The 285,693-nt window shown below is 39.7% G+C and overlaps 3 protein-coding genes and 1 long non-coding RNA gene across 40 annotated transcripts in view; 2 read left to right on the top strand and 2 right to left on the bottom strand.

Annotated features, from left to right (window-relative positions):
• Nucleotides 1-21,092, bottom strand: part of dnm2a (dynamin 2a) — a 90,891-nt gene extending 69,799 nt beyond the window's left edge. For 34 of the 35 annotated variants that reach the window (XR_012399860.1, XR_012399858.1, XR_012399857.1 and 31 more), the window contains exon 1: nt 20,674-21,092. Coding sequence is in view for 28 of the 35 variants with exons in the window: in XM_073941991.1 (XP_073798092.1) it covers nt 20,674-20,834 (161 nt within the window). In the remaining 7 variants the exon portion in view is untranslated. 35 annotated transcript variants of the gene reach the window in all.
• A 2,757-nt stretch (nt 21,093-23,849) lies between these two features.
• Nucleotides 23,850-37,625, top strand: qtrt1 (queuine tRNA-ribosyltransferase 1). Its single transcript, NM_201010.1, is given in 9 exon segments — nt 23,850-24,113; nt 24,203-24,271; nt 25,154-25,292; nt 26,154-26,348; nt 31,965-32,103; nt 32,226-32,301; nt 33,398-33,507; nt 37,181-37,265; nt 37,343-37,625. Coding segments are annotated over 9 exon segments (1,203 nt in total). The 5' UTR covers nt 23,850-23,876; the 3' UTR covers nt 37,496-37,625.
• Nucleotides 37,626-42,335: 4,710 nt separating this feature from the next.
• Nucleotides 42,336-44,224, bottom strand: LOC101883904 (uncharacterized). 2 transcript variants are annotated; one of them, XR_223330.6, is made up of 6 exons: nt 43,962-44,224; nt 43,619-43,691; nt 43,330-43,418; nt 43,086-43,215; nt 42,831-42,972; nt 42,336-42,643 (listed from the first exon to the last, which is right to left on the bottom strand). It is a non-coding gene; the product is annotated as an uncharacterized lncRNA (long non-coding RNA). The 2 variants fall into 2 exon arrangements; XR_001798028.4 differs by having other exon boundaries at nt 43,619-43,688.
• A 2,179-nt stretch (nt 44,225-46,403) lies between these two features.
• Nucleotides 46,404-234,067, top strand: kcnt2b (potassium sodium-activated channel subfamily T member 2b). 2 transcript variants are annotated; one of them, XM_068219406.2, is made up of 31 exons: nt 46,404-46,804; nt 118,310-118,389; nt 118,669-118,768; nt 122,337-122,390; nt 127,342-127,390; nt 129,060-129,119; nt 134,126-134,200; nt 134,758-134,841; nt 135,151-135,245; nt 141,367-141,547; nt 151,213-151,377; nt 151,607-151,743; nt 154,523-154,586; nt 165,208-165,316; nt 199,839-199,947; nt 203,044-203,100; nt 206,537-206,689; nt 209,989-210,239; nt 219,627-219,945; nt 223,332-223,437; nt 223,545-223,717; nt 224,640-224,711; nt 224,956-225,090; nt 225,168-225,279; nt 225,373-225,474; nt 226,844-226,927; nt 227,083-227,211; nt 228,698-229,046; nt 230,165-230,203; nt 231,708-231,792; nt 232,794-234,067. In XM_068219406.2, exons 1-31 carry the CDS (start codon nt 46,716-46,718, stop codon nt 232,909-232,911), a joined length of 3,735 nt encoding a protein of 1,244 aa, XP_068075507.1. In that variant the 5' UTR covers nt 46,404-46,715; the 3' UTR covers nt 232,912-234,067. The 2 variants fall into 2 exon arrangements, with proteins under 2 accessions (XP_068075507.1, XP_009298041.1); XM_009299766.5 differs by lacking the exon at nt 230,165-230,203.
• The last annotated feature ends 51,626 nt before the right edge of the window (nt 234,068-285,693 follow it).

Genomic DNA, 285,693 nt, shown 5'->3' with positions numbered 1-285,693 from the left:
TGTCTGGTTTCCTCTCAAAACTGCCTGTTTAAGGTGTTAAAATATTTGACGAAACATTTTACTTAATTTACGTAGAATTTTATTTGGGCAGAGTGAGAGCATGAGACAGAGCTGAAAAGCGCGTACTGGGCTCAAAATAAACTCTTTTAACTGGTAGGACTTCAAACATTTAGAAGCATTTTTTATACTAGTAAAATTTATTGTATTTAAAAATAACAACTAAGACTAACAAAAATCAGAAACAACTATCTACGTAATTCTGTGATGACTTATTGATATTTGCACAGTAACTCCAAAAATGAATGTCTAATAACTATAAAATATTAATGATGACGATGAGGAGAATAAGACTAACCATGAATAACATTTCTCATGATCATTCTACCTTAAATGTGCTTGAATGTAAGTTATCTGCTATATAAAGTCCTACTGTTACATTATGACAAATAAATCTATGGTTTGCATTAACAAAAATGAAGCATTGCAGTAAGAAATGTCCATTTTGCACTATTGTCTTTGTACGTATGTCAATTTAATAAACAAACAATATTTCTGCCACAACACAAATGTAATATTATAATAAATCATTCAATTCAAGGCTGAAAGCTGCAAAGCAGTCATCAGTAACTAAAAAGAAAAATAATATTCATGCCAAAAGAACAGACAAAAGAAAGGAAGTCTCACTTCTACCACTCTTTAAAAGTTTTGGTTTCGGTTTGTGTCATTTTAAATGCTCAGTCTCCTTATGCTCTGATTTACATTGTTCTGTGTTTGTGGAAAAGCAGGCGAGAGAGCAGGCAGAGCAGGATTCTCACGTTCCTTGTCATGAGCTGAAGTTTCACTTTAAACTTATATGCGAGCTTCTTTCTTTGATGATGTACAGTGTTAAATAATACATTTAGCAGCCATTTGCTCTGAACACGCAGTGAATGCAACGCATCGAGATTCAGGCCATTAAAGCAACTGATCCACACGAGTCTTTCTGCACTATTCATCACATGATCGCTCTCATCGCCATTATTTGTAACTTTGGGTTGGTTTGCAAATATGTGTACTTGTCATCGCGTCTTCCTCAATCTTCAGCCGTTTGCATTACTTGCACTCACAAAAGCCCTGTTATCTGACAGAGTAAAGCCTTGAGTGGTTGACAGCTAATATGAACCAATATAGCGGCGGAGAAAAGAGCGAATCAATATGTTTTTTTTTTTTCGTTTGATTTTTCATCTAAACAGGTCGCACTAAAACCATTATATGCAGTAGCACAAATGCTCCCAAATACAGTTGAAGTCAGAGTTATTAGCCCCCATGAATTATTAGACTTCCTGTTTATTTTTTCCCCAAATTCCTTTTAATGGAGAGATTCTCAACACATTTCTGCACATAATAGTTATAATAACTCATCTCTAATTACTCATTTATTTTATCTTTGTCATGATGACAGTAAATAAGATTTGACTAGATATTTTTCAAGACACTTCTATACAGCTTAAAGTGACATTTAAAGGCTTAACTAGGTTAATTAGGTTAACTAGGCAGGTTAGGGTAATTAGGCAAGTTAATGTATAATGATGGTTTGTTCTGTAGACAGTCCAAAAAAAATGATAAAAAATAATTAATAATTAGATAATTAAAATAATATTTTGTCGCTAAAATGTTTTTTTAAAAAATGTAAGTCTGCTTTTATTCTAGCCAAAATAAAACAAATAAGACATTCTCTAGAAGAAAAAAAAATATTATCAGACATACTGTGAAAAGGTCCTTGCTCTGTTAAACATTATTTGGGAAATATTTAAAAAAGAAAAAATTCAAAGAGAGGCTAATAATTCTGACTTCAACTGTATATTATGAGGTCCCATAGATTAAGTTTTGGGCACATATGCGACCAATATGCATCACAATTTCGAGCCCTGCATGCTGTTGTGTAAATAAGATATTACATACGGCTATTTAGCTTATTAGAATTTGTGATCTGGCTCTATAAAAAAATAAAATTAACTTGACTTCAGGCAACGCAGTAAGTAGTGCTGTTGCCTCACAGCAAGAAGGTCGCTGGTTCGAGCCTTGGCTGGGTCAGTTGGCATTTCAGTGTAGAGTTTGCATGTTCTCTCTGTGTACATGTGCGTTTCCTCCGGGTGCTCCAGTTTTCCCCACCATCCAAATACATGCGGTACATTGGGTAGGCTAAATTGTCTGTAGTGTATGAATGTGAACAAGTGTGTATGGATGTTTTTCCGAGAGATGGGTTGCAGCTGAAAAGGCATCCGCTGTGTGAAAAATATGCTGGATAAGTTGGCGGTTCATTCCGCGGTGGCAACCTCAGATTAATAAATGGATTAAGCCAAAAAGAAAATGAATGAATGAATAAACTTGACTTTAAGAGGGCCAGGGAAAGCTGTTGGGAGAGTGAGGTGCCCCCCTAATATAATGGTAGGGGAAACACTGTAATACAAAAAGATATCTTAATAAATATTTTTAAATAAAATTCTTAGCAAACGTTTTTGCAGTGTATTCTGCAAAAATATAAAAAAATAATTCATTGTCCACAAAAGTCACTTGATTTTTATTTATCTATTTTTTTTTTACTTTAAGCTGAAAGTCTGAAATCATAAATTTAGTAATAGTAAAAGAACAATTTGGAGAAAAAAAAAAAAAAATGTACGGCCTGTCCAGACCAATTCATCGTTGAACCCTTATAAAGTAAGCCAAAGCTTTCAAATGTGTGTCCTATGAAGATGGCACCGTCTGGCAGCACGAAGCACGTGGCTGTATGACAACAGCCAAAGCCTGCAGGGGGAAAGGGCGAATGAAAACAGGCCACAGAGATCTGTGTGCCACCATAACTCTGCATACATGACTCTCGACAGACACCCACTCAGCCAGCAAATCCAGACACCTACACACACCCACCAGCACTGCTTTCAATGAAACAAAAAAAAGGCTGGTAAATACACACATGAGCAACCGACTGTGACACTTCGCAAATAAGAACAAATACCCACACTGCAGGAAGCAATATGTTATGATCGCTCCTGAAAACACATTGCTTCATTCCTCACTTATTTCCAGAGCAAACAGGCAGGTGGGCTGCCGTCCATTATTCATGGGCTTTAAATGATAGAGGAGGCTGAGCAGATTGTGTATCGTTTCATCCATTATGCATGCAAAAAAACGCAGCGCTGAGCAGAGAGAGTGGAAAAGACTGGAAGAGAGACAGACAGGATTTGTCTCACTTCAGCTACACCCAGCGTGAGTCTTACTCCACCAGCCGGAGAAACGGGCTAATCGCCTGCTCTGCTCTGCTCTCATTATCCAAAATATGAACACCTCAGAAGAGTCCACCGCTAAGAATAATGGCTCATGAAGAAAACTGGAGCCTTTTTGTTGTAATTATGAGTGGGTTAACCGAGCAGAAACCAACCAAAAAATACCAAATGAAAAATAATGATGACCAAGTTTGGACCATTCAGATTTGTTCTATATTTTTTTTAAGATAATGACATTTAAAGATGCAGGTACAAAATGATTGAGATTATTGACAGTACTAACAATGAGGTGTCACTGACAGCACTGTTTGGCAAAAAAAATAATGTAATAAAATTTATATAAAAAACAAAAAAAGTAGTTCAGGGTCTGTGATCTGGTATCTCGTATAAATTTGAGCAAAAACTTTTTAAATCTTCAGAGGCTGGGTGGTATGATGGTATAAATCGTTACCGTGGAATAAAATGTGTACCATCAAATATTTATTTTTTTTTTTATTCAGTGTATATCGCGGAATGTAGATAAGTGGGCGTGGCCAACTAAAAGTAAAAGTTCAAGTTAATGATGATTAAATCATGTCAATATTTAAGGTAAATATGTTTAGGGTGCATTAGGGCTGAGCATTATGATTAGAGGTGTGAACCTATACTTGTCTCACGGTTCGGTTACGATTACCATGCCTTCGATTCGGTTCAATTCGATATATCGGTGCATCACGGTATATTGACGATGCTTTCCATATACAGTATTATATTTTAGGGGGAAGGCTATAACATGCTGTCTGCATAAACACACAGACACACAGCCCCAAACTGTCTCTCATTCAAACACATACACAAACATAGACAGCAACAAACACCCACACACCCACACACACTTAAGCCCTCGCAACAGGGAGAGCTTGAGCTGAGCAGAGCAGAAAAACGGAAAAAAAAAAAAAAAATGAAAAAAAGAAGCACTTTTCTGACGGTCCCTTACTGAGAGCTCCTCTCAGCGCGAGCTCTCCTGGCTAAACACATATTGCGAGGGCTTAAACGGTGCAGTGCTCAAAATGTTGAGCGAAAAAAAAAAGAAAGACAGCTGTTAAACATAACCAGCTATGTCTTTTTGTAGGAAACACACTTTAGATCTTTTTAGGGTAAGAGTTTTTTGAGTTATTGCCGTCTATAACTGAATGTGTGTCAGGAATATCGAAAACAAAACCAACTGAACCACGCTCATTTCTGGCGCCCACCTGGATATACAGCGCCCTTAGCATTTGCCTATGGTGCCTATGCCACGGGCCGGCCCTGAGTTGGTTGAGTGTTGTAAATACCCGCGCTCACCTCCCTCGCGACAGAGCGCATAGGAGATAAATGACATCAGTACATAATAACCGGTTATGATTATTACTGAACCGATAACGAATTGTCCGCGTCTGCATCGTGGTGCACCAAAAAAACAATTCCTTTTGACACCCCTAGTTATGATCGCATAAATCGTTACCGCGAAATGAAATGTGTACCATATTATTTTTTTATTCGGTGTATACCGCGAAATGTAAATAAGTGGATGTGGCCAATTAAAAGTTAACGTTCAAGTGAATGATGATTAAATCATGTCAATATTTAAGATAAATATGTTTAGGGTGCATTAGGGCTGAGCATTAAGATCGCATAAATCATTACTGCGGAATGAAATGTGTACCATATTTTTTTTTATTCTGTGTATACTGTGAAATGTAAATAAGTGGGTGTGGCCAACTAAAAGTGAACGTTCAAGTGAATGATGATTCAATCAATTTAACATTTAAGTTAAATATGTTAAGGGTGAATTAGCACTGAGCATCATGATGGTATCAATCAATACCGTGGAATAAAATGTGTATTATACATTTTTTTTAAATTCTGTATAAACTGCAAAATGTAAATAAGTGGGTGCGGCCAACTAAAAGTGAACATTCAAGTGAACAATTTCTTTTTTTGTTTGTTTTCTGTCGCATGATCTTCAAAAAATCTTTCAAAAAACATTTTCCTAATTATGAATGTTGAAAGCACTTGGGCTGGATAACGTCTTTGTGATAAAACAATATATTTGATACCTGTTGATAATTTGAACATAAGGTCAAACAACTCAAGTGTCATTATATACAAATGCATGAGGAACAGAAAAGGGTGTGCTATTGGTGCATTTCCAAACAACTGTAGTAATATTTATATATAAGTGTATTATTTGCTGTTTTAATTTTACATTCATACTAATATTTTATAGAGGTGGCAAAGTATATTCCTCTTTCATTTAACTTTTTGTAAGAAACCGCAGCTACACTGGAGCCTTTCATGATCATGATCTTATTACAACAATTGCTACCTTTATACTATAGGGGAACTATATTAAATATTCATAAGAGCAAGTGCACAGTGGAATCAAGGGCTTTATTTGGACGTCCATGAATTATGAACCAAACTATCAGTTTCCTTCTGCGCATGTTCTCCGACCAGACAGATCAAAACTGGCCTTCTTTGCATTTAGATAGCCCAACAAAAGTCCTAAATCATTAAAAAGAAAAGTTAAATCTGCTGTTGAGTTGGTCTAGATCCGGGGTGTCCAAACTCAGTCTTGGATGGCCGGTGTCCTGCATAGTTTAGCTCCAGATTGCTGTAAAACACCTGCCTGAAGTTTCTGTGATCCTAGAAAGAGCTCGATAAGCTGGTTCAACTGGGGTTGGAACTAAAATATGCAGGACACAGGCCCTCCAAGAGTTTGGATACCCCTGATCTAAATTATATGACATGACCAAAAAAAAAAAAAGAAGATCAATTATCTGTAAAATAAGTTATGACCTTAATTTTATTAACATAACATCCATCATATCTTTAATATAGATAATAACAGATCCAATATAGCACCTTGTAGCTGAAATTTATCAATGTGGTTTCTATGGCAACTGTATGAAAAACACTACTGATTAATGTTTTAACTCATGTAATGTAGCTATAATTACAACAGTTACTGTAATTACATGTTACTAGAACACCAATTTCACTGATATATTTAACATGCCAACATTAATATCATAATAGAGTTATATAAGTATATAAGTATAAGTATAGCTCCTAATCCTACCACAATACTGTGATGCAGCTACTGATACCACAGTAAATTCATAGTAAACCCACTCTAAACTGATTCAATCATCTGTTTCTACTGTTGTTAACAACACTATCGTGGTTTCATCTGCCTTTAAACTAAGTCATCCGGATATTTCTGTCCATCGATAAAGTGAAACACCGAAAACTGATCCATTTGAAACCAATCCACTTGTAAACAAACTTGAACTGGGGAAATTCACTTAAAATGGGGAAGTTTGACTTCCCACACACAGCATGTCTTCAAACAATGACTGAGAAAACAGACCTACACTTATATTTACATATTAATAGGTTAGTTTTGTCATGTGTGTACAATATATGTACTAGCACACAGAATTATCAAAGATATATTTTGCTGCTTGTTCAAACTACTTATTTAAAATTAGCCAAAACAACAATTTGTAAGATTTGTTTTAATTTATTTACTTATTTTATTTTATTTTATTTTTTGGGGGGGTGGGGGAGGGGCTAATTGTTTAATGTTTAATCCACTCACATTTGTTAAGCTAACTTAATTAATTTGTATTGGGACAATGTGAATGAATTGTGTGGAACCTTGCAAATACACATCTTAAAGGCAAAAAACGGCTCATTGGAAATACACACTTCAGTCTATATTTCTTTTAAAGTGAAAAAGACTTAAAAGTGTGTTTGACTGCAGTGTTTTAAGTAAAAAGAATGCCATGCATCATAATCAGTGTTTCCCCTAGGTTTACATTTTTAGGGGTGGGTGGATTGGGGTTGTGACGCAAAGTGGCACTACACAGTGTGGCTGTTCAGACACTGACACAAGAAATCATGGTCTTTTAATGACAGCAGTAAATAACTGAACAACTATTTGAACTGTACAACTGCTTGTAATTCTTTTATTTATTTTTATTCACAAACTGTGCAGCTTTTGTCAATGCAATGTACATTTCCTGGGTGTACAACATTCCCTCAGCCTCTTGGTATGGCAAGTCAGAAATGTCTGGCCCATTTATTGAAACATTTATTAAAACATTCATTTCATTTTCTTGTCGGCTTAGTCCCTTTATTAATCCGGGGTCTCCACAGCGGAATGAACCACCAACTTATCCAGCAAGTTTTTACGCAGCGGATGCCCTTCCAGCCGCAACCCATCTCTAGAAACCATAAACACACACACTCATACACTACGGACAATTTAGCCTACCCAATTCACCTGTACCACATGACTTTGGACTGTGGGGGAAAGCGGAGCACCCGGAGGAAACCCACACAAACGCAGGGAGAACATGCAAACTCCACACAGAAACGCCAACTGAGCTGAGGATCGATCCAGTGACCCATTGACCTTCTTGCTGTGAGGCGGACGTGCTACCCACTGCGCCACTGTGTCGCCATTTATTAAACATGTCCCTTGTAAAAATTTAGATGTGAACATGTCATGGTCAGAAGCAGCTTTACAGAAAATAATTCAATCATTCAATTTACTTCAGCTTAGTGCCTTATTTATCAGGGGTCACCAAAGCTGAATGAACCGCCACAGAAAAATGACAAACAATGCAATTTGGAAACATTGCAAATGATGAAAGAGAAAAATTAGTTAAAATGCACATCTATAAATCTAATACTTCTTTACTAAAAGGAAATAGGCCTATAAACTACTTATAGCAATGAGTGTATTACAAGAAGTTATATTATTAAATGTTTATGCTAAAAAAGTTTTATCTAATAATAATTCCAGCCAGTTTTTAGTGGACCTGCAATATTGTCAAAAGACAGAACTTTCAGATGTTATGTAAAAAAGGCCTAAATACATGCAGGACCATTCAAATATTTTGCTCGTCCCCAACAATTGACAGGAGATCTCTCAATGAGAGAGATAGAGGGGGGTTTGCACTCACGCTATCTTTACTGCTCTATTCATTTAACCTACAGTAACAAATGTAATGCTTAGACCATCATTGCTCCTCTCGCGATCTGTTCTCTTGCTCATTCACTCTCTTCGTCATGATTTACTTCTATTTTAATTCATTTTGGGGGTCACGGAGCCGGTATGAATATGCGAAAGATATGCAGAATTTAGGGGAGAGGTAATAACTAGACACTAGATGGAGGAGATAACTTTGCTCGCATCACAGCATGGGATGTGCGTGACGTATCTAAAGAGCAGGAAAAAAAAAATAAAAAATCTAAAGAGCAGGGAGGGATGAGTATTTGAGGACCGGACTGGAGATGCAAGATTACTAGATGCATTTGCAGGAGACTCCCGGAACTTCCGGAAGACTTGGTATGTCTGCATCTGTATTTTAGCTGCTGTGACGCGAGATGATAGTGACAAAAACTTCAATTCCTTTTCAAACTAATGGTATTTACTAGGGCAGAACGATATATCGACATAAAAATCGCATTTGCGATTTAACTAAAGCTGTGATTGTCTTGCAAATTATTTGAGTAAAACACGGGGATATGATCAGTAGTAAATACTTTGAAGGCCAGAGAGCGATCTATTGTGCAAGTCGCACAGTACAAACCTAATAAAACCTAATAAAAACAATGTAAATTATGTTAAAACTACATGGTTAAAGTAAAATTTTCTTTTACGTTTGCTTTTGAAAACACTATTGGTTGAATTTAGGGAAGGTTTTAGTTAGGTGAACTGTATGACAAACCCCATCAACTGAAAAGTACCAAAAGCAACACATAGTATGTATCGCAAAAATGCAGAGGCACATATTTCCAATGAACCTGGGTTGATTTAATTCTTAGCGACAATGAGGGTGGAACATGGTCATGTAAGATGTGTTGTCATTTGATCATGGTATTCCAACTTCATACCATCAATTTTGGATAACATTGCATTAGGGCTGCACAATATATCATTTCTGCATTGATTTCGCAATGTGCGCATCTGCAATAGTTCCATCATAGGTTATGCAATATTGAGTCTGAATAATAGTTTATCAGTAGCTGATGGGATTTGTAGAGTCACTAATAAGTTTAATATTAGAGTGAAGGTTTATCATTTGCATGTGCCTTTAAGGCCCATGACTGTGCATTTAAACATTTTTTAAAACATTTGGGCACAAAAAAATAAGGATGTTTGGAGGTGTAAAAAAGTTTAACTAAGAAAAATTTAATATAAAAATTAATAAATAAATTAAACAAGCTTGTTTCGTTTAGGGATGCAGCGATTAACCGGTTTCACTATTGACCGCACTTTAATTCGTACGGTTAATTAATCATAAAGGCTTCTCAACACCGCGTTTCTGCACAAAACAAAACTGCAGCAACTAAACAAAGTTATGCAAACTGTGTGCTAGTTTATACACAGAAACTAATAACCACGCACACTGGATTAACTATGACTGAGGGTATTAGCTAAGGCAAGCTCGTGCAAGTTTATTATTTTCAATGGAGCGAGGGGCACGCGACACAATGTGCTGTTGCGCTCACACTTTTCAGGCGCACTGAAAGATGGGGGCTTTTGTGGCCGCGTTACTGCGGGAAATGCAAACAGCTGAAGTTTGAGTAAGAAGCAATAAAAAAAGTACACAGGTTTGCAACCTCATTTAAAGTTACAAATATTGATCCGCCAGCTGAGATCAGTCAAGTGTTTTCGGAGAGAGTGCAGAAAGACTCGCAGTGGATCGGCTGTCTAATGGCCTGAATCTCGATGCGTTGCATTCACTGCGTGTTCAGCACAAATAGATGGTAAATGTAAAATCTAACTTAATAAACCATTGCTAAAGAAGCTCGACTTTACTAAGTTTATACTGAAACTTCGGCTCATGACAAAGACTGGTTCTGTGCAGGTGGTCATCGCGAGAATAGCTGCTCTGCGCCGCATATATTGGGCCGGCTGACTCACCTGGTTTTTTCCATGAACACAGAAAAATTAAAACAAGACTGAGCATTTAAAATGACACAAACCGAAACCAAAACCTTTAAAGAGTAGTAGAAGTAAGACTTTTTTTCTTCTTTTTGTCCGATCTTTCTAGTAATCATATTGACATGTGTATAAAAACAATAATGCAAAATGTATATTTCTTACAGCTATGCTTTAATGCATTTTGTTTGATGCAAAACATATATTCCTTTGTCATAATTTAACAGTTGGACTTTTTATAGCATGTAAATACGTATAAAACTTAATGTTATTTATTGGTAGTATTAATGTAGTCTTCATTAATATTCTACAATTATTAGATATTAATTTTGGAATTACTACACAAATACCAATATGTGATGAGGGAAATAGTTGTTTCTGGGTTTTGTTAGTCCTGATTGACGTTATTTTAAAATACAATAAATCTGTAATATACAATTTGCAGTGGTGCTCAATCATTTTTAGTGGGTGCTCCAAAATTTTTTAAGGTTAAGTTAATTTTAAGCCCTTCATTAAACAAATACTACTTTTTTTATTTATTTATTTATTGTTATATCAATTATTAACAATGTACAAATTCATTCATTCATTTTTTTGTCGGCTTTGTCCCTTTATTAATTTGGGGTCGCCACAGCAGAAAGAACCACCAACTTATCCAGCAATTTTTTACGCAACGGATGCACTTACAGCCGCAACCCATCTCTGGGAAACATTCACACACACACACACACTCATACACTACAGACAATTTAGCCTACCCAATTCACCTGTACCGCATGTCTTTGGACTGTGCGGGAAACCGGAGCACCCGGAGGAAACCCACGCGAACGCAGGGAGAATATGCAAACTCCACACAGAAACGCGAACTGAGCTGAAGCTCGAACCAGCGACCTTCTTGCTGTAAGGCAACAGCACCACCTACTGTGCTACTGCTTCGAGTTTTTATGTGATTTTTCTAAACTAGTAGTGTTTAGAAATTAATAAATGCATAATAATCGTGATAACTGTGAAACTGTGAATGTTTCTCAGACTTTAATCGTACAACCAAAATCTATAACCGTTGCATGCCTAGTCTCGTATAGTCCAGGGGTGTCCAAATGTGGTCCTGGAAGGCCTGTGTCCTGCATATTTTATTTCCAACCCCAATTAAACACACCTGAGCCAGCAAATCAAGCTCTTTCTAGAAACCTACACAGGACTGCGTTGAAGAAAGATGGAGCTCCAGGAACGAGTTTGGACACCCCTGGTTTAGTCTAAATATCTACATATTTTACCAGCCCCATTGGGATATAATTTAGCTTGTTTTAAGGAAAAAACTCTTAATTTTGATTTGTTTCTTCTTAAGGTGAAAAGAAAACAATACTTTTTACTTCATCTGAAAATTTTTAGATATTTGTACTAGAAATGTGAGTAAGAAAAGCATGTAATTATTCAATTTCTGGACCCAAATACTGTTAAGACTACCCAGAAAACCATGAAGCAGAGCAACTCAAACTGTATTCATAATTGCAATATGTATGGCAAATAAAATATCCCAATATCAGATTTTTTCAATATCATGCAACACTACAATGCATTGATTGCAATCTTAAAATATGACTTCTTGTGGAAGCGACTTTAAATAAAGTACGAAACAACAAACACAACGACTTCCTTTGCCTCATTCATTTCATAATTAATAACTGTTGAGTTTAGCTTCCCCAACACATTTGTCACAAAACAGCCTGTGGTATTATCTGCATGATCCGCCTGCCCTGCCTGCCTTTCACAAGGTTCACGCTGTGTTCTCGCTCCAGTTTTATGGTCCTCCCATAGTGAACGCAGCAAACTGAACAACAGCCCCTCCTAAAGCAGCCGGTGGAGCCAGATAGCAGAAGTCACGCAGAACAATGACATCAGCCCCATAATAAACACCCAAGATGGAAGAGCTGCATGGCCTGCAAATGGCTCAAGAAGGCTTGAACCGCCGAATCTGGTGTAAGAGCTTGAAAATCCAGTTCTGCGGGATGAAATTGGACAGACTGTCTCAACGAAGGCCTTCATTCTACTTGGCATGTTGTAACAGCAGATGCGACATGGATTGGGCTAATTAATATGTGTAACTTACTAATGTTTACTGAGCTCTGATTGTGTCCGACTGATGAATAGTGCGTTTGTTTGTTAATTCCCAGCTGTCTAAATGTTAGTATGGCGGATAAAGGGCTGACAGAAGGTCATAAAGAACCAAGGTGTCACTGTGTTCATGGCGTGCCATGTTGTTTTTATTATTACATTTGATCAGACATTGTTTATCAGTTTCAATGTTTCCATTTAGTTAAATAAGGTGTAATTTATGCCCCAATGGAGTTGGCTGTTCATGTCTTTATGCATCTTCAAATGATTTACGATTAGGGATGCACCTAAACCAGTATCGGGTATGAGGTAGATACTTGGTTAAAATATTCGTATATTCGTATCGTACATTGAACTTCTTTCAAATGTGTTAATCTTACCAACACTATATTTAAGCATCACATGAACATATAAAAAAAGTTGTCTTATTTTGTTGTTAAGAGTTTATGGAACATTGACGCACTTCCACTGCATGTAAACAACCAACAGTTTGATAACACCAGAAACATGCTTTCTGGAACACGAATCCCATTGTTATGCAATTTAACCAAGTTAAATTCACAAAACAGCCCACGCTCTGAGTAAACCCAATAAACCAGAGCAAGCGCATTCAAATAACACCACCTGTGAGACAAGACCCATTCCTAGAAACTGTTCCTCCGAGCCTTATACTCTTACAACTAAACACACATAAACAATCACCAATCAGGCTAACCCTCAAGGCAGCACTACAGCATCCGCATGAGTGCCATAAAACACGATTTTGAGTCTCAGCAGTCTGTCAGACAAATTGTAGTAACATTTAGGCAGTTTGAATATCTTTGTGACAAGAAACAAGAGCTTCCAGATATTCCGGATAAGCAGACAGGTGTCAGATTAACCTAGTGGTGACTAGCGACTCCATTTTGCCTCCCTGAGCATGATCCCCGCCCTTCGCCTACCATCACAACCACTGCAGTCACATAATAACATCTTGTTTTCTGTACACAGACAAGGAAGAGGGCATAGATAAGATATAGACTTTCACTGCAAAGATAACAAAAGAAATTTCAGTAACATTTACAAACAAACAGCAAGATACATCAAATGAAATATGGTTCTGGAAGGGAAAGGCTGAAATAGTAGTACTTTTATAGAAAGTACTATAATAGTCATTCAAGATTGCTCAATAAAGCTAATTAATAGTATATTATATTTTAGGTTATGGAATGATTAAATAACCTTTTTTACTATTTTTCAGTGATTTTCTCCAGTTTATTGATTTCTGGATTCTGATTAATTATTGGATTATTGGTCAAGCTCTTCAATAAACTATTTTGACCAATTTGTCAGGCAATTCAGCTAACTTGTTCAAATTTGGTTCAAACACAATCACTGAGGCCATGTTATTGATTTGTTATTAACACTTTCTTGCAATTGTTTTAAGTTCTCAGCCAGCACCTGCATTCTTGATGATTTACTTCTTAATTTAACAGCCCTAAAAAAATTTTCTGCTATGAATATATGAGCCTATTATAGATTAAAATAATGTGTTTAACCAAAACAAAAGACCAGAAAAAAATATATTTATTATCCATATATTCATGTTTCACAGCTTGTATGCTGTTTATGTCTTTGTTTTATAATGTTTTATCACAAAAATATAGGTTTTAACAAAACCCTTATAGCAATTTATGAGAAAAATGCTTTGTTTGTGCCTGTTCTGGCTAATTTGCACTAAATCAGCCAATATTAATTAATTACAAATGGCAAAAAAAAAAAAAAAAAAAATCAACCCGATTAATTAGCTGGTGAATCTTTCACTTTATCTCTAAATCATGTGTGTGAATGTACTTTAAAAAAACTAAAAACCCTACAAAATACAGTCGAAACAAAAAGTTTACATACACTGTATAAGAAGACATATACCAATTTTAAAAGGTCAGACGTTAATGTGATTAAACTTTTTCTTTTAGGTAAGTTAGGATTTTCAGATTTGTGTCTGGTATGCTTAATAGCAAAATAATGAAAGAGATATTTTTTTTTAAAGAAATTGTTTCAACTTTTCTTGAAAGTCAAGTTTACATACAATAAGACTATTATGCCTCTGAAAAAGCTCAGATGATGAAGTCAAGGTTTTGAAAGTTTCAGATTGGCTAATTGACAACATTTGAGTTATTTAGAGGCAAAACTATAGAATAGTATTTAAGGAAAACTTCAAACACAGTCCCTCCTTTTGTGACAACATGGGAAAATCAACAAGCCAGAATCAACAAAAATCCAGATTACAATTTTCTAAATTACTCTGGGACAAAGAATATTTTTTTGGGGACATGTCCTGTGGTCTGATGGAACTGTTTGGCCATAATGACCAGTGTTACAGTTGGAGGACAAAGGGGAAAGCTTACAAACTCCATTCCAACTGTGAAGTATGGGGGCGGCAGCATTATATTGTGGGGCTGTTTTGTTGCAGGAGTGTGGTCCACTTAACAGCATAGATGGCATCATGAAGAAAGAACATTGTGTAAGAATTCTAAAGTAACATCTCAGGACATCAGCCAGGAAAATAAAACTTGGCCAGAATTGGGTCTTCCAAACAGACCATGACCTAGGCATTCTGCCAAATTAGTTAAAATGTTAAGGACAACAGAGTGAATGTTTTGAAAGGGCCATCACAAAGCCCTGACCTCAATCCTATATAAATTTTGTGGGCAGAGTTAAAAAAGCTTGTGCGAGCAAGCCTACAAATCTACAAATCTGCCAAAATTCCTTCAAACTATTGTGAGAAGCTTGTGGAAGGATACCCAAAACATTTGACCAAAGTTATACAGTTTAAAAGCAAAGCTAAAAAAAAAAGAAAAACACCAAGGAAATGTATCTAAACTTTTGACTGTCTAGAAATTAATAAAAAATTCTCAAGAAGGTTTGACAGTATCAAAATTTGGATACTGCCCAAGAATACAGAATATTCTCCGATCAGTTTTGATTCTTACACAAATCTTACATGAATCAAAGTGGTTTTGTGGCTTTTAGAATAGAAATAAAAGCTGCTGCTTACTGTATTTTCTTTTGTTTTTTCTTGTTCTTATGTAAAACGCGCAACCTTATTTTGCAATGGTAGATCGAAAGATAAGAAAAGGCCATCAATACACCTGCCCATAGACTTTCCCCCTCAAAGAATGAGAAGAGTGGTTGAAAATGGACAAAAGAGACACATTAACACAAGGTGTAAGAAGCCAGGTTTCCATTCACCTATTTCTCTAAGCACATTTTGAAAAATCGTTAAAAAAAATGCTTAATGGAAACGCAAATATGCACACAAATTTTGAAAATGTGCATATTGCAACTAAATGGGATAGAATGCTTATCCGCTAAGAAAAAATGTGCGTGCACTACAATGAAAACTGATTTCCCCAATATATTACAGCATCCACATGAAAAAAAATATGTTATTTTGTTTTAAAAGCTCATGTGACCATTAACATTGGTGGATTGGGACTTTAACTGACAAACTGCGGAACAAACGCATTGTAAAACATTGCAAATGTTGTTTTGGTCATTCTAAAATCCCTTAGTCAAGGTCTGTGCTCAACAAAACAGTTTGATAGTAATACTTTCAGAACTGTCTAGAGCCGCTGAACTCGTATCACGTATCTCCAATATCTACCTATTTTCTTACATGATTTACATCTTTAAATGTAAACTTGGCTAATAAGAATAGATCTTCATCATCTACTTAAAATCCAATTAAGCAGTTTAGATCTACTCCAAACCAAACCCATCTAAACAAGCCATTGTAAATATTGTAATGAGATCATATTTTCCCATAAATCCGTTTAAAAACACTATACATTAACTACAGTGAATTGGAATGGAAAGTCTTTTTCAGGACATATATCCTACACAAGCTCATGGGTGTGACATATACATATCAAACAATGATTCATCCATGCAATACAACAGGCCCTTTAACTCAGCTGTTATAAAAGCACAATCGACAATGTGACAAGTCACATGACAGCCAGAGATTTGTGATGGTAATTATGAGGTGGTGACTCAACTTCAAGGCAACTAAAGTCATATCAACTTCTCCATGAACCCTTCTGGCCAATCTTTTCTTCTTCAAAACTGCTGGATGAGTTCAATTAAAATTAAATTAATGAAATTGTGTCATCGTCATCTGTCTAGATCAGGGATGTCCAAACTCATGCCTGGAGGGCCGATGTGGTAAGTTTAGATCCAACTTCAACACACCTGCCAGGAAGTTTTTAGTATGTCTAGTAAGAGCTTGATCAGCTGGTTCAGGTGTGGTTGATTAGGGTTGGAGCTAAACTCTCCAGGACACTGACCAACCAGGACCAAGTTTGGACACCCCTGGATTAGATAGTCCATTAGCGAAGAAAAGGTGTTGCAAATTCACTTTGTTTTCATACTCCATACAAATGCCAAATACAAGTTGCACTTCCAACATACATTTCTAACATAGAAAATACAGAACTAAACACCGACAAAGAAGAGTCAACGTAAGTTGAATATTGAAAATAGAATTTTACAGAAGTGTGAAGTGAAGCCCTGTGGATTTAACCACACCATCTCACAATGGCATATGAAAGTGAAAAATGCACCACAGTATATTAGCAACAAATGTGTACAACTAGAAAGGGGGGCGGTATATGATGGAATAATTTTTTTATCCGAAACCGAATTTTCGATTAATTGCACAGCCCTACTGTCTATTGTGCACGAGTGTTGCTGCTGATATTGTTATCAATGTAATATTTAATAATATTGTGATATGCAACATTTGTGAAGTCACACAGCTTTGGATAGCTCAAAACAGTAACCACTAGACTCGGAAAAATGCCATAAGTGTGTAAAGGTCTCAAATCCCTATTTTAACAAGCCAATAATATTGACTGACCTTTTTCCTCAAATGTTTCTGTAGTCGTTTTGACAACAAAAACACTGCTGTCTTCTCAACAGAAACTCCGCCTCTGTTTTCATTTGATTGGAGAACGAAAAAGACGTGACTGGTGTAAGACAATTTTTTTTGCTCAGAGTTTAGTTTTTTCAACTGCTAGCACAAAGGGCGAAATAGCAAAAACATGAGGCGAGCATGGTGCATATGCAGCACACGAATCGTTTGCGGCCGTTAGACATTTAAAAAGAATATATTTTAGAGCAGTGAGCATATTACCGTGATACCATGATAATTTTATCCAAGGTTATCATATTGTTAAAATTTTAACCGGCTCATGCCTACTCAACACAAAAAAAACGTGTTCGGTGTGATCGGCAGACAAATCATTCAGTCACAGAAAACGTAAATTTTTAGTAGCTTCAAAAAACATACTGTATCTATGTGCAGTATGTCTGCAAAGAATATTATACGGCGTTATTTATTTGACATTTAATTATTCAATTTTTTTGCCTGAATAATTTTAGTCTCCCAGAAAAACCATAAAGCTTTTTTTTTTATATTTGTAACTTTGCTTTTCTATATTTAATACATTATGCAGATGCACTCCACTACAAAATTATCATATTATCATCCAAATTGTCCTAAAAATGGGGGTGTGCAATTAATCAAAAATTCAGTTTCGATTTTGGCTTCTAACGATTATGAATAAAACATTTATCAAGATAAACAATTATTCAATCATATACCGCCCCCTCTCCAGTTGTAAACATTAGTTGCTCTGCAAAGCTCCGTTTCACATCAACATTTCTAAAAGCATGTACTGTAATGTAACGTTTGCAGCATGGGATTCGGGTTCACTGATGTACATTCGAATCAGTTATGTTTTTAAAAGCGCGAATGAGACCACATGCTGTTGTGTGTGTGCTCAGCCTCAGAGACGAGCAGAGCTTGAGAGCTGAGAGGCTGTGGAGGAAATGAATGCAGGAAGGAGCAGGTTATCTGACTGGGGAAAAATGGAAAAAACTAACATGTAGGCATAAGTGCAGTGTTCCAGGTAGAGCCTATCAGTGCTGAATGACAGGTGTGGCACTGACCTATGCATATACTGCAAAACAGGTGGTTTCACCAAGCTGCCTGACAAAACACCCAAGGTCATAAAGAACAGGCTGGGGATTGTCTCTCGGTTTTCATGTCATTCAGAATGCAAATAGCTGCCTTTAAAGTGTACTAAGATACAATTTCGTCAAATTTGATACACTTAATAAATTATCTGCTGTTTTAAAATTGTAATTGTCATAGCATTTAGATCTGGTCATAAATAAAATTAATTAATAAATAAAGCATTACAGTAATGCTATAGAGGTCAACTTAGGGCTTTTGTGATTTTAATTTTGGTCATATTATGATCTCAAAAATGTTACACAGAAAACCCTTTTCAAAGTTATTATTAATTACAATTTAAAATAGTTATAACATGAATAATAATTCGTAAATAATAATGTATTAATGATATAATAATATGATTAATAAATATATTAATTAATAATAATTTTACATGAAAATAGCCAGACTGTAAAAAATGGCCATGATTTCAACTGTAAAAAAAACTGTAAAAATACTACAGCGAAAATCTGTAATATATATATATATATATATATATATATATATATATATATATATATATATATATATATATATATATATATATATATAACCATAAATTGACTTTCCCAGAATCCCTTGTATTGCACATCACTTTTTGTGCTTTTGCTTGACATTACTATGGATCTTTGTTGTTTACCCATCAGTTATGTGCATTAGAGATTTATGTTGCATCTAATGTTAATAAACAATGTTTATTTCATGAATTTTATGCATGTTAGCATTCTGATGTTTAGTAGCTGTGTGAATGACACTGAGCACACTTTACTGTTAGAGGGAAAAGTTGTTTGTTATGAGCATTGGTTCAGTATGTAACTTTCTCATCACCACCTGCACATGGCTGTGTTAACGTGTCTAACTGTGTAACAAAAGATATGTAAATGTTGGTAATTCAAAATACAGACATATTACCTCTATAGATTAATGCAATATGGTAGTTTACTGTAAAAAATGAGAGATTACATTTACGGCTTGTACTGTATTTTTATGGGTAATATAATGGCAACCTCAGCAGCCGGTTTTGTGCCGTAAATTTTACAGATTTATTTTTTACAGTGTAATTAAACTGCAAAAGTAAATCCTGCCATAAAGGCCTCTGAAATTATCGTTTTTTTTTTTTTTTTGCCGGGGGGGGTCTTATTATGCTAATGAGGAAATAACAATAATGCATTACAATAACGAAAACCAAATTATGGCTGCAACAGCGAATCGATTAAATCGATTAAAATAGATTATTAAAAGCGTTGCAAACAAATTTCATAACTGATTCGTTGTGAATCAGTGAAAGCAGAGAAATCTGTGTGGCCCTAGTCATCCAAGATGTGGGAGCATTTCATAGTAAATAAACAAAAAAAATTTAACTGAGCTTTGGTGCGTTGGCTGGCACTGAACCATAGAAGATGTGTCATATTATCATAATTTAGCAGTGTTTTAAACCACCCAGACATGTAGACATGTAAATACACAAGTGCTAGTAAAAAAAAAAAAACAGTTTGTAAAACACACAAGAAAGTCTATGGGTCTAACAACCCATTCAAATATAATTTGCCCATGTGTTTTATTCATGTCAGATACACATGCTATTCACTTATATATACAAGTAAGGAATTAAATTGGTTTACATAGGGTTTGTACTTAATGCTCTCCTGGATATACTATTTTGGACTTTACCATACATTATTATTAAGCAACTCTTCATAAAACTATATCAATCATTAAAAACAGTATTAGCTATTTAAAACATGTTTTATCTGCATCTGAAATTATTCTTTAACCACGGCAGACTTTTTTATAAGGGCATGTACACAAAAGCATGACGTCAATGTCCAGAGAGGTGTCAGTGTCGTAAGGTCCGAGCAGACACACACGCACTGTGAACGAGGAAACGACTTTAAGTTTAACGACGTAAGTTGTGAATATGATTATGATTTCCCTGTTTGCCATATTACAACTATCAAGGACACCAGGACTATAACTTAATGTGTTGTGTGTGTGCAGTGCCGCGAAACTTCCCCATTTTGCTCTCTGCTCTGACTTACGCCCATTTCAGTTCAATGAATGACGGCGAGCGTCCGCTTACGTCAACTGCGTAACTCGCGTTTGTGAATGAACGTTGCGTGTGTCTTTTATAAAAACGCAGCTGGAAAGTAGCAAACGAGACTCGTGGCCGCTTATAAATTGCACGTTCGTGAATGTAACGAGCCGAGGTGACGTATTCGACTAAAGTCAAACCAAAAGAGAAACCAGTAACCAACCTGCCGACGAAATTTTCCAGCACGGAGCTTTTTCCGGCGCTCTGTCCTCCGACAACTGCTATCTGCGGCAGATCCAGGTTACAACTTTGGCCAATGGAGCTGAAAGCATCTTGGAGTTTATTGATCAGGGGGATCAATTCCTCCATCCCCCGGTTGCCCATGGTTTCTGGCCGTCTCTCAGCGCGCAGGAACGGGCTCGCAGCAGCAGGGCGCTCGGGTTACTTTCAAGTGTTCAGTTTCCACCCTTCAAACGCTTCCAGAACGGTCTGTCAAAGGCAAACGGCGCGTAAAACACTCGCTGACTGACAGAAGACGCGCATGTGTTGTAATACGTGCTGTGATCAGAGGATCAATCATTCGTAAAGTCACAAAACAAAACTTCTCGCTATCATCCGGTCAGGCGACATCCGACCTCCACCGGTGACGCGAGTCCCGCCTCCTGTCAACCGACAACGTGATATCTGATTGGTCCAAGGGAGCGCTTCCTGGTGTGTTCTGCGTTTTGATCGGCTTTCGGCCTCCAACGGCGGAAGAGTGCTATTGGACGGCTTGGACGTCAATTTAATTTCAATAAGAAAAGAATAGGAAAATACGGATGTTGTTGCAAAGTTAATCAAATGTACTTACTTGATCACAACATATGTAACCATGAGAAATTACGATAATGTGGTGTTTATATAATTTATATAGGCTAATAAAATAAATATAGAAAAAGATAAACAAACCATGATATTTTAATAGTAATTATAACATAATATTCAACATAATATTCATTCATTTTCTTTTCGGCTTAGTCCGTTTATTAATATGGCGTCGCCACACCGGAAAGAACCACCAACTTAACCAGCACATGTTTAAATTTTTTTCTTATTTATTTTTTACAGTCATTTGTTTAAACCCATGACTGGGTGACACTCATACACATTCAGGGGACGATATAAGGGCCCATGCCATTTTGGGGCCTGTAAAAGAACTATTAGGGACCCAAGAGCATTTCGCAACCACACTTTTGTGCAACAAAAAAAGTAAATTTTTTTAAAGAAATATAACTAAAAGAAGGATAACGAGGAAGTACAAGAGAAAAAAATAAATAAATAAATGAGGGCATATGAAAAAATAAAACAAAGTAATGCTGAATATTAAATAAAGTTTTGATTGCTTTCTTGTTATGAGACTTTGTGATGGTTTTTAAGTACAGTTCCAATTCTCATTTATATAAATAAAACATTTTGGCTCACTTTATATTTGCCTTTGTGTATAAAAAAAAAACTTTCCAATAAATAAAATGAGGTTAATGCAAAAAGTTGAAGGAAGGGATTTTTTTTCTTTAACCTCTTAAAGCCCAATGTGTTTTTTACATGCATTTTTTTTGTTATTTCTCTTTGATATTTGGGCTTAATGGAACCTAGTTAGAATAAAACCTAAGTATCCTTTAATATGATGTACTTTAAGAGAAAAATGTTGCCTATATACAGTTGAAGTCAGAATTAATATTTTTTTTATTAATAAAAAATATAGTTTTGTCATATATGTAATATATTTTACACCGATTTATTTATTTGGATTATGAAATTTATTTATTAATGTATTGCATTTTCATATAAGTGTATCTTTATATAGTAAACATTACATTTTAGCATGGGGATCGAAAATAGGGGTCTGTGGCATTTAAAAGATTGAAACCCCCTTATACATTACTAGAAGACTATTGAGCCATTTACTTTTGAAGAGTCAGGTTCGACTCATTTCTGAGAATTGGTTCTTTAAAACAATGACTCCAAACAACCATATAGTTCTCTTTTTATTCATTACAATCCCTTATATCATGACTTGCCTATTACTTACACAATCAGAGATAAAACATTCTAATTAAGTCAAAGTTAACCAAATGTATCATTTATAACTCGTTCACTGTTTATATAAATATGTTTGAAAATAATGTCCACTTTGCATAACACTCTTGGGTGTGCGTTATTTTTTAATAATCCAATGACCTATTGTCAATAATTCTGCATAAAGTATATAATGGTTAGGCTAATGTCTTTTGGCTAGTGTATTTGAAGACATTTGTCAGGTTTTTTTTTTTTTTTTTTTCTTCAACAGATATCTTTTTGGGTTCAAGGCCTGGAATCAGTGCACCTGCATGTTCATAAAAAAATAATTCCATGCCCTAATTAATTGTATCAGCAATCAGTTGGTGAAATTTAAGAAACCTACAATTATTGTGTTATTTGACATTCCATGTGAAGCTAAATACCACAATTAAATTGAACTGTTGATTTCAAAATTTGCATATAATGGATTTGGAAAAATCTAAATTCGTTAGCGTAAATGGGCAGTATTTTAAGATGAATAAAGGGTCACTGCCACTATACATTAACAGAAATAAGAAACAACCTAATAAAACTTTGCAATATTTTAAAGACTTAATCTTATTTATTTATTTATTTTATTTATTATTACTTAAAAAAAAAAAAAAAACTTGCACCTAATTTTAAAAAGTGATTTGTCATGTCGTATTACCTTCTCATTTTTACACTTTTATTGCATAAGTGTTCTTCCTTTCTGTTATTTTCTGTGTACAGTTGAATTTATAACTTATAATTAACTTATAACCCCTTAATAACTCATTTCTAAAAAAATGATTTATTTGATCTTTGTCATGATGACAGTAAATAATATTTGACTAGATATTTTTCAAGACACTTCTATACAGCTTAAAGTGACATTTAAAGGCTCAACTAAGTTAACTAATTTAAATAGGCAGTTTAGGATGATTAGGCAAGTTATTGTGGTTTGTTCTGTAGACTATCGAAAAAATATATAGCTTAAAGGGGCTAATAATTTTGACATTTTTATTATTATTATTATTATTATTATTATTTTAAGATTAAAAACTGCTGTTATTCAAGTCGAAATAAAACAAATAAGACTTTCTCCATAATAAAAATATTATCAGACATAGTGTGAAAATTTCTTTGCTCTGTTAAACATAATTTATGAATTAAAAAAAAAAAAAGAAAAAAATCAGAGGGGGCTAAAAATTTTGATTTTAACTATATATTAATTAATCCTTAAAAAATCCGACCGAATCAATCCTAAAAGATTCGACTCAAATGAACAACTCACACGCGAGTCGGTCATTGTTATTCAAAATGGCTGCGCCCATAGACGACAGCACACATGAGAGGGAACTAGGTAGTATGGCATCTGTAAAAGCTGTATCTTCGGCTGCCCCCCTTGCACTTCGTATCGTGGCGGAGTGTCCGGTGAGCAAAGCGAGAGCCTGCAGTCTGACTCTCCCGCACTGCGCGGTCAACACGCCGGTGTTTATGCCCGTAGGCACTCAGGGCACCATGAAAGGCATCACTGCTGACCAGCTGGAGGATCTGGACTGTCAGATCTGCCTGGGAAACACCTATCATCTGGGCATGAGACCGGTGAGTGAGAGCAAACACCTCAGAGTGTCTGGATAAAGCATCATAATCAAAGTACTATGTTTTTAACTTTTATTTCTGTTTTCTAACAGGGTCCTGATTTAATAGAGAAAGCCAACGGACTGCATGGATTTATGAAATGGAGAAGGAATCTCTTAACAGTAAGTTAAATGACAAAGTGGCAGCTTGAATAAATTGAGTTAAAGTTGGTTTTTATATTCACACATTCGTTTAGTGGCAGCTCTATACATCAGTACATACCATGGTACTTTGAATAAAGGGTCTGAAATTGCATGCAAGTATGACTTTAAAACAACATTAGCACTATTTAATTGACTGTGAACAATGCTGTACTTTGATGATTGTTGACTGCTAATATGATTTTCCTATTTAGAATTCCCAATTAATATATATATATATATATATATATATATATATATATATATATATATATATATATATATATATATATTTTTTTTTTTTTCTGAGATTATATTATTAATGAGAAAAACTGAATGTGGGAATATAAAACCAACTTTACCTCAATTTTGAATGATGGCACAGTTTGACTAGCGTATATTGAACTTGACAACACATACACAACGTGAGCAAAAACTGATGAAATATATAGACATATAATATGACTATATTAATGTATAATATGTTAATTAGCTAATTGGTGTTAGGTCTACTAAAGCTTAATTTTGAAGTTGCAGAATTTTCTAACGCATTTTTCTAAATTCTAATAGTTTTTTTTTTTTTCCTTGATCAATTGTAGGAAATATATATAAATGTGTGTATGTATGAATATATGAATTCGTTTTTTTTTTTTTTTTTTTTTTTTTTTTTTTTTTTTTTTTTTAACTTATTATTCTTCATTTGTGAATTTGAATACTTTTGTGTATCTTTGAGGGCTCTAGGCAGTTTTGTGTGACCCTTGAGTGGATCCCAGCCTCTGAATTGAGAAACCATAGCCTGCCGTGATTTGTATTGCTCATTGAACTCCCCTTACTATAGTTTTTCACCCTGTTTTTAACTAATAGGACAGTGGCGGTTTCCAGATGGTGTCTCTAGTGGAGTTGTCGGAAGTGACGGAGGAGGGCGTCACGTTCCGTTCCCCTTACGATGGAAAGGAAATTCTGCTCACCCCTGAGCAATCCATCGCCATACAAAACAGCCTGGGTATGAGCATCTCACACCTTTTTCAATTTTTTTTAGGAGAAGGGTAATTTTACAAGTCACCTAGTTGGAGGTTTAAGGATAGACAGCCTACCAAGTTAAACAGTTGAGTTTTCTTTTAATAGGAAAATGATCCGAACACTTTTTTATGAGATGCTAACCGTCTAATCTGATTCAGTAGTTTATGCTAAACTAAGCTAAAATTGCTCTTGCCTGAACTGCATTCCGGTTCAATTGTTTATGCCCTTCACTTGCTAAGTTCCCTCCATCTCATTGACTCGGATGTACGTCATTGATTATGCTACACAAGTGTCCCCTACTGGTGGAGCATTTGAATGGGTTTAAATAGAATGTCCTTAACTCTTGGGCATTTGGATAATGAACTGTTGTGATGCCACAATTGCTTTGCATTCTGGGAAAGAAACTGAAGTGTTTCTTTAAAAAACATAGAATGTAGTTTGAGATATAATGTGATTGTAAGAAAGTGACTGGTGTAAATTTGCAAAACTGGTGCATGTGTTTTTTAAAGAGATGAAAGAATGTTTTCTCTACAGGTGGTTTGTCACGACCACTCACCTGTGTGAGGCACACAGATGACTATTTTGTAGTTTGGTCATTAATTTTACTAATTAACAACCATTAAACATCTTCTGGGAAGCGGTTTAAATTTCCGTTTGGCAAAGTTAGAATTTCATATATGTTAGTGTTCCATTTGGGGCAACACTAAACCCATACAAGTATAGTATAAGTGTATAGTGTATAAGTGAATAGTGTGTCATTTGGTACACAACTATTGTCTCTCGCCCAGTTTAGTACATTAAACTAATGCTAACTCAAATCTTTATGACTGTCTATATCCCTCAGGCTCAGACATCATGATGCAGCTAGATGACGTGGTCAGCAGTACAGTTAAAGGGCCGCGGGTGGAGGAGGCCATGCATCGCTCTGTGCGCTGGCTGGACCGCTGCATCGCAGCAAACAAGAACCCAGATCGACAGAACCTGTTCGCCATTATTCAAGGAGGACTTGATGCTGAACTACGCAAGGCCTGTTTAAAAGGTGAGCACTAGACAGGCCTGTTAAGTTTCAGTTTATTTTGCACCAATTCTGGGTTTTTGGTAGCATGAAGGTAGTCATTTGATATGAAGTGATAAACAGTCAGATCTTTTGCTAGAAAGCCTTTTGTTGATTAACTTCTGTGGTCAGTAGGTGGGCAGGTTTCTAACACTTAAATGTTAGTTATCTTGCTGACTCCGATATTTTACATGCTTTGTTTAGCCATATCCACCTAACCACTTCCCTTCTCCTAAAAAATTGTTAAAGACTCAATTTAGAGCTGTTTTCAGACTTGTGATAAGACTTGAAGACTGCAGACCTTGTAAGAGACTCCAGTAGACTCTTGCAGTCTTGTGGACTTCTTGAAGATGCTGTATGACTGCAGATTAACTAACATGTCTAAATAAAGGAGTTCTTCTGCTTGTTCGAGTCTCTTGGACTGGGTTCTCTCTCTTCATTCAGTTAATATTTTTCCAACACTAAACAGGCCGTTTTTGACGTTCATAAATTTCAAACGTCATCGTTCTGAGCACATTAGGAGGATTGCTGAAAGCGGTAAAGTAAGGGGTTTATATCTTTGATAAACTATGACAGTTTGCGTTTATTTAAAACCAAGAATGATTTATAAATAAAAATGAAGCAGTCTCTTAAAAGTGACGTCATGTTTTCAGTTTTGTGTTTGGGCCTGCTTAACACTCCCACTATAAGTGTACCAAACCCCACTCTGGCCCACCACTTCCAACTGGGTCAAGGTTGGCCAATCGATCAGATCCCATGTTGAATAAATGCATCATCTGGGTATTTTAAAGTGCCCTTACTCCAATTAGAATCTTCAGTGTGAATGCGCCATTTATACAATTTACTCTACAAAATGGCATTGAATAGGGATTAGGTACGTGATAAGGGATGCACCTTTTGATCTGCATTTAAGCCATGTTCACCAAACTCGAAATAGACTGTTCTGACTCCTACCTTTTAAAAATGATCAACTTACAGACCTCACGACCCTGCCAAATAAGGTCAGTATGTAGCTTCTGCTTCCCCTGAGCACTTTCATTTGTCAAACAAACATAGGGGTCAAATGTGCCCGGGCACAGTTCACATAGTTTAATGTAAGTACACCCTTAAGGGGCTTTCACAGATGTGGTTCGGATGATTTGGTTTAGACCAAGTTCAACAAATGATACATTGTAGTATTGTTCTGCCATTTTTGGATCCTTTTCACACCACACTGATTTCTTTGGGCCAAACCAGTTGAAAATAACCAAAATGCAGTCATATGACAAAATCTGCATTGGCCAGATGTTATTGAACATATTTCCTAAACTGCTTTTGAAACTGCTTTCCTAAAATGCTAATGGAACTCCCGCAATTAAACAAACTGGCAGACACAAAATGTCTCTTTTTACAATGGAGGGACGTCACGTTAGACAAATTACATTTCGAGAATAAAGCTGCGACTAGAAAACGATGCTTAAATGCATTGCAAACGGCAAAGTTGTATCGCAAGTCACTTCAGGAGGAGGCACTAATTAATTTAGCTAAACTGCAACATGTCTTTCAGAAATTTTACCAACGAACCATCAGGGGCCTCATGTACGAAGACTTGCGTGGAAATCTTACTAAAACATTGCGTTCGCACAAAGCTGTAAATGTGCGTACGTAGAAAAAAATTCAGATGTATGAAACACTGCGTACGCCGAATCTCACGCATATTCTTTTGTACATCCGAATGAACGTGAAACTGAGCGCAACATGCACGAGCGCAAAACCCCTCCCTGCCTCCTCCCCCGTATGAATATGATAATGACTATGCTAATGGAAAAACCCAACGAAAAAGCAAAGGCAAAAGCAAGCAAGAAGAGAAACTTTGAACAGAATGTGAATTGGTGGTGCTCCTTTCGGAGGTAGACTGGAGAAAAGCGGTGTTATTTGCAAGTTTGTTCTCCGGAATTAACAACAAAAGAAAAAAAATAGAGTGGGAGAGTTTAGCTGATGCGGTTAACACAGTTGGGTCTGAACATCGCACTGACTGCATTAAAAAAAGAAATAGTGTGGTTTATATCTGTAAAATATTGCAGCACTCGCAACAGTCTCAGTGGCGCGCTCCTAAGACGCATGTGATCATGTTTTGACACGTTCGAGCATGAACTCGGCTCGAATCCAGCGTCTGATGAACTCTTTCTTGTTTTTTCCCCCCTACATATCAGATTTTGCCTACTATTTATCACGAGAAAGACAAGTAGGAATCATCAATAAGTTTGTGCATCATATTTTATTTGCACATTTATTGAATGGAAATGTTTCTGATTCAGGCATGCAAATTCATCTTTAGATAGTGTCTTTATAGCAATGTGCGTGCGGTAGATAGCTCAGATTACATGGGGAAAACAGGCGACCGCTCCAAATTGTGCTTTAATGTTTAGCTGGTCAACTGTATGGTATGGAAATCTTATTTACCTGCTAGATCGATGAACCCGTCTCATACAGCTGCCATTGCAAGGCTCAGTCACTTTGTAGAGAGGAATTTAACACAACTGCCTCTAGGAGTCGCCAATGGAAATAAAACAGACACGCACAAAAAATGTGCGTACGCCTGCCAGAAAGCTGCCGTGAAGCTGCGCACATTCCCACGTTCAGTTCATTGTTAGTAAATCCAAACGTGAGCGATTCTGAGCGTGAAACCTGGCGTACGCAAAGTTTTTGTGCGTACGCAGCGTTGATACATGAGGCCCCAGGTCTTTCTCTCTCCTTCTCTCTCTGTCTCTCTGTCTCTCTGTCTCTCTCTCTCTCTCTCTCTCTCTCTCTCTCTCTCTCTCTCTCTCTCTCTCTCTCTCTCTCTCTCTCTCTCTCTCTCTCTCTCTCTCTCTCTCTCTCTCTCTCTCTGTGTTTAGAAAAAAATTGTATAGTATTTATTAAGGTTCTACTATATAAGGTAATCATCTTAGCTTAGGATTTACTGCATAGCTAGGATTGTGTCTCTTATGTTGCTGCATTGTGCCATATAAAAACGGTTTGAATGTGGGCAGATGTCAGAAATAAAGTATAAAATTTAGTTTAAATTAAAGATTGTGTATATACATTTAATTTTGTACCAATATGTTACTATGGGATTGAAACCATAATCATAGCACAGTTTTCATCATTGGTAGAATATAATTTGATAGAGTAAAACTATTTAGGTTTAACCATATAGCTACACTGTAAGAAATGATGGGTTGCACACGATCAAATTGCAGAGATGGGACGTAGTGAAGTACAAATACTTTGTAACTGTACTTAAGTAGATTTTACTGGTATCAATACTTCAGTACTTACTCCACTATTTATTTTTCTGACAACTTTTTACTTTTACTTTGTACATTTTTACACTTATTATCACTAAAAAATATATAATAAATAATACTAAATTGTATATTATACATAAGAAACATTAAATAATAAATTATATATTATAAACAATATACATTATTACACTTTTATCCCTTTTCACTCCTTACATATTTTAAATCAGTGGTGCCACTTTATGTAGGCTAGTTTATGAAGATTACTTTGAGAAAGGCAATGATGACTATTCAGATGAGACAGAGGGAGACGGCCAATTAAACATGACTGATGCTGCCCTGTTTACACTGTAATGAGACACATTTTGCTTGATTTGATCACAGTTAAACAAGAGAGACACAATTTAGTTCAAAAACATGCCATGTAAATGTTAGGAAGTCTTTAGTCCACTTTTGATCTTACTGCACAGGATTTTTCTGGTCTTTCAATCTAATACCCTGAGAAAAAAAGTGCTTTTTTGTGAACAAATAAATGTATTTCCTTTGTTTTTTCCATATTTCCTAATACATAATGCATGCTGTTTAACAGATTTTTTTTAACTATATATATTTTATTGACTATATGATTAGTCGATATGACTAGATGATTACTATTAGTGAAACTAAAACATGTACTAGTAATGGATACTTTTTACTTTGCTTTTACTTGAGTACAAAAGTGTAGTCTGTACTTTCACTTTTAGCAGAGTCATTTTAAACATGAGTATCTGTACTTCTATTTGAGTAATAGATGTGTGTACTTTTGCCTTCTCTGTCAATTTTTGTTGGGCAACATGAAAGAATTAAATCAACTAAATTTAATTGCGTTAAACATAAAACAGTTAAGTTGCCCCCCTAAAACTCAAGAATTGTGTTGTTTCAGCTCAATTTAAGTAGTTTGAACAAACAGCAAATTATTATTTTTTTTAATTGTAAAATTGACATACCAAAGCTTTAACCCAAAGAAAAAAAGAAAAAGAAAAAACCCACAGCAAGTGGTTAAAACAAGAAACCCAATTATGAGCATGACATAGAGGTTATTTAAAAAAAAAAATGGAGCCCCCAATAGTCCTAAATTAATGTGAATTTTCTTTTTTTAACATGCACTCAAAAAATGTCTTTCTGCCTGTTTTTTTTTTTTTTTTTTTACTTCTTATAGACAATTTAATTGTTTTGTTCAATCCACAAAAAATTGTAAAAGCCATTACATTAACTTAATCGATTTGTGTTGGGTCAAAAGGAATTGTTATCGTTTTATGTTCAATCAACTTAAAATTGTTAAAAAACATAATAAAAAAACAGCACCCTGCATTTTTACATGAAATTGTCATGGGGTTTTTACAACATAGTAATCGACATCATATATTATATGAAGTTATACAACTATGTTCTACGAATAAAATGTCAACAATGCCAAAAGGATTAAATATCTCTCATTTGAAGCTTGTATGTTTCATGTTAAAAGAAGAGACGGGTAAAAGAAGAAATAAGTTAAAGTAATAGATGAATGATGTATGTGGTAATGGGGTGGTGGACATAATAAGCTTGTGCTTCATCCCACTCCATTTCGATCATGTTGAAATGGGTTTTGTTTAAAGAATTGTTTTGTGTAGGCTTTTTTTATGTTCGAAATAAATAAATATAATGAAATAAAATCAAGTTCATACAATTTTCAGGGTTCTTTTTAAAGTAGTAGTTCACCCAAAAAATTGAATAATGTTGCGATTTATTACCGGCTTGCATTGTTTGGTACTTGTTAAGCTGCGCATCAATGGATTACTCTTCAGTGTTTGGACTCAGCAATGAATATCAAACCACACTGAACTGAACTAAAATAAACTTATCTAACTTAACTGAACTTAACTGAACTTTAACTCTGCAAACTGAACTGACACTGTTTCAGTTCATTATAATCTTCTATGTGAAGCTGCTTTGACACAATCTACAGTACATTTTAAAAGTGCTACACAAATAAAGATCAATTGAATTGAACTACTACCCTTTGACTTGTTCCAAAGATTTTTTTGTTCTGTTGAACACAAATGAAGGTACTTTGGAGAATGGCAGAAACCTGCAAGCATTGGTTTCCATAGTATGTGGTATTTTATGGATGTCAATGGTTACAGGTTTTCAACATTCCTCAAAATATCATCTTTTGTGTTATTTTGTGTTTTGTGTAAATTGACAGATGTGTTCTTATAAATTTAACAGATTTAATTGAATTTAACCCTTCAGTTACACCTAACCATAATGTTCTCTCATGGTTGTGATTTCTATCTATTATTATTACACTCAGAAATGACAAAGCGTGACGTGCCGGGCTTCGCCATCGGTGGATTGAGCGGCGGAGAGGAAAAGGACGATTTCTGGAAGATGGTGACTCTCAGCACAGACCATCTCCCAAGAGAAAAACCCCGCTACCTCATGGGAGTCGGGTAAACCACACTTCTTCTGATTATGCTTTCAGTTTATGCCATTGTAGTTTACATTATTATGTTTGTATATGGACTGTTGACTGTGTGCATGTGTGTGTGTGTGTTTTAATGTTGTGTTTTAGCTACGCTGTGGACCTAGTAGTCTGTGTTGCTCTGGGCTGTGATATGTTTGACTGCGTTTTCCCAACTCGAACAGCAGTAAGTACTGGATTTCTGCTCACTGGTAGGGCTGCACGATTAATCGAAAAAAGATCACGAACTTCGACCCTACACACGATCTTAATTTAGCTTTTCTACGAATCAGCCAATTATATTTTCAAGGTCAGGAGAGAAGCTTAAAAGCGGTCGCACAGTCTCCACACGAACATGAACACCTTCAAATGTCGTTAAAAGTGTGAAATACTGTATTCATAAGGTATAATTCATCCAAAAATGTCATTTCTGTCTTCTTGTAATGATGTATTTGTGGCCACGAAATCACACTTGAGCTGACTGCGAACTATTTGTTTACTACTATCAATGACGCATACTTTAGTGAACAGAACCTGCATAGGCTGTGAATAACAGGTAATACAGTTTAAATAATGTTCAGTCTGTTGCACAGAGCGATCATTTGGGAGCCACGCTGAAAGAACGATTTGCATTTGTGTGTTTTATTTATCACATTGACCGCAGCCATGAGACGCACTCGAAAGTGAAAAAGAAACTGGCTGCACACAACATTTAAATGATCATATCGCATTTTACAGTTATGATCATGACAAGCATTTGATGTATTTTTTTTCTTTTATAGCTAACACATAGTGTTGTGCATGAAAATAAATGTTTAACAGTGCCAGTATAACCACTGTAGTTTATATAATGTTGAATAAAATGCAAAAAGAAATCTCATAATGACAAATGTCTGATTTTACCAGTGAAAACAAAAGATTAAATAATGTTGTCAATGACAAATGACAAGCACATGTCAAAAAACACCAGAGATAAAAAATAAATTTAGTTCAGTTAAAAAACAGCCGGTATAGTTAAAAAATGACGTGCGTCTGTTCAATACAGCTCAAGCTGCAGATGAAGGCTGCGCAGAGCGTGGGTCACTGACTGGAAACAATTGGATACTTAAGCTTAAAGGCTTCTTATCGCCGTGTTTCTGCTGCATTATTAGAGGCTCAGGTCTGATTGGGCCTGTCAGATTAAACCTGGAAGAGTTTTAAGACTTTATTTATTTTTCAGTTAGCTAATCATACACATTTAAATCTAGATCTGCTTTTAATGAGGACATGTGTGACCGTTTCAGAGATTTGGCTCTGCTTTAGTGCCCTGGGGATCTTTGCAGCTCAAACAGAAACAATACGCCAAAGACTTTCAGCCCATTGATCCTGACTGCCAGTGTCCCACCTGCAGGAGGTACAGTACATGCATCCGTCTGCACTTTAACTGAATGAATAGTGGCTTCAATATGATGACATTCTACTGCAATACTTATAGCAGAGCAGTTAACCCCTAAAATGGATATTTTGATCAGGATAGGTAGTTAAAGTCTGTGTAAAGTAGGGCTGTACCATGTATCTTTTCAAAAATGATATTGCAACGTGCGCATATGCAATGGTCACAATACAGAATCTGCATTGTTGAGTTGGTATTATAGGTGATCGAGAACTACAGTTCAGAATATTGTGGCGTCATTGTGCAAAGTTTAACTTTAATAGAGTGAATTCGGACAAGGCTTATGACTAATTAATTAATTGTATTTTTTATTAATTTTATAATTTTTTTTTTACAATCAACCTGACAAAAGTCTTGTCATCGATCGCCGTTGTAAAGGCAAGAGTTGGGCAAGGAATTCTAGTTGATCACTTGGAAAAGTGGCAGAAGGTAGATTTTCCAGAAAAATCATCTGTTGAACTGCATCCCAATCATCACAAATACTGCAGAAGACCTACTGACACATGAATCTAAGATTCTTACAGAAATTAGTCAAGTTAGTTGACGATATAAAAACATGATTTGGGCAGATGTGCAGAGTGGATTGCAACATTAACAGCGTGAGATACAGTATCAGCACATGTGTGCTGCCCATTACATTACTATCTACAGGAGAGGGCAAATTCTTCTGCAGGATAGCACTCCTGCTAATACTTTAGCCTCCACATTCAAGCTCCTGAAAGCAAAGAAGCTCGAGGTGCTGCAGGATTGGCCAGCCCAGTCACCAGACATGAAGATTATTGATATGTCAAGTTATTATTTGTTGTTTCTAAAACTTGGATAGGTGACAAGACTTTTGTCAGGTAGTGTATAGTGTGACTTATTTACATTTGGTTATTAAATTTCTGTACCTGAATCCAGATAGACTCTTCAGAAAACCATACAACACCATTTGCATAAGCTTTATTCTATTAGTCTGTGTTTACAGTTTGTTTGTTATATTTCATGCAGATGCGCTACCCCACAAAATCATTGCTAACTGTCTAAAGTGTTAGATCATTTGCAAATAAAGCTGTTCAAGTCACATCTGGTAAATTTATATTCATATTGCTTTATGCAGAAAAAACATCATAATTTACCAGAAATTAATGAGATCTTCACAGAAGAGGTCTTCACAGGTCTCAAAATTCATACCCGAACTTGGAAAAACATGGAAATTTAACCAAATTCAACTTTTATGATATTTGAAAATTAATATGTTTATTTATTTTAAATTTAGTGTATTTTTAATTTAATTTATTTTTTTCTGTTTCTTTGTTTGTTTGTTTGTTTGTTTCTTTCTTTCTTTCTTTCCAAAATCTGCAATTAACTTTTTGCTTGCGTTACAAAAGCAACAGCTGACACAAGTATTACATTCTAAAGTTTTCTGTTATCATCACCACCATGACAATTACCCGAGCATTGCATCTTGTGGTTGAGGTTGTCTGTGTGTGTTTAACCATCTTATTTCCTGTTTACAAAACACATGTAAATTGCTGTCAACTGATCACAGGCGGATGTGAAAAGTCAAAGCAATTTTTTTTTATTATTTATTATATATATATATTTTGTTATTAATAATTGTTCACCTGAACAATGTTTGCTCGCAAAATAAGCATTGTATGTTTTAATTTTGCATGGATTTTAACTGTGTAGTTCACTTCCTAAATGAAAATGCTATCACCATTTCCTCACCCTCCAATTTTTTTATGAGATTCTTATGCTGTTCTATTTGAATAGTTTTTGGGTCACTGTTGGCTCCTATAATACTCAATGGTGACCATCAATTGGAAAAGGAAGTCATTGGTGGCCTAGTCTGAGAATTCACTGGCTAAACACACATCTGATGCTTATGGAAACACTTTAGCAATTTGGAAGTCCTAATCTGATTAGATTAAACAAACACTACCTGACAAAAGTGTTTTCGTCTATTCAAGTTTTAGAAAAAACAAATAATAACTTGACTTCTAGATTACTGCCTCTAAATTGCGATTATTTTACCAAAATAAATATGATCATGCCTTGATTTTGTAATTATTTAATTGGGACAGTAAGGTCTGAATTTGCGTAGACAAAAGTCTTGTCGCTTAACATAAATTATGTACAGTAGAATATAAAGTCCTACTGCAGTGGAAAATTATTAAATAAATAATTAATATTGTGTATGACTCCCATGAGCTTGGAGGACTGCATCCATGCATCTCTGCAATGACTCAAATCACTTATTAATAAAGTCATCTGGAAAGGCAAAGAAAGTGTTTTTGCAGGATGGCAAAGTTAGTTCATATCGTCAGCAGTACTCTTTCAGTTTTTAAAGACATACCGTAGTCAAAATGATTTAGTTATTAAGTTAACAGTACATTAATATCACTGAAATATTAAAGTACAATATTATAAACTGAAAGTTCTGCTCTCCAAGTCTTTCTCCCCTGTGTTTGAGTTCGTTTTCCCTCTGTGAAGATCAGCGCGTGCCCTAACGGAAACTCCCATTTTTAAGCAAAACCTTCCCTCTTTCCCTCCCCCGACACTCCCACCTAAACAAAGCTGTACACACCCACTTTCCTGACTTTTTTCAAACTAGAGGTGTGTAAACACAAATGGGGGATTTTGTGGCCCTTTAACCCAAAGTACTGTCCGTTAGATACTAGAAACAAGCAAACCATTCTGTGTTTACGAGACTCAGCAGGACCTTCTTATCAGATGTTTCAGCTGTTTTGCTTGTACCCATTAAGATTGTAAAAGGGTAACACCTATCGTAAAAGAGCCATTTAGTTCACACCTATCAGTTAGTGAGGGTTGAGGCACAGGCCACCCCAACATAAATAGATTTTGATCAGTTCATTCAATGTAAATGTCACTGAACTAAAATGCACATAATCTTTTAATGGTAGAGGTATAAAGTGTTTAACTTCTCATGTAGTATGAAGTAGAAGTCAGGCTGAAAGCAGCTGAAGTATAATGCCACACAAAATCAGCTGAGCGTTTATTATGCCACAGTTGCTTGCAGTTCTTCCAGTAATGAACATCTATAGACAGCTTGATTTCAGGAGAAAACGTAAGTATAATAAGTTTGGTCATTTTAATGGCTAAGTCAGTTCAGTCGTACGAAAATGTACAATTTTAAAAAAGAGGCGTGGCACCTAACCCTACCCCTAAACCCAACTGTCATTGGGTGATGAGCAAATCGTACTAAATTGTATGAATTAGATCATAAGAATTCACACGAATTAGCCACTAATTCAAAAAGTTATGGATTGCCATGAGATTGCATTTGTATAGACGGAACAGCTCTGTTTTGTCATGCTATATACATTGTAGTGTTTATTTATAATGTTACTCTATACAGTCTAATAAAACACACAACATATTAAATCATCATTGGTGTTTCACAGTTTCTTTTTTCAATCTAAAAAAACTAACCGGAAATTGAATGTACAGTATGTGATGTCATTAGAATGTAGAAACTCATAAAGGTTTAAAAGCACACAAAAGGGAGAATAAATGAGGGAATTTCCTTTTTTTTTTTAAGTGTACTACCATTTAACCCTGCCCAAAATCAATCAAAGTCTAAGTCTTTCAATGTTTGATTTTAATTTCTTTGTCTTGACATTGACAGACACAGTCGAGCTTACCTTCATGCCCTGTTCAAGAGTGACACTGCAGCCATGCATCACATCACCATCCACAACATCTCCTATCAGGTGATTATCAATATACCACATGTTCAAATGACATATTTATTACTGTTGTAGTGACTGTTTGCTCCTGTCTGCTTTAGCTGAGCCTCATGCGTTCAGTGCGCCAGAGCATCATTGATCAGAGGTTTCCCGAGTTTGTGAAGGAGTTCATGAAGAGGATGTTCCCGTCCAGCTCGCAGTACCCCAGCTGGGCTGTAGAGGCTCTGCAGTCAGTCAACATCTGCCTGAGCTGAGAGGAACACCTGGAGAGATGAGGGTTAACAGAAGAATTGTGCATTATTAAAATGCATTTTTATACTAATATTTTAAACATGTAGTATGTGAAATACCCGTTTTGTAAATAAAATCTTATTTTCATTTTAAGCTGAATCTAACTTTTGTCAAAATTAAAAGTATGTATTTTTTTTTATTTTGTTTCTGAATAACATGCAATTGAAGACAATAATTAGCCTAATTATTTTTCAAAAATATTCCAATTTTTGTTTTTTCCACAGTATTTTGTACATATTTTTCTTATTTAGAAATATTTTTTTCTTATTAGAGGTTTTTGGCAGGAATAATAATTTTAATGTGAGTGTGCGTGCGTGCGTGTGTGTGCGTGCGCCTGTATATACAGTGCTCAGCATAAATGAGTGCACCCCTCACAGATCTTTTATAATGAATATTTTCTATAGGATGCTTTACAACAGGGGTGTTCACACCCGGTCCTGAAGGATCACTGTCCTGCTGAGTTTAGCTCCAACTTGCTTTAACACACCTGCCAGAAAGTTTCTAGTATATCTAGTAAGAGCTTGATTAGCTGCTTCCGGTGTGTTTGGTTAGGTTTGGAGCTAAACTCTCCAGGACACCGGCCCTCCAAGACTGAGTTTTGGCACCCCTGTATTACAATAGTCAAGAGTAACCAAAAAGAAAAAAAAAACTTATATTAATAATTATAAAACTCTTTTACTCAAATACCCCAAAACTTTATTCCTATATTCACAGAGAAATTGCTAAATATATAAATATTCAAAATGTATGATTGGCTGCAAAACAAAACACTGTTGTCCAATGACTTGCCTAATTAACCTAGTTATTAAGTTGCACTTTAAGCTAAAGACTAGTATCTATCAAAATAGCTTGTAAAAACGAACGCACTGTCATGATGACTAAGATAAAAAAAATAATTATAAGGAGTATAATAAATGTAACTGGTTATTAGAAATACCATAAAATAAATTACTTTTAAATATGTTGAAAAAAATTTCATGAAACAGCACATATTTAAATTATAAGTTATTTGTTGTGCAAACATTATGTACTGTTTACCTTTTTAGGATATATCATGGTTTACATTTAACCTGTTGCCAAGAAAAAAGCACACATGCATGAAATATTTTTTATTAGTAATATTAACATTATTTGATGTATTATATCAACTATATGATGATGATGATTTAATTATTTTGGTGCATAAATAGCATATAAATATACAGATATACAGTTGAAGTCAGAATTATTAGCCCCCCTTTGATTTTTGTTTTCTTTCTTAAATATTTCCCAAACGATATTTAACAGAGTGAGGAAATTTTCACAGTATGTCTGATAATGCTTTTTTTGTCTGAAGAAAGTCTTATTTGTTGTATTTTGGCTAGAATAAAAGCAGTTTTTAATTAAAAAAAAAAAAAAAAAAACATTTTAAGGACAAGAGGGTGTGTCTGAAGTTGGGGCCGACACGATTGTCATTGCAGCGTCAGTAATTGAAATTTGTCAGCAATAAGCTCCTGTCTGAGCTGGTATATTTGCATTCAGCGACCTGATTGGCTGACGCTTCTGTTAGTGCTTCTACAACTTCTGCAGCGAGAAATGCCACTAAAGTTGTTGTTGCTAGATCTGATATGGTTGCAGCCGGAGGTTAAAGAGAATAATTTTTATTATTTATGAAATTTACCATTTATTTTATTTTATTAACGTCTACCCCCACCCCAACCCTAAACCCAACCATCACCATAATGTAAAAACAGTAGTTGTACCGAGTATTATTTAAGTTATCTATTAAATTACATTAAATCTACGAAATTAAGGTAATAATGTCTACTCCCACCCCAACCTTAAACCCAACCTTTACAGTACTGTAAAAATATTAATATTGTTATACAGTGTGATTAAAAAATGCTGCTATATTAATGTGCATATCGCATTTCTGGCCGGCCCCGTATCCGATCTAGACTTTACTTAGGGAAGCGCTGACACCGGCACCCTGTGCGAATAGGCTGTTAATACCCCACCAGTGCTGATATATAGCTACATCACACTGTTACGAGTTTAATATTGTGTTTATACAAAAGTTTGATGTCATAATCGTGTATATAAAAAAGAAAATCAAACACAGAGTCTAAAAAGACTTTTGCAAGAATAACTACATCCGCCATTCATTCACATCTGCAGCTGACGTCAGAACAGCAGAAACTGCTACTAATTCACCAACTTCACTTTAGAGCTAGTGTTTGAATGATTCTCTTGCGTAATGTATAAAGTGGTGACAAAACAGCTGATTTTGCTCACATTTTAAAATAATAGGGCTGGACGGCATAAAATGCCATCACAGATTTTCCAGTATTTCTCTTCTGCAATCAGGATATCACAATGACTAACCCTGAAAAAGCCAAAGCAAAGCAAACACTATCAAAACACTACTGTACTACAATATAAATACAGCACTACAACATACAAACAAGAGAGATTGACTTAGAAAGTTACTTACCTGTTTTATAATGATTTGAACAACTGTAGTTTCAAAACAATGATCTTTTCACCTCCTTGGCATCTTATGGGTTCTCAATTGCCATCTTGTGGTAGAACGTCAACCGGTTTTGTGCTGCTCAGTATGACAGGGTGGTGGATGCCAACGCGCCGTATCTCAGAAATTATAAGTTTAAATAAGCACTATCCTGCAATTTAAGCACTAAGTTGCAATTTAAACAACTACATTCTTGACTAAAAAAAAGACTCAAAAGTAGATAATGTTGTCCAACAGCTACAATATGTCAAACTATAGTGAGTTTATTGATCTGCTGTCACTCTGTGGGCAGAGTAATGCAGTAGGGTGACAACAGGCTGTAACAGTGCTGCTGTTGCAGAAGATTGCACATATAAGAGCCAATCAGATTCGAGAACCAGACAGAACTGTTGTATAAATATATATAAACTTTATGTTGTAAAAAATGTAGAGAACACCAATTCTTTTTTATTAAACAAAATATTACAAACAAAAAATGGAAGGTTACAACTGTAAAGTTTGTTAAATAGAGTTTGTTTTAAATAAAGAAATCACCAACACGTTTAATGATTTTTGTAAATTACGCAGTATTAGATGAGCTGTATTATATTGTACAGCTATGCAATATAAAAAACTTTCATTGTGAAAATTACTTTATATTTTACAGTAAAGATATACAATAAAGTAAATGCAAATAAAGCAAGATAAATGGTACTGTAAATGTTATTACAGTAGTTTGTTTTTTGCTGTAATAGATTTACAGTAAGTACTGTGGATTCTTCAGAAATTTGTTAAACTGGGTATAAATGCAAATGTTTTTTTTTTTTTTTCATCTTGCATAAGAATGAAGTTCAAATGAATCACAATCTTTTGTCACTTTAAAAACGTCTCCGCTGTCAATTTTGGCCAATTTAATACTTTTTTCAGTCTTCAAAAAAGTCTCACTGACCCCAATTATTTGAATAGTTTCTTGCTTGGTATTATTATTCCATGACATCAATTTAATTTTTACTTGGAAGCTTTTTCGTTGCATTTTTAGTGACATTCTGCAGCATTAAGTCCGTGAATCACACTTAACACCACAGCTGAATAGATGTGCTTGTAAAAAAAAAGACCATCAAAACCTTTAAAGGTCGAGAGAATGAAGCTTTATGAAACCTTTCAGCAGCTGAAGATGTGTTGTTTTTCCCACATGCGGCCACTAGAAGGCGGAGCGCTGAAGATCTGTTGGATTATTGACAGCGACTCTGCACTGGATTCTGTTTTTCTGTTCCGCTGGAGAAAATCGAATGTGACAATACAATTTATTTGACTACTCCAGCATGGATATCCACTTCTTTCGTTTATAATTATTATGCAACCTACATACATACGCTGGTAAAATATGTCAAACATGGCAGCAGATGTTAGTGTTTACTCATATGGACCATCTTCGCCTATACCAGTCTTCACACGGGTAGCCTATAGTTACTGTATGCAATTGTCTATAAACAATTAAATATTATTATAAAATTAGATATTAATTGTGTTCCATGAGACATTTACTGTAAATAGCACAGGCCTATCAAACCCTAATTTGTTATAGCTCATTTGGACGAAGGTGATTTTTCTAAATTATTTATTTTTTATTTATTTTATTTAAATTTTTTTTTTGCACCTTCAGATTCTAGATTTTCATATAATCGTTTCTTAAAAATACAAAATATTGTCATATCTTAACGGACCGTTAAGTAAATATTCCTAAATCTAAAATTCAGCTTCAGATTATATAAAATATATATGATTATTAATATTAATAAAAATAATAGTTTTGACTTTTTTTCTTTTGTCATACAATATAATATATATGATACATAATAATAAAAATAAACATTTTGACAGTTTTTTTTCTTTTTTTTCATATTATATAAAATACACAGCAAATTCTGGTCTTTGGAATAAACTCCCTGGGAGTCAAAATCAACTCAATCTGAGTGTACATGCGTGACCATCAAATGTACTCCCATTCAGAGTTAAAATCACTCTGCTTTTGGAGTTGAATTTTAACACATTTTTTTGAGTTAGATTATAACACTTTCTGGAGTTAAAATTGTAATCCTACAGAGAGTACTTTTACATTTGGGTATAATATAAACTCCTTACCAATGTTAAAATGTAACACTTTTTAGAGTTAAAGTGTACTTCAAACAATATATATATATATATATATATATATATATATATATATATATATATATATATATATATATATATATATATATATATATATATATATATATATATATATATATATGAAAATGACTGAACTGATGCAATACTCTTTACTTACTGCTTTTATTCATGCAAATCCACACATTAGATTTAGAATTTCCATCGATGTACACACTTTGAAATTAATTGTCATCAAAGCATTAAATCTAACAGCAAAACATTTACAATTAATATATGTTAGCAGCTAGTGCCAACTAAAACCAATGGCCTAGTAAAATTGCATGAGACAATCAACACATTACATTATATAAAATTAACTTCACAGGAATCAGAAGCAGCAAAAAAATATCTTGTCATACTCCTTAATCACAGTCAACTCTGCTGGCTTTGAAGTTAGAATTTGCTCGATTTTCTGAAACGAAGAAAAAAAAAAGTATTTAGAAAGATAACCAAAATTAATATTTTTTTAACAAAAAAAACTTAATCTAATAACTGTGTTTATACTATTTTTTTACTTTAAAATGCATTCATTTTGTAACGTTATTTTGTAATGTTTACGGTATAATATCTATGTATATGGAAGTTTAAAAAAAACTTACATTTTTTGGACACTGCCCATTAAAGGTTGAATAATTTGAGATCCAGAATCACTGCTGCTCAAACTGCTTGACAAAGACAATGTATCTGTCAGACTTGGGGAGGAGGGCACTTCAACAGCCCCTTGCTGCAGGACAGTCAAATCTGATGAAAAAACAACAACAACACGTGTCAGCAAATGGTTCTGAAATGCACACTTTCACTCTGAGTCATGAGACCAACTTTCAAAATCTATAAAAATGTTCTTAAATATCTACCATCATTAGTGTGGATGACATGTTTCTTTGGTTGTTGCAAGTTCTTGAAATACATCCTCATCCACCTCTATGCCATGGTCATCTGTGACTTTCGATGCTGTATCCTCTGGTATCACAAACTTGTGCTGGACTACAACATAACAACAATGTATAATTTATCAAATAAATTTTAAAATGACTGTTATTATTATTATTATTATTATTATATATTTTTAAAAATACTCTTTGTTACACTAAAACTCACCCGCACTGAAAAAAATCCAAGAAACAATCTTCTTCCAGTTTAATATATTTTTTCTTGCCTCCAAATTGCACTTTTATCAGCATCGTGGCCTGAAATAAAAAAGATAAATGTTATTTAACAACTTATGTTAGTGTGATTGAAAATGTAATATAAATATAGCTAAAAACAGCATACTCTCACGGTCACGACTAAATCATGATACAATCCAAAACATTTCATGAGCAATATTACACATATTAAATCTTACAGACATAAAGCTCTATTGCTGGATAAAAGATAATGACATTACCTCGTTGTGTAAGTTAGCCTATTTGAAATGTGAACAGCAGGTTTCTCCATCTGATCAAGTAGGCCTACCACTTCTTTTTGACAGCAGAACACACATTTTTAGAAACACAGGGGAAGAAAAGATTATTAGCTAGTGTTAGCTTGTTCACATCCACAACATTTTTTTAAAAACTGCACAAAACAGCCACATTGGAAAAGCTAACATGCTATGCTAAGTTAGCCACATGCAGTCACTAGCCTCACAGTACAAAATGAAACAGCTACACCAAAACACACTTCTGCTACAAAACATCCAACATTTAGAAAAAGCTTTTAGAATTGTATAACAATGCACTTTTACCTACCTCACAACGAAGAACATAACTCCAGTTCTCATGTGCTGCTCGGCAGAGTTGTGTAATGGCGGACTTTATCAAAAAATTTAACTCCAGTAAGGAGTTAAAGCACGTTTCTGAACACCAGAGAATGAACTCCAGAATACAACACAGCAAGGGGTATCCCATAACACAAAATTGTGTTAAAGTTTAAAAATAAACTCAAAAAAATTAACTCTTTCACACTTTTTTGCCTAACTCCTAATTTTTCAACTCCAGAAATTTGCTGTGTATAAACGATTAATAATATATAAAAAATGTTTACTGTTTTTGTCATTTTTGTAACATTACATAAAATATATTATTAATAACAAAAATAAAGAATTTGACTGGTTTTGTCATTTTTGCCATATTATATAAAATATATATTATTAATAATACAAATGGACATTTGGGCTGATTTTATCATTTTTAGTCATACTATATAAAATATATTATTAATAATAATAAAATAAACATTTGACTGTTTTTGTCATAATATGCAGTTGAAGTCAGAACTTTTTTCTTTCTTTTTAAAATATTTCTCAAATGATGTTTAACAGAGCATGGAAATTTTCACAGTGTGTCTGATAATGTTTTTTTCTCCTGGAGTAAGTTTTATTTGTTTTATTTCAGCTAGAATAAAAGCAGTTTTACATTTTTTAAAAACCATTTTAAGGTCAAAATTATTAGGCCCTTTTATATATTTTTTCAGATAGTCTATAGAACAAACCATGCTATACAATAACTTGCCTAATTACCCTAACCTGCCTAGTTAACCTAATTAAGCCTTTAAATGTCACTTTAAGCTGTATAGAAGTGTCTTCAAAAACAGTTAGTCAAATGTCATCATTCATTCATTCATTTTCTTTTCAGCTTAGTCCCTTTATTAATCTGGGGTCGCCACAGCGGAATAAACCGCCAACTTATCCAGCACATATTTTACACATCTCTGGGAAACATCCATACACAACTGCCAATTTAGCCTACCCAATTCACCGCATGTCTGTGGACTGTTTGGGAAACCAGAACACAGAGGAAACTCACACGAAGCAGGGAGAACATGCAAACTCCACACAGAAATACCAACTAACCTAGCCGAAGCTCGAACCAGCGACCTTCTTGCTGTGAGGAGACAGCACTACCTACTGCACCACTGTGTCACCCTTTACTGTCATCATGGCAAAGATAAAATAAATCAGTTATTAGAAATGAGTTATTAAAACTATTATGTTTAGAAATGTGCTGAAATAATCTTCTCATCGTTAAACAGAAATAAGGGAAAAAAATAAGCATGGGGGCTGATAATCAAGGGGCTTATAATTCTGACTTCAACTGCATATAAAAATATATAATTAATAATAATAAAAATAAGCATTTTGACTAGTTTTGTTATGTCTGGTCATATTTCACATAAGCTTCAAGCTGACATAGTTTTTTTTTTTAATTCTCACATTTAAAAACACTACATGGATTTAGTAAACACTGTGTTTTGATAAATACTTTAGTAAAATACTTGAATTAAAATATTTAGGTCATTGGTACACTGAAAAAAAATTCATTAGATTAATCCTTTGTACAGGAACTGCTTGCAAACTATTTATGTATATGCTGAAAAAGCAGCTTAAACAATAAGCTGGTTAGCTGGTTTTAGCTGGTCGACCAGCCTAATTTTAGAGGGTTTTTGGCCATTTCCAGCCTGGTCTTAGCTGGTCAGGCTGCTAAATGACCAGCTAAAACCAGCTTGGCCAGCATGATTTAAGATGGACATTGAGCTGGCTTTGCCTGGTCTCATGGCTGGCCAGGCTGGTTTTAGCATGGTCATCTCCCAGCCTGACCAGCTCAGACCAGACTGCAAAAGTCAAAAAAATAAAAAATCAAATAAATCCTAAAACCAGTCGGCCAGCTAAAACCAGCAATAGGAATAAACTTAGCTATATTTAACTTAATTTGTTAGTTTTAAATTCAGCCCATTTAGTAAACAAACATTTAGTAAATCTAAATAATATTTTTCCCCAGTGTAATTCTAAAGTTGTTGTTGAAAAATAACAACTATTGTAAGATGTAATTTATATTTTATGATTTAAAAAGCAAATAACCAATAAAGTAAACAATACCAAGTTGTAACATACAACAGAGTATATTATACTACAACACACCACATTTCTGTATCTAAAGCATACTAACGTATTTATTACAGTTTATGCTGTATTTATTACCAAAGATATTATACAGCCTACTGCTATATAGTTTTGTTTGGTTATTTACATGTGGGTTGAGCTTTGATTGACATGTTACTTTAAAAAAGAAAGACAGAAAAAAAGAGCACAGATTAAGTGCGTGCGTGCACATCTCATGCATTACAACAATGCAGCAGTCCAAATTACCGCAGGTGGATGGATTATAAATGAACTCGCCCATCCCTGAAACGGCACATACAGAAGACATGCTTCAATCAATGCAGGACAGTGGGTGAAATCATGCACTGCAGCAATAACTGGCAACTGTTACGGCTGATGTGAAACAGCTGGTGTCAGCAGCGGAGATGTCTGCGTGTCTCGTGTCAATGCTTGGAGAGCTCAGGGAGGCACCAGTTGCTCCGCCGCCGCTGTTTTAGTGGACCATCCACGTCTCCGTTACTGAGTGATGCGCACACTTTATAACACCTGAAACGATCACGGCGGAGGAATAAACGGTGCGAGTGTTTTAGTTTCTGGTCCGCGTTGCTCTCGGGTGCTGCTCACTATGGTGGAGCTGGAGAAGGAGGTGCTGCCGCTGCCACCGCGGTACCGATTCCGAGACCTGTTGCTCGGGGACTGGCAGACGGACGACAGGTAGAGCAACTTCAACTCCTCAGCTGTTGTTACATGCGTGCTTTAGCAATGCCACGCGCTTCCAGCTTAAAGAAAGTGCGCACTGCATTATATGAGTATTGGGAATATTAGTGCGTATTAGCATTAGTATGCGCGTGAGTGTTGAATTAATAGTAATGCGCTGTTAGAACGTGCATACTAAACATTGAGATTTAGAAAAAGAGAATGTGTGCATATTAGTAATTCTACGATAGTGTCATCATTAGGGAATTAGTGATATTAGTACCTAATTAACAGTTTGAGTATCATTGCATAATAGGCAGTGCACTAAATATACAGTTTCTGTATTTTTGTTGACCTGCCCTCCCTGTGGAATTAATTTACAGTCTCACTTCTTTGACTTCATCAGACATTTTGCATACAGCAAAGGCACTATTAGTATTATTTTCAATGTAAAAAATTACAATGAGTACTAGTGAGAAACAGTATTTCCAGTTTGCTTTAGAAATGGCTATAATGTAAGCACATTAGACCCCATTGGGGTATTAGTAGGCAACTAGATAGGCTGCTTCTATAGGTACTATTATTTAAACGTATTCAATAGTTTTAGTAAAACTATGATAAGTGTTTAAGTATCAGTTTAAATATTATGAGTATACTTAACAATATTATGTCTTAACCATATTGTCCACTAAGCAAAAGAAAGCTTCTGTTTATGTTGACCTGCCCTCGCTGTGTATTTATGCAGTCTAGTCTCACTTGTTTTTGACTTCAACAGCCATTTTACACACAGTTAAATCACTATTATGTTATAACATATTATTATTATTTAAAGGCTTAAAATATACATACACACAAACACACAAGCACACACACACGCACACACACACACACACACACACACACACACGCACACACACACACACACACACACACACACACACATATATATATATATATATATATATATATATATATATATATATATATGTATACACACAGTGTGTTTTCCAGTGTTAGAAGTGGCTACAATGTGAGCACATTAGTTCATATCACTACAGTGTACTACATTAGTGTTATTATAGCTTACTGGGGTATTGGTAGGCAACTTGATGGGCTGCATCTGGTTTTAGTAAAACCTATTTTATAGTATTAGTTTTAGTATTCTTATGATGATCATTTTGGTATCGGATTAAGTATTATGAGTATATTGAACAATATAACATAGTCTAGTTAGCTCTTAAGCAGTGTCCACCATATTGTCAATATTATCAGTTAATAGTAAAAGTGTAAACATTAATACGAGTAATTACAAATAATGCTGTAATATTATGACAGTCTACCTTCTGGTGGCCACAGATGCTATTTAGCTGGGCAGCGCACTAGGTTTTCAGACACAATCTGTACATTTATCTTGCAATGTATTCATACTTTAATTCTTATAAAAACAACTGCTAAATTACAGCCATTTAGCTAAATTCAATGTATTAGCATTATAATAGTAGGGATACTTGTAGGCATTTAATTAAATATATTAAGTACTAGAATTTGTCTTGGACATAGTGATATGTGTGTGTGTGTGTATGAACAACATATAGTATCCTTATTAGTGCAGGGCCATTTGTAACCAACTATTACTGGTTTTAAAAATACTCTATATGCTATTACTATGATCCCTCAAGGGGCACCTATGGTGCAAAATCTACTTTTAAAGCTGTTTGGACAGACATGTGTGTTGGGATAGTGTATAGATCGTCATATTGGGGTGATATAAACAAATCCAGTCTTTTTTTTTTTTTTTTTCAATTTAACAACATAAAAAGGTGGACCAATTGGATCGGTTCTGAGATCGACCGCAACTTGACACAGGAGTGCGGTCCCCCCGCCCACCAATATTGATTGACATGTGCGCTGTCACGTTTTAATGCAAGAAAACAGGTCCATTTGCAGCAATGAACAATACAAAGGGGTTTATTGACAGAATAAGGCGCAAGTAGACACAAAGGCGGATAAGGCAACAACACAAGGAAGCCAGTGGTAGTGACAAGATAGTACTAAAATGAACAGCCAGCCAGGAGTAGGAGCAATAGTGGTCAAAACCAGATCTAGATCCTGGAGCAAGCCACGTAAACTCCAGACTGTCAGACCAGGGAGGTCAGGACACAGAATATGACTGTAATATTAATAATTTACAATAAGAAACTAAAACTGAAATAAAATAAAATCTAAATACTAGAAGACAGAAAGACTTTAGCAATCTGATAAAACAAAACTGAAATAAAGACTTCTAGAATCCTAAAGAGAGTAATTAAACACAGCAAACAACTACTAATAATTATCTACTAAGAAGAATGGGACTGACAGAAAAACGGAAAAGTGGCTCTAAGGGTAAAAGTAAAGTAAAGATTAGAACACAAAATTAAGTAAACACTAGAAACAACGAAAGAAAGTAATAGCTAGAAACAAACAATAAATAGACAAGCGAACTAGAACAGGCAAGACCAAAAGCTTAGTACAGATGCAAGGCAAGGATACAAGACAAGCTCACATGGAACGAATCAGCAAAGAAATGAGAACACAGCACATTATATAAAACAAAGCACACGAGAGACAGGTGAACACAATCAGGATAACAAGGTCTAAATAAGAGGGCGGGGTAACTGAAAGCAAGGAGGAAAGACAAGAGCAGCACATGGTCAACACAAATTAAGATTTTGCAATGTAAATAAGCACAGGACAAACAAGCAAACATTAAACACTGACAGGACAGACAAGACTGTCAGGTCTGGACCATGACATGCGCATTACCATATCCTCAGTTTGTTGTTACATGTTTGCCTTTTTTAGGGTGTGAGTCAAAGCGATGTCACCAAAGAAAAACCCTTGCTTTATTTTTAGATGCAAGGCTCATTAGGCTCAACACAAGATCAACATTCATCACATGATCGCTTTCATCTGCGCTATTGTTTGTAACTTTTGGTGAGTTTGCAAACGTGTACTTTTCATTGCGTCTTCCTTGAACTTCAGCCATTTGTATTTTCTGCGATCACAGAAGCTCCCTGTCATCTTAACTAGATGCAGCTGGAAAATGTGAGTGCGTTGCCTTATGCAGGTTGCACACAAGAAGCGCCGCTCGGAGACGCACAGCGTCACGCCATGCAGCACCATGCATTTTAGAATTCCAAACATAGGTTTCTATTAGGGTACACAGAATGGTGCCCTAATAGGTGCTAACAGGGTAAAATAGATGCTCTTTAACTGCTTCTAGTTCTGATTTTAATGTTAGGATGAACTTCGTTATTAGCAGTGGTGTATGAACGTACAAGGTACAAATACTCAAATTACTGTAATTGACTATTGTCTTCTTAGGAATTGTACTGTATGAAGTAGATTTAGAAGTGTCTACTTTCACTTGAGTACATTTTTTTATGCTGTACTTTTCTTTTATCCACTGTTTTCTTTCAACCTGCACTCTCAGAAAAAATGGTACAATGTACAATGGGGTTTTGTGCTCGTGCATGTTGCGCTCAGTTTCACGTTCATTCGGATGTACAAAAGAATATGCGTGAGATTCGGCGTAGGCAGTGTTTCATACATCTGAATTTTTTTCTGTGTACGCACATTTACAGCTTTGTGCGTACGCAATGTTTTAGTATGATTTCCACGCAAGTCGTCGTACATGAAGCCCCAGGGCTCTGCTGTGGGTTGGTGGGCGGGACTCTCGCTCGGTCCCTTAATGTCCACCAGGACTCCCACATTTAGCATTGTTACCGGCTCACACGCCTGGTCAGATGGCTGGTTGAGCTCCTCCTGCTCGGTGGTGTTCCGCTCTGTCAATGATGTCGATGTCAATGGCTCACACACTGGGGGTGGCTCTCCATCTGCGGTGGGTTCTTGCGCACACTCCATGAAGATGGGAGTTGGGCTGGTTACTGGGTCAGGTGTGGCACTGACGTCGAACGATGATCGGTTCCTCACCAGAATACCGGATGACGAATGACTAAACACAGGGACTATAAATACTATGGGGATGATGAGACTGATTATACACAGGGGATGAACACAGGTGACACGGATGAACATAATGACTTGGTGGAAATGGAAACAAAGGAACGCATGGTGAAGGTCACATGTTGAAAACAATCATAATTGGAAGACAGGATGTGACAATACCAAAGAAGTTACAAACCCTTTTCACTGGGGCAGTACCTTTTTTGGTACAGATTTCTACCTTAAAGGGCACCTACGATACCCCTTTTTCCAGATTTAATATAAGTTTTTTTGTGTCTCCAGAATGTGTCTGTAAAGTTTCAACTCAAAACACCAATCAGATTTTTCATTATAACTTTTATAAGATTCTATTTTATAGCTTTAATCAGCAGGTAGTGGTTTCTGTGTACTGTGCCTTTAAGGCTAGTCCTTCACGCCCACCGTTTCCACGTGCCTGTCAGTGTGCCGCGCTCAGCTGCACCAGACAACAGACAAACAATCAGACATGATGAAAGAAGATCTCACGTAACGCTTGTGAGAAATACTACAGTAAGAACTTTACCAATGATAATGTAATGCATTTGTTGTGGAGCTGCAATGATGAGTCACACACAATGTTGTTGCAAAGTTCACGCACACACACAGATACACACACACACAGCGTGGACACGCACACACACAGGCGTTTAGCTTTGCACTCTTTTTGCACGCAAATGTGACAGGACACATGTTACTATCCACTGCTGTATGGACATCTGTTTTGTTAATGTGCAAAATAAACCTGATTTATCGTCCACAAACCGGGATTGAATCGTCTTGCTTTATAATTGTTCTGACATGCGGCTGTGTTGATGAAGTAAAGCTGAAGTAAATTGCTGTAATTCATTACACACATGCACTGTTTTGAAAGATTTTAAACATGTAAAACTCATTCTTGATCACATTTGATGATGATTGATGATCCTAGCAAACTGAACAGACCTTTTATACCTGGTTGCTTTGCGCACGTCCTGACTTCGGAGACATGTTAACATGCAGCTGACTTTTTACCATATGTGCCCTTTAAGACAACGAAACTAATTTGTACCATTGCAGTTTGTATCTTTAAGAACATGATTTGTACCATGGAAAACCAAAATGTAGCTTTGGATTTTAAAACTTGTAGATACAATATTGTACCTACATCAAAGTTACAAATATGATCTATGAAGGTACCACTACAGTAACAAGACACTTTATACCTTAATGTCAAATGTGTTCCTTTAAGAACTATTTAAAGGCATTTTACTATATTCAAAATGTGTCGATTTATTTTCAGTAAATATAAAACATCAAATATATTTTTAATTTTTGTGTAAATGCACCCTTTCCATTTTCCAAAGAAAAAAAAAAATACTTTAACATAAATCTTTAGATCTACTTTTTCCTAAACATTTTACAACACTTTTCACAAGAATGTTACAAAAATATATTCTCCCATGTACAATATAACATAATAATGTACAATTCTCCTATTTTTTCTCAATTTTTACACAATACCATTGTAATCATTTAAAAGTTCATTTAATTTACTTAATTTTAAAATAGAAATATACTTTTGCTAAAGTATTGTAATGAGATACATACAGGGTTTGATTAGTTTTATAATAATAAAATGTCTGCATGAACACTTTGCATATGCAGGACTTTTGCCATGTGTAAAGAAAATGACAAAAGGTGCGGATATCAATAATGAAAATGCATCAGAAGATGCCTAACAAATGTTTATTAAAATGCCTTAAAAGTTTAGTTTACAGAACCTATAGTATTGTTTTACCATTTGTTTTGTTTTATAGAACTTAATAATTCATGTTTATGAGTTTCTTTAAACATTTATTTTTAAATGATGATTCTTGTTTCAATATGGTAATTATTCATAAATCACTTTGCCTTTCCAGTAAAATTTATTTTCATAGGTATTGTAATAAAGAAGGAGTTGTCCAACACCTATGTAACTTTTTTTAATGAGAACCATCGTGTACCTTTATTTCAATTGTACCATTAAATGTACAGAACAGTAACATAAGAGGTCTTTTCTGCACCATATATGATACAACTTTTACAAAGGTACAAAAATGTTCCTTATGGAACATTATTTGTACCACCGTGTAGCTTTTTTTCTGAGAGTGTGCATGTTTGTTTTTAAATGTTTATTATTATTATTATTATTATTATTATTATTATTATTATTATTATTATTTTATCTATGATGATTGGCTAAGTTGAATACTCAGCCCAGTGATTGCTATCCAATCAAACCATGCTTAGACAATTTTGTTAATACAGACTTACAAGACATGGGTGCTTTATGAATTCCACAAATATGTACAATGTGGAAGCATTAAAAGTGTCCAAAAAATCGCAAATGGCCTCAAATAATGACTAAATGAACTACAGAATGTTATATTTACAAACACATTCACAAACTTGATTGGTCTGTGCTGCAAGTTTGCTTATAGCTTGTTAGCCAGAGTTCAAAGTGCTATTAATAACCTCTTATATATCAGGTGAGTAATTAATAACATCATTTACATCTAATTCTTCTCAGTAATAACATAAACACAAGGAAAAAGGCTGAAGTGAGAAAACAGGTGTTTAGAAAGCATCTGATCATATACTTATATGTACTGACTATTAGCTCTGCAATTCACTTTCATTATGATGGCAGATGGGCTGAAACTGTTATGATAGTTTGATTATGAATTATAATTGAGGCTATTAAACTTATTGTAAAATGCGGAAGTGCGCTCATCTTTGTGATTGTTTTAGAACTTCCAATTCATTTTTCTATAGGTGAAATAAGCAGGAATTATAAACAACACTACCTGCTTTACAAACACATGTGTCCATGACTATACAGACAAAGCAGAAAAATATATAATGAGAAAATATCAATTTGCCACTTCAAGCAGCATAACAAGCTGTTTTTAAAGTCTAAAAATGAATGGAAGCCAATGAGAATGGAAGTCTCGAGTCAAAGAGATTCAAATGGCTGCACCCGCTCGTATGCAAAGAATAAGGTCAATAGACTATGTAGATCTGGCTATGTGCGATTTAATGACATTACAGATCCAAATAGCTTTGTATTTACTTGAACATTATAAGCATTTGTTCAGTGTGTTATAGAACAGAGGCTCTTGAAAGTGTAAACATCACAACCTTTTCATTTTTCCAGACACATACGTCCTTCACAAAAAGTCAGTCTACAGGCTTTCAGGGACAGAGTAGGGGAAGATCTTGCCTTTTAAGTGTTTAGACAATTGATCAGTTCATAAAATGCTTGCTCCTTTAATCATCTCATGATGCTCACAAATGCTGTCTAGCTAGGTTGTAAGATGTGTTTAGTCTAGAGTGGTTTGCAGTCTAGTCACATTTTGAGCTCTTTGAATGTAACAGTCGATTTACAGACAGCAAAAACAGAAGAAGATGAGCTGAAAGAAAGTGTGTCTGTGTATGCTTGTGTAAATCGAACATCTAATGAATTTGATTTTTTTGTCTTGTGTACTTCCTGCAGGATTGAATTGAATATGCAAACTAGGCATATGGTAAATCCACAGCATAAAATAAATCTTAAGCGTGTTCGCAATTATGTCAATAGAACTGTAATATCATGGGGTATTGCATCATCTTAATGTGCGCAGGAGCTAAAAATGCCATTTAGCCAGACAGAGGAACATAAAATCTGCATTTTATGCTTGACACTCCGTTGCTAGGTGAAGACTGAGGACCAAAACACTTTAGTCCTTTCGAAAGATAAGAACGAGTTTTCTCCTCGCTTCTGGTCTTCCCGAGTGGGCGTTTAAAACGCACTAATTGGCGAGTGTTCGCTAGAAAGGGGGGTTAAAAGTAGGTGACATGTCTTTGTGAATGGTGCGGCTACCTCAGGTGATGCTTCTTCATATGAAACAGCCTTCATTTGCCAGTTTCAAAGAGATCTCATTACTGAAATCATATCTAATCACTTTCACTTACCAGGGATTGATTATGCTATTTGCGTGCGGAGGAGGCTTCACGCTCTCCCTGTGGATGTGTTTTGTAGAACAGCTGATAAAGACAGAGACGCTTGTTTCCTGTACAGACAACACACTGAATAAAGCTTACAATACAATTGTGTATGTGCGCGCGCGTGCGTGTGTGCGTGTGTGTGTGTGTGTGTGTGTGTGTGTGTGTGTGTGTGTGTGTGTGTGACACATTAACCTGCTCAATCTGGCTCCCTGAGGACTTTACACGAGGATGTCTGGCTCCTTCGGCTCTGAATTAGACAGGAAGAAAAGGTAAATCACTTTATGCCAATGTAAACAGAGTGTGGCCATTACAGAAATCCAGATCATGGCATTATATATCATTGGTTACTTTGTTGTTCTAAACATTTGGAATGACAAATTTTTTATGTTTTTTAAAGAATCATCACTCTGCTCCTTTCCATTCTGGTATTTTTACATTATTACAATTATAATGCTTTAAAAAAATGATCATAACAGGCCCGTAGCCAGCCTGGTGAATGGGGTGTTTTTTTTTTTTTTTGGTTTTTGTTTTTTTCAAAAAGAGTACCTTTTTGCTGTTGTTTGCAAGTAATTATGAGATTTAAATACTGCATTTTAGCAACATTTTAAACACTATTTTTAGCGGTCATCATAACCACACCTTTTATGTACTAATAATATTTCCTAAAGATTTAGAATAAAAAAATATTAATCAATATTTATTTTTAAAATACAAATTTATATCAACAGGTATATCATATATCATTAGAAGAAACAATAGGCAAGTTTTAAATTATGTACTGTAGCCTATTGTAATTTATTAGGCAAATAACAAAATTTCCTCAGTCAGAATTTGGCCATTTAAATAATAAAAAACGTTTGTTCGTTCATTCGTTTATAGTCAGCTTAGTCCCTTTATTAATCCAGGGGTCGCCACAGCGGAGTGAACCGCCAACTTATCCAGCAAGTTTTTATGCAGCGGATGCCCTTCCAGCCGCAACCCATCTCTGGGAAACATCCACCTACACATTCACACACACTTATACACTATGGACAATTAAGAGCTTCAGGATTTGTTTAGCCTCTCTTGTAAAAAGTACATATGAAAATTAATGGATAAAAAAAAAAACAAAAGCCAAATTAGTTGTAGTGGCACATCTTTCGTGCACATCCTTATGTACCACATTTCGCAGCTAGTTCAACAACCAGTATTTGAAAAAATGTGAGTAAGACCGAATATTCTTTTAAAAAGGGTTTACTGTCTGCGCCAACTTCCTAGTGGTTAAGTGCGTCAACATATAGCACCCTGGTGCTCATGGCGTCCCGAGTTCGATTCCTGGCTCAAGGTCCTTTATCGACCTTTCACCTCTCTCTCTGCTCCCAATACTTTCAGGTCTGTAACCTTAACTGTCCTATCCAAAATTAAAGGTGAAAAACCCCTAAAAAAATAGGGCTTACTGAAGACATGCAAAAAAATATAATAATAATAATACTTACTAGCTTTAGCTCGGCCAAAAAGCTGTGTTGCTTCCAACATCCTTAACTGCAATCTGACCTAAACGTACAAACTAATGGCATCATGACGTATCGCTGTGGGAAGCCAAAAATACCAAAGTAAAAGTTTTAAAGTGTATTAATTATTAAACTATGTATTTTAGATAATACAATCCCTATGAATTCTTATTATATTTCAATATCAACTTTCACCATGTTTAAACCTTTTTACCTAAATTATTATCACAAATGAATTAGGCATAACTGGCTATTACATTAGTATTCAAATAAATTTTCTTTTGGTGCTTCACATCTTTTTATTGGTTATTTCAAGAATAAGGTCCAAGATTTAGTAAAAAGTTACTTGTAAAAATATTTTCTCCATGTAAAAGCAATAGAGTAGCGAAAGGTGACGCCACTTACTTCATATTGTATGTTTTCTTGCACAGCTGGATGTTGGACTCATAAAAATTATTTGCATTGAACTAAACCAGTTAGCTGAAGTCACACCAAAGCAACAGCCAAAAGCGGATTCTGCTTGGTCTTAAAGACTTTTTTGATAGCTTACTTTTACCATTTATGGTTGCATAGCAGTCAAAATAGGACATATAAGCTCATGTATGAGACAAATTTTGGACCTTTGTCAGTGAGGGGTGGGTTTTGGTATGTGTCCAACATATTTTTCATATAACAGTGATGTGGCCATTCATTTCCATTGGTTAAACTTGCAGTCTCATTCACTTCAGCTCATTTTACAAAAAAAAAAAAAAAAAAAAAACTTTGTTGTTTTTGGCAATTAAAACTGCTATTTTATCATCATAATAATTTTATTTTATTAAATAAATTAACAAATTGGGTTGTAGCTTGAGTAGTTTAAAAGTTTACTGTCACTTGTTATTCCTACCAAGCAGTTATCTTGATGTCAAAATAACATAAAAACATGTCAAAAACACTGACTGAAATGCTTACTGATTTGATGTCAGTTGACTACTTTGACTACTAGCATTTGTATTTAAAACACATGAAAAAAAGATTACAGTAGTGTCTAAAACTTGACAAAACATTTTTGACAAATATTGTCAACATAGGCTCACTGTGAAGACATACTACCATATTCATTTCGGGAGAGTGCGAATTATGTAGCCAGGGCTACGTATGGCTGCATTTTATCTTTAAAACAAACGCTACGGGTTGCTGCTGGCTTCTGTTTCTTTCCGCTTACCTTCGTGTGGGCGGTTTTTACGCTGTTATCAGTTTGCCCTGTAGCTTGCCATGTACCTCGATGGACTTAAGATGCAGAAAGGAGTTGACCGTGACAATAGGGTTCGAGGCCGATGAAAAACAGTTCCACTAAGCAGATAAAACAAAAACAAAAGGCAAAAAAAATAAATAAGTAAATAACAGAACGGGGAAAGAAAATGTGGTAAAAATCAGACAGCTGCGAGGGCCTTTAATTTTCTTGATTGCTTTTGAAAACACTGTAGGTTGAGTTGAGAAAGGGGGTGATTGGGTCAATCTGTGCGTTTGAAAACACTATCAGTTGGGTTTAGGGAAGGGGGTGGGTGGTTAGATTGGTCAGTCGGTCAGTGAGTCCACAGTGGCCTCTGGTGGATTTACGTGAGAACAGCAGGTGAGATTGGAACTCTTTAGAATTGTGAGATCTGAAAAATCATACACAGCGGCCTCTGGTGGATTTGAGAAAACAAAAACTGCAAAAAAGTACCCCCTGGGACATATTTTGCGATCTCCAGAAATTTATATAGGGGGGTGTATCAATATTGCCTGGGTTGCATTTAGCAGTTTTGTTTATTTATTTATTTATTTATTTATTTATTTATTTATTTGCCTTATTTTATATAAATTTAAACTAAGTCTGCTTTTCCAATGCATAATTGATTGGAATAGAGTATAAACAATCACACAATGTGATTTACTCTGGTTTATGGTTGTCAGCTGGTATTTTTGCCGACCAGTAAAGTAGAGCTAACAAAAATGAAAATAAGGCAATTTTAGTTGGCTCTATATTTACTACTAATAGCACACATATGCAGCTCATCTGTATGATACATGCCTTCACATTTTGAAGATGTATTTTTTGAAGAGTGTTTGGTAGGGATGTTCTAAAATGAAAAATATTTGCCATAAACACTCTTGGCCAAAAACTACATTTGAAAATGCTCCATAACAAATATTAAAAGTATAAATAAAGTAATTTTGTAAGACTTTTTTTTTTTTTTAATTAATTCAATAACCTAATACTTGTACTAAAGAAGGGGCATTGTTTTAGCAATGTTGCCAGGACAGCACGGTCGCACTATTGTAAGCTGCAGAAACAAGTATACTACTTAAAGTCCACATGAACCAGAAGTTTCTAAGACTTTAATTTCAGTATGTTGATGTACTTTCAACTGAAACAGAATATTGAGTAGGGATAGGGCATTCTTTTGTGCAGCATTTCCTAATAGTAAGCTAACGATAACTCACTTTAGACTTTTCTCCCCATAGACTTCCATTCATATGCACAGGAATGCATCAGATCAGAAACACAAGCTTGTGCGACAAGTTTCACAGTTCGCTGCATGGCAGAGTTCAAGCTTGGTGAACTCTGACCTGCAAAATCAAATAATGTGACTGCATAAGACCATTCGATGATCAATACCTGACCTCTCTTGACAGATATTTAAAATATTGACCAATTGCTTGCTTTGTTAATGTCTAATCACCTTGTTTAACCCCGCCCCTTTTTGCAGCACCATACAACCAAATTTTGCACGCTCAAACCCTAGTGTGACCGCAGCATCACATGGGGCATCAGCATCAATGATTGGTGGAGGGCAATCATTTACGCAGCATCAGTCAATTAATTTAGATCGCAGTCGGTCATATCAGAAAGGCATTCAGCTCATCCAATCAGCCAAGTTGTGTCGCCGTCAGCCAAGCTCAACTACATCTTAAGAAATCAGACATTATGTCTGATTTTATGTGCAAATTATGAAAACAACCTGCATTCGTCACAAGCTCCCCACATCATTCTTCAAAACTGTGTTTAACTGTTTAGAAATGGATCTTCTAAAAGTGGTAAATGCGTCACTTCTCTGAGGGACTTTTTTAAAACTTACTTAAAACTGCAGCTGTTAAACACCTCCTGAAAAAGCGATAACACCCTATTCAGGCCAATTTCAAATCTCCCTTTCATTGACAAAATCATTTAAAAAGTTGTTTTTAGCTAGGTTAACAAGTTCTTAAGATCCAAGGACTGTTTAGACAATTTTCAATCTGGTTTCAGAGCACATCACAGTAAAGACAGCGCCTTTATAAAGATAACCAATGATATCCACTTAAATACAGATTCAGGCAAACTAACAGTGCTGGTATTGCCTAATCTCAGTGCTGCATTTGACACTTTCAATCACAGCATACTTCTGGTTAGGCTGAAAAACTGGAACAGTCCTCAAGTAGTTTAGATCTTACAATGAAGGGAGAGGTTACCATGTTAGTATAGGTGACCATAGGTCAAGGTGGACACCCATGACATGTGGAGTCCCACAAAATTCTATTCTGGCACCTCTCAAGTTTAACCTTTATATGCTCCCACTGAGCTGAATAATGAGAAAGAACCAAATCTTTTACCACAACTATGCTGATAACACTCAGATCTACTTTGCCTTATTGCCCAATAACCTACTCATTGACACCCTCTGCCAATGCATTGATAAAATTAACAGTTGGATGTGCCAAAGCTTTCTTCAGTTAAACAAAGTGAAAACTGAAATGATTGCATTTGGTCACAGAGTTGAGGTTCTCAAGGTAAATTGGTACCTTGGCTCTAGGGGTTGAACAACAATCCAAGTCAAAAATCTTGTGTTATTTTGGAGTCAGATCTAAGTTTCAATAGTCATGTCAAAGCAGTTAGTAAATCAGCATACAATCATCTCAAAAACATTCCAAGAATAAAATGCTTTGTTTTCAGTGAGGACTTAAAGAAACTTGTTTATGCTTTTATCAAAAGCAGAGTAGATTAATGTAATGGACTCCTCACTGGTCTTCCCAAAAAGACAGTCAGACAGTTGTAGCTCATCCAGAACACTGTGGCCAGGATTCTGACCAGAACCAGGAAATCAGAGCACATCACACCTGTCCTCAGGGTGTGAGGAATCAGTAAAATTATGTGCCGGATCAGATTTCAGAGGTATGGATCAGGCTTGTTCTGGCACAAACTAAGCCCTGGGAATATCCACAGAGAGGAAAATGTTGCTATAAATTTAGCACTAGCTACAATAGTTGCTTCGCTGCTCATCTGGTTTGGTTAGCACAGCAGCAAACCACTTGCATGGTGCCAGTTATTCAGAAGTTCATGGGTTTACCATGACTGTAGGGAGAGTGAAATCAGCGGAATGAACAATGTTGGGTGGTGAACCACAGCATAGCCTTTTATCAGCTCTTATTTTCAGCCAAGTTTCTCTTTTGACTGAAACTTTTTGCCTGAGAAATTTCAGCAACCTTTTTTTGCTTATCTGACTATTTTAGATCCTAAATAAATGAGAATATATCTTTAAAATGTTTTTCATTTTAAATATTTGCAAAACAGACCTTTAAAAGATGTTAATTAAATTGCTGTAGAGAGCAACAGACGCTCTTTAAAATACGTCTTACTGATGCATGTGTGCTCTAATGTGATGCTCTTTTATTGTTCATAATGAAAAAGAGCTGCTGTGTTTGTGCTCTTGATTTTGTGCATTGTGTGAAGAAACACCCTTGGCCCATTGCTTTCCCGCTGGCACTTTTATTAAATGGGATGTTGCTCTTATGCTAATTTGCCCTGTTTTGTAAATCTGGCCCTGTACGTTTATTAAATGAAATAGCAGCCTTTTGAGTTTTAATAGTCACATTTAGCTTACCTTTTTGTCATTTGAGGTGCCAAAAGATTGTTGTATGTACCTGTTGGGGGATTTTTCAGAAAATCTCTTTTATAATGGAAAGGAAATAACAGCATAAACAGTAGGTTCAGGAGACAATTTGCATTAATTTGACAAATGATTTATTTTGACAACTTTTGGCCTCACTGCCTGTTTTAGAGAGTCAGCAATTCCTCTCGGGGATCATGTTTTTGTCTCTGTGTGCTTTCACTCTTTACATGAATAACAAATACTGTCTGGATAGTAAGATAGGCAGTGCGCAGTGGCCTACTGAAATCTTTAGGGGCTCCCTGTGATCCGTAAAATGCCATCCTGTTGTGGATGGTTCAGTTGAGCCCTTGATGGTGACTTTTGTGGTTCAGTTAGTCAATTCATCTTTATTTCTATAGCACTTTTACGATGTAGATTGTGTCAAAAAGGACTTAACATAGAAGTTCTAGTAGATTTAAACTGTGTCAGTCCAGTTTTAAAAGTTGAAGTTCAGTTTAGTTCATTTCAGTGTGATTTAATTTTCCCTTCTGAAAAATAAGAAAGAAACATCACTGCTAACATTTAGAAAGAGATTCATTAGTGGGTGGGCGCTGGTCAATCGGTGCTTTTAAAACATTATCTGTTGGGTTTAGGGTGGGGGTATCGATTGGTGTGTCAGTCAGTGTCAGTCAGTCGACAGTGACCTCTGGTGGATTTACATGAGAAGAGCAGGTGCGAATGGCCCTTGCAAGAGAAATTTGAGATCTTAAAAAAAGTGTACACAGCAGCACATACAGTATAATAAAGTTAACCCATTTTGACTTTTTGATTTAGTGGCTGATTTATTGGCTACAATGTCATTTGTATAATTTAGTATGATTTTCTTATCCTCCAATGACAGAGTTTTAGGATTATGCAAACTGAACCCTTTAAAAATAGTACACTTGCATACATATAAAATTTTACAAATTTAAAATTACATTTAAAAATGGATTTTAATTGTATGCTATTCACAGTATATAACGATTTGTATATTATTACAAATACATAAATCCAGTTAATTTAATGAACAAATTTTGTTATTTGTGTTTTCCATTTAATATGCAGTTATTCTAATGTTCGTAGATCTTGAACGTTGCTACACGCAGTGGTGGAAAGAGTACTGAAAAATCATACTCAAGTAAAAGTACTTTTACCAGTACTTTACAATTACTTTACAAGTACCATTACTTGCCCGAAAATGTAGTGCAAGTAAAAGAAGTAAAAGAATCTGTTGTAAATATTACTCAAAGTAACAAGTAGACTTTTCAAAAGTACTCAAGAGTAGTGAGTAGTGATTATTATGCTGTAAAAAGCGGATGCCTTTACATGTCATTTGTGGATGTGTGTAAACGTAACATTCTGTAGTGCATTTAGTTATTGCCCAGCAGGCACACAACACCATAAGACGTTAATATTATGTAAGATTTAGGTCATGATGTCAGGTGACCACAATTCAGTGTCTAGCCAGTGTCTAAGGACAACTATATTTTGATATCCAATATTGATGTCAAATGACGTTGATGTTTGGTTAATTTTAGGTTGTGTTAGAAAGTGACCAAAATCCAACGTTGAGCCAACATCTTAAACCAACGTCATATTGATGTCAAATATTGACAATTATTTGTCAGGTATGGCAACCAAAATCCAGCGTCTGATAGACATAGTGATAACGTCCACACAACATCAAGCTGTACCATCAATAGACATAATTGATATTTGATATTTGGTTGATTTTATGTTGGATGTTGGACATTGACGTAAACCTGAGGTTGAATACTGATGTCAACCTGATTTTCATTTCCAAACAAAATGCAACGTCCCCACGACGTTGGGGTACAAAGTGAATTTGATGTCAACTGACATCTTGTGCCTGCTGGGTGTTTAAGGCCATTTTGGTCATCATACAGTAAACATCCGTCATCTTCTCATCATTGACATGCATCTAAACAGTCTCTGGGTCAATGCAAGTAAAGATTTTGGACATCTTCTTGGACACTTTTGATGCTTCCAAACTGTTGCTGCAATTATAATAAATTGTAATTATATATAAATTTTAATTATAATAAACCACCCATGTCTTGGACAGGGATCACAAGACTGATTTCTTTTTAATTTCCATAGACAAGACAAAATAAGGTTGAAGGATAGTAGTGGAGTTAAAGTACCAATACACTAAAAATGTACTCACAGGAAATGAAAAGTACACATTTCTAAAACTACTTAATAAATTACAATTCCTGAAAAAAGGAGTATTTGTAATTAGTTATTTTACACCACTGGCTACATGTCACAAGAAGATTAGATAATTGGGGTCTGGAATGCACATTAGCCAAGGGTCCATAAAACCTATTGGAGCATACCTGGTGGGTATCAATATTTCACTTAATTGTATTTCCAACTTCTTTTAAAAGATCTCTGGCTAGAGTATATTAAAGCACTGAATCACATTTAGTGTTTTGTATGTAGAGCTTTAATGTGTGAGTTCAGCATCTTAGCATTACAAATCACATTGTGGTCCAATAAACTTGTGTGCAAGTTAGAAGAATAAAATGGCAAGAGTATGTGGTAGTGGTAAGAAATAGAGCAAGAAGAATTGCACTTTGCCAGTTGTGGTTTTTATGTGTACTAACAAAAGGAGAGGAGGTGGCAGAGGAGGAGAACAGGGAGCCAGTCATGTCTTAAAAAAAAAAGGAAGAAAAAAAGAAGCCAATTTGGGAAGCCAGTTCTGCAAAGAAAGCTTGGTAAGTTAGTTTTAGTCCCATGGCATGCCATTTCTTGCCATGAACAAAGAAATCATTATTTCTATTTCATGTTGGCTCTTCCCAGCAGGCACAGGGCGTCAACATGACGTCAGATTGACATTGCACCCCAGCATAGTGGGATGTTCCATTTTGTGTGGACTAAAAAATGGGTTAACATCATATTCCATCGTCAGGCCAGCATCAATGTCCAACCAATATTAACGTCTAATAATGTTACAGCTTAACATTGTGTGAACGTTACCACTATGACGTCTGTCAGACATTGGATGTTGGTTGCCATACCTGACAAATAAGTTCCATATAACAGCCATCTTCATTTTAAAGAATCCCCCCTTGCACCCCTACTCCTCTTTCTTTCCTAGTTGGGTGGCACTGTGGCCCCACAGCAAGAATGTCACTGGAACTAATTCTTACCAAGCCAGCCGACGTTTTTGTGCAGAGTTCACAGGTTCCTCCCATGCTCACGTGGGTTCCCCCCAGTATTCCTTGGTTTCCTCCCACCATCCAAAAACATGCAACTTTAGGTAGATGACTAGTACAAATCGGCACCATGGACATGTTCCTTGTAAGTAGTTAGCTCTTAAGAGCAATGACTATCTGTCCACTAGCTATTATAGCAGGGGAGTTCTCGAGATCTACCTGAGCTCCCTATTGCCCTTCAAACAGGAGGGAGAATATTTTGAGCTTAGGGCTCTGTCCTGCGACAGGATGCCAAACACACTTCTAAATCAATCTTCAGCTAAGTGTGAACACTTGAAATTGGTCACAGGAAACCCACCCTCAGTCCCTGACGCAAGCAGTACTTACTTTTACCATAGCATGTTTTAAACCACTTGTCCTGTTTCAGAGCTGGTGGTTTGGGTGTTTAAAGATCAAGAACTGATTTGGAATTAGCCTCTGGCTTCTAACTAGCACTCAAACTTCCTTAGTAGAAAAGGGGTATCAGACCACAATAGTTTTAAACATATAATTGGCATAATGTAATTAACTCAGATTTGAGTGACACTGAAGTGTACCATCTGCGTTCTGACAGGAAATGGATCTTTGCCACAATAATTCACTCCTCTAAAAGTGCCAGAAGGGACAAAGACTTCAGGGAGAAGCAAGAAGCTGTTTGAAAGAAAAACACCTGACAAACGTTGTGTCATGGAGACTTGATTAGCTTTGAGCAGAAGGCATTAAGTTGTGGGAAATGAAGTGCGGGAAAAGGCCCAGCGCCGATTAATAGTGACAGACAGGTTAATTCAGAGGCCAGCTCAGCCAAAGCTTGTCCTACATGTCTCACACCTCTCACTTCTATTAATCTCCCACGCAAGTCTCTAGTGCACACACACACATGGTAAGCCTACGCAATATATGATGTGACGGCTCTCTGTACACCACTTCTATCCTCTTGATTCTTGCTGAACACACTTGTGTTTTGAACTTTTGTTTTGAACTCTTTTGAACTCCCCTGCTGCGTCCTTCTGTGTGTGTTTGTTGAGATTACTTGAGTGCCTCTTCACATTACCCTATAGTCAGACCCCATACTGTACAAAAAACTCCCACCGCCATCAACGGAGGCTCAAGAGCTGTCATCTGAGCTGTGGTTTTTCACAAATTGCATCTGCAATTTCCTCTGAATCGTGTCAGTTAAATCGAAAGCTTGCTGGTTTGACAATAAAAGAGTAAATCAATTATTTCAAAAGATAAACAGGACTGTGGCTTTAATGACTTCTATGGATTTCCAGTTTCAATTAGCATAATACTAGACTAAAAGCACATTTATTCTGTTAATGGCAGCATGTTGAGCCGTCGTGATTTTTCCAGAGCTCACATTGAGGTTCTGGGCAGCAGATGCAGGATTTCCAGACCAGCTTCATCTCCTCCAGCTGGAACATTATGGAAAACCAGCACACTTGACAGCATCTAAATTTAATTTGCTTGGACGTCTTTCAGAGTTGTTTGTTTTGTTGTTGTTTTGTTGTTATCATATGAAGTCTATGTAGGGTTCATTTTAAGGATACCCTGTTCATGGTTCAAATAATTGTAAAGGGCGACTCATTCAGTGTCTGCAGAAACCCACCCACAGGAAATTAACTTGACCTTTGAAGTTCTTTCGAAATGGAAAATGATATCAAATATGAAAAGCATTCAAATTAGAAGTTTCAATAAAAGCGTTTTAAAGCACTCCAATGCCAAATGTTAGACCGCACACTCCCCTATACTTAAGGCGGCTTTAGGGTCAGCGGATATTTATAGCTTAGCCAAGACATCTGTGGATGAGTTTGATACTATTGTATCATAAAATGTTATGCATATGATACACTGTGAAGAGTTTAAACTTAACACTAGCAAGTTATTTCGTTAGTTGAATTTATTAGTATTTTGATATGTAGACCACTTTAAAATAATGCTAAATGTTCCTGACAAAGGGTTGTTACAAAATGATTAGGCATGATTGCTTTTATTTTTTGGACAATACAGTAAAAACAGACTTTAAATGATATTGAAGGATTTTGTATTGATTTTGCTCAGTGTGTTTACACATTTTCATTGCCAGATTTACCGCAAGCCCTGGTCAGATCACACGTTTTTATTGTAGGTTACGAAAGTCACTATGTCAGATCATGCGATTTTTTTTTGTTCTTGATAAAATCTTGATTTGTCATGGGAAACAAACGTGCCAGACTGAACTTTCCTTCACGGTCAGTCATTCCTTGACATCTACAATGACCGTTATTTCCCAAAGCAGTCACAAGTGTTACTCTAACTTTATTTTTTTATTACAATTTAAATTTTTTAAAACATTTTATTTCAGTCTCAACAGACACTGATGCTTGCAGAAAACTAATAACTACATTATTTAAGGGCATTAGTTAAGACATGGATGTGATAAAACTTATAATTTATCTTTGATATTAAGATATTTTCTTTGAAATCTAAATGTATATTTTCCTTCGAGAGATGCTTATTAAACAACCCGTCGCCTGAAAAATCAGATGATAATCAGAAAGTAATGACATATTGAAAAATTAGTTAATATATAACTGAGATTTTGATACAATCACAGTGAAGCGTTCATTAAATCCTTGTTTTCCTCAGAGCAATCAAATCATCCTCCTCTATGGTTGAGTAGTGGTCGGCACAAACAAAAATATAATTTGTATATTTGGTGATATGCACCAAAACATGCACCAAAACATGAATTGCCGTGAGATTGTGTTGGTTTGCTAACTAAAATAATAATCTAGTGTAAATAAAATGAAAGTGATATATTCAGTTTCTGAGAAGCTTATATTAAACTGTTTTCACTATTAATGATAAATTTGAATAAGCAGGAAATGCTTTTGCAATGTATTCGCAGCACTGAATATGTTCCCAGATTACCTCAGAAGAACAAACTGTTTTGGAAGAATGAGAGAACTCAGAAACTCATATTTAAACATATTTGTGCCAGTCTGTGAAATAAAATAGTGTAAAACACCTTAATATTTTAGAAAAGATAAAGTTTACTTAAAAAAATAATTGATCTTATCCACCTGTGACCTACCCATAAGTAAATATGCAGCCTATTTTTTTATTACCTGATAACCTGGTAATTAACTGCAGCACCTGCTGAGATAACCAAGCAATTATGTTCTCCTGTTGCACAGTGTCACATACGTGACAGAACTCTTTATGAAGAACACAAAAAATTAAACGTTCTAGACTTCACAATGCCTATTTCTCGTTTACAAATCCCCACGACACCCTACATCAAGGAAATCATGCCAAAATCATGAAAATTCATGTGATCTGACCGAGACTTTAGTTGTGAAAGGCAAAGGACATTTTTAGGCCATTTTTAAGGTCCCCCTTTAAAAAAAGAGCACATATTTTACAATATTTTAATCTTTGAAATAGAAAGTTCTTATAGTATTTTATGCTGGGATGACAACAAATGTAAAAAATAGGTTAAATACAAAGTCAGTGAAAACATGCAAATAGAGGTGAATCTTAAATGAAAATGCACTTGCACACAAGGAATTCACCTAAATAATGTCTAAAGTTCAAATAATGGAACTCAAATGAAAATCTTGTGTAAGAGGAAAAACATCCCAGGTGTAAACTAATGGCATTGGTGAGAATCCATCATTAGAATTACACTAAATAATACCCATTTAGCAAAATCTATTTGGCCCACCTCTGGCCCAAACTTGTTTTATTTATTAAAAAATGTATTGTTGTCTGGGTTCCTTCATTCTGATAGTGGCCCATCTGTAACAGTACACACTTAGGCTGAAGGTAAATATGCACAACTAAACGGAAAGCGGACCTGTCAAAAAGAAGAACTCAGGCTAAAGGTACAATAGAAACATCGAGAGCAGACCTGTCACAGCTAAAAGAACTTGGGCCAAATTCAGATACACACAACTAAACAAAGTGTGGACCTGCTGTGCATAACAGCTTTGAGCTGAGACCAGCTCATAGAGAAAAATGTGTCAGTCAGCCAGAAGGGTTTTGTAGAGTTGAGACAGCTCTGGCCCCTTATCTGGTCACAATGCTGAGAAAGTGGCACATTTTAGCCAGAATGGGCCCAAAAGTGCTTGTTACCTGGTGCTTGTTACCTGATGACAATAACTATTTTTTACTGTATTTTAAAATTTATTTCTTTTTGGTAAGAATTTGGATAAAGGGGTGGCACGGTTAGCACTGTCACTTCACAGCAAGAAGGTTGCTCTCCACGTGTTGGTGTGGGTTTCCACCGGGTGCTCTGGTTTTCCAAACAGTCCAAAGACATGCAATATAGGTGAATTAAATAGACGCTGTGAAAAACATATGCTGGATAAGTTGGCGGTTCATTCCGCTGTGGCGACTCCTTATAAAAAAGGGACTAAGCCAAAGGAAAATGAATAAATTAATTTGCATAAACTGCTGAAACCCCATTGGATAGTTGCCATGATGACATCCAACTGTGCTAGACATTTGTGTGATTTCGTAAGGTATGCTTGAACTCTTCGGAAAAGTATGTGAGAGGCCTACTTTAACTTTAAAAAAAAGAAACAAACTTATTTATTTATTTTTAAAACTATTTTTGTATGATTCACATTTCCGGGTTTCTCAGTAGCAGAGGTTGTCATAGTTGGGTCAACTTAGAGCTCAATGAATGGAATCGAACAACAAATAGTATTTTTTACAATCCTATTTGCTGAAATAATACAAGAAAAATTCCACGATGGTGTTATTAAGTCTTACAGAAATGCATAAGTGATAAAGACAGAAAGATTTAAGATGCTGACAGTGTTGGGCAAGCTACTTGGAATATGTAGTGAGCTAAGCTATTAGTTACTTTATTTAAAATGTGGCTCTACACTAAAAGCTACCCCCTAGGAAATGTAGCAAGCTAAGCTAAAATCATGCCAAGAGTAGGTTAGCTACGTTTAAGCTATTTTTAATTGAATCCAACAATCCAAGTCAGTTTTGTCTTAGTAATCAATAAAACTGCCAATAAAGCATATGTGGCATAATTGTTGTAGTTCAGTTATTTACTGCAATTAATATGCTGTTCCAAACAGAAACAAATTTTACTAGACAACAAAAGCAAAAAAAAATTAAGAAATCCTGTATTGCACATTTAAAATATAACAGTAATGTCTATTCATTTATTTTTGTTTTTTGGCTTAGTTCCTTTACTAATCAGGAGTCGCCATAGCAGAATTAACCGCCAACTTATCAAGCATATGTTTTAGTGAATGCTCTTTCATTGACAACCCAACACTGGGAAACATATATATATGAATTCGATGACATAATGTAGTATTATTAATAACTACCATGAACTAATAGTAATTAACATAGTATATATTAGTGTGGTGAGGGGGCGTGGCCGAGAGCCGTGGGAACGGAGTGAGGCCACCGCGTAAGTGGATACACCTGCGGTGCGCACCTGCCTCGAATCCCACGGAAGGAGCTCTGGACGATAAAAGGAGGAACGATGGCAGAGGAACCCGAGAGAGGACCGGGCCCGGACATATTTTACTTTTGCTTTCAGTTTGTCCGTTTGTTTTGGTTTAGACGGCAGTCTCTGTAAGGAGCTGTTATTAATAAATATTTTAAAACTACGTCGGTTCTCCGCCTCCTTCACGCTTACGCCATCAATGATGCGTTGTTCGGTAAGCACTTTCACTGAGCACAGTGGAGATTTCTTTAGGTATATTGTTTTAGTCGTTCCATATGCAGTGACACGCAGTCAAATATTTCATTGAATAGATCAGCCATTTTTGATGATCATAAACAATCATAAAGTCCTCGTGCTGCAGGAATCAGTTTGAGGTTTGCTGAAGGTGCAGCTGTCATGCAGTGAGGGGTTTGTGTTTTTAATAATTTACGACAGTTTGTGTCCATTGAACATTAAAAATGTCGCTTAAAAGTCACCTGTCTTCTTTAGTTTCGGCTCATGTGCTACTTGCTTACAATAATAGCTTTGCTACTAAAGGCTATTTGATTTAGAAAGTAGTAATGCTACTGCCATGCCATTGAGAAATGTAATTAAATTAGTAGCGTCACTACTTGTAGCGATGCTACTGCCCAACACTGGATGACTATGGAAGGGTCCATAGTTCTGTTTCCACATGAGATCAGGTTCATTCTAAATTCTGACACCATATATGGTACATAATGAAAACTGAAAGTGGAATTACTGGCATGCTATTATATAAAAAAGAAACATTTGTTCACTTTAGTGAGTAAGAACATAATGCAAACAGTAATAAATCTTAGCGAGCTGTTCTTTTTCTAAATGTAATTTACACAGACAGAGTCGAGTACATAATCCTAGGACCAAATTAAACCATCTCACCAGTCTATTAAACCAAGAGCATTTCTGTTTCTGACAGTAACCTATGACTCAGAAATATTACATGACTAGCTGCAGCATTTCAGATCTGGTGTGGGTTGATGCCACAGTTTCGCAGACTGAAAGGAACAGTCTGGCCTTTTTGCTTTGAAGTGGACTTAAAATAAAGCTCTGAGCATTAAGACTGAGAGAGAACAAGACTAACGCTCTTTATCTCTGATTTACTTTGATTGAGTCATTCCCCGGCAGAAATACCATCCAATCACATACGAAATGATAAAATCAACATCTCTGGCCTCAAAGGAATGTTCTTCCTTGTACACCAATACAGTTCCAAACACCTCATCCATCATTTTCCCTTACACACCTCTTTGCAGAACGTGCGTCTCCAATGGCTCTGTTCGTCTAAACCTGGAGACTGGGACTGCATTGGCCCACAGCCCAGCCATGCTACTCGACTCGGTATTACCATACAAATAACAGCCTTCAGTCTTACAGGCCAAATCATTTATTGACTTTGCCGCTGCGTCTCCCACTTCACAGACTTCCCCCAGCAGGCCCATTATTTCACTTTAAGCTCCTTGTCTAGCATCGACCTTGATAAACTAGCTTATACTGCTCAGAGGGGGGAAATCTCTGGATTAGTTCAACAAGCCACTTGTTGTGTAAACAGTCTGAAAACACTTCAAATAAAGCTAAAATAGTTTTTAGAATTCAGTGGAAAGGTGGACAAACTTGGCATCATGGCAATAGGTAATAAAATCAAGGTGTTAAGTTATAAAAGGTTGCATATAAGGTAGCACAGTAGCTCAGTGGTTAGCCCTGTCACCTCACACAGCAAGAAGGTCACTAGTTCAAGTCACAGCTGGGCCAGTTGGCATTTCTGTGTGGAGTTTGCATGGTCTCTATGTCTAGGTGTGGGTTTTCTCCTGGTGCTCCAGTTTACCCCACAGTCCAAAGACATGTGCTACAGGTGAATTGGGTAAACTAGATTGGCCGTACTGTATGAGTGTGTGAGTGAATGCAAAAGTGTATGGGTGTTTCCCAGTACTAGGTTGTGGCTGGAAGGGCATCACAAGAGTTTATGGGTGTTTCCCAGTACTGGGTTGCGGCTGGAAGGGCATCTGCTGCGTAAAACATATGCCAGATTAGTTGGCGGTTCATATAAAGTCTAAGAGACTTAGTCAAAGAAAAATGAATGAATGAAGGTTGCATATAAACAGTATTATATGTGATCTAAGATTAATTTACATAATAAACTTTAGGTGTATTTGCATTGCTGTAGAGGGCTTTGACCTCGGAAGTACACTCGAATAGCGGGGGACACATCACAATGCCGAACAACTACAATCTGCTCGTGGTCCTTCTTGTCTTGAATTGATCTCTTGCTATGTCACTTAACTACATCACACTCGCACTATGATTTGTTGCTGAATAACCAGTCTGAGCACTCTTTTTCATACAATGGTCCAACCTCTCTTCATGCTGAATTGGGCCAACAAAATCCAAAGATAGCTCGAGAGCCGACCTGGAGAACACATCAAACCAAATAGCCTGACCGACGAAGCCCAACAGCCGACTGTTGTGTCCAACAGCCGACTGTTGTGTCCTGACCTTAACTCGTGTTGGAAGTGAGAGATTGAGAGTGGTTGAGCAAAGTGTCTAGAATGCTCCCCCCTTGAAGTAAATGAAGTAAATTCATTTAAAGTTCAGAGATTGTATGGTGGAGGGATTCTGAAGATCAAGAGATAATATGGTAGGACATACATGATTATGTGTAAGGGTTTGTACTAGTGCTGATTGGATATTTATATGATTGTCTATGAGGAATTAGCCTTGTCAGTGATCTGTGTATGCTCCTCTCAAACCTCATTTTGAGATGTATGGGTGACATCCTGCTTTCTTTTTTCACATTTCTGTATCATTATCAATCTCACTTTAGAAAGAGAATAAAAAACCACCATTAGGCACATGGGAATAATTTATATGAACCAAATATACAATTACCATCACACACTTTATATAAAGTCCAATCCTGCCCTGTATATATTTTGGTCGAACTTCCCTTTTAATTTGACTTTAATTAGAGAATATGTATAATTAACTTGGGCTGTAATAAACCTTTGAGCCTCGAGCTTGTCAGAGAGTGATAGTATCGTGACTGTGGACCTGCCAAATTAAACCAAGCTCCCCAGCCCTGACTTAATTTCAGAAAAGGCAAAATTTAATTAATACTACAAGCAGAGCCAACTCTTCGGGGTCCTCTGGGGATAAATTAGGATTCTAAGATGAGGCTGAAGGGTCCACATGCTGATGGTGTATGGTAATACCTGACAGGGAATACCCTCCTTGACTCAGTCACTTGCCTTGCTGTTAGCTAAACATATTCTCCCATGGTGCCTGCATCTGCATGTGTAGCACCATGCATCTTTACTGCAAGGATCTTACCAGCAAACTCCACTCCTGATTGGATGTCCCCTGGTCCCAAATCACTTTAGTGCAATATGCCTCCAGAATTTTATTAGGACCTCTGCAACCTCAGGGACACTGTGCTAGCTTTAAGGAACAACAGGCTCATCATATTTCATCAATTTTCTATTTGTAAATTGCTTTTAATGGCAGTTCATAACAGGCCATGTAATAGACTGACATTTATTTCCAGTTGATGAAATGCCAAATATATGCCCATATGAAATTTACAGTGCTACAGAGCAGGCAGAAGATATGGTGACGCCTTGCTAATGCTGACAGAGCTCTGGGCGGTACTGTGGCTCTGGGGGAACATAATGGATGATGGCACTCTAAATGGGTTAATGGACATTAAAAGTAGGAGCTAGACTGGGGCACATCTCTACAAATACACTGGCATTTTAGATCTCAGCATCTATATTAATTAACCTGTCGCTTCGGGTCATTCCCACTTAAATTTAATTACAGTAAGCCACTAGATATGTGCTACATTAATAAAGATATCTGATGAGAGATGTAAACTCTGAGTAGGCACATGAGGGAAGAATTCTGTGAGATAGAGGTGTCTTTTAATCAACTTTACTCATATCAGTAGGGGAAACACTAAGTAAACGTAACCAATAGACATTTACTCTAATGTTAGAGGCTTTTCTATATGCGGGTAAATGATGACTTTCATTTTATCTGTTGGCTGAAATGTGACAACAGTAGAAGACTAAGGTTCATTCCTAATTCTATTTTTGTACCTGACCACTTCCCCCTGGCCCTTGAAACAGATTGTGAAGTGGGAAGGGCTTCAAAATGTACCCCTAAGAATTGGGACAGCACTACAGCACCTGCACACGTCATCGTATGTCACCGCAATCTCTTGCTTCATATGAGATCGACGATGGCGACTGCTGTAGTTATTCCAGTTGGGTTATTTTTTGATATTTATCTTCAGGAAATCACTAAAGGCATAAATCATATTATTATAACAATATAATGTGGCAATAAGCTTGTAACCGTACTGTGCTTTTACATCATAGCCATATTTATCTAATCACACGAAAACAACATTAACATTATACCAGACACTGTAAAAAGCTCATTCACAGCCATTAGACTTTTCTTTTCGGTATTTCAGTGTCATCGAGTGTCAGAATGTTGTGGGACTGCTGTACAGGAGTTATTATTAGGGATTATAGCTAACAAACTTTTTTTTTTTATTCAAGCGGGGTTTTTTTTTTTTTAAAGCATGATGGTAAAACACAAACACCGCCAAGAATTACTAATTTGTGCTTCTCCTTACTTACATGTGCAGGCAAGGCATGCTGCTGTTGGAGATGGTGTATGCTGGGAAGTTTTCTTACCCCTTGGTTTTGAGTGTGGTCCTGAAAAATCTCTGTTTCAATGGCTATCTAGCCCTTCCCCCTAGCCCTACACCTTCGAACTTAAGAGAATTGGGACACCCCTACCCCTCATTTTGCGTGTTCACGTGAAGGGGTAGGGGTGTCAGAATTCTCTTTAGTTTCAAGCAGAAGGGCTAAGTGGTGAATTGGAACAGGGCCTAAGACAAAATTTCACTGAGTGGCTGCTTCTGATATAGTTTTAAAAATGTTGTAAACAAAAGACTAACGCTTGAGTGAAATTGCCAAATGGAACCCTTATGCCTTGGGGTATAGACTAATTTTGTATGCCTAGCTTGGCTACCTGTAAATTCATTAAGTACACAGAACTGTATAATGGTATTCCTCAAATCTGGTCCTGGAGGACCACTTTTCTGGTCACATCACCACTAAATTCACATTTCACGTAACTATAAAAACTTTAATGAATTTGCTCAAGTGTCAAAATTTGAAGCTGAACTTGGTAATCATACAATGGTTAATTTCAGTGGAGTCCCATTTGTCATTTAAAATTCAGAAGGGAGTTTGCAAGTTGATGTGTGAACCTCATTAAAAAAGTAACTGATGAGATTACCAATGGGAGAGCCACAGAGACAGCATTTGATCTGTGAGAAACAGCAGGTATATCATTATTGTTTTTGTATTTTTCGTCATTAGGCATATCCAGTGGATGCTTTTGAATATCTTTACTAGCCAAATTCCCTCCATCAGTCCTGCCCCTATCATGGCCTACCAATCCTCCCTATCCACCAAATTGCCTGTATCGCTGTCTCCACTCCACCTACAGCTGGGGTGTGGTGAGCGCACTGGTGCCAATGTCCTGTAGCTGCCAACTGGATGCTGCACACTGGTGGTGGTGTGGAGAGACCCCCCTCATGATTGTGAAGAGCTTTAGGTGTATGTATATGCATTACATTACCATTCCATGGATCTCTATCTAGTCTCTTCTGGTCTTACAACTACAACACTGCAAATAGGACATTTCACGGTAGGTTTCATCAAATCTATTCTGCAGAACTGAAGCATAGTTCAGTTCAAGGGTGTACAAGTTTAGTCCAGGAGAACCACATGGCTGCACAGTTCCTCTTCAACCCCAGTGAAGCTAAACTCTAAACTCTAGATCTAAACTCTGCATAAGCTTTTGCTTTCTTGGATCAACTTGTCCACCCCAGGTTTAGCTCAAACCTTGACCAAACTATCGCAAATTTTCTAATAACTCTTCAGCCCTGGATGAAATACTACAAAAAGTCTACTAAGAGAGCACTTTGGGCAGAAACAACAGTCCAACTATTTTGGAGTTTAAATTGTACCTGTGACTGAAACATTATCAGAACAGAATGCACAAGTACTTTGGCACTGCCTAATATTCGTTACTGCACCTCCAATGTCTAAATGATTTTCTTCACAACATCTCAACACTGAATCAGGCAGTTGTTTACAGTTGAAAAGAATCAGAGGATTCAGAACAATAATAAAAACAAGATACTGATAACAGCAAAAACAATAGATGTGAGAGCTTTAAAGGAATACCAAGACATTTTGTGACTCATAACCTTTGGGTAAGAGAAAAAATCTATTAATGTCAAGGCTATCTAGAAATACTTTCAAATGGATTGTACTATGAAAATATGTGTAATCAACTTTGTACACATACCACAGTAAACTATAACCTTCTCAGATTCTGCATTGATCTGTTCCAAGTGGAATTCAAACCAGCAAAGCCAACATGGGAGTCGCTCACACTAACAAGGATATTAAAGAGCACAGTATTTTGTGTCAGAAGTCAAATTGTCAGAAGTATGACTCTGTTTAGATCAGGGGAGTGTGGTTTACCCGCACAGATCTTAGCAGATTTCTGTTATAATTTTCACCTTAAAATCCACTCTATTCCTGAACATGGCACAGATGCAACTCCCTTTGCTTCAACATTAAGCTGCACTGAGCAGGATCTGAATTGCCCATTCTGCCATAGGGGGTAGGTGCACTAAAAAGGCAGTCTATAGCATTTGTTGCATCTAATGCATCTTTTCTAATCAGGAAATTACCCACACAGCTCTACTAGCAGGTCTGCATTACACTCACCAACACCATAAAGTGTACACTCAACTGGCTCACGGCACCAATCTAACTCCCTCTGTACTAAGCTGGATCTGAGTTGGTGATTCTACCATGGGAGGTAGGTGCATTAAAAAGGCAGTCTATCGTATCTGTCGCTAATGCACCTCTTCAGATCCAGGGAGTGAGGTTTTGCCATACACCTTTTAATTGCTGCCATCCGTTGCAAATCTAAGAATACGCTGGGCTTAATAGTAAACACAATAGCATAAAAAAGACAGTGGTATACTTCAAATAAAATGGGACAATGACTGTCATTTGAGTTTTACACATTGCGTGTTATCCTTCTTTCTTTTCAGTAATGGACATGCTAATGCACATACTGCTGCACAGAACGCAGCTGCCACAGATGCATACTAAGCTATACTTCAAATGCAATGAGACAATGAACTGTAATTAAGTAATTTCAAACAAAATCCAGCCTAAATTATGCTTGATTTTTGTTTGTTTGTTTTGGCAGTCTAAACAGCTCACCAACTTGGACATTTGAGGGAGTTTGTATTGACTCCTAAATACATTTAAGCTACCATTGGTCCATGGCAATTATGCTGACAGTGAATGTGTTCTGGAACTCTTCTTTTTTTGACATAGGATTTCATCCCCAATTTCTTTCTCAATCCATAAGGGTCAGACAGGAGAACAACATCCAAAACAACAACACTAGCCACATGAATACACTGTAGCAGAGCTGGTACAGATGTGTCTTCACCTGTATTATCACTCGTGGAGAAGCCCACCTCATTGCACCACATCTTTTCTATATGTTTGCACAAACCTGCGGCAGCATACGACGTCTGTCCACCGCAATTAAGAGAACAATCTAAACAAATGTGTGATGCCCTAACAGTCGCACTTCCAGATGTTTATGAATCTGTTTTTCTCACTCAGCCACCATCATTGTGTTTAGGTGCTTCCCATGAGCAGCATGACACATGCCCATCTACTTCAGAACAGGGGTGTTGGAGTGTTACAAAACAGTACACCATCACACATCCTTTTCTTTTTTTGACCTCAAATGAAGAACAAAGAAATAACTTAGTGTGAAGTATACCAGGATCTTAACGTTTCACATTAAGTGTTATCTTTCTCTCTCTGACATCCCTAATCTTTCGTGGAGAACCCCACCTCATTGCGCCTTGTCTTTTTATAACCATTTATTTTCTGTCAGTGGCAAAAAGAGAACAAAGTAAACAAAGATGTGATCCCTTCACAGTGGCACTTCTAGATGTTTATGGCCTGTTTCCACTGAGTGGTACAGCACAGTATGGTATGGGTCAACTTTATTAGGCTTGCATTTCCACTGCTAAAAGGGTACCAATGGTGTACAACAGAAAGTTGCAGTCAACGTCATATCGCTCAAGGAAATGTCAAAGTAAAGCTGTACGGGTCGTTCACTAAACAGATGCTTTATACACATCAATACTTCTGTAAAAATGTTCATAACTAACATTTCTAGGAACAGGATTTGATTATAACTGCAGATGAATGAAATCTGAAATGAAATAGCCTACTGTAACGTCTGCAATTATATAAAATAAATAAATAAATGCTACATTTATGAACACATACAGACCCTTACAGTCTCAGATATGTTACCAATTACAGAAAAACTACATACAACATACATTTAGTCCTTTATTTTTGTTTCAAAAACAACATGCAACATAAAGCATACAGCAGGGGTGTCCAAACTCAGTCCTGGAGGGCAGGCTTAGTTTAGCTCTAACATCCTTTAACACACCTGCCTGAAAGTTTCTAGCATACTTAGAAATAGCTTGATTAGTTGGTTCAGGTGTGTTTAATTAGAGTTGGAACTAAAATATGCAGGATACTCCAGGACCGAGTTTAGACGCCCCTTGCCCACAAAAACCTCTCATCTGCATTTTTAATCATCAACAGCACATGTAACCTCTTGTTACAAAGTAATTTTATCATTCTGAGTTCATAATCGTCCAAAAGGCGATAATAGTAGTTAAACAAGGCAGTTTGTTCATGTTTTAGGTTGCTGAAAGAATCATTTGCTTCTTTGTTTTTGCCGGCTTCTCTTTAGATTTTTTGTTTTTTGTCACTCTCGCATTGTCTGTTTCCCAAAGGATGTCAGAAGCACTTAAATAATCACACGCACGTTATTATCATCAGCTGAAGAAGTTTGTTATTTCAAATATAGACGCGCGGCGGGCAAGCTTTAGGCGGCCTTGTAAACAGCCCTTCTTCTTGGTATGTGGCTGTTCATCAAGATGACTACAAGGTTCGTTTAAGCTCGGAATGACCATGGCTCATGATTATAGGTATGAAGTGTTACGATGTAATGTCTCAATATTTAAAGATGGTGCTTCCTTTGTTTTTTTTTTATGCTCCTGCTTGTGTACGCGCTACTGGCATATCTCTGTTAACCAATAACCTTCAGCTGCGTGTCTTGCTTTGCCTTTTGGTACCTTTTTGTTGTGCCAGGTACGCTTTTGAAAGGGTACCCAAAAAGTGGTATGGTACAGTTCGCTTTTTGGTACCTTTTGACTGTGGAAATGGCCAAAAAAACATACCATACCGTACAGTACCACTCAGTGGAATCGGGCCATTATTAAACTGTTTTTCTCTCTCAGCCACCATTATTGTGTTTAGGGGCTTCGCATGAGCAGCATGACACATTTACAACCTGACTTACTTCAGAACAGAGCCCAGCAGGCACACAGCATCATAAGACGTTAATGTTAGGTTAGATTTAAGTTATGACGTCAGGGGTCCGTTCTTTGTACGTGGATTACTCGGTTAGCTGGATTTGGATATTGACGATTTGACACGATCCAGGATCGTTTTGTTCTTCAAAGCTGATCCGAGAGTTGTTGTCATAGCAACAGTTCTGCTAGGTCAAACCTGATCGGGAGCAGGTTCAATTCATATAAACAGGATTAGATCGGGTCAGTTCAAGCAAAGATAATAGAGAAAGTATGTTCTGAATTCTGATATTTTCTTACAGTAGTAGTTATATACACTTGGGAAAATAGTAAATATTTTTTAACTATACATATAAAGTTAAAATTATTAAGAAAATAAATAAAGTTAAATATATTAATAAAACGTATGCAATCTGCACCCCCGAAATAAAAGTACAAAGACTGCCACCTGGTGGTGCAAAGAGAAAACTTATTGATATGAACTTTTGATGTTTTGATAGTTAAAATGCCAGTGATTTTGCTTCACAAAAAAGTTGCAGATGCCTTTACCAATATCAAAATGCTTTTGTAAACATCCAGTTATTCCATACAGCGATTCAAAAAACGGCTACTATAATAAAGAAAATCTTTTCTAAATGTAGAACTAAATACATTGATATGTACTGAAATACATGATGAATACTCTTGACACATGAAAGTGTAAAGCCTGCAGCTCACAACAAATGTGGAAGGTTATTGCGTGTCATATTTAACAAACCGTTTACTGCTAATTTGATGTAATTTTGCTCACATGGATAATTGAATATTAATCAGACGCTGCTGTGCCGTCAGCCAATCGTTGCATTGCTGATCATGATTTCGAGGATCGATAGATCTGTCCTTCACAACACACGCAGCGATCTCAGATCAGTTCATCCAGACATGCTAATCTGATTCGCGAACTTGTTTGAAGAACCAAATTAACGAGAGATCAGTTATCAAGATTAAAAGATCCAGGATCTGCCAAATCATCTTAGATCATTTAAGCGAGGTACGAAGAACGGACCCCAGGTAACCAAAACTCAATGTCTAGCCAGCCTCTAAGGACAACGTTATTTTGACATCCAATCATGAAATCAAATTACATTGATATTTGGTTGATTTTAGGATGTGTAGGAAAGTGAATAGAATTTAACATCTGATAGATGTCATAGTGGTAAAACCCACACAATGCCAAGGTGGTACATGACTAGACGTTGATATTTGGTTGATTTTAGGTTGGACATTGACATCAGCCTGATGTTGGGTTCTGACACCAACCCGATTTTCATTTCTAAACAAAACCCAGCATGCCTATGAAGTTGGGGTACATTGGGTATATGACGTCATGTTGACATCCTGTGCCTGCGGAGAGGTGTTAGGATGTTCCAAAACAGTATACCATCACACAGCCTTTTTTTTTTTTTGACCTCAAACGAAGAACAAAAAAACAACTTAGCTTACTTGCTCCAGTGCTATTCCTACACCAGCGTTACTGGCATACATCTACTGTCAGACAGATGCTATTTTAATGCTGTTGTTTTTCATTCTCAATCCTCTCAAAGGAATATTCATCACATCAGCTCATTCTCAAGTAGGAACATGACAGAACTATTTACAGAATAAAGGAAATGTGTTTCCGAGGGACATTCTCTTCAGCCGTCTCAAATAGTGTTTTCTCCTGAATATCCCTTTTCAGAACTGTTGAAAAATGTCGGTGTGTATACTGTAGGTCAGGGTCAGGCTGCCTCAACCTCCTTCTGGCTGGATGAAGTAGACTACTCACAAATCTTTCTTTAGATGTGGAGCCAAGGAGGTGTGCAATTCTTTTGCTTTCCGTTGTGGTTGAGAGAGCTTTTTTTCTGTTTCTATGAATGTAATTTTTCCTGTGTTATTAGAAAGCTGCTTTTGTGTGCGTGTCCTTCAGAAATGTGTGTGTATACACTGTATCTTTTCACTCAAGGGAAAAATTTCTTTCTGATCCTCATCAGCGTTCATTGTGCTGGAGTTCATTGTGAAGTCACTGTGTGGCACACCAGTATTAGTCATCTCTTTAGTAGAAGCCGGAATTGACACTTAATTAGAAATTGCGAGTAGAAAAGAATGGACAGGTAAAATATGAGCTGCCTCAAATGCAGGCAGTGAACACATTTTAATTCTGTATAAATAAAGCAGCTCTTGAATGATGTTGCCTGATTATTTGCAGATGAAATGTGAATCTCCAAAGTAAAAATGCTCTTCTGTGGCATATGTGTATTTGTCATTGTAGCTGGTTTCCAGACATGTGCTCTCTGCATTCACTCTTTTCCCTCAAGGCACAGACTCAAACCCATCATATTAACTGGCTAGAGTGTTACTTTCAAAATGACAAACAACTGACAGGATGCAGTGAGATGTAGGCATGTACCTGATTAAGTGCTGTGTAGTGTTAAGATCACTTCATAATCCTTTGTAGAATATGCTTGTTTTTTATTAAAAATATCTGCTAAACTAATTCAGTGGAGAAGAATACAAATTCATATTCAGTATTACACAAAAAGGCAGGTATTCCCCGGCTTATGTAAGGTTTTGACTCTTCTAAAGCATAACAATACCATAATGTTTGCAGATATTTAAGAAACAGGCTAGGTATCTAAAAAACAATGCTAAAGTCAAATATTCTACTTTGAAAATGTGAGTTACGTGCCAGAATGTCTGTCTTTGCCTCTGAAATGAGAGGCAGATTTAGAGGTGGTTATTAATTACCAAAAAAATTAAATACTACAAATGTAAACATTACTTGAGCAGGTTACATTGTAACCCCGTGTCCTAAAAACACGTTATATGATGAGATTTGCAGTGATAAGCAGTTTGGCTGTTTGCACCAGATGAAACATGACAAAGTTAAATACAGCCGTTCAGAAGCACAGAATAGTGCACTCACTATTATTTTCAAGATCTGGGGTGAACTATCTGCTGCAGCTTTCAGTAGTATGGCAATAAATGTCACGTAAAATGGAATTCTAACTCACATTGGTAGCATTTAACACTGAATAAAGGTCAAGAGGCGTACCTGAGGTGATTATTGTTAGTTTTCTGCTGTTCAACTGCAAGAAAAATAAGTTGTTTCCAAAATATACATTTCATGTACTGTTAGAACAAAAACTGTTTTTAATATGGGAAATATTCCTTGGTGTTGTCAATCTGGCAACCTACATATGCATGTGTTTTGAACCATGGGTGAAATACCTAGTTCAACAACTGGGTGTCAAACTTAAATACTGCACCTTTAATATAAATATGTGATTTATTTCCCAGTTATTTACATCTAAACATAACCAGCTGCATTTATGTGAACTTTGGCCAATGCAATCTCTTAGCAATTTGGAACGTTTTGATTTTGTGGCTAATTCGTGTAAATTCGTACAATCTTATTCGTACAGTTTAGTACGATTTGCCCAGTATCCAATGATGGTTGGGTTTAGGGGCAAGGTTGGGTGCTACGTCTCCTTTTTAAAATTGTACATTTTCGAACGACTCAACTAGTACGAATTTGTATGAATTAGCCACTAAACTGACAAAACATAAAATACTTATGTTTCCTCGTGAGATAAGGCTAACTTTGGCTGTTTTTTTTTATATGATGTTGTTTACGGCGCCTACGCTGCAGCTCTTCACAAGACGTTTGGCCATAGGAGAAATGGTCGTGCCCAACTGAGAGTGGTTTCTCTCTAGGTTTTTTAATTCTTCACTTTCGTCAATTGGTGAAGATTTTTTCCTCACCGCTTTTGCCACTGGCTTGCATGGTTCGATGGATTTGCTCCTCAGTGTTTAAACTCTCAGCAGTTAAAATGAAACCACACTGAACTAAACTGAACTGCAACACTGAAAACTGAACTGACACTGTTTCAGTTTACTATGATCTTCTATGTGAAGCTGCTTTGACGCAATCTACATTGTAAAAGGGCTAGAGAAAGAAAGATGAATTGAATTGCAATGCAGTACTATGCTAAAAAGATATGATAAAGTTGTGTGCGCTCCAAAAAGAATAGAATAATAGGAGATTAAACTCTCATGATAATGAAAAACTGAACAGAGACAAAAGCAGACACAATAAAACAGAACTGGTGTTTTGTGTTGAGTGTATACTCGAGATATTAACAAAAATAAAAAGGATTACATTACACATTCATTCCTTTACATAATTTAGCAAAGTGGTGGAAAAAAGTCACATTAACGGTTGCAGGTTTGGCCTAATTAATTAATTTCTGCTGTTGTACACACACGTCACTATTTGAAGAAAGATATGAATCCAGTATGCCTGTGGACACGTGTGTTTGTAGCAGTTAAATCTGCAAACAGCATTAAATTAAACTTGCACAGATTTCAGTATTATCATTGAGAAGGCATACAGTGCATTCGGAAAATATTCATAGTGCTTCACTTTTTCCACAAATTGTTGCAAATTTCTCAAAAAAATTAAAAAATAAATAAAAACCCTGAAAAATCACATGTACATCATCTCTTACTGCTTTTTAGAGTTCCAGAGTTGATTGTAAGCAGCCCCAGTTGCTTTCGGTTTTACCATTCTTTGAAAATATAATTTATGGGTCTATCATTTATCATGTGAGTGTGTTCATGCTTTAATATCACAAAGTAGGTTTTTTACCTGCTTTCTTTTGTATTAATACAGTTTAATTATCATTTGTTTACAATAACATTGCTTTAATGGGAGAATAACTCCCCATTTATGTGTAGTCAACTGGTGATCTGGGACCTTTAGCCAATACATATGACTGTGCATATGTTTTGTTAAATTAAAAATGTAAAGTATTCAGCTATATTTAGCATGTTTTCACATATTTAAATTGTGTGGCTAAGAAGTTATTAACTGTTTATTTATGGTGTGGTCAGAGATAAATTGGGTAAATCCTTCATTTTGGGCTCTGAAAATTATGAAAACTTATTGTAATATATGAAACCCTGACCCATTTGCTCATGATTATCGAGCAAGCTCATACACAACACACAAAAAGTGAAATGAATCAGGAGGCATGTAGAGATAATGCAAACTCTAAATCAAGTAATTTTAGCATGTCAAAGTCATATTTATGTGTATAAAATATATTTTCCCAACAATAAAATTGTGGCTAGTGAAAATGGCGAGTGGCTAGTAATGTTGGAAAACTAGCCACAGTGGCTGGTGGTCAAAAAAGTTAATGTTAAGCCCTGATGAAGATAAAGAAATTGTCTGTAAACCTCCGAGACAGGATTGTCTTGAGGCACAAGGCTGGGAAAGGTTAAAGAAAATTTCTGCTGCTCTGAAAGTTCTAATGAGCACAGTGGCCTCCATCATTCGAAAGTGGAAGACGTTTGGAACCACCAAGACTCTTTCTAGAGCTGGACGACCATCTAAGCTGAGCAGAGATGGGAAGTGTCAAAGTGCAAATACTTTGTTACTGTACTTAAGTAGATTTTTCTGGTATCAGTACTTTACTCCACTAGTTTTTTCTGATGACCTTTTACTTTTACTTTCGTTTTCATGTGTTTGGTGGCGCGATCTATATTATTTCTTGTCATTGTGCAATAATATGAGCGCCTTTGATGCAGTCAGTCTATTTTTCCTCATTGCGTGCCTGCGTGCTGGCAGTGCGTGGCCTTTTCCAGGCTATCACGCACCATACGTGGGCTAGTTTATGAAGATTACTATGGGAAAGGCAAGGATGATTATGCAGATGTGACAGGGAAAGTCTGTGAATTTAACATGACCAATGCTGCCCTCTTCCATGCTAAAAAGACACCTTTTGCTCGTTCGGATCACAGGTAAACAAGAAACACACATTCCAGTTCAAAAACATGCCGTTTAAATGCTTAAGCCTTTTGCCCACTTCCGATCATACTGCACAGGCTTTCTCTGGTCTTTCATTCTAATCATGCGAAATGTAGTACTTTTTTGTAAAGATTTGTACATTTAGTAATAAAACAATCAAATACTTTATAAAAACACATGTATTGCGATTTATTTTCTTTATTTCTGATAAGTTCATATTTCCTAATACAGAATTTATGCTGTTCTTCAGTTTTCATTGATTTTCTATTGACTATATGAATGTTGTTGTCACGATTGAATGCAAGAAAACAGACCCAAATTGCAGCAATGAACATTTACAAAGGAATTTATTGACAGAATAAGGAACAAGTAGACAAACAGGGGGATGATAAGGTGCAAACGGTAGGGGCAACAACACAAGGAAGCCAGTGGTAGTGACAAGATGGTACTAAAATGAACAGCCAGCCAGGAGTAGGAGCAATAGTGGTCAAAACCAGATCTAGACCCTGGAGCAGGCCACGTAAACTCCAGACTGTCAGACCAGGGAGGTCAGGACACGGAATAGGGCTGGAAAATTATAAGACACAAGACAGGACAACTAACAGACAGTAATAATATACAATAAAATAAACTAAAACTGAAATAAAATAAAATCTAAATACTAGAAGACAGACTTGAGCAATCTGATAAAACAAAACTGAAATAAAGACTTCTAGAATCCTAAAGAGAGTAATTCAACAAATCAAACAACTACTAATAATTATCTACTAAGAAGACTGGGACTGAAAGAAAAAATTGAATATTGGCTCTAAGGGTAAAAGTAAAATAAAGATTAGAACACAAAATTAAGTAAAAACTAGAAACAATGAAAGAAAGTAATAGCAAGAAACAAACAATAAACAGACAAGCGAACTAGAACAGGCAAGACCAAAAGCTTAGTACAGATGCAAGGATACAAGACAAGCTCACATGGAACGAATCAGCAAAGAAATGAGAACACAGCACATTATATAAAACAAAGCACACGAGAGACAGGTGAAAACAATCAGGATAACAAGGTCTAAATAAGAGGGCGGGGTAACTGAAAGCAAGGAGGAAAGACAAGACCAACACAAATGAAGACTTATCAATGTAAATAAGCACAGGACAAACAAGCAAACATTAAACACTGACAGGACAGACAAGACTGTCAGGTCAGGACCATGACAGTTGTCTTCAATTAATAATATTAACAAATATTTTACAACAACAAAAGTAACTATACTGGGCAATTTATAAATAAAAATATAATAAAAAAGATCCTGAATTTATTACGTGAAAAAAGATCATGCACATGTTTTGTAGGTTGCAGTCACACGTGTATATATATGTTGCTTTTAGCATAGAATAAATGTATTACAGTTCTTCTCAGTCACTTTGGTACATTTCTCACATCAGAACTGATACCTAAAAAAGCCAGGCTCTTGCTCAGAATCCTTAGTTCATCTCTCTAAACTAAGTTTCTATGTCAATGAACATGTCAGTGGCGTCAGAATGACGTGACTCAAATTACTTCATAATTAAAACAGATGTTGTCAGTATCAGTGCACTGTGGAGGGCTGTTCTGATCTAAACTATGGCAATTTTATTTTGGCCATTTGTACTGTTATTAGTTGCCAGATCATGTCATTTTGATACAGAAAGGGAAAAAAACAGCACAGCACACAGAACAAAGAAAATAAATGGTAACATAGGACAACCTCCTTTTAGAAACTTCATAAAAAAAAGACAGATTTTGAAAAAAGTCTAAAGGAAATGTTTAAAAACTCATTCATTATGACAAAATATGACAACTTGTTCAGCCATTTTTCATGTAAAGACTTAGTCCATGAACAAATTAAACGTTTTGGGGAGTGAGACTATTCAGAAACTAAATTCAGAAACCAAAATAATACAATTTGGAGCAATTGATAAAGTAGGAAACAGCAGAGAATTGAAAAAACACTGAAACCAAAGGTTATGTGTGAGGTCCAGTTACCTACCTATATCACTCACTATCCTTAAACTTAGTTCCTGATTTATACGGGGTTGCCACAGTGAAATGAACCACCAATTATTCCAGCATATGTTTTACACAGTGGATACTCTTCCTGTCATGACTGTCTGTGTCCACCAGATGCCACTGTAGTTTGCCAGCAACTCACAGCGAACTACAGTGTTTAAAGAACTACAAGTCCATACATACCACGCGCACACACCCGGTATCACTTACACTGATTTGCCATTCACAGCTGTCCCCATTTCCCGTTGATTTCATGGACTATTTATACAGCCATTCTACCATTGTTTATTAGTTCGTTGTTTGTCTTTGTTGGTATGTTGTTCCTTAATCCTGTTTTGTATCTTGTCATAGTTTCTGAGCCTAGTTTAATCTGTTATAGTTCCTTGTTTTGTTTGTTTATTGTTATTTTGTCGCTTTGATTTTTGGATTTTCTGTTACCACACATTTACCATCATTAAATTGGATTTGGATCCACACCTTTTTGTCTCCATCTCGTCAACGTACCGTGACACTTCCAGCTCCAATCCAGTACTGGGAAACACCCATACACACACACACACACACACACACACACACACACACACACACACACACAAAAGTGTGAAAAGTGGGGACATTACATAAGTTTCCATTCATTTTATACTGTTCAAACCGTATATTATATTGCCCTCAGCCCACCCCACCCCTAAACCCAACCATCACAGGAGACTGTGTACAGCTTTATGCCTAGTTCAGACTGCGTGATTTTAGCCCCGATTTTGGCTCGCCAACAGGTTTTGAGAAATCGCTGACAAATGCCTGAAATCACAGGCAAATCGCTGCTCGTGCATGTGAGTGACAATCACACAGTATGAACTATCAAGGACGCGATCTGAGAGAATCGCAGATGCCTGTGAGATATTTGGCATGCTAAATATCTGGAGCTGTCAGCGATTCAAATCATGCCGTGTGAATTGAGTTTTGACTTAAAATAACATCAACGATTGCCTACAGCCAATGAGAGAGCAGCTTTCACTTGTGTGTGCATATGTGTGTGTGTGCGTGTGTGTATACCTGATGCAGGCCAGCGGGAGGCTGGGGGAGAAGTTAAAAGTGCTCTTTTTCGGTTTATTTTGACCCACGAAATGGAGGAAAAACTAGTGGAGGTTTGACAAAACTCAGGAGCAACCGTGTCTGTTTGACTTTTCATACAGAAAGAAATTAGTTTATTAGCAACGTTGAAGAGAAATGGCTTATTCCCTTTAAACCCAGGTGAGCAAACATGTACATGTTCTACCCCATTAAAGGCTTCTCTCTCATTATGTAGTTAATAAAAAAAGATATACTTCGTGTTTTTGGCTGTGAGACATAGTTTGGACGAAGTTGTCGGCGATTCTTCCTATAGTAAAGTTGTGCAATGTGAAAGTCCCTGTCGCCGATCCATCTTGCAGTGTAAACAAAGCAGCGGCGAAACGCTAGCCCAGATAGTCATGCAGTGTGAAAACATCTGTGACACGACTACTTTGAAAATCATGCAGTCTGAACTCGGCATTACTCTCTGATTAAACTCATTCTGTAGGATTTATAAGCATTTTGAGAAATGAGGACGACACCAATGTCCTCATATTTTTAGCTCCTTTTTGTAATACCTCTGTCATACCCATGTCATTATACAGATTTGTGTCCTGATATGTCACAAAAACACGTACACACTTATATACTACTGCTAATTTTGTCACCTATTATTCACCAACACCGCATGTCTTTGGACTGATTAAAAAGAGTACTTTTTACTTTTTTACTTTTGTACATTTTAGAGGCCGTACTTCTTTACTTTTATTTAAGTACAAAAGTGTATTCAGTACTTTTACTTTTACCAGAGTCGTTTTAAACATGAGTATCTGTACTTCTACTTAAGTAACGGATGTGTGTACTTTTGCCATCTCTGAAGCTGGGTGATCGGGGGAGAGGAGCCTTAGTCAGGGAGGTGATCAATAACCAAATGGTTCACTTTATCTGAGCTCTAGCGCTCTTCTGTGGAGAGAGAAGAACCTTACAGAAGGACAACCATCTTTGCAGCAATCCATTAATCAGGTCTGTATGGTAAAGTGGCCAGACGGAAGCCACTCTCCGCCTGGAATTTGCCTAAATTTAGCTCTTTGGAGTGAATGCCAGATGTTACTTTTGGAGAAAACCAGATGCCCCTCATCACCAGGCTATTACCATCCCTACAGTGAAGCATGGAGGTGGCAGCATCATGCTGTGGGGATGTTTTTGAGCAGCAGGAACAGAAACACTAGTCAGGATAGAGGGAAAGATGAATGCAGCAATGTACATCCTGAATGAATAAATGTCAAGTGCTCTTGACCTCAGACTGGGGCGGCGGTTCGTCTTCCAGCAAAACAATGACCCAAAGTCCACCGCCAAATTATCAATGGAGTGGCTTCACAACTCAGTGAATGTGCTTAAGTGGCCCAGCCAGAACCCAGAACTAAAGTCTATTGAACAGCTCTGGAGAGATCTGAAAATGACTGTACAACATTGCTTCACATCCAACCTTTAAGAGCTTGAGAGGTACTGCAAAGAGAAATGGGCAACAATTCCCAAAAGCAGGTGTGCCAAGCTTGTGGCATCATATTCAAAAAGACTTGAGGCTGTAATTGCTGCCAAAGGTGCACCAACAAAGTTTTGAGCAAAGGCTGTGAATTCTGATGTACATGGGATTTTTAAGGCTTTTTATTTTTAAGAAATTGAAACAAATTGAAACAATTTCAAAAATATCTTTTTTTCACATTGTCATTATGGGTTATTGTCTGTAGAAGTGTGAGGAAATCAATGATTTTAATCCATTTTGGAATAAGGCTGTAACAAAAAAAAAAAAAGAGAGAGAAACGCTTTGAATAAACAGGGCTGGGGAAGTATTCAGTGATAAATAAATAAGAAAAGTGGTTTCTGACCTACTTTAGAAGAACTCCCAAAACAAAATAACCAACCTTTAATACTGCATGAAACAGCATGTACAGTTAAAGGGATGGGAATTTTGTCATCATTTACTCACCCATATTTGAGTTTCTTTCACTTTTTGAACACACACACAAAAATATATATATATATATATATTCAGAAGAAAGCTGGAAAACTGACTATAGAAGTCTGTGGTTACAAATTCCCAGCTTTCTTCAAAATAACATGTTTTGTGTTCAGCAGAATAAAGAAACTCCAAAGACTTGGAACCAATTGAGGGTGAGCAAATGGTGAAAAAAAATTCATCTATCCCTTTAAATTTCTGCTTCAGAATCGTGACAGCAACATGACTGTAGTGCTGTAATGAGAGTGAGTAATAAGAGAATTTTAATTTCTAAGTGAAATATTCCTTTAAGTAGCAAGGGATTAGCAGAGCGTGACATACACATAAAATACTAATTAGTTTTTACAGCAATACTAAGAAGCCCCCACTTCTCATTTCCAGAGAAACCAAGTACACGCCATTAGAGCGTTACGGCATATTTGCTAGTTAAATATAGTAAAAAAGGTCATTTTAGACATGATTGTTGTGTAATTGCCTTTTTAAGGGAACTACTGTATTGCCAGTATTCCCAGCATTAGCGCTGAGGGAGCTGTATGGGATACTGTGTTTGCTTCTCCGCAGAGCTGAAAGGCTTTTATGAGTTTTTAATGTTTTCCCTCTTTCCTAGCTAACTAGTCAGCGGTGTTATCAAACCCACAGCTGGCCTCCTTTCATGTGTTGATGTTTACACTTTACGTGCTCGCTGCTGTTGCTCCCTCAAATGGAAAGAAGCTTTTCATATGGAAAAAGGCATATGTAATAACATCAAAACGATCATCCCAGCCTGCGGTAAGACAGAAATGAGGCAGGAATGCTTTAAAGGAAGAGTTTGTCTTCGAGATGTTCCCTCAAACACAAAAGCAGATGCTAAACGCAGTGTACACAATTGTGGAATCCATACAAGGGAAGTGGAGCATTGCTTGCAAGCACTGCTGAGCACTTTGGAGCCTGACTGTATAATCCACTGTTCCTGCATGCAGATAAAGCTTATTTTGGTATTCTACCAAACATCTCTGTGGTCCATGCTGTCAAAATATCTGCTAGTTAAACATTTTGGTAACACTTCACAATATGGCGGCACTTTATTTATGCTTAAAGGATCTCTCTTTTTTTAGAAAATAGAATAACCAATTTTCCTAGAATTAAACAGTTGGGATTTACCATTTCTGAATCTAGTCAGCAAATCTCAGAGTATGACAGGAACACTTTTAGCTTAGCTTAGATTAGCTTAGCATAGATCCTTGACTTAAATAACACAATTTGTATCACTCTCACAAAATTCAAAAACATGGTTTAGATCAGGGGTCTCAAACTCAAATTGGTGGGGGTAATATCAGTGACTGACGATTCATAGGAGGGCCATTTTAGGATTCAAGCACAAGAAAAAAGTGGAAACCTGATGTAATTGATGCACTCAGATATTCTTCCCCAGAGTATATGCAATTGAACCCCCTTATTTGTGTTTCTTGTTTAATATTGATTGTTATACATATTGAAGGAGTAGTTTAAATTGCTACGATAATACAACAATTTAGTAATAGGCATAATAATAATTATTGTTATGCCACAAATCAATTGTTGTCTAACCAAAAGTTTAACAGACAGCAAAAAAGAATTTGGGTAACTTTAGTGACTTTACTGGCAATTGTTCTTCTCAGTATTATTCTTTTTTTTTTTTGTTGTTGTTGTTGTTGTAAAAATACACAAAAAGGGGAAAGTATGTATATAATCACATTTGCTTTAACATGTTCAATTCAGTCAGCAGTAAATCTTTACTTATGCACATTTCTATACAAATGTTAATATGCATACGAGGAAAATCTTTTAAAAGATACAATTTAAATCGAATATTGCCTAAATAATCATATTTACACCACCAGTCTAACTTGAAGAAGTGTTTTTACAATGAAATACAGGAAGTATAAAACTGATTATAATCAAACGATTATTGTCCTTGACAGGAAATTTGTTATGGGCATCACCAGAAAGTGGTAACTGCATTAGCAGCAATTAAACATAACAAGTAATGAATACATTTATATTATTCAATGAATTTGACATGTACACTCATAGCTGTTACAAATGTGCGGATGAGAGAGGTATAGTTCCAAACATGGCTTTGTTTAAGCAAAGAGATGCTCAAACAGGCAGGGTCAACAGGAGCAAAGGGTACTACAAAGAGTTATTCAAGCAGTGGTGGCCAACCCTGTTCCTGGAGAGCCACCTTCCTGCAGATTTCAGTTGCAACCCATATCAAACACACCTGCCTGTAATTATCACATGGCGTTTAGTTCCTAATTTATTGGTTCAGGTGTGTTTGGTAAGGGTTGCAACTAAAATCTGCAGCAGAGTGGCTCTCCGGGAACAGGGTTGGCCACCCCTGCAATAGAGTAATCTAAAAAGACACGCAATGGTCAGGGCTGGCAGTTTATAGCTGGTTTATAGTCCATGTAATGAGTTATAAAGGGGTGATCTGGGACTGGTGTGAGTAAAGTGCATAATGGGATATATAGTTCAAATTAGTGGCAGATGTGTAGTTTAAGTGAATATTATGATTTAAATAAAGCACATTGTCCAATTATTTTTAAACATAATTTTATGCTTTTTAAGCCAGAAACACACTGTTTAGGCTACCATTGTGTTTATTTTGTTCTTTTAGCAACTAAACAGCCACTTACAAGCTTTAATCTCTGCCCTGCAGAGCAGACTAACATCAATATTACAGTGCCAGTAAGCTGTTTAAATGACAAAATACATGTTCTTCCACACATTTGAAAATCAGAATATCAGACAGTTTACAAAATAATGAGGATGTTTATTGATATTTGCAGACAAAAGAAACAAACATATATTTATGCAAATATGAGAGAACATTCATACATTCAGCATATATTTTTAGCTTTTATGAAGATAAGAGCAATGTACCAAGAACCAGAAGACAGGTCTAGTTTGTAGAGATTGCGCATCTTGTAAAGATGAGATGCTACACAGTGCTAATGATAGTTGCTTTACATGATTCAAGGTGCATCAGCTGTGCTGTTTACTAGCAAGTGGGTAGCAAGAAAGATTCTGTGATGGCCAGGATTGCCATGCTTACAATCCAGATTCTAGATAATTTCCACTGAGAGCCACTCTGTGTTCAGAGACTTAAATGGCAGAGTTATCATATGCGCGCTAAAATGTTTTGCGAGTATAAACAAACAACATTTAAATATGCTAATACTTTGCTGATAAGCACTATCCATTAGCCTGAAACAGAAGCCACTCATGAACTTCTGCTGGTTGATAAACTGCTCACTGTAGCACTGTTTTGACAAAAGGTTATATATATATATATATATATATATATATATATATATATATATATATATATATATATATATATATATATATATATATATATATATATATATATATATATGTTTACTTGTTTGGTCTCAGCTCTTCTATTGAAGGCCAAAAATGAAATCAACAACGCTTGTGGTTCACAAGTGGGCACAAAAACAAACACAGTGGCTTGTTTTAGAAAGTGAATGAATAATGCATCAGCAAATGTCATTTCATAGTGAAACATTTGAGATTTGTATTTAATCAGTTTGACTGATCACTTTTTTTAAAGAGAGAACAACACAGAACAGATGAATGCTTTCATTTTGTTTACAATTTATCAAAGCATAAAATTAGCTACTTCAGACAAGACAACCTGTTCTAATCTTATTTCTAATCTAATTTCTTTTAGTTTTTACATATTAAAGTGTATAGGCGAGGCAGTGGCGCAGTAGGTAGTGCTGTCGCCTTACAGCAAGAAGGTCGCTGGGTCGAACCTCGGCTCAGTTGGCGTTTCCGTGTGGAGTTTGCACGTTCTCCCTGCCTTTGCGTGGGTTTCCTCCGGGTGCTCCAGTTTCCCCCAGTCAAAAGACATACGGTACAGGTGAATTGGGTAGGCTAAATTGTCCGTAGTGTGTGTGTGAATGTGTGTGTGGATGTTTCCGAGAGATGGGTTGCGGCTGGAAGGGCATCCGCTGCGTAAAAACTTGCTGGATAAGTTGGCGGTTCATTCCGCTATGGCGAACTCGGATTAATAAAGGGACTAAGCCGACAAGAAAATAATGAATAAATTAAATTAAAGTTTATTGAATTTTAGGGGCTAATAATATTTGAAGGGTATATTTGAATATTTGACCTTGAAGGGTTTTAAAAAATTAAAAACTGCTTTAATTCTTGCTGAAACACAGCTAATAAGACTTTCTTCAGAAGAAACAATATTATCAGAGATACTGTGAAAATTTCCTTGCTCCGTTAACATCATTTGGGAAATATTTAAAAAAGGAAAAAAGAAATTGAAAGGGGGGCTAATAATTTTGCTTTCAACTGTATATATCTACTAAAAGACAGAAAAATCTTTTAAAAACTGTAAATAAAAATGTACAGCTTATAAACATTTGCATATTATTCAATAATATTATTACATATGGATGTTATATGAATAATAAATATACATGTACACACATTTACTTAAGTAAATAAATAAACTAAAGGGCTAAATAACCTGCGGAAATCTGCAGGTCTTCAATCAGTAATGATCACTTAAACTTCATTACATTTTCTGGCAGAGGTCAGCTGTTTATTATCAGCTAAAAAAAAAAAAAAAGAAAACATGCTCCATTAAAGTGATTAGGTTCATACATACATTCATTCATTTGCCTTCAGCTTAGTCCCTGTATTCATCAGGGGTCGCCACAGCAGTATGAACTAGCAACTTACCAAGCATATGTTTTATACAGTGGATGCCCTTCTAGCTGCAACCCAGTTCTGGGAAACACCCATAAACTCTTACATGCACACACATACATTACAGCCAGTTTCGTTTATTCAGTTTACCTATAGCGAATGTTTTGGAAACCCATGCCAATGCCAACAGAGGAGACCATGCAAACTCCACACAGAAATGCTAACTGACCCAGCAGGGACTCAAACCAGTGACCTTCTTCCTATGAGGCAACAGTGCTAACTGCTGAACCACTGTGCTACCCACTGATCTGGTTGATAAAAAAAATAGTTATTTCAAATTACACAAGACCAGAGACAATTAATATTGAATTTGACCTGTGTCTAAAGCACATGTCAAAATTTTTTAGCTAAATCATTGTACATTAGGTCTTTGGTCAGACCTCAAGTTTTAGGATCTAAGCGGTCCGTAGTTGACATGTTTTAGATGCAAATGTGATTAGCTGATCAGATATTTGGCAGTTAATTAGAAGTACTGTACCTAATAAACGCTAAAGTTATGTATTGATTATATCAGGAGGTCTTAAGCTATTTTCCTCATTTCCAGGTAAAAACTGGTCATGCTATAGCCGTTCCGAATACAGAAGTGTTTTTTTTTTTCCTCACTTCCCTACTGTTATTGACAACCACAAAGGTCATGTGTAAATCATTTTAGTCCATGTAGTTTATCATTGACTTGCTGTCAAAAGCTGTCTTTTTGTGTTGTGTTGTGGTCCAATGTAATTGGCTGTTGTCATGACAATCGCAACACCATGTGTTTGTGACATGTGTTTGATCAGGGTAAAAGCTAAACTGTGCAAGAAAGTGGACATATAAATACTAGTATCGCACTGAGCATGCAAATGATTGGGTCCCACTTTATATTAAGTGGCCCTACGATGTACTTACATCAAAAAAATAAATACAATGTACTTACTGTGTTTATAATGTATTTGAGAACACGTGGTGCTTTTGAGTTGGGATAGAGGTTGGGTTATGGACAGGTTGGTGGCATGGGTAGGTTTAAGGGTAGGTTAAGGTTTAAGGGATGGTCAACAGTGTATTTACAAATGTAATTACAAAAGTTCATTACAGATGGAATTACATACAGGTATTTAATCAAGCATAAGTACACAGTAAATACATGTATTTACACAATAAGTGCATTGTAACAAACTATTAATTCCTACAGTATGTAAGTACATATTAGTTAAGGTCACTTAGAATAGAGTGGGACCAATGATTGTTTATGACATACAGTTCTGGGTTCAAAGGATTGTGAATGCTGACGTCCACCCTAAAATTATGCATGTTTAATCACTGAGGAACTATTAAGTTGTTTTGTTTAATATATATAAATGGGGCTTAACGTTAATTTTTTTCATCACCAGCCACTGTGGCTAGTAGACTTCCAACATTAGCCACAATTTTTTTTGCTGGGAAAATATATTTTATATGTATAAATATAACTTTGACACGCTAAAATTACTTGATTTAGATTTTGTTATGTCCACATGCCTCCTCATTCATTTCACTTTTGTGTTGCGTGTGAGCTTGCTCAATGAGCATGAGCAAATGGGTCATGGTTTCATAGTGTCGGATTATAATTAGTTTTTATTTCATATCGATTTCCAGAGCTCAAAATGAAGGATTAACCAAATGTACTGTATCTCTGACCACACCAAACATAAATAACTATTATTTCTTAGCCACAAATTTTAAACATGTCCAAACAAGCTTAATGTAGCGGTATAATTTTTATTTAACAAAACAGTTTTCTTAAAAAAAAAAAGATAATAATAAAAAAATGACGTTTAAAGAAAATATTGTCATGGATCTGAAATGTGCACAGTAATCTGTCCTGGCTAAAGGTCCCAGATCACCAGTTAAATACAAATAAATAGAAAGTTAATCTCATATCATATAAAGCAATGTTATTGTAAAGGATGATAATTAAACCATATTAACAAAAGTAACTGTAGGCAAAAGAAAGAAGGTGAAAAATACACCATGTGCAATAATGAAAGGATGATCACAGGCACACAATTAACGTTAGGCTAATTAATAATCTGTTCAAAGAATGGTCAAAGCGTAAGCAACCAGTGCTGGAGCTCTTGAAAGCAGCAAGACTGCAGGGTGCATGGGCATAACTTTTTGTCAAAGAGAATCGATCACACCAGTTGTGTTTCCAGGCACAGTTGCCTCACACAAAGAAACGGGAGCGCTTACATGTTTTAAACAGTCACGCGTATCACATCAGATGTTGGCGTGAGTGAATATCAGTGTTTACCTGCTTTCTTTTGCTTGTGCAAACACAATTATTTTTGTAGGTTGTGTTGCTTCTCAATTTTAAGATCGCATTTGCATATATCAGGGCCTTCTTATTGTCGAACCCTGCTTTTAAGAAAACTGCCATTTAAAATGTATTTTCAAGTAGCCAATGTGGCTAGTGATGGTGGCCGCCATAGCTGAAATCTTCCCGCATTTGGCGGGTGGGTGTTAATGTCAAGCCCTGGATATAATTATAGAAAACAATTGCCTTCCAAATATAATTTAAAGCAACACTATGCAAGTTTCTCTCGCAGCTCCTATTTTTGGTTGCAATTGTCTTTTACCAGTAACATAAATCTGTTGTTGTGTGAAGTAGAGGTCTGTGCCAGACATGTTTTAGACCGCTCCCACCAGGTTTTGTTTAGTCCCCGATTGCTCCTCCTGTTCAAGCAGGTGGTCATGTAAGAAGTTACTTAGCTCAGGACTTTTTTCGGGCACTGTGTAATATCATTGTTGCCTGTAATATCATCACCTGAATGCTACGGCAATAATACAGCAGGAAAGTTCATTGATTATGACACCTGAACGAGACTTCTGATAACCATATTTGTCCAGAAAATAGCAACTTTTAATTTTTTGTTGGTTTTAGTACATGATGTAACTACAGAAGAATCAAACTTTAAATAGGAAAATGATCAACACTTTTTGGTCATTTTAAGGGCGGGACACACCAAGACTTCACTCAAGGAAATACTGTATATTTAAACCAATCAGAGGATCTGCAGAAGTGTTTCCAGAAAAGTGTGCCGTATGCTTATATGTCCATAGGTGGTACTTGACATGACGTATGAGGCTAACATTGGTTTGACTAGTTGGTTTGGTCTGTTCCATATGTTGGCTCTCATGGGTTAACGTCAGATTGAGTTGGCTCGATTCAGCGTGTTGATCACAGGTGTCAAACTCAGTTCCTGGAGGATCGCAGCTTTGCACAGTTTAGCTTTAAACCTAATTAAACACACATGATCAAACTAATTGAGTCATTCAGGCTTGTTTGAAACCTCCAGGTAAGCGTGTTGAAGCATGGTTGGAACTAAACTGTGCAGGGCTGTGGCCCTGCAGGAACTTAGTTTGGTGTAGAGTCACCATCAGTTGAAGAGAGTGCTCTGATTGGTCATTCAGCAGTGAATTAGAGTGCGATAACAAAAACTGTAGTGACATAACCTAGTAAACAATTCAAGTCAATAAGGAACACAAAGAAGCCAGCTACAGTTTCACTGCTTTTCTCAAATATTTTTTCAAACAATATGCAATATTAGATTATTGGACATATTTGCAAGAGAAAATCCCTCCGTAGTAAGTGACATACACTGTGATTATGTTACAGTCACCAGCGATCTAGCTATTGCGGATCGCTGGAGAACTACCCACATGCCACATTTACGAATTAACTACAACTCCCAGCATGCACCTAGCACACACCGGTTCCTGTTTGACAGTGATTACAAATACACAGCCAGATGATCATGATGAACTGATTACATGGACTTAAAAAAAGCACAGACACACACATCAATGCAGAGTGTGGTTTTACTGTTAAGTGGGTCACACACCAGAAGCGCCGCTCGGCTACGCGATGCGTAGCAACACAAAACGCCTTTTAAATTTCTAAACATAGGTCTGACCATCTTTTGTTTAATAAGAAATGCAGTTAAAACCTTTATTCCATTGTCTACGTCCAAATTCTACATGACAGATTTTGTTTCTAAACATTCTTTTGGTCTGTTTACTCACAGCTTATTTTGGTCCAGACATGACCAAACACAAGCCAAGTGTTAGCTTGGTGTGTTTCGGTCCTTAAAGTGAGATGCTAACGTTATAATCTAAATCAATAGTATAACTAACCTGACTAACCTAAGCTAAACCTGCAAGAGTTAAAAAAAAAATAAAATACAAAGTAGAGTGCTCCTTTAATTCAAAACATACACAGTGCTGCATTAAGTAACTGTATATTATTGACGTTTGCAAGCAGATGTCATGGGCACATTTACATGGCTAAATTGTTGTCAACACACTGACAGACTGACATGCAGCAGGTCTCAGTCAAGCATCAGTCTGTAGTGTAGTTGTCACAGCTGTGGTCGAGCAGATGTGCATCACTTTCTAATGGTTAATGCACTTCAGTCTGCTTTGTGTTTACCTGTCCTCTTCTTCTGTCAGCTTAATGGTTACCTGCCACTTTTCACTGTCCAGTCTATCAATAAAAAAGCAAAAGGTGACATTGGGAGATATACAGTTGAAAACAGAATCACAAACCCTCCTGAATTAATAGCCCCTCTGTAATTTTTTCCCCTAATATCAGTTTAAAGGACAGAAGACACATTTTAACACATTTCTAAACATAATAGTTTTACTAACTAATTTCTAATAACTGATTTATTTTATTTATTTTTGCCATGATGACAGTATCTTACTAGATATTTTTTAAGATACTAGTATTTTGATTCAATTGCAATTTAAAGGCTTAACAAGGTTATTTAGGCAAGTTAAGGTAATTTTGCAAATCATTTGCAAATCAATTGCAGAATACTGTGTATTCTGTAGACAATGGGGAAAAATGCTTAAGGGGGCTATTAATATTGACCTTAAAATGGTTTCAAAAAAATTAAAAATGGCTTTCAATCTAGCCGAAATAAAACAATTAAGGTATCATCAAATGTCCTGATACCTCAGGCTGTTGGTGTTTCCATCCACTGCAGATCTTTCACATGCCCTCATGCTGAATGTAACCCCAAACCATGATTTTTCCTTCACCAAACTTGACTGATCTCAATGAGATTCTTTCATCTATGCAGGTTCCAGTAGGTATTCTGCAGTATTTGTGATGATTGGGATGCAGTTCAACAGATGAGCATTTTCAATTTACTAGAACTTCCATGTGAAGCTGCTTTGACACAATTTACATTGTAAAAGCGATATAGAAATAAAGATGAATTGAATATGTATAAATTGTGCTTTACAGTTAAAATAAGGGGGTTAATGTGGGTTAATAAATGTGACTTTGAGTGAACATCAATTTTCTAGAAACTGCTTCTGTTACTTGACTGTCTGAGTAGACAGAAATATGCTGAAGGCCTGTGGAGAAGGGAACAGCGGACTGGGATTGTGTTAACTGTGCATAACCAGCAGAGAGCAAGTGTAAAGTTTAGCTTTCAAATCCCAGTCTGCTACATTTAATTGGCTGTTATTAATTTCATATTCACAGTGTATATGTGTACTCTGTGTATAATTGATTCAATGTTTTTGTGTGTGTATGTGTGTGTGAGCAATGCATTTCCCCATAGATACCATGCCTTCTGTTCTTACAAGACTACTGTGCATATTTATTTGTTCCTACATTTTTAAATTAGTATTTATAGAAATAATAGATAAATGCAAACACTTGACAAAGGGAATGAGAATTTTTTGTAGTTACACCAGCAAAGCATACAGCATGTTTTTGTTTTTATATTGTTTTATTTTTAATTATAGGCACGGCACAGTGGCTCAGTGGTTAGCACTGTCACTTCACAGCAAGAAGGTTGCTGGTTCAAGTTCTGGCTGGGCCAATTGGCATTTTTGCGTGGAGTTTGTGTGTTCTCCCCATTGCTCTGGTTTCCCCCACAGTCCAAAGACATGCAGCAAAAGTGAATTTGATTAACTAAATTGGCCTTAGTGTATAAGTGTGTTTGAATGCAAGTGTATGGATGTTTCGCAGTACAGGGTTGCAGCTGCTGCATAAAACTTATGCTGGAATAGTTGATGGCTCCTTTCGCTGTGGCTAGCCCTGATAAATAAGGGACTAAGCCAAAAAAAATAATTAACGAATGATTGCCATTTTTTGGCTATAATCCGATGCACATTGAAACTGCTATAGAAAATATAAAGTAAATCTTGTTTCTAAACCATACAGTAGTAAAATGTATTGTACTGCATATTTTATTGTATTATCAAATCTTTGTTAATGAATGCTACATCAACATCATATATATAAGGGTGCAACCCATCACAGGGAATCATCCACAGACACTCATTCACATACACGCACCACTTGCTATTTTAGCATACATAATTCACCAACAGCAAATGTTTAGACTGTTGAAGACACTGGAGCACTTGGAGAAAACCCACATGAGGACAGGTGGAACATGCAAACTCCACACAGAATTAAGGTTCCAAGACGAGGCTCCAACCTTGACCTTCCTGCTGTGAGGTGACCATACCCACAATATCGAATCCATAAACTGCAAAAAAATACTGTAGTACTTTTTTTTTTTTTTTTTTTTTTTTACTGCAGTGAACTGTGGTGTTTTTATTATAACATACTATATGTATAATATACAGTGGTGGAAAGAGTGCTGAAAAATCATACTCAGGAAAAAAGAACCATTATTTGCTTAAAAATGTAGTGCAAGTAGAGTAGAAGTATCTGTTGTGAATGTTACTCAAAGTATGAGTAAATAGTAGACTTTTCAAAATTACTCCAGAGTAGTGATTATTACACTGTAAAAAGCTGATGCTTGATAATTTACGTGTCATTTGTGAATGTGTGTAACAAAACATTCTTCAGTGCATTTAGTTATTGCCCAGCAGACACACAACATCTTAAGGCGTTAAAGTTAGGTTAGATTTAGGTCATGAGGTCAGGTGACCAAAATTTAATGTCTTGTCAGCGTCTAAGGACAATGTTATTTTGATGTCCAGTAACAATGTCAAATGATGTTGATTACTGGTTGATTTTAGGTTGTTATAAAGAGGCCAAAATCCCACATCATAAATCAACATCATATTGATGTCAAATACTAACATTTATTTGTCAGGTATGGCAACCAATATCCAACATCTGATAGACGTTATGGTGGTAACGTCCACACAACACCAAGCTGTACCATCAATAGGCGTTGATATTTGGTTGATTTTTGGTTGGACATTTCTGACGTCAACCCAATTTTCATTTCCAAAACAAGATGTAACGTCCCCACAGCATTGGGGTACAATTTCAATTTGACCCCATGTTGACGTCTTGTGCCTGCTGGGTGTTTAAAGCTATTTCTATCATACAATAAACCTCTGTCATCTTCTCATCAGTGAATTGCATCTAAACAGTCTCTGGGCCAATGCATGTAAAGATTTTAAACATCTTCTTGGACACTTTTAATGCTTCCAAACAGTTTGCTGCAATTATAAATTGTTCATTATAATGTGATTTACCTTGTATGTGTGATTTGATTGGACAGCAAACACAGGACAGATTTTTTTAATGCCTATAGACAGGAAAAAATAAAAGTAGTGACTGCAGGTTGATGGAAAGTAGTGGAGTAAAAGTATCAAGACTGTGCTAAAAATTTAGTTAAGGAAAAGTAAAAGTACACATTTATAAAACCATGTAGTAAATTACAATTTAACTACTCAATTCCAGTAGTTTGAGCATTTGTAATGTGTTACTTAACACCACTGATAATAGTATAATATACTCTTTTGTTGTGCAAAAAAAAAAAAAAAAAAAAAACTAGGAAACTATAGAATTACCACAAAAGATTAATTAAAGTACTTTACCATAGTATTGTTCAAAAACACTTAAGTATTTACTATACTCATTTTTATGTTGGTACATTGTTTAACCACTTGCTCAAAAAGTGAATAATTTAATTCAAGATATGGATGTATGCAAATAAAATCGAACCACAAGATAATGAAATGACGGTCTGAAATAATTACACAAATGAGAACATTTATCATTATACTCATCTCTATTTTAGATGCTTTTCCTGGTCCATTAGGAAAAATGGCAATAAACACCACATGATTTGATGTATATTTAATGAAGTGTCTGTCTCTTATATTAAGCTCTGACTCACTGATTCATTAAAGGCTTGTTCAGTGCAGCTCTCTGCTCCAATTTCTCTTAACAGCTAATTAGCAATGAATACATCAGGGATGCAATGGTCAAAATATGAGGGAACCATTACATGAAACTGGACAAGGAAATATCTCATGTTGGCTTGAGAAAGCTTACTGTTATCATATTTCAGCTTATTCTTTGGGGATATCTAAATTTGAATAACTTATTAGCCAAAGAAATGTTAAACGATGCCAGCAGTGTGCTCAATCATATTAGTAGTGTGTTATGGTCAAACATACAGATAGCATTCTAAGTGTAGCAAAGGATTAGAACATGCTACCAATGTCACAAAAACAGGCCATTATGTGGGTGAATATGCTAAAAAACATGCTAGCAATAGGCTAAACTATGTTAACAGTTTTTAAAACATACATAGGCTACATGAAAGTATTGAGATATCTAAGCGTGGTAAACGTTATCATTGCTAAAACATGCTAGCATTTCTGCAGACAGCAGTTTTCTTAGAATATAACCCGCAGGTATTTACAATTCCTATATAATATTTATATAATAATTAATAATTATTAGAAAAGCCCTAAATCTAATGTATCAAATATATTTTCTTATTGTTAGTTCATATGACTTGATGCATGAATACTGCTGTTTTCAATGTAAACCTCTTTGTGTATATAAAATCTGAATAGCTAGCAATACTGTGTGTTCTAAAAATGTTAGCAATACTGTATGCTCTAGAAATGTGTTAAGAGATGCTAGCAGTGTGTTACTATTAGCAAAGCATTAAACTGTGTTAGTGCTTAAATATTCAAGCAGCATTTTGAAGCATGCTGGCAGCAATGTTAAGAATGCTAACATAACTAGCATAACTAACATGCTCTGCTCTGGACTTTAGAGCAGCTTGTAGACGGTCAGTTTCTCAAAATAGCAACATGCCAACAATGCGCCTGTGGTGTAAATGGATTTGCTATTTCAAATGGTACAAAACATAAAAATTAGGGTTGCGCTGGTCTGAAAATTGCATTGCTAATAAACTTTTTACAGGTGAGTGGGTCTTCCGGTCTAGAAAGGAGGGGTGTTAAAGTGCATTGTTGGCGTGTTGCTATTTTGAGGAATAAAAATAGACTGTGCAATTGATCAGCTAAAAGCAAGTCTAAAGTCCAGCCCAGAGTGCATTATTTGTGTGCCTTAAATACGTACACATTGCTTAATACACACAGGGTGTACAGCAATACACAAATATCTTTACAAATGAAAAAGAACTAAAGGATTCAAATGTTAAAAAAAATTATTACTTTCTACATAAATATAAAAACCACTGCCTCCATGCCTTCTTCATCTTTTGGAGCTTTTTTCAGTTTATTCCTGACAACTTACTTTTGAATGTTATTGTTAGTAGTATTATTTATTACATGCATAGTTATATTTGTTTTAATTAAAACAAGCTTTGATTTGTCTACCTGTCAAGTTTTGGACCATATGTGTGGGACCAGACGTAGTTTTAACTTTAAGTTTAACTTTAAGTTTAAGACCACATTTTGCTTATATTGTTCATGTGTTGGTTTTCTAGAAATTAAACTGAATTAAGAAATTGTTTTAAAACAAATATTTGCGCTTAACAAACAAAATTAAATATGTAGACTAATGGATGTCTTCGGTGGAGTACACACAACACCGTTTTCTTATCCACAAAGGTAAAGGAGAAAGTGAAGAGAAAGTAAATAGGCCAAATGAAGGAGGCTCATTCTTTATCCTCGCACTACAGTTTTCTCACCAGTGAAGCATTCGTTTTTCCACTTACAAAGTCCCCCATGTAAATAGCAAATGCATCATGTTGTGACGCAACTAACTCTTAAAGGGAATGAGAAATGAGACTCTGGTTGGTCTGAATAGGTGATAGGTGGTTAGCACTATCACCTCACAGCAAGAAGGTTCCTAGTCCAAGTACCGGCTGGATTAGTTGGCATTTCTGTGTGGAGTTTGCATGTTCCTCCGCTTTCTCAGGTTTCCCTTAGAGTCCAAAGACTTGCACTATAGATGAATTGGGTAAAATAATTAGCCACAGTTTGTGTGTGTGTGTGTGTGTGTGTGTGTGTGTGTGTGTGTGTGTGTGTGTGTGTGTGTGTGTGTATGAGTATTTCCCAGTACTGGGTTGTGGCCTGGAAGGGCATCCGTCTGGTAAAACATATGCTGAAATAATTGGTGGTTCATTCCGCTGTGTTGACCCCAGATAAATAAGGGACTAAGCTGAAGGAAATGAATGAATAAATATAATGGTATATGAATGTCTTTACTGCTTATTGCACATTTTGCTTACGTATAGTGAAATACAGGGAACATATAGATTTTATAAATGACACCAGACTTAATGATAAATAAATAAAAAATATCTGAGCTGTAATACACACATAACTATTTTGACCAAGAGAAGAATAAGTACTCTATCTCTTTTCCTTAGCTTTTTTTTTTGCAATATAATGCATCATATAATTCCTTTATTTTTTGGCCTGACCTGGATGTGTTTTTGTGATCAAATATTATGTCATCCTTCTCTCGAGGTATTGCTTATATAAATACCCTCTTACACATACAAAGATTTCATTGTTAAAATAGTCCTCACAATGACCAGGATGATACCACTTATTGTCATCAAGAGTGTGTGTTTTTGTACACACACACACATTGATGTGACGCTGATTCTTAGTGCAGTAGGTAAGACCATCATTTTCAAGAAGTGCTCAGAAAAAAAAAAACATCTAGTCCTCCACGCCCACAAAACTTGATTATTACTATAGACGAATGCGTTAGGAAACTCAGAGGTGCTCTTGGTTGCTATGGCAACACACAGCATGATCTGGTGGGATTCTGGCTGTGAAAAGCGGATACGTCAGGGTGAAGCACCACGAGCGGCCCAGGGACCCCTATCCAGACTGTGTATTCACATCATCACATACGACAGATCACACATGTGCTTGCCTCATGTTCACTGCTCTGCTCCTATTCCCATTGTGATGATATAATTCACCGGATATTATACTTCCCTCTGTGTTTCCGTTCAATTACACGGAGATCTCTGGAAATGAGACTGGCTCCAGGAAGTCTTTAAATGACTGGTGTGATCTGGCTCACACCGACCTGGTCGGTGTGCCTAATGCCTCTTTATGAGTCCCTGGACGGTTGGAGCCAAGAAAAACTGATTCAGACTGGAACTGGCAAACTGCTGCGATACAGTGATCTGGATGTGTGTGACATTCTCCAATGAGTGACCTTTAGAGGGATGTAATTGTTATTTATAAGCTAATGCTTGTAGACAGCAACTGTGGCGTGACGTCAATTAGCAGAGGCAATCATATTGACTCAGCTTTCAGTCTGTGTAAATGAACTGGAACTGTTTATAGTGCATCCTGTAGAATGGAACGTTTAAAAACATTCATCAGCTAGCGGTTTTTGAATTTAAGTATAAGACTGAAACATTACACATTGGCTTTGACTAATGGATTACGATCTGGTCCATGGTGTGGCTAGAAACAGCCTATCATTGTGGGGATGTTGAATTTTGTTTGGAAATGAAAATCGAGTTGACGTCAGAACTCAACGACAGGTCGATGTCAATGTCCTAAATATCTAGGGCTGCAACTAACAATTATTTTAATAATCTATTAATTTGTCAATTATTTTTTTTGGATTAATTGATGAATCGGATATAAAAATATAAGTAATTTATAATATTAAAAATAAGCTAAGTAGTTTTTTAGTTTCCTGTTTTCAATCCATATATATATATATATATATATATATATATATATATATATATATATATATATATATATATATATATATATATATATATAAATCAAGATACATACTAGACACATTAAATAACATAAAAAATGATGTCTTGTTTTCTGAAAAAAGAAAAAAAAAACACCTCAAATTGCGTGATTGTTTGCTTAAAAAAAGCAAAATTATTTGCCAATGGGGTAAGAAAAGTAATCTTAATAAAATTTATTTTCAAGTTGTAAGCATCACTTAATTTTCTCATGCCATTTTTTAAAATATTTGGTCTGGAAATGAGACTAAAGTACGAAAAGTTTTCTCGCAGTGCAGCTCTACATGACAACAGTTGAATGAATGGTCCAAAAAAAAGGCGAGTGAATAAAAATGTGCCTTTAGTCTTGCAAAGTGCAAAGTAACTCTACCACCGCTGCTTTACTACTGTTGTGAACATGAAGCGTCATGTTTGTCACATGACACACCGCAGCCACAATAGCGCTGTATGACAGATGTATCGTTTTTATTTTCGTTTTTCTTTTCCCGTTTTATTTATATTTATTTATTTAGATATGGCCAGTTCACCCCTGTGCTAACTCGTTTTATTCTAACATTGTTATTTTATTACAATTGCAAAAGACAAAATCTGCATGCCTCTGTTGCCTTGCAACTTTCTGCTATCAAAAACATGGGTAGTGTGCCTAGCCAACATATTGTGCCAATACGCTTCGAGCATTTTGAGTCCTGGCTTGTGGACTTTTTGAGATCCCATCGCCCCTCTCTCCAATTTCACTTTCTGCTAAATACACCGTCCTATCCTAATAAAGGCAAAAACAAAATAAAGGCATAAAAATATACCGATACATGAATAAATAAATCTTTAAAAACATATTTCTGGTATCAAAAACTCACATGTGTTTTAACCTTCAAAAGCAACATTTGCAGTGCAGTGAAACAAACTAAATTTTGCTTTCCAGCTTGCTGGACAAAGGGAAGTACTCACTATCGAGGGTGGTCTAATAACTTGGATACACAATCATAGGCTATATTACAACAAAGATAATACTTCGGTAACACTTTATAATAACTATACAATAGTGAATTCATTATCTGTTAAGCATTAACTCTACGTTATTAAGAGTTAGTAAGCAGTTTACAACTGCTGCTACAAATGCTATATTCTTGACTTATAACCACATTTATAATGTGCTTAATAATTGTACTTTCATACTTTGTTAATGATTTATTTTTTATCATGTCATCATGACTGCCACAACTTCGACACCTTTGAGAGCTTTAAGAACTTTCACACTCGCCTCACAGCTACAAAAACACAGCAATTAAACTCTTACAGAAGGCCACAAATGTCAACTAAAGTATGGAGATCCTGATTAGCTAAAAATGATAGACTATTTCCAAATAGGTATGCATATGAGGGGTCAAATCTTCTTCCAAGATAAAAGGTAGACAGAAGTCGTAGCTCAAACTGACAGCAGACTATCCAGAGCTGACCTCCTGTAAGAATGATAGAAAGCATTAAGAAGCTGTAAGAAAACATAAACTGTTTTGTGCTCTAGACCGTTTCTTGTGCTTTCAGCCATCTTATCAAAACTGGTACAATAAACCTCTTTTTGCTGGCAGCTTGCTAATACACAGAGCATTTATCTGTCACACAAATGAATTTAGAAAAATAATGAATAGAAAATAGCATCAGGTAAGAGTTGTTTCCAGTCCATTGACAGTACACTTTCATCAAAGAGGTTTCCATGACCTCTGACCTGACTTGGTAGATCCTGAGAATAAAGATTTGGTTGACAGACAGAAACATTCATTCACTGATTTCATTCACTGACATTGTTACATACTGTAACTCTATACAAAGCTCTTGAATTATGAAACTTGAGAAATTAGATATTACTTTGGGTTTGTGCATGATTACCTGACTGCCATTGATTTTAAATGTGTAGACTGTAATCTTGTTATCCGGGTTATGATTTATTTTTTTTTAGCTGTTTTTAATAAGATTAAATCTTGGTAATATACAAGAGCTGGTGGAATTCTAGATTACATCATTCAGTTTGATTTTAATAGCACAATGCATATTGTTCAATCAGCTTGTTGTGTTTTAGTGGTACAATCAGGAAGTTCCCCTTCGGTTGGGGAACTTCAGTGCCATAGAGTGGATTGATTGAATCCACGAAATGGGAGGATTCGGATCAGAAGCCGCTTGTCTGGAGAGTATTGAACGGGCCAATAAATGAAATTAATTGGCAGCGTAAGCTTGCGCAGGTGTGCGGCATCTGCAATTATCTCAGCATATAAGCACACCTGAAGCCAGCAGACGCCATCCTTTTCGCTTCAGATCCTTTCTGAGTGAGTCGATGAGGGTTCCTCTTGCTGATCAGCACTTCAGAGCGAACGAGTGTGTCTCCCGGTCCAGAGTGGGTCTTCGCGGTGGCAGACGGTCGAGCTGGGTTTCTCCCTTGCCTGCGGTTCTTTGGTTCCGGTCCTCCAGAGCGGTGCGTATTGTTGCAAACTTTCCTAAAAGAGCAACACAGTCGTGCAGCACGTCCTTTTCAGGATGGCGCTCTGACTGTGCGTTTCTGGATCGGGGGTTTCCTGGCTCCGGATGATGGACACGATCACTGCATTGCATGTTTGGGGGTCCAGCATGTTAATGCGGTGCTCGCGGGCGGTTCATGTCGTCATTGCGATGCCATGACCGTTGCACAGCTAAGATCGCGGCTAACTTTCGCAAGAGAGCGAGCCACCCCAGTTGCCTTCTGTTCTAAAAAAGCAGCGGGTGCTCGGGCAGATCTGAGGGTTTCAGCGGGAGATAATCCGCCGCCCACGGGCTCGCGGACCTCTCGCTCCTCACGGCGCTCCATCCAAGCTTCGGGTAGTGGGAGTGATCCGTCTAACCAGATGGTAGCTCTCACACTGCTTCGGCCGTGGGGTTGGAGATGGTTTATCCCCCAGCTCCGCGGCCGGACCGACTAGATGGGTGCTACGTAGAGGACCAGAGGGCGAAGCCTTCGAAGCCTCTCGTCCCCTTCTTCCCGGAAGTGCACAGTAGGCTCACGCAGTCTTGGAGGGCACCTTTCTCTGCCCGTGCTGCGTGTGCCTCCGCCCTCACCGCCCTTGACGGCGGAGCTGCCAGGGGGTATGAGGCGATCCCGTCAGTGGAGCGCGCTATTGCGGTCAATCTTTGTCTGCGCGGCGCCTCTACGTGGCGGGGTTTGCCCCGCCTCCCGTCCAAAGCCTGTAGGTTGTCTGCCTCCCTCGGAGCCAGAGCTTATAAGGCTGCGGGCCAGGCTGCTTCTGCTTTGCACGCGATGGCCACCTACCAGCGCTACCAAGCGCAGGCGCTGGCCGAGCTGCACGAGGGCGGGTCCAACCCAAGCTTATTACATGAGCTGCGCACCGCGACCGACTATGCTCTTCGGACTACTAAGTCCGCCGCGTGTGCGCTGGGGAGGACGATGTCCACACTTGTGGTTCAGGAACGCCACCTCTGGCTAAACCTGGCCGATATGCGCAATGTTGACAAAGTTCGCTTTCTTGACTTGCCCATATCCCAGGCTGGCCTGTTCGGCGACACCGTCGGTGAATTCACCCAGGAATTTAAGGCGGTGAAAGAGCAGTCGGATGCGATGGGCAATGTCATCTATCGGCGTGGCCGTAAACCCGCTCCGCCCGCCGAGCCATCCACCTCCGCTGTTCCTCGCCGAGGGCGCAGCGTACACCTCGAAAGCAGGCAGCCCCTCCTGCCCAGGGCGCCGTTAAGTCCGGTAAACGGACCACGAAGCGTCCCTGAGACAGGCCATCCGGAGAAGAGGAAACTTGCTCTTTCCCCGCTGGAGTGCGGGGCCCCGATAACAACGGTACTTTTCAGTGCCACCAAAACATCAGTAAAAGAGCACTTTTTTTCCCTTCCCCGTATGTGGCTGCACGAGTTCTGCCAGTCCGGGACGCGCTGCCTTCCGGCTCGCAGACTCTACGTGCTTCGCCAGTGGCTCACGAGCGCTGGGGGGACGGTCTCCCTTCCCTCAGCCCTCCAGCCCCCTCTCCGGAGTCAGGGTGCGGAGCCAGAGCGAATCGCTCTCCTCCAGCTCTTTCGCGGGACCCTCGTGCTTCCCGGATCAGCACACCCACTCCGCGCTGCCCCACCGCTGGTACGTCAGCGATTGTAGCGATGACTCCATTAGCGAGGGCTCTGCCTGCCCGGTTAGCACGGGCCAGCCCCTCGCGGTGGCTCATACGCACAATCAGACTCTGTTACGCGATTCAGTTCGCGAAACGGCCCCCCAAGTTTACGGGCGTGTATTTCTCCAGGGTCAACCCCCTGTCCGCCCCTGTCTTGCGAGAGGAGATTGCTGCCCTCCTGGCGAAGGGTGCAATCGAGCCGGTTCCTCCAGCCGAGATGGAGAGTGGGTTTTACAGCCCATACTTCATCGTACCCAACAAGAGCGGTGGGTCACGGCCAATCCTAGATCTGCGTGTTTTGAACCGCTGTCTGCACAGGCTGCCGTTCAGAATGCTCACGCAGAGGCGCATTCTCCAATGCGTTCGTCCTCAGGATTGGTTTGCAGCCATAGACCTGAAGGACGCGTATTTCCATGTCTCCATTCTTCCACGCCACCGCCAATTTCTGCGGTTTGCGTTCGAGGGTCGAGCGTGGCAGTACAAGGTCCTCCCCTTCGGGCTCTCTTTGTCTCCGCGGGTCTTTACCAAACTCGCGGAGGGTGCCCTAGCGCCCCTTCGGCTCGCGGGCATTCGCATACTCAATTATCTTGACGACTGGCTGATTTTAGCCCACTCGCGGGAGCAATTGATTATGCACAGGGACAAGGTGCTTCGGCATCTCCGCCTACTGGGGCTTCAGGTCAACCGAGAAAAGAGCAAACTCGCCCCCGTGCAGAGGATTTCTTTTCTCGGGATGGAGCTGGACTCGATCACCATGGTAGCGCACCTCTCCGAGGAACGCGCTCGCCTGTTGCTGAACTGTCTGAGGGAGCTCGACAGCAAACTAGTGGTCCCACTGAAGTTCTTTCAGAGGCTCCTGGGGCATATGGCATCCGCAGCCGCTGTCACACCACTCGGGTTGCTCCATATGAGACCACTTCAGCACTGGCTTCACGATCGGGTCCCCAGACGCGCATGGCACGCGGGCACACATCGGGTCTCGGTTACTGCGCTGTGTCGCCGCGCCCTCAGTCCTTGGAACGACCCCTCGTTCCTACAGGCCGGTGTGCCTCTAGGACAGGCGTCCAGCCATGTTGTTGTTTCAACAGACGCTTCCAACATGGGTTGGGGGGCCGTGTGTCGCGGGCATGCGGCTGCAAGCCTGTGGAAGGGTGCCCAGCTGCATTGGCATATCAATCACCTAGAGCTGTTGGCAGTGTTCCTCGCTCTCCACCGCTTTTTACCGGTGCTGGAGCGGCAACACGTGCTGGTCAGGACGGACAGTATATCAACCGCATGGGGGCTATGCGCTCTTGCCGCATGTCTCAGCTCGCCCGCCGTCTGCTCCTCTGGAGTCACCCGCGGCTGAAATCGCTGCGCGCCATTCACGTTCCAGGCACGCTCAATCGTGCAGCCGATGCGCTCTCACGACAGCTGTTACGCCCTGGAGAATGGAGACTCCACCCCGAGTCTGTTCAGCTGATATGGGCGCGATTCGGGGAGGCCCAGATTGATCTGTTTGCTTCCCCCGAGAACGCTCACTGCCAGTTGTTTTTTTCCCTGACCGAGGGCTCTCTCGGCACGGATGCACTGGCCCACAGCTGGCCTCGGGGCATGCGCAAGTATGCGTTTCCCCCAGTGAGCCTGCTCGCGCAGTTTCTGTGCAAGGTCAGGGAGGACGAGGAACAGGTTCTTCTAGTTGCGCCCCTTTGGCCCAACCGGACCTAGATATCAGAGCTCTCACTCCTCGCGACGGCCCTCCCCTGGCGGATCCCTTTAAGAGAACCTACTCTCTCAGGGACAGGGCACCATCTGGCACCCTCGCCCCGATCTTTGGAACCTCCACGTGTGGTCCCTAGACGCGAGGAAGACTTAGGTAACCTACCGACTGCAGTGGTTAATACCATCACTCAGGCTAGAGCCCCCTCCACGAGGCGCGCCTACGCCCTGAAGTGGAGTCTATTCACTGAATGGTGCGTCTCTTTCAGAGAAGACCCCCGAAATTGCCAGATTAGTGTTGTGCTCTCTTTCCTTCAAGAGAAGTTGGACAGCAGGCTGTCGCCCTCCACTCTCAAGGTTTACGTGGCCGCCATCTCCGCTTATCATAGCGCGGTAGCTGGCAGCACCGTGGGAAAGCATAACCTGGTCATCCAGTTCCTTAGGGGTGCTAGGCGAATTAATCCATCTCGCCCCCCTCTCATGCCCTCTTGGGATCTCGCCCTCGTTCTCACGAGTCTGCGATCCGATCCCTTTGAGCCACTCGAATCAGTATCTCTAAGATTTCTGTCCCTGAAGACAGCTCTGCTGGTTGCGTTGGCCTCCATCAAGAGGGTCGGGGACCTGGAGGCATTTTCGGTCAGTGACTCGTGCCTGGAATTTGGGCCGGATTACTCTCATGTCATCCTGATACCCCGCCCCGGTTATGTGCCCAAGGTTCCTACCACCCCCTTTAGAGATCAGGTAGTGAACCTGCAAGCGCTGCCCCCGGAGGAGGCAGACCCAGCCCTTTCTTTACTTTGTCCAGTTCGCGCTCTGCGCATTTATGTGGACCGTACTCAGAATTTTAGATCGTCTGAGCAGCTCTTTGTCTGTTATGGCGGTCGGCAGGAGGGAAGTGCCGTATCGAAACAAAGATTATCCCACTGGATTGTGGATGCCATTTCACTCGCTTATTCGAGTCGAGGTCAGTCGTGTCCCCCGGGAGTACGTGCACACTCCACTCGGAGCGTTGCATCCTCTTGGGCGCGTGCACGCGGCGCCTCTCTAACAGACATCTGTAGAGCTGCGGGCTGGGCGACACCCAACACATTTGCAAGGTTTTACAATCTGCGAGTGGAGCCGGTTTCCTCAAGGGTATTAGGTAACCCTTTGGTGATTGAGGAGACAACTCGGTAGGGTGTTGAAACACGCTTGCTGCGCCATTCTCCCTAACACGGAGGTACGTGCGCCTTTTTATCTGTCAGTAAAGTTCCCCGTCAGGTGAGCCCTGCAGATTCCTCCGTGGCCCCCAGCACTGACTCAGCGGAGGAGTCACTTGCTGGCCCACTACGTTGTAGGTCTGCCCGCTGGTCAGCCCGCGTTTTGGGTATAGGTGCCTGCTTTGCGTGATCCCCACTAGGCGATCCCATATGCTCATTCCGCCACGGTTAAGTCCCCCCCCTGGGCGGACCCGTGTCTTCCCTCTCCGCTAACCATGCTTTTGCTATGAGTACTCCCCCTTTTTAGGGCTAGTCCATATGTAAATTCTGCCATCTATCCTCCCCTTGGGTAACGGATGGCCTCCGCATCGTCCTCCCTATCGGGATTGCACGCTTCCCAACGTACTGTCGTATTTCCTAGAATTATCTAGATGCTCACGACTTCCCAAAAAATATATCTAAATCCGTAAAACTTCTGTTGAAGTAGGATAAATTAGGGCCAGGGACACGTTGGAGGACCGCGCCCCCCGTGATGTGGGTGCGTCACGCTTGCTTGACTATCTCCTCATCGGGGGTGTTGGTAAGGTGCAGTCATTATGGCGCTTTCCATACTTCTCCCATTTCGTGGATTCAATCAATCCACTCTATGGCACTGAAGTTCCCCAACCGAAGGGGAACGTTCGAGGTTACAGAAGTAACCCTTCGTTTCCCGAGGAGGGGAACGGAAGTGCCATACTCCGTCGCCATGATGACTGTCCCTTAGCTGTTTGAAAGTCTCTTCAGCTTAAAAGGATGGCGTCTGCTGGCTTCAGGTGTGCTTATATGCTGAGATAGTTGCAGATGCCGCACACCTGCGCAAGCTTATGCTGCCAATTAATTTCATTTATTGGCCCGTTCAATACTCTCCAGACAAGCGGCTTCTGATCCGAATCCTCCCATTTCGTGGATTCAATCAATCCACTCTATGGCACTTCCGTTCCCCTCCTCGGGGAACGAAGGGTTACTTCTGTAACCTCGAACGTTCTCTGTTCATAGAGGAGTGTGGCAGAGTAATAGCTATATGTTACAGATTATTAAGATTATGTTATGTTTTTCTAGCAGCTAAAATTATGAATGTTATTCCAGAAATCAAGCATGCAGTGAAGCAATGTTAATCCAACATATTAACATTATTAACTTGTTTCTGTAGCTCAAACAGTAGAGTGACAGCAGAATGTATTCCTGGTAAGATTTTTGGATAAAAGTGTCAAAGTGTCAAATATGTAAATGTCTTTGAGCTATCTGGAATTGGTTCAACATCATGTTTGCATTATGAGTTTCTTTAAACACACAAGCATATATCTAGAAAAAAGTTGGTGATAGTCATATACTGTACAATTAGCTGCTATACAATTCTACTGTGTATTATTCTTATATATTATTGTTATATAATTCTACTGTATATTATTATTATACTATTATACTGTATATTAGTATTATACTATTTTAGTATAATACTAATATGTAGTAGAATACTATAATAATAATATGCAGTAGAATAATATAATACAGTATTCTACTAAATATTTTTATACTATTCAACTGTATATTATTCAATTAAAGGATTAGTTTAACCAATGGAAGGTAGTATTTACTCACCCTTAATAGTCCAAGACATTTACTCATCTTCAGGACACAAATTAAGATATTTTAGATGAATTCTCTATTCTCTATAGACAACAATGATCCTATAATGTTCAAAGTCTAAAAAAGAAACCAAACAAATTGGTGTAAATATTCCATGTGACTTCAGTGGTTCAACTGTTATGATATGAAGCTCCAAGAACACTTTTGTGCTTGCAGCCATAATCCAAAAAAATAAAATAAAATAAAATAATAATAATAATAAAAAAAAAAAACAATAAAAACTTTCTTTGCTTAAATTTTCCCTGGAAGAGATTCTTAACACACCTACGGTATGTGTCTAGTTTTGTATTATTTTGTAACAACACAATTTGTATTATTTTAAACTCAACTCATGTGGTATTCTACTTAACACAGACCGTATCAATGTATCAAGGTATTTGTGCTGCCCATCACATTACAAACCACAGGAGAGGGCAAATTATTCAGCAGGATAGCACTACTTCAGCCTCCACGTCAAAGTTCCTAAAGGAACAGAAGGTCAAGGTTCTCCAGGATTGGCCAACCCGGTCACCAGACATGAACCTTATTCTATAATGATGACTTTTTATTCTATACTGTACAATAATTCTGTTAAGTGACAAAACTTTTGTCTAAGTCAGACCTTACTGTCCTAATTAAATATTTAAAAAATTAAGGCATGATCATATTTTTTTGGGTAAAGTATCATAATCTAGAGGCCTTTGCCTTTCATTTAAGCCAGTTCTGATGCAAAAAGATCGTCTAGAAGTCAAGTTATTTTTTGTTTTTCCTAAAAAAAGGATAGGATCAATACTTTTTTTCAGGTAATGTACTGAATATTAAAACATGACAAACTTTTACAGCACATTTCTTCAGAATAATTATCACTAATAGATTTGTTTTAAACAATTATGCATCTTGGTTTACAAAAAGAGAAGAAATCTCATATTTATACCCAGAGGGAAAAGCCACAAAAAACACAAGCCCTTACCAAAATCACTGCAATTCCCATCAACTCAATAAATACATAACAAATAGATTGTTACTTAGTCCTGTTGAAAGCTGCAATTTGCAAAATAAGTCGTAGTCGGACATGGTTGCTGTCAATGAACGCTTACTAAATGCACAATGACTATCTTAATAATTCACAATACCACTCCAAATACCAAGCTAAGCATCTACATTCTCCATCGATTAAAAAAAAAACAGATGCCAACAGTTTGAACAGAGCCAACAGAGGGATGTAAGCAGCAAAAAGAACACACTTTCTTTTTAAACACAATCAGTTGAATATCCCCCACTGGCTCATATATATCAGCCGATAACCACTGATAATGCCCATTCAATTCAGTGATTGGCCGCATATACACAAGATGTGTTAAATTAGCCATAACACAGAAGTTAACTTATTTTCAAGAATGTAGGCAAAAAGGGTCATATTTACAGTGATTTTGATGCACAATAAAGTTTTGAAGCTTCATATAATCGTTACAGTACCACAAAAGTCACACAGAATTTTTCGACCAATTTTTGGGTTCCTTTATGTGTAATTCCTGTCTGTCGAGGATCTAAAATATCTTAATTTGAGTTCCAAAGATGAAGGAAGGTCTCAGGGGACAGGAACAATATGGGAGTGAGTATTTAAAATGTCTAACTAAGTAGTAGAAGACTGATAGGTTAGTAGATTAAAGGCCCATTATACTAAAAGCAATATGGAGAACACATAATTGTGTGACCTAATTTAAAATAAAAAATCAGGCCAAAAAGAAGTTCAAGGCCTTTTATAGTCAAAAGAATGTCTAAAGGGGATCATCAAAGTGTTGCTATTAGTAATATAGTCATCTGGGGTCTTTCAAAGGCCTTCATGTGCAGCAGTAATGCCCCCTACCTTTCAAAGTGTTCTTCATAGACAGAATCTGACAATTCCACAGCTCAAATTTAGTGTGGAATTGGTTTAATTGCTTTACCAAAAGAAGACCACAGCGTATCTGCTTTCAAATGATATATAGAGCATTGTAAGTGCAAGTAAACACATTCCTATTAGTCTGTGTTGTGGAATGATTGCCTGTGGAGATCAGCATCTTGGCACTGCAGATATACTGTAAGAAGAGCTTTAGTATCGCTCGAGTTGCAGATTTGTAGTTTGCAGACGAGCGCAGAGGGGGACGAAAAGCACCAGAGTTACGACTTCTCCTGATGCGCTCGCCCTCGCTGTGGAAGTCATTTATAATTCTGGATTAAGTCAGGTAGATAGCGAGGTCAACTGCAGCTGCCTTGAGCACAAAAGGCAACATCATTTCCTTCTAAAGCTATTAGATTTTAAAATAGCAACAGCGTTTTTTATCTCTCCATTGATTGCTTTTTATGATTACTGCAATGGCAATACGTCTAACTTTCTTGCCTCCTTTCTCACACTTCATCTCATACTTCATTATTATCTGTCCTCCCCCCTTCCCTCTCCATCTCTTGTTTATCTCCAACCAAACATCGCCATCATTCCTTTTAGAGTGCAGGTAGAGTTCTATGTGAATGAAAACACTTTCAAGGAACGCCTGAAGCTGTTCTTCATCAAAAACCAAAGATCCAGTGAGTTTGGGGTGGCTCTAATTGTGGCTTTTCTTGTTCTGTGAGGTGGTAGTTTTTTTTTTTTTTTTTTGCTTTCACGTGGAGTGCTGTTGACCCCTGTGAGTGGCTCTGTGGAGCTGGTGCTGGGTAATTGGTTGGTCTTGTTTATGTTTCTGGTCGTTTGATGTGCTGTCCTCTAGTTGTCATGTCCTGTCCATAAGCACTGGGCTTTGTGTGTCTGCTGTTTGTGGAGCTTTTTGTAATGCTTATTTGGTGACGGCCTTGCGCTCTTGTGTGCAGGTTTGAGAGTGCGACTCTTCAACTTCTTTCTGAAGGTTCTGAGCTGCTTGCTGTACATTGTACGAGTCCTGCTGGATGACCCTCGGGAGGAAAGAGATTGGTGAGGCTAATGGGACTCAACGGGAAAGCTGTTTTAGTTATTCAGCTTCTTACACTCTGTCACTGGGGTAGTAGCTTTACAAAAAGTCCAGCGGTGCATGCTTGTACTTGTTAGGTCAAAAAGATGACCTGATAGGTACAAACTTGTACTTTTAAAAAAGTGCAACCTCGTTGACAGGTATTATACCTTTATTTCTGAGAGTGTGAGGTATGACATTATTTTTCAAAGGTTTCATATACAGGACCTGTTTACACCTGGTCACTTCATGTGTTTTCTCTGATCACATAGCTCTATTTCATTTATGTTTGGCCACATAAATGTTTCTCTGCTAAACAGATACATAGAAATACAATCTGCAAAATCTCCACGCTATACATAAAAATAACTTGGTTTCTTTAACTAAAGTGTCAAATATACTCACTTACTCCCGGGGCCAGTTGAAATAAGTTGATATTTAGCCGCACCAACTCATGCAGGCACAGGACATCAACATGACATTATATTGACGTTGTACCCCAACCTTGTGGAGACGTTGGATTTTGTCTTCAGACTTGTGGGGAAAACCAGAGCACCCGGAGGAAATCCATGCAAACACGAGGAGAACATGCAAACTCCACATAAAAATGCCAACTGAACCCAGCTGGGGCTCAAACCAGCGACTTTCCTGCTGTGAGGCGACAGTGCTAACCACTGTGCCACCATGCCACCTAAAGTGCAAATACACCACAATTTATTGAATTATTAGAACTTTTTACAGCAACATAAGCTATATATCATTTTCAGCATACAAATCATTTCATATGTAAGCCACAGGAGGCTACTTCACTTCTGTTGCAGTAAAACATCAGCACAAAATGCACAAGGCTGTACGATTAATACCATTACAGGCTAAATAAACATTATTTTTGTCGTACATATAAATGCAATTCGTCATTCAAAAAATGTAAAGGGTTTACCTTCATTTGTGCATAGCCTACTCTTCCAAAAACAAAACATTAATAAGATTAAATTGAACAAAACCAAACAAACATACCAAATTCCCCCAGACCTGTATTGCTGTGACTTGTTGCATATAAATGTATGGAAAGTTAAATTTATATATGTGGCTTCAACAACCAGATGCATTTAGACCTGTCCAGTTTCACGTGGAAGGTGTCCCAGAGCACCTCCTGAAGTGGTTTATGAGATTGGATTTATATCCAGATGCATTTTAGAGGGCATAACACCAGCCCTTTTCACTATCAGCTAACCAATCAAAAAAGAAACACGTGAAGTGTCCAGTTGTAAATAGTCTCATTCACTATAGTGTTAACAAAACCATTCCACTTCCCACAGATTCTTAAAAAAGACTAAATAAAAATATGTATTATGTATGCCAGGCCAGTAGGTGGGGATTTTACTTCATAAAGAAACACTTGCACTAATCGAATTGTAGCCTACTATTTTTGTTGTCAATAACTTGTGCAATGCTAAAGACTGACTATGTAATATGGTATCACTTTCCAAAAACCTTCTTGAAAGCTAGTACTTTGGAGTTTTCAGAAGTTTGCATTTTCAGGCCCCGAATAACCAAAATTCTCAAAAAGTTTCATTTTAACCTTAAATATATACAAATGTATCCCCATACTCCACATGTTTTAAACCCCTAAAAGTTTCAAATCTCTTGAGTGTGAGTAAATGCTGAGGAACATCTCTTCAATGTCCTTCAAAATGCTTTGAATATCAAACGTTGCAGTTGTGGATGACATATAAAGCATGGGAAGCAGGAGAAATAAATGACTTGTGAGAATTCCTTCCAACATAAATATCTAAAAATAAAATACTGTGACTAATGCCACAAGGTGAAGTCAAAAACATTGTGTTTCTGAAAATTGGAAAAATGGCTTATGACACTAAAATGAGAAGGAATCACACAAGAACAGAACTGGGCTGGCGTCCACAAAATACAAAAGCTGTGGGTGATAACAGAACCTAGTTTTGGTGGGAATTGAACAGAATCTTGTGGCATGAAACTTAAAAATTAGTCCATTAAAAACAAAATTTTGAGGCTAAAATTTTGCTCCAGCGATGTTTCCTTGCAGTTTGAGATAACAAAGGCAGTAGAGTCTGCAGTCTACATTTTTTGAGAATCTTAAATACATAACTGGGCTGCATAATCTGATACATGCCATTTACATGTCATTTTTGTTTGCGTCTGTGGCTTGTTGCACATATATCACCTTACTGATCTAAGCCTTCCTCTAAACTCAACCGACAGTGCTTACTAAAGCGAACGTGAATAGAAAATCACATTGCAGCAGTATAGTTTTACTTTTACCTGTTATGTGTAAGCCTCCTTCACTTGACTCAAAAACCACTTCTCCACATCCCAAGTACAACACTTTACAAGATGAGCTACTAAGCAAACTGACCAAGGCAAAAAAGCCATCCAAAAAGAGATAAGCAGGTGATTGATACAAAACACATTCGATTACAATCGAATTACAATGCGGCTTTTCTTTCATATTTATTTGGCACTGCATAAAGAATCACATGAAAATATTGTTTTTTTATGCTGCCTGTAGTGATTTTTACCTACAAAGTGCAGGAAAACGTACGTCAAATTACGCATTACATTACCTGAGGCACATATTTCCAATGAGTCTGTGTTGCATAAAGCCCAGCTCACACAGTTTTCAGTTTTAGCTGTCAGCTTAGCAAAATGCTAACATCAAGTTAACAAACTGTTTCAATATGAGCTTTCTCAAAGAACAGCAGCTGTTGGCTTGCAAAGTTAAAGTTTAACTTTATGGTCTTTCATAAACTGGGGCTAATCTCTCAGTCTATTTAGAAACCTTAGTTGAGGAAGGCCTTCTAAGAAGCAACAGCACAGTGATAAGGAGGTTGTTGGTGGCTAATTGCTAACTGTCAGTGTGATTTGTATATTTAAGTTAGACTTTATTCACTTGAAGTCACTGATAGAGGCTGTTGTTTCTTCTTGATCACTTTATCCATCTTTAACAGGCTGTTTGCATTTCCATTGGTCATTGCTGCAGTACATCACAGCTGATTTTCATAAAATCACACTTTGCCACATTGCCAAAGGTGGTTGTCACTCGTGTCACTGGAAGTCACAGACTGATTAGAAATGTGAAGACAGAGACAATTATAAACAGACACAGAGTCTGTTACAACTCTAAGTGTCAATGAAAACAAGCAAACAAAAAAAAAAAAAAAGTATTTGCTGCCAAAGTGAAGTATAACTGCATAGCAAGGAGCTTATGCCATAAAAAGCAAGTCAAAAGAAAAAAAATGTCAGAAAGGGAAAAGGATGGTCAAAAGTGAAAACTGTGAATTCTATTTTCAGTTCAGAGAAGAGTTCACGTGATGTCGAAGAGAGAGAAAGTGTTGGTGGATGAGGGGAAAGTGAGATCTGGAGGCACAATCTCAAGAATATTAAAGTGCCTTTGGAAACTCCATTCATAAAAACTGCTATGTGTGTGTGTGTGTGTGTGTGTGTGTGTGTGTGTGTGTGTGTGTGTGTGTGTGTGTGTGTGTGTGTGTGTGTTTGTGTTTCATTTCCCTGTAGTCCTGGCTGTCTCAGACAGAATGCCTCTGCCCACAACAGAAGCCATTTTGACTGGTAAGTGTCCAGGCTTTGACTTTGTAATGAGAAATAAAGATAGTGGCCGAGGGCCAGATACATACAAACATATAGCCTTTCAAAAATAGAACATGTAAAGAAAATCAATACAAAATTGTAATGCATGTCAGTCTCCTCTTTTAAAGATGGATATCTGGATTTTAAATAGAACTACCAGATCTTCTGATATTGCATATGCATCCTAAAGGGATAAAATGAAATATAAGGTCATGCAGACGTGGACTTTTTCTCCAGTAGAACATTAAAGATAATTTTTCTTAAGTAGAAACTACGATCATTGGTGATTCATAATGTGGAAGTTAGTGTCAGTCCTTTACATTGACTGTCAAAAATATCATATATATATATTGCACTGTATATAAATAAATACACTGTATATATAAACATATACAGACAAAACAATATTAATACTCATTTCTCATAAGACATGAGATGCTACACTGTAAAAATATCTGTTAATTCACAGGTTCCGTATTTTGTGTTGTGGTACTTTCTGTTTATTTATGATTATGAATTGCATTATGGGAGTTTTATTCCTTCTCTGTTGGTTTTTGATGTTGGAAGATCAACACTGGAGATTAACAATGTGACTTTTAAAGCCATTTTAGTAGTTTGTCAAAAAAAAAAAAAAAAGAAAATACCAAAGAGAGAATTAGTCTGTAAAATAACAGAAATAAAGGTGTACTAGCAGTTCATTACCAGATTTTTGTATCATATTTTAAAACACAAACACAGTAAATATATCACTTTAAACTTTTAAAATGTAAACAAAATTAACATTTTACCAACAAACTGCAGGAAAACATACTGTATGTTGAAAAACAGTGCATCTGGAAAGTATTTATAGCACTTCACTTTTCACACATTTTTTTATGTTACAGCCTTATTACAAAATGGAATAAATTCTGTTATTTCCTCAAATTTCTACACACAATACCCCATAATGACAATAAGATTTTTTTTTTTTTTTAATTGTTGCAAATTTATTCAAAATAAAAAAACAGAAAAATCACATGTACATAAGTATTCACAGCCTTTGCTCAATACTTTGTTGATGCACCTTTGGCAGCAATTACAGCTTCAATTCTTTTTGAGCCTCAAGCCACAAGCTTGAATTTGGAATTGCGGCCAATACTCAATAATGTTCATGTCTGGTGACTGAGCTGGCTAATCCTGGAGCTTCTTTGCTTTCAGGAACTTTTGATTCCAATAGGTCCTCTGCCGTATTTGAGGAGAGAGATGCAGTTCAACAGATGATTTATCAGAAAAACTACCTTCTGCCACTTTACAAATAATCAACTAAGTCAAGTTATTATTTGTTGCTCTTACAGCTGGTATGAACGACAAGACTTTTGTCAGGTAGTGAAGTGTTCAGTGCTTATTGTTAAGCACTTCTCCTTCTTGGCATATTTTGCCTTTTATTAGCTCATGAAAAAAAGAAACACCCCATAATTAATTAATTAAGGTGACGATTTGATAAGAAATAAACTTCCATAATCTGCAAAAGAAACACGTTTACCGAATACATTACAGCATGCGCATTTAAAAAAATAAAATTAAAAAAAAGTGGTGGGATTTTTTTTTTTAACAGAACATGTAGTAACAAAATTGGGTGCATTAATGGATAAACTAGTGGACGGACCATATTGTAAACATCTGAAATAGGCATGGGCCAGTATAAGACTCTAACGGTATGATAACCTTGGGTAAAAATAACACGGTTTCACAGTATTGTATAATTACTACTCTTAAAATATTTTCTTTTTAAATGTCTGTGTAAAAAACTATTTGTTTTCCACACTGAACATATAGATTTTTTACATTTATATATTTTAAAACAATAAACATGTCAGGCTAAATAATTGAAATAAGTAATTGACTTCTGCTGTCTTAATTAGATTCACAAACACAGATTTCCTTACTTGGAAAGTCATCTCTGGGTATCTTTCTTTTCTTTGGATATAAAGTAGGTCACTGCACTGTTCGGGTCTATAGCATGTTGGAAGTTTGTTTATAAGTGATTTGTTTTTCATGTTACCTGAATCATGTACTGACAAGTAGCTTTTGATGAGGAAGGTACATTTCTACTGTGGATACTGTTTCCCTAAATAAAATTTAAAAAACTCAATAAAATAGTCATTAATAAAAAAAATAATAAAATAAAATAAAAAACGCTATTACAGAAAATGTGACCGTTGTCGTTCCATGCCCAATCTGAAATGTTGTAATTGGCTGCTGTCTCTGTGTTTGTAAAGCACATTTGTTATGCTGAGGCAATAGAAAATCTGACCTTTTGTTTAACTGTTGCTGGAGATGCATTAAACATTCAGTGGCCTGCTTTACTGATCTCATCCAGTGCTTAATCCTAAATAATATTTTTCCAACAACAGTTCAATTAAATTTCACAACTACTTGCCAACAACTCCCTCTTCACTCTCTTCAACTGTTCCATCTTTTAAAGGAAGCACTACGTCTCTCCAGCCAATCCCGTGATATGAACAAAAGTAGGAGAAGAGAAAGAGAGAGAGAGAGAGAGAGAGAGAAAGAGAGAGAGAGAAAATGGGGGAAAAAGACTCACACAGACTTGAGAACGCAACAGATCATGTGGCATACATTTTGTCATTCAAAAAAACATTTACTTCCTCTATTAGACACAAACAGCCCTTCTAGCCCTTTATATATATATATATATATATATATATATATATATATATATATATATATATAATCTGAAATATGTCTGAGGAGTTACATTTCTTTGCAGTATTTGTTTTTGCGATTCAGATTTTACCACATTCTCACCCTGTTATTAACTTGATTATTTTATTTTTAGGCTATTTTTGACTCGATCGCTGTTGTTGAGGTCAACCCCTCTCTGTAGCCCCTTTCAGGCATACAGACCTTTCCGGAAAATTACCGGCAATTTTCTGGAAACGTCTGTATGTGTGAACAGGCCCTTTTTGAAAATACTGGTAAATTCGTTCTGCCAATTTTCCGGAAAGAGAAGTTGTAACATTACTGTTTTTGTAATGTTTCCGGAATGCTGCTCAATGTCAAGGCAAAAGGAAGATTGCGTTAAAGTGTGCGCTCAGGTCTAAAATGCGCTAACATGAGACGTCTACTCCAGCCAATCAGAACATTTAGACAAATTCACATCCACGCAGTTTATGAAAATAAAAGCCTTTGAATATTTTTCAGACACATTTAGCTGCTAGATGTTAGTCATATGACATTTTTTTGTTCCTTTTTAATGCCAACTGTGTAAAAAATTATCAATAAAATGCTGATAATAAACCGCTGTTTGTTTACCTTGAAGCTGGACGCTTGTGTACATGAAGCAGCTTATGAGCACCAGCACACACACATATAAACATCTGAACCTCTGAAAGTGTTTCCCTATATTATCATAAAAGTTTACAATCTTTATCCATCCACATAATTTGTAATATAGTCAAATGTGTTTGCGTTTCTGCTTTTGGATGTCTCACATAGCAGCTGCATAAATGCTTAAGCTAAATATAGGCTAAAAATAAAACCATCAAAAAAGGCAGACCCCTTCTATGTTTAAAAATACGAGCGCTGCCATTAATAGGTCACTTCTGGTTAATGATGTTAGATATACTTAGTTTTTTGGAATTGATGTGTGTATGGTCTATTCAGGAAAAATTACGGAACATCATTACCTGTGTGAACACCTATTTTATGAATTTAACGGTAAAGTCGTTTTGGAAATTTTTCGAATATTTACCGGTTTTACTGTGTGAAAGGGGCTTGTGTCTACGTACATGGTAAGCTAACTGGACAAACTGGTAACAGAAGTAAAGTTATCCAGACAGAGGTAAGTCATCAGCTGTTCTGTGCAAAAAGGAACAGCATCACACCGCCTAGTATCAATCGTTATAAAGACAAAATGCAGCAACATGTACTTCTGGCTACATAATTCTCTATCTCCAAAAAAGTATATAGGGCTACCTTTTTTAGAATGAGCCTATGTTGCTTACACATCATTCAGTTCACTCAGATGCCGCAATGGTAAAAAAAAAGAACTAAAGATTAATTTCGTATCAGCACAGCACAAAATTGATTTTATGTCCATCTTGATCTATTTTTTCATTACTGAAAAAAACAATATTATAAGGTGTGAACCTGATGAAAAATATGTGGTAAACAGAAGCCTTCTTATTGGTAATCAAATGTTGATTCAATGCTGATCTCCTAACAACAAATCTGACTTTTTAGTAATGTTCAACATTATCATATTACAAATGCTACTCTTTCCATAACATTTATACCCTAATAAAAAGCAAAAAATCAATCAGTTCAATCAGCAAACGCAATCAGATTGTTTCAACCAACTGCAACAAGGGTTGCTTTCAATTTCTGTGAAGTTGCACTTGGAAGCTCTGCCCATAAAATATAATTGGTCTAAAATCACACCCTTTGCAGCTGATCATCTATCACTGTCTGACTGGCTGTGATTCAAATGACTTTTTGTTGAAAATGTGTTGTGTTCTGTCTGTTTTGTCTCATACCAACAGTAAAATTGATTTATTGACTTCGGGATGCTTCACAAGAAGTCTCTGTGACATGTTTAACAAGGCGCTACGGGTTTTTGCTATTTATTAAACATCAAAAATCCTGGCGGTAGTCTGTAAGCATTTAGTGCTGTGTGTCTGACATGATGCTACTGTGCTCATTACTTTAATGCAAACACAACCCACACAGCTTTGATTTCTTCATTCGTAACAGAAATGTTGCTTTCAATCTGTTTATTGCTCAGGCATCATACATGGATTGGGTTTAGGAATTAGTGTGGTGAAAAAAAATGTGTTCAATTATGGGTCGTCTTCTTGATCCGAGCATTTCTAATTTGTAATTTTCCTTTCCTTCGTTATCTCATTTTGTCATAATAATGGCTTCCTGTCATCAGGTCCCTCATTATTTGGGTGAACAGGCCTCTGCCACTCTGGGCTCTTCAGGTCAGAACAAATTCATACTCGCACACACACACACACACACACACACACACACACACACACACACACACACACACACACACACAAACACACAGTCTGAAAAAAATATGACAATGTGTTTCAACTAAAGCAGAGTAGTTATTATTATTATATAAAACATGCTAGCAATGTTTTCATCCTCCTTAAACATGCTAAAACAAGGTGAAGACGTAGGTTATTATTTGCTGGAAACATTAAAAGATGCAAGAAACATGTTACAGTATGCCAACAACTTGCTAAAACATGCCTGCAATGTGTCAGTAAACTGTCATAATGAAAACATGACAAAGCCATTTGACTATCTTGTTCATAAACAATAGAGTCAGGACTTTTCATCTTGATGACAATGACACTTTCATTTTCACTGAGAAAAACTGTAAAAAGATAGTTGAACGGCTTTGTCATGTTTTCATTATGATAGTTTATTCTTTACATTTTTTTCCAATTCAAAAAGTCAGATTTTGGTGACACTTCCTGAAAATGTTTAAGACAGTACTATATACTATTTGCACAGCCGTTTGAAAACTACAATAAAGTTAGAAATGACTGCTTTTAGTGAGGCATCTGAGTTCAAGACACTGAATATGTCATGCTGGTCTCTAGGGGTGAGGACATTATCTGCACACAATATGAATGCCCGATTAGAAAACTACAAACTATAAAATACTATTATGAAAATACTTAACCAAATAAAAGACAAATTAAAATGTCTAAAGCAAGCTGTAAAAGCAGACTATGCGTTTTTCTCAATAACATCAAAGCCCCTTTATTGGTTTAAATAACAGTTGACAATATATTGCAGAAACTTTGAACATTGTAAAAAATGAGATGTTGTTACAATTTGCATAGTACAGTTTAAAGAATAAAAAATTCTACAAACACATCCAAATTTTTTCGGCTGCTTGCGCCACTTACTTAATGTCAGGTGACTCTTTCTTTCTGCACAGCCTTTAACTACAGCTTGTGCAGCATTGAACACACGCACGTCACTTCATTACTATAGTGGCCATTTTTCGACTGAACTAAATTTATTTTTGATGTCTTCGTCACACTCTTTGGAGGGCTGGAACAAATTGCCTCGGGCCGGGTTTGTCCTGCAGGCCACCAATTGAATATTAGGTAATGACTGGGCACCTAAACTTGCTCCTGAATTGAACCTTAACCGGTGTAGTTACCTTATATGACACTTCTTAGTATCTTGTAAGTACTGCAATGATAAAGTGTAAAAATAAAATGTGTCTGATATATTTTAAACATTTCATTGGCCTTTACAACATTCCCAAATAAGTTTTAATGTGACCTTCTTCTTTTTTACAACAAAATATTGTCAGCTGTAATTAAAATCAGCCTACAGTACATAAAAGCTGCTGTGGTGAAAGGCGCACACACACACACACACACACACACACACACACACACACACACACACACACACACACACACACACATACACACACACACACACACTTAGACATAGAGAGAAACATATTTGCTATATTGTTGTGTTGACCTCAGTTTGGCAATTTATTCTCAGACATTGTGCTCCTGCTGTTCTTCCTACACAGCCTCTGCTTCTCTCTCTCATCTCTGTCTCTTTTTGTCTCTCTTGTTATCTATTTTCTCCTCTTTCCAGGTGCTTGTTGCATTCATCAGTTTTTCAGAGACCATGTTGCTGGTTTACCTAAGCTACAAGGTGAGTCAAACAACCCATGATGAAATGTGGTTTATCACTAGTGCACTGTAATACATGGGGAGAGTTGAAAGCCTGCTTTAGCTTGTATAGGCTTCCTGTTTGATAAAAATGATTTAGTAAGAACACATGTCTGCTTTTCAGTCACCTTCAAAGGAGAAACTTTTGTTTGCTGATATTTGGTTGGTTGTCTCACACAAGACGCCAAGTGTGTGATCATTTTGTTCTCAAATATTAACATTAATATTGAGATTAATATTAATAGTGAAAACTTGAATCCTCATTTATGATGGTTTCAATTGAAATATATATGTTTGCAATCATAATCTGATCTAAAATATCTGGTTTATTTTCTGGTTCCATGGTGTAGATGTTCAAAAAATCATAACTGACATTAATAATTTGATAAAATCTCACCAAAATGAATGTTCGAGCTAGTCATTAGTGATTAATCAGCTGCTTTCTTGTGTTTTCTTGATGTTCAAATGTGGGTTTTGGCTAAATGCTGGTCCAAACACTTGTATAGGTTTCATCAGATGTTTCCATGTGGTTTCTAGATGACCAACATGATAAACTGTGGTCATAATCCAGTCCAAATTTCAATACATGGTTCATTAGCTGGTGAAGTGTGAAGTCTAGGGGCTCCATTTTGATGGCCCATGCGCAAAAGGCAGGGCGCAAACACTTTCAGGGCATGTCAGAATGCATTTTTGCTAATATAAGGACGGAAAAATCCGCTTTGCGCCATGGCGCATGGTCTAAAAGAGTTGAGTTTATTTTCTTAATGCGTTATAGGTGTGTTTTGAGAATAAACCAATCAGAGTCTCATCTCCCATTCCCTTTAAGAGCCAGTTGCGTCGCGCCATAAGTGCATTTGCTATTTACATGACGTAAAGTAGGTGTAAGTGGAAAAACTGAGCATTTCACTAGCAAGAAAACAGTTAAACAGAGCATCTACCACATGAGAATGAGAGATAAATGACCTAGTTTCACTTTCGCTCTTGTGGATAGGCAAACCTTTACGCACAGACATCAATTAGCCTATAAATAATTAATTTTGTTTGTTAAGCAAAAATATTTGTTTCAAAACCATTTCTAAATTCAGTTCTAATTTCCAGCAAACAAATAAATGAACAACAGTAACGAAGTGTGTTCAAAAACCTGAGTTATATCCAAATACACATGCTGTGCCCCATATGGTCTAAAACCAGCAGGTGGCAAATCTAAGCTTGTTTTTAGAAAAATAAATATAAATATGGATATAATAAATAATACAGCTAATAATAATAATAATATACAAAAGCAAATTACAAATGCAGTTATGAATGAACTGAAAAAAGCCTCCCTCAAGGAAGAAAGCATAAAAGCAGTGGTTTGTCATATTTATATAAGCTAGAAAATGATATGTTTTGTAATGTTTTAATCCTTTATATTTATATCCTATATATATTCTTATTATATCCTACACATATCCTTAATATTACAATTTTTTTCATATGTAAAGATATTTGCGTATTGCTCTACATCTTGTGTGTATTAAGCAGTGTGTAAGCGAGGCGCAACTCTGCGCTGGTCTTTAGACCGGGTTTGTTTTGGTCTATAGAAAAAATCTATTATAGTTTCTCAAAATAGCAACGTGCCAGCAGTGCGCCTCAGAACGCCTTCCTTTTTAGACCAGAACGCCTGTGGGCGCACATATGAGTGCAAATGCATTTGCTATTTAAACAGCGTGGCGCAACGCCTCAAAACCACTCTTGCACCAAGCTGAAACTAGCAAACAACTATTGCATTGCGCCTTGCGCTGGGTGTATGGTAGGGCCCTAGATGTGTAAAGATAGTCAGTTATGGTGACTAGCTGGTCTAAATGGTCCTATGCGGTTTCTAGATGTTCAAAGATACTTATTGTTGATCATAAACGGTTCAAACTGCTAGATGGTTTATAGAGTAGCTTTGAGAAGAAACTAGTTGAAACTGTGGTCTTGTGTGGTTTTAATTTGTTCAATGATAGAAATTTATGGCCATCATCTGGTCCAAATCTGTCTATAGGTTTATCAACATTCACATGGTTCCATGCGATTTCTACAGTAGACTACCAGGATGATCATTTGTTGTCATAAGCTAGTCCAAATTGCTCTAGGTAGTTCATTAGCTAATCGACTGGTTTCTAGATGTGTCAAAATAATCATATATGGTGATTAGTTGGTTCAAAGAGATCTAGATAATTCTGTGTGGTTTCTAGATGTTCAGAGATAGTCAATTATGCTCATAAACTAGTTAATATCTGCTGGTTTCATGTGGTTTCTAATTGTTCAAGGATAGTCATTTATGGCTTTAATCTGGTCAAAATTGGTATAGAGGGTTTATCAGCATGTTTCATGTGCTTTGTTGATGACCTGGATGGCTATTTGTGGCCATAAGTTGATCCAAAGTTGTCAAGATGATTGTGTATGATTTCTAGATGATCAGAGGTGGTTGCTTATGCTCATGAATTGATCAAACTGGTCTGAACAGTTACTCAGCTGGTTCGATGGAGTTTCTAAATGTTCATTTACTGTATTGTCAATTACAGTATGCTCATAAACTTATAGAACTGGTCTAGATGGTTCATCTTCTGGTTCCATGTGGTTTCTAGATGTTCCAATATGGTCATTTATTATGCTCATTATCTGATCAAAGTGTTCACTATGGTTCATCTGCTGGTTTAATGTGATTTTAAGTTTTTCAAGAATAGTCATTTATGGTCATAATGTAAAACAAATATTTTTAGATGGTTTATAAGTATGTTCCATGTGGTTTCTAGATGACCAAGATTGTCAGTTGTGGTAGTAAGCTGGTCCAAATTGTTATGCATTGCTCATTAGCTGGTGAAGTGTTGTTTTTAAAGGGGATTAGCTGGTACAAAGCAATCTAGATGGTTCTAAGTGGCTTCTAGATGTGCAGGGATAATTTTTTATTGTAACTCTTCAAAATGACCTACATGACTTGTCATCAGGTTCCATGTGGCTTCTGGATATTCAGAAATGGTCATTTATGCTCATAATTTGTTCCAACTGGTTGCCATGATTTGTCTATTTGTTTCATGTGCTTTCAAGTTGTTTAAGAATAGTAATTTATGACCATAATATGGTCCAAATCGGTCCATATGGTTCATCAGCATGTTGTTTATAGATGAACAGATCGGCCGTGGTCAAAAGTTATTCCAACTTGGTTCATTGGCTGGTTGATCGTAGTTTATAGATGTGTCTAAATTGTCACTTACTGTGTTTACATGGTCCAACATAATCTAAATGATTCTGTGTGGTTTCTAGATGGTCAGAGGTGGTCATTTATTCTCATAAACTCTCAAAATGGACAGCATTTTATCCATAATTTGGTCCAAATTGGTGTAAATGGATTATCAGCTTGTTCTCTGTTTGTTTCTAGATTAATTGGATGGCCATTTAGGCTATTTGTTGTTTCAAATTGCTCTATATCGTTCATTAGCTGGTCCAAATAGACCAAGATTATTATATGTGTTTTCTAGATGTTCAAGTATAATCATTTATGGTCGTCACATGGTTCCATGTTGCTTATGTTGAATACCCATTTATGATCATAATCTTGTCCAAACACTCATCAACATTCATCAACATGTTCCATGCATGAGGTTTCTAGATGACCAGTTTGGCCATTTGGTCAAAAGTTGGTCCAAATTACTCCAGATGGTTTATTAGTGAAGTGTGGTTTCTAGATGTGACAAGATGGTCATATACAGTGATTAGCTGGTCAAAAGTGGTCTAGATGGTTCCGTGGGGTTTCTAGATGACCCGGATGGCCACTTGTGCTTGTAAATTGGTCCAAATTTCTAGATGGTACATTAGCTGGTCCAAACTAATCTATATGGTTCTGTGTGGTTTCTAGATGCCCAGAGATGGTCATTAATGCTCATAGACTTATCAAACTGGTTTACATGGTTACTCAGCAGATTCTATGTAGTTTCTTGATAGAAAGTGTTCAAGGGTGTTCATTGAATGTCATAAGCTTGTTCAAACTGCTGGTTTCATGGTAAATGCCCAAGTACTGTAATAAATGACCATAATCTAGCCCAAATACTGTATAGATCAGGGGTCACCAAGCTTGTTACTGTAGGGCAATAGTCCTGCAGATTTTAGCTCAACCCTAATCAAACACACCGAAACAAGCTAATCATGGTCTTACTAGGTATACCTAAAACACCCAGGCAGGTGTGTTGAGGCAAGTTCAAGCTAAACTCTGCAGGGACACTGGCCCTGCAGGACCGACATTGGTGACCCCTGGTCTAGATGGTTCATCAGCATATGTTCCGTGTGATTTCTAGCTCTCCAAAGATAGTAATTTACTGTAGTTAGCTGTACTGAAATGGTTTATCATCTTGTCTAAGTTGGTTAGGTCTTGTAGATGATTTTAGACTAGCTAAAAGTGAGCAAGTGTTCCAAAAAAAAAACAAACATAGCCACCTTCTGCTGTTTTGATTTGTTTTTGTTTTATTTTTTCCAGCAGCAGTAGCAAGTGAGGAAGAGTTTGCTGGTGACAATCAATGGTTTTGAAAGGACTAAGTGATGAGATAAAGCACAAGACATGATTGCCCGCAGACGCTAACATACAAAGAGATCTATTAAAATCTCCTACACTTTATTTGATCTTTATGTAATGAGTATAACTTGAATTAACACACCTCCTTTACTCTTCATTCTGCATCGATTTCCTTTGAAACCAACAAGGCCTCTTCACCCACGCAGAGCACATTTGGGCAAGACATAAACATACAGCCAACATATAAAACATGGCAGAAGTTTAACACCTTAATAGAGCCACAGGTTTAACTGCATTCAATAAATGAAATATGTTTCTGAGGGGGCGTGAAGGGTGACCTTTAACCCTGCAGTTTATCAATGGTTCAGACGCAATCAAGGATCGTTTTATCCTTTATTCTGAGAGGTGACACCGACAATAGTGTTTCTTGACCCTCACGCGAGTGTCCTTGTTTCCAGGGCAACGTTTGGGAACAAGTCTTGCGCATTCCCTTCATTCTGGAGATGATCAGTGCCGTCCCTTTTGTGATCACTGTGAGTAAAATAAATCAATGGCATTTTTAAGAATGGAAATAATGTTTATTATTATTAGTAGTAGTAGTAGTGGTAGTAGTATTTAATAACATACTAGTTTTAATAAATAATTTTATTTTACTTTCAATTAGATAAAAAATATTGTTCAAAATGATTGTTTGTGACATTATTGTTATCGTTCTTAGTATTCTGATTCTTCTTCTTATTATTAATAAGCAGTTTGTAAACTATTATTACAATAAATGTGGACAGATTTATAGATTTTTGTAAACAAAATCAAAATTATTGCTACAATTGAATTGAACTGCATGTTATGTTGTATGTTTGCTGGGTGTAGTCAGTGACAACAAAGTCATATAAGTGGGTTTTATCTTGCCTTGAGAAAAAAAAAAAAAAAAAAAAAAACTAAAATATGTTTTGTGTGTATGTGAAAGATTCATCAGTGGCACATTGGTGCTTCCAAATAGCATAACTAGAAACTGCTAGAAACCACACTGTCACAAAACCCTTTGAATTGAAAAAAAGTATGGCTTTTTTCTCTCTTTCTTTCCAATCAGGTGATTTTGCCCTCCCTCAGAAACTTGTTCATTCCTGTTTTCCTGAACTGCTGGCTGGCCAAACACGCTCTTGAGAACATGATTGTAAGCAATGGAGCCTATCTTCTGCCCTTTCTTCCAGAGCAATTGTGTCAGTGTGTATCCACTTTCATCACAAAGCTCTCATTTTCTCCTCCATCTGGATCTCACTTCCTCCTTGTGTCGTATTTTCCTGATTGCATCTGTCCTCTGCTGCTGGCAGCTTGCTGGTTATCACATTTGCCAGACTGTTTGATGATTGTTTTGGGGTTTTATCATAAGTACGAGCACAGTGGTACTGTGTTATTAAACATCTCGCTGTCTCTCATCTCTGGCTTCTTTTATCTTTTTGTTTCTTCTTCATGTTGTTTTCAGAATGACCTGCACAGAGCGATTCAGCGCACACATTCAGCCATGTTCAACCAGGTGCTCATCCTCATCAGCACCCTCCTCTGCCTCATCTTCACCTGGTGAGAGAAAAACACAACACATTTCTCTTCAGTAAATCAGACTTCTGTTAAAATACAGGGTTCTCTGTCCGTCTGTTTGTCTGATGTTTGGTTTGTTTTGTGCTTCTGTCTTTCTTTCTATCTTCTTTTAAAGATAAAATTATTAGCATTTATGTAAACGAATAATTTTTTTTTTGGTCCCACTTTATATTAAGTGTCCTTAACTACTATGTACTTACATAAAAAATAAATACAATGTACTTACTATGTTTATAATGTATTTGCGAACACGTGGTGCTTTTGAGTTGGGATAGAGGTTGGGTTTGACAGGTTTGTCCACTTTATATTAAGTCGCCTTAACTAATATTTACTTACACAGGAATTAATAGTTTACAATGTACTTATTGTGTAAATACATTTCAATTACATCTGTAATCAACTTTTGTAATTACATTTGTATATACACTGTTGACTGTTGACATCCCTTAACACCTTAACCCACCCATAAACCTAAGGGATGGTCAACAGTGTTTTTACAAATGTAATTACAAAAGTTGATTACAGATGTAATTGCATACATGTATTTAATCAAGCATAAGTACACAGAAAATACATGTAATTATACAATAAGTACATTGTAACAAACTATTTTTTTTAATAATTCCTAAGTGATGACTACAGAACAAAACACTGTTGTCCAATGACTTGCCTAATAAACCTAATTGACTAGTTAACATAATTAACCTTGTTAAGCCTTTAAATTGCACTTCAAGCTGAATACATGTAAAATATTCAACATATGCTCATTCTGAAAGCGTAGCCCTATATACATTTCTGGAGGTTGTGAATTATGTAGACATTGAAGTATGTATGGCTGCATTTCGCAAACAAATGATACAGAGTGGTATAATGCCATTCCTTTTTGCACTTACCAGCTGACTGCTTACCTCCATGTGGAGGTTTGGTTTTTCGCGGTTAAGTTTGTCCAGTGAACTCACCATGTACCTTGACAGACTTGAGAAACAGAGAAGAGTTGATCACAATGGGTCAATTGGTGTTTTAGAAAACACTTTCGGTTGGGTTTAGGGAAGGAGTAGGGTGGGTCAGTTGATCTGTCGGTCAGTCAGTCATACCAACAGTCAGTCACTCAGTCAACAGTGGTCTCTGGCAGATTTACATAGAACAGCGGATGCAACTGGCAGTCAAGTGAGAAATTTGCAATCTTAATTTGCGGACACAGTGGCGGACACAATGGACACAGGTTCACACTTTGGTTGTATTTGGCATAAAAAAATAAATAAATAAATAAAAAAAAAATAAAACATTTTGTTTTACAAAACATCTGATTATATAAACCAGGATTGTCCAAACCTTTTCTTATAAAGGGCTGAAAATCAAACTTGATTGAGGGTGGTGGGCCAAAACTAAATATACAAAACTGTATTACATTAAAGTTGCTATCATAACTTTCTAATTTAGTAATATATAAAAAATACTTTAACTGTATTAATAATTACGTCTTTTTTCATTTTATACTGTAGTTTTAACATAATAAAACATTAACAATCATATTTATAACACAATGAGTTCAATGCTTTTTATTTACAAAAATTACCACTTTTCACTTTATAGTTAAATACATCTGTCCTGTTGTTTGAGCAATGTGTTTTAGCAATCTTACTTCAAGTGTGTGTGTGTGTGTGTGTGTGTGTGTGTGTGTGTGTGTGTGTGTGTGTGTGTATGTATGTATATATATATATATATATATATATATATATATATATATATATATATATATATATATATATATATATATATATATATATATATATATATATGAATTTATTTGCCTATTTTAATTGCATTAGGTCAGGTGTGTGTTTTTTACCACCAATATACAGCAACATGTCACTTGTTGCACTGTTGACTCTAATGTCAATATGCTGTATTGCCTGTGCAGTTGTTTTTACGGTATTTTTTGCTGCCCAAAGGTGTCCTTAGAGCCCTATATTTCGGCTCTCATATTTCATCTAAAATATATAAAAGACAAATGGTCTCAGGGGTTTGGATCAACGCGAGGTAGAGTAATTAATAACAGAACTATTTGCTGTATATAAAAACTTTTTTATGTGATTTTCCAGAATCTGTAGAAGTTTAGTTTGCACCTTGGATGGTAACATACCTGCTGTTTGTCATAGCTTATTTATTAATATAATGTACCATTACTTTACAGTGCTCAGGATATTTAGGTACACTCCTCACAAATATATCTTGTAAATTCATAGTTTTAATAGGAAGCTATGCAATATATGTGTGCATATACAATAGATTAGTCAGTACTGAAGCCAAATCTGGAGCTCATCTAACAAAATAACTTACGATAATGGTCTATAAACTAGCACACCCGAATGTATATGTTATAGAAAAATATTAAATACTTATTTAAAAAAAGAGGAAAAACCAAGAGAACCTGAAGATATTTTATAATTTAGCTGAAATTTTGTAGGTTTTAATTTTTGAATATTTTTAATTTTAATATTTAGCTTGAATTTAATTTAATTATCTTTCAATTTCTCAATATGTTTGGTGACTAAATATTCTTTTAATAAATATATCTGTTTAATAAATCTGTTTTGTTTAAATGCACCAGAATGCATTGCCTATATTCACAGAGAAAGGGAGTGTACTCAGTAATGCTGAGCACTGTTTGTGTGAATTAAATATATTAGCAATCATAAAGCATACATTCCTAAGTTAAAATTTAGGCTACAAATCTGTAGAAAACAAAACAGTAAATTGTAATCATGCTGTTCAGTTTATTTGCTTGGTTACAAAAAGAGTATTAGAGATACAGTTCAGCTCATATTGGAGGTCCAAATATATTCTCAATAGTTATTTTGCATATTTGCATCTTGTTTGTGTTTTTCATTCAATTTACATTGGGATGGATTATCGTACATACTCTGTTTCCATATTAATATAGTTGTACAAAATTCATATAATTTGTTAGTTAATCAAGTAATATTAATGTTTAGCATTTAGAGCTCTTGCAGAATTAATGCGAACAATAATGAAACTAGAGGTAAGGGTCTTAATAAAAAGTCATCTTGAGATGCATTTAAATACCAGGAGGAAACAGGTTCAAAAATATGTTTTAGTGGGGTTAAAATATCAAATGCTACAAAATATAAAAGTTATATGACTTTTTTAAGTAGGAAATTGGAAAATAAGAGGTTTGATGGTGCAGCGTTTGTGCCTCTGGTCAGCTGTTGACAGGATGGTATTCCCAAAGTGCTGATTAATTAAACACCATGTTGTGTATGGGTTCTCTTGTTCTGAGGTAAATAGGAAGGAGGTGCTGAATGTGCAGGGTAGCGGTACGTTTGTAAACCAGAAGAGAGAGAAATGAATGACCTTTTCACCACTGACAGCTGCATGTTGACTCAAACGGCCTTTCAACACTGAGCAAACACACACCATACACACACACACACTGAGACTGCTAACACACAACACACAAACAGGGTTCGCATCTAGCTGTCTTGTGCATGGTTCACCACACAGTTATTGTGTCTTGGCTCGCATTTATCACACTTTGCTCCAAACCATCCGGTGATGATATAAACCCCCTGGCTTTCCAAACACATGCAAATCCTTGTAAACATGTCCACCTAAAAAAGCCTTTCAAGAAATTGTTTTTTTCAGAGATGTTCTTTAATTACTTTCATGTCCAAACCCATATGCTGATCACTTTCCTCTATGAAACACAAGCAGACATACTGTATAATGTTACACATGTTTGTACCCAAATAATTGTTAATTAAAACACAATTTATTACAAGAAGAAGCAACATAATGTAGCATAAAGCAACCCCCCAAATGGTATACAGTATGTTAAAATGTCTAAACATAATGTGATGTATAATTAAAGTATGAGAAATGCATTCACTGTTCGAATTCCGAAAAAAAAACAAAAAAAACGCTAATTTGTCTGCATACATGGCTGTCAATTGGTCCATTGCTCCAATTCTTTGCCATTATTGACTGCTTGTCTAACCCAGAGATCTGCACTCACAGAACCTGACACAACCAGGACAACATTTGATAAGTGAATACGATACTTGTCAACATTGGGTCGTAAAAATACATGATACCACATCCTCCCACTCCTAAAGGAAATAAAATCCTTAAACCTACCCAGAAGAGCTACCAAAATATGACCCAGATTCCTTAATCTGTTAATTCTGAGCTGTTTAATTGTATATAAGCCTAGTTGTAACACTTACAAATATGTTGAGTAAATTAGCATGAAATGACAATACATAGCAAACATTTAAAAAATAAAAATATTGGCTTTCACCTATATCGATGATCTTTACAGAAATTAAATCAAGTTATAAATTCTCGTTCACTTTTTATTCCGTGTATTTAAATATTGATTAAAGTTACTATAGTTATATATTTTCATCCACTTATTTGTTTGATAACAGAGGTGTCACTTTAACACTGCACAGATCTATAATAAAAACATTTGATCACTTTCATAACTGTTTGTGCTCATTTAAGACAAAATAATTTGTGTTAAAAAAAATAATAATAAAAAACATGCCAGGATGGACATTTTTACACGTTATTAAGTGTAGTTGTCTGTTTAAAAACACCCAACTCCATGGAGCAGGACAGGAATAAACCCCAAAAGGAAGCATTGCTGACAAACTGACACAGGACAGCAGACATGAGGTGGTTATAAGGAGGACAAATCAAGCACTAAACAAGTGAACAGAATAAACTAATAATGAAGAACAAGATGGGTGGGAGTAGACAATGGACTGAAGAGCACATGGCACGAATAGAAGTCTTTACATTGATTGCATGGCCAGCCTGATCACCCGCCGGTGACCTACTCAAACCTGCAGTTCTCCACGATGGTCGTTCAGTGTCCTCCAGCTTCTGGCACCTAGACTGCAGCTCTGCAGAGGAGATTTGGCTAGAGGAAAAAGGATCATCCCCAACTAAGCCTGCTTTTCTCAAGGGTTGTTTTATTCCTTCACTTTTATCAATTGGTGAAGTTTGTTCCTTGCCACTGTCGCCACTGGCTTGCTTATTTTGGGACTTGTGAAGCTGCACATTGATGCATTTGCTCTTCAGTGTTTGGACTTCCAGCAGTGAAATCTAAACCACACTGAACTGAACTGAACTAAACTGAACCTTAACTCTGAAAACTGTACTGACACTGATAACTTCTATGTTAAGCTGCTTTGACACAATCTACATTGCAAAAGCGCTGTTCTGCTGATTCGACTCATTCTGAAAATGTAGTCCAGAGGATGTTTCTGGAGATAGCAAATTATGTAGTCGGAGGTACGAATAGCTGCATTTTTAATTTTTAAGCGAACACTACGGGCAGTATGACGCTGTTCCTTTTGCTGCTTACCGGCTGACCGCTTACCTCCGTATGGAGAGCTTTCCAGCCACAAGTAGTTTGTCCAGCTAGCTCGTCATGTAGGTCAGCAGACTTGAGGCACAGAGAGGAGTTGACGATGACCGAGGTTCGAGTCCGGCGAAAAGTGGTTCCAGAAATCAGTTAAGACAAAAACAGAATCCAAAAAATAAAAATAAAAATGAACTAGTGAATAACAGGTTAAGAATGTGGTAAAATCCAAAAATGTGGTAAAAATTAGACGAGGGCTTTTCTTTTTCTGGACGGCTTTTGTAAATCATCGGTTGGGTTTAGGGAAGTAAGCAAGTGGGCAGATCAATCGGTAAAATTTGTTAGGTTTAGGGAAGGAAGAGGGTGAGTCAGTCAATTGCCCGTTCGCCTAGTCAATCATTCAGTCAATCGACAACGGCCTCTAGTGGGTTTAGGCGAAAACAGCGCGGGCAGCACTCTCGAGAGACATTTGAGATGCGAAAAAGCGTATACAGCAGCCTCTCGTGGATTCGCAAAAAGAAAAACTTCAAAAATACATACCTCCCTGGACGGGTCTCCAGAAATGTCCACGGGACTACTTTTTCAGAACGAGCCTGGGTTGAAAATAACATAACATGATACAGGTTGTAACAATTTAAACTGTGTGAACTGAACTATGCCTTTAAATCCATATGTGAGCTGTTCTTGCACCCTTTTCTCTCTGTTTTTCAGTATTTGTGGTATTCAGCACTTGGAACGAGCCGGGAACAACCTGACACTCTTTGACTCTCTGTATTTCTGTGTTGTCACTTTCTCTACGGTGGGCTTTGGGGACGTCACACCTCAGATCTGGCCGTCCCAGTTGCTGGTGGTCATCATGATCTGTGTGGCTCTTATAGTTCTGCCAATACAGGTAAAAAAGACACATACTTTGACCATTACATTTCTATTTCTGTATATAAACACACATAATACATTGGTATGTTTTATTGAATGTTTCAAGAGACAAATCCACTAGAGGGCACTGTCTAATTTTTTGCAAATCTGAAATAGGTTACGTAAAATGCATTTTGCTATGCGTGTCAGTTCACATGCTTTTTTGTGTGTCCACTAAAAGGCAGGGATTGTCTTAAAAATCATATAGACCAGCTTGAGCCTTCACTAAACCCAACCGTTATTATTTTTTGGCTTTTGTCTCTTTTGTGGAACCCTGCTTCACTGGACTCCTTAATCTGAACACTCTGCATCACAAGTACAACACTGTACAATTGAACTGCCAAGCAAACTGACTACATCACAAATGTTGTTCATATCCATTATAGACACTGACTATGTTTACATGGACATCAATAATCAAATTATTTACCTTAATCTAAATGATTAGGGTGTTTACATGTGTTGTTTTTGAATATTATTTTTCATGATCCCGTTTTACATGTTATAGCACATAATTTGATTAATGTCATTGCGCCACCATGCTATCCACATTTCCTCCAGAATTTCAGGTGTTTCATTTTTTTATTTTGTCAATTTTAACTGCAGTTTGGCAGTTTCACTTCATTCAGGAACATTTCATGCATGCCCCCCTTGACAAACAAGATATTGGATGCGAGCTGGAAGAGTGTTGTTTTAATGGAATTTGATATCATACGCTGTATTATCAGCTTATGAAGCTCTTTATAGGTATACTAAAAAACTCAAGGCAGGTGTGTTGAACCGGACGTCCGCATTTTACGATGCAGGTGTCTGTGGTTCTTTACTCACTCATTAGGAGCAGAGAATAGTGTTAAACAGCCGTGTGTGTATGTAATACCCTGTAAGAAAATTCGGTGAAAATCCTTCATCAGGGGTGCCCAAACTCGGTCCAGGAGGGCCTGTGTCCTGCATAGTTTAACTACAACTTCTTTCAACACACCTGCCTTAAGTTTTCTAGTATACTTATAAAGAGCTTCATACGCTGGTTTAGGTAAGTTTAATTGGGGTTGGAACTAAAATATGCAGATATACAAAATATGTTTATATGGTAGACTCTAAATCAGAGTATTGTCTCAATCATAGTACAATCGGATCATTGGTGTTCATGTAAAAGTACTCATTGTTAAGTTGTTTTGTGGTATATATTTGATGTTACACAAAAAATTCCACACAAATAATAACTTATTTGTTGATACTATGACCCCGTTACTATACCTAGTGTTTTCACCGTCATACATCCCATGGCATTAATTTTACTTTTGGCCCGTTTCTACTAACCATAGTAGCAAAGAATTCTGGCCCAGATTTGGCAAAAAGCTGGCACAGCAGGCATTCATCCGGCACTGGCATACAGCATGTGGGCCAAACATGGCCCGGATTTGGCAGAGGTGGCACCGTTTTAAAGGCGGCACACAAGATTTGGGCCAGATGAAAAACATAGTATTTGGCCCAGATTTAAAAATTTGATAAGTGGGCTATCACACATATATGACCCACATTTAAAATACACTAAAATCATTTTTGAGTAAAGAAAAAAAATTCTACCAATCAGGTCACTTTGAGAAAAAAGCATGCCCATAGTGTGCCTAAAGCGCATCACTCCATGGGTTTATCAATTTCATTGCAATCGTGACACACCAACCTATCTGGCCCAGTTCAGGCCCAGTTATGAGTTATTAACTTGGCTGAGACTTGGCCCAGATATGGTCTGTGTTTGGGTCTTGTCTGGAAGCCAGATTTGGTCCAGTCATGTACCGTAATTCACTGCGGCATGTGGGCCAAGCAAAACCTGATTGTGTGGGCCAGAGATGGGCCAGAGAAATTTTGCTATGTGGGAAGTGGTACAGTACAGTACAGTATGGTTTGGCAAAGGTCACCTTTATTAGGCTTGTGTTTTCACTGTCAAAGAGGACCAATGGTAATTTTGGTGGGCATAGTGTTTGGCAGAAAGTTGCAGTCAATGTCCTTCTCGCTTGAAGTTCATATATCGTATTAAAAGCACTTCTTACTAAACAAATGCTTTATATGCATTTTTATATCCATATTTTACACAAATATTACAATTATTATATTTAAACTGTTTTAAATTTATATATATATATATATATATATATATATATATATATATATATATATATATATATATATATATATATATATATATATATATATATATATATATATTTTATTTATTTATTTATTTATTATTTTTTTTTTTTTCGTCCTTTTTCGTCCTTCATAGTCCACTATTTAGAGCAAGGTAGGGCCCCAAAATTACTCTGCTTAGGGCCTCCAAATGTACAGGCCATGTTATGAACAACTTTAAAGTACAAGGTAGCTCTTCTTTCATGTAAGGTTTTACTTTCGACTCTCTGACTTTATGCAAATAATATGTGGCTGCAATGACAAAAGCACTGAGTCGAATCACTTTTGTGCTGAAGGCCCGGTGAGATGCGACACAGCTGGTGATTTTCACAGTCTGACACACAAGCGCACCCACGTGTGCACGAACGTACACAGAGAGGAGCTTCCATGTCCACAGCGCTTTAATGAAACACTTTTCACATCCCACTTCAACATATACCAGGTATTACTGACACACACTCACCCAAACAATCTCACACACATACTGACTCACAAGCGGCAGCCTCCCGCAGGGCCGAGGAGAGAATGAGATGAGAGCACGCTTGTCTTTCATGTGTGATGTGAGGGCTTCCCTGCCTGCGTCCTCTTTGGGAAGCTGGTATGTTTCCTTCACACAGGAAATGGCAGTGACTCCAGCGAGGCCCTCCTACTCTTTTCATCCACAAATACCAGCTGACATTTACTGCTGCCCCCCACACACAGCTGGGGTGTGAGAGTTACGGTCGAGCCGTGTTTGTCTCTGCCTGACAGGGGAAATCTCCAGTATGGCTTATGGCCCGCTGAGAGTCATCCCGCCGCACCAACTGACAGCAGCCACAGTATCCCATCACTCCATGTGCACACATCGCAATGAGAATTTCACTGATGCTGCAATTAAACAGTGCCAAATCTCAATCCCCAATTACCCTTTGCCTGAACGCTACTGAATAGCAGACATTACCACCAAGTCCCTCGAATCTTAGCAGAGATCTCTTTATGCACTGGGGGCAGAGCATTCTTTTCCAGACTTTAATGTCTGCTATCAAACATGCATCTGAGTGCTTTTATTCAGGATCAGGATTCATAAAAGGACTTTACTGCCAATATCACCCACACAAAACACAACAAACGTATCTGCTCAAACAATACATGCACAGTGCACAAGGCAACTAGTATCTGACAATCTGGCCTTCTCTTCTGCTTGTGGTCATCATGATTTGGCTTGTGTACTGTATTTCTACTTTGGCCATTACATATATAGACTCTTTTGGCTTGTTAAATCATTACTGCTGTAGGTTGCAACAAGTATATGTCTTGTATATGTAAGTGAACCACAAGCTATGTTTCCATCCAACGATGCAAATGAAGATGAATTTGAAAGTGGAGAACTCAAAAACTTAACAAACCATCTTTTCCTAATTAACAGGCACCAAAAAGAAAAATGGGATTTGCTGTGGAAGGAGAAGGCACTTTGGACCTTTTTTTTCTTATATAATAAATTACTTGTGCATCTGAAGATGAAACACATTGCATGTGTGGTGGCTTTTAAAGGTGTGAGACACTCAAGACAGCTCTGGGAGGTAACAATATAGTGCCACTTTAGACTTTTGCTGAGGGATTTTAGAATGACCAAAGCAACATTTCAGATGTTGAAAATGTGGTCTGTCTGCTGGTTTGTCCGTTAATGTCATCCCCTCAAAATGTATTCGCATCTTGGCATTTTAAGCATTTTTATGCAGTATTTACATAAAATAGGTGGATGGAAGCATAGTTACTGACTCATTCATTCAGTCAACTGTAGTGAGTGGGTGAAAAGTAACTTAAAACTTGATAGTAAAGTCCATATTTCTAGTACAGTGGTTCTCAAACATTTTTCACCAAGTACCACCACAGGAAACAAATAGTCTCTCCATGTACCACCATAATGACTAGTATTGAAGTACAAAGGTATAGTAGGCTTAATTAAGCAGCTACAGCTCTACACAGTTCAAAAATGAGGTAGATTAACTACTAATATTAAAAATATGTACTGTCATTCATTCATTCATTCATTTTCTTTTCGGCTTAGTCCCTTTATTAATCTGGGGTCGCCACAGCAGAATGAAGCGCCAACTTATCCAGCACATGTTTTACACAACAGATGCCCTTCCAGCTGCAACCCATCTCTGGGAAACATCCATTCACACTCATACACTACTGACAATTTAGCCCACCCAATTCACCTGTACCGCATGTCTTTGAACTGTGGGGAAAACCAGAGCACCTGCAGGAAACCCACGCAAACGCAGGGAGAACATGCAAACTCCACCCAGAAATGCCAACTGAACCAGCCGAGGCTCGAACCAGCGACCTATTTACTATGAGACGACAGCACTACTTACTGCACCACTGTGTTGCCCGTCAGATACTTTAAACATTATAAATAGTTTGAACATTAACTGTGCTTGCAGATAAAACAAAACAAAATAAAACAAAACAATACAACCTCACCATTTAAATTAAAATGTGTTTTTAAAGTATTAATGTATTAATCTGGTTTTCGCCCCCTCCATAGTACTAAAACATCCCTCCTCTGACTTTGGCCTTCTTGCTTTCCCTCGTTACCGCCTCTCTTCAAAGGGGGGCAGATAATTTAGTGTCATTACACCCAAACTCTGGAAACTCTCTACCACGGTCACTCTGTTCTTTTAATAATTTCTCAGAATTTAAATCTTTACTTAAAACTCACTTGTTTTTTGAATACTACACTTCTGCTCTGACAAACTGACCACTTTATTTGATCAACCTGTACTCTGCTTATTTGTCTCTTAGGTCTTGTTTTGTATTTCCATATTTTTTTTATAGTTGACTTCCTGTATGTTTGTGTACCTAATGTTGCCTCTACTTATGTCTGTTATGTCAATCTCTTTTTGTTACATTCTTTGTAAAGTGTCCGTGAGCTCTGGAAAGACGCTATATAGATAAAAAAATATTAATATTATTATTATTATTATTATTATTATTATTATTATTATTATTATTACAGTAGCCTATTCATCAAAACCTGAAAATGTTGCTAGAACCTGATGAATATAGGCTTTATGTATGTATATATATATATATATATATATATATATATATATATATATATATATATATATATATATATATATATTTTTTTTTTTTTTTTTATACATTTAGAAATATAAACTTCATGTACATATGACATGTGTATGTCTTAGAAATCTAAACATTAACTTTTAATTTTATGATTTGGAATGTCATATTTAAATTAGAAATTAGATATGCTGCACGTCATTTACAATGGGCCTAAGCATGTCAGAAAAGCTAGTGATTAAATGCATAAATACACTGCTTGACCAATTCATACACGCAGTATTTCCGCGATATGGTGTGAATAATATCACATCTTAAGTGAATCGTGAAGTTTGCGTTAACTGGCGCACACCGACCACTGTTTTTAAACAGACTCATGTACAGTTCAAAGTTCCTCTGTCTGTGCACATGGAAACTAACTTTAATTATATTCCACCTCTAAGCTTCAAGCATGGCAAAGTTGCATGTGTATATGTTCTGTGTCTCGCGCCATTTGACGCATCCAAATTAATTAGCTTAAATCTGAGGTAACAAACTAAACCGAAAGCCACACTGCTTTACAAAACAAATAACTTTATATATAGAAAACACCTATTATTTTACACAACTATGAGCACATGTTTTAACACATTTGTAATAATTATTTTACCAATGATGCAGCATGGGTATTAAATTTTTGAGTTTGCAATAAATGAAATGCCAACACAACAGCACCGGTCTGCAGAATGGCTTCTCTAGCGCATGTGTATCCACTCTGCAAGTGCAGAGCACCACTTTTGGCTTTGCGCCAAGCAGATTGATTATTAACATCTGATGATGCGATGCACTAAAGTGAACCTTTTAAGCACACAGGTCATAAGTCTTATGTTGTTTATAGTAAAAGAGTTTCAAAGTCTGTCATTACAATATTATTGGTATCTTATTTAAATCAGATATTCATTGTTTTGTTCTCTTTCAAACTACCAGTCTTTATTTTATAATTAACCACTATAGAGACACACATTGAAGTCAGTAGTAGATTCCAGAAAAAGTGTCAGTGGTAAGTTATTTTTTTCAATTGGTCAGAACAGAAAGCCAGAACTGTTGCCCTGGAAATCACATCACAAACATAATCTAAAGGAATGTTGTGTTGAATTAATACTAAAAGATTGTGTAAGGGCAAAGCTGTAAATGTGCGTACACAGTAAAAAATTCAGCTGTATGAAACACTGCATACGCGGAATCCCACGCATATTCTCTTTGTAGATGCGAATTAACATGAAACTAAGTGCACGTGCACGAGTGCAAAACCCCTCCTTGCCTCCTCCCCCATATAAATATGGTAATGACTCCTAACCTAAAAGCAATTACAAATGCAAGCAAGGAGAGAAACTTCACAGAATGCAAATTGGAGGTGCTCCTATCGGAGGTAGACTAGATGAAAACTGTGCTATTTGCAAGTTTGTCTTTTGGAATTAATAACAACAACAACAACAAAAAATAGAGGGGGAGAATTTAGCTAATGCAGTTAACGCAGTGGGGTCTAAACATTGCACTGTGAAAGAATTAGAAAAGAAATGGTCTGATATAAAGGTGCAGTTTAAGAGGAGAACAGCTGTGCACTGTCAAAGTGTGGACCGTTGAGGCTGGGGAACAAGGGATGCTAAACTAACACCTTTTCAGGAGAGAGTTGCCTTAATTGTAGGTGACACTTTACTGTCTGGAGTAGTATCTGTGTTTGTGGCAGACACAGATGTATTAGAGGAACACCTTTTTAGGGCGGTATAGCAGCACCCCTCCACACTCAAAGCAGCACCACTGGCACTTTAACTGCCCAATTGCCCGCTCAGCACGCAACAGCCACGACTTTAATAGATAACCGCACTCTCCTGATATGCAGTTAAATAATTATATTTATTTAAAAAAATTGGAATAAAAATACTTAGCTGGAATAATACCTTTGAATACATCACTCACCAAGAAGCCACCCATCGCGCACCCTGCCGCCTTGAAGCCTTCAGATTCAACCATTGACAATGTCCTCTAATAAGGCCAACACTGCCAATGCTATATATATATATATATATATATATATATATATATATATATATATATATATATATATATATATATATATATATTTAACCCATTAACCCATTTTATCAATTATAAATTAATATCAATGTTTTTCCACATATGGTAGTGTGATACTTTGTAGCGTGCAATCTAACATAATTGCTTCTAGGAGTCGCCAATTGCTTCTAGGAGTCGAAATAAAACAAACACACACAATAAATACACGTACACCAGAAATAAGGTTGGCCCAGACCAACGCACATTCTCACGTTAAGTTCATCGTTAGTAAATCCAAACGTGAGCGTGAAACCTGGCGTACACAAAGTTTTTGTGTGTACACAGCATTAATACATGAGGCCCCAGGACTGTAACTTCCAGACACTCCCAAGAGTTGGAGTGGAGGCAGAAAAGGGGGAGATTATAGTGGGCCAGGTCCATGTAATAGCAGGGGGCCTGGAGCAGAGTTGACCCTGGGACAAGGTGCAGTAGAGGTCCTGAAGCATGGAGCAGTGGCTTTGGCTCAGAACGCATAGGCAGGTCAGACAGCTCCAGTTGGTGACAAATATTTGGCTCAGGAGGCACCAGCAAGTCAGACGGCCCAGGTTGGTCAGGAAAATCAGATAAGTCACACAGCTCTTGGCACTGGAAGGTCACATGGCTCTGGTGGCATTGGGACATCACACAACTCTAACGGCACAGGGAGATCACACGGTTATTGTAGCAATATGTAGGGGTCAGGTGGCAGCTCTGGCTATTCGTGGGACTCCTGGGGCTCTGGCCATTCTGGGAATTCAGGTGGATCTGGGGCCAGCTCTGGTGATTCTGTAATGATCTAGCGTGGGGTGCAGAAAATATAATAGGTGGAGGTTCTAAATACAGCAGAGCAGGAATTTATTTTAACTGTCAAAAAAGTTAGTTTAAGACTGTAGTTTGATACTCATATGACCCTATATCCTTTCTGTGCATGATATTCTTGTCTGTGTGCTCAGAAAATGGAATAATAAGAGTTTAAACTAACACAACTTTTAAAATGCATGCAGATATTTTGTTTGTTGTTCCCAGTGTAACCAAGATAAAATGTTTTGCACTTAAAGAGACAACAACATCTCTGTGCTTCAAAAAAAAAGAAAAAAAAAAGAATATTTAGAGCATGCTATGATAACACATTCTAGGGACAACTTATGTTACATGTTTTTAAAAGGGCATAATTGGACCATTTCAGCTATAAAATATCTGAATCTTAGCTAAGAATCCCTTTATGTACTCAATACTAAAAGCAAAGCAGACATTTACACCCACTTTCAAACAAACATGCGTCTGAAGGGCTTTTATAGAGGAACATATAAAAGAACCTCACTGCCAATATCACCCACACAATCTACAACAACAGCTATTATGTATCTACACAAACAATTCAATATCTTCACAAACACTCAGTTCAGTAAGTTTTAAGAGATGGCCTTCTAAGCAAACACCGTCTACAAAGTTATTGCCTGATAGGTCAGTAAGTACACAAAGCTAGGGTCAAACATGGAAATACTAGAATCAGAGAACGCTTGTTAATGCTAGAGGTTAACAAGACTCAGCAACATGTGAGGGGATGTGAGATTTAGCAACAAGTGAGGGGACGTAACCAGTGCATATAGTCTATGCCACAGGTGTCAAATCCAGTTCCTGGAGGGCCACGGCTCTGCACAGCTTAATTAAACACATTAAGCTGATTAATTAAACACACCTGATCAAACTAATTGACTCCTTCAGGCTTGTTTGAAACCTACTGGTAATCTTGAAGCAGGGTTGGAACTAAACTGTGCAGAGCCGCGGACCTCCAGGAGCTGGATTTGACACCTGTGGTCAATGTAATCAGTTTTTGATCAACTTCCAGGTGTGTTTGTGTAATCATCAGTGATCTGGAAACTGGTGTGTGTGTAAAGTGCATGGTGGGATTGTAGTTCGTTAAATTGGCAGCTATCTGCACAGGCTAGATCACTGGTGATCGTCACGGTTAGACACCTGTGGTCTAATGACACCTATGTAACTGCAATGATTTTGAAGGCTCTTCGCGGAATCATTGATGACAATAACGAACCGTTCATTTTACCAATCCACAGAAGTATCCAATCTCCAAGACTAGTCATATCTACACACATATAATGCATCTTTATATATTTCTTCAATCTGACTGTTCAGCATAAACAAGAATAGAAACTATTCAGTATTAAATTGTACACAAAACATAATTTCACTGATCACGACTACTGATAACACAGCTAAAGCCTCTTTGTAAAACTGTCTTAATGAAGTCTTTTCCCTTGTAACATCCCTTAGTTTGAGCAGTTGGCTTTCCTATGGATGGAGCGACAGAAGTCTGGAGGAAACTACAGCCGTTACCGTGCTCAGACTGAGAAGCATGTAGTGTTATGTGTCAGCTGTCTCAAGATAGACCTGCTCATGGACTTCCTCAACGAGTTCTTTGCTCACCCCAGACTGCAGGTAGGTTGATGTAAATGGGTATATGTTCTTGCTAATTTGATCCCAGGCTGCATGCTGTGTGCTACTTAATCCTCTTCAGAAGTGCTAAAGCTAAGGCTCTTGTCCTAGGATTAACTGAACATCTATTTAATTTAACCAAGATATTTATGTGTGAATGATCTGGGTTTTATTGTCTTGCGGTGTCTGTCTGATCTCATTTTTTATGCTAACTGGAGCTCATCATGTGCAGGATTACTATGTGGTCATCTTGTGTCCTGCTGAGATGGACGTCCAGGTGCGGAGGGTTCTTCATATCCCGCTGTGGGCACAGAGGGTCATTTACCTGCAGGGGTCTGCACTCAAAGATCAGGACCTAATGAGGGCAAAGTAAGACCCGCTGAGTACACACTAATTACCTGAAGTGGTGAACAACTGTGCTTACTTGCAGGTTATGAATATGGTCTTCAAATCTTGATGAGTTCTTCAGATGTCAAAAGTACATACGTTTTTAAAAATATATTTAAAGACAATTTAATACTGTTGAAAAAGACTAACTTAAGAATACTTAAGAGTACCATAAAACCACATTTGATGACTGTGAAATGTTAAGTATTTTTGTTATGTTTTAATTAAGTATACTTACTCTGTGTGTGTGTTTTTTAAATACATGACATACAAATATCTATAGAATTTACTCTAGAGTTTTTTTAGTTTATCATATCACAATATCAAAATTACATTAAACCACATTTCAAAAACAAAATAATTATGAAATTACATAATGATGTGCTTAAATCCTTAAATTTGTAAGAAAAAGTGTAATTTTCTGGCATTTTTGTTCTAAAATTGTGATTTATATAGTAATTATATCCTTATTAGTGTTTTATTATTTATGATATTTCTAAATACATATTTAGAATAATTCAGCCCCCTGAATTATTAGCTCCCCTGTTTATTATTTTTTTCCCAATTTCTATTTAACGGAGAGAAGATTTTTCAACACATTTCTAGACATAATATTTTTAATAATTCATTTCTAATAAAGGATTTATTTGATCTTTACAATGATACCAGTAAACAATAGTTTACTAGATATTTTTTCAAGACACTTCTATACAGCTTAAAATGACATTTAAAGACTTAACTAGATAAATTAGGTTAACTGGGCAGGTTAGGTTAATTAGGCAAGTTATTGTATAACAATGGTTTGTTCTGTAGACTATCTATATATATATATATATATATATATATATATATATATATATATATATATATATATATATATATATATATATATATATATATATATATATATATATAGCATAAAGGGGCTAATGCATTTGACCTTAAAATGGTGTTTGAAAAATTTGAAACTGATTTTATTCTAGCTGAAATAAAACAAATAAGACTTTCTGCAGAAGAAAAAAAATCCTTATATATGTATATATGTAATGCCAATAAATAAAGAATCACAGTAAATGAGAATTCAACAATGTTTAGGTAATATTTGCATTTTTAATACTAATAATAGTATTTGTAATAATATTTGCTGATATTATGCTGAAAACTTAATCATTTAATTAGTTCAAAATGATGTCCATGAAATGTAGTCCTTATCAAGACAATATGTTAATTATTTTATCTATTTATCACATTACATTATCAAAGCTTAAAAGGTGAAAGGAAACATCATAAGTTAACATAAGTTATCAGTTAGACAGTTTGACAGCTTAATAACTAGGGATATGCGAATCTTTTTTTTTTTTTTTTTTTTTTTTGAGAGAGTCCTTTGATTTTGAGTATAAACCACTATCAATACCATATCCGATACTTCTATAATACATGAAAAAAAGTTTAAAGAGTGAGAAACGATCCAGGATGTTTCTGCATTTAATTCACCTTATTTTAACAACTTTTAACAAACAGAGCAGGTAGCTTGAACACCAAGTAATAAAAAACATTTCCAATTAATAGTATAGTGCTTCACTTTTGGACTTTAGTGCAACAGCAAATTAAAAAAAATTATAATACAAAAGCAAATAGCAAAAAGTTTACAAATTTCACAGTTTGCTATGACAATTTTGTTGTCATCAACTTTGTAATACTTCCAGCCCTCAGTCATAAGAGATATCTAATTTCAAAGACTGCATCATCCGAAGGTTGCATTCGAAGTGCACTGTGTCATTGTGGTATGACGAAGGCAGTCAAATTTTTTTAAAAATTAGAAGGCTTCTTCAAATGCAGCCCCAAAATGCATTTGATTTGCTAGGGAATAAAGGACACAACCACATCCTTCGCGGCCTCAACGCCCCAAGATTCATTACGTGCTAATAACGGCTGGACATTTTTGAAAGGAAACTCCAGATTAAATGTATGACTTAGGTTTTATTTTACTTCGATATCAAAACATGTTAAAAAACAAAAAGAGTATAGACTCTGGAAGAAAAAAACATTACCAGACATACTGTGAAAATTTCCTTGCTCTGTTAAGCATCATTAAAAAGAAAAAAAATCTAAGGGGGCTATATATGTATATATATGTATATATATATATATATATATATATATATATATATATATATATATATATATATATATATATATATATATATATATATATATGATTGGGAGGCAACGTCTGATTCCGATTGATACTGAAACTGTGATCGGGACCTATTTTTGTTCACGTGATCAGATCTAGACATCTCTAACAATAATCCATTAATGAATGCTAACTTGACACCTTGCAATTATAAGGTTCTATCTGCATTCTGAATGATTTTGAGAAACTGAGCTTCAAAGTTTTTGCATTCCATATAGCAAACAGTAAGTGTGTAACAATTATTATTTTTTTTTAATAAAAAGTAAAAAAAAAAAAAAAACATCGCAATATGTGAATAACCTAATTTTGACAAAAACGTCAGATAGAACCTTTTAATTCTAAGGTGACGAACTCTCAATTCAAAAATGATTTAACTGTGGGTCAAGTTAAAGTTATTTTCTGTGGTAATCAATATGCCAAAAAAAAAAAAAGACGTGTCTGGATCTTTAACATTCTCTGTTTCTCTCAACTGTTCAGTCTTCTCTTTCTCCCTCTCATTTTCCCCTTTTATGGAACCTGGACGTGTTTCTCTGCTCTCTTTGTCCTGATGCTGATTGGCTGCAGAATGGATGATGCCGAAGCCTGTTTCATCCTGAGCAACCGGTTTGAAGTGGACCGATTTGCTGCTGTACGTTCCCCTCTAACTTCATTTTCTCACCTTTTTTTCCATTCCTGCTTTTCTACCCTCTAGAAAGCTGCCACTTCTAACATCCCCTCTATTACCCTATTTCTCTTTTACTTTTTGATATTTTCCCCACTGATGCCACATTTTGACAGTTCAACATAAAATGATTTAGTCTCAAGGCAATTGGAAGTGAGATTTAGTTGGTAGGGTAATGTAGGCTAAAGGCAGCTGTCTCTCACAAAGCCTGTCAAGAACACATCAGGGTCATATTTCGAATCAAAATCAAAAGAAAAAAAAAATGTAATAATGTAACTGTAATGAAAAACTTGTCATAGCTGTTCTTAACACAAACAACGCCAGACAAAGAACAGAAACAAACTTAGGGATTAAATACACTGGCAATAACAATTAATGTGCAATTAAAGTGAATATAGAATATATAACCATAAAAACAGATGAGTGATGGGACAAAGAAAACAAAGAAAAGATGTTAAATATAACTGAATATGACTATTACAATACTCCTCATCCAAAAAGGCCAGAATTAGTTGAGGATGGAAATTTTGGTGGTGGACAAGGAGTCATAAACATTAAAGATATAAACAAAACCTTGGAAAGCTTGAAGGATAGGAATGACCTGGATTGACTAGGACGCAGCATTCATGCAGGCACATAGCCCTTGATGAGGATGATGCTGATGTGCACCTCTCAAAAAATGGAATCAGGAATCTGATCGACAATTGTGGAACTTGGGAAAGCAGAGACCATTGTGTCAGTGAGGAACTTGGATTCTGGTTGGCACCATTGATCTTGAGGAACAAGATGTAGCTGTTCACTTATGGGACCAAAGGGGAGACCAGGGCAAGAGTAGTTCCAGAAAGAAGGTGAAACCAGAAGAATGGCAGATCTTACACTCTCAGAAATAAAGATATAGAAGCTGTCACTTCTCAGTAGGTACATATATTTGTACTTCTTATATGTGTTTATGGTACCTTGAACAGGTTCAAAAGTAGAGTAGGTAAAATGTACATGTACCTGCCCCCAGTGACAGTTTTTGTACCTTTATTTCTAAGAGTGTTGCAGAGCTAAGGGATATGACCAACTAAAGAGTGAGAATCATGTGGTGATGACTTGATGACCTTTGACCTAGGCAGAGCAAGAGGGATTAAGGAGACCTTAAGTGCCATTGGGATGACCTCCAATTGTGGAGTTAATGGACCTAGAGCTGAGGTGGAGTCCAGGGTTCTAACGCCAGAGGTGGAGCTAGGGAACGTCAAACCTAGGTGAAGATAAGGATAAAAACACCTGAAGTTGAAGAGCAGCCAAGAAATGAGATGGACACGACATGGAAAGAAATATGGAACAAATGGTTATGAAGTAGATTGGGAACTGGCAGATCCAGCCCTGACTGGAGATCTTGAGATATGTCATAATCCAACCATTTTTTATTATTATTTTTGCAGACTAGGATAAGCACACACTCAGTGGCAAGAGTATAAGCATGGCCCCCCTTCTTGGTCACAAAACAATAGAACAGCCTTAAGGATAGATGATAGAGTGTGCACCTGGTCACACATAATTATTGTGCACAATGATCATCAACATTCAGTCCTTCCTGACTAAACAAAGGGCAGTCACGTGACTTTTGACCAGGGGCCTTATGTACGAAGACTTGCGTTAAAATCATACATTATCAAAATCAAAACATCAATCAAAACATTATGTACGCACAAAACTGTAAATGTGCATTCGCAGTGAAAAATTCAGGTGTATGAAAAACTGCGTATGCCGAATCACACGCATATTCTCTTTGTATATCCAAATGAACTTGAAACTGAGTGCAACATGCACGAGCACAAAACCCCTCCTTGCCTCCTCCCCTGTATGAATATGCTAATGACTCTACTTTGGCAAAACCAACCGAAGAAGCAATGACAAAAGCAAGCAAAAAGAGAAACTTTTAACAGAATGTGAATAGGAGGTGCGCTTATCGAAGGTAAACTGGAGAATAGTCGTGTTATATGCACGTTTGTTCTCTCCAGAATTATTAACAAAAGAAAAAAAAACAGAATGGGAGAGTTTAGCTGACGCGGTAACGCAGCGGGGTCTGGTTGGGCACCTCGTTGGAATGAGCTTATAGAGTGATAGTTGAGCAGACTTCAGCAGTGTTATTGGCGTAGCTCATAAAGCGCATGGCATCATTTTTTGACACTGTCATTCCTGAGCCCAGTTCGAATCTAGCGTCTGATGAACATATTTTTCTTTTTTCCCCATTGCATGTCAGATTTTGCCTACTCTTCTTCACAAGGAAGACAAGTAGGAATCATTAATAAGTGTGTGTATTATGTTAAGTGCATTTGAGCATCACATATTATTTGCACATTTATTGAATGGAAATGTTTCTGATTCACGTGTGCATATTCGTCTTCAGATGGCACCTTTATAGCAATGTGCGTGCGGTCGATGGTTCCAATTACATTGGGAAAACCAGCGATCACTGCAAATTACACTTTAATGTTTGGCTGGTCAACTGTATGGTATGGAAACGTTATATACCTGCTAGACATGCAGATGATCCCGTCTCATACAGCTGCCATTGCACGGCTTAAATATACTTTGTAGTGTGCAATTTAACATAATTGCCTCTAGGAGTCGCCAATGGAAATAAAACAAACACACACAAGAAATAAATGTACGCCACACATGAAGTTGCCGTAGACCAACGCACATTCTCACATTCATTTTATCGTTAGTAAATCTAAACGTGAGCATGAAACCTGCCGTATACAAAGTTTCTGTCCATAAGCAGCGTTGATACATGAGGCCCCAGGTGTTTGTTTGCTGAGGTAAAAGTTTTTGCAATAAGTACAAAAGGAAAACCATGAGGTGATGACATTTACAAGCGAGTGTCAGAAGCATAGTAGCACGATTTAGCATGATTTTTTTTCATTTAGAACCATCTAATGTCAGGAAGGATATGTGCACATTAGTGGAAATTGCTTGGGCATGAATTTCAAAACATTTTGGCGATAAACACAAGCTATAAATTGTATTTGGGATTGGCTCTGCCATATAATCGTTGGTGGGTTTGACTAAATAATTTAATTTAATATTTATTAATTTAGCTGTTGCTTTTTTTTTCGACTTATGATTGAGGATAAAAGAAGCATTTCAAATCATCTGAGAGCACTAATGTATAAACTCTATGACATTCATTCATTCATTTTCATTTCGACTTAGTCCCTTTATTAATCTGGGGTCGCCCAGAATCAGAATATCCTTGAGCTCAGGGCTCCCTTCCATTTAAAGGGCGAGAGGGGAGTTTGAGTCCGGGTAGATCTAGATATGGCTGACTAAAAGTTGTCTATGATGCCATTTTTGATTATTCAGTTTACTTATATTGCATGTCTTTTGAAGGTGGGAGAAAACTGAGGGGAACCTAGAAAAACCCACGCTAACATGAGGAAAACATGCTAACTCTGCACAGAAACTGGCCCAGTACCAGTGGCATTCTTGCTGTGAGGCGACAGTGCTAAGCACTGGGCCGCCATGCTGCCCTATCAGGAGAAGAGGGAGGAGTAGGGGTGGATTCATCAGGACAAAGATGACTTCGAGTGAAAAACTCAGAATTCTTAGAAAATCGTCTGATTGGCGTGATATGAGTAGCTGGTGCGGGACCAGATGTGATCAATCATGAGCATGTGATCCTCTCTAAATTTGTTTATGAATAAATGGCACATAAAGAGGAGAAATTGTGTCTCTTACAGGTGGTTTGTCAAGCCTGCTCACCTGTGTGGAGCACACTAAGAATTGCACAATGTTTCCCATAAAGTATAGAGTGCTTATAAGAAGGTGTCTGGTGCATATCGGAAGGAAAAGAGTGTGTAACCTTATTTGTCAAGCACACTTACCTGCGGGAAGCCCATTAAAAATTGGACAGTATGGAGGATAGCTGGAGGATAACTGAGCTCTGGGTCCAAAGTGAGATTGAAGCTTGCGTTGCCCTCCCCTGCTGGTAAAAAAATAAAGTGATGGGGAACCACACTGTGCAAGGACCAAATCTTCATAGTAAAGCAAAACATCCTAAACAACCTTCCAAAGACAACTATCATGGTATTCAGTCAGATTTATGCAACTTTCCATCTTATGTTTGTGTAAATCAGACGTAGACTATTTATTATGTGGTCTTTGAGGAAGCAGAGATGTTGTATTGCTGGTCTGGTATTTAGTCACATCCAGGTAAGTCACTGCTGAAAAAAAACATCCCTGTTTTAACAGTAGACTGGACAGATGAAACAGGTTAGGATGTGGTTGACTTGACTACTAAAACATGTCAAAATACTTTATAATACTGGCTGTTGTATAATAAGTGGCATTTTAGATTTGTCCTAAGTAATAACAACTAGTCAATGTTTTGTAATAATATTTTGAATTTTATGGAAGTTTTAAAGCTTGTAATTGATGCTGAGGCTGAACATGTTGGTTACTTAATCAAGTGCTGAATCTGCAACTTGAATAGACTATATAGATTTAGATTACAGTGCACTACAACAATATTAATATTTCAATAATATATAAAATAAAATGTCTTTTATGAGATTTCATGTGACGAAACATTTTGTATGCCAGATGAAAATAAATATGCAAGAGCTAAATTATTACAAAGAATGTTATTCATTTAAAGGTTTTATAGTGCAGCCATTTTTAACCTTATAAATCAATATCCAAATCATTCAGAACAGAATGAAATCATTTCATATTAATGCAGCAACTGCATTTAATAAATGAAAACCTAATCACTTCGACATGAGAACAGAATACAGTGTAATCAAAATGTTAATGCCACGATTTCAGTATTCATAAGGGTTCATTCGGAAATCTGTAAGCTGCTTTATTTTAAAGAGCCCCTATTATACATTAAAAGCGTCAAATTTTGGTTTTAAGGGTCTCCAGCAAAAGGCTGATATGCATGCAAGATCCAAAAACACTTTCCTTGCCTCAAAGTAAGTATTCATTTTCACCTAATTATCCGAGCAACTCCCATATGATTCGTTCAGCGACTCATTTGTTCCCAAACCCCACCTTAGCGCGAAGCTAATCTGTGCTGATTGGACCGATGACAGCCTGTTGCGATTGGTCGACAGCGTTAAGCGCGAGACAGAGTGAAATGCCCAGCACAGCTTATCAACTATATTGAAGTAGTCAGAGTGCAGAGTGTATGTGTGAGCATACCTGCAAAACATTCTATTGCTCTATTCTTAATTTGTCTTAATTTGTATTGTGTCGCCTCACAGCAAGAAGGTTGCTGGTTCCAGCCTCGGCTGGGTCAGTTGCTGCACGTGTGTAAGAACAGCTGACAGTGGCCATAGCAAGGACAAACGGCAGTGGAACGCAAGCTCACAAATGCATTTAAATCCATAAAGAAAGTGTGTCGCGTTTTCAACGTGGCATTAGACGCTCTATGAGAATAGAAAGAATTTACCAGATACAGTACAAGCACTTACAAGTAAAAAAACACAATTAAATGCACAGTTAACAAGCTAGAGAAAACAAGGAGCCAACCATTTTAATCACATAAGAAACTGATCCATGTACTGACAGTTCCTGTTGAGCTCTGACAAGTGCCTTACATCAATAGTCTTTTCTGATCCTTCCTTTAACAAACGACAACGAATGCCCCATTGTAAGCGTGTAGATTCTAGAAGCACTCAAACAGCATAAGGCTGGGCGATAATGCTGAGATATGTTTGCAAAAATAAACCTCAACCACTGACTCTTCACAGTTTCATCTTTGGGTAGAGAAAAAAATACTAACTTTCCCTCACACTTCCAATAATATCCAGCTGATCACTGCATCTTCGTGACTTGTCTTTTTCTTTGCTACTGTTTGGGGTGGGGCCACAGGGCGGGGCTTAAGTTTCCTATCAAGGTCACGCAGAAACAGCTAAAGACTCGTTATCAAGACGATTCATTTGAAGCACTATGAGTCGACTCTTTTATAAATGAATCAATAGTTTTTAACACTGTGCACTTTCCGATTAAAACCTTAGCTGGATATTTCATTTCACTTAGAGCTGTGCTACACACTACATGGAAGGTCATTCTCAAAAACCTATTATAGGGGTTCTTTAAATACTTTTTTATTATGATGTTTTCACTACATCAGTAGCCAATATTCAAAAATAAGAATTTATGTTCACACAAAATAGGTCGAAAATATGAATACTCATGAGGTAATTATTGGCACATCACATCACAGCTCTGCTAAACATAAACACCAAATCATGAAACAAGCTCAGCAAATATAGATACAGTTTGTTCAGTTTACTTTCCCTGCACTTGTTTCAAATGTAATTAAGTTTCTTTGGATTAAAATGTTGGATGGTAGATATTGACTTCCATGTTATTTTTATTTATTTATTTTTCGAAGTCTATGGGCTAGCAGTTTCCAACATTCTTAAAAATTTAGATTTTTTTGTAAACTACAGAATAAAGAGTCACACTGTGTTGAATTTAAGTTACATTGCATCCACATACCAACTAATTCTCATTAGATTATAAGGCCGTTGAGGTTGGAGTTAGGGTTAAGGTTAGTGTAAGTTGACATGTACTTGCAAAGTTTCTTATAGTCAGTTAAATGTCTGTTGAAGGAGCAGTGTCAACATATATTAAGCAGACATTCTACTTATACTCAAACAGGAAGGATAGAAACCAGAAAACAGCAACTGTTCATCCACACCCAAAACACAGTATTTATATCACTAAAACTGAAACTCTTTGAAAACTCCTGTCAGGGTGAAGATTTCCTAAAAAAGTGGGTTCTGTGTAGTTGTGTAGTCTGTGTAGTAAATTTTTAGACATGTCTTTTGTGTAACATCACATTGCACTGTGTGATCCCTGTTGTTTACTTGACAGATGGCTATGCAGTGGCCAATGTAAACAAATACTTATGCAAATAAAAGTACTAATGGAGCTTATAACATTCTGATACATAGGCAATTATCCCACTTAATTTCAAAAGGCACAAAACTGCTGTGCTTTACATTTTTTAGGCATCTATTGTATAGGAGTATATCACAAACTATTGCTTTGGCATGTTCTTGACAGTGCTCATTTGGCATTTTTGCGGTTTTGTGTGGACAAAGATTTATTTTAAACTGTGCATATAGTATGTGGACAAGTTTTATTTATTTATTTATTTTTTACAAAAAATACTCGTGTATGTGTGGACATGGCCTGAAACTCTAGTAAAAAAAAAAAAAAAAAATTACATTATAGCATTACATATAGCACATAAAGAGTATAACCTAGAATGCAATTGAGGTTAATATTGTTTTGCATTTTTAAATATGTTTTTATTTTTATACTATATTTAAATTTGCTGTACATTTCAGGGGTGTGTTTCCGAAAACTAACATTAGCCAACTAAGGTTGCAAGTTGTGCCGTTACAAACAGTTTGTTGATTTTGCGTTTCCCAAATTCGTTGTTGCAATGAACATTCACAATCTGCATCGCAAACTTGTACGCTTGCAACTACAACCCTGGAGCTGTAGTTAGAAACATATTTCCTGGCTGTGTTCAATTCCCACTCGTCCCCCTATGCCCTATCCATTTAGAACATTCTAACATTTAAACTTGGAATGATTTTTTTTTAAAAAAGCCATGAAGTCATCTCTCTTAGATGTAATTTGCTTTCGTTTTGCTAATCCATATTTACAGTTTTTCTCGTTTGCTTTGATGCAGTTGTCAACTGAAACTCCACATTTTCAAAACAGTAAACACACAGGCCTAAACAGCGGCACTCATGGTCAAAACAACACATTTTGCTTGCAAAAGGCACATATCGTGTCAAAACATTTAATATATGCAACAAAAGCTAGTTTTACCTTCAAGCAACATAACTTGCAAACAAGTATATGAGCTCTTTCAATTAATCATTACACAATGGACAACAAAATACAAAATACAAAACTCAGTGCACCTCCATTGCTTGCCATTGTAGCTTATTGCCAATGCCATTTGTTGTCTTTATATTTGGGCTGTCAAATTTGCCTTTTTGCAAAGAATTGAATCCAGAATAAGATATGCTTTGATTAAATATATATTGAATTTATGATATTTTTCAAAATGTGGCTGAAAACTAAAGATAAGATAAAAGTAATAAAATACTGTAAATATTAGAGAAAACACATGTAAACTAATATACAGTCAAATCTATTGGGAGTATAGGACATAGCCATTTTGACCTCCTCCATCAATGCTGGCACAGAACAACACAGACCTTCCATCGTTTTTATAAGGTTTGCAGACTGATTGCTAATTGAAGATTTGTGTGAAGGAGTGTCAAACCGGTGCTTCAGTGATTTCATACTGATGTTGGTAGTTTTTAATAGTTAGGAATAGATGGTTTCTGTTTGGTTACCATAACTAAAACAATGGAGTTTGGACTGCTTAAATGAAATCTGTTAACTGCTTTGAAAAATGGTGGGCAAAATGTGTCATCCCAATGAGAAAGGGTTTACACATTTGCAAGACCTGTCTTCTGCTCTGCTGGGATAGTGATAATGAAAATAAAGTGGAACCTAGTTTCTTTAACCAGGTCAAAGCAAACAAGAAAAACTGTAATTAGATTTTTTTCAGTGACCGTTGTTAGTTTAGTTTTATTTATTTATTTTTTTTTTTATAGTAAGATTGATAGCCACCTGGCCATCGGGAAAAAGGAGGTGGAGAACTGACAAATTTTAATTATATTAATGAGCAAAATAAAACAATCAAGCGGCAGCTCCTCAAGGATGCTACCACCAAACTGAAACCAAAAGTAAAACATAAAATGTTCAGGCCTGGGGTGCTTTTCATAAAACCATTGTTAGCCAACTAAGGTCGCAAGTTTCGTCTTTACAAACATAGTTAGTTTATTTGCTGTTTCCCTAATCCGTTGCTCCGACAAACATTCGCAAACTGCGTCGCAAACTTGAGCACTCGCAACAACAGCTCTGGAGGTGTAGTTAAAAACATAGTCCCTGTCTGTGATCTATTACCACTTATCCCCCCTATGCCCTATTTATTTAGAACATTCTAATATTCAAAGTTGGAATTAATAAAAATAAAAAAGGATTAAGGTCTTCTTTCTTAGATGTAATTTGCTTTCACACTTTTTTTACAGTTCAGTTTTAGCGATTTTCATGTTTACAATCGTACTCCCTTCGCAGTGCACATTGAAAACATTGATGTCATTTTAAACACAGCCTCATGGCGAAAGCTATTGGTGACCTATTATTTAAGATCGGAAATTTATGTTACGTCTCCAAAGCTTGTGAAAACAAAAACCATATGTTAATTCTTTTCATTTATAGTAGGTTATTTATTAATAAAAATAATAATAAAAAATAAAGAAACTATCCTACTTAATATTAATAATAATAATAATAATAATAATAATAATAATAGTTATTATTATTATTATTATTATTGTTATTATTATTATTATTATTATTATTATTATTATTATTAATATTAATATCATTAATAGTATTATGAAAGTATGATTTTTTTATTTCTAATAAATACTAAATATTGCATTTCATTTTATATTAAATAGACTCAGTATTTATTTATTTATTTATTTATTTATTTATTTATATTTATTTATTTCTATGATTTATATGATATTAGAAAACTTGTTAGCTTTTGTAAGTGATACATTATAGAATAGAATTTATAATGTTCAACTTCTCAGTAAAATTATTAAAGCAAACATAGGACATATGTGCCATTTACATATATTTCAGTTAATATGGAAATCGAGTGCCAAGTATATGCGAGTTACCAAAACTAAAATTGGATTTTATTTTAAATAAATGTGCGTGTAAAACAACATAATTTGCACAAAAAAAAAATTTCTCTAAAGAAGTAGTTACTCCACCCAATTTAGAGCATCATTATGGGTGTTTTATGGTATAACTAACGTGGTTCAAGCGATGGATCTGCAACAGAGAAACTGCACGTTTTGGGAAACACTCGTCACTACATAGTTCTATTCCCAAACGATGCATTTTACTATGATATTTCAGCGCCAAGTTACGTCAATGTTTGGAAAACGCACCCCTGGTCGTCTACCATCTTTAAATGAGGTCTCTCCTCCTTTTATCATTCAGAGCTCCACCGAAAGACTTGAGCCAGGTGACTGGTCCAAGTGTGAGTAGTGAGCATTCATGCCACCGGCCTTGCACACTCACGGCTCTTGGCCCCCCACTCGCTACATATCTATCGTGCAATTTTACATTTAATTCAATTAACAAAAAATGATTGATCTATTTTAACTAAAATAATTAGTCTTAGTTTTCGTTTACTAAAATAACCTTGAATGCATTAATGTGGTATAAAATGTGCTTAATTGTCCTTGGGGTATAAAATAGACTTTTTTTTTTTTTTCCTTTATGCGCAATATACTTTAGTTTCTTTAAAATTTATGATGAAATGTGAACTGCTTATGTTATAATGAGATTCACCTACAATAGTTACTTTGTATGTTAATGTGTCTGAAAGCGCTAATGGCTGGTACATAAGAGCACTAATGGTACACCTCTGTATGCGTTTATTTTATTTTATTTTATTTTTTTGCAGGACCATCAGACCATTCTTAGGGCCTGGGCCGTGAAAGACTTTGCTCCAAACTGCCCACTTTATGTGCAGATCCTCAAACCTGAGAATAAGTTTCACATCAAGTTCGCAGGTCAGTGTGCGAAATGTGTTTCTCTGAAGGATGCAGGTGTGAAATTTGAAGCATTCGGTATGTATGTGAGTGTGTGTGGAAAAGTAGGAGATCAACCAATCTCCTTCTGAAGCTCTGTGTCTTTCATCACATCATCTGAGGAAAATTCAAAATTGCTTTTTGCTTTCCGAGTCTTTATATTCTGCTTTGCTGTGATGGACTGCATATGTGTGTGAAGGCCAGTAGTATTATCATTAATTAAAGCTATTAGATGGATAGAAAGTGGAAATATTTTGACCTACAAATAACTGTATGATTACAAGCTTTACATAATAAGTTTGCATTACATTTCATAGTTCAATAATGGAACAATCGTGTGCATTACTTCACGATAAAGAAATTCACATAACAAAGTTTATATATCAGGAGGTATGTTTTTTTTGCAGTTGTTGTTTTTGCGTATCCACCACTGTATAGACCGCTGTACAGACCGCTGTGTATGCTTTTTCAGATCTCAAATTTCTCTTATGAGTGCCATTCATGCCTGCTGTTCTCGCGCAAATTCACCAGTAAATCCACCAGAAGTCGCTTTTGACTGACTGACTTAGTGACTGACCAACTGACCGAGACCCCTGAACTCCCACTTCCCTGATCCCAACCAATAGTGTTTTCAAAAGCACTGATTGACCCACCCTTCCCTAAACTGCAGTGTTGTAAAAAGCAATCCAGAAAAAGAGAAGCCCCCTGTTTTTTACCACAATTTCAGATTTTACCACAGTCTCACCCTGTTATTTATTTGTTTATTTTATTTTTTAGATTTTGTTTTCATCTTACCTGGTTTCTGAAATAGTTCTTCACCGGACTCGAACCCTGTTGTTGTGGTCAACTCCGATCTGTGTCTCAAGTCTGCCAACGTACATGTTGAGCTACCGGACAAACTGGTAACACTGGAAAAGACAACCATACAGAGATAAGCGGTCAGCTGGTAAGCATGAAAAGGAATGGCATTGTACCTATTCGTATTGTTCGTTTTAAAGATGAAATTCAGCCAATCGTAGCTCTGGCTACATAATTTGCCATCTCTAGAAAAGTATATCAGTACATTTTCAGAATGAGCCTTTGTTGGTAATAACACTGCCAATGCTTTTTAGCCCTTTTCACATATACAGACCTTTCTGGAAAATACCGGTAAATTCGTTCTGGCTATTTTCGGGAAAGAGAAGTTGTAACATTGCCGGTAATTTGCCGGAATGCTGCGCTGTGTGAACGCAGAAAGAAGATTGCCGGAAAGAGCATGTACACATCTAGAACGTGCTGACGTGAGACATCTACTTTAGCCAATCAAAACAGTCAGATGCATGACGTCCGCTCGCTTTATGAGAATAAAAGCCTTTGAATATTTTCCCAGACACATTTGGCTGCTAGAAGTTAGTCAAATAACGTTTCTATGTTCATCTTAATGCCAACTGTGTAAATAATTATCAATGAGATGCTTATGATAAGCCGTTGTTTGTTTACCTTCAAGCTCCGCTTTCAGTTGCTTGACGTGTCACGTGTGCCCGTGAGCGCCAGCACACACACACACACACATTTCATGTGCATCTCGACATGCGAAATTATTTCTCTATATGATTTCATTGAAGTTGTTTACAATACTGATCCATCCACAGAGTTTGCAATGTAGTCAATTGTTTACAAATACAAGCGCAGCCATTTAAAACTCATTTCTTGTTAATGATGTCACAATTTATCTGTATTTTGGAATGGATGTGTGAATGGTCTTTTCTGGAAAAAATCTGTAAATTCCTCACCTGTGTAAACAGCGCTTTTTTAAATTTACAGGTGAAGTCATTCCAGAAATTTTCCAGATATTTACCAGTATCAGTGTGTGAAAGGGGCCATTGTCTACCACCCCTATTATCCCAACCATACAATACAACCAAGTACAAATTAATATGTAAAATAAACAAGTGAACGAATGAACATTGGCTTCATCAATCATTGACCTTTAGCATGAACTGGGGCAATTTGCCACAGAGTGTGACTAGGCTGGGATGAGAATCAGCACCTCCAAGTCCAAGCCATGGTGTTCTACAGGAAAAAGGTGATTTGCCATCTCTAGTTTGGAGGAAAGTTCTTACCTCAGGTGGAGATATTCAAGTATCTTGGGGTTTTGTTCACAGGTGAGGGAAAAATGGAACGTGAGATTGACAGGCGGATCGGTGCAGCAGCAGCAGTAATGCGGTCGATAAATCGGTCCATTCTGGTAAAGAATGAGCTGAACTGAAAGACAAAGCTCTTGATTTACTGGTCAATTTGAGTTCCTAATCTCACCTATGGTCATGGAAAGGACAAGATCTCAGACCCAGTTTACACTAATGCATTTTAGTTTTAAAACGCACAAGTTTTGCTACGGTTACGCCACCTGTCCACACTACTCCAGAGTTTTCGAACCCTGAAAATGGAGCACTTTGGAAACGCTGGAGAGGCCGTTTTCATTCTAAAACACTGCTACTCCGTCTCAGTGTGGATGGGGGGAAACAGAGACATCTGAAAACGAAGGCAGGGCTGCCGACATTCGTCTCTCTGATTGGGGCTTTTTCCTCAATTTTAAGTAGCCTACACACACAGTTCAGTCTCTCAGTTCAGCGGATCGTTTTCATTCTAAAAAGCTGTTTTAAAACTAAAACACACTAGTGTAAATAGGGCCTCAGATACAAGCAGCCGCAATGAGTTTCCTTCACAGGGTGGCAGGGTGCACTCTTATAGATAGGGTGAGAACCTCTGTCACCCGGGAGGAGCTTGGAGTAGAGTAGGTGTTCCTCCACATCAAGAGACATCAGCTAAGGTGGCTTGGCCATCTGTTTCTGATGCCTCCTGGACGTCTACCTAGGAATTGTTCCAGGCATGTCCCACCGGTAGGAGGCCTCGGGGAGGACCCAGGACACGATGGAGGGACTATGTCTCTAGGCTGGCCTGGGAACGCCTCAGGAAGCTCCGGAGAAGCTGGATGAAATGTCTTGGGAGAGGGAAGTCTGGGGTTCTCTTCTAAGACTGCTGGCCCTGTGACCCGGCAATGGAAAAGTGAATTAAAATGAAATTTAATTAAATTAAATGAACAAACGAATTAACTAATAAATAAATAAATAACCAAAAAAAAAAAATAAACAAGTATATAACAGGGTGAGAATGTGGTAAAATCTGAAAACGTGGTAAAAATCAGGCGAGGGCTTTTCTTTTTCTGGATTGCTTTTTAAAACTGTCAATTGGGCTTAGGGAAGTGGGTTGGTGGGTCAATCAGTGGTTTTGAAAACACTATTGGTTGGGTTTAGGGAAGAAGGAGGGTGGGATAGTCGATCAGTCAGTCAGTCGACAGCAGCCTCTGGTGCATTTGTGCAAGAACAGCAGGTGCGAATGGCATTCATTCGTGAAAAAGTGTAAACAAATTTAGCTCCTGGGACGTATTTGGCACTTTTCCAGAAATTTATATAGGGGTATGTTTTCAGAATGAGCCTTGGATAATGTATGGCTATTGAAATACAAAGGAAATGCTTACAGTATGCATCAGTAAACAAAAAGCTATAAAAATAATTAAAAAGAAATAAACAAAATAAATATTTCTACTCTTATGAAATGAGATAAAGAAGGATGATAAAAAGCGACATGTATAATCATGCACCAAATAAATCAAATATGTGCAATGGTAAATCTAAACAATTGAACAAATCTAAATAAATATGTGTGAATCTTTAAAATGAGCAAAAATAATAAACCAAAACAGTTCCTAAAAATAACAAAACATCAAAACATAAATAATACATCTTTCTGTGTATGTAAACAAATAAAAAATTGTCATTTCTAATTACCATCAAATGAGTTGTTTTTGCATCAGTAAAAATAATACAAAAAACTACAATTATAAATACAATTACAAATATAATACATAATTATGCACTCTGAAACCAACTGAATATAGTCATAAAAGTTACAGAATAAATACTATTAGAATTGCCTAAAAATAAACTGAAACCAAAAAAATAAAATAGAAATAATTTTAAATTCAAAACCATAAGAACAGTGATGCTGGCTGTTTTTTTGTTTTTTTTTTTGGCAGCGTGAGTCGCTCTTATGTTTAACAGCCCAGCCAATCAAGCCTCTCTTGTTGGGCAGAGGAGCGAGTTCAGCTCTCAAAGCTCCAGTTCTGTCAGGCTCTGCTTCACACTTCTGCTTCTGTCACAGAAACTGGAGCATCTGCCTTCACTTCAGCTGCCTCAATCAGTCCCTGAGCTTTTGATTGTTCCTGAAAAGTGAAGAAAATTCATTCTCTTCACCCTTCACCTGCTTCTGTTGCTCTGCATCCTCTGGCTTTAAATCTGCTTTCCATTCAGAAAAGCAGCGGGAGCAGCTTTTAATCCACTGACCCCCGTGTGGATTCTAAATTACTAAATAAAAATACAACTGAGAAAAAAGTTTCCTTAGGTAAGTGCCACTGATATGACTTAACATACTTACTAAAATATGCCAGGGGTCCAGGTTAACTTACTGACTAAAAATACCATTAACCAAAAACATCACTAGTCCGAGTTAGCTTAATTAAAAATAACACTTACATGAGTTAGCTTTAAATACCATTGATATAAGTAAGCTTAACTATTATTATCTAGTAGTAGTAGTAATAATAATAATAATAATAATAATAATAATAATAATAATAAAGTTCCAAATTCCAATGTTACAGAAAGATTAATATACCATGTGGATACACCAAACCTGATGCCACTCTCTAATACAGACTGGTAAAAGATATTTTTTTCTTATCAACTCCATTAAAATGCATTATAAAATAAACCCTATGGTGGAATTCTACAGACCCAACTGTGTGCCATGTAAGAGATTGTGCACTCCTAAATATCTGAATGATTGCGCCTGAATAATTTCTTGGCTAAAACAAATACTGGAATTACTGTGAATGTAAACCAGCTTACTGAACATGAAGGCAATGCTCTCAGTCAGCCTCTGTCTACTTGTAATTATTTAAATTTTTGAATACTTTGAAGCTTTTTGTTCCTGGAATAAACTCGGGACAACAATCAAGGTGTTTAAGGGAGTTCAAAGACAGTGCTCGCTGATATAGAGAAATCAGTCTCTTTGGTGTGACTGTGCTTTTTTACTTCACAGACCTTTTTTGATGCTCAAAACAACAACAATACACACTAAAGAAGTTGAAAAAAATTTAAAAGCACAAGAGGTCATAAAAAGGGTGATTTTGCCTCTCAAATAAATGCTTTTGATTTAAATGGATAGTTCACCTAAAATATAAACACACTATATAGTCACCTTAAAATAGTTTCAAACCCTAATTAGTTGCAGTATTTTGTTAAAGAGCCCCTATTTTGCATTTAAAAAGGTCATATTTTGGTTTTAAGGGGTCTCCAACAAAAGTCTGATATGCATGCAAGGTCAAAAAACACTTCCATTGTCTTTTAATATGCATTTATTTTTACATATTTATCCCGACTCCTCGTTCAGCAATTCATTTGTTCCCAAACCCCTCTTAGCATGATGCTAATCTGCACTGATTGGTCCAATGACCCAACTTGTTGTAATTGGAAGACTGTGTTTAGCCCAAGACAAAGAGAGATTGTTGAATTGTTGAAGCATTGAAGTAGTCAGAGTGCAGAGTATTTGTGTGAGCCCAATGCAGATGTGCATTAAAGCAATGCAGTTTAACACTATACCATATATTGCTGAAGCACTCATCAGAAAAATGATGGGAACACAGCACAAGGCTGGGGCTTTAATGTTAGTTTTTTTTTTTTTTTTTTTGCAAAAATAAACTTCAACCACTGACTTTTCACATGTTTGAGTAGGAAAAATAACACTAACTTTCGCTCACAACTCAGAGCACAGTGTCTTTGTGACTTGATTTAACCAGGATCTGCTACAGTGTTTATCTTCCAATTTTTCTTTCAACAGTGTTTGTGGGTGGGGACGGGGTTTTTAATTTTCCCAGGCCTGTGAGCGCAACAAATGGGCAGGGCTTGAGTTCTGTTTCGACATCACTCTGACACAGCTAAAGACTCATTAAGGTGGCATTTCATTGAAACCACTATAAGTCGACTCTTTTTTATAGATGAATCAATAGTTTTAAACATGGTGCACTTTCAAATTTAAGCTTTGGCTGAATATTTCACTTCAGTTACACACTGCATAGAAGGTCATTTTCAAAAACCTATAATAGGGGCTCTTAAAACACAAAAGAAGATATTTTGAAACAAGACAAAAGCCATTGACCTCCATAATAGGAAAAACAAACACTTTGGAAGTCATTAGTTACAGGTTTTCAACTTTTTTCAAAATATATTTTACATATAAAAGATGGGTCAGTACATGACAAAATTAAAATTGTTGGGTGAACTATTACTATAAAATGTTATTATTATTATGATGATGATGATGATGATGATTATTATTATTATTATTATTATTATTATTAATTATTATTATTATTATTATTATTAAATTGCTTAGTAGTTCGCTGTAAAAATGCTTTTGAGAGTACTTTCTAGTTTAGACAGTATGGGTCGTTTTTGCATTTCTATAAAATGCATAAAACATTCCCATCACTTCAAAGCATGATGTATTGCATACCCTATGTTTATGGGACTGCAATGGTGTGTGTGTATATGTGAGGGTTATTTTTGAGTGTTTACCAGGAAATGATGTGGAGGATTTCACGCTGCAGTTGGATGTGAGGTGAGGCAATGATTAGAGAGGCAGATCACAGCAGCTTCTGTCGCTCCGGTGAGCAGCAAATCAAAGATGCCGAGAAGTGAAAGCTGACATGTGAAGACTTTGGTTTGGGATGCAGTCACATCAGCCTGTGATTCTGAGATCATGATGCGATGTGTGTGTGTGTGTGTGTGTGTGTGTGTGTGTGTGTGTGTGTGTGTGTGTGTTGACGCCGTTGGTTTTAGGGTTCATTGAGAAGCAAGAGGATGAAGGAACTCCATGAGTCAGTGCTTCAGCAGCTGAGCTTTACCCAGAGATCAAGTGCAGATTACACACTATCACACAATCTGTCAGTCTAACAAGAGCTGCTGGTCACTCACTGGAGATGAATGAGAAAGGAGTCTGGTGTTTGCTAATTTCTTTATCTGAAACTTGAAGAGCGTGACTTGTCAGTCCGTGACATGATATTGGAAAAATCGAACATTGTGAGGTTTTATATTTCTGTGATATATACTACGATATAAATACAATTTCAACAGATTAGTTGAATAGCCTTTTGTAGTGGAGCGAATCAAATAAATTGCAAGCATAATAGGACAAGATATATGAGCAATACTACATGAGTAGCGGTGCGATATGGCTGTATATTGGCGTGCATTAGCTTGAGGCCGCAAGCTAAGTGCCTTAGTGTCCCACCAGTGACGATATACAGGCATATCGCACTGCTACGAGTGTGATATGGTGTTTATACAAAAGTTCAATGACATAATCATGTATATAAACAAAAAAATCAAACACGGAGTCTCAAAGGCACATTTGTACAAGGGACTACTTTCTTCCTTCATTCATTTTTTCACACCTAAGAATTTATGTGGTCTCTGTCGACATCTTGTGGGAGAACGTCACTCGTCATTTTTCTGCTTAGCATAATGGCTGCCAATGCGCTGAATCTCCAAAATTATAAATATTTTAAAAAGGCACTATTCTTGTATATAAACTGAATAGTTGCAATCGAAACAACTATCACCAAAAAAAGCCTCAAATGTACATTATGTTGTACAACAGCAGCATTATTTGTCAAAATATAGTGAGTTTATTGATCTGCTGTCACTGTATTTGGGCAGAGTAATACACAAGGGTGAAGAGGCTGTATGAGTGCTGTTATTGCAGAATATCACACAGCTATCACACACACAGCCAACCAGAATCAAAAACCAGACAGAACTGTTGTAGAAAAATAAACAATAAATTAGATGAATTAGATGCAAAGATAAGTGTAAAAAGCAGTGCTTTATGGCTTTCCCAAAGAGTAGTAAAAAATGCAGGTACAGTAATTGAATAATCAAATGTAATGTAAAATAACACTGTACGGTCTTTATTGCTGATCAACTTTAATCCCAGCTCATTATTGCAGATGCTGCGATGTGAGCACATTGTGACCACATTGCGATATCAATGGTAAAACAATATATTGTACAGCTGTAGTCTGTGACTTAAATCAAAAATTACAATGTTTATTTTGCTAGCTATCATTGTTATTCTCTAGGTTAGCAATTAATCCATCCAAATTAATCAACTAAAAAAATTGTTTTGGTATTCTTCAATCAAAGTTTGATAATTTGCTTCTATGTTTGGAATGGTGGCCCTTCTGTTGATGTCAGCTGATGACAGCTACAACCAGCATATTCTTAACCACACCTTCTTACCCTATTTACAAAAATTCAACACACAGAAAGAAAAGTCTCAACAATTTCCAGCTCACACTGACATAAGTACTGAAATTAATGTTGCCTAAACAAAAAATAAAGCACAATATTTTGATATTTTAGTTTTTGAAGGTCATTTGAAGCATTAAAATATTAATTTATCCATTCATTTTCATGCACGTTTCCGGGGCTGGGTAGCAGGGGCAGCAGTCCCAGGAGAGAACCCCAGACTTACCTCTCCCCAGATACTTCCTGCAGGGCCTCTAGGGGGATCCTAAGGCGTTCCCAGGCCAGTCGAGAAACATAGTCCCTCCAGTGTCCTGGGTCTACCCTGAGGCCACCTCCCGGTGGGACATGTCTGGAACTAGGGTTGTGATGATGAGGAAATTTCCCCACCGGTTAATCGGCAAATGACAACACTTGTAATACCAGTATCACTGTGGGAGTGGGGGTTTCCTCTTTCCCTCTTTTTTTCTGCTTTTAAATAACTTATAAATGCGTGCATATAATACTTTCAGTTTTGCAGGAATTGCCAACACGTGCTGCAAAAGGGCGCTATACTACACAGAATACACTGCCAAGATTAAGTGGGACCAGTTTTATTTGTTTTGTTATTTACGTGTTGTTCCTTTTTAAAATACCTTTTATTTATAAAATCTTTCAAGTTAGTATTGGCTATCTGGTAACATAAACTTCCTCAGAGATATTGGAGATCAATAACGTGGTGTACAGTATGACTATTGACCAACACCTCCCTGTAAGTTTACACGTTGCATAGACTACAGCTCTGGTGTGTTATGAATTGCATATTTTAAATGATAACGAGGCATGCAACATTTAGTTTTTATTGTAAAATATACATTATAACCAATGGCTTGCCTATTGGTGGCGTATATAGGCGTTAAGCTTAAATAGGCCCAGCATATTTTTATTAATATTGAAACACATTAATACAAACTAGCCACCCTTTGATTTTTTTAGTTTCTGTATATTTTTTATCAAACGAAAAATGTAATTCATTTTTTATTTTGGTTTTCATTTTATTAGAATTAATATAATTATTAGGCGACACAACTTCCACATATCATTGGCTCTGATTGCATTTTTACAGATATCCTACAGATAAACTTTCGGCTTAAAGACATTTATGCCTGTTAATTTTAGTGCTGTATTTGGACAGATTTCGCAAAAGCTTCAGCTATTCTACCTGTCAGCTGGTACCAGCCTCAGTTTTGCGACTTGACTTGTGTGTCGTCTGTATCAAGTGTCTGGATGACAGCAAGAGAGAGCGAGATGAGATCAGACCTCAGATTCGATGTGTGGCGGCACGTCACAGTTACTTTACTGTAATTTTAAAATTTCGGCTCATCTAAATTAACTTTTCATTCGATTAAAAGCCTAAATATTGTCAGGCAGACGAAGCACCTTTCGAGTTTTGAAGAGAGCGGCTTCAATGATAAAATACACACGTACACACACATACACGTGATACAATCTTGTCAGCCTATTCATTATTGATTTTTTTTACATTAAACGCTTAAAAATCAAGTGCAAAAAAGAAGAGCTGAACTTCAGCTCTAATCCCTGCGGTTGCTGCGATGTTTACTTTGTTTCTCTGCAGTTTTCTAATTAATGGCGAAGCATTGCTAAATCACTTGTTGTAATAAAAAAAAAGATTATTTATTATTAAACAATGTGAGATAATGGTCCCGTGATTTTTAAAATGAGAGTATGCATTGCATATTTATGGCTATTGATTTTAACTACCGCGACCCACCTGATAAACGTCAATAGGTGCGTTGAAGGTGTTTATACATTAATTGTTTTTCCTCCAGATGCTGCCACCTTTGTCAGGCAGTTTGCAGATTGCCTTATTAACGTTTTCAGGTTCTCTTTTTGCATTTGGTTTTGCACTGTGTTTTGACGCTAAATCATCAGCCATTCTCCTTCTGTAAATTTGACTCCTCACTTTTCCTCACGTGATAAATAAAATATGATGCATTAGCTATGTTCAGATTTTAATTATAGTGCATAAAGTGCATATAGTAAATTATTTAGAATGATAGTTTCCATTAAATTCCAATAAATATTTACTAAAAAACAACTACTTAAAGAAAAACACTTTGGGGACGTTGTCACGGTGGAAAAGTGATGTCACCGGTGTCGCGTCTTAAAACTGGTAACATTATCAACACTGTCTATCGTGGCAAGCCTACCTGGAACAACTTCATAGGTAGGCATCCAGGTGGCATCCGAAACAGATGCCTGAGCCACCTCAGCTGACTTCTCTCGATGTGGAGGAGCAGCAGCTTTACTCCGAGCTCTTCCCAAGTGTCAGAGCTCCTCACCCTATCAATAAGAGTGCGCCCTGCCACCCTGATAAGGAAATTCATTTTGGCCGCTTGTATCCGAGATCTTGTCCTTTCGTTCATGACCCAAAGCTCATGACCATAGGTGAGAGTAGGAACGTAGATTGACCAGTAAATTGAAAGCTTTGCCTGTCGACTCTTTCTTCCTTCTTCTCCACAGCGGACTGATACATCGACCGCATTTTTGCTGCTGCTGCACCAATCCGCCTGTCGATCTCACGTTCCATCCTTTCCTCACTTGTGAACAAAACCCTTAGATACTTAAACTCCACCACCTGGTGTAAGAACTTTCCTCCAATCTGGAGATGGCCACATCACATTGAAGCAGTAATTAAGGCAAAAAGGAGCCCCTACCAAGTATTGAGTACAGTAAAATGAACATATTTTCCAGAAAAGCCAACAATTAACTTTTTTATTGGTCTTATGAAGTATTTAAATTAGTTTAAAACTGACATAAAAATAGCTTTTCCATGACATTCTATATTATTGAGATGCAGCTGTATATAGGTGCCCTATTATAAAGTGTTTCAATGGGTTGCTGTCTGCCATATATAGACCACTATATACTCACATATACACTCACATTGCTTATTGGAACTATTGGAACTGGCAATTATTCTGGCATATGTTTTTAGCAGCAGATTCCCTTCTAGCTGCAACCAATCACTAAGAGCACACTAACATGTGAATCCCCAGTGCAGGGAAACACCCATTCACTCTCTCACTCAAACACTACTGCTAATTTAGATTGTCCAATTTCTAAATCCAATGTACTGTGGGGGAAACCATCACGAAGATGGGGAAATCTAACATACTCCATACAAAAAAAAAGGCCTCCTGGTCCATCCAGGACTTGAACAAGCACAACCTTCTTGGTTGTAACAAACACAAACTTCTTGTGTAAGGCAACTGTTCTAACCACAGAGCCACCATGCCTCAAGTTTACCATGTGTCTGCAAACGTAGTTCTCTACATGTATAAATATATTCAGTAGACTTCAGTGTAAAATTTAAATAAATTATCTTATTATATAAATATTTTCCTTGGTCTGCCAGGAGGTGAATTAAACATCACAGTGCTAACCTAAAAAAAATTGTTAACAAACCCCTAACATTAAGTTAATACATACAAAAAGCACATGCCTATGGTGTATATTTTAGGACCTCCTCAAACTTCAGCCCAAAAAAATTACTGTCAAGCCTCAGACTAAAAGGTTTTAGTAATAGAACAAAATGACAGGTCTCGTACAATGTGGCATCAGACTTAAAGCCATCAGATAAAATGTCCTCAGACTAAAAAACATCAGACAGATATACACTAGACAAACCAGACTCTGGAGTGAATTGTGGTGTGTCACATGCAGTAAATGTAGTTGCAGTGCAGAACAACTGATATGGGATGCTGATGGCAAAAAGAGGAAAGCTACACCAGATATATTTGCTTTCAACCATTTAAATAAAAGTTTGAAATTGTATCTAAAGATGAACATGCTCAGAATATATGCTCTGCAACCCATCCAAGTGCACACATACAGCAGACACATAACAGCAATGGACAGACATTGTGGCGAAGCCTGGGTAGCAGTTGGAGGTTGATGCCTTGCTCAAGCATCCCACCTCAGCCATGGTATTGAGGGTAAGAGGGCTGGTTAGATTCACTAGTTATTATTCCATACCTCTATCCCTATGATATTCTCGTGTAGTAAGATTAAACTAGCGAGATTAGACTGTTTTTTGACTAACAGTTTATTCAGTGGACATTACTACCTAAATCAACTTGCACCATTCATTCATGAACGTCTATAAAAGTTGTAACAAATTAGCTCAAAATGAATCGAACATTATTTTGAAGGGGGCTTCAAAAGAATCCTTTTTTTTTTTTTTAATCTGAAAAAATGAATCATCTAGCAATCGATCAAATGGAAAGTTGACTTCAACATTTATGTTTAAGCAGGGTAACAATATTAAAGTTTAAGGCCATGGGTTTATAAATATGCACAGGCACCTTTCTTTATAAAAAATGAAACTTTATAAATTAATCTAACAGAAACTAACACCTAACACAAACACAAATTTATAAAGGTTGTAGAGAAGAGTAAAGAAAGAAAAAAAAAAGAGTTTGAGAGAGTGTAATGATGTAAAAACTTCTGATTTTGTAAAAACAAATCAAACAAACCAAGATATTATCAATTTTACCCTTCTGTGGATTCTTTAGGGTTACAGTTAATTTACATCTGTTCAGTGGTAATCTGTGTTAATCCTTGTGTGATGTAAAGAACTCCCTCTGTTTAGCTGGGTTCCCACATGGTTAGCTGGCTTGGAGTGGGGTGGAGTCTGTCATTTCAATTTGAGGTGGCAAAAGGACTAGTCATGTTGACTTCTGTTAGTGGAAAATGGACATTTTTTTAAATTTCAGCACCCCGACAACCCTATTGCAGACAACACGAGGGTGTGCTACAAAGGACTGCATTGTTTTATTGCTCACCAGGTTACATAGGCTAAAGCAGGGAAACATTCTCACACTGTTACCAGTCCCAATCTCAAATGGCACATTTATGTGCACTCTGTCACTTGTGGTCTTACAGAGGCTGCCGTGTGCATGTGTCTGTAAGTCCAGAAAGCTTGATGTGCACTTTTGCCAAGTCCATATTGAGGTGAGCTTTGAGGAGACTTCTACCCTGCAGTCAAAGTGGCAAATTACCCTGCAAAGCATTTAGTAGGACATTTTAAACTGGGCTAATGGACATCCCATGCTCAGAGAATAGGGACCACGTAACACTATGTAAGAACCCTGTCAAACATGACACAGTTATTGATTTTTACTGTGAGTGGCAACTTTTTGACTCTCACCGAGGTGCAGTTGAATGTAGCATCTTTGTCAATGTTGCCAAGTCTGCAGTTTTTCCACAGAATTGAGCTACTTTTACACTCTTCTGTTTCCATGTGTGTTAAAATGACCAAATTGGTTGTCCATATGGGCACATCACATTATCGCAGTACCCTCTAGCTGGTGTAATAACAATGGAATTTTTGTTTCGCACGTTGATGTGAAATTATGTATATTGTAATTATGTGAATTAAATTACATAATCATCCTTTGCTAAGAGTTTAATGAGCTTGTAAGAAGTAGGCATGTAACCTAAAGGTACCAGGACTGAGATGAGACTCTAGGGCAAGGCACCAAACCCAGACTGCTCCCCTGCCTCGCTAGTATTGGATGCAACTTTGTGTTCAACATAGGTTCATTCTGAAAATGTAGGCCTATATACGTTTCTGGAGATTGCCAATTAAGTATTCGGAACTACGTATGGCTGCATTTAATCTTTAAGCTGAACACTATGGTGCGGTATGATGCTGTTCCTTTTCTTGCTTAGCAGCTGCGTGCTTACCTCTTTGTTGATGGCTTTTCCACTGTTAGCAGTTTGTCTGGTAGCTCAACATGTACTTTGGCGGCCTTTAGATGCAGAGTTGACCTTGTCAACGGGGTTCGAGTCTAGTGAAGAATGGGAATTAAGGAAGGGAAGGGGGAAGGGATCTGTCAGTTGGTCAATCAGTAAGTCAGTGAGTCGACTACAGCCTCTGGTGGATTTACATGAGAACAGTAAGGCGTGAATGACACTCGGGAAAGAAATTTGAGATCTAAAAAAGCATACACAGAAGCCTCTGACGGATTCACAAAAACAAAAACTGCAAAAAAAAACATAGCTCCTGGAATGTATTTTGCTTTCTTCAGAAGTGTATATAGGTTTATGTAATAAAAATGAGCCTGAGTTGGCTGTTTTTGTGAACTTAAATGGGTTGAATACAAAGGGCTAGGCTGAAGCCCAGGGCTTGCGAGAGGAGAAGGCCAGTGATTGGCTGATGATTGATTTGCATCATGACGCAGAATGCCTCTTCGCATTATGCTTTCCCATGTCGATAATGTTAACTACAGTATTCCTTTTGGCTCGCTGCTGTTCAAAAACAGTGATGCCGTTAAACCATGGCTCGAAGTGGCTGTAGTTCAATCAGAGTTTTACATAACACTATTAAGCCCACGGTAAGAGTGAACAGATGTCCTGTGTTTTCCCCTGGATTGTTTTTTATTTCCCAGGACAGTTCCTTATTTCAGCTCTACCGCGAGAACGGTCCAGTCAAGGGTAGGCTAACCAAGCGCATCATAGAACAAAAAGTAAAATTCAAACAGTATCTGTTATACATTACAAAATGTCCATCCCTGCAGAGTATCTGCCTCAATAAAATACATTGTTTAAGTCTAACTGAACCATTTAGAAAGCAAACTTTTAAATAAAATGAATTCCCTCTTTTATAAAAAACAACGTAATAATCTGAAGCAAACAAATATTGGCTGGCTTTCATCAGGCAGAATATTTGGGGGGAAAAACCACGCTAACCTTTTTTGTAATTGATTGACTCAAGAACACATAGGGAATTAAAAGCATAGCTTTTAAAGATATTTTAGGGATTTCTGCTTGGTGGAACACATTAAGTGGACAATTAGATTACAAAATAATATAAATTAGCAAACTAATAATAATAATAATAATAATAATAGGCAAAAAAATAATAATTAAAAAACTACTTTTGTGAGGTGATAAAATAAATGGGGCCCGTGGGTTTGCTATAGCCCCAAGGCTCAATATGTTCTTAATCCGGCCCTGACTACACCCTAAGGAAAAATTAACAATTTAACAAAGCCAAAAAAGCAATTCAACTGAACTTAATAATGCAGGTGTGAAAACAGCCTTTGACCCAATTCTATTGCTACCTCTTACCCTTTCCACTTTCCCTTACCTCACAATTTTGCACATTCAGTGTAGGTGGAAGTGCCAGAAAGTGTTTGGAATAAAGATTTTTCAGGACCACACTACAAATAAAGGGATATGAGAAATGGCCTTGAATACACCAGCTACAAAGAAAATGGTATCAACAAGGATTTTTTTTTTATTTTTTTTTTTTATGTCTAACGACCTTCAAGTTTTATAGTTATATGCTCAAGGAAACGTAAACAAACACAATTTTGCTAATGATAGTCCATTATAATAACCACTGCATGATGGTCCCACACTATATTTTCAACCATTATACGCAATGACCTGATGTACAATACCTGAAGTACACCTCTTGCAACATGATTCACCAAGAAATATGGATACTATTATATTTTTGAGCTGAAAATAAACACTTTCTAACGTCCAAATACAGTGCTAAACAACTTTGTGGGTGAGCATTGTTAAACGTTACCGTGACTGACTTGAATGACTACCACAGTCAAATTCTTGTTTGATGTACTGTACAGTATGTATGGTATTCCCTTTCTGTTGTCAATGAAAAGATGCAGGCATAGAGGTAGGTGTAATATAAAATAGAATTTGAATTGGGCCCTAATTACATAAACCTGGCAACCCTCATTTACATACAGTACATATCTTTATCCCTCAGTGCTTAGTATTGCATCTGCAGAAGAAGTTTGTTTTTGGATTTGTCTCCTTAAATGACTTCTACAGACAAGATATTGTATGATGAACGGTATTCCCTTTGTGTTTCTTTCAAGAGAAATTTTTATGCATAGATAGAAGGTGAAGAGCTGTGCATTGATGTATTTGCTTTTCAGTGTTTGGACATTCAGCAGTGAAATTGAAATCACACTAAACTAAACTAAACTAAACTAAACTAAACTAAACTAAACTTCAACTTTGAAAACTGGACTGACACAGTTTCAATTTCCTAAAACCTATACGTTAAGCTGCCTTGATACAATTTGCATTGTTAAAGCACTATAGAAATAAAGATGAATTGAATTAGCATTGACCTAAAATATATGATATATATGATTTGTAGGAAACATAAGAAACTACTTAGATTTTGTTTCAAAATCAAGACTTACTGCCCTGAATTGTTGCAGATATTGCCTCCAAGTAGACTGGTTTTGTGTGAAAGTAACTTGTTGGGTTTATCCACTTCAACAGTATGTGTAACATATTACTGCCCTGTTAGATTATGAATAAGAATGTGCTCCTCGTATTGAGAGATATGGTTAAACTGCACTTGTGGTATATTTATGTATGTTTCATATCATCCAATGGAGGTTATTCCCCTGTGGGCGGCATGGCACCTCGCTGCTTATAGGGTGCTTGATTCTTGACAGTTCGGCGGAACGCATCAATATGCAGTTTTTCTATGCGTGGCAGACGTGTTTTGACACTGCCTGCAATATAAGCACTAAGTGGCCGAGTGGGTGGCATAAATGAGTATGACTGTAGACTTGACTTCAGCTCTGCAAATAGCTTAATTGCACCTTAATGTTCACATCCATATAGAAGAAGCTCTTTGAGTTGTTTGTCTGCCATTTCCTTCATTTCGTGTACGGTTATTCCAGGACTTCTGGACCAATGCTTGTTTCTATAGCTTAATTGATTTTCTTTTTCTCTCCGTGGGCATGTTTGGAAATAGTAACTAGCTGCATTTGCTTCACCCAGTTCTGCACAGCATTATTCTCAGCTGTATTAGCAGCCGGGTCATTCATAAACACAACCGACATGCTGCTTTAATTAATGCTAATGGCATAGAAGTGGCAGTGTTATTAAAGTTTTGCTGAGGTTCACAGAATGAGCACAGTCTCTCACTGCTACATACTCGATCGGGGACAAAAAACATAAGCTGTAGAGGGGGACAAAAAGACATCTATAAACACAATTACGGTGGTGCTGTAGCCTGCTGTGCTGCGCCAGCGCTTCAGTCGAGGTCAGTGTGTGCTTTCTGAGGTCGCTGGAAATGAGGGAGTTGGAGGAGGAGGAGATGAAGTGGTCGAGCAGAAAAAAGGAACAGAGGTCTTTAATTCACTGTTTGATCTTCATGAGTGAATGTGCATGTTCAAGTGTTGCCTCATGTACTTCAGTTTGACATAGAGAATAATTAATCCAACAAGCTTACTTATTTATCTATTTACTTACAAAAACCAGACAGAAAAAATATATATATTGTTTAAATGATAACATGATGGTTGAGAGTGTGTGGTTTGAATAAGGATTGTACACGTTGTTGCATATTATTGCTCTGAACAAGTGTGCTAGATTAATCACGGTCCCCGTGTTGGCTGGGGTTTCCTCCGGGTGCTCCGGTTTCCCCCACAAGTACAAAAACATGTGGTATAGGTGAATTGGGTATGCTAAAATTGTCTGTGGTGTATGTGTTTGAATGAGTGTGTGTGGATGTTTCCAGTGATGGATTGCAGCTGGAAAGACATCCGCTGTGTTTGACATATGCTGCATAAGTTGGTGGTTCATTCTGCTGTCGCGACCCCATATTATTGAAGGGACTAAGGCAAAAAGAAAGTGTATGTACAAATATATGGGCCAACAGTGTTCCTAGCAACCAAATAAGCAATCAAATAAAACATCAGAGCTTCCTTAATTCGATGACAGAAAGAGCTTAGCTCTTCTTGTCTTCTTTGCAGAGTTCTCGATTTTCAAAGTTGTGGTATTCTATTTGAATGACCCTGTATAAAATATAAAAACTTCACTATTAAAAAAAAAACAAGATAATTTAACCCCCACAAACCAAAAAATATAAAACAAAGAAAGCTATTTTTATTAAATAATAATAATATAAAGTTATGAGACAACAGAAATCAAACTTGGAAGAAAAAGTATGCAACCATTTGGGATTACTTGGATTTGTGCACAAATTGAAAAGAAAATATGCTCTGATCTTCTTGCTGCTAAAGAAGGTCAACCAATTATCAAACCCAAAGGTTCACATGCTTTTTCCAACCTGCACTTTGAATGTTGTGTTCAATAAAAACATTAAAACATATCATGTTTGTTTCATATTAAGTAGACTGTGATGTTCTGTTGCAGAAACCCAAAGTGATCCCAAAGGGTTTACATTTTTCAGTTCATATATAACAATTTGCATTTGTAAAATGTTATTACTCTTAGTAGTATTATTTATTATATGCATATTTACATTGGTTTTATTAAAAAAAAAAAGGGGGCTTTGGAGACGTATGCATATGGGGCAATAGAAAGTGTGTTTGAACATAATAACTTCATTACTATTTTTCATTTGTTTGCTGGAAATTAAAACTGAATTTATAAATAGATTTAAAACAAATCTGTGCAGATAACAAATTAAATTAAAGGCTAATGGATAGTGGAGTGCTTTTTCATAATTTCCTCACTCCAAAAAAAGTAACGGAGTAAAGTAAAGAGTTAAGAGAAAGTAAAGAGGCTGAATAGAGGAGGCTCATTCTTTATCCTCACACAGATCATCTGTTTACCTGTTTTTTCACAAGTGAATGTTTAGTTTTTCCACTTAAAAAGTCATGTAAATAGCAAATACGCCATTGCATGACGCAACTGCCTTTTAAAGGGAATGGGAGATCTCTGATTGGTGTAATGCATTATGCTTAAAACACACAAAACGCATTAAGAGAATAAGTACAACCTTGTTAGACCATGGGCTGCAGAGCAGGCAGTATTTTTCCATCTTTTATTTTACAGATCCAGGCGCAAAGTCCAAAGCGAAGGGCGCAAAAGCATTACGGGCATGTCAGAATCCACTTTTGCTATTTTGATGACGGAAAAATCTGCTCTGCATGGTCTAACAGGGTTGAGCTTATTCTGAGTTATAGGTGTGTTTTGAGAATAAACCAATCAGAGTCTCATCTCCCATTCCCTTAAAAGTCAGTTGCGTCGCACCATGGCAAATTTGCTATTTACATGGCAAACTTTGTAATTGAAAAACTGAATGCTTAACTAGCGAGAAAATAGTTAAACAGATCATCTGCAGCGCAAGAGTGAGAGAATGAGCCTCCTCATCCTTTACTTTCACTTTCACTCTCTTTCGTGGATAAGGAAACATGTTCTACACACAGACATCTTTTAGCCTACATAAGTGCAGAGATTTTGTTGCGTTCAAAAAACAAGAGTCAAAGAGGATCCAGGTGCGTCAACGTTTATTTGACCAAGTCAAAATAAACAAACAATGAAAGTGACAGCCTAGGAAGACGACGAACACAGGGTAGGAATAAACAGGAAAACAGGGTCCAGATAATTCTCCTCAGGGGCCTGAGCACAGATAACACACATAAGAACAGGTGTAACGAACTGACAAAGAAACATAGAAACGTCGCCCTGATATAGGCCTAATAATGAGCTTCAGCTGGCGTGTAATCAGCCCAGCTGAGTGTCGCCATATCACGTGAGCATAACAAATACACATGACAACCAAAACAAAACAAACCCACGTGATCAAACATACACTCCGGAAAAGCGCACAAACCTGCAACCGTGACATTACCCCACTCCTAAGAGCACCTCCTGGTGCTCCCAGAAGAGCTTACATGGCGATTGTAATCATCAATAAGAGAGTGATCCAATATGTCCTTTGCAGGGACCCAACTCCTCTCCTCCGCACCATAACCTTCCCAGTCCACCAAGTACTGAAATCCTCGCCCCCTCCGTCTCGAGTCCAGAATACGCTAAACCGAATAAACGGTCTCCCCATCTACGAGACGCGGCGGGAGGGGAACCGGTGTGGGCGGGTTAATTGCTGTATGAAAAACGGGCTTTAATTTGGAAACATGAAACACGGGATGTATTCTCCTGTACGCTGGAGGAAGTTTAAGGCAGACTGCCACCGGACTAATGATCTTGATGACAGTGAATGGGCCAATAAATTTAGGTGCAAGTTTATTACATATGGAACGCAAGGGAATATTCTTAGTTGAAAGCCACACTTTTTGACCGACGACGTAAACGGGAGGCTTCGACCGGTGGCGATCGGCTTAAGCCTTAGTGCGTGCACCCACTTGGAGGAGGGTCTGTCTGGCCCTGCTCCAAGTGCGTCAACACCTCTGGACAAAGGTGTGGGTGGAGGGGACCGCGATTTCGGATTCCAGACTGGGAAAAGCTTGTGGCTGGTAACCTAAGCTACACTGAAACGGAGAAAGGCCCGTAGCTGACACTGGTAATGAATTGTGTGCGTACTCCACCCATGGGAGCTGCTGACTCCAAGAGGAGGGATTTTGGGAAACCAAACAACGTAACATGCATTCGAGATCTTGGTTGGCCCTCTCTGTTTGTCCGTTACTCTGAGGATGGAAACCAGAAGAAAGACTTACAGTCGCTCCCAATAAATGACAAAATTCTCTCCAAAATTTAGAGACAAACTGGGGTCCCCTATCAGAAACCACGTCCGTCGGGAGGCCATGAATGCGAAAGACGTGATTAATGACAGCATCCGCTGTCTCTCTGGCTGAGGGTAATTTGGGCAGAGGAATGAAATGAGTAGCCTTCGAGAACCGGTCCACAACGGTCAAAACAGCCGTATTGCCACTGAATGGCGGGAGACCAGTGACAAAATCTAGCGAAATGTGCGACCAGGGTCTCTAAGGCACTGACAGCGGCTGAAGGAGTTCAGCAGGAGGGCGCTTTGAAGTCTTAGAAACAGCACAAACAGAACAGGCCTAAACAAACCCGCGTATGTCCCGTGCCATAGCTAGCCACCAAAATCGCTGTTTAACCAAAAATAAGGTACGACTCACCCCTGGATGACAAGCCACTTTGGAGGAATGTCCCCACCAAATGACGTCAGACCGAATCTCCTCCGGCACAAACAAACGACTGGGTGGGCATCCGGCCAGGGGCGTTACCCCATCCAGGGCTGTGCGGACCCTGCTTATTCCCCTGTCACCGCAGAAATACAAATGCTCTGGGGAACGATGGGCTTAGGAGACGGATTGTGCTCGGAAGAATCAAAAAGACGGGATAACGCGTCGGGTTTGGTGTTTTTGGAACCCGACCGATAAGAAATGGTAAAGTCAAAACGTCCAAAGAATAATGGCCACCGAGCCTGCCTGGAGTTAAGTCGTTTGGCGGACCTGATGTATTCGAGGTTCTTATGATCGGTCCAAACGATAAAGGGAACCCCCGAACCCTCCAACCAATGACGCCATTCCTCCAATGCGAGTTTGACAGCCAACAACTCCCGATTACCAATGTCGTAATTACGTTCTGCGGGAGATAATCGATGTGAGAAAAACGCGCACGGATGAATTCTGTCGTCCGAGGCGGCGCGCTGGGACAGGATAGCGCCCACCCCCACCTCTGGTTTTCCACTCATGGCCCTGCTTCATGCGAACCAAATGATATGCGTTGCGGAGATCTAATTTCGTGAAAAACAAAGCCCCCTGCAGACGCTCGAACGCTGAAGACATCAACGGCAAAGGATATGTATTCTTCACCGTGATGCTGTTCAGCCCTCGATAGTCTATGCAGGGTCTAAGAGACCCATCCTTCTTTTTCACGAAAAAGAACCCTGCCCCTGCCGGTGAAGAAGAGGGCTGTATGATCTTGGCCGCTAGAGAATAAGAAATATATTTCTCCATGGCCTCCCTCTCAGGAATAGAAAGAGAGTATAACTTGCCTTTAGGCGGAGATGTACCTGGCAATAAGTCTATTGCACAGTCATAGGGACGGTGAGGAGGCAGAGAAGCAGCTCGAGACTTACTGAACACTCTCTTCAGGTCGAGGTTTTCACTGGGCACGTTTGACAGGTCTATGCGCTCCTCCTGAAACACAGAACAAGAAACAGCAGAACGAGCAGACGAAAGACAAGACTCATGACATTTCTCACTCCTCGAGAATATAGAATTAAGACCCCAATTAATGTGGGGTTTATAAAGAATCAACAAAGGATGACCTAACACCACCGGTGAGTTGGAACAGTCTGTTAAAAAAAATGAAATGTGTTTAACATGATTTCCAGACGTAATGAGTTTTTTGGGTTTGGTGGAGTGAGTGATGGTGGGAAGGGAAAGTCCACTGAGGGCGCGTACTGCAATGGGTTGTGATAGTGCTATAACCGGAAGTTTGAAACTGAAAGCAAAACTAGAGTCAATGAAGTTTCCTTCCGCCCAGGAATCGACGAGCTCCTGTGTGTTATGAGTTCCGGAACCCCATGATAAAGAGACGGGCAGTAAAGTAGCAGACGTAAAGGATTTGTCCATATTAATTTCACCCATCAGTAACCTCTTACCTACTGATGGGTGTTGTCTTTTACGGGACAGGAAGCCACTCGATGCCCCGCCCCACCACAGTAGAGGCAGAGTCCTTCCGATCTCCGTCGGCGCTTCTCCTGCACGGACAAGCGGGATCTACCCACCTGCATGGGTTCCAGGTCAACGTTTACCACTTCCGGTGTCGCAGCCAAGGCCGGAAAGTCAGGGACGAGATCCGAAAACCCGCCTTGCTGCAGGCAACTCTCTCGACGGCGCAGTCTAGTGTCAACCCGGATGGCCAAGTCTACTAACCCTTCAAGAGTTTTAGGAAGATCTAACGAATAGATCTCATCTTGAAGCCGGTCAGATAATCCGTGCAGAAACATGTCCCATTGCGCCTCCGCGTTCCAGCCGCATTCAGCGGCTAAGGTCCGGAACTTGATTGAGTACTCCGCCACGCTCCGATTCCCCTGGCGGAGTTCAGCGAGAACTCGGGCAGCCTCTCTCCCGGAATCGGCTTGATCAAAGACCTTCTTTAGCTCTTTGGAGAACAGGTCGAAGGTAGCACAGCATGGTAGCTTTTGTTCCCATGCTGTAGTTCCCCATTGGGCCGCCTTGCCTGAAAGAAGCATGATGACAAACGCTACCTTGGATTTTTCAGTGGCAAACAATGATGGCTGCAGCGTAATATAAAGGGAACACTTGGACAAAAAGGATCGACACAAGAGGGGCTCTCCAGAGTAACTGGTCGGGGGTGGAAGGCGTGGTTCAACAGAGCGACCAACAACCGCAGGCGCTGGTGGTGTCACCTCCGGAATCGGTGCAGTCTCAGCCTGTGCAGCTCCAGTGATCAACTGTTGGACTTGGGAAGTAAGCAATGAAACTTGGCTGACCAGAGCCTGGATCGCCTGTGACGTGGTGGCCAAAGCCTCATCCTGACGGTCTATCCTGGCGTTGCTGTGCGAGACGAACTCGGAGATCTGAGATGCACTCGCTGGATCCATAATAAGGTCAGTTCGTTCTGTCGTGTTCAAAAAACAAGAGTCAAAAAGGATCCAGGTGCGAGTGATCAAAGTTTATTTGACCAAGTCAATATAAACAAACAATGAAAGTGACAGGCTAGGAGGACGACGTACACATGGCAGGAACGACAGGAAAACAGGGTCCAGATAATTCTCCTCAGGGGCCTGAGCACAGATAACACACATAAGAACAGGTGTAACGAACTGTCAAAGAAACATAGAAACGTCGCCCTGATATAGGCCTAATAATGAGCTTCAGCTGGCGTGTAGCCCTGATATAGGTCTATTAATGAGCTTCAGCTGGCATGTAATCAGCCCAGCTGAGTGTCGCCATATCACGTGAGCATAACAAATACACATGGACAACCAAAACAAAGCAAACCCACGTGATCAAACATACACTCCGGAAAAGCACACAAACCTGCAACTGTGACAGATTTGTTTCAAAACTCTTTCTAAATTCAGATCTAATTTCCAGCAAATCAATAAATGCACCAACAATGCCTCACAATGCCTCACAATGCCCACAACTCATTTCTAGACCGAAACACCCATGAGTTCACAAAGTGCCGCAAATGGATTTACTATTTAAACAATGTGGAGGAGAATGGGAAAATTAGTCATGCGCAGGTCTGAAAATAGCTACACGACATAGAAGCACGTCTTGCGCTTTATTGTGCCGGGTGTATGATGGGGCCCTAGAACACCAAAAGTGTATTTGGACATGCCCTTAATGCTTTTGCGCCATGCACTTTTGACTTTGTGCTTAGTTTGTTACAATCGAGCCCGATATAAGAAAAGCACCACAAATGATTAAAATGATAGCTAAAATGAAAAAAAAAAAACTTTATTCAAACTGTTAATAACAGTTTGTGAATAAAACCAAAATAACTCTGCTAGAGAAAAAGTAAACACAATAAAGAAAGAGAGACATTCAAAAACCTCTTTATTTCTGCTTCAAAGTTGAAATGATGTTAAATTATTCCACAGAGAACAATGGGTCCCACTTTCCTCCTGAATTCCCACATTTCACAATTTTACCTTCAGTCCTTTTTCGTGCCTTTGTCTACGCTTTTCTCTAAATTAACTCTGGTAATTCAAACAAACTGAGCATTCTTCTATCCTTGGGCAAGTAACGCATTTGAATAGATGTCTGAAAAATCCAGCAATGCTTCTTCCTAGCCTGTTGTGTATAAAAGACTATTCTTTAAAAACAAATAAAAAATAAACACAATTTGTGTAGCACTTAAAATGGCAAGTAATTTCTCAAATCAATAAATTAGGACATCCACACAAATAAAGCAATAATGACTACTACTTTCCTCTCAATTAGACAAAACAAAGTGAAGCAGTGAAAAGGATGAGGAAACGCGGCAGTCCTATCAATTATTTCCAATCCCAAGCCTACCGTGAGAGGAACACAGATTTTTTAATAAGCTACCCACCCTAGATGTGATGTCAGAAGCAAAAACAACCAAAAATAGACCAAAGCAAAAGTGCTGGTAAGGTCCAAAGAGTACAAAACAGACGAGTGACCAGGCTGAACGGTTTACCTTACATTCAGACTGTCTTTTATGTCCCGTTTTTGTTGTTTTGAGAGTGTTTTGTGTCCATTATGTTTTGACTCTGTTCCAAGCCTGCACTGAATTGAATTAAATTGAAGTAAATGGTAGCCGAAATGCACGAGTGGAGTCAGTGTTTTCCTCAATGCTAATGCGATTTTATTGGCTCATTTTCCTAATTAGAGAAATTAGTAAATGTGTTTTCACTCACCACTAACAAGCCTCGTGAAAATTGCACTCCATCCGTGAGACAGTCATTAGTGGCTTACCTGCAATTTGTGCTCTGGATGAACACATTATTTGGTTTCAGCATTTCTGGATTTATGCTTGAAGTGATAGTTCATCATCGGGTCATTCGAGATATAGGTGACACTTTTTCTTCAGCAAAAGCATTTTAGCTGTAAGCGTGGTGTTTTGTATGGTAAATAGAACTGTATAAGTATGACAGACAACTCATGTTGTATTGCAGGTATTCTGAAGCCATACACTAGAATTTGATTGGCTGAGAGGCATCTGTTGTTCTAATGATAACAACATTTTGTTTCACTCCACTAAACTCATGATAGTCAAGGAAATATTACTACTATTTTGCCACATTTTATTTTTTTTGGAATAGAACGTAGAACATGTGCTTTCTGAGATGAGTTCCAGTACATCAGTGGCTGTTTATAACTCACATATGAAGTAGTCTTACCATGAACAGTTATTTTGGAATCTGATGTAGAGTTTAATAATGTAATATAATTAATTTTGGGTATATCTAACAGCAGTATTTAGTGTCTTCTAAGATTTATATACATTTGTTTAAAAGAGTTTCTATTATGCAGCAAAAAATATTATATTTATAAAATTATATTTTGGTTTATGACCTTTTTAACAGTCTGATATGCAAGGTCAAAAAGCACTTTCATTGTCTTATAATATGCATTCATTTTTACCTAATTAACCCAACGATTCGTTCAGTGATTCATTTGTTCCCAAACCACTTCTTAGCGTAAGGCTAAAGTGCGCTGATTGGTCCAATGACCCAGTGTGTTTGTGTGTGATTTCTCGATTGCGTTCAGCGTGAGACAGAGATAAATGCCCACCATGGCTCTTATGCTCTTATGAGCCCAATGCAGAAGTGCATTAAAGCAATGCAGTTTAACACCCACATGTTGCTCTATTCTTAACCACAAGTAAAAACAATAACGCACATTCAGTATTAATCCACACAGTGACAAAGGCTGAACAACTTTAGGAACAGCTGATGGTGGCCCTGGCAATAATAAATGGTAGTGAATTGCAAGCTCACAATTGCACTTAAATCTGTAAACAGCGGCACGCGTTGAGTTTTTAACATGGTGTTAGACGCAATATGAGAATATAAAGAGTTCACCAGATACAGTACAAGCGGTGTCACGCTGACACGGCTAAAGACTCGTAAACAAAAGAGTGGAATCTATGAGCATAGAAGGTAATTTTCAAAAACCCATAATAGGGCTCTTAAAATTATATATATTTTTTATTTACACCATTGTATTTTTGAGTAATTTGCTTAGCAAATTTTTTATTTAAATAAATAAGTTGTTCTTTAATACATTATAATTGACATAGTATTGGTAAAAACGTTTTTGTGGCTAAAAATGAGTTTTTATTATAATATCTGGGATATTCAAGACTTGTTCTTTATTCTTTATCATATATACAGTGCTCAGCATAAATAAGTACACACTGTTTTAAAAATGAATATATATATATATATATATATATATATATATATATATATATATATATATATATATATATATATATATATATATATATATATATATATATATATATATATATATAATAATTATTATTATTATTATTATTATTATTATTTTGTATTTTTTACATTTCTTGGTAAATATAGGTTATATATGTGTGGTCTATTTGAACAACAGATTTATTAATAAATCTAATAAAACGATATCCCACTTATATCCGTGAAATATGGCTGTACAGCTTACAGTGTTTACCTACAGTACTGTTGACTATATCACATCTGTACTATAGTACATTACATCTATATCACACTGATACATGTATGATATTGCTAATATATGGAAAAGAGTTAAATTTGTTTAATTTATTGATCACTCAATATGAATCCACATTGGAAACATAGTAATTTCCTTCAAAAAAATACAACAACTTTAATATGAAACAGATGGTACTGAGAAACTTGTTAGCCAATGTTATTTCACAATTAAAGCTGATATACCCATGCCCATGGTATCTACATATTAATGTCAAAGGTTTGGCTCATTGAAAGTAACAGATACAAAATGTGTCAAAGACTCTCAATGAAGGAATTTGCTGTTCATTAACACTGGAACTACCAGAATTCTGGGGAACACTTTATAATAACTACACACTATGAATAATTTATTATGCATTATCATTCTGTGAATTCATTATTTGTTAAGCAAGAACTCTACAAAAATTAACATTAGTAAGCAGTTATAACTGCAGCTACAATTGGTCTATTTTTGACTTTAAAGCACATTTATAATGGGCTTAATAACTATATGTTCATACTTGGTTACTGATTAATTTTTCATTGCTAAATTAAGTATTGCATTATTTACAAGCCATTTGTATTTAAGAGTAGTTTGTGGTTTTTAAGATCATTCAAAATGAGTTAGTAAACGATTAATGAACTATTGAAATTAACCTTTTGAATTCTTATTATTCAGGCATATAGTAAGGGTTTCTATGTATGTTAATAAATGCTTTATTAACTCAACTTACATTAGGATTTTTGACCTAATCTAAGGTGAGGACTATTTATGCTTTGTAAATGACAATTAATGGCTTATTATTAAATTAACAATAATCTTTGCAATCCTATCTAAAAATAATTTTACTGTAAAGTGTAAACATTGCCATTGTCAAAATATATTTAACTATATAATAGGATGCAACATTTAATGTTATTTAGCGATATTTGAACTGTACAGTCGATTTATTTTAGATAAGGTTGCAAAGATTTAGTTTTCATTTAATACAGTTTCATACTGCCATAGCGGCCATTCTGACCATTAATATAAGACTGTACCAAGTCAATTTTGTCATGCCATGTTCACATTGAAAGCTTCTGTTGAGGTATAATTAAGCTTTGAATGTCTGTCATCATATGTTATGAAGTAATTACCATAAAAATATATTTTGTGTACCATAGCTTATAATTGTACATGAACCTTAGCAGTGAAAACTGAAAAAGCTGTTTTTGACCTTTTGGAAAATATGTCTGAAGCAAAGTTTTGCTTTCAGAATATATTATATGCACATTTAGAACAAGTGAGAGAGAATATGTTGTGGTGACTAATGTAATGAAAGTCAACCACCACTGGTATTACAGAATCATAAATAGGCACAACAAAAATGTAACTCAGGCTCATTACTAATACATATCCCTATATACATTTCTGGATATCGCAATATACATCCCAGGAGGTACATTTTTTGCCATTTTTGCTTTCGCAAATGCACCAGAGGCTGATGAATATGCTTTTTCAGATCTCAAATTTTTCTCGAGAAGGCCATTCGCACCTTCTGTTCCTGCGTAAATCCACCACTGGCCACTGTCGACTGACTGATTGACTGACTAACCGAATGACCAACCCATACCCCCACTCACTTTCTTTCCTAAACCCAACCAATATATATATATTTTTTAAAGTACTGATTGACCTGATCAACCCCTAACAATCAAACCCTCCCAAAGCAATCCAAAAAAAGAAAAGCCCTAGTGGCTGCCTGATTTTTACCACATTTTCAGATCTTACCACATTCTCACCCTGTTATTTACTTGTTTATTTTAGTTTTTGCCTTTTGTATTTTTGATTTACCTGTTTTCGGGAACTGGTCTTTGCCAGACTTGAATCTCAGCATCGTGGTCAGCTCGTCTCAAGTCTCAAGTCTGCCAACGTACATGGCAAGATACTAGGCAAACTGGTAACAGCTGAAAAGCTGTCCACACAGAGGTAAGTGGTAACCTGGTAGCCCGAAAAGAAACAAAAGTCGTTGGCTGTGTCATACCGCCCTGTAGAGTTCTGTTAAAAGAAGAAATGTAACCATACGTAGTTCAGGCTACATAAATCGTGCTCTCCAGAAATGTATACTGGAGTATGTTTTAACAATGAGCCTATGTTGCAACAAAAATACCCATGGCTACTGAAATTACATTGAGGTGTTATAAATCAGTCTATGCAAAAAAGTTTAACATTGCTGCCTGTAATCCACAGCTTTAAAAAATAGTCAAGCACAAGGTTCCTGTTGTTAATTTTGCATATGTATTTTACTCCCAGATTGCCAGTAACCATCAAATTTTTTGGCATTGACGTATTGTGAATTTTCAAAGATCAAGTTTAAGTAAAAAAAATCTTGTTTCATGTTTTACTGAAAGAAAATAAAAAAGGTCCTCTCTTGTCCAGAGGCCCTATACTGTAGTACAGAGCAGATTATATGCAAATAGAATAGAACACAATAGAATAGAATAGAATAGAATAGAATAGAATAGAATAGAATAGAATAGAATAGAATAGAATAGAATATCACTGCTATTATAGAGTGTGTCTGTCATGAGTCAGATGATTTTAATTGAGTTGTGATATAAGCAAACCTTTATTGGCTTTCCTTATTAAATGGGATAAGAGCTATTCTATTTGGTCCACCCCTTTTTAATAGCATTTTTATGGAGTGTTTTTGTGACACACAACTTTGAAAGGTTGTGTGTCAATAATTCACTGCAAAGAGCCAGATTACTGGCATGAAACTTAACAGGTGTGTAAGTCATGCAATTTACAAAAATGACCAATAAAAGTTCATTATTGATACTATTCTGGCTGATTTGCATGTTTATTCTGATCGGGAGACATTTATGTTTATGTTAGTGGGATAGTACAGTAGGCTATGTGTGTGTCAAACATTTTGGTGAAGTACATTTGTTTGGGTTAGTTATATATTTGAAAGAAAGAGAAAATATGGACTTAAACTACAGAAAATGCCTTGCAGCAGTTGTTTTCTATCCCATTAGATCGCACTTTTTTGAATGATCAGTCCAGGAGGTGGTGCTGATCAACAACAGTTTTAGTTTAAAGACTTTTAAAGCAAATAAAACAGATTAAAACTGACGTCTCAAAGCTTTCCAAATGTGACTGTTTATATGCATCGAGCTCTTAGCATTCTACGCATCAAAGAGCTAACAGCAAAATGTTATTTATGAGTGAACTATGCCTTTAAGTGTTCATAAAGATCCTATTTTGCCCTCAGCTTCTCTTTACTTTCTCTGTTCTTTCATTTTTTTCTCTCTTTTATTGTAAGTTTCTGGCATTAGGTCGTCATTTAAAAGGCAGTGGAGGTCTTAACCTCGCCTTATTTTACACTCTGTTAATGGCGTCAAGAGGCTATGACCTCTCTGATATGTGTCTTAGGAATGAAATGCAGGGAACTGAGGTGTACAAATGGGTTACTATACTATAGTAATACTAATCAGGAGAGATGAGGGTTTCAATTAATGTTCTGCTGCGTATTAACAGGGGTCCCATAGTCAAGTATCAAGACGGTTGAGATATTTTTCAAGCTTTAAATGAAAAATTTGACTTAAGAAGTGATGCTGAAAATGCTAATTTTGCCACTGCAGGAATCAATGAAGTATTATTTCTATACTCTGAAATAAAGGTACAAGATCAGTAGGGGTGGTACCTTTTTAAAAGATACAATCTGTACTTTACAGCTGCTCATTAATACCATTAGGGTACACTTTTGTACCATTAAGGTACTATGAGGTAGAGATTTGTACTTTTTTTAGATTTTAAATATATATATATATATATATATATATATATATATATATATATATATATATATATATATATATATATATATATATATATATATATATTTATATATATATATATATATAAATATATATATATATATATATATATATATATATATATATATATATATATATATATATATATATATATATATATATATATATATATTTTTTTTTTTTTTTTTTTGGCAAATAAACTGGGATTAAAATATCAGTTCCAACTCTCTGTGATTTTTATGTTTCATACATTTGTTTTTAAAACATAGCCTGTTTGTAATGACCTGTTGGCATTTCTGTGTAAAGTTTGCATGTCCTCCCTGCATTCGCGTGGGTTTCCTCCAGGTGCTCTGGTTTCCCCCACAGTCCAAAGACATGTGGGATAGGTGAATTGGGTAAGCTAAAATTGTCCTTAGTGTATATGTGTGAATGAGAATGTATGTGTGTTTCCCAAAGATGGGTTGCAGCTGGAAGGGCATATGCTTCGTAAAATATATGCTGGATAAGTTGGTGGTTCATTCTGCTGTGGCGACCTCTGATTAATAAAGGGACTAAGCCGAAAAGAAAATAAATACATGAATGAATAATATTTCACAATATTCAATTTTTTTACTGTATTTTTTTATCAAATAAATACAGTTATGGTGAACATAATTAAACCTACAGTATCTGGTTTTTTTTTTCAGAATAAATGAAAGATAGTTGGTATTTTTTTTTATTTTACAATTTTGAGTTTTTCTTATTGTTCAGCCAAAAAATGTCAGCATTTTTAGATTAAAGCTTATAATTGAATGGGAAAAAAAAGTTGAATATGTAAGTTACAAACTCAGGCTTCATCTTAAATATCTGAATTGTTAATCTAAAAAAGTGACCTGCAGAATTCTCAGAATAGCATTGCTTTTGGCAAATTTAAATCTTGCAAATCTGACTTTTCCCCTCACAATTGTAAAACAATAAATCAATAAGTGATCTATTTTTTATTCAGTCATACAATAATTAAAACATTACGGTCTAACAATTCTATGAAAACCATCAACATTTTAAGGAAAAAATGCAGAAATTTAAAATGTAAATATTTTACTCCTTTTTCAAAATTTAAGATTAGTCTTTTGTGTCTCCAGAATATGTATGCGAAGTTTTAGCTCAAAACAGCCTTCAGATTGTTTATTATAGCTTTTAGAATATTGGATTTTTCTGCTTTAAATACTATGCAGCTGTTTTTCTTGCCTGTGCCTTTAATGCTAGTTCTCCTCGCCCACCGTTCCCACGTGCCTGTCAGAGTGTGCCTCAATCTCCATCTCGGCTTTGTCAGATAAACAGCAAAGTGACAGACATAAAAGAAGCAGATCTCACGTATTGTTTGTCAAAAATACTGGAGTAAGAACTTTCCCAATGATTATTTAATATATTTGTTGTGGAGTTGCAACGATGAAACACACACAGTGTCTTTACAAAGTTCACACACACAGACACACCCACACAGTGGACACACACACACAGCATGTGCATTTAACTTTGCACTGTTTTTACTAGGCAAATGTAAAAGGATAAAAGTTAATATCCACTGCTGTATGGATATCAGTTATGTTAATTTATCAAATATACACTGGATTGAAGCATCTTCTTTTAAAATTGTACTGACATGCGGCTGTTGTGATAAAGTATAGACAGTAAAATCACTGTAATTTATTAAAAACATGCACTGTTTTAAAAATATTTTAAACTTGTAAAACTGACTCTGGCAAAGCAGTGGCGCAGTAGGTAGTGCTGTCGCCTCACAGCAAAAAGGTTGCTGGGTCGCTGGTTTGAGCCTCGGCTCAGTTGGCATTTCTGTGTGGAGTTTGCATGTTCTCCCTGCGTTCGCGTGGGTTTCCTCCAGGTGCTCCGGTTTCCCGCACTGTTCAAAGACATGCAGTACAGGTGAATTGGGTAGGCTAACTTTTCCATAGTGTATGTGTGTGTGTGTGTGTGTGTGTGTGTGTGTGTGTGTGTGTGTGTGTGTGTGTGTGTGTGTGTGTGTGTGTGTGTGGATGTTTCCCAGAGATGGGTTGCGGCTGGAAGGGCATCCGCTGCGTAAAAACTTGCTGGATAAGTTGGCGGTTCATTCTGCTGTGGCGACCCCGGATTAATAAAGGGACTAAGCCGACAAGAAAATGAATGAATGAATGACACTGACTCTTGATCAGATTTGATGATGAATGATGATCACAGAGAGCCGGAAAAATCTTTTAATCCCAGTTGCTTTGAGTACGTCCTATCTTGATAATATGATTATATGCGTTACTATGGAGAAATGTTAAAAAGTGGGTTCAGTGGGTAGGGAAACTGCACTCCTACGTCACATTGCAGTGGGCCTCAAAATGGGAGCGATTTAGATCCTATTTTAATGTCAGGAAATTCAAAATAGGAGACTTATTGGCTTTATCACTCCCATATGACTAAGGACACACTATTCCTACACACAGTTCTGTCCAAACAGCTCCCAAAAAATGATTTTTATCATAGATGCTCTTTAAAATGATTGTTTTTATAATTTATGGTAGAAACAGGCTTCCATAAATAAGTGTCTTTTTAAAAAAAAAACATGAAAAAAAATATATGATTTTTACTGGGCCAAAACTTTTGAATGGTATTGTTGATTTTGAGGTTATGACTGACTCAAACATTTGCAATTAAAATGTAATCTACATATCCCTCTTTGTGAGTGCAAACTTAAATCCCTCAGCCTGGAACAAAACATAAACATCACATTTTTTAAGACATAGCACCTGATGAATCTTTAATAGAGAGGCTGATTTTAAAGTATACATGCAAAACATATTAATAATACCATTAGAATGGAGTAATACAACTGCCTTCTCTGTTGAAAGATTTATCCTTTTTTCCCATCTTGTCAGGATTATTTCAACATGGTAAGTGTTTTACATTCAAATTAAAGTAGAAGAACAGTGCGTGAGGTGATTACCCACCAGATCTGAAATCTTACAGCTACAAATACAACTTAAAACAAATAAAGTTTGTTTATAGTTTGCACACACACACACACACACACACACACACACACACACACACACACACACACACACACACACACACACACACACACACACGCACACAAATAAGCTATTGAGCAAAAATAATAGCTTGTGCTTTTCTGTTATTATGCTCCACAGACACCAATCAAGCATTATGTGCATTATTTTGCATGTTTTATGCCAACTAAAGAAAACAAATCAATACTTCTTGTGCAAATAATTTTTTTTCTTTTGTTTTTGTTTTGCAGATCATGTGGTTTGTGAGGAAGAGTTTAAATATGCTATGTTGGCCCTGAACTGTGTGTGTCCTGCCACCTCTACCCTGATCACACTGTTGATTCACTCCTCTAGAGGACAGTGAGTATACACACTCTCACACTCCTAATATCCAGAGCATTCTCTGTCTCTGTTAAAAAAACATTTATCATGCAGATGGAATGTGAAGTGTTAGTGCTTGTCCTTTTTTCAGGACTCTTTCATTTTTTGGTTTCTGAAGTATGTTTTTTTTTTTTTTTTTTTTTGATAGGGATTTTGAAGAGTTTTTTTTTAAAGCAAAATCACACAATTCTGGGCTCTATTTAACAATCTAGGTGCAGAGTCTAAAGAGTCTAAAGCGCATGGCGAATAAGCATTAAGGGCGTGTCTGAATCCACTTTTGCTATTTTAAGGATGGAAAAACACGGTCTGCGTCGCAGTGCATGGTCTAACAGAGTTATGCTAATACTCTTAATAAATTAAGGGTGTGCCTTGAGAATAAACTAATCAGAGTCTCATCTCCAATTCCCTTTAAGAGTCAATTGTGTCTTGTCATGGCACATTTGCTATTTACATGAGGGACTTTCTTAGTGTAAAAACTGAACACTTCACTAGTGAAAAGAACTGTTAAACAGACCATCTGCAGTGCAAGGATAAATAATAAGCCTCCTCTATTCTGCCTTTTTATTTTCTCTTACTCTCTTTTGTGGATAAGGAAATGGTGTTGTGTGCCCTCCACCGTAGATATCATTACCCTACATAATTAATTTTGTTTGTTAAGCACAAAAATTTATTTTAAAACAATTTTTAAATTCAGTTTTAATTTCCAGCAAATGAAAAAAATGAACAATAATAACGAAGTGTGGTCAAAAACTGAGTTATATCACAAATGCTATGCCCCACATGGTCCAAAACCTGAAAGGTGGAAAAATCTAAGCCTGTTTTTAATAAAAAAAAAAATATATATAAGTATGCATTTAGCAATGATTACGTGTTTAAGGTGCACAACTAACATGCTCTGCACTGAACTATAGACCTGCTTTCAGCTGGTCTATTACACGGTCTATTTAAGTTCCTCAAAATAGCAGCTTTCTAGACTGGAACACCCATGAATCCACATACTGGTGCAAATGGACTTGTTATTAAACAATGTGGTGCAAAATGGGCAAATTAGTGTTGCGCTGGTCTGATCATGACACATGACACATCTTGCGCCTTATTGCGCTGGGTGTTTGATAGGGCCCTCTTACTTTATTGTTTATGTTTTATTGTCTCTGGATCCTCCGATTCCCCCACAGTCCAAAGATATGTGCTATAGGTGAACTAAATAAACTAAATCGGTCGTAGTGTATGAGTGCATGTATGAATGCAAGAGTGCATGGGTTTTTCCCAGTACAGGGCATTCACTGCGTAAAAAAATATGTTGAAATAGTTGACAGTTCATTCCGCTGTGGAGAACCCTGATAAATAAGGGACTAAGCAGAAGGAGAATAAGGAAAATAAATAAATAGAGCATTTATAACGGTCATTAAAAAAAATCATTAGAAAATGACTATGTAAAGTATTTTGAATCCCATCAATTTAAACAGTAAATTTTTTTTTATGTAAATTAAAAAAAGGTTTATTCCACTTAATAAAAAAAATAAAATAAAATTGTATAGTCTAAAAATAAACAGCCTAAACCTGTCTGAAGACATGTCTCCAAACAACGAGCCTAAATGACTACACATTAATTTTAAATTAAGCATAAATCACATAACTTTATAGAGTTGAAGTCAGAATTTTTAGCCCCCCTTTGATTTTTTTTTTTTTCCTTTTAAATAATTCCCAAGTGATGTTTGACAGGGCAAGGACATTTTTACATATTTTTCTGTAAAATATTTACTCTGTAAAAAGTCGTTGTTGTTTTATATTGGCTAGATTAAAAGCAGTTTTTATTTGCAGAGATATATATATATATATATATATATATATATGTGGGTTTAGTCCCTTTATTAATCCGGGGTCGCCACAGCGGAATGAACTACCAACTTATCCAGCAAGTTTTTACTCAGCGGATGCCCTTCCAGCCGCAACCCACACAAGCATTCACGGGAAGCATCCACACACACATTCATACACTACGGACAATTTAGCCTACCCAGTTCACCTGTACCACATGTCTTTGGACTGTGGGGAAAACCAGAGCACCCAGAGGAAACCCAAGGGAAGAACATGCAAACTCTACACAGAAACGCCAACTGAGCCAAGGTTCGAACCTGCGACCCAGCAACCCAGTGACCTTCTTGCTGTGAGGCGACAGCACTACCTACTGCGCCACTGCCTTGCCTCAATATATTTATATATATATATATATATATATATATATTTTTTTTTTTTTTCTTTTTTTTTCTGTAAAATATTTACTTTTATATTTGTTTTAGTTTGGCTAGATTAAAAGCAGTTTTTATTCGCTTCCATATATATATATATAAATATATAGGAAAAAATATTTTGGCTGGAATATTCAAAAATATTTTAAAATGTAAGAACTGCTTGATTCAATGTAATAGCAACCTTGTTCATTTATTCATTCATTCATTTATCGATTCATTCATCCTTTTCTTTCTTTACTTATTTGTTTTTTTATTTATCTCATTGGCTACAGAACCAACCATTATTACTGTTACATCCTTGCCGAGTTAATCTAATTATAATCTAAATACTTAGTGAAACCTTTAAATTGCATTTAAATAATAGCTAGTAAAAATATAATGCACTGCCATCATGACAAAGTCAAAATAAATTAGTCATTAGGAATTTGTTTTTGTTTTTTTACTTCTCTGTTTAAGGAGGGTTAATCAACTGTAAATTATCATTCTCAAACCATGATTATAACTAAAAGCATTCTTGATGACAAATAAGAGAATTTTAGACTAGTTGTTTACCCTGCTCGGCCTATCCCAAACCCTTATTTACAAATTCATTATGTTATGTAGCCTGTATATTTTTTGTGTGTGTTTATAAATTTATCTCTCTCTCTTTACACTTTGTTTTAGTAACTTATATGTATCTTAATGTCACTATTCATGATTTATTGCAGTAAATTTTCATTCATATGTATGATAAGCATCATTTACTAGACTAGATGAAGAACGAATAATCTCTGACCCATCAGCATGTGTTTAATTTTTTTTTTTTTTTTTTTTCCTCAATCAGAACAGCATCTTCAGAAGCCTTCAGGCAGCGAGCGGGAGCCTTCCAGCCCCTCAACAGGTCAGGGCTAATGACTGTAAAATATTGATGCATACACATTGATACACACAGCGGCAAAGATACCATAAACTGTGAATGTATCTTTGTTCTTGTGTCTTCACCTCCGTCTCCGTCACACACCTCCTCCACTCCCTCTGCTTCTCACCTCCTCTACATGCACATGGATGTCAGACAAACATCAAGCGCGTTACATTTTTTCTGCCTATTTTTAAGATATAGTGTTTTCCCAAGCTGTGAAAACATTTGAAATATTTCAAAGGATGAGTTCACCCAAAATATTACATTCTGTCATTATTTTTCCACACTTTCATGTAGTATAAAACACAATAAGCTCCAAGAGGCTAAGGTTTACACTGAATTTAAAACAGCGAAGGGGCATTCTAAAGCATAATATGGAGTGGAATATGTAAAACCCCCTAAAGTTGTTTTAAATTCAACTTAAACCACAACTTAAATCATCATCACATGGCTAATTGCTTTTATAAAATGGTTTTTGCATATGTACCGTAATGTAGGGGTCACTGAACTTGTTCCTGTTTTTTTTTTTTTTTTTTCTTTGCACATTTCACTAAATTCTTTGTGAGTGTTTTTGGCTCATTACCAAGAGTGAAATGGTCATAAGTGTGTGTATGTAGAATTATATTTTCACTTTCATTGAAAAAACCTACATACACACAGTACCTTCTAAATTTGTACAAGAAAGAGGTGGACCATACAGATGTCACTACTTCAAAATGTTCTCTCTGGCACCAGCAGCTTTAAACCATAGATTTTCAGTTCTGCCTTTTCACAATACTAGATAGGACAGTAGGCTAATGTATGTGTACCTTATATGATGTGATGTGCTTAATTAAAAATATAATTTTGTTTGTTTTGGTTTTCTTTTACATTATACTGTATGTTTGTGCGGTACAGCTAAATTTAAAGACCTTGATTTTTAAGATGCCCTTGTCTTTCCATTTGAAAGGAAAATTATTATTTAACCTTAGAGGGAATTCAAGACTATTACAAATTGGAAACAAATACATATCCAGAATTTTAAAGTTGTTTGTGAAGTATTTTACAGCAGCTCTGAACACAATCAAGCTCAAAAAATCTAGTTTAAGGAGTGGAACTATCCATTTTATAATTGTTATTTATAATAATAACAGCCAATTAGAACTGCTTTAAAACGGATTTATAATAAACAGAATACTATTTTATGTTATTGTGAGTTCTAATGTAGTTAAATTAAACCCATGTTGTTTAATATTAATTTATTACAAGCCAGAGGGCATTGTTAGGCACAACATGGAAAAGAGTGCCTAAAATTCCTTAGCTGTTCTAAACTCACTATAAACCACAGCTCCACGTGGTTTATTGTTATGTATATACTGTATTTATGTGTATTTCATATAAGCAGCAAAAAACACAGCAAAGCAAATAAAACGCATGATATTTTCCCTCAAACCTGTTAAGCACAAACCACGCCCCTACGTGAAAACCCATACCTTGCAGCTGTGACTCACGCCTGTGGCTCGATTTCATTGGTCCAGCTATATCACAATGCCAACAAACACAAACATTTTTTTTTTCAATACAAGACCTAAAATACGAAAGATTATGAAATTGTATGAAATAAAGATTATGATTAAGATTATGAAAATGTATGAAATAAAGCGTAATACAAACAATCTACAGCTTATACAAAAAGCAACCCAGGTTCATTCTGAAAACATTCTGGAGACCGTGAAATACGTCCCGTGAGGTACTTAATTTAGCAGTTTTTTTTTTTTTTTTAGCCACAAGATCCACAAGATGCTGCTGTGTGCACTTTTTCGTATTTCAAATTTCTGTTGTGAGTGTATTAACCCACCAGAGGCCGCTGTTGACCGACTGTCTGCCTGACTGACTGAATAAGTGGATAACTGACTGGCCGGCAGACCAATCAACTGACCCCTCTCCTCCTTCCCTAAACCCAACCAGTTTTATTGATTGACCTGGCCACCCACTTACCTCCCTAAACCCAACCGACGGTTTACAAAAGCCGTCCAGAAAAAGAAAAGCCCTCGTCTGATTTTTACCACGTTTTTGGATTTTACCGCTTTCTCACCCTGTTATTCACACATTCATTTTTATTTTTTGGATTCTGTTTTTGTCTAACCTTATTTCTGGAACTATGTTTTTGTCTAACCTTATTTCTGTAAACATGCACACAACAGCATATTAACAATGAGAAAACTTTACTTTTTCCGGCAAAAAAAAAACACAAACATATTTATTTATTTATTTATTTTTTTTTTTAAATGATAATTGATTATGACAATATCTGGTATACATTAAGAGAAGCAGGATAGGCAAGTATATAATTTGTTGTCAAAAGTAAAAAATAAAATTAACTAAAGAGTTACAACAATTGCAAATGCTTAACGGTATGTATTAAATATGGTGTCAAATGTAAAGAAAATTTTTTTATACACATACGTTTATATATATAAACGTTTATGTTTATGTTGTAGTATTTTACCACAGTTTAGAATGCGGTTCAACCACACTCAGAATTAAGAACTGTATCTATCTGTTTTAAAATGTCCTGTGATCACCCCCCCCCCCCTTAAAAAAGACTTGTTCTCATCTTCCAAAGAGTTTTTAGGAGGGGTTTTGATACTTTTAATGAAAACTAAGACATTTCTTTCTTTCCATTAGTCGTACACAAAAGTCCTGTTTGTTTGTAAATAAATGCCTAAAATAAATCTGTTCATCATATAAAGCTCTCATGTCTCCTCAAAGGACTTGTGTGAAACTGCTTGATTCATATAGATTACTTTTATGATGAACTTTTTGAAGCTTTAAAGTAATGGTGGAATGGACTTTTCAGTGGATGGACAGAAGTCTGACAGGTTTCAAAATATCCTCATTTGTTTTTCAAAGACGAGCAAAAGTCTTCTGAAAGTCAACATAAAGGTAAGTGATGATGACAGATTTTTTTTTTTTTTGGGTGAACTCTACCTTTAATCTATCCGAGAACTGTGGGAACTGTGAGAACTGGTAACACTGTGACTCAGGTTAGCACTGTTGCTTTACAACAAGAAGGTCACTGGTTGGAGTCCCAGCTGGTTCAGTTGGCATTTCTGTGTGGAGTTTGCATGTTTCCCCCTTGGCGTGGGTTTTTTCCGGGTGCTCCAGTTTCCCCCCACTGTATAGAGACATACACTATAGGTGAACTAGATGAACTAAATTGGCTGTAATGTGTGAGTGTGTGTGTGTATGAGTGAATGAGTGTGTATGGTTGCTTCCCTGTACTAGGTTGTGGCTGGAAGGGCATCCACAGGGTAAGACATATGCTAGAATAGTTGGCGGTTCATTCGGCTGTGGAGACCTCTGATAAATCAGAGACTAAGCCGAAGGAAAATGAATGAATGAATGCTTTTCATGTTTTTCTGTCTGTCTGTCACAGGGAAGGTGGTGCCAGCTCAGTCGATCAATGGCAGCGCACCTACCGGCGCTGCGCAGCCAATGAGGTGCACCACATCCGACTGGAGGAGAGCAAGTTTTTTGGAGAATATCAGGGAAAGAGTTTCACCTTTGCCTCCTTTCATGCACATAAGAAGTAAGTCTTTGCTGCAGTGAGTTCCAAGTCAGTAACACTCATGCATAATCTAATTTAACAAAGTGCAATATGTGCCTGGATCAACATCAACCAATCAGATTTAAGAGACAGGTTTACAGTTTGTCAATTTTAAGCTTTACAGAGTTATTTTTATGATTTTAGGAATATCTTAAAGTAGGGGTAAAGGAATATTTCAGCACTAGAATTTACTTCATAATTTACTCACATTCAAGCCATTTTCGTTGAACACAGTTGGAGTAGTTTATCCTGGCCTTACCGTGCTGTTTAATCCAACACAATCTCACAACAATTCGACATTTTTTTTTATTAAGTAGCTTCTATATGCACAGCTAGTGTTTATTCCCATACTGATAAACTTCTGGTGAATGATTAATGTGACTTTCCATTTTATACAGTTAATTTTACAGCATTGATGATATAATGTATTTAAAATATATTCAGTTAAATGGACTTCAGCGTTAATGTAGTTGCTCAAGCGTAAAACAAGATGAAAAGCCGTTTACACGTACATAGCCATCAGGATTAGCAGGCTAGCGCAAAAGCTCCATTGAATATACTGGGGTAAAATAAATGTTCATATTTTAATGACATGGCATGGAAAAAATGTAATTGAATGCAGTACTTGTACATTCTGAGACCCACTTTATAAATCAGCCACTTTTGAAAGCTTCAAAATAAAAGCCACTGTCTCCTCCAAAAGTGCATAAATCTGTCATCAAACCAACCTAATCACCACCAACCACCAAAGTTAAAGCATGTCTTATGAGGTAGATAGATTTTTTAAATGATCTTGATGACTTTAATCACTGACTTCTCGTGGCATGTTATGTCCAACTCATATGACGCATGTTGTAAGATACATGGTTAGATGCATGTAAGAAATGCAGGGTTCTAGATTATTAATTTGTGTTTTCCCAACACAAATTGCTTAAATGATCTTAACAAAATTAGATTAAAGAGTGACGCAGTGGTGCAGTAGGTAGTGCTGTCACCTCACAGCGAGAAGGTCACTGCTTCAATCATCCGCTGGCTCATTTGGCTTTTCTTTGTGAAGTTAGCATGTTTTGCCTGTGTTCGCGTGGGTTTCCTCGGGGTGCTCCAGTTTCCCCCACAAAGACGTCCAAAGAAGTCCAAAGACGTGGTACAGGTGAATTGGTGAATTGGGTGAATTGGGTAAATTATTAGAAGTGTATGTGTGTTTCCCAGAGATGGGTTGCAGCTGGAAGGGCATCTGCAGCATAAAACATATGCTAAGATAAGATAAGTTGGCGGTTCATTCCACTGTGGCGAGCCCAGATTAATAAAGGTACTAAGCCGAAAAGAAAATGAATGAATAATTGAAAATGAATGAATAATTGAAACAAGTTTCCCAAAACAAATTCCCAGAATTGTGTTAAGCTCATGCTACCAAGTAGTTTGAACAAGCACCGAAAATATATATTTTTAAGTGCACATAGCATTATAAGAGTGATATACTGTATAATAATACACAGTAACGTCAAGCCAACTAGTTTTCAGCCAGTCAGAGAATTGCAGTTTATATTAAATTTAGGCTTAAAGTTAGGGTTATGTGCTTCTACTGTTCATCATTGTAATCCAACCATTAATCCCCCCTGATTTTCAGACAAATTTACAGTTAGCTTTAGGTTTGGGATTAGGTATGGATTATATTTTCGAGCAAGAATGATGTTTCAGGATCAACATAACTGTTAATCCAGCATCGCATCCTACCTTGCATCCTACCTCCCCCCATTGTATTGGTCAATCACACAACATGCATTCAATTACTGTCAAAGATTGGATTTAATAATTTAAATATATTAAAATATTTTTGTTTCAAAAACACATTGATCCACTTCTTGAGACATGGTATATCTTTGTTCAAGTGTGGGTTGGTTTTACTATGGATTTATGCACTTTTTGGAAGCTTCAAAGTGAAAGTCTCTATATCTAACACCATTATACATCATAAAAAGCTCCAGGATAAAGTGTCGCCGCTTGCCTTTGACAACAAAACTCGCTATGTTCTGAGAACTAGTCAGAAAACAGTAATCAAATCATATGTTTTCAGTGTAGCAGTGCGCTGATTTGTCGACTTTTATGAGGAGACTGTTTTGTTTTGCTTTCGATTTAGATTTTAAAAGATGGAGTTTGATGAACTAGATGAGCCAGTGAATAGCAAATGGAAACGTCCCTTACCTCAAAACTCATTATAAGAAAAAGAAAACACAGTGTACAGTCGGAAGTGTAGCATGCATTCATAATCATTTTTTGCGCAGCGACGCTACTTTGAATGAGTCTGATTTAATTTACATTAAACGACAATACTGTTTAACAAAAGACGAAGATAAGATGCCGTTCTTTTATCCAACATGGATGCTATGAGAATAAGCATTAAGACCTCAAGTATGGTGAGAATGAATGGTTGACAGCTTCTAAAATTGTTTGAAAGGCACATCCTTTTTCCCAGTAGGTCTACATTGTGTTTTATTTGCTAATTTAAGATTTAAAAAAAAAAAGATAAGATAAGGTATAAAACTATACATTATTTATATTACTTCATAATACCTATACATCTGATAAGCTTTTTTTGTTAATGGACAATGCACAGATATTGATGTTTCACAGTGTTTTTACACTACATTATTTAAGTCAAGCTTGGTTTAAAATGTTCTACTTAGATTAAATCTAAATCCCAAATATCAGCAATGACAACATATTTTTAAGATTTAATTAATGTCAGTTTTAATGTTATTGATTATTGCACTTACTTGACATTTCATTCATTCATTTTCCTTTTGCTTTGTCTCTGGTTTATCAGGGGCTACCCCAGTGGAATAAACTGTCACTTACTTGACATATTTATGTATTTTTAATTGTAACGTCATTTCTCACTGCATCTTTAGTAATTTTTCAACTAGTTACACTGTCTTGTTCCAATAGGGGAATTTGGAGGTTTTTGCAAAAAATAAATAAATAAATAAAGTAACTATTCCTTTAAATCATAGGTCTCAAACTCAGTTCCTGGAGGGTCGCAGCTCTGCACAGTTTTGCTCCAACCCTAATCAAACGCAGGTGATCTAACTAATCAAGCTTATCAAAACTACTAGAGACTATTAAGCAGGTGTGAGTTGGAGGTAATTGGAGCTGAACTATGCAGAGCTCTGGCCCTCCAGGAAGTAAGTTTGAGATGACTGCTTTAAATATAGTTATCAAAAATGCTACTATAGCCATGTGTCTGAATCTGCATAACACTGTTTGCATCTGTGCTTCTGCAGATACGGTGTGTGTCTGATTGGGGTGCGCAGGATGGACACCGCCAATATCCTCCTGAACCCTGGACCTTGTCACATTATGGGAGCCTCTGACACCTGTTTCTACATCAACATCTCCAAAGAGGAAAATTCAGCATTTGTCCGTGGCCACAGAGAGCCGGTGCGAGGCCCCGGGGGTGATTCCAGGGGGGTCCCACAGACCATCTATCATGGCCTCACTCGCCTGCCAGTGCACAGCATCATAGCCAGCATGGGTTAGTAAGCCAACTAAAATCTTTCAATCTCAAATAGTCAATATACAGATTTTTGCAAATAACAATCTATCGATAAAAATCACATACAGGCTGTAAAAAACCTGTAAAAAGTTTGTTTACTTAACGAAAGTGAGTAAAGTGAGAAAAATAACAAGTTTACTTTACTTTATTCACTTTAAGTGAATAAACCTGTTGTAACTTAAAACTTATCAATTGACTTAAAGGTGTTTAAGTGTTTGACTCTTCTGAAGAATAACAATACCATAGTCTGTTTGCAGATATTTAAGAAACAAGCTAAGTGTACATTCTTGTTTTCTGAATAACAATGCTAAAATCAGATATTCCGCTTTGAAAATGTACTTGCTGGAACGCTGTTTTTATTATGCTTTTTTTAACCCACTCACTGCCACTTTAACTAATTATATTTTAGCACCCCGAGTTGCTTTGTTGGAAAACTGTGTATTTGATTCATTCAGTCATGACGGCTCTCGAAGGATGAGCCCGTGACTGAAATGTGACCTCCGGTAGACAGTAGCAAACTAGTAGAGTTCCACATGACGTGGTTATTAAATTGCAAATAATATAAATATTGCGAATGTAAACATTAGGTGAGCAGGTTACATTGTAACCCTGTGTCATAACAACATGCTACTGTACGTGATTAGATTTGCAAGGATAAGCAATGTGGCTGTTTTTACCAGACGAAACACTACAGAAATGTAAATACAGCCATTCAGAAGCACAGATAGTGCACTCACTCATGAAACGGTAAGGTTTATAATGTAATTAATACATATTAAACCTCTTTAACATTAATAATTCCAAATGCTGAATCACTGATATGTGTTGGTTTACTATCTGCTGCTGCGTTCAGTATATGGCAATACATGTCATGTAAAATGGCATTCAAACTCACATAATTAGCATTTAACACTGAAAAAAGCACATGAGGTGTACCTGACATGATCATTGTCAATTTTCTGTTGTTCAACTGCAAGAAATAGAAGCTGTTTATAGTATATAATTTTATGGAGTCGGTTAGGAAAAAAAACTCCTTTTAATAGGGAGAATATTCCTTCTATTGCGTGCCATTGCTTTTATAGAAAAAAAATGCCTTTAAGTCAACCTTTAGGCTTGTTTGTCAGACTCGCCCCTGTTGGTCCTCAATCTGGCAACCTGCATTTGCTTTAGTTTTGTTTTCTCTGTTTGTCGCGGGGGCAGTTCAGGTCATTTTGGAAGGGCACTTTCTATCCAAGACTAAAAAGGGCATGTGCACTTGCACAGGTTGAGCCCTTTGTGTGCACCTTTAATTTTTATATGATGCACATAGTTCATTTACTTAATTATTTTAAGGAAATCTGGTGGCACGGTGGTGCATTGGGCTGCGCTGTCACCACACAGCAAGAAGGTTGCTGGTTGGAGCCTTGGCTGGGTGCTCCGGTTTTCCCCACAAGTCCAAAGACAAGCGATGGGTTGCAGCCGGAAGGGCATCTGCTGTGTAAAACATATGCTGGATAAGTTGGCGGTTATTCTACTGTGGTGACCCCTGATTAATAATGACACTAAGCCGAAAAGAAAAGAAAAGTAATGAATACATTTTAAGGAAATGGGTTTACTCGCTTCTTTTAATAAAGTCAATTAATTGCTTTTAAAGCAATGGATTTACTCACTTTTAAAATCAATTGAATCACTAATTAAATCAATTAATTAAATTAACTAATCTTTTTTTACAGTGATTAGTCAACATGAAATGAAAAGCTGTTTTCTAGATGAAATATTGATCTTTTGCTAAGCAAGTATGCTGCATCTTTGCATGTCTGTAGTGATGTGTATGCTGCACTTGTTCAATCCTGTGTTGTGTTGAAGCTCTGCCCTTCACCCAAACATGTAAATCTGCCTACACCTAACTGACTGACTACATTACTTACTTTCTTTGATCAATTGATTGATTTGGATGTGCATTGCATTGTGTAACTGCAGCTGCTGCTGTTACATTATGGCTTTAGAATGTCAAACATTCACAGTTTTAATTCTGAAATCATAGTGCAAGAGTGCCCAAACTACATCCTGGAGGGTCGGTGTCCTGCAAATTTTAGTTCCACCCTCGACAAACACACCTGGGCTAGCTAATCAAGTCTTAGGCTTTTAAGAAACATCCTGGCGTGCAGGTGTATTAAGGCAAGTTGAAGCCAAAATCTGCAGGACACTGGCTCACCAGGACTGAATTTGGATACATGCCATAGTTTTTTTTTTTTTGTTTGTTTTTTTTACCGACAAAAACTGGACAAACTGCAATAAATTATTTTCTTCCTTAGATATTTTGTCTTGTTTCTAGGCCAAATGTCTATAATTTGTTTATTTTAAGCTTGCTTAATTTTGACATTATTTCTTAAAACAAGACAACAAGTTTTGCTTGTCTAAAAAATGCTGCCTAATTTAAGGATATTTTGATATTTGCACTAAAAATAAGAAACAAAATTAAGTTAAAAAAAAAAAACATTTATATATATATATATATATATATATATATATATATATATATATATATATATATATATATATATATATATATATATATCTACAGTTGAATTTGTTTTTCTTTTCCAGGAAAGTCTTATTTGTTTTATTTCAGCTAGATTAAAAGCAGTTAAAAAAAAAAAAAAAAAAAACATTTTAAGGTCAAAATTATTAGCCCCTATAAGCTATATATACATACATATTATATATTATAAATGTGCAAAAGTATTGTACTTCTACTATCCTAAACAGACATGTGATTAGGACATAATTTTCATTTTATTAAAAAAAAAACAAATCGAATATATAAATTACAGTAAGCCTGTCTGAATTAAATTGTAATGTATTAGCTTATTATGATGTATTCCGTGGAGCTCATTGTCTAGAATATTAATAACTCTTGCTCTTTACTGTGGATGTAAGATGGATGTAGACAGAAAATGAGAAAAATGGGGTTTAAATTGACTGTAAAAATCCCTTGGGGCTTTTGTTATAAAAAAATAAATAAATAAAAAATCTCCAATTTCAGTGCAACATCGCCATCTAGTGAAAAACACTGGAACTCATAAAAAACTCAGAGGTTTGAGTAAAGCACGATAGGATTGCCTTCACTGATTGGCTTCCTATGGAATTCGATGGGTACCATTCTTCAAAATATCCTCTATTGTGTTGAACAGAAGAAAGAAACTTATAAATGTTTATAAACCACATGAAGGAGACAAAATGATGAAGTATTTTTTAAGAAAACTTTAAGATACATTTAAACATCTATAATGACAAACGTGAATATTTTACTTACTGATTTGCTTAAATTTCGATGCTATATTTAGACACAATGCTAAATTTAAAACTTCCCATTTTCTCTCAGGTAACTTTTTGACATTTAAGCTGTGCACAATTGATATTATATGTTTCATCATTTCAAATATTTTATCATTTAAAACAGTTATTTTGTAACTAATTCATAGCAATCAATAACATAATAATGTCATTAAACCATTTCACATTGTGTGTATTCTGTGAATTATTTTGGATTTAACATTAGCATCTAATAGCTTCGTTAATTGTACAGCAAATACAATATAATCAGAAAATAACAATGCTCTCCCACACTGCTCCTGATTTCTGCCATTGGTATTAGATTGTTAAAGCTGGAAGTCTTCACGCTGAAATCGTTTTTAGTCCTTCAGCAATATTTCGAACTGCTGTAGTTAATTCATTACCTTACAAATACACCCAAATCCCAAAGTGTCTGTGTTATGCTCAACAAATTACTTGGATTTAATGGAAAGGAACAGAATGTGACTGTCCCCATAATTTTTTCTTTGTGTTTTCATAATCATTGGAAACAGAGGCAGATTTAGTGATTTTGGCACCCTAAGCAATTTCATTCCTGAGGCTGAGCAGTTCTAATATGCACCCCCTTTTTTAATTAACTTTTTTTCTTTCTTTCTGAAATAAAAGTAACACATTCTGGAAGTAATAATCAGTTACAAGTAAAGCAAATAATAATCTTACTTTTCTAAGTAACGTGAGTTACTTTTTAGTTTATTAAAACAGAAATCCCTCCGTAATTTTCAGTTGGTCCATAACTTATTTTAGCCCGTATCATCACCTAAACCCCTTCTTCTTATCATCACCCCTGTTCTGCAGCAGCTTCACTGGTTACCAGTTTATTTTTTAATTGATTTTAAAATCTTTTTGTTAACATTCAAACCCATCCACAATTTTGCCCCTTCATATTTGTCTGCCCTCATCCACATTGCTGCTCCCTCTCGCACCCTGACATCTTCTTGTCTGTTCCCTCTGCTTGTCTATTGTCCATGGGCAATAGAGCATTCAGCTGCTCTGCTCCTCGGCTTTGGAGCTCACTACCATCTACCATCAGAAATATTGACTTCATCACATTATACAATCAAAACTCAAAACCCACTTGTTTAAGATGGCTTTTAATAGTTACCTGTACCAACACGATTGCTGTATATATTTATAATATTTTTCTTGTTGTTTTGTTGATCTTGTTTTATTGTGCGATGTCCTTGAGTTGCCAGAAAGGCACCTTTAAATAAAATGTATTATTTTTATTAATGTGTTCATTATTTTGAACGCATTGAAGAAAAGGAAAAGGGAGTTGTCTCAATGAACAGTTGTCTCATTAAACTTTTAATAATCTGTATATACAGCATGTATAGCTCTGGAGCTCAGATAGTTCTTAGATAACATTATCCTATATTTTATGCATTTCTTTTAAAGGTAAATATAGGTGTAGGTTGTACAGTGTGTGTTAATTGCAGAGTTCCTCTGTTAAAAAAAAAAAAGTGCTGAAAAAGTAACGCAAAAGTAACTCAAAAGTAACATAATGCATTACTTTCCCGTGAAAAGAAATGTAACTAGTTCCTTTTTCAGGAGGAACTCAATGTTGTTCTGCATTACTTTCAAAAGTAACAATTATGTTAAAATGGTGTTTGTAAGACACTCTACATATAAAATATTATAAAAATATTATATGTTTACATACAGTTGAAGTCAGAATTATTAGACCCCCTTAATTATCAGCCCCCTTGTTTATTTTTTCCCCAATTTCTGTTTAACGGTGAGAAGATTTTTTTCCAACATATTTCTGAAAACATAATTTTAATAACTTATTTCTAATAACTAATTTATTTTATCTTTGCCATGACAATAAATACTATTTTGCTAGATATTTTTTCAAGACACTTCTATACAGCTTAAAGTGACATTTAAAGGCTTAACTAGGGTAATTAGGTTAACTAGGCAGAGTATTTAGACAAGTTATTGTATAATGATGGTTTCTTCTGTAAACTATCAAAAAAATTGCTTAAAGAGGCTAATAATTTTGACCTTAAAATGGGTTTAAAAAAAAAGTAAATTGTTTTTATTCTAGCTGACATTAAACAAATAAGACTTTCTCCAGAAGAAAAAAAATATTATCAGACACACTGTGAAAATTTCCTTAATCTGTTAAACATCATTTAGAAAATATTTAAAAAAGAAAAAAAATTCAAAGGTTGGCTAATAATTCTGCCTTCAATTATATACACTGTAAAATAAAATGTTATAAATAGTTTCCATATGTTGTGATTCGCAAGAGTTTTCCGTTTATTTATGGTTGTGAATTGCCTTATGGGACCTTGATCTCTGCTCTGTTGACTTTTGATGTTGACAATTCAACTGTACAATTTAACAAAATGACTTTTATTGACATTTTAGTAGTGTGAAGTAATATAATGTATGCAAAATAAAATGTAGAAAAATAAATCTGTGAAATAACAGAAAATGTACTGGTATTTTATTACGATGTTTTTGTGCTGTAAAATAAACAATAACACATACAATCTACCACTTTAAACAATTCACAATGGTTACAAAAGTCACTTTTTGAAACTTTTCAAAGTTAAAAGTTGTCGAAAGAGAAATCAAACTCCCATAATGCAATTTAAAAGCATAAATAAATGGGAAAAATAAAAAAGGATACAGAAAACTGCAAATATATTGATATTTTTACTGTGTATATTTATAGGGCTTTATTGGGGCCCCATATCTCTGGGGGTTCTAAACGGTTGGTTACATAGCTGGGGTGTGTTTCCCAAACAACAACACAACTCATGGCTAAACTATCATACAATGCATCGTTTGTAAAAAGAATAATGTAGTGACAAGTGTTTCCCAAAACCGCAACTTCTCTACACAGATCCATCGTTTAAACCACTGCATTTATAACATAAAACACTCATAATGATGCTCTAAATGGGGTAGAGTAACAACTTCTTAAGAGAAAAATCACTATAACCTTTTTTTTTAAACTAATAGTCATCCATTCATTTTCTTTTCGGCTTAGTCCCTTTATTAATCTGGGGTCGCCACAACGAATTGAATCACCAATTTATCCAGCATATGTTTTTACACAGCAGATGCCCTTACAGCTGCAACCACCACTGGGAAATATCCATACACACTCATTCACACACACACATTACAGACAATTTAGCTCACCCAATTCACCTATACCACATGGTTTTGGACCTGTGGGGGAAACCTACATGAACACGGGGAGAACATGCAAACTTCACACACAAATGCCGAGGCTAAACAAGTGCCCTTTTTGCTCTGAGGCGATCTTGCTACCCACTGCACCACCGTTTTGCTGAGCAAATCCTTTTTTTTTTTATCCAATATTAGTTTTAGTAAACACATGCACTTTTTTTTTTTTTTTTTTTTGTATGTCAACTTTGACAGCTTTGACACATTCAAACCACTGCAGAAATCTGCTATAGTAAATATATATTTCTTAATAAGTGGCCTAGGCCAGGGATTCCCAAACTTTTCAGCCTACCTTCCCAAAATAACAATGCCAGTGACTCCGGATCCGCAATATCGGTGGTTATATAGGTGGTTATAAATATATAAACTATCCACACAACAATGCACACATACCAGTAGGTGCAAGTCTATTCAAAATTTAATTTTGAAGAACGCCACTCTGGGACCATCCTACATTCACTTAATATACATTAGTGCTGTAAATGTGTCATAAAGTTTAACCTGGTGCGATAAAATCAATGTGTTATCGTTAATACAAAGTAATCACTCCAGCGGTCACAAAAAATCCAAAAGACTAATGTCATGTTGTTGTTGTTTTTTTTTATTGTAACTAATAACTACTTTTTTTCTGTAGGTCATTGATTAAATATGGTAATTCTAATATTTTAATAAAGTGAATTAGATTTTTGAAAATCACCAAGTGACACCTGGGAACCACTAGGCTACTATAAATTAAAACCATTAATATATAATTTTGTTTTCACAAGCTTTGGAGTTGTAACATAGATTTCGCTTTCCATAGGTCACCTATAGCTTTTGTCATAAGCCACGGCTGCGTTCAAAACGGCATACATGTTTTTAAAGTATCTCTCGTAAGAGAGATTATGTTAATGTTTTTTTTCTTTTTCTTTTTTTTTTCTTTTTGAGTTTAAACGTTGGAACATACTTAATGGAACTTAAGGGTTGGGGGGGTGGGGGGGTGAACTGGGAATAGAACACAGCCAGGAACTATGGTTCTAACTAAAGCTCTGTAGTGAATTTTTGAAAAGCATCATTAGCCAACTAAAATCGCAAGTTCTGTCGTTACAAACATAGTTCGTTAATTTTGTGTTTCTCAAATTCATTGTTCCAATGAACATTCGCAAACTTGTACACTTGCAACTACACCTCTGGAACTGTAGTTAGAAGCATAGTTCCTTGCTGTGTTCTATTCCCAGTTATATGCCCCATGCCCTATTCCTTCACGTTTTAAGTTTAACTTTTCCTTTAAAGTTTAACGTTCCAACATTTAAACTTGGAATGATTAAAATATTAATTAAAGCCATCGCTCTTACTTGTAGTTTGCTTTCAAAGTATTGTTTTATAGTTGAGTTTTAGCGATCTTCATATAACCCTTTCCTTTCGTAGCGCACTTTGAAAACATTTATGCCATTTTGAACGCAGTCATGGCCCATGATGAAAGCTATAATTGATCTATTAATTTATGTTGTGTCTCTAAAGCTTGTAAAAGCTAAAAACATAGCATGCAATAATGCTTTTCATTAAGAGTTGGTTATTTATTAAGTATCTGTACTGTATATGACATGGACCTGTTGGTTACAACATTTCTGCAGTGGTTTGAATATGTCAAATTGTAAATGAAGTCTTTTCAAAAAAATGAAAAGTAAATAAACAATATCCAACGTATAATAATAATAATAATCCTTCTTCTTCTTCTACTTCTTCTTCTTCTTCTTCTTCTTCTTCTTCTTCTTCTTCTTCTTCTTATTATTATTATTATTATTATTATTATTATTATTATTATTATTAAAGTGATTAGTCATTTCCTATAAATTCTAAATATGAAACTTTATTTTTTAATAAATAGCTTAATTATTCATTTTTTATATGAGATTAGAATGTGTTAGCTTTTTGTATGTTATTTTATGTTTTCAAGTATAGTGTTCTAAATTATGTTGGTAAAATAAACATTGGTCCAATATGTGCTATTTACATATATTTCAATTCATATGGAGACGAGTGCATGTTTTTACCAAAACAAATATTGGATTTGTCATTTGTCAAATGTTAGATGTGTCAGCCTTTTTAATTTAATAAATTTGTATTTTTGGAGCCTTGGTGTTGCGGCCTTTGATTGACATTTATTTGCACTTTTTGCGGTTTTGGCTGAGCACCCAATTTAGAGAGATGTGCATGCTTTTGTACAGTTTATTCTTTCATTCATTCACCACCCCGTTTAGAAAATCATCATGACTGTTTTAAATGATGACTAACGTGTTTTAAACAGATCGGCAACAAAGATACTACGGGTTTTGGGAAACACTCATCATTACATTGTTCTTTTCCCAAGCAATGCATCATACTACAGTATGATAGTTCAACCGCGAGTTATGTCTAGGTGTAGTTGTAAACGTACAAGTTTGCAACGCAGTTTACAAATGTTGCTTGGAACTATGGATTTGGGAAACATCAAATCAACGAACTGTTTGTAATGATAGAACTTGCAACCATAGTTGGCTAACGTACTGCTCGCTAATGCACCCCTGATTGTTAGTCTTACTAAAGATCATTTGCACACTGGGAGACGGTATATAATATTTGAAAGCAATGTGGGAGTCCTGGTAGTTTGGGGCCCCTGGACAATTTATGTACAGTATATGTGTGAGTATCAGCTCTGATTTTAACCACACATAATCCAAGCTATTCCATTGTACAGTTGGGAATCACTGCTCCAATAAATCATTCACTAAGAATATTTACATATTAAGAAATTGAATGTAGTCAGTTTTGACTTTGTGTTCATGCCAGGCACGGTGGCGATCGACCTACAGGACTCAAGTGACAGCAGTCCTGAAGGCTCGGGGCCGGCAGCTCTGGGCAGTGGGACGGTGAGCAGAAGTGGCTGCAGGACAGAAGTGAGCGTTTGTAACACGCTATCGCTGCCTGCCGTCAGTGGCTCCGGTGAGGAAAGAAGACACAGCATCGCCCCTGTCCTGGAAGTGGTGGACGGTGTACACAACTCCACGTTTGACCTGCTGGGGGACCAATCTGAGGACGAGGGAGGAGAGGAGGGCAAGGAGGAGGATGGAGGAGAGCAGAAAGGCCAGTGGTGGGGAGCACACTGCGAGTGAGTATCACACCATTAAGGGCCCTCACTTGCTTTCTGTTTCCACCTGGTATTAACATCAGTTTTTGGTATCAGAGATGCATTATAGCAGTGTTTCTCAACCACATCCCTGGAGGAGCACCAGCTCTGCATTTTTCATGTTTTCTTAACCAAACACACCTCATTTAGATCATCAGCAGAGACCTGTAATGGATGTGGCAGATAAAGGAGACATTCAAAACATGCAGTGTTGGTGTTCCTCCTGGAACGTGGTTGAAAAACACTGCATTATAGGGATAGGTGATATAGACTTTAAAGTACACATGAAATAAAATCATGTGTATGTTAGCTCACATTGTTAATTTTGTGGTGAACAATTAATCTGTGCTTCTCATTCATTTAAAAAATGCCCCTTTAATCTGTAATTGAAATCTAAAAATAAATTCAGTTAAATTCTCAGATTATGTCTGTCTAAGGTATTGGGTGTGGTTAACATCCTTAACCACGCCCCTCCAACTGTCAGTGTTGACAGCGCTATGACAACAAATAAAATGGCGAGGAAGTGTCTTAAATAAACTTGAGTTCAGAACAGCCTCTATGCTGAGTGAAACACATCACACATCATTTATGAATTTGACAATTAAAGAGTAAAAAACTTGTCATTTTCGGAGCAATTTAGTAGTTTTATACAAGCCTGGGGTTGATTAACAACAAATATTTATCTGATGCATATCTACATCATTATTAAATATTTATCTCAGGCTTATAGCCAGCCTGGTGAAAGCAATGGTTCTTTTTTTAATCAAAAAGTGGACCGTTTTGCAGTTATTCACCTCATTTTCTACTTAATTATGAGGTTTAAATACTGCAATTTAATGACATTTTAGACACTTTTTTGTTTAAATTGCTTGTCAGATGGTCATCAGAACCAAACTTTTTGATGCACCAAAACATTTCTTTAAAGATTTTGAAAAAAAACTAAAAACTTTAAAATACAAATTTATTACATGATTTATCAATAAAAAAATAGGATTTGTTATTATTTAATTATTATTAAAAATTGTAGCTTATATTTATTTATAAGGCAAACTATCTGGCCAGCGCAATCAATTTTCCTCAGTTAGACATTGGCCATTTAAATAAAACAATTAAACAAATAAATAAAAAATAATAATGAGCAGCTTTACAATTTTTCTTGATTTTTCTCTAGTAAAAATGTTACATTGAAAATTCATAAATAACAACAGCCTGATTAGTATTAAAACTGCTGAGTAACTAAAAAGCTATGAGCATGATGGTAAAAAAAACTGTACATTTCTAGTCAAACTAACCTTCTGCAATCTTATACCAAAAATGGAAATCAGGGCAGTGTTGTTAATAGCTTTAAATGTGAGAGAGCTTAGCTATTATGTGATTGCATTGTATTGTATTGCAATACAAAGCAATTAAGTGTTGATGTTAAATCAAAAGTAATTCACAAATATATAATGATAATCTATAATAAATAAAAGATAATGAAATTATTTAATGACGATAATTATCTATGGTTACAACTGAATTAGTTATAAAATAACTATAAATTGATAAAATATGAAATGATAAAAAAACATGTGATAATAATTGTACCCAGCTTAAATGTAAAAATAAAGTTACCAGAGGTAGAAGGAGAGACAGGGGGAGGGAGAGACAAAGAGAGTAAGTAGGCCTCAAAGAGGCAGAGAAGATAGGAGAGGGGCAGAGCAGGAAAGCACAGAGCAGGAAAAACACAGAGCAAAGTTTGCCAACTATTTTGTCTCTTTCTTGACCATGTGACTAAAGCCCAAATACTGAGACAATCAAACTGACCAATCAACATGTATCTGCCATTGGAGTCAGTATGGACCTTCTTTGGTGAAAAATAGACATGTTTTGCCATATAAACAAATGCAAATAATATTTTAGACTATTTAGACAAACACAAACACAGTCAGAATGTCTTCATTGTCCAAACTTAAGGCTTGAGATTTTAATCTGAAAGCAATATTGCAAAACATGTTGCCTAAAATTGTTAAAATTCATCTTTAGTCATTTACTGACTTAATCGCAGTCTGCATTCACACTCAAATGATGCTGACCATCTTCAAGAACAAATGGCCAGAGCTGGCCAATTACATTTCACACTCCAACAGATTTTATCTAGCTGATTTTTCAGAAGTGACCTTTAACTATTTATTTCAGTAAGTCAAGCCAGTAAAAAAGACCGCAACTTGATGTAGGAGTGTTGTCCCCCCACCCACCGATATTGATTGACAGGCGCACAATACCATATCCTCAGTTTGTTGTTTCATGTCTGCCATTTTAGTGTGTGAGTCAAAGCGATGTCAAGCATTTTTCCTGAAACTTCAGTCATTTGCATTTTCCGTGGTCACAGAAGCTCCCAGTCATCTTAACTAGGTGCAGCTGAAATGTGCGAGTGCGTTGCCTCATGTGTGCATCTCTCCATTGAAAATATCGAACTTGACTTAAGCAGGTCGCACACCAGAAGCGCTGCTCGGCCACGCGAAGCATCGCGCCTCGCAGCGCTATGCATTTTAGAATTTTTCACATAGGTTTCAATCAGAGTACAGATAACGGCGGCGCAAGTCGGCGGCTGTCCTCGGCACCCAGCCATGACTCAGGACACTGATCATAATTCTGCCGCACCCCAGAGCGTTATCTGAATAGTTTCATTTTAAATAACATGCGAATGTGCGTGTCTGGTGTGCCATGTCGTGGCTCTGAGCGGCTTATCCAGTGTGTGACACCCTTTAATTATAGCCTCAGTCAAAGTTTATTCAGTGTGCATGGTTATTAGTCTCAGAGCACAAGCGCGGAACTTTAAACTAGCTCACAGTTGGCTGTAAAACTATACAAAGACACAAATGGATTTGTAGTCTCTGCTTAGTCTGTATCTAAGTCTTACATGTACGGCTGAATGCTGTTCCTCTCACTAATGTTGCTTCTCTCTGTTGCCAAACACAAAGCAAGGGAGCTCTTAGCTCCACCCCCTTGTTAAGTTGGGCCGGAAGTTAAAACTAATTTTTATTTGAAGCAATGACCTGTGCACACGCCCCCAAAATAACACTTTTAAACACATTATATTAAAAAAAAAATCTGAACTGTGTTTGAACCGAAGCTAAACTGGCACACACTCAGAAGAACCATAATATTAATATAAATCTTTAAAAAGGGGTAAAATAGGTGCCCTTTAAACCTGAAACTGAACCTTTTACCTTTTTTGGGGTAACTATACATTTTATTTTGATAACTGCATCTTAGGTGAGTTTAAAAGCTTCTTTCAGACAACTTCAGCTATAATACTGTTCAAAAGTAAAGGGTTATCAATTTCCTGTGAGACATGCATTTGTGTTCTTGTGCTCCTTTCACAGGTGGGTTAAAGGCTACCCACTAAACTCTCCATACATCGGCAGCTCTCCAGCCCTCTGCCACCTTCTGCAGGAGAAAATGCCATTTTGCTGTCTGCGTCTGGATAAAGTGAGTGTCTCCCTTTGTCCTGCTCTCTTATAAAAATCACCCAGTTCACAAAATCACAATAACTACACCTCTCACAGCATGAGATCCTAACAGCAGATAATTTTCAGGCTTGTCATCACATGCCCTATGAAGATGCTCGCTCTTATGGCTTCAAAAACAAACTGATCATCGTATCAGCGGAAAGTGCTGGAAATGGCCTTTATAACTTCATCGTCCCTCTGCGAGCATATTACCGCCCCAGGAAGGAGCTTAACCCCATTGTTTTGTTATTGGAGAACGTGTGAGTATCCTAAAAACAGAAACACTGAGCCTTTAAAGAAAACACTCCACTTTTTAGCCTAGAAAATAGGTTCATTTTACAACTCTCCTACAATTACACTTTTAGCTTAGCATATATCAATGAATAGGATTAGACCATTAGACCAACAGTTTTCTGTTTTTAAATTGTGTACTAACGCTAACAAAAAGTTACCTATACTCTCATTCCAGCCTAATAATCATGAAACTTTGTTGCTGTAACATGGCTACAGTAGGCAAATTGATATTTTGCTGTGCCTGAACTCTATTCAGGCATTGTGCAATAACATTGCTCCTGCTGCAGCCATAACTAAAGAATAGTCAAGCTTTAAAAAGAAAAATTATCAAAACATTTTTGTAATTTTTGATGCTAATGATCTAATCCAATTCATGTATTTATGCTAAGCTAAGCTAAAAATGCACCTGCCAGACCTGAATGGCTGAATGGCTAAATGGTAAAAAAAATGGCTAGAATTGGTAAATCTCAACTGTTTAACTGCATGGGAGTTGTAAAATAAGCAGTTTTACTCATGGCAAAAAAAATAAATGGAGTACTTTAAACAACATCCATTTTGTTTTTCACAGTGCTGACCACTTTTCTGTATCTATCATGATATGCAATCATCGTTTCTGCTGTAACCGAAAACTAATATGGAGAGATTCACCATCATGTAATGCAATCAAATGCAATAAAACTCTTGAGTCATCTTGTTTTTTTCCCTTAGCAGATGTGCAGCTGCAGGCTGAATTAAATTATTTAGATGCCCTAGAGCAGTGAAGCTGTGAGATTTTTATAGACATTGGGATGGTTTCGTACAAATACCTGGAAAAAGACATTCATGATTCAGTTTGCAGCTTTGGTCAAGGCATCACCTCAGATTTTTAACATGCCTTTCTTTCACTAGACCTGAGGCAGACTTCTTGGAGGCCATCTGCTGGTTTCCTATGGTCTTTTACACAGTGGGCTCCATTGACAAGTAAGACTAGTTTTACTTTAAGCTTGTATAATCTCAAACCTAAAATTTTTCAGACACATTCAGCATCTCATAGTTTAGAAAATGGTAATGCAATATGACACAAACTCAGAGTTAAACTCTGAATAAATACGACCCTGGATCATAAAACCAGCCTTATTTTGCACTAAATGGGTAAATTTTTGCAAATAGCCACTGCTTTTTAGTCATTTTGTCATTTTTTGACACCTCAACCTTGTGCTTTCAGTCTGGATAGTCTTTTGCGTTGTGGTGTGACATTTGCTGACACCATGGTAGTTGTGGACAAAGAGAGCTCTATGATTGCAGAGGAGGACTACATGGCTGATGCCAAGACCATTGTTAATGTTCAGACACTCTTCAGGTAGGTTTATCCACATGAATCTTTTTAATGAAGGCGTTTTTGGGCCTTGACACCCCTTTCCTCACTGTTTCTCAAAGGCTTTTTCCAGCTCTCAGTATTATAACCGAACTCACACATCCGGCCAACATGCGATTCATGCAGTTCAAAGTGAAAGACCACTATTCTCTAGCTCTTTCCAAACTGGAGAAGGTGAGACATGAGTACAATAATATATAATCTGCATTCATATTTTATAGTCAGGCCACTTTAAATTGATATTGATACATGTGTTTTTCTTCATAGAAAGAGAGAGAGAGGGGCTCCAACCTAGTGTTCATGTTCAGATTACCGTTTGCGGCTGGAAAGGTGTTTAGTGTCAGTATGTTAGACACTCTGCTTTATCAGGTAACAGGAAAATGTGTTTTAAGGTTGTATTAACTGTTGGATCTTTTTGTATTTCTTTATGAAAACCAGTGACAATATATAGTGAAGACCTTAAAGGGGGGGTGCGCTACGATATCATATTTTAAACTTTAGTTGATGTGTAATGTAGCTTTGTGAACATAAATAACATCTCTAAATGTAAGACATTCAAAGTTCAGTGCAAAGGGAGCCATTGGCTTTTACAAAGTTAGCTTAGCAAAGCCTACAGCAAATAAATTTGGGGACTACAAAAATTACATTCAGGTTAATGATGTCATAAACCCTTCAGGCTACGCACATACACCCCTTACAGCGAAGGGGTCTTGCCAGAGGTACTGTAATGTTATAACAGAGACTCTTCCTGGTGATGTGGAGCTGATCCACGAATCAGTGTCAAAGAATGTGCAGTTTAGTAGTCATTAATTTCCAGTGGAGGCAAATATAAAACTTCCAGGTGTGATTTCTCTCATGCATAGTAATGAAATTTCATTCATAATGACATTAAATCATGTACATTTTGCCTCATTTCAGTTGGAAGTTAAGAAATAAACAGTAAATTCTTCACTTAAGTCAAATGTCTACAAATGTTCTAACAGCCATTGACTAATGTTTAGAATTGCCACTATAGTGTTTTAGGCTCTTATGCTCTTGTCCTTTGACATTTTAGGTGGAAATTAGCAATATTAAAAACACATGCACTTATAGAAGACACTTGAAACTTAAATACATTGTAAAATATAGAAAAATTGTGTTTTGAATCAGTCTTTGTGGATTCTTACAGAAATTGCTATACTATAACACATTACATCAGTGTTAATGGATGTGAAGTAAAAACTACTGACCTTTTTCTTCAATGCAGAAGTGCGCTCGTTTTTGCAATTGTTTTGTACTTCCGATTCAGTCGCCTATGGGAGAAATGACTAGGAATAATAAAAACTATAAATTGACCTACAACCAAGTAATTGTATGACTATACAGACAAAGTAGAATAATAATATGAGAAAAATATCAGTTTGCAACACCAAGTAGCAAAACAAGCTGTTTTCAACGTCTAAAAATCAATGTAAGTTAATGTGAGCGGATGTCTTAGACCAAATGGCTGCACCCACTCTTACATGGGGAATAAGGTTAATATTATATATATATATATATATATATATATATATATATATATATATATATATATATATATATATATACATATTGAGCCATTACTGTAAATGCAATAGAAATATTATTCTTGTACACAATAAAAGAACCAAAATCTGCTGAAATATTTGTAGCATGATTGAAATACAGCATTTTTTGTGAAGTTCTTATTGTCTAATTTTATCTGTTGTGTGTATTATAGTCTTTTGTGAAGGACTACATGATCTCCATTACCAGACTGCTGCTAGGTCTAGACTCCATGCCTGGATCTGGTTTCCTCTGTGCTGTGAGCAACACAACCCATCACTCAATATATAATGAGACCATTAGACACTTAGACAACTGTATACACATAGTATCTGGACAACTACACTCATGATATTGGTGACAGTAATGAAACTGTTGACACAGATAATGATATTTTCCCGATGTACTTTGTAGATGAAGATTACAGAGGAGGATTTGTGGATTCGTACTTATGGTCGTCTCTACCAAAAGCTGTGCTCATCGACTGGTGACATTCCCATCGGCATCTACCGCACAGAAGCACATAAACTACCCGTCTCAGAGGTACAATACTTGTTGGGAATAAATTGGAGGCTCAAGTGGCAGAGCTGGTACAGATATATCTGCACTTGTGCGAAAGCCCACAGAGGGATTTTAAAGACTCTGAGAATGTCACACACTTGAGAGGTGCCATCTGTTGCGCTGAACATCTGCTACACAAAGTTCAAAATTTTAACGCTATTTAAAAAGTTTAAAACTTAGTTATTAATATTTTAGTCCTATAAACATAAACATGCAATATAATCAGGAAAAAAGACTAGACTTAAACATAGTCCAAAAAATTATATTATTATATTATTATAGAATCTTCTGGACTGTTGCATTGCAGTCGCTTCTCATTTGCATAAAGTAAAACATTTAGAACATGTGTCACGTGTGTCGATGGCCTACATAATGGTGAATTGGCCAGCTCTCCATTGAAAGGAATAGGATTGTGCTGCTTTTTTGCTTTGTCTCTGAATCGGGCTTTTGCTTTTATTTTTTATTTATTTATTTTATTTATTTATTTTTGTGAATGCTGTACAGTATTACATTTGGACAAGTCAAGAAAAAATCTTGTATTTTGTTTAGCTTATCCAGTACTTAATATTTAAATGTGTAAAAGAGTTACAGAATACAAGGTTGTCAAGGATCAAGAACCCAACTCAAGCAAACACTGATCATCATCATGGTGACTTAAAACAAAACATCTAAACCTCAGTCAATCCTAATAAGAACATTTGAAGACACCTTACAGCAGGGGTGCTCAATCCTGAGATCTACAGTTGAAGTCAGAATTATTAGCCTATCTTTGAATTGTTTTTCTTTTTTTTAAATATTACCTAAATGATGTTTAACAGAGCCAGAATTTTTTCACAGTATGTCTAATAATATTATATATATTTTCTTTTTTCTGGAGAAAGTATTATTTGTTTTATTTCAGCTAGAATAAAAGCAGTTTTAAATTTTTTAAAGACCATTTTAAGGACAAAACTATCAGCCGTTAATTTTACCGTTATGACCCACTAAAACAATGTGGTTTTGAAAATGCTAAAGATCATATTATGGTTTATAAATGCTGGTGTTCTACTTCACTGTAGACAGATTGAAATACAGACTTTTGAAAACTGAGGCACAGCTATCCACAATTGTTTTCTGACTGGTCTTCTAGACTAACCCATGATTAGACTATTCTAGACTTCTAGACTAATCCATATGGTAACTCTGTGCTTAGGTATGTGATGTAACCTCCAGCTGGGGTGGGTTTCTGGGACCTGCTTAAAATGTTTATGCAATAATGAAATACATCTGTTTGATCTTCCTCTATTCTTTACAGTAACTTAATTTCTTAATGTTTTCCCAACACAAATCAATTGTGTGGATGCCAGCATTTTTACAATGAATGGTGGTCTCCAATGAGTATATATTTTAAAAAAGTATTCAAATATTTTACTTTCTAACAATTCCACATTATTTTCAAATAAATGCTCCATTGTGTGGCTTGTCTCAGTCTCAGGTGTCCATCACGGTGGAAGACTATGAGGATACACGCGAGCCCCGTGAGCCTCTGCTCTGCCGCTCCGGTCTTCATCGCAACTCAACGTCATCAGAGCCGCCCTCCTCCTCCTCATCCTCACAAGCCATGGACCACCCTCTACTGAGGAGGAAGAGCATGCAGTGGGCACGACGACTAAGTCGTAAGAGTGGACGAGGATCCGGCGGGGCGAAGGGAGTGGGGAGCGCAGCTGAGCGCATCACCCAGCAGAGGCTCAGCCTGTTTCGCCGCTCCGAGAGGCAAGAGCTCAATGCTTTGGTCCGCACACGCATGAAGCACCTGGGGCTCTCACCATCTGGATTCAGTGAGTGTAAATTTGAATTTTGACTTTATTCACCAGCATGGACCATGCCACACTTTGGGCTAGACTGTAATGTAGAGATGAAGGGAGAAAAAAGGGTTAGGGGAATACTGAACAGGAAGGTAGGTCGATCGGGTGTCCTACGATGATGCTGAGAGACTAAGAGTGGGATTATCATCTCTGAAATGTAGTATAATAAATAAGGTTTAATAGAATGATTTGGACCTTCCAATTTAACCTAGGAGGGAAGAGAGGGCTATAAGGACTGTTAATGGGAAGCAAGGAATCCTGGTCTGCCTTAAGTAAGTTTTAGAGAGTAGGTGATTGGTTAAAGAGATAAAGTAAGCAGAACCTGCAGATCGTAGCTTGCGCATATGACAAGTATATATATTTACCCGGTTCCTTAGGCTTCCATAAATAAGAAAAAAAGTAAAATAATAAAATAATAATAATAATGTCAGTATCATTTAATTGATTTTTTGTTTGGCCATTTTAATGGACATTGGGTCAAAACAGATGTACTTTAAAAACAATAAAGACCATTTCAATGTGGTGATATTCTGCTTGTTGTCAAACTATTTTAATAACTGCAACAAGAGGCAAATGAAGCATATTCAAAGGTTAAAACAGCTGCCGTAACATCATATATCAATATGTGGACCTTTCAGGATTCTTGAAAGCTATGGAAATGAAAAAATGTAAAACAGGAAATAAATTTGGACCATTGTTATTGTTTACATAACTCAATATGGTCTATACCAACATGAATGTGTTATTCTATACACCTTTGCTTAAAATATCTTCTAAAGGTTACAAACTTAAAAAAAATTTAACTTAAATTTTGGGGGTTTTGTTTTATAAACTGCACCACTGCACATTATAAGGGATAGACATTCAATAAAAATAGTTCACCTAAAAACAATAGTTCTGTCATCATTTACTCCTTTTACCTTTATTTGGTTTAAACCTTTATGGCTTTCTTTTTACTGTTGCACAAAAAATACGGTATTTAGAAGTAAGCTGAAAACCTGTAAGCATTGACATATATTGACAGCATTAGTTTTTTTCTTCTATGGAAGTACATGATTACAGGTTTTCAGCTCTTCTTTTGTGCTCAACAGAAAAAGAGAAACTCATAAGAAGTTTGGAACTACTTGAGGGTGAGTAAATAAATATTTTGGGGTGAACTATCCTTTTTATCTTTAAACCCACTATAATGACCATACTGAATAACTTACCATTTTACAATTGATTTATAATTTTTTTTTTTAATAAAATCTATTAAATATTGCCAAATATAAAACAAATAATAAATAAATTGAAATAATGAATAAATTGAAAATGTTTCTTCTGAGTTTGAAACAAATTGCTGCCTATTTTCACCATAGTGGATATATATATATATATATATATATATATATATATATATATATATATATATATATATATATATATATATATATATATATATATATATATATATATATATATATATATATATATTTATTTTTTTTAATTACAACAAACAGATATTTATTGCTGTTTGATTGCATGTGTATCTGCAAGATGGGGCGTAACATGAACGGGTGTAACTTGTAGTAAGTTAGAAAGGTGTAACAGTTATTAAGATCCTATTAAACCACACGTGTCAAACTCAGTTCCTGGAAGGCCACAGCTCTGCACTGTTAGTTCCAACACTAATTAATCACACCTGATCAAACTAATAGATTCATGGTATAGTTATAGATGTTAATAACTGTGATGGCTGGGTTTAGGGTTGTGGAAGGTATACAGACGTTAATAACTGTGATGGTTGGGTTTAGGTGTAGAGTAGACGTAAATTTTCATAACTGATGTACAGCGCCGTCTTGCCGACAACATAGTTTTGACAAGTGGGTTTCAATAACTTTGTTACTTCTCTAACATACAAGTTATGTCCCTGCATGTAACGCCCCTGTCTTACTCTATGATTGGAAGACAGAAGTCTAATATCATGCACAGCAGGCTTTAAATTCAGTTAAATGCCCTAGAACCACAAAAATACAAATAAAATAAAAAATTTAAATGGACGTAGAGTCAGAAAGGGCTATCCATTAATTTAGCAATTGTATTCAATGAAGTGGAATAAAAACAAGCTAATTTTCTTTAGCTGTTTCAAAGTAGGCATACCAAAAATGCGAAAGTTAGCACTGAATCCCTTAGGTGTTTTTATTTTTATACTTTAGTTTGCTAGCTTTGCATAACCTCCACATATTTTTATCATTCTTTTCCGTGATATACAACCAATTGTTTTCTAGATTAGAGCTTCTTCACAATGTCATCAGTAGCTATAAATTGCACAAGCCCTTTATATTTAAATGGCTTCTTACTGTCTAACAGTATTTTAACGTTTAGCTAAGAAATAAAAGTCACTGTATGATATAGTTTCTCTACGTGTTTGTTGTTATTGTTGTGTTCTGAATTTTGCTGTAGTTTTACATTCAGAACTATAGATTTAGAACTATATTGTTTTCATTATCATGCTTTGTGTGAAAGGACCTTTACACTGTAACTAAAACTTAATTTCAACATTGAAAACTATAAAAGATTTTGAGCACCAAATGTTGATGTTTAGAGATATTAAGTTGGTCTAAATTATAGTTTTGTACCCTCTGCTTATGTCAGATGGGATGACAGACCAGGGCAACAGACTGTCCTATATTCTTATCAACCCTTCCCCTGACACACGCCTGGAGCTTCATGATGTCGTGTGAGTATACAAACATTACAAGCATTTAAGCTAAAATTATTATTATTGCTTCTAAGCTTTATAAATATAATGCATATTGTTTGTTGTTATTAATATTACACACAACTGAAAATAATATGACTTATAAATAGTGGTGGTCCATTATCAGTGTTAACGTGTTGCGTTGATGCGAGTCTCTAATCGCGCAATAAAAAATATCATTGTTAATTTATTTTTTAAAGTTGGGTTGGGAGCTGGGTCTTTGTACACAAGCTATGATGACTTTCACCTTGATATTTTACCTCAGATGTATACCTGACCGGTGAGCAGCCTGACAAAAAAGTGCCCTTCTGAATCTAATCAGTAGGATGCCATTCTGGATCTTTCACTTACTTTGAAGACACTACTGACTATGCTTACATGGACATTTGTAAACTAGTAATTTGCCTTAATAGACAATAGTATAATTATAGTGTGAAAAGTCCTATATGATGGTAATGATTTGATTGCGATGTTTACTTAAATAGTGACACGAATATCTGCACACTACACATTTCTTAATTCTATTTCTGTTTAGTTCAGTTATGACTTATGTAGGCCTACCATTTAAAAATCATGTTTAACTAAATAAACAGTTAGTAAGAACAAGTATATCTTATTGAACATCATTTATTTTCATCACCAATCATCATAGTAGAAGTTTCTCAACCAGTTTGTGATGCATTTTGGAAACAGGAGATGAGCCCCTGGTCTAATGCGCCACCTTACTTGAGAAACCTGTTCTCAAAGATTTACTTTTAGTCATTATTTGGGTATTATTTTACATATAATTTATTACATTTTGTAGAATATTAGATATTCTGAATGCCTTCGGCAGAATTCAAATAAGCCATTTTAATTTAAATTAATGTAGATTAATTCCAAGATTACAAGTGAGATTATTCTGGATTTAAAAAAAATGCACATATATATATATATATAAATATATATATATAATGTAACAGATTGTTGTCTACCTGCAGGTATCTGATCAGACCTGATCTTCTGTCACCAGTGCCTAACCAGGCCGGCAGTCGCAAACCCAGCGCAGGGCCAGCAGAAGGACACAGATTCGACACACAGGATAGCACTCACCTATGAACACAATTACCACAGGCCACCAGCACAAGAATCACCTCCTGCACAGAAAAGACATGCACAGATGTGTGTGTTTGTATGTGCATGGAAGGTTGGAACTGTGAGCTGAATCTACACTGTAAAAAGTGATCTTGCTTTTAGTTGCCTTTACTCAAATTCCATGTGCCGAGTGTCAAAACTTAGACTGTTGCAAGAAATTCACTTTTTAAGCTTTCATTGAATCATCTCATAGAGTACACATCATGCCTAAGATAAGATGCAATGATACTTTGCATTAACAAAATTTAGCTGGTTTAAAAAAAATTTGAAGTATTTTAAAATGTTAAAGGGATAGTTCACCCAAAACGGAAAATTCTATTATCACTTACTCAAACTTGACTTGTTACAAAACTTCGAGTTTAATTTAATTTATTTTGAAAAAATGTAACCTTTGACTTTTATAGGAAATACATAAGTAGAAAAAAAATACTATGGAAGTCAGTGGTTACTGATTTCTAACATTTAAAAAAAATATATATTTTTATGTTTAACAGAAAAAGGAAACTTATAAGGGGATTTAAAGACTTGAGTGAGTTTCAAGTTTATTTTGGAGTGAAATATCCCTTTAAAAATTAAATCCCTCTAAATTCAGACCAGCATGCTAAGTTCACTTGTATCAAATTGTAATGTCAGATATTTTTCTTGTTTGTTTTTTGTAAAATTGCATATATTATGAGCATACTATGGTATCTACAAATTGTCTTAAATATACAATTAGGCAGTGACACTTAGATCAAAAATTATATAAGGATTGATTTTTTTTTAATGCTATTAATTTAAGTTTCCAAAATTTCTAAATTTCTTCATTCCACCTCTGTTGTGGCCACTTAATTTTTGTTTTGTTCATTTTTAACATACACTACCTGACAAAATCTTGTCTATCCAAGTTTTAGGAACAACGAACAATAACTTGACTTCTAGTTGATTATTAACATCAGGCGTGGCTTATATAAAAGTCAAAGACTTCTAGATTCCACTTATTTTAACGAAATAAAATATGATCATGCATTAATTCTTAATTATTTAATCAAGACAGTAAGGTCTGCTTTTGCTTAGACAAACATCTTGTAACTCAACATAAATTATGTACAGTGTATAATATAAAGTCATGGTGCAATGGAAAAAGAATTAATATTGTGTATGATTCCCATGAGCTTGGAGGTCTGCACCCATACATTTCTGCAATGACTCTAATAACTTATTAATAAGGTCATCTGGAATGGCAAAGAAAGCGCTTTTGCAGGACTTCCAGAGTTCATCAAGATTCCTTGGATTCATCTTCTATGCCTCCTTCATCTTACCCCAGACATGCTCAATAATGTTCATTTCTGGTGACTGGGCGGGCCAATCCTGGAGTACCTTGTTTTTCATTGCTTACAGAAACTTTGACGTGGAGGCTGAAGTATGGCAAAGAACGCTATTCTGCTCAAGAATTTGCCCTATCCTGTGGTTTATAATGGGCAGCACAAATGTCTTTATACCTCAGGCTGTTGATGCTGCCTTCCAATCTGCAGATCTATCACAAGCACCGATACTGAATGTAACCCCAAACTATGGCTTTTCCCCCCACCAAACTTGACTGATTTCTCTGAGAATCTTGGGTCCATGTGGGCTCCAATAAGTCTTCTGCTGTATTTGTGATGGTTGGGGTGCAAGTCAAGTTATTAAGTGTTGCTTTTTTTACAACTGGAATCAACAACAAGACTTTTGTCAGGTAACATATATATATATATATATATATATATATATACATATACACACACACACACACACAAACACACACACACACACACACACACACACACACACACACACACACACACACACACACACACACACACACACACACACACACACACACACACACACACACACACACACACACACTCACACACACACACACACAAACATACACACACACACACACACACACACACACACACAGTTGAAGTCAGAATTACTAGCCCCCCTTTGAATTGTTTTTCTTTTTAAAATGTTTCCTAAATGATGTTTAACAAGAAAATTTTCACAGTATGTCTCTCATTTGTTTTATTTCGGCTAGAATAAAAGCAGTTTTTAGTTTAAAAAAAAAAAAAAAAACAGTTTAGGGACAAAATAATTAGCCCCTTTAAGCTAATTTTTTACACAACAAACCATCATTATACAACAACTTGCCCACTTACCCTAACCTGCCTAGTTAACCTAATTAACCTATTGAAGCCTTTAAATATCACTTTAAGCTGTATAGAAGTATCTAGCAAATGTAAAATAAATCCGTTTTTAGAAATAAGCTATTAAAACTATTATGTTTAGAAATGTGTTGGAAAAAATCTTCTCTTCGTTATACAGAAATTGGGGAAAAGATTAAAAGGGGACAAATAATTCATGGGGGCTAATTATACTGACTTTAACTATATATATATATATATATATATATATATATATATATATATATATATATATATATATATATATATATATATATATTTAAAGGAACATACTTTTTACAGTTTTTACTGTCCTGACCAAAAAAATACAAAGCGTAATGTTATCATTTACAACTGTAAATGTGTTTTGTTGGGTAGAAATCAGCAAATGTCAGTAAATTTATTATTCAGAGCATGTACCTTAATGTAAAAGGTTGACACAACCTGTGTCACTGTATAAAACAAAACTTCTAACCAAGGGATGAACATGCATTGTAAAGGCACAAGTCATTTGTAGTTTTTAAAGAATTTGTTTTTTCAGCATGTTCTACACTAAAAGTTCCTCTTGGTAAGCATTCGTTAACATAGAAGTTTACATTAGATACGCTATAAAATGTAAATAAATATACAACTAAAACTCAAAGACAGCTGCATTGCAACAAATTGTTGTTTTGACTATTGAATATGTAGATTCCTTTGTATCAAACATAGATAGAGAACAAATAGGTGTTGAAACTAAATTAAATGAATGGAAAAAAGTCATTGTTGATTCAAATTAGCATCATAAATACTCAAAAAAAACTACTTACAATGACCCAAACTTTTGTACATTTAAGCAACAAATCACTTTTTACAGTGTAACTTTAATCCTTATTTTGTTACTAAAAAAAGGACTAAGGGAAATGCATGGACCTTTGAAAAAACGCATTTACATTTGAGTTTAGCATCAAATTATTGTTGATGCGAGACAGCAGAGGCCACGTAAGTGCATTAACTGATGTAACCTGTATTAGTCTCTGTGCATGTGAATGTACGTTGAATAGCCAGCACTGCCAATCTCGACTTGGATTGCCAAAGGAACACATGTTGCCATTTGTATACACAGGAAAGATATGTTCTCTGTTGCTTGTGCATTCAGTGTCAGTAAGCCGCTCTGAGGACCATGGGATGTTTTTGTCAGGCCATATTAGAAAGGTGGTGCTCGTACGTTTCTTGAATGTTTTCTAACACTCTCATTTCCTGAACTCTCGGGACTTGTCCAAGGCAGACAAAAAAATAAATAAAATAAAAAATTAAATGGACCAAATGAATGATCCAAAATCTTAAACATTCTTATACTGCATTATTATCAGAGGAGGCTTTCAGAAATTAGGCCTCCATGTCTTAAGTGGCATTTTGAAATAATTGTCATCTGATTCTTTCAGTGTGATGGCGTAAGTCTCTGTTTGATGTTTGCTTTGATAAAATCATCTGTTCTGCGATGGGTTTGTTTGTTTTGTTTCCCTTACCATCGAGAAGTCAGTGCTGTTTTATGTAATTTGTTTAATATCCTTTTGCTGGCATGCATGCTAAAGATCATGCATGTGTAGAAGGATTTGTTTTGTCCTGCCATGAAAAAGTACAGAAGTGAGCTAGAAAGTACTGTCCCACTCCTGTCCATAATGCACTATTGCCTTGATTCAGTGCCATTCAAACATATAAGGAACATAATAAAATCTGCCAAATTGATGGTTCGTGTCTTATCATTCAGTGTGTGGGTTCAACAAGGGTTGCCAAAGTATGGTGAGTAAAACAACTCACCCACATTTTTCCCAAAAAGTAGACCATAAATATATTTACCTCCAAAACAGGAGTCCGGTCTGTTTTGGAACAGCCTAATATTTAAAAAAATTTTTTGGAGTTAAATGCTTATTGACTGATTTCTTTAACTCAAATGTATTTTTTATTAACAGAGAGCATGACTCACCACAATTAAATTGCAAACTGAACTCCAACGCATCCAATTTATTCTTTAATTTAAACATTATATATATATATATATATATATATATATATATATATATATATATATATATATATATATATATATATATACTTGTTGGCTTAGTCCCTTTATTAATCCCATAGCAGAATGAACCACCAACTTATCCAGCACGTTTTTACACAGCTGACACCCTTCCAGCCGCAACCCATCTCTGGGAAACATTCATTCAATCATTCATACGCACACTCATAAACTATGGTTTGCAAACATAGTGGGAAATGCACAAAAGCCACTGAGAAAAAACTGTAAATGAAGTATTCAAACAATCATTTGGAAATTCATTTGTATAAAATAAAAATGTCACAAACATATACTTTGTTCTTTCTTTCTTGTTTGCTTTCTTTTTATACAAATTTATCACAATTTTTTGTGTTAGAAATTTGTTAATGTATAAATGTTATTAATGTTTAATACAAACCCATATATATATATATATATATATATATATATATATATATATATATATATGTATATATATATATATATATATATATATATATATATATATATATATATATATATATATATATATATATATACATATATATATATATATATATATATATATATATATATATATATATATATATATATATATATATATATATATATATATATATACATACATACATACATACATACATACATACATACATATATATATATATATATATATATATATATATATATATATATATATATACATTTATACAACAGTTCTGTCTGGTTCTCACATCTGATTGACTGATAGGTGATAGAACTCCTACAGCCTCTTTACCCTTTGTGTATTTATCTGCCCACATACAGCCAGCAAAAAGCAGACACTACAGATCTAAAGTTTAAAAGATGCACGCTCAACTGTTTAACTGTCAGCTTATGATTTGAATCCGGAAGAAAGTAGTTCCTCATACAAAAGGGTTTTTGAGACTTTCCATGTTTGATTTTGTTTTTATATACACAATTATGCCATCAAACTGTTGTATAATCGCAATATCACACTCGTAGCAGTGCAATGTGGCTGTATATCGGCACTGTTGGGGGCACTAAGCACTAACATTAACGCACGCCCACCAGTGCATGTGGGTGTGCTAACGTGTCTAACTGTGTAACAAAAGATGTGTAGATGTTGGTCATTCAAAATACAGACATATTACCTCTTTAAATTAATAAAATACGGTAGCTTACCGTAAAAATGAGAAATTACTTTTACAGTTTGTACCGTGTTTTTAACTGTAAAGTACTGGCAACCACAGCTGCCTTTTTTTTACCGTAAATTTTACAGATTTATTTTAGTGCAGTCATGAGTTTGATAAGTGGGATAGGAATTCAGTTAAAAGCCTAGATGCAGAGTTCTGTAGGAACAAACCTAGCAATGCATGCATGGCAGAATTAGACCTGTATCCTCTATTCATGCGCATACAGTATAGAAACAAGCTGTCAAATTTTGGAAACACATTAAAATTAGTAACCCTAACTATTATCATTTTAAATCCCTTAAAAAACAAGAAATACACAATGTAAAAAAGCCCCATGATTTAGATGGCCCTGCCATAAAGCTGCAAACACAAACCAACATAGCAAATATGACTAACAGCAGGCAGCATCAGGACAAAGACATGCTCATCCACAGAATTAAGCCCAATCAAATGATAAATGCACCGAAAGAAAAGTATCTGATTTACTGGATTGAAGCAAAAACAAAGTAAACTTAAATGTTATTTAGACCTAAATAGAGATTATACGACAACAACATATCTGAGTGTAGTAAAAGACAGTAAATAAAAAACAACAATGACCAAATTGTGTGCTCACAGTCTGACTGTAGAGACGGGCCGATACACACAAAACTGGCAACCCTGGCAGAGGTGGAGATGGAGGAACATTTCCTCACTCGCTGCACAAACTATCAGCACATCAGAGAAACATTCTACCTTAAACTACAGAGCATTTATCCACAATTCACAGAATTAGACAATAAAACACAGCTTTAGTATTTTCTATAAGAAAAACTGACTGTACCCTTCTAACGGTGCAATACATTAATTCCTGTCACAAAAAAAGAGAGCAGACCAATAAACACATCAGTGATGCACTTGCAAACACACACACACACACACACACACACACACACACACACACACACACACACACACACACACACACACACACACACACACACACACACACACACACACACACACTTAGCATTTAAAAAGCAACTCATGTAAACACCTTAATGTTATTATTGTGTTAATTAGATTGATGCAAATAATTTGGTTACTGATGTCCACGTAAATGTAGTCACTGTCAATCAGAACTGACATGTAATCTCTCTGGGGCCCAGACTGCAAATCCAATTAGACAGGTTGGCCACTGGGCAGCTTGCTGGGGTTAGATATCTCTTAGGTGGAGGAAAAAGGGGACCTAAGGAGCCCAGACTGCAAGCCCAGGGAGAGTGGCTGGACCTTAGGGCAGCTTGTTGAGGTCAGAGACCCTTTAGGTGGAGGGCAAGTGGGCCCTAAGGAGCCCAGACTGCAAGCGCAAGGAGAGTGGCTGGCTGCTGGGTAGTTTGCAAGGGTCAGGAACCCTGGAGGTGGAGGGCAAGAGGGGACCACTGAGTCCCAGACTCTAAGCCCAGGGAGAGAGGTTGGCCCCCAGGGCAGCTAATTGGGGTAAGAGACCCTGGAGTTGGAGGGAAAGAGAACCCTATGTTGCTCAGATTGCACGCCAAAAGGGAGAAGTTGGCACCTGGGCAGCTTCCAGGGGTCAGGGACCCCATAAGGTGGAAGGCAAGAGGGCCTTAAAGGTGCAGTAGGTGATCTGCCAAAATGCTAAATGCTTAGCATATTATCTTTGGATAGCGGGGAGGGACTTTGATTCAAAGCCATACCCCCTGAAATCACGAGCGTGTGCACCACGTCACAACAGCAGACAGACAACAAGTTCATGTAATTTACCAGTTAGTTAGTGTTTAGCCAGGGATGTGCAGGAATTACATTTATTACTTAGCCACACTTACATGCTGATTCAGAGTGAATATTCACAGTAGCATGGTAAACAGTATAGGATTGCTGTCATTGTTCAAAAATGACAATTGTGAATATAAAAGCAACTTCAGCTCAATACAGCAGGTCGGGCGGAATAGCGCTATTTACTGTTGTATTGTTGTTAAACTAAATATAAATCTACATTATTAATGCTGTAAAAGGACCTTATGAAATTGAAAATAATCACATCAATCTTTCACCGTGAGATTTCAGTGGCTGAACAACAAGTTTGTGCATATAAGTCATTCATGAGAGAACGCAATCTAACAAAAGCTTAGCCTGACTAAAATAAATTTAAAACAGAACATTACATGTCTAACAGTAATTCTTCAGCCATGGTGTCCCTGCTGAAAAATCCAGCTTAAACCAGCCTAGGCTGGTTGGCTGGTTTTAGCTGGTCGACCAGGCTGGTTTTAGAGGGGTTTTGGCCACTTCCAGGCTGGTTTCCAGCCATTTCCAGCCTGGTCTTAGCTGGTCAGGCTGGGAGATGACCAGCTAAAACCAGCTTGACCAGCCAAGCCAAGCTGGGATCCCAGCCAAAACCAGCTATATCCAGCTTAAACCAGGCTGGTCAAGCTGGTTTTAGCTGGATTTGGCTGGTAATTTTCCAGCCTGACCAGCTAAGACCAGGCTGGAAATCGCTGGAAACCAGCCTTGAAATGACCAAAACCCCTCTAAAACCAGCCTGGTCAACCAGCTAAAACCAGCCAACCAGCCTAGGCTGGTTTAAGCTGGATTTTTCAGCAGGGGTTGTCCGTCCTCCAGCAAATGGCGGATTTGCATGAACAGATCTAAAGTCCGAATCTACATTTGACAGAGAGTCTGAGCTGCTTATTAAAATTATGGGAGATGTCGGTCCAACAATATTTAATTGGATGAACATTTTTTAGTTTTATGCTTTACCCAGAATATAAAAATACATATAAATACGCTTAGACTGTGAAGAGACTTTCAACCAGCACAGCAAAAAAAAAAAAAATTCTGAAGACAGTCACCTACTGCACCTTTAAGTAGCCTAGACTTCAAGCCCAGGGAGAGTGGGAGGACCTTGGGAAGCTTACCGGGTTTAGAGACCCTGGACATGAAAGACAAGGGGACCCTCTGGGGCCCAGACTGCAAGTCCAATGAGAGAGGTTGGCCCTTGGGCAGCTTGCTGGGGTCAGGGACCCCTAAGTGGAGGGCAAGGGGGCCCTCTGGGGCCCAGACTGCAAATCCAGGGAGAGAGGTGGGCCCCTGGGTATATTGCTTGGGTCAGAGTCCACTAGTTGGATAGCAAGGTTTCCCTCTGGGGCTCAGACCGCAAGTCTAGGGAGAGAGGTGGGCCCCTGGGTAGCTTGCTGGGGTCAGAGAACCCTAGGTGGAGGGCAAGGTGGCCCTCTGCGGCCCAGACTGCAAGTCCAGGGAGAAAAGTGGGCCCCTGAGTAGCTTGCTGGGGTCAGGGACACCTTATGTTGAGGGCAGAGGGCCCTGTAGGGCCCAGGCTGCAGGTCCAAAGAGAGAGGTGGACACCTGGGTAGTTTGCTGGGGTCATATACCCCTAGGTGAAGGGCAAGTGGGCTCAATGGGGCCCAGAGTGCAAGTACAGAGAAGGAGGTGGGCCCCTGTGGAGCTTGCTGGGGTCAAAGACCCCTAGGTGGAGGGCAAGGGGGCCCTCTGGGGCCTAGACTGCAAGTCCAAGGAGAGAGTTGAAACCCTGGGTAGCTTGCTGGGGTCAAATACCCCTAGGTGGAGGGCAAGAGGACCCTGTGTGGCTCAGACTGCAAGTCCAGGGAGAGAGGGTGACCCCTGGGTAGCTTGCAGGAATCAGGGACCCAAAGGTGGAGGGCAAAAGGGCCCTCTAAGACCCAGACTGCAAGACCAGGGAGAAAGGTGGGCCCCTCGGTAGCTTGCTGGGGTTAAATACTCCTAGGTGAAGGGCAAGGGGGCCCTCTGAGGATCAGACTGCAAGTCCAGGGAGAATGGTGGGCCCCTGGGTAGCTTGCTTTGGTCAAGGACCCCTATGTGGAGGGCAAGGGAGCACTCTGGGGCCCAGACTGCAAGTCTAGAGAGAGAGGATGACCCCTGGGTAGCTTGCTGGGGTCAGGGACCCCTAGGGGGTGTGAAAGAGGGTCCTCTGGGGGCCCAGACTGCAAGTCCTGAGAGAGAGGTGGGCCCATGGGTATCTTGCTTGGGTCAGAGACCACTAGTTGGATGGCAAGGGGGCCCTCTGTGGCCCATACTGCAAGTCCAAGGAGAGAGGTGGGCCCCTGGTTAAATTGCTGGGGTCAGAGACCAATAGTTGGATGGCAAGGGGGCCCTCGGGGCCCAGACTGCAAGTCCAGGGAGACAGGTGGACCCCTGGGTAGCTTGCTGGGGTCAGAGACCCCTAGGTAGAGGGAAAGCGGGCCCTCTGGGGCCCAGACTGCAAGTCCAGGGAGAAATGTGGGTAACAGGGTAGCTTGCTGGGATCAGGGACACCTTTGGTGGAATACAGGGGGGCCCTCTGAGGCCCAAGCAAGTCCAGGGAGAGAAGTGGACCCCTGGGTAGCGTGCTGGGGTCAGGCGGCACTCTGGGGCCTATACTGCAAGTCCAAGGAGGGAGGTGGACCCCTGGGTAGCTTGCTGGGGTCAGGGGCCCTAGGTGGAGGGCCATGGGGCACCCTGGGGCCTATACTGTAAGTCCAGGGAGATAGGTGGACCCCTTGGTAGCTTGCTGGAGTCAGAGGCCCCTAGGTGGAGGGCCAGGGGGGACCCTGGGGCCAATACTGCAAGGCCAGTAAGAGAGGTGAACCCTTGATAGCTTGCTGGGGTCAGAGGCCCTTAGGTGGAGAGCCAAGGGGCACCCTGTGGCCTAAACTGCAAGTCCAGGTTGAGAGGTGGACCCCTGGGTAGCTTGCTAGGGTCAGAGGCCCCTAGGTGGAGCGCCAAGGGGCACTTTGGCCTACACTGGAAGTCCAGGTTGAGAGGATGACCCCTGGGTAGCTTACTGGGGTCAGAGACCCCTAGGTGGAGGGTCAGGGGTACCCTGGGGCCTATACTGCAAGTTCAGGGAGAGAGATGGACCCTTGGGTAGCTTGCTGGGGTCAGGGGCCTCTAGGTTGAGGGCCCTGGGGCACCCTGGGCCTATACTGCAAGGCCAGGGAGAGAGGTGGACCCCTGGGTAGCTTGCGGGGGTCAAAGGCCCCTAGGTGGAGGGCCAGGGGGCACCTTGGGGCCTATACTGCAAGTCCAGGAAGAGAGGTGGACCCCAGGGTAGCTTGCTGGGGTCAGGGGCCCCTAGGTGGAGGGCCTGGGGGCCACCCTGGGACTCATACTGCAAGTCCAGGGAGAGAGGTGGACCCCTGGGTAGTTTGCTGGGGTCAGGGGCCCCTAGGTGGAGGGTCAGGGTGAACGCTGGGGCCTACAATGCAGGTCCAGGGAGAGAGGTGGACCCCTGGGTAGCTTGCTGGGGTCAGAGGCCCTTAGGTGGGGGCCAAGGGGGCACCCTGGGGCCTATACTGCAAGTCCAGGGAGAGAGTTGGACCCCTGGGTAGCTTGCTGGGGACAGTGGCCCCAAGGTGGAGGGCCATGGGGCATCCTGGGGATTATACTGCAAGTCCAGGGAGAGAAGTGGAAGCCTGTTTAGCATGCTGGGGTCAGGGGCCCCTAGGTGGAGGGCTTGAGGGCCACCCAGGGACTTATACTGCAAGTCCATGGAGAGAGGTGGACCCCTGGGTAGTTTGCTGGGGTCAGGGACCCCTAGGTGGAGGGTCAAGGGGAACCCTGGGGCCTATATTGAAAGTCCAGGGTGAGAGGTCGACCCCTGGTTAGCTTGCTGGGGTCAGAAGCCCATAAGTGGAGGGCCAGGGGGCACCCTGGGCCCTACACTGCAAGGTCAGGAAGAGAGGTGGACCTTTGATAGCTTGCAGGGGTCAGAGGCTCCTAGGTGGAAGGCCAGGGGGCACTCTAGGGCCTATACTGCAAATCCAAGGAGGGAGATAGATACCTGGGTTGCTTGCTGGGGCCAGGGGCCCCTGCTTGAAAGGCCAGTGGGCACTCTGGGGCCTCTACTGCAAGTCCAGGGAGAAAGGTGGACTCCTTGGTAGCTTGCTGGAGTCAGGGGCCTTAAGCTGGAGGGCCAGGGGGCACCCTGGGGCCTATACTACAATTCCAGGAAGAGAGGTGGTCCCCTTGATAGCTTGCTGGGGTCAGAGGCCCTTAGGTGGAGCGCCAAGCGGCATTTTGGCCTACGCTGGAAGTCCAGGATGAGAGGTTGACCCATGGGTAACTTGCTGGGGTCAGAGACTTCTAGGTGGAGGGTCAGGGGGTACCTTGGGGTCTATACTGCAAGTTCAGGGAGAGAGATTGACCCATGGGTAGCTTTCTGGGATCAGGGGCCTCTAGGTTAAGGGTCCTGGGGCACCCTGGGCCAATACTGCATGTCCAGGGAGAGAGTTGGACCTGTGGGTAGCTTGCTGGGGTCAGGGGCCCCTAGGTGGAGGGCCATGGGGCATCCTTAAGGCCTATACTGCAAGTCCAGGGAGAGAAGTGGAAGCCTGTTTAGCTTGCTGGGGTCAGGGGCACCTAGCTGGAGGACTTGGGGGCCACCCTGGCACTTATACTGCAAGTCCATGGAGAGAGGTGGACCCCTGGGTATTTTGCTGGGGTCAGGGGCCCCTAGGTGGAGGGCTTGGGGGCCACCCTGGCAGTGGCGCCCCCAGAAAATGTTCATAGGGGTGGCCAGAAGAGGCCACACCAAATCTTGGGGTGGCACACTAAAAAAATTAATTCACTGTAATGTTATATTTTTGTTTCTGGTAAATTAAATAATGTGATTTTAATTCATTTAATTAATTAGTCTTACAATATCGCAATTTATTCCTTGAAATAATTCAGCAAGTAAATGTGCAAACCAAATAAAAATCAATATTTAGTTTAAAAACACTTCTCATATATATAAATAACTTTTCAGTTATTTTTCACATACATTTATTGTACAGCATACAGTATATGCCACGTCTAAAATTAATTGAGATTAATGAGTTAAATAATAAAACAAACAAGTGAACAAACTGAACAAAAGGCATTACTATATATACACACACTCACTATACAGACCCTAATAATATAATTTATCTATATCCTTTTTTGAGCCACTTTATTAATGCAGCTTCTTCTATTGATGTACCTTAAGGTAAATATTACATAGCCATTACTGTCTATTGAAGGTGTGTGTGTGTGTGTTGTCAACGACGATCAGGGAGGGCAGTGGTGGTTCTAGTTTAGATGACACCCTGGGCGAACCACCCCATAAACCTACCCTCCTTAAATAGTTACATTTATTTTTTTCAATAAATATAAAAATTTACTTATATTTATTCTAAATAAATACAATTAATGTTTCTATTATTACACAATTATCATTCTAAATAAATAACAGACATCAATCCTAAATGTTACTGGAAAACAATGTAATAGAGTGATATGCTAAGATGACTTAGGGAACCTTTTGCATGAATATTAGTTATGACAATTCTATAGAATACACAAAAAAAGTGTTTTATAGAATTATCTGTGGTCTTAGACCCGAATTATGGCCGAAAAATAATGTTATGAAGTCTTACCTCCCTGACTCTTTATCCCTCCTTTCTGCTTTATAGACATCTTTGGTGAAAGTATCATCATCATATTCTATAAACTTTGGTTTTGTCGACTTTCAAAACTAAACACCTGACACCTCTTCACAAAAGGCTTACTCCGGTTTCACAGCGCATGAGCGGCGCGTTTTTTATCAGCGTGCATGTAAACAATCGGGATTCACACACGAGCGCGTGAGCCACACGGGAACGGTTTTCTGCGCGCACGCATCAGTTTGCTTTCACCAGCGTTGTTTCGGTTGCACAGAGAGAACGCGTGTAAAAGATGTGAACGGCCCTTAATGTCTTTATTCTGGGATTGCCACTCTAAGTTAACACACGTGCATAAAGTAAATGGTATCCCAATGCTTTTACTAGGGGATGTTTTTGTTGCACCATCTCCGCGTGCCGCCCCCAGCAGGATACTTGCGACGCCGCCCTGGCATTTGGCATAATGCCCAAATCCGCCACTGGGGAAGAGAGGGACAGTATATAGGCTACGTTAGTGGCACCAACAATATATTAGTTGCTGCATGTTATTTATTTATCTATAAAAACGTTATGAATTTACATAAGTACATATAAGTTAATAATATCAACAGCAAAATCATATTGGGGTGGCCACAGGGGTGGCCAGAGTTTACCCAGGGGTGGCCGTGGCCACCCCTGGCCACCCCTTGGGGGCGCCCCTGCACCCTGGGGCCTATAAGGAACGTCCAGGGTGAGAGGTGAACCCCTGGTAAGCTTGCTGGGGTCATAGGCCCCTAATTGGAGGGCCAGGGGGCACCCTGGGGAATACACTGCAAGGGCAGGAAAGGAGGTGGACCTTTGGTAGCTTGCTGGGGTCAGAAGCCCCTAGGTGGAGGGCCAGGGGGCACCCTGGGGTCTATACTGCAAGTTCAGGGAGAGAGATGGACCCCTTGGTAGCTTGCTGGGGTCAGGGGCCTATAAGTTGAGGGCCCTGGGGCACCCTGGGCCTATACTGCAAGGCCAGAAAGAGAGGTGGACCCCTTGGTAGCTTGCTGGGGTGAGAGGCCCCAAGGTGGAGGGCCAGGGGGCACGCTGAGGCCTATACTGCAAGTCCAGGGAGAGAGGCGGACAACTCGGTAGCTAGCTGGGGTCAGGGGCCCCTAGGTGGAGGGCAATGGGGCATCCTGGGGCCTATACTGCAAGTCCAGGGAGAGAAGTGTACACCTGTGTAGCTTGCTGGGGTCAGGGGCCCCTAGGTGGAGGGCCTGGGGGCCACCCTGGGACTTATACTGCAAGTCCATTGAGAGAGGTGGACCCCTGGGTAGTTTGCTGGGGTCAGGGGCCCCTAGGTGGAGGGTCAGGAGGAACCCTGGGCCCTACACTGCAGGTCCAGTGAGAGAGGTGGACCTCTGGGTAGCTTGCTGGGGTCAGAGGCCCATAGGTGGGGGGCAAAAGGGCACCCTGGGGCCTATACTGCAAGTCCAGGGAGAGAGGTGGACCCCTGGGTAGCTTGCGGGGGTCAAAGGCCCTTAGGTGGAGGGCCAGGGGGCACCCTGGGGCCTATACTGCAAGTCCAGGAAAAGAGGTGGACCCCAGGGTAGCTTGCTGGGTTCAGGGGCCCCTAGGTGGAGGGCCAGAGGGCACCCTGGGGCCTATACTGCAAGTCCAGGGAAGAAGGTGGACCAATGGGTAGTTTACTGGGGTCAGGGGCCCCTAGGTGGAGGGTCAGGGGGAACGCTGGGGCCTACAATGCAGGTCCAGGGAGAGAGGTTGACCCCTGGGTAGCTTGCTGGGGTCAGAGGCCCCTAGGTGGGGGGCAAGGGGGCACCCTGGGGCCTTTACTGCATGTCCAGGGTAGAAAGTTGGACCCCTGGGTAGCTTGCTGGGTTCAGGGGCCCCTAGGTGGAGGGCCATGGGGCATCCTGGGGCCTATTCTGCAAGTCCAAGGAGAGAAGTGGTAGCCTGTTTAGCTTGCTGGGGTCAGGGGCCCCTGAGTGGAGGGCTTGGGGGCCACCATGGGACTTATACTGCAAGTCCATGGACAAAGGTGGACCCCTGGGTAGTTTGTTGGGGTCAGGGGCCCCTAGGTGGAGGGTCAAGGGGAACCCTGGGGCCTATATTGAAAGTCCAGGGTGAGAGGTGGACCCATGGTTAGCTTGCTGGGGTCAGAGGCCCATAAGTGGAGGGCCAGGGGTCACCCTGTGGCATACACTGCAAGTCCAGGGAGAGAGGTTGACCCCTGGGTAGCTTGCTGGGGTCAGAGGCCCCTAGGTGGAGGGCAAAAGGGCACCCTGGGGCGTATACTGCAAGTCCAGCGAGAGAGGTGGACCCCTGGGTAGCTTGCGGGGGTCAAAGGCCCCTAGGTGAAGGGCCAGGGGGCACCCTGGGGCCTATACTGCAAGTCCAGGAAAAGAGGTGGACCCCTGGGTAGCTTGCTGGGGTCAGGGGCCCCTAGGTGGAGGGCCAGAGGGCACCCTGGGGCCTATACTGCAAGACCAGGGATGAAGGTGGACCCCTGGGTAGTTTACTGGGGTCAGGAGCCCCTAGGTGGAGGGTCAGGGGGAACGCTGGGGCCTACAATGCAGGTCCAGGGAGAGAGGTGAACCCCTGAGTAGCTTGCTGGGGTCAGAGGCCCCTAGGTGGGGGGCAAGGGGGCACCCTGGGACCTATACTGCATGTCCAGTGTAGAGAGTTGGACCCCTGGGTAGCTTGCTGGGGTCAGGGGGCCCTAGGTTGAGGGCCAAGGGGCATCCTGGGGCCTATTCTGCAAGTCCAGGAAGAGAAGAGGTAGCCTGTTTAGCTTGCTGGGGTCAGGGGCCCCTGAGTGGAGGGCTTGGGGGCCACCCTGGGACTTATACTGCAAGTCCATGGACAGAGGTGGACCCCTGGGTAGTTTGCTGGGGTCAGGGGCCCCTAGGTGGAGTGTGAAGGGGAACCCTTGGGCCTATATTGAAGGTCCAGGGTGAGAGGTGGACCCATGGTTAGCATGCTGGGGTCAGAGGCCCATAAGTGTAGGGCCAGGGGGCACTCTGGGGCCTAAACTGCAAGTCCAAAGAGGGAGATATACACCTGGGTAGCTTGCTGGGGCCAGGGACGCCTGTTTGAAAGGCCAGGGGGCACCCTGGGGCCTATACTACAATTCCAGGAAGAGAGGTGGTCCCCTTGATAGCTTGCTGGAGTCAGAGGCCCTTAGGTGGAGCGCAAAGCAGCACTTTGGCCTACACTGGAAGTCCAGTTTGAGAGGTGGACCCCTGGGTAGCTTGCTAGGGTAAGAGGCCCCTTGGTGGAAGGCCAGGGGGCATTCTGGGGCCTATACTGCAAGTCCAAGGAGGGAGATAGACACCTGGGTTGCTTGCTGGGGCCAGGGGCTCTTGCTTGAGTGGCCAGGGGGTACCCTGGGGCCTTTACTGCAAGACCAGGGAGAGAAGTGGAAGCCTGTTTAGCTTGCTGGGGTCAGGGGCCCCTAGGTGGAGGGCTTGAGGCCACCCTTGGGCCTTTTTTGAAAGTCCAGGGTGAGAGGTGAACCCCTGGTTAGCTTGCTGGGGACATAGGCCCCTAAGTGGAGGGACAGGGAGCACCCTGGGGCCTACACTGCAAGGTCAGGAAGAGAGGTGGACCTTTGGTAGCTTGCTGGGGTTAGAAGCCCCTAGGTGGAGGGCCAGGAGGCACCCTGGGGCCTATATTGCAAGTTCAGGGAGAGAGATGGACCCCTGGGAAGCTTGCTGGGGTCAGGGGCCTCTAGGTTGAGGGTCCTGGGGTACCCTAGGCCTATACTGCATTTCCAGGGAGAGAGTTGGACCCCTGGGTAGCTTGCTGGGGTCAGGGGCCCCTAGGTGGAGGGCCATGGGGCATCCTTAGGGCTTATACTGCAAGTCCAGGGAGAGAAGTGGAAGCCTGTTTAACTTGCTGGTGTCAAGGGCCCCTAGGTGGAGGGCTTGGGGGCCACCCTGGGACTTATACTGCAAGTCCATGGAGAGAGGTGGACCCCTGGGTAGTTTGCTGGGGTCAGGGGCCCCTAGGTGGAGGGTCAAGGGGAACCCTGGGGCCTATATTGAAAGTCCAGGGTGACAGGATGACCCCTGGTTAGCTTGCTGGGGCCAGAGGCCCCAAGGTGGAGGGCCAGGGGGCACCCTGGGGCCTACACTGCAAGGTCAGGAAGAGAGGTGGACCTTGGGTAGCTTGCTGGGGTCAGAGGCCCTAGGTGGAGGGCCAGGGGGCACTCTGGGGCCTATATTGCAAGTCCAGGGAGAGAAGAGGAAGCCTGCCTTGCTGTGTACTTGCTGAGTTGGACCCCTGGGTAGCTTGCTTGTGTCAGGGGCCCCTAGGTGGAGGGCTATGGGGCATCTTGCGGCCTATACTGCAAGTCCAGGGAGAAAATTGGAAGCCTGTTTAGCTTGCTGGGGTCAGGGGCCCCTAGGTGGAGGGCTAGGGGACCACCCTGGAACTTATACTGCAAGTCCAGGGAGAGAGGTTGACCCCTGGGTAGCTTGCTTGGGTCAGAGACCCCTAGGTGTAGGGTCAGAGGGTACCCTGGGGCCTATACTGCAAATTATGGGAGAGAGATGGACCCCTGGGTAGCTTGCTGGGATCAGGGGCCTCTAGGTTGAGGGCCCTGGGGCACCCTGAGCCTATACTGCAAGGCCTGAAAGAGAGGTGGACCCCTTGGTTGCTTTCTGGGGCGAGAAGCCCCTAGGTGGAGGGCCAGGGGGCACCCTGGGGCCTATACTGCAAGTTCAGGGAGAGAAGCGGACCACTTGTTAGCTTGCTGGGGTAAGTGGCCCCTAGCTGGAGGGCCATTGGGCATCCTGGGGCCTATACTGTAAGTCCAGGGAGAGAAGTGGACCCCTGGGTAGCTTGCTGGGGTCAGGGACCGCTAGGTGGAGGGCCAGGGGGCATCTTGCGGCCTATACTGCAAGTCCACGGAGAGAGGTGGACCCCTGGGTAGTTTGCTGGGGTCAGGGGCCCCTGCTTGAAGGGCCAGGGGGCACCCTGGGGCCTATACTACAATTCCAGGAAGAGAGTTGGACCCCTTTATAGCTTGCTGGGGTCAGATGCCCTTAGGTGGAGAGCCAAGGGGCACCCTGGGGCCTACACGTCAAGTCCAGGTTGAAAGGTGGACCCCTGGGTAGCTTGCTGGGGTCAGAGGCCCTTAGGTGAAGAACCAAGGGGCACCCTGAGGCCTACATTGCAAGTCCAGTTAGAGAGGTGGACACCTGGGTAGCTTGCTGGGGTCAGAGGACCCTAGATGGAGCGCCAAGGGGCACTTTGGCCTACACTGGAAATCCATGTTGAGAGGTTGAACTCTGGGTAGCTTACTGGGGTCAGAGACCAGTAGGTGGAGGGTCAGGGGGTACCCTGGGGCCTATACTGCAAGTTCAGGGAGAGAGATGGACCCCTAGGTAGCTTGCTGGGGTGAGGGGCCTCTAGTTTGAGGGCCCAGGGGCAACCTGGGCCTATACTGCAAGGCCAGAAACAGAGGTGGACAACTTGATAGCTAGCTGGGGTGAGAGGCCCCTAGGTGGAGGGGCATGGGGCATCCTGGGGCCTATACTGTAAGTCCAGGGAGAGAAGTGGACCCCTGTGTAGCTTGCTGGGGAGAGGGGCCCCTAGGTAGAGGGCCTGGGGGCCACACTGGGACTTATACTGCAAGTCCAGGGAGAGAGGTGGACCCCTGGGTAGTTTGCTGCCGTCAAGGGCCCCTAGGTGGAGGGTCAGGGGGAACCCTGGGGCCTACAAAGCAGGTCCAGAGAGGGAGGTGGACCTCTGGGTAGCTTGCTGGGTTCAGAGGCCCCTAGGTGGAGGGCAAGGGGTGCCCTGGGGCCTACACTGCAAGTCCAGGGAGAGAGGTGGACCCCTGGCTAGCTTGGTGGGGTCAGAGACCCCTTGGTGGAGGGCAATGGGGCACCCTGGGCCTATACTGCAAGTCCAGGGAGAGAGGTGGACCCCTGGGTAGCTTGCTGGGGTCATGGGCCCCTTGGTGGAGGGCCAGCGGGCACCCTGGGGCCTATACTGCAATTCCAGGAAGAGAGGTGGACCCCTGGGTGGCTTGCTGGGGTCAAGGGCCCCTAGGTGGAGGGCAAGGGGGCACCCTGGGGCCTATACTGCAAGTCCAGAGAGAGAGGTGGACCCCTGGGTAGCTTGCTGGGGTCAGAGGCGTCTAGGTGGAGGGCCAGGGGGCACCCTGGGGCCTATACTGCAAGTCCAGGGATAGAGATGGACCCCTGGGTAGACATGCTGGGGTTAGAGGCCCCTAGGTGGAATGGGCAGGGTGCACCCTGGGGCCTATACTGCAAGTCCAGGGACATCGGTGGACCCCTGGGTAGCTTGCTTGGGTCAGGGGGCCCTAGGTGGAGGGCCAGGGGCCACCATGGGGCCTATACTGCAAGTCCAGAGAGAGAGGTGGAACCCTGGGTAGCTTGCTGGGGTCATGGGCCCCTAGGTGGAGGGCCAGGGGGCACCCTGGGGCCTATACTGCAAGTCCAGGGAGAGAGGTGGACCCCTGGGTAGCTTGCTGGGTGTCAGAGACCCCTAGGTATAGGTCAAGTGGGCACCCTTGGGCCTATACTGTGGGTCCAGGGAGATCGGTGGACCCCTGGGGGGCTTGCTGATGTCAGTGACCACTAGGTGGAGGGCCAGGGGGCACTGTGGGGCCTATACTGCAATTCCAGGAAGAGAGGTGGACCCCTGGGTGGCTTGCTGGGGTCAAGGGCCCCTAGGTGGAGGGCAAGGGGGCACCCTGGGGCCTATACTGCAAGTCCAGAGAGAGAGGTGGACCCCTGGGTAGCTTGCTGGGGTCAGAGGCGTCTAGGTGGAGGGCCAGGGGGCACCCTGGGGCCTATACTGCAAGTCCAGGGATAGAGATGGACCCCTGGGTAGACATGCTGGGGTCAGAGGCCCCTAGGTGGAATGGGCAGGGTGCACCCTGGGGTCTATACTGCAAGTCCAGGGACATCGGTGGACCCCTGGGTAGCTTGCTGGGGTCAGGGGGCCCTAGGTGGAGGGCCAGGGGCCACCATGGGGCCTATACTGCAAGTCCAGAGAGAGAGGTGGAACCCTGGGTAGCTTGCTGGGGTCATGGGCCCCTAGGTGGAGGGCCAGGGGGCACCCTGGGGCCTATACTGCAAGTCCAGGGAGAGAGGTGGACCCCTGGGTAGCTTGCTGGGTGTCAGAGACCCCTAGGTATAGGTCAAGTGGGCACCCTTGGGCCTATACTGTGGGTCCAGGGAGATCGGTGGACCCCTGGGGGGCTTGCTGATGTCAGTGACCACTAGGTGGAGGGCCAGGGGGCACTGTGGGGCCTATACTGCAAGCCTAGGCAGAGAGGTGGATCCCTGGGTAGCTTGGTGGGGTCAGGGGACCCTAGCTGGAGGGCCAGGGGGCATCCTGGGGCCTAAACTGAAAGTCCAGGAAGAGAGGTGGACCCTTGGGTAGCTTGCTGGGGTCAGGGGCCCCTAGGTGGAGGGTCAGGGGGCTCGTTGGGTCCTATACTGCAAGACCAGGGAGAGAGGTGGATCCATGGGTAGCTTTCTGGGGTCAGAGGCCGCTAGGTGGAGGGCAAGACGGCACCCTGGGGCTTATACTGCACGTCCAGGGAAGGAGGTGGACCATTGGGTAGCTTTCTGGGGTCAGGGACCCCTGCTTGGAGGGCAAGGTTGCACCCTGAGCCTATACTGCAAGTCCAGGGAGAGAGGTGGACCCCTGGGTAGTTTGCTGAGGTCAAGGGCCCCTATGTGGGGGGCCAGGGGGCACCCTGAGGCCTATACTGCAAGTCCAGTGAGAGAGGTGGACCCCTGGGTAGCTTGCTGGGGTCGGGGGCCCTTAGGTGGAGGGCCAGGGGGCACCCTGGGGCCTACACTGCAAATCCAGGGAGAGAGGTGGACCCCTGGGTAGCTTGCTGGGGTCAGAGACCCCTAGGTGGAGGGCCAGAGGTACCCTGGGGCCAACACTGCAAGTCCAAGGAGAGAGGTGGACATCCGGGTAGCTTGCTAGGATCAGGGGCTCTTAGGTGGAAGGCCAGGGGGCATCCTTGCATCTATACTGCAAGTCCATTAAGAGAAGTTGACCCCAGGGTAGCTTGCTGGGGTCAGAGGCTCCTAGGTGGAGGGCCAGGGGGCACCCTTGGGCCTATACTGCAAGTCCAGGGAGGTAGGTGGACCCCTTGGTAGCTTGCTGGGGTCAGGGGCGCCTAGGTGGAGGGCCAAGGGGCACCCTGTGGGCTATACTGCAAGTCCAGGAAGAGAGGTGGACCCCTGGGTAGCTTGCTGGGGTCAAGGGCCCTTAGGTGGAAGGCCACGGGGCACGCTTGTGCCTATACTGCAAGTCCAGGGAGAGAGGTGGACCCCTGGGTAGTTTGCTGGGGTCATGGGCCCCTTGGTGGAGGGCCAGCGGGCACCCTGGGGCCTATACTGCAATTCCAGGAAGAGACGTGGACCCCTGGGTGGCTTGCTGGGGTCAAGGGCCCCTAGTTGGAGGGCAAGGGGGCACCCTGGGGCCTATACTGCAAGTCCAGAGAGAGAGGTGGACCCCTGGGTAGCTTGCTGGGGTCAGAGGCGTCTAGGTGGAGGGCCAGGGGGCACCCTGGGGCCTATACTGCAAGTCCAGGGATAGAGATGGACCCCTGGGTAGACTTGCTGGGGTCAGAGGCCCCTAGGTGGAGTGGGCAGGGGGCACCCTGGGGCCTATACTGCAAGTCCAGGGACATCGGTGGACCCCTGGGTAGCTTGCTGGGGTCAGGGGCCCCTAGGTTGAGGGCCAGGGGCCACCGTGGGGCCTATACTGCAAGTCCAGGGAGAGAGGTGGAACCCTGGGTAGCTTGCTGGGGTCATGGGCCCCTAGGTGGAGGGCCAGGGGGCACCCTGGGGCCTATACTGCAAGTCCAGGGAGAGAGGTGGACCCCTGGGTAGCTTGCTGGGTGTCAGAGAAACCTAGGTGGAGGTCAAGTGGGCACCCTTGGGCCTATACTGTGGGTTCAGGGAGATCGGTGGACCCCTGTGGGGCTTGCTGATGTCAGTGACAACTAGGTGGAGGGCCAGGGGGCACTGTGGGGCCTATACTGCAAGCCTAGGCAGAGAGGTGGATCCCTGGGTAGCTTGGTGGGGTCAGGGGACCCTAGCTGGAGGGCCAGGGGGCATCCTGGGGCCTAAACTGCAAGTCCAGGAAGAGAGGTGGACCCTTGGGTAGCTTGCTGGGGTCAGGGGCCCCTAGGTGTAGGGTCAGGGGGCTCGTTGGGGCCTATACTGCAAGACCAGGGAGAGAGGTGGATCCATGGGTAGCTTTCTTGGGTCAGAGGCCGCTAGGTGGAGGGCAAGACGGCACCCTGGGGCTTATACTGCACGTCCAGGGAAGGAGGTGGACCATTGGGTAGCTTTCTGGGGTCAGGGACCCCTGCTTGGAGGGCAAGGTTGCACCCTGAGCCTATACTGCAAGTCCAGGGAGAGAGGTGGACCCCTGGGTAGTTTGCTGAGGTCAAGGGCCCCTATGTGGAGGGCCAGGGGGCACCCTGAGGCCTATACTGCAAGTCCAGTGAGAGAGGTGGACCCCTGGGTAGCTTGCTGGGGTCGGGGGCCCTTAGGTGGAGGGCCAGGGGGCACCCTGGGGCCTACACTGCAAATCCAGGGAGAGAGGTGGACCCCTGGGTGGCTTGCTGGGGTCAGAGACCCCTAGGTGGAGGGCCAGAGGTACCCTGGGGCCTACACTGCAAGTCCAAGGAGAGAGGTGGACATCCGGGTAGCTTGCTAGGATCAGGGGCTCTTAGGTGGAAGGCCAGGGGGCTTCCTTGCATCTATACTGCAAGTCCATTAAGAGAAGTTGACCCCTGGGTAGCTTGCTGGGGTCAGAGGCTCCTAGGTGGAGGGCCAGGGGGCACCCTTGGGCCTATACTGCAAGTCCAGGGAGGGAGGTGGACTCCTGGGTAGCTTGCTGGGGTCAGGGGCGCCTAGGTGGAGGGCCAAGGGGCACCCTGTGGGCTATACTGCAAGTCCAGGAAGAGAGGGGACCCCTGGGTAGCTTGCTGGGGTCAAGGGCCCTTAGGTGGAGGGCCACGGGGCACGCTTGTGCCTATACTGCAAGTCCAGGAAGAGAAGTGGACTCCCTGGTAGCTTGCTGGGGTCATAGGCTCATAGGTGGAGGGCCAGGGGGCACCCTGGGGCCTACAATGCAAGTCCAGGGAAAGAGGTGGACCCCTGGGTAGCTTGCTGGGGTCAGAGGCACCTAGGTGGAGGGCCAAGGGGCACCCTGGGGCCTATACTGCAAGTCCAGGGAGAGAGGTGGACCCCTGGGTAGCTTGCTGGGGTCAGAGGTCCTTAGGTGGAGGGCCAAGGGGCACCCTTGGGCCTTTACTGCAATTCCAGGGAGGGAGATGGACCCCTGGGTAGTTTGCTGGGGTCATGGGCCCCTTGGTGGAGGGCCAGCGGGCACCCTGGGGCCTATACTGCAATTCCAGGAAGAGACGTGGACCCCTGGGTGGCTTGCTGGGGTCAAGGGCCCCTAGGTGGAGGGCAAGGGGGCACCCTGGGGCCTATACTGCAAGTCCAGAGAGAGAGGTGGACCCCTGGGTAGCTTGCTGGGGTCAGAGGTGTCTAGGTGGAAGGCCAGGGGGCACCCTGGGGCCTATACTGCAAGTCCAGGGATAGAGATGGACCCCTAGGTAGACTTGCTGGGGTCAGAGGCCCCTAGGTGGAGTGGGCAGGGGGCACCCTGGGGCCTTTACTGCAAGTCCAGGGACATCGGTGGACCCCTGGGTAGCTTGCTAGGGTCAGGGGCTCCTAGGTGGAGGGCCAGGGGGCACCCTTGGGCCTATACTGCAAGTCAAGGGAGGTAGGTCGACCCCTTGGTAGCTTGCTGGGGTCAGGGGCGCCTAGGTGGAGGGAAAAGGGGCACCCTGTGGGCTATACTGCAAGTCCAGGAAGAGAGGTGGACCCCTGGGTAGCTTGCTGGGGTCACGGGCCCTTAGGTGGAAGGCCACGGGGCACGCTTGTGCCTATACTGCAAGTCCAGGGAGAGACGTGGACCCCTGGGTAGCTTGCTGGGGTCAAGGGCCCTTAGGTGGAGGGCCACGGGGCACGCTTGTGCCTATACTGCAAGTCCAGGAAAAGAAGTGGACTCCCGGGTAGCTTGCTGGGGTCATAGGCTCATAGATGGAGGGCCAGGGGGCACCCTGGGGCCTACAATGCAAGTCCAGGGAAAGAGGTGGACCCCTGGGTAGCTTGCTGGGGTCAGAGGCACCTAGGTGGAGGGCCAAGGGGCACCCTGGGGCCTATACTGCAAGTCCAGGGAGAGAGGTGGACCCCTGGGTAGCTTGCTGGGGTCAGACGCCCTTAGGTGGAGGGCCAAGGGGCACCCTGGGGCCTTTACTGCAATTCCAGGGAGGGAGATGGACCCCTGGGTAGCTTGCTGGGGTCAGTGGCCCCCAGGTGAAGGGCCAGGGGGCACCTTGGGGCCTAAACTGCAAGTCCAGGGAGATCGGTGGACCCCTGGGTAGCTTGCTGGGGTCAGAGGCCCCTAGGTGGAGTGCCAGGGGATCCCCTGGGGCCTATACTGCAAGTCCAGTAAGAGATGTGGCCCCCTGGGTAGCTTGCTGGGGTCAGAGGCCCCTAGGTGGAGGGCCAGGGGGCACCCTTTGGCCTATACTGCAAGTCCTGGGAGTGAGGCGGAATCCTGGGTAGCTTGCTGGAGTCATAGGCTCCTAGGTGGAGGGCCAGGGGGCACCCTGGGGCCTACACTGCAAGTCCAGGGAGAGAGGTGGACCCCTGGGTAGCTTGCTGAGGTCAGAGGCCCCTAGGTGGAGGGCAAGGGGGCACCCTGGGGCCTAAACTACAAGTCCAGGGACATCGGTGGACCCCTGGATAGCTTGCTGGGGTCAGAGGCCCCTTGGTGGAGGGCCAAGGGGCACCCTGGGGCCTATACTGCAAGTCCAGGGACATCGGTGGACCCCTGGGTAGCTTGCTGGTGTCAGAGGCCCCAAGATGGAGGGCCAGGGGGCACCCTGGGGCCTATACTGCAAGTTCAGGGAAGGAGGTGGATCCCTGGGTAGCTTGTTGGGGTCAGGGCATCTAGGTGGATGGCCAGGGGGCACCCTGAGGCCTATACTGCAAGTCCAGTGAGAGAGGTGGACCCCTGGGTAGCTTGCTGGGGTCAGAGACCCCTAGGTGGAGGGCCAGAGGTACCCTGGGGCCTACACTGCAAGTCCAGGGAGAGAGGTGGACATCCAGGTAGCTTGCTGGGGTCAGGGGCTCTTAGGTGGAAGGCCAGGGGGCACCCTGGTGCCTGTACTCCAAGTCCAGGAAGAGAAGTGGACGCCTGGGTAGCTTGCTGGGGTCAAAGGACCCTAGGTGGAGGGCCAGGGGTCACCCTGGGGCCTATATTGCAAGTCCAAGGAGAGATATGGACCCCTGGGTAGCTTGCTGGGGTGAGAGGCCCCTAGTTGGAGGGCCAGGGGGAACCCTGGTGCCTATACTGCAAGTCCAGGAAGAGAGGTGGACCCCAGGGTAGCTTGCTGGGGACAGGGGCCCCTAGGTGGAGGGCCAGGGGGCACCCTGGGGCCTACAATGCAAGTCCAGGGAGAGAGGTGGACACCTGGGTAGCTTGCTGGGGTCAGAGGCCCCTAGGTGGAGGGCCAAGGGGCACCCTGGGGCCTATACTGCAAGTCCAGGGAGGGAGATGGACCCCTAGGTAGCTTGCTGGGGTCAGTGGCCCCTAGGTGAAGGGCCAGGGGGCACCCTGGGGCCTATACTGCAAGTCCAGTGAGAGCGGTGGCCCCTTGGGTAGCTTGCTGGGCTCAGAGGCCCCTAGCTGGAGGGCCATTGGGCATCCTGGGGCCTATACTGTAAGTCCAGGGAGAGAAGTGGACCCCTGGGTAGCTTGCTGGGGTCAGGGGCCGCTAGGTGGAGGGCCAGGGGGCATCTTGCGGCCTATACTGCAAGTCCACGGAGAGAGGTGGACCCCTGGGTAGTTTGCTGGGGTCAGGGGCCCCTGCTTGAAGGGCCAGGGGGCACCCTGGGGCCTATACTACAATTCCAGGAAGAGAGTTGGACCCCTTTATAGCTTGCTGGGGGTCAGATGCCCTTAGGTGGAGAGCCAAGGAGCACCCTGGGGCCTACACGTCAAGTCCAGGTTGAAAGGTGGACCCCTGGGTAGCTTGCTGGGGTCAGAGGCCCTTAGATGAAGAACCAAGGGGCACCCTGAGGCCTATATTGCAAGTCCAGTTAGAGAGGTGGACACCTGGGTAGCTTGCTGGGGTCAGAGGACCCTAGATGGAGCGCCAAGGGGCACTTTGGCCTACACTGGAAATCCATGTTGAGAGGTTGAACTCTGGGTAGCTTACTGGGGTCAGAGACCAGTAGGTGGAGGGTCAGAGGGTACCCTGGGGCCTTTACTGCAAGTTCAGGGAGAGAGATGGACCCCTAGGTAGCTTGCTGGGGTGAGGGGCCTCTAGTTTGAGGGCCCGGGGGCAACCTGGGCCTATACTGCAAGGCCAGAAACAGAGGTGGACAACTTGATAGCTAGCTGGGGTGAGAGGCCCCTAGGTGGAGGGGCATGGGGCATCCTGGGGCCTATACTGTAAGTCCAGGGAGAGAAGTGGACCCCTGTGTAGCTTGCTGGGGAGAGGGGCCCCTAGGTAGAGGGCCTGGGGGCCACCCTGGGACTTATACTGCAAGTCCAGGGAGAGAGGTGGACCCCTGGGTAGTTTGCTGCGGTCAAGGGCCCCTAGGTGGAGGGTCAGGTGGAACCCTGGGGCCTACAAAGCAGGTCCAGAGAGGGAGGTGGACCTCTGGGTAGCTTGCTGGGTTCAGAGGCCCCTAGGTGGAGGGCAAGGGGTGCCCTGGGGCCTACACTGCAAGACCAGGGAGAGAGGTGGACCCCTGGCTAGCTTGGTGGGGTCAGAGACCCCTTGGTGGAGGGCAATGGGGCACCCTGGGCCTATACTGCAAGTCCAGGGAGAGAGGTGGACCCCTGGGTAGTTTGCTGGGGTCATGGGCCCCTTGGTGGAGGGCCAGCGGGCACCCTGGGGCCTATACTGCAATTCCAGGAAGAGAGGTGGACCCCTGGGTGGCTTGCTGGGGTCAAGGGCCCCTAGGTGGAGGGCAAGGGGGCACCCTGGGGCCTATACTCCAAGTCCAGAGAGAGAGGTGGACCCCTGGGTAGCTTGCTGGGGTCAGAGGGGTCTAGGTGGAGGGCCAGGGGGCACCCTGGGGCCTATACTGCATGTCCAGGGATAGAGATGGACCCCTGGGTAGACTTGCTGGGGTCAGAGGCCCCTAGGTGGAATGGGCAGGGTGCACCCTGGGGCCTATACTGCAAGTCCAGGGACATCGGTGGACCCCTGGGTAGCTTGCTAGGGTCAGGGGCCCCTAGGTGGAGGGCCAGGGGCCACCATGGGGCCTATACTGCAAGTCCAGGGAGAGAGGTGGAACCCTGGGTAGCTTGCTGGGGTCATGGGCCCCTAGGTGGAGGGCCAGGGGGCACCCTGGGGCCTATACTGCAAGTCCAGGGAGAGAGGTGGACCCCTGGGTAGCTTGCTGGGTGTCAGAGACCTCTAGGTATAGGTCAAGTGGGCACCCTTGGGCCTATACTGTGGGTCCAGGGAGATCGGTGGACCCCTGGGGGGCTTGCTGATGTCAGTGACCACTAGGTGGAGGGCCAGGGAGCACTGTGGGGCCTATACTGCAAGCCTAGGCAGAGAGGTGGATCCCTGGGTAGCGTGGTGGGGTCAGGGGACCCTAGCTGGAGGGCCAGGGGGCATCCTGGGGCCTAAACTGCAAGTCCAGGAAGAGAGGTCGACCCTTGGGTAGCTTGCTGGGGTCAGGGGCCCCTAGGTGGAGGGTCAGGGGGCTCGTTGGGGCCTATACTGCAAGACCAGGGAGAGAGGTGGATCCATGGGTAGCTTTCTGGGGTCAGAGGCCGCTAGGTGGAGGGCAAGACGGCACCCTGGGGCTTATACTGCACGTCCAGGGAAGGAGGTGGACCATTGGGTAGCTTTCTGGGGTCAGGGACCCCTGCTTGGAGGGCAAGGTTTCACCCTGAGCCTATACTGCAAGTCCAGGGAGAGAGGTGGACCCCTGGGTAGTTTGCTGAGGTCAAGGGCCCCTATGTGGAGGGCCAGGGGGCACCCTGAGGCCTATACTGCAAGTCCAGTGAGAGAGGTGGACCCCTGGGTAGCTTGCTGGGGTCGGGGGCCCTTAGGTGGAGGGCCAGGGGGCACCCTGGGGCCTACACTGCAAATCCAGGGAGAGAGGTGGACCCCTGGGTAGCTTGCTGGGGTCAGAGACCCCTAGGTGGAGGGCCTGAGGTACCCTGGGGCCTACACTGCAAGTCCAAGGAGAGAGGTGGACATCCGGGTAGCTTGCTAGGATCAGGGGCTCTTAGGTGGAAGGCCAGGGGCATCCTTGCATCTATACTGCAAGACCATTAAGAGAAGTTGACCCCTGGGTAGCTTGCTGGGGTCAGAGGCTCCTAGGTGGAGGGCCAGGGGGCACCCTTGGGCCTATACTGCAAGTCCAGGGAGGTAGGTGGACCCCTTGGTAGCTTGCTGGGGTCAGGGGCGCCTAGGTGGAGGGCCACGGGGCACGCTTGTGCCTATACTGCAAGTCCAGGGAGAGAGGTGGACCCCTGGGTAGTTTGCTGGGGTCATGGGCCCCTTGGTGGAGGGCCAGCGGGCACCCTGGGGCCTATACTGCAATTCCAGGAAGAGACGTGGACCCCTGGGTGGCTTGCTGGGGTCAAGGGCCCCTAGGTGGAGGGCAAGGGGGCACCCTGGGGCCTATACTGCAAGTCCAGAGAGAGAGGTGGACCCCTGGGTAGCTTGCTGGGGTCAGAGGCGTCTAGGTGGAGGGCCAGGGGGCACCCTGGTGCCTATACTGCAAGTCCAGGGATAGAGATGGACCCCTGGGTAGACTTGCTGGGGTCAGAGGCCCCTAGGTGGAGTGGGCAGGGGGCACCCTGGGGCCTATACTGCAAGTCCAGGGACATCGGTGGACCCCTGGGTAGCTTGCTGGGGTCAGGGGCTCCTAGGTGGAGGGCCAGGGGGCACCCTTGGGCCTATACTGCAAGTCCAGGGAGGTAGGTGGACCCCTTGGTAGCTTGCTGGGGTCAGGGGCGCCTAGGTGGAGAGCCAAGGGGCACCCTGGGGGCTATACTGCAAGTCCAGTAAGAGAGGTGGACCCCTGGGTAGCTTGCTGGGGTCAAGGGCCCTTAGGTGGAAGGCCACGGGGCACGCTTGTGCCTATACAGCAAGTCCAGGGAGAGAGGTGGACCCCTGGGTAGCTTGCTGGGGTCAAGGGGCCCTTAGGTGGAGGGCCACGGGGCACGCTTGTGCCTATACTGCAAGTCCAGGAAGAGAAGTGGACTCCCGGGTAGCTTGCTGGAATCATAGGCTCATAGGTGGAGGGCCAGGGGGCACCCTGGGGCCTACAATGCAAGTCCAGGGAAAGAGGTGGACCCCTGGGTAGCTTTCTGGGGTCAAAGGCACCTAGGTGGAGGGCCAAGGGGCACCCTGGGGCCTATACTGCAAGTCCAGGGAGAGAGGTGGACCCCTGGGTAGCTTGCTGGGGTCAGAGGCCCTTAGGTGGAGGGCCAAGGGGCACCCTGGGGCCTTTACTGCAATTCCAGGGAGGGAGATGGACCCCTGGGTAGCTTGCTGGGGTCAGTGGCCCCTAGGTGAAGTGCCAGGGGATCCCCTGGGGCCTATACTGCAAGTCCAGTAAGAGATGTGGCCCCCTGGGTAGCTTGCTGGGGTCAGAGGCCCCTAGGTGGAGGGCCAGGGGGCACCCTTTGGCCTATACTGCAAGTCCTGGGAGTGAGGCGAAATCCTGGGTAGCTTGCTAGAGTCATAGGCTCCTAGGTGGAGGGCCAGGGGGCACCCTGGGGCCTACACTGCAAGTCCAGGGAGAGAGGTGGACCCCTGGGTAGCTTGCTGAGGTCAGAGGCCCCTAGGTGGAGGGCAAGGGGGCACCCTGGGGCCTAAACTACAAGTCCAGGGATATCGGTGGACCCCTGGATAGCTTGCTGGGGTCAGAGGCCCCTTGGTGGAGGGCCAAGGGGCTCCCTGGGGCCTATACTGCAAGTCCAGGGACATCGGTGGACCCCTGGGTAGCTTGCTGGTGTCAGAGGCCCCAAGATTGAGGGCCAGGGGGCACCCTGGGGCCTATACTGCAAGTTCAGGGAAGGAGGTGGATCCCTGGGTAGCTTGTTGGGGTCAGGGCATCTAGGTGGATGGCCAGGGGGCACCCTGAGGCCTATACTGCAAGTCCAGTGAGAGAGGTTTACCCCTGGGTAGCTTGCTGGGGGCGGGGGCCCTTAGGTGGAGGGCCAGGGGGCCCCCTGGGGCCTACACTGCAAATCCAGGGAGAGAGGTGGACCCCTGGGTAGCTTGCTGGGGTCAAGGGCCCTTAGGTGGAGGGCCACGGGGCACACTTGTGCCTATACTGCAAGTCCAGGAAGTGAAGTGGACTCCCGGGTAGCTTGCTGGGGTCATAGGCTCATAGGTGGAGGGCCAGGGGGCACCCTGGGGCCTACAATGCAAGTCCAGGGAAAGAGGTGGACCCCTGGGTAGCTTGCTGGGGTCAGAGGCACCTAGGTGGAGGGCCAAGGGGCACCCTGGGGCCTATACTGCAAGTCCAGGGAGAGAGGTGGACCCCTGGGTAGCTTGCTGGGGTCAGAGGCCCTTAGGTGGAGGGCCAAGGGGCACCCTGGGGCCTTTACTGCAATTCCAGGGAGGGAGATGGACCCCTGGGTAGCTTGCTGGGGTCAGTGGCCCCCAGGTGAAGGGCCAGGGGGCACCTTGGGGCCTAAACTGCAAGTCCAGGGAGATCGGTGGACCCCTGGGTAGCTTGCTGGGGTCAGAGGCCCCTAGGTGGAGTGCCAGGGGATCCCCTGGGGCCTATACTGCAAGTCCAGGGACATCGGTGGACCCCTGGGTAGCTTGCTGGGGTCAGGGGCCCCTAGGTGGAGGGCCAGGGGCCACCATGGGGCCTATACTGCAAGTCCAGGGAGAGAGGTGGAACCCTGGGTAGCTTGCTGGTGTCATGGGCCCCTAGGTGGAGGGCCAGGGGGCACCCTGGGCCTATACTGCAAGTCCAGGGAGAGAGGTGGACCCCTGGGTAGCTTGCTGGGTGTCAGAGACCCCTAGGTATAGGTCAAGTGGGCACCCTTGGGCCTATACTGTGGGTCCAGGGAGATCGGTGGACCCCTGGGGGGCTTGCTGATGTCAGTGACCACTAGGTGGAGGGCCAGGGGGCACTGTGGGGCCTATACTGCAAGCCTAGGCAGAGAGGTGGATCCCTGGGTAGCTTGGTGGGGTCAGGGGACCCTAGCTGGAGGGCCAGGGGGCATCCTGGGGCCTAAACTGCAAGTCCAGGAAGAGAGGTGGACCCTTGGGTAGCTTGCTGGGGTCAGGGGCCCCTAGGTGGAGGGTCAGGGGGCTCGTTGGGGCCTATACTGCAAGACCAGGGAGAGAGATGGATCCATGGGTAGCTTTCTGGGGTCAGAGGCCGCTAGGTGGAGGGCAAGACGGCAACCTGGGGCTTATACTGCACGTCCAGGGAAGGAGGTGGACCATTGGGTAGCTTTCTGGGGTCAGGGACCCCTGCTTGGAGGGCAAGGTTGCACCCTGAGCCTATACTGCAAGTCCAGGGAGAGAGGTGGACCCCTGGGTAGTTTGCTGAGGTCAAGGGCCCCTATGTGGAGGGCCAGGGGGCACCCTGAGGCCTATACTGCAAGTCCAGTGAGAGAGGTGGACCCCTGGGTAGCTTGCTGGGGTCGGGGGCCCTTAGGTGGAGAGCCAGGGGGCACCCTGAGGCCTATACTGCAAGTCCAGTGAGAGAGGTGGACCCCTGGGTAGCTTGCTGGGGTCAGAGACCCCTAGGTGGAGGGCCAGAGGTACCCTGGGGCCTACACTGCAAGTCCAAGGAGAGAGGTGGACATCCGGGTAGCTTGCTAGGATCAGGGGCTCTTAGGTGGAAGGCCAGGGGGCATCCTTGCATCTATACTGCAAGACCATTAAGAGAAGTTGACCCCTGGGTAGCTTGCTGGGGTCAGAGGCTCCTAGGTGGAGGGCCAGGGGGCACCCTTGGGCCTATACTGCAAGTCCAGGGAGGTAGGTGGACCCCTTGGTAGCTTGCTGGGTTCAGGGGCACCTAGGTGGAGGGCCACGGGGCACGCTTGTGCCTATACTGCAAGTCCAGGGAGAGAGGTGGACCCCTGGGTAGTTTGCTGGGGTCATGGGCCCCTTGGTGGAGGGCCAGCGGGCACCCTGGGGCCTATACTGCAATTCCAGGAAGAGACGTGGACCCCTGGGTGGCTTGCTGGTGTCAAGGGCCCCTAGGTGGAGGGCAAGGGGGCACCCTGGGGCCTATACTGCAAGTCCAGAGAGAGAGGTGGACCCCTGGGTAGCTTGCTGGGGTCAGAGGCGTCTAGGTGGAGGGCCAGGGGGCACCCTGGGGCCTATACTGCAAGTCCAGGGATAGAGATGGACCCCTGGGTAGACTTGCTGGGGTCAGAGGCCCCTAGGTGGAGTGGGCAGGGGGCACCCTGGGGCCTATACTGCAAGTCCAGGGACATCGGTGGACCCCTGGGTAGCTTGCTGGGGTCAGGGGCTCCTAGGTGGAGGGCCAGGGGGCACCCTTGGGCCTATACTGCAAGTCCAGGGAGGTAGGTGGACCCCTTGGTAGCTTGCTGGGGTCAGGGGCGCCTAGGTGGAGGGCCAAGGGGCACCCTGTGGGCTATACTGCAAGTCCAGGAAGAGAGGTGGACCCCTGGGTAGCTTGCTGGGGTCAAGGGCCCTTAGGTGGAAGGCCACGGGGCACGCTTGTGCCTATACAGCAAGTCCAGGGAGAGAGGTGGACCCCTGGGTAGCTTGCTGGGGTCAAGGCCCCTTAGGTGGAGGGCCACGGGGCACGCTTGTGCCTATACTGCAAGTCCAGGAAGAGAAGTGGACTCCCGGGTAGCTTGCTGGGGTCATAGGCTCATAGGTGGAGGGCCAGGGGGCACCCTGGGGCCTACAATGCAAGTCAAGGGAAAGAGGTGGACCCCTGGGTAGCTTGCTGGGGTCAGAGGCACCTAGGTGGAGGGCCAAGGGGCACCCTGGGGCCTATACTGCAAGTCCAGGGAGAGAGGTGGACCCCTGGGTAGCTTGCTGGGGTCAGAGGCCCTTAGGTGGAGGGCCAAGGGGCACCCTGGGGCCTTTACTGCAATTCCAGGGAGGGAGATGGACCCCTGGGTAGCTTGCTGGGGTCAGTGGCCCCCAGGTGAAGGGCCAGGGGGCACCTTGGGGCCTAAACTGCAAGTCCAGGGAGATCGGTGGACCCCTGGGTAGCTTGCTGGGGTCAGAGGCCCCTAGGTGGAGTGCCAGGGGATCCCCTGGGGCCTATACTGCAAGTCCAGTAAGAGATGTGGCCCCCTGGGTAGCTTGCTGGGGTCAGAGGCCCCTAGGTGGAGGGCCAGGGGGCACCCTTTGGCCTATACTGCAAGTCCTGGGAGTGAGGCGGAATCCTGGGTAGCTTGCTAGAGTCATAGGCTCCTAGGTGGAGGGCCAGGGGGCACCCTGGGGCCTACACTGCAAGTCCAGGGAGAGAGGTGGACCCCTGGGTAGCTTGCTGAGGTCAGAGGCCCCTAGGTGGAGGGCAAGGGGGCACCCTGGGGCCTAAACTACAAGTCCAGGGACATCGGTGGACCCCTGGATAGCTTGCTGGGGTCAGAGGCCCCTTGGTGGAGGGCCAAGGGGCACCCTGGGGCCTATACTGCAAGTCCAGGGACATCGGTGGACCCCTGGGTAGCTTGCTGGTGTCAGAGGCCCCAAGATGGAGGGCCAGGGGGCACAATGGGGCCTATACTGCAAGTTCAGGGAAGGAGGTGGATCCCTGGGTAGCTTGTTGGGGTCAGGGCATCTAGGTGGATGGCCAGGGGGCACCCTGAGGCCTATACTGCAAGTCCAGTAAGAGAGGTTTACCCCTGGGTAGCTTGCTGGGGGCGGGGGCCCTTAGGTGGAGGGCCAGGGGGCCCCCTGGGGCCTACACTGCAAATCCAGGGAGAGAGGTGGACCCCTGGGTAGCTTGCTGGGGTCAGAGACCCCTAGGTGGAGGGCCAGAGGTACCCTGGGGCCTACACTGCAAGTCCAGGGAGAGAGGTGAACATCCAGGTAGCTTGCTGGGTTCAGGGGCTCTTAGGTGGAAGGCCAGGGGGCATCCTTGCATCTATACTGCCAGTCCATTAAGAGAAGTTGGCCCCTGGGTAGCTTGCTGGGGTTAGAGGCTCCTAGGTGGAGGGCCAGTGGGCACGCTTGTGCCTATACTGCAAGTCCAGGAAGAGAAGTGGACTCCTGGGTAGCTCGCTGGGGTCATAGGCTCATAGGTGGAGGGCCAGGGGGCACCCTGGGGCCTACATTGCAAGTCCAGGGAAAGAGGTGGACCCCTGGGTAGCTTGCTGGGGTCAGAGGCACCTAGGTGGAGGGCCAAGGGGCACCCTGGGGCCTATACTGCAAGTCCAGGGAGAGAGGTGGACCCCTGGGTAGCTTGCTGGGGTCAGAGGCCCTTAGGTGGAGGGCCAAGGGGCACCCTGGGGCCTTTACTGCAATTCCAGGGAGGGAGATGGACCCCTGGGTAGCTTGCTGGGGTCAGTGGCCCCCAGGTGAAGGGCCAGGGGGCACCTTGGGGCCTAAACTGCAAGTCCAGGGAGATCGGTGGACCCCTGGGTAGCTTGCTGGGGTCAGAGGCCCCTAGGTGGAGTGCCAGGGGATCCCCTGGGGCCTATACTGCAAGTCCAGTAAGAGATGTGGCCCCCTGGGTAGCTTGCTGGGGTCAGAGGCCCCTAGGTGGAGGGCCAGGGGGCACCCTTTGGCCTATACTGCAAGTCCTGGGAGTGAGGCGGAATCCTGGGTAGCTTGCTAGAGTCATAGGCTCCTAGGTGGAGGGCCAGGGGGCACCCTGGGGCCTACACTGCAAGTCCAGGGAGAGAGGTGGACCCCTGGGTAGCTTGCTGAGGTCAGAGGCCCCTAGGTGGAGGGCAAGGGGGCACCCTGGGGCCTAAACTACAAGTCCAGGGACATCGGTGGACCCCTGGATAGCTTGCTGGGGTCAGAGGCCCCTTGGTGGAGGGCCAAGGGGCACCCTGGGGCCTATACTGCAAGTCCAGGGACATCGGTGGACCCCTGGGTAGCTTGCTGGTGTCAGAGGCCCCAAGATGGAGGGCCAGGGGGCACAATGGGGCCTATACTGCAAGTTCAGGGAAGGAGGTGGATCCCTGGGTAGCTTGTTGGGGTCAGGGCATCTAGGTGGATGGCCAGGGGGCACCCTGAGGCCTATACTGCAAGTCCAGTAAGAGAGGTTTACCCCTGGGTAGCTTGCTGGGGGCGGGGGCCCTTAGGTGGAGGGCCAGGGGGCCCCCTGGGGCCTACACTGCAAATCCAGGGAGAGAGGTGGACCCCTGGGTAGCTTGCTGGGGTCAGAGACCCCTAGGTGGAGGGCCAGAGGTACCCTGGGGCCTACACTGCAAGTCCAGGGAGAGAGGTGAACATCCAGGTAGCTTGCTGGGTTCAGGGGCTCTTAGGTGGAAGGCCAGGGGGCATCCTTGCATCTATACTGCCAGTCCATTAAGAGAAGTTGGCCCCTGGGTAGCTTGCTGGGGTCAGAGGCTCCTAGGTGGAGGGCCAGTGGGCACGCTTGTGCCTATACTGCAAGTCCAGGAAGAGAAGTGGACTCCTGGGTAGCTCGCTGGGGTCATAGGCTCATAGGTGGAGGGCCAGGGGGCACCCTGGGGCCTACATTGCAAGTCCAGGGAAAGAGGTGGACCCCTGGGTAGCTTGCTGGGGTCAGAGGCACCTAGGTGGAGGGCCAAGGGGCACCCTGGGGCCTGTACTCCAAGTCCAGGGAGAGAGGAGGACCCCTGGGTAGCTTGCTGGGGTCAGAGGCCCCTAGGTGGAGGGCCAAGGGGCACCCTGGGGCCTATACTGCAAGTCCAGGGAGGGAGATGGACCCCTGGGTAGCTTGCTGGGGTCAGTGGCCCCTAGGTGAAGGGCCAGGGGGCACCCTGGGGCCTATACTGCAAGTCCAGTGAGAGCGGTGGCCCCTTGGGTAGCTTGCTGGGGTCAAAGGCCCCTAGGTGGAGGGCCAGGGGGTACCCTGTGGCCTATACTGCAAGTCCTGGGAGTGAGGCGGACTCCTGGGTAGCTTGCTGGGGTCATAGGCTCCTAGGTTGAGGGCCAGGGGGCACCCTGGGGCCTACACTGCAAGTCCAGGGAGAGAGGTGGACCCCTGGGTAGCTTGCTGAGGTCAGAGGCCCCTAGGTGGAGGGCAAGGGGGCACCCTGGGGCCTAAACTACAAGTCCAGGGACATCGGTGGACCCCTGGATAGCTTGCTGGGGTCAGAGAGCCCTGAATGAAGGGCCAAGGGGCACCCTGGGACCTATACTGCAAGTTCAGGGAAGGAGGTGGATCCCTGGGTAGCTTGTTAGGGTCAGGGGCATCTTGGTGGAGCGCCAGGGGGCACCCTGTGGGTCTATACTGGCAGTCCAGGAAGAGAAGTGGACCCCTGGGTAGCTTACTGGGGTCAGAGGCCCCTTATTGGCGGGCCAGGGGGCACCCTGGGGCCTAAATTGCAAGTCCAGGGACATCGGTGGACCCCTGGGTAGCATGCTGGGGTCAGGGGCCCTTAGGTGGAGGGCCAGGGGGCACCCTGGTGCCTGTACTCCAAGTCCAGGAAGAGAAGTGGACGCCTGGGTAGCTTGCTGGGGTCAAAGGACCCTAGGTGGAGGGCCAGGGGTCACCCTGGGGCCTATATTGCAAGTCCAAGGAGAGATATGTACCCCTGGGTAGCTTGCTGGGGTGAGAGGCCCCTAGTTGGAGGGCCAGGGGGAACCCTGGTGCCTATACTGCAAGTCCAGGAAGAGAGGTGGTCCCCAGGGTAGCTTGCTGGGGTCAGGGGCCCCTAGGTGTAGGGCCAGGGGGCACCCTGGGGCCTACAATGCAAGTCCACCGAGAGAGGTGGACACCTGGGTAGCTTGCTGGGGTCAGAGGCCCCTAGGTGGAGGGCCAAGGGGCACCCTGGGGCCTATACTGCAAGTCCAGGGAGGGAGATGGACCCCTTAGTAGCTTGCTGGGGTCAGTGGCCCCTAGGTGAAGGGCCAGGGGGCACCCTGGGGCCTATACTGCAAGTCCAGTGAGAGCGGTGGCCCCTTGGGTAGCTTGCTGGGGTCAGAGGCCCCTAGGTGGAGGGCCAGGGGTACCCTGTGGCCTATACTGCAAGTCCTGGGAGTGAGGCGGACTCCTGGGTAGCTTGCTGGGGTCATAGGCTCCTAGGTTGAGGGCCAGGGGCACCCTGGGGCCTACACTGCAAGTCCAGGGAGAGAGGTGGACCCCTGGGTAGCTTGCTGAGGTCAGAGGCCTCTAGGTGGAGGGCAAGGGGGCACCCTGGGGCCTAAACTACAAGTCCAGGGACATCGGTGGACCCCTGGATAGCTTGCTGGGGTCAGAGAGCCCTGAATGAAGGGCCAAGGGGCATCCTGGGACCTATACTGCAAGTTCAGGGAAGGAGGTGGATCCCCGGGTAGCTTGTTAGGGTCAAGGGCATCTAGGTGGAGCGCCAGGGGGCACCCTGTGGGTCTATACTGGCAGTCCAGGAAGAGAAGTGGACCCCTGGGTAGCTTACTGGGGTCAGAGGCCCCTTATTGGCGGGCCAGGGGGCACCCTGGGGCCTATACTGCAAGTCCAGGGACATCGGTGGACCCCTGGGTAGCTTGCTGGGGTCAGGGGCCCTTAGGTGGAGGGCCAGGGGGCACCCTGGTGCCTGTACTCCAAGTCCAGGAAGAGAAGTGGACGCCTGGGTAGCTTGCTGGGGTCAAAGGACCCTAGGTGGAGGGCCAGGGGTCACCCTGGGGCCTATATTGCAAGTCCAAGGAGAGATATGGACCCCTGGGTAGCTTGCTGTGGTGAGAGGCCCCTAGTTGGAGGGCCAGGGGGAACCCTGGTGCCTATACTGCAAGTCCAGGAAGAGAGGTGGACCCCAGGGTAGCTTGCTGGGGTCAGGGGCCCCTAGGTGGAGGGCCAGGGGGCACCCTGGGGCCTACAATGCAAGTCCAGGGAGAGAGGTGGACACCTGGGTAGCTTGCTGGGGTCAGAGGCACCTATGTGAAGGGAAAGGGGGCAATCTGGGGCCTACACTGCAAGTCCAAGGAGGGATGTGGACCCCTGGGTATCTTGCTGGGGTCAGAGGCCTATAGGTCGAGGGCCAAGGGGCACCCTGGGGCCTATACTGCAAGTCCAGGGACATCGGTGGACCCCTGGGTAGCTTGCTGGGGTCAGAGGCCCCTAGATGGAGGACAAGGGGGCACCTTGGGGCCTATAATGCAAGTTCGGGGAAGGAGGTGGATCCCTGGGTAGCTTGTTGGGGTCAGGGGCATCTAGGTAGACGGCCAGGGGGCACCCTGGGGCCTTTACTGCAAGTCCAGGGACATTGGTGGACCCCTGGGTAGCTTGCTTGGGTCAGGGGCCCTTAGGTGGAGGGCCAATGGGCACCCTGGGGCCTATACTGCAAGTCCAGGAAGAGTGGTGGACCCCGGGTAGCTTGCTGGGGTCACAGGCTCATAGGTGGAGGGCCAGGGGGCACCCTGGGGCCTACACTGCAAGTCCAGGGAGAGAGGTGAACGCCTGGGTAGCTTGCTGGGGTCAGAGGCCCCTAGGTGGAGGGCCAAGGGGCACCCTGGGGCCTATACTGCAAGTCCAGGGAGAGTGGTGGATACCTGGGTAGCTTGCTGGGGTCAGAGGCATCTAGGTGGAGGGCAAGGGGGCACCCTGGGGCCTACACTGCAAGTCCAGGGAGGGATGTGGACCCCTGGGTATCTTGCTGGGGTCAGAGGCCTATAGGTCGAGGGCCAAGGGGCACCCTGGGGCCTATACTGCAAGTCCAGGGACATCGGTGGACCCCTGGGTAGCTTGCTGGGTTCAGAGGCCCCTAGATGGAGGACCAAGGTGCACCCTGAGGCCTACACTGCAAGTCCAGGGACATCGGTGGACTCTTGGATAGCTTGCTGGGGTTAGAGGTCCCTTGATGAAGGGCCAGGGGGCACCCTGGGGCCTATACTGCATGTTCAGGGAAGGAGGTGGATCCCTGGGTAGCTTCTTAGGGTCAGGGGCATCTAGGTGGAGGGCCAGGGGGCACCCTGTGGGCTATACTGCAAGTCCAGGAAGATAAGTGGACCCCTGGGTAGCTTGCTGGGGTCAGAGGCCCCTAGCTGGCGGGCCAGGGGGCACCCTGGGGCCTATACTGCAAGTCCAGGGACATCGGTGGACCCCTGGGTAGCTTGCTGGGGTCAGGGGCCCTTAGGTGGAGGGCCAGGGGGCACCCTGGGGCCTGTACTCCAAGTCCAGGAAGAGAAGTGGATGCCTGGGTAGCTTGCTGGGGTCAGGGGACCCTGGGTGGAGGGCCAGGCGGGCACCCTGGGGCCTATATTGCAAGTCCTGGGAGAGATATGGACCCCAGGGTAGCTTGCTGGGGTCAGGGGCCCCTAGGTGTACGGCCAGGGGGCACCCTGGGGCCTATACTGCAAGTCCAGGGAGGGAGGTGGACCCCTGGGTAGCTTGCTGGGGTCGGAGACCCCTAGGTGATGGGCAAGGGGGCACCCTGGGGTCTACACTGCAAGTCCAGGGAGGGAGGTGGACCCCTGGGTAGCTTACTGGGGTCGGAGACCCCTAGGTGGAGGGCCAAGGGGCACCCTGGGGCCTATAGTGCAAGTCCATGAAGAGAAGTGGATCCCTGGGTAGCTTTGTGGGGGTCAGGGGCCCCTAGGTGGAGGGCCAGGGGCACCCTGGGGCCTATACTGCAAGTCCAGGAAGAGATGTGGACCACTGGGTAGCTTGCTGGGGTCAGGGGCCCCTAGATGGAGGGCCAGGGGGCACCCTGGTTCCTATACTGCAAGTCCAGGGAGGGAGGTGGACCTCTGGGTAGCTTGATGGGGTCGGAGACCCCTAGGTGGAAGGCAAAGGGGCACCCAGGGGCCTACACTGCTAAGTCCAGGAAGGGAGTTGGACCCCTGGGTAGCTTGCTGGGGTCAGAGGCCCCTAGGTGGAGGGTCAAGGGGCACCCTTGGGCCTATAGTGCAAGTCCAGGGACATCGGTGGATCCCAGGATAGCCTGCTGGGGTCAGAGGGCCCTACGTGAAGAGCCAGGGGCACCCTGGGGCCTACACTGCAAGTCCAGGGACATCTTTGGACCCCTGGGTAGCTTGTTGGAGTCAGTGGCGCCTAGGTGGAGGGCCAGGGAGCACCCTGGGGCTTATACTGCAAGTTCAGGGAGAGAGGTGGACCCCTGAGTAGCTTGCTAGGGTCACGGCTTTTAGGTGGAGGGCCAGGGGGCATCCTGGGGCCTATACTGCAAGTACAGCGACATCGGTGGACCCCTGGTAAGCTTACCTTTTGTCAGGGGCCCTTAGGAGGAGGGCCTGGGGGTACCCAGGGGCCTATACTGCAAGTCCAGGAAGAGAAGTAGACCCCTGTGTAGTTTTGCTGGGGTCAGGGGCCCCTAGGTGGAGGGCCAGGGGGCACCCTGTGGGCTATACTGAAAGTCCATGAAGACATATGGAACCCTGGGTAGCTTGCTGGTGTCAGGGGCCCCTAGGTGGAGGGCCAGGGGGCACCCTGTTCCCTATACTGCAAGTCCAGGGTGAGATGCGGAACCCTGGGTAGCTTGCTGGGGTCAGAGGCCCCTAGGTGGAGGGCCAGGGGGGCACCCTGGGGCTTATACTGCAAGTTCACGGACATCTGTGGACCCCTGGGTAGCTTGCGGGGGTCAGTAGCCCTTAAGTGGAAGGCCAGGGGGCACCCTGGGGCCTATACTGCAAGTCCAAGAAGAGAAGTGGACCCCTGGGTAGCTTTGCTGGGGTCAGGGGCTCTTAGGTGGAGGGCCAAGGAGCACCCTGGGTCCTATACTGCAAGTCCAGGGAGGGAGGTGGATCCCTGGGTAGCTTGTTGGGGTTAGGGGCCCCTAGGTGGAGGGCCAGGGGGCACCCTGTGGGCTGTACTGCAAGTCCAGGAAGACAGGTGGACCCCTGGGTAGATTGCTGGGGATAGGGGCACCTAGTTGGAGGTCCAAGGGCGAACCTGGGGCCTATACTGCAAGTCCAGGGAGAGAGGTGGACCCCTGGGTAGCTTGCTGGGGTCAGAGGCCCCTAGGTGGGGGGCCAGTGGGCACAATGGGGCCTATACTGCAAGTCCAGGGACATCGCTGCACCCCTGGGTAGCTTGTTGGGGTCAGGGGCCCTTAGATGGAGGACCACGGGGCACCCTGGGACCTATACTGCAAGTCCAGGAAGAGAGGTGGACCCCTGGGTAGCTTTGCTGGGGTCAGGGGCTCTTAGGTGGAGGGCCAGGGGGCTTCCTGGGGCCTATACTGCAAGTCCAGGTACATCAGAGGACCCCTGGTTAGCTTGCTGGGGTCAGGGGCCCTTAGGTGGAGGGCCAGGGGGCACTCTGGGGCCTATACTGCAAGTCCAGGAAGAGAATTGGACCTCTGGTTAGCTTGATGGGGTCAGCGGCCCGTAGTTGAAGGGAGAGGGGGCACCCAGAGGCCTATACTGCAAGTCCAGGAAGAGAGGTGGACCCCTGGGTAGCTTGCTGGATTCAGGGGCCCCTAGGTGGAGGGCCAGGTGGTACCCTGTGGGCTGTACTGCAAGTCCAGGAAGAGAGGTTGACCCCTGGGTAGCTTGCTGGAGGGCCAGGGGGCACCCTGAGGCCTACACTGCAAGACCAGGGAGAAAGGTGGACCCCTGGGTAGCTTGCTGGGGTCAGAGGCCCCTAGGTGGAGGGCCAGGGGGCACGCTGGGGCCTATACTGCAAGTCCAGGGAGGGAGATGAACCCCTGGAAAGCTTGCTAGTGTCAGAGACCCGTAGGTGGAGGGCCAGGGGGCACCCTGGGGCCTACACTGCAAGTGCAGGGGAGAGGTGGACTCCTGGGTAGCTTGCTGGGGTCAGAGACCCCTAGGTGGAGGGCAAGGGGGCACCCTGAGGCCTACACTGCAAGTCCAGGGAGAAAGGTGGACCCCTGGGTAGCTTGCTGGGGTCAGAGGCCCCTAGGTGGAGGGCCAAGGGGCACCCTGGGGCCTACACTGCAAGTCCAGGGACATCGGTGGACCCCTGGGTAGCTTGCTGGGGTCAGAGGCGCCTAGATGGAGGGCCAGGGAGCACCCTGGGGCTTATACTGCAAGTCCAGGGAGAGAGTTGGACCCATGGGTAGCTTGATGGGGTCAGGGGCTTTTAGGTGTAGGGCCAGGGGGCACCCTGGGGCCTGTACTGCAAGTCCAGCGACATCGGTGGACCCCTGGTTAGCTTGCCTTATGTCAGGGGCCCTTAGGTGGAGGGCCACGGGGCACCCGGGGGCCTATACTGCAAGTCCAGGAAGAGAAGTGGACCCCTGGGTATCTTTGCTGGGGTGAGGGGCCCCTAGTTGGAGGGTCAGGGGGCACAATGGGTCCTATACTGCAAGTCCAGGGAGGGAGGTGGACCCCTGGGTAGCTTTGCTGGGGTCAGGGGCTCTTAGGTGGAGGGCCAGGGGGCTTCCAGGGGCCTATACTGGAAGTCCAGGTACATCAGAGGACCCCTGGTTAGCTTGCCTTATGTCAGGGGGCCTTTAGGTAGAGGGCCACTGGGCACCCTGGGGCCTATACTGCAAGTCCAGGAAGAGAAGTGGACCCCTGGGTAGCTTGTTGGGGTCAGGGGCCCTTAGATGGAGGACCACGGGGCACCCTGGGACCTATACTGCAAGTCCAGGAAGAGAGGTGGACCCCTGGGTAGCTTTGCTGGGGTCAGGGGCTCTTAGGTGGAGGGCCAGGGGGCTTCCTGGGGCCTATACTGCAAGTCCAGGTACATCAGAGGACCCCTGGTTAGCTTGCTGGGGTCAGGGGCCCTTAGGTGGAGGGCCAGGGGGCACTCTGGGGCCTATACTGCAAGTCCAGGAAGAGAATTGGACCCCTGGTTAGCTTGATGGGGTCAGCGGCCCCTAGGTGAAGGGAGAGGGGGCACCCAGAGGCCTATACTGCAAGTCCAGGAAGAGAGGTGGACCCCTGGGTAGCTTGCTGGATTCAGGGGCCCCTAGGTGGAGGGCCAGGTGGAACCCTGTGGGCTGTACTGCAAGTCCAGGAAGAGAGGTTGACCCCTGGGTAGCTTGCTGGAGGGCCAGGGGGCACCCTGAGGCCTATACTGCAAGTCCAGGAAGAGAAGTGGACCCCTGGGTAGCTTGCTGGGGTCAGAGGCCCCTAGGTGAAGGACCAGGGGGCACCCTTCGGCCTATACTGCAAGTCCAGGGAGAGAGGTGGACCCCTGGGTAGCTTGCTGGGGTCAGAGGCCCCTAGGTGGAGGGCAAGGGGGCACCCTGAGGCCTACACTGCAAGACCAGGGAGAAAGGTGGACCCCTGGGTAGCTTGCTGGGGTCAGAGGCCCCTAGGTGGAGGGCCAGGGGGCACGCTGGGGCCTATACTGCAAGTCCAGGGAGGGAGATGAACCCCTGGGTAGCTTGCTAGTGTCAGAGACCCGTAGGTGGAGGGCCAGGGGGCACCCTGGGGCCTACACTGCAAGTGCAGGGGAGAGGTGGACTCCTGGGTAGCTTGCTGGGGTCAGAGACCCCTAGGTGGAGGGCAAGGGGGCACCCTGGGGCTTATACTGCAAGTCCAGGGAGAGAAGTGGACCCCTGGGTAACTTTGCTGGGGTGAGGGGCCCCTAGTTGGAGGGTCAGGGGGCACCCTGGGTCCTATACTTCAAGTCCTGGAAGGGAGGTGGACCCCTGGGTAGCTTGCTGGGGTCGGAGAACTCCTAGGTGAAGGGCAAGGGGGCACCCAGGGGCCTACACTGCAAGTCCAGGGAGGGAGTTGGACCCATGCGTAGCTTGCTGGGGTCAGAGGCCCCCAGGTGGAGGGCCAAGGGGCACCCTGAGCCCTATAGTGCAAGTCCAGGGACATTGGTGGACCCCTGGGTTAATTGCTGGGGTCAGAGGCCCCTAGGTGGGGGGCCAGCGGGCACCCTTTGGCCTACACTGCAAGTCCAGAGACATCGGTGGACCCCTGGGTAGCTTGCTGGGTTCAGAGGCGCCTAGGTGGAGGGCCAGGGAGCACCCTGGGTCCTATGATGCAAGTCCAGGGAGATTGGTGGACCCCCGGGTAGCTTGCTGGTGTCAGGGGATCTTAGGTGGAGAACCAGGGGGCATCCTGGGGCCTAAACTGCAAGTCCAGGGACATCGGTGGACCCCTGGTTAGCTTGCCTTTGATCTGGGGCCCCTAGGTGGAGGGCCAGGGGTAAATCTGGGGCCTATACTGCAAGTCCAGGAAGAGAAGTGGACCCCTGGGTAGCTTGCTGGGGTCAGGGGCCCCTAGGAGGAGGAAGAGGGGGCACCCTGGGGCCTATACTGCAAGTCCAGGGAGAGAGGTGGACCCCTGGGTAGCTTGCTGGGGTCAGAGGCCCTTAGGTGGAGGGCCAAGGGGCACCCTGGGGCCTTTACTGCAAGTCCAGGAAGAGAGGTGGACCCCTGGGTAGCTTGCTCGGGTCAGGTGCCCCTACGTGATGGGCCAGGGGGCACCCTGAGGCCTATACTGCAAGCCCAGGGAGGGAGTTGGACCCCTGGGTAGCTTGCTGGGGTTGAGGTGGATTTTATACTTTTTAAAGTGTGAAGTTAATCTATATATTCAAACAATATATGTATAATCTGCTTGTAGACTGGCATACCATTAGAAGAATTACCATATCACAAGAACTGGATAAGTTATATAGTTACCAGGTTTGGGTCAGGCGTTAACCTAGGAGGAAATTGAGGTCAGGGGTTAACCTAGGTGGAATTTGTGTGATATTTGTAGAAATAAGGGAAAAACAGATGACTTTGGAACAGTGGAATTTGGAGTCAAGGGTTAAACTAGGAGGGGACTTGTGTGACATATGTACAACAACGGATGTAAAAGGGTATTTAAATAAGGCCATAACATGAGTGAGTTAGAATTTTTCAGACAGAGATGCTACTGGGGGTCTCCTGAAAGTTCTCCTTTGTTGTCGACAATAAAGTATATTCTTCTGATATTCATAACCTCCAGACTGAGTTTGATTTAGTAAGAGAATAACCAAGAAAACCACTACATTTGGCGTCCCTCTGGGTGGGCTGGAAAGGAGCAAGACTGGTGTTGCTGTGCATGCTGGACTGGAGAGAAAACACAAATATGTGGCCACAATAAAAAACGGTAAGCGATTTTATGCTTATTAGTTTGTGTTTTTTCTGCCAGGACCTGCTTGTACAGGTAAATACACTTGAACTGTTTCTCCAGCTTTAAAGAATTAAAAGTAAATGTAAAAAAGATATTAAAGAAAAAAGGGGTTTTGAATAACAGAAGAAAAATAATTTGCATGCAAATGATCTGTGTTTTCCTAAGAGGGCCTTGATGGATAGGATAAACATTAACTAGTAACTGTTACCCAGATTTGGGAAATTAATAATGATGTAAGAAATGCATAGAGCATTTATAAGTTTTAAGAGAGAGTCCTTAATGTGTGGTAACAGTTAAGAGATTAAAGCAGATTAAAGTAGAGAGATGCGCGCTAAGACCTACGATACCGCTTTGTTAAATGAGATAAACAAAGGGCTGCATGGGTAGGCGAAAGCCTGTGGTTACCGCTCTAAGGTTAGAGGGCTGCTCGGACAGGTCACTCAAGAGGAGTGTAGTGTAGAGTATTTATTTAATTGAAGTGTTTGTGTATTTGCTGCTTCAGATTGTGGCAAAATAGTCCACATTGGTGGGCAGAGAAGACTGCCTTCCTCCTCCTTGAATGGAATGAGGATGGGGGGATGCAGCTCCTGTTACACTGAGTGGAGGAGAGGAGTGAATGAGAAGAGGAAAAGTAATAAGATTAGAAGTGTGAATGTGTTAAAAATGTGTTTTGAATGTGTTTTCAAAAAAGAGTAGGTTAAAATAATGATTATAGTATACTATAATATAAAAGGAGGGCTGCATATGTGTGGTGTGATTTAAAGAGCAAGAAGAAAAGTGATTGATGCAGTTTAAGAGAAGAGATTATGATAGAAAGAAAGGAGTCACCTAAATTAAAACTAATGGAACATGTGCATTTGAAAGACACAGAGTAAAAAGCAGAAGAATAAACATTTTTCTGAAATTATCTTTGTGTTTTAAGTTTGAATATGTTAAAAAAGAACAATAGGCAGAGTGAACTTAAATTCCTGACATAGCAATAGGTGAAAGACTGAAAGTCTGCTCCAGGAGGGGGGTAAGGGAGAGATTTATGGTGTCCATGTGTGAACAATAGATTGCCTATTTACAGCACTAGGGAAACAGAGAAGAGGAGAGTTAATGAGAGGAGATCAAACTATAGATGAAATAATGACATAGACATTAACATAATTTGGATAGAATATAAGTTATTACTGAATAGATAAATTATAAAGTAGTATAGTAAGATAAATTAAATGAAGAAAAACTAATAATAGAGTTATATTATATAGAAAAGAGTTTGAAACTTTACTAATGAAAAAGAATAAATGAAGCCATAGTGATCAATATATATAGAGATAAAGGTAATATGGAGTAAAAGAATGTAGTAATAAACAAATAGATTTAATAAATAAGTATGGATAAATAACATATAAGTTAGTTCTTTGATTGAGAATAAAATAGAAAAAGAAAACTTGAAAATGAATGTTGATTAATTGAAGATTTAATTATAAAATGTGTAACAAAATAAGTTTTAAAATGTATAAGAAAACCTAAGAGCTAAAAACTTAAATTACAGAAAGGAAAAAGAATAAAATAGAAATAGGAAAAAATAAGTCCACTGTTTCATAGATAAAATTAGATGTTTAAAATATGCTTACAATATAGGCACATTGAACAGATAAGATAAAAAGAAAAAAGCAGTAACAATTTAAAGAAATAATTGACTTTAGAGAATTTGATTGGATTTAAGGGAAAAAAAATGTTTTGTCATCTTTCTCAAAGTCAGCTATGTCATTTGTTTGTAGTAAAGTACAGTGATTCAGATGAAAATCATAGAAGCTAGGTAAATGTTAAAGAATGCATTAGAGTGAGTTAAAAAATTAATTTTAAAGTTTAAGCAGTAAGAAGCTAAATTGATAAGTAAACATTGCAATTCAAAAATGAAAAATGCTTTTAGTAAATAAATATGTGAGTTTAAGTAATAATATGAACCCTGAGGTATAGCAGTAATGATTTTGAACAGTTATACCAGATATTGGGCCACCATGTAATACTATTAAATTAAATCAGGTATGGAAAAACAGATATGGAAATAAAAAATGCAATACTAAAATACGTGACAGAGAAAATAAAAGATAAGATAATGACAAATGGCAAACAGAAGAAACATTTGATGCAAGCAGTGAGAAAATAGAAACTGAGTATAGAAAATGTTAGGGAAATTAAAATTCGATGTAAAAATGACCGGTTAGTAGAGAAACACTAGCATAGATGAGGCGAAATGTAAAGTAAAGCATAATATGGAGCTAAAGAAATTTATTAGAATAACACTAAAGAAATAGAAAATTAAACATATTTACATATGATAAAATGATTGTGAATTAGAGAAAATAAAATGTTAAAACCGTAAGGGGAGAAAATAGATGAGAGGAGTCTCCATTTGATGGAAAAAAAAATGGGAAAGAAGAAAAGACTTTTATAGGTCATTAGCTCAATTCCATATATTACTTAAGAGGACATAGGGATGGACTTTGGGGGACTGTGGTCTCTTACCTACTTAACATCTCTGAGTGCACTGGCAAATGGAAAAGGTGTTTGAAAAACACAATGGACAAACTGTTGGCTGTGGACATTTGTGAAAGCAGTGAGGCAGGCACTGCATGCCCAGGAATTACTGAGGACTGGAAAGGCTACTTATGTTCAGAGACACTAAAAAGAGGCAAACAAGCTAATGATGAACTGATCAAAGAGAAAAAGCGCTCCACCAGAACTTTACATCAGCTCAACAAAAGAAAAGAAGCCAGCACTAAGAGAAGGGGGAAACACTGTGCCCTGATATGGACACCACATAAAAGACTACACCAATCTATGAACCAGTTGTCTTCTCAGGGTGTGAGGAGGGGGAGTCTGGCAGTCCATCTCAAAGCAGTCGACCTATAGTCCAAATTGAGTACAATGTGACCACTCAGAGGGCAAAATAAGAGCAAAAGTGTAGCTACCCATTGTTGTATCAAATCAGACTCCTGTCAATTTAATAAATAGAAAAGTATCATGTAAACTGTAAGAAAAGTCTTAGATGATAATGTACAATGAAACTTTAAATGTGTTATGTTGAAATGATAAATTATGAAGAATGTTAAATTATTTTGGTTTATTTTCATAGATTAACTCATAGAGATTATTGAACATAAGAGGATAAATTATAATGCATGGTGGTGATAAAAAAGATAATAAAAAACAGTTTTTGATAACTAAAAAATAATAATTAGGGTTAGAAGTTGATGGAGTTAAGTATTTAAGTTAAAATTAGGGAAAACTTATTTTGAGTAAACTAAACCAAGATTTGAGAGAAAAATTATGTCAGAGATTAAGACAGAAAAGTGATTTAAAGAAGAGATGGAAAAAAAAAAAAGTGAAATGAACTCACGGTACTGAATAGGTCAAAAAGTAACAATTCTAAATTTACTAAAAGAATATGTGAAAAATAAAAGTGTTTAAAATAAAAAAAAAAACAGAAAACACATTGTTTTACATATGTGAAGAAATAATTAAAAGCAAAAAAGAACTAAGGACTAAAGGAGAAAATCAGATCAGCTAGAGAGGGAACCTATAAAGAAATCCAGTGATTTTTCAGTCAATTGATAAAAAATTACAACAAAAGTTTATGAATAACCAGTTTGATGTGAGAGCAGGAAGGAATTAGGAGCTGAAAATGCTGAAAAGTGAAAAATGGTAATGAATATAAAATGCAAAATAAGAAATGGCTCAGAAATAAGAAATTATTTAGGTAAGTGTCAAATTTTAATAATGATTAACAGTTCAGGACATTAAGGGAAAACAAAATTAGCCAGCATAGGGAGGAGTAATTAAAATTTAACCAGATGCAGGTCTGTTATATGCTGGAATAGGCATTATTGAAACTTTTGAGAACATAGCAATAAGAGAAACATTTAGATATGGTATGGCATTTCTAATTAAAGTCAATTTCAATTCGATTGTGATTGTGTAGGTGACTAATAAAATGGATTTTATTTTAATTTGATTAAAATTTAATTTTTGATGATGGCATTAGTCAACACATGCAAAATTAGATGTTGTAAAGTTTATGACTTAAGAACAATCAGTGATAGAGAATTTCTCAGCAGAGGTTCATAATACACACTGTATTTAAATGTTTTCCTTTGGAGGTCAAATATTTTAAAGTAATTGATTTCTGTTCAGGTAATTATCAGAGGAGGGTAGACACTTGGTTACACTTAAAGTAAATAGGCTGATTTACATAGTTACATACATTAGAATGCATAAAAGGTTTTAGAATATTTAGTGATAGATATTGTAATGTGTAGGATTTAATTATCTGCAGGTACATCTAGCTCAAGCCAAGTAAAAGACAGAAATAAATTTTTTTTAGGGATGACGGGTTTAGTGTTAACAAGATTCTGTATCTAATCTAGATGCAATAATAACTGTTAAGATGATAAATAAGAAATTGATTTTTCATTCAAGAAAATAGGGTAGCAGGTCTAACAATAGTATAGAGTCACAACCTTAATTAGATTATAGTACAAATAAACAACGTACTAGTCTTTATGAATATGTGTAGCATCAAAGGGAAGCAAAAAAGATAGGTATGATTTTTGTAATAGGAAGTACAGATTGTTGATACAACAGCATTTCTAGATATTGGCATTTGAAATGTACATGGTTTGAATCATGGGTGAAGTGGTAAGGAAAATTGAGCAGCAAGGATAATGATCTCCTTTTTGAATGCAGTGATTGGTGAATTGTTGTCCACATGTGGCATTTGTGCAAAGTAGAATGTGAGTAAAAGATCAGCAATAGGCTTAAGGGGATATTCAAGAACTTGATTGTGGATGTTTTGAAATAATGAAACTAGCTTAGGGCAAGAGATACAAACTTTTGGGCATGACAGTTTTGGTAGATGAGTGAAGGTAATTCCATCAGCAGAGCAGGGAAGAAGAAACAGTTATTACATTTAAGACAAGAGAAGTCTCAGATTTGGAATACCTTTAGAAATAAGTTTAATGTGTCTACATTTAAAAATAAATTAGAGTACTTAAAGTCAATTAAAGTGAATAAAGGTAATTAAGTAGATAAATAAGTGGATATGTGATTCAGTGAATAGATAAGTAAATGTATTGATAAAGTATTGGAAATTGGAAAAGAAAATTGAGCAATTACACATAATTGTAAGGAATGATTGAAAGAGCTGAAGATGATCCCTCAAGGCCTAGTTTAACAAAATATGTTAAAATAATATACTAGACTGGATTGATTTGTTACCTTTTGCATTAATGATTGCATGAAAACTGACAGAAACAAGCAACTAACATTGCATGAAGTACTATTGGGTCGACCCTTGCATGTAATCTCGTATTTAACCTTGTGGAATGTTTAGAGAACATTTATAATGCATTGGAAAGACGTTTGGTCTTTTATGAGGAAACTGACTGCCATGTGCAAAGCAATATCTGTACAGGAAACCAGAATGAACCAGAAGCAGGAGATTAATTCGGTGATCGAGTATATCTGAGGTGTTCTGGAGAAAGTGGAGTGAAATCAGGAGAAATGGACCTTATGCCAAGGTTGCCAAAGGGGATGCCATCAACTGGGTACCATCGGAGACACTGCACAAGGGTGCCAAAGGAAAAAACTCCAGCAAGAGAAAGTTAACGGGAAACAGAGGAGGCAGAAAATCCCAAAGCTCAAACCAACGAATTGCAAAGTGTGGCAGAAGGAGTTCATCAGAACAGTTAAAAGAGTAATTCTGATAATATACCTGAGTGAGATATACAGAAGGTGCCACAAGTTCAAGTGATGATAATCACCACAACTTCAGGTTATAGACTCTCAACATAAAGTCTTTAGCAACACTTTTTAAGGCCAGAACGAAACAAAGAATGCTCGCAAGTATGTGCCAGATTTAGGGTCAAAAAGATGAACTAGTGCTAAAAATTTTTATAGTTTAGATAAAGAAGAGGATGATGAAGAGGATCCATGCCTTGGGTGTTAAGTGCTAGTAACCTCTACCCCAAAACGGCGGCTCTCTACGATACGCAAAGTATCTGAGCTGAAGATCAACGTACTCTACGGATTATGTTTTGTGGGTGTTAGATTAGAATATTGTGTTGTGACCCTAGATTGGGAGATTGTGCATGTTTATTTTTTGTTTTAGTTTTATTCTTTACTGTATGTTAAATAATCATGACCCCCAGAAGCAAATAGATAACTAATTGTATGCTTAAAATACTACTTTTTATGATATCAACAAAATAGAATCAAGTCTTTTACTGTGTCCTCGTCAGAACAGGACACAGAGGTTTGGTTTGATTCTATTCCAAAGTGCAATTACATGATTTGGTCATTTGTAATAATACTGTGACATATATTTGTCATTAGGTAGTATGGCTAAGGGCTAGATCATGGAGTTGCACTATGGGCCAAAAAGCAAGAATATTAAGACTTAAAGTCTTAAGAGGAGGGATTATATGAGGTGGATTTTATACTTTTTAAAGTGTGAAGTTAATCTATATATTCAAACAATATATGTATAATCTGCTTGTAGACTGGCATACCATTAGAAGAATTACCATATCACAAGAACTGGATAAGTTATATAGTTACCAGGTTTGGGTCAGGCGTTAACCTAGGAGGAAATTGAGGTCAGGGGTTAACCTAGGTGGAATTTGTGTGATATTTGTAGAAATAAGGGAAAAACAGATGACAGAGGTGGAATTTGGAGTCAAGGGTTAAACTAGGAGGGGACTTGTGTGACATATGTACAACAACGGATGTAAAAGGGTATTTAAATAAGGCCATAACATGAGTGAGTTAGAATTTTTCAGACAGAGATGCTACTGGGGGTCTCCTGAAAGTTCTCCTTTGTTGTCGACAATAAAGTATATTCTTCTGATATTCATAACCTCCAGACTGAGTTTGATTTAGTAAGAGAATAACCAAGAAAACCACTACAGGGTCAGGGTCCTGTAGGTGGAGGGCAAGGGGGCACCCTGTGGGCTATACTGCAAGTCCAGGAAGAGAGGTGGACCCCTGGGTAGCTGGCTGGGGTTGGAGGCCACTAGGTGAAGGTCAGGGGGCACCCTGGGGCCTACACTGCAAGTCCAGGGAGTGAGGTGGACCCCTGGGTAGCATGCTGGGGTCATAGGCTCCTAGGTGGAGAGCCTGGGGGCTCCCTGGGGCCTACACTGCAAGTCCAGGGATAGAGTTGGACCCTTGGGTAGCTTGCTGGGGTCAGAGGCCCCTAGGTGAAGGGCCAGGGGGCACCCCGTGGCCTATACTGCAAGTCCAGGGAGGGAGGTGGATCCCTGGGTATCTTGTCGGGGTCAGGGGCCCCTATGTGGAGGGCCAGGGGGCACCCTGTGGGCTATACTGCAAGTCCAGGAAGAGATATGGAACGCTAAGTAGCTTGCTGGGGTCAGGGGCCCCTAGGTGGAGGGCCAAGGGGCACCCTAGGGCCTATACTGCAAGTCCAGGTAGAGATGTGGACCCCTGGGTGGCATGCTGGGGTCTTAGGCTCCTAGGTGGAGGGCCAGGGGGCACCCTGGGGCCTACACTGCAAGTCAAGGGATAGAGTTGGACCCCTGGGTAGCTTGCTGGGTTCAGAGGCCCCAAGGTGGAGGGCCAGGGGGCACCCTGTGGGCTATACTGAAAGTCCATGAAGACATAT

The sequence above is a fragment of the Danio rerio genome, chromosome 3 (genome assembly GCF_049306965.1).
Source record: "Danio rerio strain Tuebingen ecotype United States chromosome 3, GRCz12tu, whole genome shotgun sequence".
Classification (NCBI taxonomy): Eukaryota; Metazoa; Chordata; class Actinopteri; order Cypriniformes; family Danionidae; genus Danio; species Danio rerio.
This window is presented reverse-complemented; position numbering and strand designations above follow the sequence as displayed.

Bases quoted from the DNA above. Each gene is read 5' to 3' on its own strand.
- kcnt2b (XM_068219406.2), top strand. From the start codon at position 46,716: ATGGTGGAGCTGGAGAAGGAGGTGCTGCCGCTGCCACCGCGGTACCGA. The intron at 151,378-151,606 runs GTAGGTTGATGT...CATCATGTGCAG, and splicing joins TTGCTCACCCCAGACTGCAG to GATTACTATGTGGTCATCTT. The intron at 225,475-226,843 runs GTAACAGGAAAA...TGTGTATTATAG, and splicing joins TAGACACTCTGCTTTATCAG to TCTTTTGTGAAGGACTACAT.